Raw genomic sequence first — 217,574 nt, forward strand, 5'->3', positions numbered from 1 at the left:
TGCAGTGGAGGGCACCTGTAATTCCAGCTACCCGGGAGGCTGAGGCAGGAGAATTGCTTGAACCCAGGAGGTGGATGTTGCAGTGAGCCGATATGGTGCCACTGCACTCTAGCCTGGGCGACAGAGCAAGACTCCATCTCAAAAAAAAAAAAATAGGAAAGAAAAGCATGCAGTTTGTATAGCATTTTCACTGAGCACTCTCACCCTAACAACCTCCTCCTGGCAATCTTCATTTCACCCGTAACAAAGGGCCTCAATTCCCGTACAGCCTGCATTCTATGAGATAAGCGGTGGGTACCAATGTTCCTCATACAAAAGAAATGAATCTCTGGTTTGGGCACTTTCCATAGCTGGGAATCCCAAATGCACATTCGTCATAGACTGTAAGGTCATTCTCAGGGTATGCTCCAGTTAAGCTATTGCTGGCAGTGTGTCTGCCATACACATGGCTCTCACTGAGCTAAAGTCAACATCTTGGAAGCGCTGGTTCCTTCTGGGCTCTAGGGAAGAATCCTTTTTCTTGCCTTTTCCAGCTCCTAGAGGCTGCCTATACCCCTCAGTTGCTGGGCTTTTCCTCCATCTTCAAAGCCAGCAGCGTAGTAACATTTTTGTATCTTCCTCTGACGGATTCTTCTGCTTCTTTCTTCTACTTGTAAGGACACTTGCGATGCCATTGGGCTCATCTGGATAAGCAAGGTTCACCCACCATCTCTAGGTCAGCTGATGAGTGAACTTCATTCCATCTGCAACCTTCATTCCCTTTTACTAAGAAGGTCATATACTCAGGAGTTCTGCAGATTCAAAAGTGGAAATCTTTGGAATTTTTCTGCTGATTCAAAAGTGGAATTTTTCTGCTGACAACAGGCAACCAGGCCCCGACTGCCCTTTCTGGCCTCCAAGAGTAAGACCATACCCGGTCCCCTCTGAAATCCACAGAGGCAGCAGCAGAAAGATGCAGTCAATGAGCCCTCACTCTGGGACTAGTGTTCAGTTCTGGACCCTCAGCTGGGCTGAGATCTGGGATCCCATGGATGCAGGCTGGGTGGCTCCAAAAAGTACTGGAAGCTGCCCCTACCAGGCCTGGGGTCAGGGGTCACCTCCACTGGCCACTGCCTTCCCAGACAGCTGCCCATGCCACACTTCCTGGTCCCTTCCGGGGCCTGGTTCTCAGGCCTGGAAATCCCAGGGAGACTGGGTTGAGGCTTGGGTTCTTGTGGGGAAACTTCCCCTTCACCCTATTGTGGTTCCTCTAACACCGTGGGCAACCTTGACCAGGCCTGAGGATAAGGGAAGACACCCAACTGGCTCACCTACTCCCAGCTGGCTGCCTGGAACCCCTCGGAGTTGGACCATTAGTTGCTGAACTTGTACTCTGTAGCTCAGCACTTAACCTGTGTGAGCCTCAGTCTCCCCTTCCATAAAATGAGCAAAATAACTGCCTGCCTCATAGAGCTTGCATGGGGATGAAGTAGGGTAACTCACAAGACACACTTAGTGTTAACAGCACAGTGCATGGTGCATAGTAAGTGCTCAGTAAATGCAGTAAATGATGACTGTTGTTACATAACATCCCCTAGCCCTTCCTCAAGCATCTGCTGTGTAGAACACTCCTAATCCCTGCACTTTAATAGATGTCAAAGACCCTCTGAGACCCAGAGGCGAGATGAGGGAGGTACAGAAGGGACAGTTGTCCTGGCTATTCTCAGATCATACGCTGCTTGTCTCAGCTGTGTGGGAATGGCCCAGGTGGAGGTTCCTGCCCAGACAAGAAGCCAACAAGAAAGCCTGTCTTTCTTATGGGGATTTGCAGCTCTGGGCGGCCCTGACTCATGCTTTATTCAAATTTGGAATAAGTAGCTGCAGGGCTTCGGCAGGCATTGCCCAACCCTGTGGCCTCCTGCGGCTTCCAGCAGCCCAGGAAAGAGGGCCCTGGGTGAGGATGGCTGGAAAGGAATTCTGGATGGCTGGACAGAATCTGTGGGACCTGTCACTTCCTACAAAGTCACTGTCATCCCAAGTCCCCTCCAGCATAATGACAGTGAGTGCAAGCATTGTGCCAGCAGCTACTGAATGCTCCCGGAGCACCATCTAATATATCCCTCACAGCATGCCAGCAGGCAGCTATTATTATTGCTCTCACTTTATAGACAGGGAAACTGAGGCTCAGCCACATAAAAGAGCTTGCTCTGGTCACAGAGTTATTAAGTGGGGGAGACAAATTTGAGCCTAGACACGTGACCTCTGTACCCTGGGTTCTTAACCAGTCACACCAGTGGTTCTCAACCCATCTACACATTAGAATCACTTGGAAGGCTATTAAAAGCTAGCAGGGCCAGGCCCCCACCATCAGAAATTCTGTCTGGACATTGGGATGCTACACAAAGTAACTCGGTGACTCAGGTGTGTAGCCAGGACACGGCAACACTTTGGGAGGCCAGGCGGGCGGATCACCAGAGGTCAGGAGTTTGAGACCAGCCTGGCCAACATGCCAAAACCCCGTCTTTACTAAAAATACAAAAATTAGCCAGGCATGGTGGAAACTGCCTGTAGTCCCAGCTATGCGGGAGGCTGAGGCAGGAGAATCACTTGAATCCGGGAGGCGGAGGTTGCAGTGAGCAGAGATGGTGCCATTGCACTCCAGCCTGGGTGACAAGAGTGAAACTGCCTCAAAAAAAAAAAAAAAAAAAAAAAAAAAAAGTAAAGAAAAAGGAAAAAAGAAGTGGCCAGGGAGGCCTTCAAGGGAGGTGGCATCTCAGGCTGGGTGTGAAGGATGGGAAGGAGCCAGGGAGGAGAGGGTAGCTCGTGCTATGCCCTGAATGGGGACTGGCTCCATGTGTTCCGGATGCTGGCCGAAGGCCTGTGGGTTGGGGTGTGTGGGCTCAAGGGGCATGACATCGGATAGCATGAATGGAGGGCAGGTCCCTGTCTCTGGGGTCTGGGAGGCCCCAGCGATGAGCATGGCTGCCATCTGATGCAGTGGAAGCCCTCTAAGCAGGGTGTGACATGAGGTGCTCTGCATTTTTTAAAGCAACAGTCCCCAGCGTTTTTGGCACCGGGGACCGATTTTATGGAAGACAATTTTCCACGGACATAGGGAAGGTGGGGATGGTTATGGTTTCGGGATGAAACTGTTCCACCTCAGATCATCAGGCATTAGATTCTCATAAGGAGCATGCAACCTAGATCCCTTGCATGCACAGTTCACAAGTGGCTCGGGGTCCTAGAGAATCTAATGGCGTCCCGATCTAACAGGAGGCGGTAACGCCCGCTTGCCTGCTGCTCACCTGCTGTGAGCAGTTCTTAACAGGCCTCAGACGGGTACCAGTCTGCAGCCCTGTTTTTTTGGTTTGTTGTTGTTGTTGTTGTTGTTTTGAGATGAGTTTTGCTCTTGTTGCCCAGGCTGGAGTGCAATGGCACGATCTCGGCTCACCGCAAACTCCACCTCCTGGTTTCAAGCAATTCTCCTGCCTCAGCCTCCCAAGTAGCTAGGATTACAGGCATGCACCACCACGCCTGGCTAATTTTGTATTTTTAGTAGTGATGGGGTTTCTCCATGTTGGTCAGGCTGGTCTCGAACTCCCGACCTCAAGTGATCCACCCGCCTCAGCCTCCCAAAGCACTGGGATTACAGGTGTGAGCTACTGCGCTCAGCCTACCCTGTTTCAAAGAATGCTCTGGGCTGGGTGAGGTGGCTCAGGCCTGTACTCCCAACACTTTGGGAGGTGGAGGAGGGCAGATCACCTGATGTCAGGAGTTGGAGACCAGCCTGGACGATATGGCCCATCTTTACTAAAAATACAAAAATTTGGCCGGGCGTGGTGGCTCACGCCTATAATCCCAGCACTTTGGGAGGCCGAGATGGGTGGATCACAAGGTCAGGAGATCGAGACCATCCTGGCTAATGTGGTGAAACCCCATCTCTACTAAAAATACAAAAAAGTAGCTGGGCATAGTGGCGGGCGCCTGTAGTCCCAGCTACTTGGGAGGCTGAGGCAAGAGAATGGCGTGAACCCGGGAGGCGGAGCTTGCAGTGAGCCGAGATCGCGCCACTGCACTCCAGCCTGGGCGACAGAGTAAGACTCTGTCTCAAAAAACAAAACAAAACAAAAAAACCAGAAAACCTGTGTACTCTCAGCATCTTCTCTTTTAAAAAGGGAACATTCCAAACCCCTCTGCAACCCTATGGGGGCGCTTCCTACTTCCTCCTATACCCGGGATTCTCACTCATCTGAAATTTACGTTTATCATTCCTTTGCTCCTCTTTATAATTTCCCCATGTGAGTATCCCTGAACTGCATACTGTTTAGTTTTGCCTGTTGTTAGAAATTTTTTCATAGGGCCATGTTAATGTTGGTGTTCTGTGATTCTCTTCTTTCATTCAGCACTGTATTGGTGAGTTTCATTCACGTTGTATGTCACCATAATTCATTCCTTCTTATTGCTACAAAGCATTCCATTTTATGAATTAAATGTATTATATTATTATTATTTTGAGACAAGGTCTGGCTCTGTCACCCAGGCTGGATTGCAGTGGCATGATCTCAGCTCACTGCAACCTCCAGCTCCTGGGCTTAAGTCATCCCCCTATCTCAGCTTCCTGAGTAACTGGGATTACAGGCGTGTGCCACCATACCTAATTTTTGTATTTTTTGTGGAGACGGGGTTTCACCATGTTACCCAAGCTGGTCTCAAACTCCTGAGCTCAAGCAATCCACCTGCCTTGGCCTCCCAAAGTGCTGGGATTACAGGCGTGAGCCACCGACCGGCCAGATGAATGGAATTTATTATATACAATTTATTCATACTTTTTTGTCAACAGACACATGGGTCGTTTCCATTTTTTTGTTATAATAGTCAATGCTGCTATCAACATTCTTAGGGATGTTCCTGGCGTGCACATTCACGAATCTTTCTAGAATATATATCTAGATGGTTTCTGGCTTTATGAACAAGGAGAATGGTAGAGCCATGGGGAAAGAAGGGAAAGGATCAGTCTGGAGGAAACACTCACTCAGGTAGGCTAGCTGCTCTAACAAATAGACTAAAACATGTATAACTGCTCAGTCGCAATATATGTTTATTTCTTGCTCGCGTTGACCCTTTAAGGCTGGTCAAGTCTGAATGGTAAGTATGCATGTGTATCAGGGTGGGGTGGGGGATCCCTGCTCCACACAGGCACTCAGGGACCCAGGCTAATAGAGGCCCTGCTGTTTTCCAAATGTGACTTCCAAGATCACCCTGGATGTTGACCTTGAGCCAGCAGAAAGGAGAAGAGAAAAGACGGAGAAGGCAAACGTGCTTCTTAATCACATCGGGCCAGAAGAGACACACATGACTTCCACTTACAGTCCATCAGCAAGAACAACTCAGTGGCCATATCTGGATGCAAGGGGCTCTGGGTAACGTGGTCCTCGCCTGGGCAGCTGCCTCCCAGAGTCAAATCCATGCTGTAGAAGAGGGAGAAGGAGTTATTTGCTGACTCAGAAGAGAAAAAGAATGGGCCAGGGAAAAAAATAAATCTCTCCCCAAGGGAGGCATCCCAGGTCTGAACCTTCAGTTTGTAGCTCCAGTTTTATTGCTGCTCACTTCGTGGTATCCTATCCTTAGGGATTGAGAGTCAGCCTTCCTCTCCTAGCTGTGGCCATACAGAGCTGGACTTAGCCCCTGTAGGTTCCTCTCTGCCTGCCCTCTCACCCCACTCCCAGCACATTCATCCTGCAGTCCTGTGCTTCAACCACTGATCAACAGCCACAGCAAGTAGTTTCCTGGAGAGAGACGAATGAGTCAGTATAAGCAGAAAAAAAGGGCCCATCAAGGGTGACTGATGAAGGTGTTTGGAGAAATGTCTCTTTCCATCTTTCCCGTTTCCCTGTCAGTGGGAATGAAGCAATGGAGATGCCAATGTGGAAGCAGGGTGAGGCTGATTGCCAGCCTGTACCTGCCCACTGCCCACAAATGAGAGCTTCGCAGATGGGAGGTGGAACCAGGAGCCGACTCTCAAGTACACTCCCATTAATTCATTAGATGTTTATTGAGCGTGGACTGTGTGCCCAGACAGTAAGTGGCAATGGCTGCAGCATAGTTGAAAGCATGGATTCTGAGGCCAGACTGCCAGGGTGTGCTTCTTGGCTTTGCCACTTGTCAGCTGTGTGACGTTGGGGAGGTTACTTAACCTCTCTGAACTTTGCTTTCCTTGTAAGATGGGGCTAGTAGTGGTACGTATCTTGGGGAGCCATTGTGAACAGTGTTAAGAGGTGGTCCAGGGAGGAGCTCGGCCTCGTGCTTGGCAGTCAACAAACAGCAGCTCTCTGTCAGGGAGGGATATAACTTGAAGCAGCTTGTCCAAGTAAACGAAAAAGACAGGTGTGCTTGGCTCTGAAGACTCGGTTCTTCTGCACTGCCACCCAAGGAGTCTCTTACCCACTTTTTCCTGGTGACAAATATGTTTTTAGAAAGTTACAACTGGACACTTAAAAAGTCTGGCTATAGGCCGGGTGTGGTGGCTTATGCCTGTAATCCCAGCACTTGGGAAGGCTGAGGCAGGCAGATCACAAGGTCAAGAGATCAACACCATCCTGGCCAACATGGTGAAACCCCAACTCTACTAAAAATATAAAAATTGGCTGGGCGTGGTGGCAGGAGCCTGTAGTCCCAGCTACTCGGAAGGCTGAGGCAGGAAAACTGCTTGAACCCGGGAGGCAGAGGTTGCAGTGAGCCGATATCACGCCACTGCACTCCAGCCTGGGCGACAGAGTGAGACTCCATCTAAAAAACCCCCAAAAAGCCTGACTACAGCAAAGCTTTGATAACAAAGCAGGTATGTGTATCCCCCATTTGCCCACCATGATGGGCCAGTGGCCACTCCCCCAGGACTCACAGATGAGTCAAGCAGTGGGCAAGTTTTTTTGAGGCTTGGGGCAAGAAAAGGGCTGGGATCCCTGTTCCCCCAAGTGCATCCCCCCAATTCTGGGCCCCAGGCCTGGGTCTCCTGGCTCACAGCATTTCATTGTTATGTTGGTGGTGAGGATTTGAGATGGTTCCTGATAGGATGTCAGGGGGCAAGGGTCACCGTCCGAGTTCCTGGAAAGGAATGCACACTCAGAAACCCAGGCTGAACATTGCTGGCGTGGGCGCTTGGTGGATGTGTGTGTCCTGAACCAGCAGATGGAAAGAAACCACCGCTCAGCTGGCTCTCTGAAGCAATGCTGTCTTTCAAGAACTGGAAGCCAGCACTAAAGCTAGCTCCGTAGTTTCTTTTCTGAACCCTTCTTGGGTCTTTAAATAAGTCTTGGCATTCTGAGAAACTGCATCTCAATGCCAATTATCTTAACCCAAAACATCTCAATCACAGAAATTATAGCTGCCTCTGGCAGTTTCCAGTCTCCAGCAAGCAGGGACCTGAGCAGGGCTGGGCAGGGCACCGTTCAGAAGTAAGTGTTTATGTGAGTAATGCTCCCCAAGAGGCTACTGGACAGCTCAATCAGCATATTTACTTACTGTTTTTTTTTTTTTTTTTAATTCCCTTGACACATTCCTCTAGGGATTTGAGGTGACTTATATTAAGAGTACGTTCAACAAGCTGATGATTAATTTTTTTTTTTTTTTAAATTAAGACACCAAGGCCAGGCGCGGTGGCTTACACCTGTAAGCCCAGCACTTTGGAAGGCTAAGGCAGGTGGATCAGTTAAGGTCAGGAGTTTGAGACCAGCCTGGTCAACATGGTGAAACCCCATTCTACTAAAAATACAAAAATTAGCCAGGCATGGTGATGGGTGCCTGTAATCCCAGCTACTCAGTAGGCTGAGGCAGGAGAATCACTTGAACCCAGGAAATGGAGATTGCAGTAAGCCAAGATTGTACCATTGCACTCCAGCCTGGGCACTGGAGTGAGACTCTTTCTCGAAATAATAACAACAACAATAATAATAATACACCAAAACAAAAAAAAAATCCAGAAAATGAAACCCACAGAAAAGGACAAATATATGACTATAAGAACCAAACTATAATTAGGATCGGAGCTTCCCAGCAGCCCATGCAAGAAGGGAACCAGAGTCAATCACCTAATTCTCATTATCAGAAGGAAGACAGCATGCCAAAATGATTCCCATCATACATGGACCTTTATAAAGGAACATGGAGTGGTCAGTGTGCTCAACCACCTTGCAAGAGCAAATTCTACATTTGCTCTTAGCCAAAAGGCCAAGAAGCAGTTGCAAGACCAAATTCAATGGGAGATTTCTTATGGCTGAGCCTCCATTTGCTTATCTGTAAAATGGGAATAATGCTTACCTTCATGGGTTGTTTGAGGACTACAGCAGTACCTGGCAGACAGTAAGAACCTAACAAATGTTTATTTCTTCATTTTCTATCCCCGGCAAGCTTAGTGCCTTCTTCATCCTCTCCAGGGTAGCTACTTAATCCTCACACCTATTTTACATGGGCACAATTTTCCCTACTATGTATCCAGCTCAGCAGCAGATTCTGGGGATACAGAAGTGGGTGAGCAGATATGGAGTCTGCCTTTAGGAAGCTCACAGGTTAGAGAAGCAGAGCAAATGGACAGTAGCAACATGGTATGATAAGTACAATTGTAAAACCATAATAATAACTGTAATAGCTTCTATTTTTTAGCATGTAACCTGAGTTTGTTACTGTGCTTGACAAGAACAGAAGAAAGAAAACCTATAGACATAACAATAAACCCATAAATGCAAAAATTCTAAACAAAACTATTAGCAAACTCAATTCAAAAATCATCAGATTATACAATATCAGATCAGAATAAATTGATCCCAGGAATGAAAGGTGCATCTTAGAAAATCAATTCAACAGGTTAATAGATCAAAGAAAAAATTTACATGATCATCTCAACAAATCAGAAAAAAGTTAATAAAATTATCATTTATGATTTTTAAACAAAACTTAAGCTAAGAGTGAAAAGAAACTTCTTTAACCCCATAAAGAATAGCTATAGGCCGGGCATGCTAGCTCACTCCTGTAATCCCAGCAATTTGGGAGGTTGAGGTGGGCGGATCATTTGAGGTCAGGAGTTTAAGACCAGCCCGGGCAACATGGTGAAACCCCATCTCTACTAAAAATACAAAAATCAGTGGGGCATGATGGCGCGTGCCTGTAATCCCAGCTACTCAGGAGGCTGAGACAGGAAGATTGCTTGAACTCAAGAGGCAGAAGTTGCAGTGAGCCGAGATCACGCCACCACACTGCAGCCTGGGTGACATAGCAAGATTCTATCTCAAAAAAAAAAAAGCTACAATAGTGATTCTCAAAGTGTGGTCCCCAGACCAGCATTAGCCTTATCAGCATTACCAGGGAGCCTGTCCAAAATGGAAGTCCTCAGGCCCACCCAGACCTTCTGAATCAGAAACTCTGGAGGCTGGGGGAGCAGCAGTCTGTGTTTCAATAAAGCCCTTCAGGTAATTCTAGTGCCACTGAAGTTTGAGAACTGCTGATCTATAAGAAACTCACATCAAAAATTATTCTTAATGATAAAGTATTGAAACCATTCCTTCTAGGATCAGAATAAGAATACCCATTATCATAACTGTTCATCAGCATTGAACAGAAGGTTCTTGCCATTGAGTTATAAGATTAGAAAGGAATTATCATATATGCAGAAAATCCAAAAGAATCTACAAAGTAGAAGAATTCATAAGAAGTTTAGCGAGGCTGTCACTATAAAACCAATATACAAAAATCAATTGTATTTTTTTTTCTTGTGGGACAGGGTCTTGTTTTGTCGCCTAGGCTGGAATGTAATGGCTCAGTCACAATATACTGCAGCCTCGACCTCCTGGGCTCAAGCAGTTCCCCCACCTAAGTCTCCCAAGTAGCTGGGACTACAGGTATGTGACCCCATGCCTGGCTAATGTTTGTTGTTGTTGTTTTTTTTTTTTTTTTTTTTTTTTTTTGTAGAGACAGGATCTCACATGTTGCCCCAGCTGATTGCAAACTCCTGGCCTCAAGCAATCCTCCCGCTTTGGCCTCCCACAGTACTGGGATTACAGGTATGAGTCACCACACCTGGCCCAACTACATTTCTATATACTAAAAAGAAATAGAAAATGGCATATTTGAAATATACCATTTATAATAGCATCAAAAAGTAAAAAACAGCATAGCTAACAAAAGATGTGCAAAAACCTTATGGAGCATACTATACAACTGTATTGAAAAACCATTAGCGGAGATCTAATTAAAGGAGAGATACGCCATGTTCATAGATTGAAAGGCTCAATATTAAAAAGATGTCAATTCCCTGCAAGACCTACAAATCAGTGTAAATCCAATCAGAATCTCTACAGGGTGTATGTATGTGTATGTGCACATGTGAGAGGGGAAGGGAGGGGAGGGGAGGGGGGCAGGGAGAGGCGAGGCGGGGCAAGGCGGGGCGAGGCACTGGACCGGAAGGGGAGGGACTGGACAGGAAGGGAAGGACATTTATAAGGTGATTCTAAAATTTATATAGAAGTGCAAAGAGCCAAGAATAACTAAGTCACCCTTGAAGATGAAAAGATAAGAGAACTTGCTCTACCAGACATCAAGACTTATTATAAAGCCACAGTAATTAAGACAATATGGAACTTATGCAGAGACAAATAGACCAATTACACAAAAGAGAGGGCAAGACATTTTATTATTGAATGATAGAAGTTGTTTATTAATCCTATATACTCATCAGTCATCGTTTGCATGTGTAACAAATACATTTTCTCCTAGTTTGTGGTTTATATTTCTACTCTGTTAACCAGAGTTATTTCTACTCTTTCAAAAACCAGAAGCTCTTACTTTTATTAATTATATTACATGCATTAATAATATATTAAAATAGTTAAATTTATCATTCTTTCCTTTTTATCATTTTGTTCTTTGTGAACCAGTATCTAAGATGTACAAACAATGCTCCTACCATTCAACAAACATGAGAAAAAGAAGATAAACAATCCAACAGAAAAGGTATTCAACCTTATTAGTTATCAGGGAAATTCAAATTAAAACCTCAGTGGCACACTATTACATGCTCACCACTTAGGAAAAAAATAAATATACAAAATAGAACTGGTGGCAAGGATGTGGAGGAGCTAGACCCCTCACAACTGCTGATGGGAATGAAATTGGTACCAGCCCTGAAAACCAGTTTGTGCTACTCATTGAAGTTGAAAATGCCTACACCCAATGCGAGAAATTCGACTCCTAGGTAATACTTAGAGAAACCCTTGTTCTGCCTCAGGAGACATGAATATCCACAGCAACATTGGTCATGTTATCCAAAAACTAGAAACAGTGCCCATCACCAGTAGAACAAATAACTAAATAGTGGTCTATTCATACAACGGAATATTAGAGAGTGGTAAAGATGAACAATTTATGACTCACACATCTGTGGCTGACAGCCACTGTTACTGCTTGAGACCATCACCAGACCGAATGAAGGGATGAACGTAAAAACGAAAACTTAAGGCCGGGCGCGGTGGCTCAAGCCTGTAATCCCAGCACTTTGGGAGGCCGAGACGGGCGGATCACGAGGTCAGGAGATCGAGACCATCCTGGCTAACCCGGTGAAACCCCGTCTCTACTAAAAAATACAAAAAACTAGCCGGGCGAGGTGGCGGCGCCTGTAGTCCCAGCTACTCGGGAGGCTGAGGCAGGAGAATGGCGTGAACCCGGGAGGCGGAGCTTGCAGTGAGCTGAGATCTGGCCACTGCACTCCAGCCTGGGCGACAGAGCGAGACTCCGTCTCAAAAAAAAAAAAAAAAAAAAAGAAAACTTAAGACAAAAGAAACTACTATAAAGGAAGGGGAACCAGGCAGGAAGAAGAGAGCTCCCTGCTTCTAGTGAGCAAGGCAGCCCCCGAGCTTCCACAGCCCTTCTCATTTGCTGGGTAGAAAGAGCAGGGAGGAGGAGGCAACGATTGGTCAGCTGCTTAATTGATCACAGGTTCACATTATTACTAACAGGCTTCAATTACACCTTATAACAAGAAACACTTGTGCCTGGGTCGTGACTGCCCTTGGCAGTCCTTCTGGGTGGCAGACGCAGTTTGTCAGTTTGCCAACATTCTGCTTTCATGAGCACAGCTTGCTGTTTACTCATATAGCCTCCAGTGGTATACTGAGTTGATCATGACCCTTACTCCTTCAGCCTCCAACATACATCAACATGGATGAATTTCACAAACACCATGTTGAGTGAAAGAAGCAAGTCACAAAGGAATAAAGTATGCTTTCATTCACATAAAGACAAAAACAGGCAAAACTAAACAGTAACCAATGCACTTGACCCACAATGTCAGCACTTTGGGAGGCCAACGCGGGAGGGTCACTTGAAATAGGAGTTTGAGGCCAGTGTGGGCAACATAGTGGGAACCTGTCTCTACAAAGAATAAAATAAAATAGGCCGAGCATGGTGGCTCAAGCCTGTAATCCCAGCACTCTGGGAGGCCAAGACGGGCAGATCACGAGGTCAGGAGATCGAGACCATCCTGGCTAACACAGTGAAACCCCGTCTCTACTAAAAAAAATACAAAAAACTAGCCGGGCGAGGTGGCGGGCGCCTGTAGTCCCAGCTACTTGGGAGGCTGAGGCAGGAGAATGGCGTAAACCCGGGAGGCGGAGCTTGCAGTGAGCTGAGATCCAGCCACTGCACTCCAGCCTGGGCAACAGAGCGAGACTCCGTCTCAACCAAAAAAAAAAAAAAAAAAAAGAATAAAATAAAATAAATTAGCAGTCATGATGATGTGTGCCTGTAGTCCCAGCTACTCAAGAGACTGAGTTGGGAGGATGAGTCCAGGAGTGCAAGGCTGCAGTGAGCCGTGATTGCGCTACTACTGCCCTCCAGCCTGGGCGACAGAGAAAGACCCTGTCTCTAAAACAACAAAAACAACAATAAAGTACAAACCATAAATGCAAGGGAATGATGACCACAAAAGTCAGCGTAACTGTTAGTTCTGGGGGTGGGAGGATGTAGTCAGGGAGATGTCCCCAAAGGTGGCTCACTCCTGTAATCCCAGCACTTTGGGAGGCAGAGGCGGGCAGATTATGAGGTCAGGAGATAGAGACCATCCTGGCTAACATGGTGAAACCCTGTCTCTACTAAAAAATGCAAAAAAAAAAAAAAAAAAAAAAAAAAAAACAGCCAGGTGTGGTGGCGGGTGCCTGTAGTCCCAGCTACTCGGGAGGCTGAGGCAGGAGAATGGTGTGAACCCAGGAGGCAGAGCTTGCAGTGAGCTGAGATCACACCACTGCACTCCAGCCTGGGTGACAGAGCAAGACTATGTCCCCCAAAAAAAAAAAAAAAGCGTACTGAAGACTCTCTATTTCTTAACCTTGGTGGTGGTTACTTGGTATTCAGTTTAGTATTATCCCATAAATGCACATATGTTTACACACTCCTCCAGATGTATATTTTGCAATTTTAGAAGCTGCACACAGATACAAAGGCAATCATGAATGCATATGTATGTGAAATTAATCCAGTTACTCCACACTGTTCACACTGACGGGACAAAGAGGAGGTCTGGCCTCCAGCAGGCAGATTGCAGAGGACTGAGTAACCCACGGTGGGGGCACTGGGGGTGGGCTGGCAGGGGGCCAGCTGCTGGAAGCTTAGGGAAGAGCAGGGTGTTGCACAGTGGCGGACCACACCAGGATGCCATCACTGAGCTGCCTCTCTGGAAAAGTCCCTGGGCACATGTGGGTGGGTGGCAGCTGTGTCAATGAAGTCTTGCCTATTTCCTGGGGAGCACAGGTACATGGGCATGGGGGAAAGAGGAAGGACCAGTCGCCAGAGGAAGATTCAAGTCAAGAATCTTAAACTTGGGTCCCCAGGTGGGGTCCATGGGTCCATAAATCCGTCCAACTGTACACCGAAAATTCCATCTGTCTTTCAGGAGAGTGTGTTCCCAGCTGTCTTCTGCTGCCGGAAGGAGTGTTAACCCTCCTCTAGCCTGTAGAAGATGCCATGTGTGCCCACCCACTCCTCCTACAACCCCTCCTTCAGCTCAAAGAGACCTGGACTCCAAGTGCCAGCACCTGCACTGTTTGCCTGAGGCCTTCTCTGACCACTGGAGCCTGTTGACCAAAGGGCCGGGGAACTAATACCACCTGGAGCAGCCCTCAGCCAATTGCAGAAGGGAGTGGGAGTATAAATGCCCCAGCTCCCTTGCTCCTTGGGCTAACTCTGAGGCATGGGCTTCACCCTACTTCTAGCACTCCTCAGGCGGGTGATCTTCAGTTACCCACAGGTGGTAATCAGCTCATTAACAGACCCTTTATTCGCTTCTTTCCTTCCCTGACTCATTTTCCCACTCTACCTGTGTATCCTGCACCTCCCAAATAAGCCACTTGCACACAAATCCTAGTCTCAGAATTGCCTTCTGGGGGAGCCCAAACTAAGAACCTCCCAGAAGATGAAGAACGCTAACTGAAGTCAGAAGAGGAAGCCCCTGCCTTCATTCTGCATCCACTTGCCTGTAGCTTAAGGCAAGTTACAGCTTCTACCTGAGCCTCATTTTCCCCACATGCAAAAAAAGGAAAGCAAAGGGCATCTTGTCTGCTTCCTTTAAATGTTCAAAAGGCTAAATCACCCCATAGGATTAGGAACCCTGCCTTAACCTATGTGTTTGGTGCTGGTTAATTTTTTTGTGTCAACTTGGCCAGACCACCAGCTCACAGATGTTTGGTCAAACACCAGTCTGGATGTCGCTGTGAAGGTGTGTTTTGGTTGAGATTCACATTTAAATCAATAGACTTCTAGTAAAGCAGATGACTTTCGTTTGTGGTGGGCCTCGTCCAATTGGCTGAAAGCCTCCAGAGAAAAAAGACTGACACCCCCGCAAGGAAGAGGGATTTGGAGTTCTATGCCTGTTGGCTTGAGCTGCAGTATCAGCTCTTCCCTGGTCTCCAGCCTGCTGGCCTACTTAACAGATTTTGGATTTGCCAGCCTCTACAATCATGTGAGCTGAGCCAATTCCTTGAATTCTCTCTCCCCCACTCCATATATACAAACATACAGATATAGATGTATCTACATCTATATCTGTACATCTATATGTTCCATTGGTTCTGTTTCTGTGTGTCCCCAGTGCCTAGGACAGAGGGGTGCTCAGCAGAGGGGTGCTTAGCAGGTGTCTATTGAATGAATCTAAACCAGAAGATCAGAGGGTCTGGGATCTTTTATCTCCCCCTGTATTTGGCCAGCAAAACCTGTGGTTAAGGCTTTGCAATCAGCTAGATCTGGATTCAAGTCCTGATTTCTTTTGCTAACAGTTGTACGATCTTGGTTGAGTCATTCCTCTTCTCTGAGCCTGTTTCCTTGCCTACAAAATGGGGTCAATAATGACTTCCTCATGGGGTTGAAATAAGAATTACGTGAGGCCGAGTGCGGTGGCTCACGCCTGTAATCCCAGCACTCTGGGAGGCCAAGGTGGGCGGATCACCTGAGGTCAGGAGTTCGAGACCAGCCTGGCCAACATGACAAAACCCTGTCTTTACTAAAAATCCAAAAGTTAGCCAGGCATGGTGGCATGTGCCTGTAATCCCAGCTACCAAGGAGGTTGAGGCAGGAGAATCGCTGGAACCCAGGAGGCGGAGGCTGCAGTGAGCCGAGATCACGCCACTGCACTCCAGCTTGGGCGACAAAGCGAGACTCCATCTCTTAAAAAAGAAAAAAGAATTACATGAGATGGTGCATGTCAGCAGCTCAGCCTGAAGCCTGCAGAGGGCTCAGCACACCATAGTCAATGTCACTGGCTGGGAACAAGAACATTAGGACCCTACCATTCTCTGCATAAAGGTACCTGAGGAAATATTATTTGGGGGCAGCATATCTGAAATCAGAACATTCCAGAAAAATTGAGGCCTGAATTTCTTGAGACCTGGAAAGAGGGCCTGGCACATGAGTGTCAAAGAAATTGAATGGAGGAGGGGTGCACAAATAGTATGTTACAGCCATTTGAGGGCCTGATTAGTGAAAAATAGGATGAGAGCACTAACATAAGAGGAGATATAGCAACCCCATGCCTAACTCTTCTCCATCATGGCTTCTGGGTCCCAGACTATAGGACCAAGAGGCATGTTCATTCTAAACCATTCTAAAGGCAGCTGAAGACGCCTGGGCAACTCTGCTTAGCAAGAAGGAAAGCTTGGTGAAGTCTGGGGCACCTGGGAAGAGAAGAACTAACCACCAACTAAACAGGCAGCTTTGCCAACACCCTTGGGACAGCATGATCCAGCCCTACCTCATGACTTCTGCTGGGTGTGAATCACAGAACAAATAAATTTTGGAAAAGAGAATCACTCAAGCCTGACAGAGGAGAATGTGAGGCATCAGAGTTATTTTAAACCAGCCCAAGGTACAAGTTTTATTGCAACGTTACGTGAACACAGCTCCAGGCTCAACCTTCAATTTGCCGTTGGATGGATACAATCACAGTCCTACTCAGAAAAAGTAAAGTGATGAATTTGTGAGGTTGCAAACTGCAGCGCTCCAGTTTCCCAGCTTTGGCACTAACCATCTCCCACTTCTAGCCCCTCACCACTGCTCCAGCCCTGCCAACATCTCTCCTGACCAATATTGCTCTAATATAACAAGAGTAACTACAACATCAACAACTTGATAACAAATACCAGGAACATTTGTTAATCTCATTAGGCAGTAAATGAACATAAAATACCACAATCAAAATAGCAGAAACAGAAACAAAAGAGAAAGTTTCTGGACAGGCCAGGGTGAAGTGAGCAGCCCTGAGTGTTAAATATAGAGGTGGGGTTTGATATCATCCTTTGGAAAAGAGTTTCAAATATCAGGAGTGCAATCTCTAGGAAAACAAACAAAGAAGTAACTCTAATCAGACACAAATATTTATTAGGGATTCCTTTTTTTTTTTTTTTTTTGAGACGGAGTCTTGCTCTGCCGCCCAGGCTGGAGTGCAGTGGCCGGATCTCAGCTCACTGCAAGCTCCGCCTCCTGGGTTCACGCCATTCTCCCGCCTCAGCCTCCCGAGTAGCTGGGACTACAGGCGCCCACCACCTCACCCGGCTAATTTTTTTGTATTTTTTAGTAGAGACAGGGTTTCACCATGTTAGCCAGGATGGTCTCGATCTCCTGACCTCGTGATCCGCCCGTCTCGGCCTCCCAAAGTGCTGGGATTACAGGCTTGAGCCATCGCGCCCGGCCTAGGGATTCTTAATAACGAAAAATCAGAATCAAGCTGGTCAAAATGTTAGAAACCTGTGGGAATGAGTAGGAAAATTGCGGTACCTCCATCTGATGCAATATATGAAACCTCTGAGGTCTTTATGGTAGTGTGACAAATACCTTTTATGTTAAGTGAAAAAATATGACTACAAAAGAAAATCATCCATGAAATGACAAAGAGCTAAACAAGAAAGTAGAAGTGGTCTAAGTGATGGTGGTTGTAGTAATCATTACTTATGGAAATTGATTAGATTAGGCATGATTTGCTTTGACTGCATCTTTTAAGTTTTTAAAGTATGGAAAAAGAGGGAAGGTCAAGTGTGGTGGCTCATGCCTGTAATCCCAGCACTTTGGGAGGTCTGGGCGGGCAGATCACTTGAGGTTAGGAGTTCGAGACCATCCTGGCCAACATAGTGAAACCCCATCTCTACTAAAAATACAAAAATTAGCCAGGTGTGGAAGCAGAGGTTGCAGTGAGTCGAAATCTCACCATTGCACTCCAGCCAGGGTGACAGTGCGAGACTCCATCTCAAAAAAAAAAAAAAAGTAGCCAAGACATGGAAATAACCTAAGTGTCTATCAACAGATGATTGGATAAAGAAAATGTGATACACACACACGACACACACACCCAGAGGAATATTATTCAGCCTTTGAAAAAAGAGGAAAACCTTGCCATTTGAGACAACATGGATGAAACTGGAAGGACATTATCCAGGTGAAATAAGCTAGGCACATAAAAACACATTTTGTGTGTGTGTGTGCACATTCTCACTTATAACTGGCATCTTTAAAAAGTTGAACTCAGCAACAGAGACGAGAATGGTGGTTACCGGGGATGGGGGTAGGAGAAGATGGGAGATGTTAGTCAAAAGGTAAAACTTTCCATTACAAGATGCAAAAATTCTGGAAAGCTAATATATAGCATGGTGACTATGGTTAATAATAATGTATCTTATACTTGAAATTTGTTAAGAGATTAGATCTCAGGTATTCACACACACACACACTAACACACGTAACTATGTGAGGTGATGGATATGTCATCTTGATTGTAATAATTATTTCACAATGCGTGTGTATAACAAAACATACACTTTTTTTATTTATTCATTTTTTCTGAGGTGGAGTCTTACTCTGTCTCCCAGGCTGGAGTGCAGTGGTGCGATCTCGGCTCACTGCAACCTCCACCTCCCAGGTTCAAGGGATTCTCCTTCCTCAGCCTCCTGAATAGCTGGGATTACAAGTGCATGCCACCACACCGGGCTAATTTTTGTATTTTTAGTAGAGATGGGGTTTCACCATGTTGGCCAGGTTGGTCTCAAACTCCTGACCTCAGTTGATCCACCCACCTCAGCTTCCCAAAGTGCTGGGATTACAGGTGTGAGCCACCTTGCACGGCCTCATACACTTTAAATGTATATAATTTTTATTTGCCAATCATACCTCAAGAAAGCTGGAAAAAATAAATCAGTATTGCTACTATTAATAATAGTTTTGAAACACTAATTGCTGGCTTGCACCTGTAATCCCAGCACTTTGGGAGGCCGAAGTGGGTGGATCACCTTAGATCAGGGGTTCGAGACCAGCCTGGCCAACATGGTAAAACCTCGTCTCTACTAAAAATACAACAATTAGCCAGGCATGGTGATGGGCATCTGTAATCCCAGCTATTTGGGAGGTTGAGGCAGTAGAATAGCTTGAACCCGGGAGGCAGAGGTTGCAGTGAGCCAAGATTGTGCCACTGCACTACAGCCTGGGCGACAGAGCAAGACTCTGTCTCCAAAAAAAATAAAAAATACATAATCTGTAAGATATGAAATCAAAAATTCTGTTAAAAATGGAAGAAATAAAATTATGTGCTGGAAATGATTATTTGATTGAAACCAGGTAATATTTTTATTTTGTATTCCCTTCAACTCATATCCCCCTCTACCACCATTTTTCTTATCATCCATTTATAGTAAGGAGGGGGAAATGGTTTCTAAACTTTTTAAAAGGAAACTATGGAACTCACTAATTCTACCCTGCAAAATATGAGGTCTCCTTTGTGAGGTTTCCATCAATAGGAAGCAAAGTTCCAAAGCTGGTGGCATTTTGAGTCTCCTCCAGTGGGTAGGGTAAGATCCTTGAACATTGTCAGGGAGAGATGTCTTCTTCAAACTCCCAAATAATGAGCTGGTTGTTTCCCCCCAAAATAGAAGAAATTTATCCTTTGACTTAGTCTCTGCCAAGCTGGGGAAGCCTCCTCTCACCAGGGAGGGAAGCAGATTCTGAGCCTATTCTCCACTGGCTGGACCAGATACCAGTTGTCACCAGCACCAAGAAAGCCTCTCTCACATGGTTGCTATGGGCTCTTCACATCCAACTGCCCAGTGGTGGAGGAAAAGTCTTGGACATTGAGCCAGCTTGGGTCTAAATTCCCATTAAAATCCCTGGCGGCCAACATGGTGAAACCCTGTCTCTACTAAAACTACAAAAATTAGCCATGTGTGGTGGCAGGTGCCTGTAATCCCAGCTACTTGGGAGGCTAAGGCAGGAGAATTGCTTGAACCTGGGAGGTGGACGCTGCAGTGAGCCAAGATCACGCCATTGCAATCCAACTCGGGCAACAAGAGTGAAACTCTGTCTCAAAAAAAAAAAAAAAAAAAAAAATTAGCTGGGTATGGTGGCGAGTGCCTGTAATCCCAGCTACTCAGGAGGCTGAGGCAGGAGAATCACTTGAACCCAGAAGGCAGAGGTTGCAGTGAGCCAAGATCACACTACTGCACTCCAGCCTGGGCAACAAGAGTCCTTCTCAAAAATAAAAAAAAAAAGAAAGAAAGAAATTAAAAATACAATACTGTTTATAATCACTCCAAAAAAATTGTTAGGTCTAAATCTAACAAAACATGTAAGAGATTTATATGCTGAAAGCTACAAAAGACTGATGAAAGAAATCTAAGAAGCATCTGAATAGAGACACATACCATGTTCATGAATTGAAAGACTCAACATAGGAAAGACGTCAATCTTCCTCAAATTGATATATAGATTTAATGCAATTGCTATCAAAATCTTAGCAAGATGTTTTTGAAGATACAGGCAGGTTTATTCTAGCATTATATGGAAAGCCAAAGGAACTATAATAGCTAAGACAATTTTGAAGAAGAATAAAGTAGAAGCAATTTGTCTATAGATATAGTTTGGATATTTGTCCCTGCCCAAATCTCCTGTTGAACTGTAATCCCCAATGCTGGATGTGGGGCCTGGTGAGAGGTGTTTGGATCATGGGAGCAGCTCCCTCATGGTGTTGGGAGAAAAGCTGTGTTGGGAGAGAAGCTGAGGCAGGGCTTGCATGTCTGCTAGACTTGCGGGCTCCTTGCTTCCAGCACTCCCATTATTTCAAGAAGTCATGTGTTTCTCATTCACCTGATACATTGTTTTCTTTCAACCCCCACATCCTCACCACCTGTTTGTTTGAGCACCAGTAAATAGCATGGGCTCCCAGAGCTGGGGGCCTTGCAGCTTCCACACTCGCGACGGCCCCCGGTCCCACTTTCTCTCTCAACTGTCTTTTTCTCATTACTCTGACTCTGGGGGACTTCATCGCCCCCACAACCTGGTATTGGGTCTGATCACCCCAAACGTTCCTGGCACCCAATATGGGACGACAAAGACCCCGGTGAAGGAACGCCAGAGTGTGCGAAAGCAGAGGATACATTGTCAAAGGACTCCAAGGACGTCTAAAAGAACCTCCCCGGGAAAGCTGAGCGCTTGGAAGAACCAGGGTAACAATGAGACAAAGTGAAAGCAGACATTCTGCTTATTTAAGTTTTTTAAAGCATTTGTTATGAAGTGGGGGAGTAAAAGTACTCAAGAGTTTGCTATCACTTTTTTAGTATGGTAAAGCAGTTTTAACCATGGTTCCTGAAACAGGGGACTATAGAGTTGGATGAATGGGTGAGAATTGGAAGAGATTTTAAAAGGGCATATAAAGATGGAGCAGTGACAGGTGCCGCGGGGGGGAGGGGGGTGCTGCTGGGGTGACGATGGTTGGGGGAGAGGGGGCCCAAGGCCACCCTCCCGGGCGCGGGGAGGGCAGAGGGGACCAGGAGCCCGTCCCTTCGCTGCAGGGCCTTCTGCCGCGGCCATCCCATGGCCCCACGGCAGCCCCCAGGCTGGCCCAAGGCCGCAGGCCTCTCCAGCCGCTGCTGCTGACACGTCGGAGCGGCCCCGCGAGCTCGGGAGGCGCAGGGAGGCAGCCTCCAGCTCCGGTGCCGGGCTGCAGGAGCAGGCGGGGCGGCGAAGGGCCCAAAGCCGCCGCGCCGTGGGAGAGACCGGCGCAGCTGAGCGCCAGCAAGTGCACAAGTGGCTGTGGCAGTCCTGCTGCGGCTAACTCACCTGGCGCAGCAGCCTGGCTGCCTTCCCCGCCTATTGCAGCCTCCAACGGCCCTCCCAGAGTTTCCCTTCGGGCGGCGCTGCAGTCCCTCGGGCCTCGGGGTCTGACCCGGGGACGGCTGCTGGCATCAGCACCCCTGCTCCAGTTGCCGACCTGAGACCCCAGGCTCCTCAGGTGCAGGCGTAGGTCCGAGCCATTCCAGTGACGAAGGTAGGATCTGCAGCCCCTTTGCGAAGCCCAAGTGAGACCGGGCAACAGGCAGGCAGAGAATATGTTATTCCATCCTTGACCCACAGATTTATGGCAGAGATGGTGGATTTCTTTATTCTCTTTTTGTAAAAGCAACCATTGTCTTAAGCATTATGTGCCTCAGTGGGATAAAGGATATCTCTTAAGTTTGCTATGCATTATATAATGGAAAAAACAGATGAAGACATCAATGGAAAACTTGCAGAAAATTATGGTTGTGTCTCTTATATACAGATTATTAGTTTGTTTTTATGAGATAATTTGCATTTGGGGAGCAGTTGGAGCTACCCCAGGGAAGTTCCTGGTGGGACTTCAAGTTTGACATGTGATAGATACATCAGTGCTTACTGCACTAAGTTGGGTTTCAGTGATTCCTTCCTCAAATGTCAGCATTACAACGTCCACTATACGAGCTATGATCAAAACTTTTTTGATTGCTTCTTTTTTCTCTGCTTTCATCACACTGCTGTTTTTTTCAACATAATTGAACAGCTACAATGACATTGTAGCAGGAACCATTGTGGTAAAAAGAAATGGGGTCAGATGCCCCCACAAAGGCCTGATTTCCACACGCTATAATGACAAGATTAAATTATGTATCAAGGCCATCAGTATCCCTGGGTTACACTAATTGATGATTTAGAAATTAAAGCAGTCACTCCAGTGTGACGCAAGTCACTACTCTGAAAGTATTGATTTTACTTGAATGCCAAAGAACTTTTCCAGAAGAAAAACCTATTAAATTCAAGTGTTCAAATTTTTAGATCAAAAAGGCAAGTGATTTTCTCAACAATGGACAATATATACTTAAGATCTACGGCACTTTCTTAAGGTCTAAGAATTTGCTGAAAGCATTTTCAGCTTTGAAATCTCCAAATGAAACTTTAAAATTTATTTTGGTTTATCCCAAAATAATGGAAAATGTCCAGTTGTATTTTGTAAGCATCTATGTAACTCATCTTTTAGTTCATACTTCCTGGGGAGCCACCAAAGAAGGTCTCCGTGGCAGTTAGGGGACCCTTACCCTCAGGAACAGTGGGTCTATTACTTGGAAGGTCTAGTCTAAATTTAAAAAATGTTACTGTACATACAGGAATAATTGACTCTGGTTATACTGGAAAGATTCAATTAGTTATTAATTCCTTGACTCCGTGTTCTGCCTCCCCAGGAGAAAGAATTGCTCAGTTGTTGCTGTTACCTTACATAAAACTAGGAAGCAGCACAGTGAAAAGAACAGGAGCCTTTGGTAATACTAATCCAGCAGGAAAAGCTGTGTATTGGGTTAATCAAGTGTCTGACAAAAGACCTATTTGCACAGTAACTATTCAGGGAAAAGATTTTGAAGGACTAGTAGATATTGGAGCTGATGTCTCTATTATTGCTATAAATCAATGGCCCTGGCACTGGCTTAAGCAAAAGGCATCCATTGGTATTGTTGGAGTAGGCGCTGCCTCAGAAGTTTTTGAGTTCCTTGATTTTACCACGTCAAGGACTGGATGGTCAGGAAGGGACATTTCAGCCTATCATTACATCTAATCCTGTCAATTTATGGGATAGAGACTTAATTGCAACAATGGGATGCTGAAATATCTATTCCTATGGATCAATATAGTAATAATAGTAGACAAATGATGAGAAATATGGGACATTGCCCGGGAAAAGGACTAGGAAAAGATAAAAATGGCCAATCAGAACCTTTAGAATTACAAGGGCAAACAGATCGGACTGGATTGGGGTGTCATTTTTAGGAATGGCCATTGTTGAGCATCCGGCTCCTGTTCCTCTTGTTTGGCTAACTGCCAAACTGGTTTGGGTGGAGCAATGGCCGCTGAAAAAGGAAAATAAAAAGGCTGGACAAGATATACAGTGGAGGGATGCACATACAAAAAGCTGGGAAACAGGAAAGAATATGGGGAAGAGAATTTGCTTGTGTCTCTCCAGGTGACAATCAGGTGACTGAGTGTCCACCAAACATCTGAAGATCTATCATGAGCCACAGTATCTAGTGGACCCACCTGTACAGTGCAAATTGAAGGTTTACGGATTGCTTTTAAGCCTCAATTTGCTTTCTCTGTGCCTTCTGTTAGAAGGGGCCTGCTTCTCGTTATCAATGGTAAGTTTAACCCCGAGGTAATTAACCAAAGAGGCTGAAGCTGAGTTACAAATGCTTCAGCAATGGCATGTCTCCTGGCTACAGCCACAAAAGTTTTTGGTTCATTTCAGTAGATTTACTAACGTGGGGGTGAGGGTATGCTTGTGTTTTTGCAGGAGATAAACCATGCAGGTGCCCTCAAGATGTGTACGACCATGGAACAGGAGACTGGAAGGGGCCATGGATCCCAACCATAGATCGGGTTCCCTCAGTACGAGCCATGTTGAGAAACTGCTGGAGTGTCAAGGTTTTACCTATAGATGCTTAATGGACTAGTGCTTTCTGACTGAACTCTCTACCCTGAATACAAGAGACACTAATAGGTAGGCAGGAGTATCATCACCCCTATTCAGCATGAAGAAGTTACAGAAGATGGACCTTCAACCTTCTGCAAGACCTAGAATTAAGGGTCCTCTTGTAAAAGGGAAAGGGGAGATAAGTGGGAAGCATTCAAACCAGAGTGACTCCATTTTGAATAAGGGCTAAGAAAAATGAAGCTGGATCACCAACAAGCAATTAAGGGCTGTACAGCCTGCAATTGCCTTAATTTAAAAAAGAGAAACCAACTTATGCTAATAATGATAGCTGTGGTGGTTTTTACAAAACAGAAGGAGGGCATGTTGGGAGAAAAGCTGAGTGTTGGGAGAGAAGCTGAGGCAGGTCTTGTTTGTCTGCTAGACTTGCTGGCTCCTTGCTTCTAGCACTCCCATTATCTCAAGCAGCCATATGTTTCCCATTGACTTGATACGCTGTTTCCTTTCAACCCCCACATCCTCACCACCTGTTTGAGCACCAGTAAATAGCGTGAGTTCCCAGAGCTCGGGGGCCTACACAGCCTTCACACTGGTAACAGCCACCCTGGTCTCACTTTCTCTCTCAAAACTGTCTTTTTCGGCCGGGCGCAGTAGCTCACGCCTGTAATCCCAGCACTTTGGGAGGCCGAGACAGGTGGATCACGAGGTCAGGAGATAAAGACTACCCTGGCTAACATGGTGAAACCTCATCTCTACCAAAAATACAAAAAAAATTAGCTGGGCGCAGTGGCGGGCACCTGTAGTCCCAGCAACACTGGAGGCTGAGGCGGGAGAATGGCGTGAACCCGGGAGGCAGAGCTTGCAGTGAGTGGAGATCGCGCCACTGCACTCCAGCCTGAGCGACAGAGCAAGACACGCTCTCAAAAACAAAAAAACCTGTCTTTTTCTCATTCCTTTGACTCTACCAGACTTCGTCGCCCCCACGACCTGGTGTTGGGTCTGATCACTCCAACACATGGCTTGGTGCTGTCTTTGTAATAGTGAGTTCTCATGAGATCTGGTCATTTAAAAGTGTGTGGCACCTCCCCAGGCTCACTCTCTTGCTCCTGCTTTCGTCATGTGAAGTGTGTCTGCTCTTAGATTGACCTTCCACCATGACTGAAAGCTCCCTGAGGCTTCACTAGAAGCCAAGCGGATGCCAGCACCGTGTTTCCTGTAAAGCCTGCAGGACCATGAGCCAATGAAACTTCTTTCCTTTATAAATTACCCAGTCTCAGGTATTTCTTTGCAGCAAGGCAGGAAGAGCCTAATATACTACCCAATTTTAAGATTTATCATACAGCTACAGTAATCAAGATAGTGTCATTGTTGGAGGAACAGGCACAGATCTATGGAACTGAATATAGAACCTGGAAATAGCCCCACACATGTATGCCCAACAGGTACAATTTTTGACGAAGATGCAAAAGCAATTCAATTACAATGTGTTGAAAAAGTCTTTTCGGCCGGGCGCGGTGGCTCAAGCCTGTAATCCCAGCACTTTGGGAGGCCGAGACCATCCTGGCTAACACGGTGAAACCCCGTCTCTACTAAAAAATACAAAAAAAAAAAAAAAAAAACTAGCCGGGCGTGGTGGCAGGCGCCTGTAGTCCCAGCTAGTCGGGAGGCTGAGGCAGGAGAATGGCGTAAACCCGGGAGGCAGAGCTTGCAGTGAGCTGAGATCTGGCCACTGCACTCCAGCCTGGGTGACAGAGCGAGACTCCGTTTCAAAAAAGTCTTTTCAACAGATGATGCTGGAGCAAGGAATGTATCTTAAAATAGTGTCATAAATTCAGTAAAATACAGTATTTCTTGTTTACCTACTCTGTGCCAGGCCCTGTCCTAAGCACTAGGGAGATAGCAAAGCAAAGGCCATGGTCTCATGTCACTCACATTCTCATGGTCATGGTCCTCAGGAGAAATCCTGGGTGCCAGAGAAGACACGTTAGCACCTGGTGTCAAGGGTTGGGTAGGAGCCAGTTGCAGAAAGGGAATGCAGAGACATTTGCCTTCATCTGACTGGTCCCCTTCCTTTTCTCAAAGGTGGCAGCGTGGAAGGTTGCAGGCTTTCGATGCAGATAGATTTGGGCTCCATCTCCTGTCTGTGCCCCTAATGTGCTGCTCATCTGTCAATGACAGTGTATTGTTCACATGAATGGGCTCCAGTGCAGGGCCTGGCACATGCTAAGAGTCATGATTTTGCCCTTGTGTGCCCATGAATCCTTCCAGAACCTAGGAGGATTCTGCAAGGGAGAGAGAGGAGAGATGCTGGGGGCAGGGAAGAGCTGTGTGAACAGAGAGGAGAAAAGACTGTCCCTGCAATATACACAGCAGGCAGGGGGTTCTGGGATGAACACTTCGCAGGAGGAGGGATTTTTTATTTTGAGATGGAGTCTTGCTCTGTTGGCCAGGCTGGAGTGCAATGGAACGATCTCAGCTCACTGCAACCTCTGCCTCCTGGGTTCAAGTGATTCTCCTGCCTCAGCCTCCCAAGTAGCTGGGATTGCAGGTGCCCGCCACCATGCCCAGCTAATTTTTGTATTTTTAATAGAGATGGGGTTTCACTATGTTGGTCAGGCTGGTCTCGAGCTCCTGACTTCAGGTGATCCACAGGAGGAGGGATTTTCTGGTTTCAGTCAGTCTGGATGATCTAGATTTGCTCCAGTGTTCAGCTGAAAGTCATGAATTCAGAGAAGCCGAGAGACCAGGGTTCTTTGTGTTGGAAGGGACTTCAGAACTCATCAGCCAAATGACCTGGCCTGGGGACAGCTGTGCAGCCCTCAGAGTGGTCAAGGATGCAGGGGCTCGGGAGTCAGGCTGTGCAAAATTAAATGCAAGTATCACCACTTCTGTGTAACTCTTGAGTGGTTACCTAACTCCTCTGAGACTCAGTTTCCTCATCGGGACAATGGGGAGAGATGTTAAGGTTGCTGTGAGGATTAATGATGATGCATGTCAGGGCCTGGCATGGGTCAGGGATACACCAGGGCATAGCATGTTGGATAAAGCCAAATTTGAAACCCTCCTAGAGGCCGTGTGACCTTGAACCTGGTACTTCACTCTTTTGTAGAGATGAGATTGTACCTGTTGCCCCACTTAATGGTGAGAATTAGAAATAATAGAGCCCAAGAACCTGGTGACAGGTAAACACATAGCAGGCGTTAATAGATGGTGGTCTGTTATCACCCTGTGTGCTTCTACATTTATGTTAAAGCCTAAGTTAGCTTCTAAGCAAGGGCTGGACACTTAGGAGGCATTTGATAAATATTTGTTGAATGAACAGCTGAGTGCTGGGAATGAACTGTACTTATGAATGAATAATGCAAAAGAGCTAGGCCATCTGCTGCAAGAAATACACTGCACTATACCCAGACTCAGAGCCACTGGGAGAGTCCCCTGACCCTAATTCTTTTCCCCAAAATGATGTCATTGCAATCACCTGGAGCAGGCTAGCCAGCCAGTCTCTGGGACAGGAGCTCAGGTGGCCACAGCCATCTGGGCCCCAAATGCCTAGAGGGTATTGGGCAACTCCCAGAACACCTTTGCTTCCTCTATGTGAGTTGGGCTGGTGATTCTGCCTTTCAACAGGAAGAGAGGCCTCTTTCTCCCAGGTTTCTGGCCTGGGTTCTGAGCCAGTCACCATGTGCAAGAGAGTTCACTCCCCAACCCCAAAGGTCCCCTTTGGGCTCTGAAAGGGTTAATGCCATCGGCAAAAGAAACAGCCAGGCCAGGTTCTCAGGGATCTTCACAGGATCCTGTCTAAGTACTGGGCTGCATGCTGGGAACACAAACAGCCATGGTGTTAAGCCACCAGTGTTGAGTGACAAGTCTAGGCACTGGCCTTACTCTCAGGCTAGTTGGGAGACGGGCATTTAAACACAAGATGTGGCAAATCTTGGAAAAAGAATGAAGCGTCCTGCTAAAAAACTAAAGAGGGGCAAAGATGAATCTACAACATCCGTGCAAATAACCACAGACACGGGGACAAGGGATGCATGGCTACGTGGTTTATGACACTGAAAACTTGCAAACAGCCCCCATGTCCATCAGTAGGGGAGCAGCCATGTCAGGATGCAGCCGGAGCTGCAGGCACAGGTGGGGCATGCACCAGCCCCATGTCTGTTGGCCTCTTATTCCACTGCCCTCAGCTCCTGCCCTCAGCCCTGCCTATCACAGAGTCCACGGCCCCTGTTCTGCTGTGAGTGACCCAGTGTGTTTCTACAGAGGCTTTGCTTCCAAAGTGCAGCCGTTTTCCCTGAGTGTGTGTGTGTGTGCATGTGTGTGTGTGTTATAAACCTAGTTTTGTGTTGCTCCCTGTGTAATTGCAAATAACGTGTAATCTCTTTTGCTTCTCCTCTGTCTCATCACTCCCCTGGGTCTCTGGTGGAGGACCCCAGGGCTCATCCCTCGGCCTTCTGTCTTCCCCATCCACACCTATTCCCTAGGGGAGCTGGAGATGTTGACATCTCACAGTTGTATGCTTTCCAGCCTGGTCCTGTCTCTTAAGCTCCAGAATCATGTGTTCAAGCGTCCTACAGGGCATCATCACACCAAATCACACTTGGCAAAGCCAGGACCAAACTCCTGATCTCCACTGTGCCCACCCCCACCCCTCCCTCAGCCTTCCCTGCCCAGCTGCGAGCAACTCCATCCCTCCAGGGCCTCAGGCTCCAAACTGCGGTGGCGGCCTCCATCCCTCTCTCTTTCTTAACACCCCTCATCCAGTCTATCGGCAACTCCTGTTGGCTGTATTGCATCACAAAATGTCCAGAACCTGACCCATCCTCCCCTCCTCCACTGCAACCACCCTGGCCTGAGGCCCACCGTCTGCCACCGGCCTGTCTGCAGTGGCCACTTCACAGGTCTCCTGGCCTCTTCGCGGATCCCCTATAGTCTGTTCTCACATCACAGCCCGAGTGATCACGTTCAAGCAAGTCGGTTCGCGGTCCTCCTCCTCTGCTCAAAATGACTCCAGGCTCCCCACATTACTTGGAGCAGAGGCCAAAGTTCTTAGGATGCCTGAAAGGCCCTTATGATCACGCCCCTGCCACGGGCTGCTCTCCCACTCCCTCACTGCATTTCAGCTACACTGGCCTCTTTACTCTTTCTTGAACCCGCCAGGCATGTCCCTGCCTCAGGGCCTTTGCACCGACTGCACTGGCTGTTCTCTTGACCTGGAACATTCTCCCTCCAGTTTTCCACATTGGCACTCAAGTCTTGGCTCAAATGTCGCCTTCTCTGGCCACCCTACTTGAAATTGCAATTAGCCCCTTGCCCTGTTTTCCTAGTGGCCCTTATCCTGTCATTGTTCCTTTTTTTACCCCACTAACATACGATAGAATTCACTTACTGCATTCATTGCTTACTGGCTGTCTCCCAACAAAAACAAACAAAAAGGCTCTATGAAGGCAGGATTTTTGTCCGTTTTGTTCACAGCGTATCCACAGTGCCTGGAACAGTGTCCTGGCCATCAGCAGGCACTCAATAAGTATTTGTTGAATTAACAAAACTGCTTTGGGGCTTGTCCTCTGCGGCTCATTCACAGCAAATTTAAACCCCAAACTGCTGAAGAAAATAAGAAAGCAAAGAAGAAACAGAAGAAAACAACCTCAGGAGACCTAAGACTTGGGGTAGAAGCCAGTCCTCTCACTGATATGCTGCGTGACCGTGGGCAGGTCCCACCCCTTTCTGTGCCTCGGTCTCCCCTTCTGCAGAACAAGGACTGGACTGGGTGTTCTCTAAGGGCCCTCCCAACTCTAACAATGGACAGCTCCCTCCTGCCACTTTCCAGTAGAAACTCAAACTAGAAACTCAAACTAGTTCTAATCACGCGGTCAGCCAGAGAAATCGGGTTTATTAAGACTTACTGTGTGCAGGCAGTCACGTAGATGCGTCAGAACGTCAGACCTGGCCACGTCATCATCTGCTGGTACAGAAGATAAGCTTCGAGCCTAGAGAAGGTGGTCTGAACTCAGATCCCCACTGTGGGGCTTGTGAGACCTTGGGGGTCTCACTCAATCTCTCTAAGTCTTTGTGGCCCATCTACACATGGGCATCCTGATAGGACCCACTCCACGGGGATGTTGACATGAGGCAGGATTTGAACTAAAGCCTGCTTGATTCCACAGCCTGGCTCTGAATTAATGAGGCAAATTCTTTGCTTCAAAGCCAAAGCAAGCAAACAGAAATGAACACAAAATATCCAACCTGCCGAAAGCTCTTATGTTCACGCCAGACCCCCATGCATGCACCCTCTGAGTGCTCCTTGTTGGGACCCATCTGCCACCCGCCAATTGCCTTATTAAAGGTAGTGCCTGGTACCAACGGCCCAGGTGCAACCACAGCTCTGTGGCCGCATGGGCGTCCCCCTGGCAGGCGTGGCCCACACCTGCACTGTCTGGTCTGACAGCCAGAGGCCCTGGCAAGAGGCAGGTATCCTGGAGCATGCAGAGAACGTCAACTTCCACCCCAGGAAGCTCATCTCCTCCCAGCTCTACTGCATGCTAGCTCTGGCACTTTGGGCAAGAGCTAGTCACTTTTACTCTCTGAGCCTCAATTTTCCTTCTGTAAAATGGATTGTAATAATAAGCCCATCTATATCTTGTCTTGTAGCGAGATGTAGCTGTGATACAGTCTGGAAAGCACGTGTCATACAGACAGGCAGCTAATGAATGTCACACTCTGGAACTGGACACCTTTGTTTCCAATTCTGGCCCTACCACTCTTGAGCCGTGGAACCTCCATTTTCTCCTCTGTAAAATGGGTACAATAATGGCACCAACCTCAGGGGGCTACTATGAGGGTGAAATAAGGGGATAATGGTACTACCTAGTTCACAAGTTTGTCTTAATGAGCTATTCCATGTGGTGCAGGAAAACATGCCTGGCGTAGAGGAAATACCAAGAATGTGAGCTGTCATGTGGGTGGCCCAGGTGGAGAGACTTGTCCCAAGCCTGGTTGGTCTTTGAACGTTTAGCCTGGCCTGTGATCGCTTACCTAAAATCTCCTTGCTTTTCCCACCTTCTCCTTTCTGATACCCCTGTTTGACATAGGTGAGATTGGATAGATCAAAGTGTTCAGGGCCTCCAGGCAGGGATGGGGCTATGGGCACGTAGGACTGGGATCCAACCCCTCAGCCCCACTCTCCACCCCACGCTTTCTGAGCCATCCATCCTTCTCAGGAAACTGACAGAGCCACCCTGCCACTGGTACCAGCATGGACACCCACCTAGAGGTCCAAGGGGCAGCCCCAGCGCAGAGGAGATTTTGAGAGCCCACACCCCTGACCTGAGTGGGGAGGGGTTGAGCCTCTGGGCCACAGACCGCAGGTGCTGACTCATGGCCTCCGCTGGGCGGTATAAAGGAACCAGCCCAGGGGCTTCCTACAGCCAGAGGGACGAGCTAACCAGACAATGGCCCAGGGGACATTGATCCGTGTGACCCCAGAGCAGCCCACTCATGCCGTGTGTGTGCTGGGCACCTTGACTCAGCTTGACGTCTGCAGGTGAGAGGGGCACCTTCTGGGGTTTGGGGGGCAGGTCAGGAGATGCTGGATGAGCCAGTTCTACTGACACAGAGCATGTGTTTGGGCCAGGCTCCAGGCTCCAGCCTCTGCAGCCACTGCCAGGGGAGCAGCTGGAGAGAGAAGATCCCAGCAGCCGTGGGCAGTGCCAGTCTCATGGCTGTGGGTTTTTTGCCATGTACAAGTGCAAATTCCCCAGGACCACACCACAGATAAATTATTGTGGGGCAAACTAGGCCAGCCATCTTCCTGTCTTCATCGAGGCAACAGAAACTTACAGAGGGTCTGTGATTTGCTCAAGGTCACACAGCAAGTGTGCCCTGGAAGTAAGTTTAGCCCCTGGGCCTCCTGGTTCACAGCACAGTTTGTTACCCCACATCTCTTAGCTAAGCCTCTCCGTGGGTGTGTAATAGTGTGGGTGGGGATGGTGAAACGGAGCTCTCTGGCGTGGCAGAGACTGAGGTAGGAAGCCTGGACCTGCTGCTGGCTAGCTGAGAGGCCTTGGGCAACTGAGCCTCAGTGTCCTCATCTGTGAAATGGGGATAATACTCACATCATGGGCTGGTTATAGGAATTCAATGTGAAAAAATGTGCAAATGTTGGTTGAGTGCTTAGCACAGTGGTGGGCCCATCCCTGGTAGTTTTTATTCACTCATTTAACAAACGCTGTTTGCCATATGCCCTGTGGCTGGGTCTGGGTTAAACGAGAGAGTGGAGGAACGCTCTCAGGGAGTGTGCAGGGTCGTTGTTGTTATTGTAGAACAGGAATTAAAAGAAATTTTAAAATGTGTAAGCAGAAACTCAGCTCTGTGTTAAAACAAACAAACAAACAAAAAACAATTTTCCCTGAAAAAAAAAAAAAAAAAAGAGCTGGAGTCCCTTGAAAATTAACTGCCTGGTTTTTTTTTTTTTTTTTTTTTTGTGGCTAGTGAGCGTTGTTGCTCCTCCTTTCCCAGGCATCGTGAAGACCCGTTTCTCTAGCTGTGCAGCTGCAAGGCCACTAGACAGATACACTCAAGCCATAAAACATGTTTTTCCTTAAAAAGTAAAAACTAATATAATGCATGTCTCAATTAAATAACTGTCTTTATTTCTTTCCCCCTGCACAGATCTCCCCCCACCCTGTGAAATGCTTAAAATATAACTTAACTCTTTGTTCAGGGCTCGGTCTTTTTAAATGTGAATCCGACTTAGCTAGTGCACCTAAATAATAAATCCTCCTCAACCCCTCGGTCTCTCTGATTCCTGAATTATCCTGCAACAATTGCTGTTGTCAGGAATAGAAGTGGTTGCCCCTGGCTTCCCCATCCCAGGCTGGGCATCGGTGGCCCTAGAATGGTGCCCAGAGGAGTGTCAGGGACATTTCTCTGAAAGCGTCACTTGCTGCCTGAGCCCCAGCTGCCAGATAACAGCAGTAAATGTCGGATGGTCTCCCAGGGCCACATGGGGGAGGCAGGAGACCAAGAAGTTGGGGAGAAAAGGAAAAAGAAAATCACCTGACATCGTTTGAGGCAACCGCAACTCCTCTGAGGATGAGTGTGGAGGAAATGACAGGGCCTTTCCCAGCATGCGCAGGCTAACCCTCTACCCAGCGTCCAGGAGTAGTGATCAAGATCACAGGTGCTTCCTCTGGCCCTGGAGAGGTGCGTGGACAGCGGGTCAGGGTTGGGCAGAGAGGAAGGCACTGCTCATTTCTCCCAGAAATGATGGGGACTCTGGAGTTCACAGGTACCTCAAAATCCTTCTTTTCTCCTCCTTCAGCCACACATTGAGCCCTGTTACTCTATCCCCCTGAACATCTCACATAACAATGGCTAATATTTACATCACATTTCCTACATTCAACTCGTTCAACGGCCTTGGGAGGCAGTTAATATTGTTATTCCCATTTTATAGAAGAGGAAACGGAGGCTCCAAGAAGTTAAGTAACCCACCTCAAGCCACACAGCTAGTAAGTAGGGGAGACAGGACTCAACCCAGGCAGCATGACTCTAGGACCCTCCTCTCTCCCCGTGGGTCCCCAGTCCAGCCCTTCCTGTCGCTTCTTATCTGTTCCTAACATAGCCCCAGACAGTGCCTCCCTCCCATCTCCTGAGCAGCCATCAGCCTCTTCCTGAACCACATAGGTGGGACGGCCACTCCCCCCTCACCTCCACCCACATATGCATACCTCCATACCTTTGCTCAAGCCCTTCTTTCTGTCCCCAAAGTCAGGAACCCGGGAGGCAGAGGTTGCAGTGAGCCAAGATTGGGCTACTGCACTCCAGCCTGGGCGACAGAGTGAGACTCTGTCTCAAAAGCAAGAGGCACAAACACCTACCTGCGGGTCACATAAATTAAAGGTGGCAAGCCGGGTGCGGTGGCACGTGCCTGTAATCACAGCACTTTGAGAGGCCAAGATGGGCAGATCACTTGAGGCCAGAATTTCGAGACCAGCCTGGCCAACATGGGGAAACCCCGTCTCTACTAAAAACACAAAAAAATTAGGAACCATGCCATGATGCACAGGACAGAATAAATAAAGCATTATGATGGCCAGGCACAGTGGCTCACGCCTGTAATCCCAGCACTTTCAGAGGCAGAGGCAGGCGGATCACAAGGTCAGGAGATCAAGACTATCCTGGCCAACATGGTGAAACCCTGTCTCCACTAAAAATACAGAAATTAGCCGGGGCATGGTGGTGCTCAGCTGTAGTCCCAGCTACTTGGGAGGCTGAGACAGGAGAATCGCTTGAACCCAGGAGGCAGAGGCTGCAGTGAGCTGAGAGCATGCCACTGCACTCCAGCCTGGGCGACAGAGACTCTGTCTCAAAAAAAAAAAAAAAAAAAATTAGATGGGAGTAGTGGCACATGCCTGTAATTCCAGCTACTTAGGAGACTGAGGCACAAGAGTCGCTTGAACCTGGGAGGTGGAGGTTGCAGTGAGGGAAGATTGCACCACTGCACTCCAGCAAGGGCAACAGAGTGAGACTCTGTCTCAGAAAAAAAAAAAAAAAAAAGTTAAAGGTGGCAAAGCCAGGACTGTCTGACCCTAAACCCACCCTGCTTCCCAGCACACCCTGCCTCCAAATGCTGTGGAGTGGACCCCCCTGGGCACTGCTCCCTGTGGGCAGAGCTTATTCAGCTTCCAACGGATTTGGTAAAGGCCTAGAAGGAGTGGGGGTCCAGGAGGTGCCAACTGCAAAGGGCAGTGGGCATTCAGAAGCTGCCATCTTCTCTCTCTTCTTCCTCCCAGGGTCTCCTTCTGAATAGGAGACCACTTGATATGACAGTGGGGAGCCTGGGCAAGTCTGTTTGTAGCTCTGAGCCTCGGTTTACCCATCTGTAAAATGGGAAAATGAATACCCCTTGCTGGGTTATGGCAGATTAAATTATATAATGTAACCAAGTGTCTGGCAGAGGGTCCCCTTTCCAATGCAAATCAAAGAAAATGACTAAGGTAAATGTCAATCCTTTTCAGAGGTTTATTTCCAAGGTTGGAAAAGAATACAGAAACAGAAAAAATCTGTGGTCTGTGCTTTTTCCTAAATGGGTCTGAGGACTTCAATATTTAAAGGGAAAAGAGTGGGTATTGGGCCGGGTGTGGTGGCTCATGCCTGTAATCCCAGTACTTTGGGAGGCCGAGGAGGGCGGATCACCTGAGGTCAAGAGTTTGAGACCAACCTGGACAACATGGTGAAACCGCATCTCTACTAAAAATACAAAAAATAGCTGGGCGTGGTGGCGGGCCCCTGTAATCCCAGCCACTTGGGAGGCTGAGGCAAGAGAATCACTTGAACCCGGGAGGCAGAGGTTACAGTGAGCTGAGATCGCGCCATTGTACTCCAGCCTGGGCAACAAGAGCGAAACTCTGTCTCAAAAAAAAAAACAAAAAACAAAAACAAAAAACAAAGAGTGGGTATTGGGGGAAAAAGGAAGAAAGAGAAAAAAGATGGGTAGATAAGAGGCAAGTGCTTGCGTTCTTTTGAGTCTTTCATCGGCTTTCACTGAATACGTTCTCCGTGTGAGGCGGGGAGAGGACTAGTCACTTATGCCTTGGGCTCAGTGAATCTATATTGTCACATAAGATAAACACAGCAAAGGAAGAAATCAAATATGCATTTGTTGCAGGTGAGCAGAGGTATGACTTTGATTTCTGTCCTTTGTTCCATGCCTGTGAAGATAAGCTATTCACCGACATTGTCAGGGTAAATTCAACAGAACTGGTTCAGGGGAAAGATCTCAGGGCTCACAAGGAATTTCTTTGTGGGCAAATTGTGAGGGAGGTATGTAGCCTTTTTTTTTTTTTTTTTTTTTTTTTTTTTAATCTTTGTAGCTATCTCATTTAGCAACAAAATGGGACCGGGCGCAGTGGCTCACACCTGTAATCCCAACACTTTGGGAGGCTGAGGTCAGCGGATCACAAGGTCAGCAGATTGAGACCATCCTGGCCAACATGGTGAAACCCTGTTTCTACTAAAAATACAAAAATTAGCTGGGTGTAGTGGCATGTGCCTGTAGTCCCAGCTACTCGGGAGGGTGAGGCAGGAGAATCGCTTCAACCAGGGAGGTGGAGGTTGCAGTGAACAGAAATCTCGCCACTGCACTCCAGCCTGGGCGACAGAGCGAGACTCTGTCTCAAAATAAATAAATAAATAAATAAACAAACAAACATAAAAAGTAAGAAAGAAAATGGGGCCGAGTGTGTTGGCTCATGCCTGTAATCCCAGCACTCTGGAAAGCCCAAGTGGGCGGATCACTTGAGGTCAGGAGTTCGAGACCAGCCTGGGCAACATGGTGAAACCCCATCTCTACTAAAAATATAGCCAGGCGTGGTGGTGTGTGCCTGTAATCCCAGCTACTCTGGAGGCTGAGGCACAGGAATTGCTTGAACCCTGGAGGCGGAGCCTGCAGTGAGCTGAGACCATGCCACTGCACTCCAGCCTGGTGACAGCGCGAGACCCTGTCTCAAAAAAAAAAAAGGAAAAGAAAAAGAAAGAAAGAAAGAAAAATAAAATGGGAGGCAGGTTTGCATGACCCAGTTCCCAGCTTGACTTTTCCCTTTGGCTTAGTGAGTTTGGGGTCCTGAGATTTATTTTCCTTTGACAGCAGTGAGGACTGCATGAGTCTCTGTGTGTGAGGGTGGCAGACACTGAGTGCCACCCTCATGGGGGTGGTTGGTCAGGAGATGGCAGATGCTGGAGTTGGAGGAATGATGTCGCTGTCTGGGGCTCAAGCTCCCAGTGCTGGCTGTACGGAGGGTATTGGAAGTTACAAGAAGATTCAGCTCTGGATGGTCTTATGATAACACACATGGGTCACATGCATGAGGGCATGCACACACCTGGCGTGAACCCCCAGATGTTTATGAAAGTTCCTTGTTTAGGAGCTGAGAACATCTGGAACACAGCCAGAGGAAGCACACACATCTTAGAGTCAAATCCCAGTGGCTCAGTTCCCAGCTGGCCCTTACCTCTCTGAGCCTCAGTTTCCCCATCTAGCAGACAGAGTGGTTATAAAGGTGCCAGACCCACCCATTTGTGCCAGACCCACCTGTTTGTTCCCCTCTTGAGGAAGTCACATGGGACAGAGGGGGCTGAGGCGGACCTAGACCCTCAGTCCACCTGCTGTGCGCCCCTCGGTCTCCATTGTCTTTTGAGCCCCTTATTCATTTTCTTGGTGGGCCAGACACACGGCATGTCCCTCTCCTGTCCCCATCCTCTGACCACAGTGCCCAGGCAGTTGGAAGTCCTGGCTTATCACTGAGGCTTTCAGAGAATGAAGAAAAACAACAGTACACAGAACCAAGAGAATGAACCTCTGGGCTTTGGCAGAGAAACAAGAGCCTTGGTTAAGTTTTGGTTTGGCCAGGTAGGTGTATCATAAATGGAGGCACCTGAGCAGAAAGGCACCAGTGCCACTGGGGCATCTCCTGCCTGGGAACTGCCCACTGCACTCCAGCCTGGGTGACAGAGCAAGACTCTGTCTCAAAAATAAATAAATAAATAAATAAATAAATAAATAAATAAATAAATAAATAAAATAACACCCCTACCCAGTAACACCCACTCCCTGTCTCCCCGGCCCTGCCCCCAGCTTCTGCCTGTGGCTGCATTTCAGCCGGGCATTCAGCAGAAGCTGTGGGACTGCGTGACTGGGGCAGAGCCTCAGTGTGCTCATCTGTAAAATGGGAAGAGGGATGCCTGCCTCACAGTAGCAGGACCTCATAGTGCTGCTGTGAATGTTCAGCTGATGAGACAATGGGTGTAGAATGCCAGGCTCACAGTAGCTCTCAACAAATACCAGCATATGCATTCTCTCCAGCCTCAGTTTCTTCTTCATTTGTAGAAGGCGAACTCCAATAGTACCTGTGTGACAGAGTTGTCATGGAGATGCCTGTAGAGACGGGGTTTAGCCATGTTGCCCAGGCTGGTCTCAAACTTCTGGACTCAAGCAATCCACCTGCCTCAGCTTCCCAAAGTGCTAGGGTTACAGGCATAAGCCACCATGCCTGGCTGTGTGTATGGCTTTTCTGCATAAGAAAGTAGCAATAACAATGCATGCCACAGACATAATGCTTTTTTTTTGAGACAGAGTCTCACTCTTGTCACCTAGGCTGGAGTTCTATGTTGAGACCTTGGCTCACTGCAATCTCCACCTCCCAGGTTCAAGCGATTCTCCTGCCTCAGCCTCCTGAGTAGCTGGGATTACAGACACCCGCGACCACACCTGGCTAATTTTTTTGTAATTTTAGTAGAGACAGGGTTTCACCATGTTGGCCAGGTTGGTCTCTAACTCCTGACCTCAGGTAATCCACCCTCCTCGGCCTCCCAAAGTGCTGGGATTATAGGCATGAGCCACCGTGCCTGGCCATCATAATGCTTTATTTATTCTATCCTGTGCATCATGGCATGGTTCCCTCAGATTCCACTCAGAAATCAGGGTAATTCAACAAACTTGTATTAGCATCTTCTTTGGCAGTGGTTCTCACACTTGAGTGTGTATCAAAAGCATCTGGAGAGTGTGTTAAAACAGATTGCCGCTGGGCACTGTGACTTACGCCTGTAATGTCAGCACTTTGGGAGGCTAAGGCAGGAGGATCACTTGAGGCCAGGAGTTTGAGACCAGCCTGGGCAACATACTGAGACTCTCATCTCTATAAAAAATTTTTTAAATTAGCCAGATGTGGTAGTGTGTGCCTGTAGTCCCAGCTACTAAGGAGGCTGAGGCAGGAGGATTACTTGAGCCCAGGAGTTCAAGTCTGCCGTGAGCTATGATTGTGCCTCTGTACTCCAGCAAGAACCCCTCTCTGAAAAACCAAAACAAACAAAAAACACGGCCGGGCGCAGTGGCTCGAGCCTGTAATCCCAGCACTTTGGGAGGCCGAGACGGGCGGATCACAAGGTCAGGAGATCGAGACCATCCTGGCTAACACGGTGAAACCCCGTCTCTACTAAAAAATACAAAAAACTAGCCGGGCGAGGTGGCGGGTGCCTGTAGTCCCAGCTACTCGGGAGGCTGAGGCAGGAGAATGACGTGAACCCGGGAGGCGGAACTTGCAGTGAGCTGAGATCTGGCCACTGCACTCCAGCCTGGGTGACAGAGCGAGACTCCGTCTCAAAAAAAAAAAAAACAAACAAAAAAAAACCACACATTTCTGGGCCCCACTGCTAGAGTTTCCAACTCAGTAGGTCTGAGCAGAGCCCAAGAATCTGCATTTTTAATATTCCCCAGTGAGGCAGATGCTGCTGTTTCGAAGATCACACTTTGGGAAGCATTGGTCTTTAGGAAGTGCTGGATGCTGGGCACAGCAGGGTGGCACCAACGCAGAGAAAGAGGCAGTCATGATGTGGTAGGAATGGCACCAGGCTGGGCTGCAAGAGGACCCAGACCTGCCATTATCAGCTGGCACCCAGACACGTCACTTTGCCTCTCTGAACCTGTTTTCTCATCTGTAAAAGAATAACAATGGCTCACTCATAGGATGATTGTGAAAACAAAGGTTAATGGCTACACAGAGAAAGGTGACTAGCTTGTCATCTGCTGCAGGTATGTGAACGCCAACTCAGGCAACAGTGTCAGGATGGGAGAAGGTGCCAAGGCCGAAATGTCACTGAGGATGACAGAAATTCTAAATGTCAAACTCCCAGACGGAGGTGGGGAGAATAACCTGACTGCTGAATGTGACTGAATGTCTTGATCAGACTTTCCCGTGACTTTGAGCTGTAAATAAACATTTTTATATTTTCACCTTTTGCCGTTCATATGCACACAAGGCGAAAATTGGTATGCTTATTTTTTTTCTTTTTCTTTTTTCTTTTTTTTTTTTTTTTTTTGAGACATAGTCTCGCTCTATCACCCAGGCTGGAGTGCAGTGGCACGATCTCGGCTCACTGCAAGCTCCGCCTCCCGGGTTCATGCCGTTCTCCTGCCTCAGCCTCCTGAGTGGCTGGGACTGCAGGTGCCCACCACAATGTCTGGCTAATTTTTTTGTATTTTTAGTAGAGATGGGGTTTCATGGTGTTAGCCAGGACGGTCTCGATCTCCTGACCTCATGATCCGCCCGCCTCAGCCTCCCAAAGTGCTGGGATTATAGGCGTGAGCCACCGCGCCCAGACTTTTTTTTTCTTTTCTGTGGAGACAGGGTCTCGCTATTTTGCCCAGGCTGGTCAAAAGCAGTCCTCCCACCTCAGCCTCCCAAAATGCTGGGATTACAGGTGTGAGCCATCGTGCCTGGCCAGCACACTAACTTTTTAAAAAATCGACTACCACATGCCCCTTGCTTTTTCTTTTTTCTTATGAAGATGCTGATTTTGGTTCAAGTGTTTTTTTGATGGCCTGCCACTTTTCCAGACCTCAGCCATCATATCACACTCAAGAGTACAGGGTTTTACCTAGGATCAAGAGAGAGACAAACAGAGGCGTGGCGTGGTGGCTCATGTCTGCAATGCCAGCACTTTGGGAGGCCAAGATGGGAGGATCCCTTGAGCCCAGGAGTTGGAGACCAGCCTGGAGATAAGGAGACTCCATCTCCTACAAGCAATAATTTTTTAAAAATTAGCCAGGGGTGATAGCATGTACCTGTGGTCCCAGCTACTCAGCTACTCAGGAGGCTGAGGTGGAAGGGTCACTTCAGCCTGGGAGGCTGAATTGCAGTGAGCTGTGATTGCGCCACTGCACTCTAGCCTGGATGAGAGAATGAGATCCCATCTCTTAAGAAAAGAGAGAGAGAGACATTCAAAGACAGAGGGTGTATTAGTTTCCTGTTTGTTACAAGAAACACAAGACAAATTAAATTTAACAGTTTAGTGGAGCAAATAACAATTTGTGAATCAGGCAGCCCCCTCTACCCAAACCAGAATAGGTTCAGAAAGACTCAGGAGCTGCCACATGGTTGAACAATATTTATGAACAGAAAAAGGAAACTGACTCACAGAACACAGAAGCGAGGCTCAGAAACAGCTGGATTGACGACAGCTTGGCATCTGCCTCATTTGAACATGGTTTGAACAGTTGGCTGCCTGAGATCGGCCAAAACAGTAGTTGGTATAAAAGTAGGTCACGGGTTGTTTACACCTCCAGTTAGGTTATAGCTTACTATGTACAAAGAAACCTTTCAGCCGAACTTAAAATATGCAAAGAGGCAGCTGTGGGGTAAACTTAATATAACACATTGCTGCTGTAACAAATCACCACAAACTTAGTGACTTCAAACAGCACAAATTTATTACCTTCCAGTTTGCAAGATCAGATGTCCAAAAAATGAATCTCACTTGGCTAAAATCAAGGTGTCGGCAGGGCTGCATTCCTTCTGGAGGCTCCAGAGGAGAACTCATTCCTTGCATCTTCTAGAGGGGTTCACATTCCTTGGCTTGTGGCCCCTTCCAGCAACAGCATCACTCTGATCTCTGCTGCCATCACCACAGTTTCCCTGACTCAGACCCTCCTGCCTCCTTCTCATAAAGAACTTTGTATTACCAGAAAGTGGTCCCAATCCAGACCCCAAGACAGGGTTCTTGGATTTTGCCCAAGAAAGAATTCAAGGTGATCCATAAAGTGAAAGCAAGTTTATTAAGAAAGCAAAGGAATAAAAGAATGGCTACTCCATAGGCAGAGCAGTCCCAAAGGCTGCTGGTTGCCCATTTTTATGGTTATTTCTTGATTATATGTTAAACAAGGGGTGGATTATTCATGAGTTTTTGGGGTAAAGGGTGGGCAATTCCCTGAACTGAGGGTTCCTCCCCCTTTTAGACCATATAGGGTAACTTCCAGGCATGCTAATGTATTACAATTAGTGTATAATGAGCAGTGAGGACAACCAGAGGTCACTCTTGTCATCATCTTGGTTTTGATGCGGTTTCACCGGCTTCTTTACTGCCAACTGTTTTATCAGCAAGGTCTTTATGACCTGTATCTTGTACTGACCTCCTATCATACTGTAACTTAGAATGCCTAACTTACTGGGAATACAGCCCAGCAGATCTCAGCCTTATTTTACGCAGCCCCTATTCAAGATGGATTTGCTCTGGTTCAAATGCCTCTGACACTTGTGGTTACATTGGGCCCATCTGGCTAATCTAGCATAATCTCCCCACCTCAAGATCATTAACTTAATCACATTTGCAAGTCTCCTTTTCTGTGTAAGGCAACATATTCACAGGTTTGGGGGACTAGTCATCTTTGTGGTCATCTTTGGGAGACCATTGTTCTGCCTACCACAGAGGGTTGATCTCATTTTAAGGAAGAAATCCCTTTTGGTTGGAGTGATAAAGGGAGGATTCATTGGCAGAGGACCCACTGAGATGGGCCTTCTGGGCTGGATTGGATTCTGCAAGAAGGATGTGGGAGGAGAGAGCCCTCCAGATGAGGGACAGGTGATACGCAAAGCCTGGGAGATGGGAAAGTAGGGGGCAGGTGCAAGGAACTGTGGGCCATTCAGTCTGACCATAGCACAGGGAGAGCAGCCCGGGGGACCACTAGGGGCCAGGCCAGGGCCTACCCCCACTCTCTTTACAAAGCAGAGATCCAATATGCCTAACCCTGAGTTTGGGAAAATTACTTCACCTCTCCGTGCCTCAGCTTCCTCATCTGTAAAATGAACAGTACCCGCCTTACAGGCTGGTGGTGAGAACCGAATTAGTTAATGTGTGGAAAGAATGTGAACAGTGCCTGGAGCAGAGTAAATTGCCTGTAAGTAACTGCTTTCATTTAAGAATATGAAATTGATCCCAGCACTTTGGGAGGCCGAGGCGGGAGGATCACGAGGTCAGGAGATCAAGACCATCCTGGCTAACGTGGTGAAACCCCATCTCTACTAAAAATACAAAAATTAGCCAGGTGTGGTTGCGGGCACTTGTAGTCCCAGCTACTCGGGAGGCTGAGGCAGGAGAATGGCATGAACCCAGGAGGCGGAGCTTGCAGTGAGCCGCGATCGAGCCACTGTACTCCAGCCTGGGCGACAGAGCAAGACTCCGTCTCAAAAAAAAAAAAAAAAAAAAAAAAGAATGTGAAATTGACTTCATGAGGGTAGAATGAGAGCCCAAGCCAGGGTGGGCAGGAGATGGAATGAAATCTCCTCTTCTGTCTACTTCAGACCTCTTAGGTTCTTCAAAGGTTATGTCAAATTCTATCTCCTAAAGGATCAACATCAGAATGTTAGTGATTGCCTTGTAAATCAATGAAAATGACCAAGACAAGTCTCAATCATTTTAGGAGGTTTATTTGCCAAAGTTAAGGACACGTGTATGGGAGGCAGGTCTTTGCCCTTCTCTAAAGATGATTTTGAGGCCTTGGATATTTAAAGGAGAAAAGGTGGATATTGGAAGAAGAGGAAGAAATGTTTTTAATGTGTGGGTGGATAAGAGACAAACAGTTGCATCCTTTTGAGTCTTTGATCAGCCTTTCACTGAAAACACAATTTTCTTGTGAGGCAACATAGAGGAATAGTCACTTATGTGTTCATCTAGCTCAGTGAATCTGCATTTTTACATAAGATAACATAAACATAGTGGAGAGGGAGCACTTAGATATGCATTTGTCTCAGGTGAGCAGAGGGATGACTTTGAGTTCTGTCCTTTGTCCTGTACCTGTAAAGATAAGCTATCAGCCAGGGGTGGTGGCTCACACCTGTAATCCCAACACTTTGGGAGGCCAAGGTGGGTGGATCACCTGAGGTCAGGAGTTTGAGACCAGCCTGACCAATATGGAACCCTATCTCTACTAAAAATACAAAAAATTAACGGGGCGTGGTGGCATGCGCCTGTGATCCCAGCTACCTAGGAAGCTAAGACAGGAGAATTGCTTGAACCTGGGAGGTGGACGTTGCAGTGAGCTGAGATCGTGCCACTGCACTCCAGCCTGGGCGACAGAGTGAGACTCCATCTCAAAAAAAAAAAAAAAGAGAAGAAAAACAAAGATGAGCTATAAATTTACATTGTTGCTAGGGAGAAATTCAACAGAACTATTTTAGGGTAAAGATCTTTGGCGCCCACAAGGAATTTCCCTATGGGCCAATTGTGAGGGAAGTATGTAGATTTTTATCTTTATAGTTATTTTATTTATGAACCATGAGAGGCAGGTTTGAGGGACCCAGTTCCCAGGACTCTTCCCTTTGGTTTAGTGAGTTTGTGGTCCCAAGATGTATTTTCCTTTCACAGTCTCTAAGTGGTAAGATTCATTTTCTTCTAGGCAATTTATGTCTTCTTCCTCCCTCCCTCCCTTCCTTCTTTCTTTCCTTCTTCTTTCTCTTTTTCTCTCCTTCTCCCCTTCTTCCCCTCCCACTCCTTCTTTCTTCTGGTATACTGTATTAGCTATCTATGCTGTGTAACAAATTGTCCCAAAACTTAGTGGCTCAAAATGATAACATTTATTATATCATAATTTCTGCACGTCAGCAATCCAGTATGGCTTAGCTGGCTTCTCTGCTCCAAGGTTTCTCATAATCAAGGTATTGGTAGAGCCATAGTCATGCTAAGGCTCGACCAGGGAAGGTGCCACTTCCAAGCCCACTCATAGGGCTGTTGGTAGGATTCAGGGCCTTGTAGGATGTTGGAACCTCAGTTCCTCCATGGCTGTTGGCTGGAAGCCTCCCTCAGTTTCCTGACATGTTGGCCTCTCCATGCCACAAAATGGCAGCTTGCTTCATCAAGGTGAGCAAGCTAAGAAGGCAAGAGACAGGCAGAGAGAGAGACAGAGAGAGAGAATTCTATTGCAACCTTATGACAGAAGTGATATTCCAGCACTCTTACCATTTTCCATTGGTTAGAAGGAATTCAGTAGGTCCAGCCCATACTTAAGGGGAGAGAATTACACAAGGGCATGAACAGCAGAGATGGGAATTATTGGGGACCATCTGAAAAATACTTTTCCTGTATTTTCCTAATTCTTTATAATGAATACATATAACTCTTAATATAAAGACAAATATTCAATACAAAGATAAAAATAGAAAATGTAATCCCAGGCCAGGTACTGTGACTCATGCCTGTAATCCCAGCACTTTGGGAGGCCAAAGTGGTGGATCACTTGAGTCTAGGGGTTCAAGACAGGCATGAGCCACAGTGCCTGGCCTATTTTTTTTTTTTTTTTTTTTTTTTTTTTTTAATGACAGGTTCTCACTCTGTTGCCCAGGATGGAGTGCAGATGTTGTGGAGTGCAGAATCATGGCTCACTGCATCCTTGACCTCCTGGACTCAAGTGATCGTCCTTCTTCAGCATTTTGAGTATCCATGACTACAGGCACAAGCCACCATGCCCGCTAATTATTTTATTTTTTGTAGAGACAGGATCTCCCTATGTTGCCCAGGCTGGTCTCAAACTCCTGGGTGCAAACAATCCTCCTGCCTTGGCCTCCCAAAGAGCTGAGATTATAGTCATGAGCCACCATGCTCGGCCAAATACTTTTAAAAGTATAGGCCAGGCACATAAAAGTTTAGGCCAGGCACATAAAAGTTTAGGCCAGGCACAGTGGCTCATTTGGAAGCCACTTTAGAAGACTGAGGCAGAAGGATCGTTTGAGGTCAGGAGTTTGAGACCAGCCTGGGTAACATAGCAAGACTCTGTCTCTACAAAAAACTTTGAAAAGTAGCTGGGTGTGGTGGCATTCACCTGTAGTCCCTGCCACTTGGGAGGCTGAGACAGGAGGACCACTTGAGCATAGGAGGTCAAAGCTGCAGTGAGCTGTGATCACATCACTGTACTCTACCCTGGGTGACAGAGGGAGACCCAGTCTCAAAGAAAAAATAAATAAATACGTTTAAAAAATCTAGAGTTAAACAATATCTTAATTCCCCTTTTAATCAGGGACCTCAAAATACTTCACCTCTCTCATCCTCCTGCCAAATTATATTCTGCCTTTTTTATCCCACAGCTTTTATGACTTTTTTGTATACAATGTTGGTTTAGATTTACTAAAATATTTACCATTTTATTTGTTCACCATTCTTTCTTGCACTTCAGACCGTTCTTATGACATCAGATGCCTCCTTCCTAAACTATGCCTTTAGAAATCGCCTTGGTGAAAGTTGGATTTTAAAATATCCGTTTTTGTTCATCCGAAAATATCTTTATTAAGATATTTTTTGGACAAGTGCACAATTCAAGGTTAACAGTTACAATTGACCCTTGAATAACATTGCGGATAGGACCGCTGACCCCCAATGGAGTTGAAAATCTGCATATAACTTTGACTCTCCAAAAATTAACTACTAATAGACTACTGTTGGTGGGAGGCTTACCAGTAACAAACAGGTGATTGACAGATATTTTGTATGTTACATGTATTATACACTGTGGTCTTACCACAAAGTAAGTGAAAGAAAAGAAAATCATAAGGAAGAGAAAAGATATTTACTGTTCATTACGTGGAAGTGGATCATCCTAAGGGTCTTCAGCCTCGTCTTCATGTTGAGTAGGCTGAGGGGGAAGAGGGGTTGGTCTTGCTGTCTCCGGGGTGGCAGAGGAGGAAGGAAATCAGAGTAGAAGTGGACCCACACAGTTCAAACCTGTGCTGTTCAAGGGTGAACTATTTCCCAAAATACTATAAAGAGATGACACAACTGTTTTTTGGATATCACTGTTGTTGACTTCCAATCGAATTGTTATCTCCTCCTAGATAATCTGACTTTCCTTTCTGAATGCCTTTAAGATCCTCTCTTGGTCTTTGATATTCTTCACGTTGACTACTGTGTACGTGCATGTGCGTGTGTTTATGTGCATGTGGAGAAGGCTAATCCTTGGAGATCTACCTTATTTCTCATGAGCTCAGTAATGCTTTAAAACGTATATTTTATCCACGATCCTGTTGCTTCTTAAGAGAGAGGTCCTTCAGAGTACCTGGTCTGCCACAATTCCAGAAGCAGAAGTCTATGATGCTTTGTACGTGCACAATCCTGCGTATGCACAGTGGCGTGGTGGAAACCTCTGGGTGCACACACCCCTCCATGCCTACATCCGTGTGTGGGAGCCATTAGTGTGCACATCCCTCTGCTAGTTTTCTAGCTGAAATGCAAATCCTTCAGGTCAGGGGATTCGCTTTCTGTCACTCTCATTCCCTCCTGACAACCTTACAGTACTTACTCCCCACGGTCAGAGTAAGCACTGGCTGCTATCTGGTTTTTATACCTACTGGGAAAAGAAGTGTTAGTCAGGGTTCTCCAGAGACAGAATAATACAGTGTGTGTGTGTGTGTGTGAGAGAGAGAGAGAGAGTTTATTAGGGAGAACTGGCTCACACGATCACAAGGCAAAGTCCCACGATCTACAAGCTGGGGAAGAGAGAAGCTAGCAGTGGCTCAGTCTGAATTTGAAAGCCTCAAACCAAGGAAGCTGACAATGCAGCCCTCAGTCTGTGGCCAAAGGCCCGAGAGCCCCTGGCAAGCCACTGGTGCAAGTCCCAGAGTCCAAAGGCCAATGAACCTGGAGTCTAGTGTCTAAGGGCAGGAGGAGCGGGAGGAAACATCCAGCACGGGAGAAAGAAGGCAGCCAGAAGCCCCAGCAAGAAAGCTGATCCCACCTCTTCCACCTGCTTTTGTTGTAGCCACGCTGGCACTGAGGGTGGGTCTTCCTCTCCCTGTCCACTGATTCAAATGCCAACCTCCTCCGGCAACACCCTCACAGATATACCCAGAAACAATACTTTGCATCCTTCAGTCCAATCAAGCGGACACCTAATTTTAACCATCACAAGGAGAAATGCTGGGAGAGCCGTGGCCGGCCCAGCCCCTCCTCACTGCATCCTCTGCTTCCCCATCTGTCTTATCCACAGCTCTGCCCCTGAGGACTGCACGTCCTTCAGCGTCAACGCCTCTCCAGGGGTGATCGTGGATATTGCCCACAGCCCTCCAGCCAAGAAGAAGTCCACAGGTTCCTCCACATGGCCCCTGGACCCTGGGGTAGAGGTGACCCTGACGATGAAAGCGGCCAGTGGCAGCACAGGCGACCAGAAGGTGAGTGTCATAGCTGTGGGGTGGCAGTGTGGATGGATTTCAGCAAGGCAGCCGCTCGCACTCTGTCCTGCCGTAATCCACAGCACCAACCTGGCAGAGCCTCTTTCCCCGTGGAAAAGCTGGTGATGGCTTCTTCCAGCCATAGTGTCCGCAGGAACAATAATGTATGGCTGCCGGGGGTTTGTGGAGGTCAGGGTTTAGATTAAACTCTATTCAGCAAAACTTTCGTCAGTATCTAGCACGTGCCAGACACTGCTAGACACTGCCAGGCACTGGGAATCCAGAAATGAATAAGACAGCTGAGGGTGCAGTCCTCATGGGCTCATATAATCTATGAGTGGTGGCATCAGAGAATCTACTGGTAAACAAACAATTGCAAATGATGCTAAGTTCTATGGAGGCCACAGACAGGTAGCCCCATGGAACGCTGGTCCATGCTCCTGAATCGGTTTCCTGTGTCTGGTATAGAAAATCACCATGGTGGCCGGGCACAGTGGCTCATACCTGCAATCCCAGCACTTTGGGAGGCCGAGACGGGTGGATCACCTGAGGTCAGGAGTTTGAGACCAGCCAGGCCAACCTGGTGAAGCCTCATCTCTACTAAAAATACAAAAATTAGCTGGGCATAGTGGCGAGTGCCTGTAATCCCAGCTACTTGGGAGGCTGAGGCAGGAGAATTGCTTGAACCCGGGAGGGGGAGGTTGCAGTGAGCCGAGATCGCGCCGCTTCACTCCAGCCTGGGTAACAGAGCGAGACTCCATCTCAAAACAAAGAAAAGAAAGAAAATCACCATGGTTTGCTTAAAACAACAGAAATGTAGCCTGTCACTGTTCTGGGGTTCAGAAGTCTGAGGTCAAGGTGCCAGCAGGGCCAGATTTTTCTGGAGGCTCCAGGAGAGAGTAATTATTTGCCTCTTCTAGCTCCTGGGGGCTGTCTGACTTGTGGCTGTATCATTCCAGTCTGCTTCCATGGTCACACTGCCTCTGCCCCTTCTCTGTGGAATCCCCCTCTGTCTCTCTCATAAGGGTACTTGCCATGGGATTTAGGGCCCAACTGGAGAGTCCAGGGTGATCTCCTTATCTCTAGATCCCCCCTTTTTTTTTTCTTTTTTTTTTTTTATTGAGACAGAGTCTTGCTGTGTTGCCCAGGCTGGAGTGCAGGGGCGCAATCTCGGCTCCTGGGTTCAAACAATTCTCCTGCCTCAGCCTCCAAAGTAGCTGGGACTACAGGCACCCGTCACCACACCCAGCTAATTTTTGTATTTTTTTTTTAGTAGAGACAGGGTTTCACCATGTTGGTCAGGCTGGTCTCAAACTCCTGACCTCAAGTGATCCGCTCACCTTGGCCTCCCAAAGTGCTGGGATTACAGGCATGAGCCACCGCCTCTGTTCTCAAGATCCTTAACTTACAACTGCAAAGACTTTTTTTCCAAATGAAATCACATCCACAAGTTCCAGGGATTAGGATATGGATGTATCTTTTTGGGGGACCACCATTCCACCTACCACACCCCCTTTGCCTGTAGATGGGCTCAACAGGACCCTCTGGGGTTCCCACAAATCTCTGAGCCAACAGCCACTTGTTCCCAGCAGAACCAGCCAAGCAGGCTTCTCCCTGGGGGAACACAGAGCTTGACTATCCAGGCAGGCGGGGGAGGGGGTGGTCAAGGAAGGCTTCCTGAAAGCAGCAGCAAGCTGAAGGATGACACGAACTACCCACCTAAGAGCAGGAGACAGGAGAGAGCTTGATGCAGAGGGGCAGCCTGTGTGCACTCTCTGGATGAGAAAAGGGTGAGACACGTGTTGGGGAAACTGAGGAAGTTCTATATGGCAAGAAAGGAAGACGGAGAGGGAGGTGAGGGAGTCAGTTTGAAGAGTTTGGTATCAGGGACCTCATTTTTTGTGAACAACAGGAAGCCAACAAAAAGTTTTCAGCCAGTGGATAGCAAGATAGCATTTGTAATTTATAAAGATGCCACTGACTGCGGCCTAGCAAGTAGACAGGAACTAGGGAGTGGATGGGAGGCAGGGATACCTGACAGAAGGCTGACACCATGGTCCAGGCAGAGGCAGTGATGGCCGTGGCATTTTCCTGGATTTCCACTGTCTACAGGGCAGATCTGAACACCTCAGTGTGTCCCCTCAGGAGCTCCTCTTCCTCTGGTGGCAGCTCTTTGGCTCTGCTTTGGGAAACTTCCCACCGCCATTTTGCTTGGATGTGTCCACCCACATGCTCCACCCTCCTCTGGTCAATCGGAGGTGTTCTCCTAGGATTTCTGAACCTTGGGCACGGGGGATTGGTGTTTTTTCACTTCTTCCTGAAGAGACCTCCACCCACTCAAAGCTCCTGCTCCCCAGATCCCCCAGGACCCGGCCTTTCCAGGGTCTGGTTCTTCAGGTCTTTCCTTGATCCCTTCTGCTTGCCAGAGTCAGTTCTGTGGCTTATGATCAGCTCTCTCCTTCTAGCGCTTCTTCTGCCCCATCTCCAGCTGCTGGGCCCCTACTCCCTTTCCAAGATCTACCTCAAAGCACACTCCTTCACAAACCACCCTGCCAGGCAGAGTGTCTCCATTGCTGGGCCCCCATAGGATGCTCTTCTGTAGCACCAGTCATTCAAGCTTTTTGCTTTCCCTCCATTCCCATTGGATGGGGCCCCTCCTTACAGGCTATGGCCCATCTTTGTCTCCCCAGTGCCCTACCCTGAGCTGGCACAAAGCAGGGGTCCAGTGGGTGTTTGTTGAATGACTAAGAGAAGTCATTAGTGATCTGCTCTCCCATAGGTTCAGATTTCATACCATGGGCCCAAGACTCCACCAGTCAAAGCTCTACTCTATCTCACCGGGGTGGGTAAGTGACAACCAGGATCCTAGATTGCCGTCTCATCCCCTTCCCACCTCCTAATCCCTGCAGGATGTCTCTGTAGGAGAAACTACATCTGGAGCTTATTTTAGACTGAGCAGAGAAAAAGCATGGTTTCCAGCCAGTCAGACATCTGGGAGTTCAGAAATATTCCATCCCTAGTCAGTGAACCACAAAGAAATACAATGTGGGAGTGGTGATGTGGGGAACTTTAATTACATCTTAACATTTTACTTCTCAAGTTAGGAAATAGGTACATGGATTTTCAATATACGCATCTCCATTCCTTTTTTTTGAGACAGAGTCTTACTCTGTCACCCAGGCTGGAGTGCAGTGGTGCAATCTTGGCTCACTGCAACTTGCGCCTCCTGGGTTCAAGCGATCCTCCCACCTCAACGTCCCTAGTAGCTGGGACTACAGGTGCACAACACCATGCCCGACTAATTTTTGTATTTTCAGTAGTAATGGGGTTTCACCATGTTGGCCAGGATGGTCTCAAACTCCTGACCTCAGGTGATCTGTCCTCCTTGCTCTCCCAAAGTGCTGAGATTACAGGCGTGAACCACTGAGCCCAGCCCTCTATTTCTTTTTGATATCTCAAATATCTGTAACAAAAAGTAGATGATGACACTGTCTTATACAATAATCTAGACAGTGTTCCTCAAATTCCATTATTTATATCTCATCTTCACCATTTCTGCCATATCAATGATCCACCTATACTCATATTTATGTAATGTTCTTCTTTAAATAAAATCCATTCTTTAACTTGACCTCATTTTGAACAATAATATCATGATTAGTATCATTATGAGTATTAAATATGTAAGTAGCAGCCAGACATGGTGGCTCACACCTGCAATCCCAGCACTTTGGAAGGCGGAGGCGGGAGGATCGCTTGAGCCCAGGAGTTTGAGACCAGCCTGGGCAACATAGTGAGATCCTGTCTCTACAAAAAATTTTAGAAAATTAGCTGAGCATGGTGGCATGTGCCTGTAGTACCAGCTACCAGCAATGTGTGAGGATTGCTTGAGCCCAGAAGGTCAAGACTGCAGTGAGCCATGATTGTGCCACTGCACTTCAGCCTGGGTGACAAGAGTGAGACCCAGTTTCAAAAACTAAAAAAAAAATATACACACACACATATATGTATAATATGTAGCATATAGAATCTTTAGGTTTCACTTCATTAATGCATTTCATTCATTAATACATATTTAAATAATACTAATACAGCACTTACTCAATTGCCAGGCATTGTGCTAAGACTTTACATTTAATCCTCACGGCAGTCCAGTGAAATTGGTATTATTACTATCCCATTTTACAGATGAGGAAACTGAGGCACAGAGTTAAACAGACTTGTCCAAGGTCACCCAATTAGTTAGTAAAGGTGTCGGGAAGTCCAGACCACAAAAGGACAGTGCTTCCCTGGCCCTAAGACGTGACTAGGAATATGTTTAGAAGGTCATCTGGGTCGGTCTCACGTGGGACAAGGGTCACCATATCATGCTGTGGGGCACACAGATCTATTTTATTGGAATGACCTTGCAGTCATATATTCGGATGAAGGAGGAGGGATTTACAAACAAATGTTTGCTTTCTCAGCCAAGCCATTTGGACAGAGTGGGGGCATGTTCAGGGTTGCAATTTGTCCCCAGATAGAGTTACAACACATGTCGTGAAGAGCCGGTGGGGCTGGTGTCACCACTGGGTCCCCCATCCCAAGGTCACTGAAGGCTGGGGCCACAGTCTTTTGAGAGCCTGGCAGGGTGTGCCTGCAGAGGTTTCACATCGAACCTCTCTTTGCGGTGGCTGGGAATTCCTTCCAAAATCCCTGGGGGTGGCCAGACGCGCAGGGTCTGGTGGACATCACAGTTGTGGCCCCGCTGAAGGGGAACAGGTATGGTCAGAGGCCCCAACTCTGCTGTCCGAACTGTAGCCAGACTTCCTGGGGGCCACGTGGGAGGGATCCTTTGAACCTGTGTCTCCTCTGAAGGACAGGAAGAGGGGCTCCCACTATGGGTGCACACAGTCCCCTGGGGAAAGGACCTGCCCACTGGGGGCCAGGCTGGGTGCCCCAACCCCGGACCCTCACCAACCCTCTCCTCTTACTTGGTGGAATTTCAGAAATCTCCCTGTGCGCAGACATCACCCGCACCGGCAAAGTGAAGCCAACCAGAGCTGTGGAAGACAAGGTACCGCTCACCCAAACGCTCCTTTCCTAGTTCTGCTGGATTCTCCCCGGGCGCCCCCTTATGGTGATGGGGTAAATGCTGGTCTGTCTCACGCATCCCATGTTAACTGTTAAAATAAAAAAGGGGGAGGGAAGAAAATTAGCATCCCCATTAATATTTTGGTTTATGTATTTCCCATCTATTTTACAAAATCTGATTCTCACCAATTGTGGGTTCAGAAAATGTGTTATCCTACAAACTAGAAACGCTACTGAGTCACCCAGTTAACACACAGCAGAGAGGAAATTCGTGGGCAGGTCTCGATTCTGGCTCAAAAACTCCCTATTCCGTGTTCTATGACTGATGGGAGAGATTTCTGCAGAGCTGCCTACATGGGGCAATAACAGAGAAAGGAAGAAATGGCAGGGGGAGAGGCGGGAAGGAGCCAGGTGGGGAGAGGGAAGGTGTGTTGTCGAAAGACAAGATGGTGGTATGTGCAGAAGGGACAGGAGAATGCTGTCTTAAACCAGAGTCTTCAGGTAAACCTGAAACCCCAGAGCTGCCTGCACCATTTGATGCTGGTGTGCACTGGGGGCTGTGACCTGTAAAAAGATGAAGATCCTTTGTGGGGTCAGCAAGAGTGGGAAGAAAAATTACAACTCTGGGAGTAGAACCTGTCCCTGTATCCGTCCCGAAATGCAGTCATTTCCCGCGGGCAAACACTCTCCCGCGAAGGGAGGCGCCATTGCTATTAGATCCCTATAGGGTGGGGCTGCTTAATTGGCTTTAATCTTTGGACAGATATTAACTGGCTTCTAAGAATAGTACCACACTTTGCTGAATGAGTAATTAAGAGTTCACATAATAGTAACTATTTAGATTACAATCTTGACATACATATTTAGCTGCATTTGGTTTGTCAAGCTCAACATTTTATTTATTTATTTATTTATTTATTTATTTATTTATTTATTTATTTTTGACATGGAGTCACGCTCTGTCTCCCAGGCTGGACTGCAGTGGCACAATCTTGGTTCACTGCGACTTCCGCCTCCCGGGTTCAAGCAATTCTCCTACCTCAGCTTCCCAAGTAGCTGAGATTATAAGTGCATGCCTCCACGCCCAGCTAATTTTCGTATTTTTAGTAGAGACAGGGTTTCGCCATGTTGGCCAGGCTGGTCTTGAACTCCTGACCTCAGGTGATCTGCCTGCCTTGGCCTCCCAAAGTGCTGGGATTACAGGTGTGAGCCACCCCGCCTGGCTAACATGTCTTGAAAGCTATTAAAATTCATGTGACTGTCTTGGCCTCCTTTTTTTAAATGGATGAATTGTGTTTTGGGTGAATTTAGTTGTGACTTTTGCAGTAAAAGGCAAAAATCCACTCTTGAGATCAAAGAATTAATTGATATGGGAGCAAGATGTGTAAACTGCACTGGGCTAAAGAGGTGATGGGGGCCGGGCGCGGTGGCTCACGCCTGTAATCCCAGCACTTTGGGAGGCCGAGGTGGGTGGATCATGAGGTCAAGAGATTGAGACCATCCTGGCCAACATGGTGAAACCCTGTCTTTACTAAAAATACAAAAATTAGTCAGGCATGGTGGCGTGCGCCTGTAGTCCCAGCTACTCAGGAGGCTGAGGCAAGAGAATCACTTGAACCCGGGAGGTGAAGGTTGCAGTGAGCTGAGATCATACCACTGCACTCCAGCTTGGCGACGGAGTGAGACTCCGTCTCAAAAAAAAAAAAAGAGGTGGTGAGAAGTTGCTATGCCTCTTGCGAGAGTTGGAGGGCTCTACGCTAGTTTCTAAGCATGACTATTCTCTGCTGGTGTCCAGAGGACCTGGACCTGGGGCCCTTGTGGACAGGGTGCCATCCTGCTGGTGAACTGTGACAGAGACAATCCTGAATCTTCTGCCATGGACTGTGAGGATGACGAAGTGCTTGACAGCAAAGGTAAAGAGCATTTGCTAGCTAACGGGAAGGGCTTTTTACAAAGCCCTTTTGCCCACGAGGCCTGAACCTGGTGATGGCCCTCTGAAATAAGGGTTATTGAAAACATGTTCTTGTTGGCACATCCGTTTTATAGGTGAAGCAATGGGCAAAGGCCCTTGCGGGGGGCAAGTGACCTCTCCAAGCTCACACAGTGGTCAGGGAAGAGCTGAGGCCAGTTCTGTCTCCTGATGCCTCCTACTGGCCCCAGTTTCCATGCCTCACCCCGCTGCCCAACCTAAACCCTCTTAGGTCAAACCTGGAGCCTGAAATCATTCGAAAGGAAAGCTTCTCATTCCCAGACTCACATCAGAGCAGCCCCTGAGACCTCTGCCATAGGCCGGGCACCACTCTGAGCACTTTGGAATGATTAACTCATTTGATCTTCCCACACAAAGCTTTATAGACGGGAAAACCAAGGCACTGGGGAACTTAAGCAATTTGCCCAAGGTCACAGCACTGATATGTAGCAGACTCGGGGTTTGAACACCAGACGTCCCAACACCGGAGTGGGTTTAGGGGCATGAGGATGGTGGGGGATGCAGGACCTCTGCAGGCAAACCTCTGGGCTGCTGAGGGTGGATCTGGGGTTGAAGTGAGGATACAGTATCCACCTGTGCTAGAGGAAGGTGCTGAGGGGCTTGGGCTGGCAGGCCTTCCTGGGGAGCTCTTAGAAAAACATAGAAATGGATGTATTTTCAAGTTGCATATAGTTGGCCTGGCCCGATGCCAGGGGATAGTCTCTGTACAGTACCTGGCATGCAGTAATAATCACAACAGCTACCCTTTGTGGGCACTCCTGGGGTGCCAGGAGCTGGTATAAGCACTGTGTATCACCTCACTTTATCTTCACGACAGCTCTGTGCTGGGTACAACTCTTGCCCCTGTCTTAGTGATGAGGAAACAGAGGCAGAGAGAGCTGAAATCACTTTCCTACGCCCACACAGATCCCAGATTCAAACCAAATTGACCCCAAAGCCTTTAAGCCCTTGGCTATCAGTCAGTCCCCTCGGAAGGCATCTCTTGACTCTCCCTACCCTCTACCCCTTCTTGGCTATTGCTCAAGCTGGTTCACAAACTTCACTTCTCGCTCAGGACCAGCACAGAAACCTTTCACTTGTTCATTGCACAAATCTCAGCTGAGCTCCTGCCACGTGCTGGTCACTGTTCTAGGGAGTTCTCGGCTTTCTAGGTTCAAGATTCAGGGAACATTGCAAGGAACAAAATATTAATAAATGTAGTCCCCGCTTTGCTGAGGTTACATCCTCAGCTCATCCTAGTGGGAGGAGACCAAAACCTTAATGAGTTCTCATTCCAAAATGAAAACCATCATTAAAATACTCAAAATAGCATAAAGAAAAGAAAACCAGGCAACATGGTAAAGGGAGGTCTCAGGGGAGCGGTGGGGTGCGAGGCTCCACCAGGAGGTGGCTATGGGAAACCAGCAGTGGTCTCAGGGGCCTGTGACTCAGGCAATGCCCTTCTCATCCCAGACCTGAAGGACATGTCCCTGATGACCCTGAGCACGAAGACCCCCCCGGACTTCTTCACTAAGCATGCACTGGTGCTCCACGTGGCCAGGTCTGAGATGGACAAAGTGAGGGTGTTTCAGGCCACACGTAAGTCATCCCCATCTGTGTTCCCTCCCTGCCCTGGCCAATGGGGCACAATTCCGTCACACAGCTGTGTGGCAGATAAATCCTGAGCACCTGCTATGTGCTAAGTTCTAAGAACAGCAGACACAGCAGTAGGCAAGACAGACATCTCATCTATTACCTTCTAGATGGAGGACACGGACAAAATGACTCATTATTGCTCCCTGCTTCTCTCTCTCTCTCTCTCTCTCTCTCTCACACACACACACACACACACACACACATGCACACACACACCACTCCTGGTTATAGACTTTGAGTGCAAGCTGATGGCATGTGGCATGTGATCATTTGTTCTGCAACATCCTACTAATCAGAGACGTCAGGAACTTCTCGGTGGCCCACAAGCACCTGTAACTAAGTAGGTGCCAGGCTTGGTCCTAGGCATGAGGCACAGAGCCATGACTGTGACCAAGTCCCTGCCTTCACGTTGCTTTCATCTTAGTGGCTGGGAGAACTATAGGTAAAATAATTACATAAAACACCTAGTGTGTCCAACCCTGTGACATGCTATGTAGAAGAATGCAGCAGGGAAGGAGACGTGGAGTGAGGAGTGGAAGTGGGGGTGTGTGGAGAGAGGGTGGCCAGGGAAGGTGTCCCCCATGAGGTGCCATTTGAGCAGAGGGAGGTACAGAAACAGCCAGGCAGACACCTAGGGGAAGGGTGTTCCAGGCAGAGGGAACAGCAAGTGCGTGGGCCCTGCCTGAGGTGAGATCGTGCCTGTGGTTTGGAGGAATGCAGGGAGGCCAGTGCAGTTGGGGTGGAATGTGCAAGGGTTAAAGTGGTGGATGAGGGTGGAAGAGACAGGGCAGAGGGGAAGGGTGAGGTCAGGTAGGCGTATATTGACTTTGGCTTCTGGATGGAAGGAGATGGAGAAGGCCATGGGAGGGGTTTTTTTGCAGGGCCTGACAATCATTCTGATCCTGATCATTCTGTCTAATCTATTCCATGCTTTTTTTTTTTTTTTTTTTTCTTCTTCTTTTTTTTTTTTAGAGAGTCTCACTCTGTTGCCCAGGCTAGAATGCAGTGGTGCTATCTTGGCTCACTGCAGCCTCCACCTCCTGGGTTCCAGCAATTCTCCTGCCTCAGCCTCCCCAGTAGCTGAGGTTACAAGCATGTGCCACCACATCCAGCTAATTTTTGTATTTTTAGTAGAGACGGGATTTCACCGGGCTGGCCAGACTGGTCTTGAACTCCTGACCTCAAATGATCCACTTGCCTCAGCCTCCCCAAGCACTAGGATTATAGGCACCACACCCAGCCTCTGTTTCTTTTTCTTTTTTCTTTTTTTCTTTTTTTTTTTTTTTTTTTTTTTTGAGACAGAGTCTCTCTCTGTCGCCAGGCTGGAATGCAGTGGCGCTATCTCGACTCACTGCAACCTCCACCTCCCAGGTTCAAGCAATTCTCCTGCCTCAGCCTCCCGAGTAGCTGGGACTACAGGCTTGCATCACCACTTCCAGCTAATTTTTGTATTTTTAGTAGAGACAGGGTTTCACCATGTTGGCCAGGCTGGTCTCGATCTCCTGACCTTGTGACCCTCCTGCCTCGGCCTCCCAAAGTACTGGGATTACAGGCATGAACCACCGCACCCGGCCTGTTTCATTCTTAAAGTGATTAAAATGACATTGATTTGCTGACAGGTTGACTAATTGCCTCCACCCAGGCATCACCTCCTCCAGGAAGTCCTCAGGGATTTCCTCTATCACAGCTGTCTGCTATTTTTATGATCTCTGCTCCTCCCTACTCACCCGTAAGAACTGTGCACTCTCTGGGGGTAAGGATAGGACAGTGACTCTGTCTCCCTGGTCCCCTGTTGTGTCCTTGTACCCTGCTGACATCTGGCTAGAGCAGATGCTCAGGAATTAGTGAAGGAATGGTGTATACTGGACTTCCTGTAAAGTTTGGAATGGCTCAGGCATCCCTGACACACCCTTCCGGGACTTCAGCCAGGGAGCAGTGTCCCGCTGAGACTTTGGTCCTTTTCTCCTAAGGGGACTGACCAGATTTGGCTGCAAGGGGTTCTCTGATGGTGGCACGTGGTGACCCTGGGAAAGGCTTCTGGGGAGCACCGGGGAGAGGAGGAAAGGTCTTCAGAAGTGGGGACGCAGACCCGAGTCTCCCCTGCCTCTCTCCTAGGGGTCAGACTGTCCACCAGGTGCAGGGTAGTCCTGGGTCCCAAGCAGCCCTCTCACTACCTGATGGTCCCAGGCGGAAAACACAACATGGACTTCTACGTGGAGGCCCTCGCTTTCCCGGACACCAACTTCCCAGGGCTCATTACCCTCACCGTCTCCATGTTGGACACGTCCAGCCTGGTAGGCCGAGAAGGCAGCCCTGCATCGGGGGCCTGGCCTTCCGGGCAGTGGCGTGGCTGGGGAAGAGGGTACAGAGCGCAGCTGGGCAGGGGGACTCCAAACAACTACCAGAAGTGGTAGGTGCTGGGCCCTGGTGGCGGTGACAGCCCCTGCCTCCCCACCCCGCACCCCCTGCAGGAGCTCCCCGAGGCCGTGGTGTTCCAAGACAGCGTGGTCTTCCGCGTGGCGCCCTGGATCATGACCCCTAACACCCAGCCCCCGCAGGAGGTGTACGTGTGCAGGTGAGAGGCCCGGGGGTGCTGGGGTGGGCCCAGACACCTCGGGAAGAGCCCTGGGCCAGCAAGCAAAGAGCCTCAGTTCCATCCGCAGCACTCACCGTGTGATGGGAAAACAGTCGCGCCTCCCTGCCCACTGAGAGCTTGCCGCTTCTTGGGGGCTCTAAAAAGGCAGGGAGGTTCCTCACTGTTGTTGTCACTGCCTTAGTCCTGCCTTGATGCAGCTAAGGCTACGTTAGCTCCCAGGGGCCTGTAGAGTGTGGCCCGTGGACCTTGTGCACCAGAAACTCCTGGAAACTCATTTAAAGTGCACCTTTCTGGACTGGGCACAGTGGCTCATGCCTGTAACCCCAGCAATTTGGGAGGCCAAGGCAGGTGGATCACTTGAGGTCAGAAGTTTGAGACCAGCCTAGCCAACATAGTGAAACCCTGTCTCTACTAAAAAATACAATTGGTCGGGCATGGTGGCACATGCCTGTAATCCCAGCTACTCAGGAGGCCAAGGCACGAGAATTGCTGGAACCCTGGAAGCGGAGGTTGCCGTGAGCTGAAATTGCGCCACTGCACTCCAGCCTGGGCAACAGAGCGAGACTCCATCTCAGAAATGAGAAAACCAGCCTGGCCAGCATGGTGAAACCTTGTCTCTACTAAAAATACAAAAAAATTAGCTGGGTGTGGTGGCAGGCACCTGTAATCCCAGCTACTCGGGAGGCTGAAGCAGGAGAATCACTTGAACCCAGGAGGCTGAAGTTGCAGTGAGCCAAGATCACACCATTGCACTCTAGCCTGGGTGACAGAGCAAGACTCTGTCTCGAGAAAAATAAAAATAATAAAAATAAAAAATTAAATTAAATTAAATTAAAATTAAATAAAATGTACCTTTCTGGCTGCCTGTGAGCTGCTGGGTCTTATCCCTGGGGAAGGGCCAATCTGCGTTTTGGGGAGGTCCAGGCAATCTTCCTGCAGTCTGAGAGCTCCTGACAAGTGTGCTGAGGTCTCAGAAGACCCTCTCCTCCCCTCTTCTGATTGCTTCAGGGGCAGAAGAGTAAGAGGGTAACCTGGTGGACAGGACGCAGACCGGAATCCAGTGAGGACTGTATTCCAGTCCCAGCACTGTTCCAGGTGGTGTGACCTTGAACAGTGAACTCATATTCTGTCTTCTCCCAGATTGACATGGTTTGACTCTGTGTCCCCACCCAAATCTCATTTTGAATTGTACTCCCATAATTCCCACGTGTTCTGGGAGGGACCTGGTGGGAGATAATTTGAATCATGGAGGTGGTTCCACCCATACTGTTCTCATGGTAGTAAATAAGTTTCATGAGATCTGATGGTTTTATCAGGGGTTTCCGCTTTTGCATCTTCCTCATTTTCTCTTGCCACCACCATGTAAAAAGTGCCTTTCACCTCCCGCCATGGTGTCTCCAGCCACATGGGAGTGTAAGTCCAATTAAACCTCTTTTCCTTCCTAGTCTCAGGTATGTTTTTATCAGCAGTGTGAAAATGGACTAATACAGTAAATTGCTACCAGTAGAGGGGGGCCTTTCTGAAAAGATACCCAAAATGTGGAAGCCACTTTGGAACTGGGTAACAGACAGAGGTTGGAACAGTTTGGAGGGCTCAGAAGAAGACAGGAAAATGTGGGAAAGTTTGGAACTTTCTAAAGACTTGTTGAATGGCTTTGACAAAAATACTGATAATGATATGAACAATGAAATCCAGACTGAGATGGTCTCAGATGGAGATGAGGAACTTGTTGGGAACTGGAGCAAAGGTGACTCTTGTTATGTTTTGCAAAGAGACTAGTGGCATTTTGTTCCTGCCCTAGAGATTTGTGGAACTTTGAACTTGAGAGAGATGATTTAGGGTATCTGGCAGAAGAAATTTCTAAGCAGCAAGTCATTCAAGATGTGACTTGGGTGCTGTTAAAGGCATCCAGTTTTAAAAGGGAAGCAGAGCATAAAAGTTCAGAAAAGTTGCAGCCTGACAATGCAATAGAAAAGAAAATCTCATTTTCTGAGGATAAATTCAAGCCAACTGCAGAAATTTGCATAAGTAACAAGGAGCTTAATGTTAAGCCCCAAGGCAATGGGGAAAATGTCTCCAGGGCATGTCAGAGGTCTTCACAGCAGCCCCTCCCATCACAGGCCCAGAGGCCTAGGAGAAAATGGTTTTATGGGCCAGGCCCAGGGTCCCCATGCTATGTGCAGCCTAGGGACTTGGTGCTCTGCATCCCAGCTGCTCTAGCCATGACTAAAAGGGGCCAACATAGAGCTCAGGCCGTGGCTTCAGAGGGTGCAAGCCCCAAGCCTTGGCAGCTTCCACATGGTGTTGAGCCTGCAAGTGCACAAGTCAAGAATTGGGGTTTGGAAACCTCTGCCTTGATTTCTGAAGATGTATGGAAATGCCTGGATGCCCTGGCAGAAGTTTGCTGCAGGGGTGGGGTTCTCATGGAGAACCTCTGCTATGGCAATGCAGAAGGGAAATGTTGGGTTGGAGTCCCCACACAGAGTCCCTGCTGGGATACCACGTAATGGAGCTGTGAGAAGAGGGCCACTATCCTCGAGACCCCAGAAGGGTAGATCCACTGACAGCGTGCACCATGTGGCTAGAAAAGTCACAGACACTCAACACTAGCCTGTGAAACCAGCCTCCCAGGAGGGAGGTTATACCCTGCAAAGCCACAGGAGCAGAGCTGTCCAAGACCATGAGAACCCACCTCTTGTGTCAGCATGACCTTGATGTGAGACCTGGAGTCAAAGATCATTTTAGAGCTTTAAAATTTGGCTGCCCTGCTGGATTTTGGACTTGCATTGGCCCTGTAACCCCCTTGTTTTGATCAATTTCTCCCATTTGGAATGGCTGTATTTACCCAACACCTGTACCCCCATTGTATCTAGGAAGTAACTAGCTTGCTTTTGATTTTATAGCTCATAGATGGAAGGAACTTGCTCTGTCTCAGATGAGACTTTGGATTGTGAACTTTTGGGTTAATGCTGAAATGAGTTAAGACTCTGGGGGACTGTTGGGAAGGCATGATTGGTTTTGAAATGTGAGAACATGATATTTGGAGGGGGCAGGGGCAGGATGATATGGTTTGGCTCTGTGTCCCCACCCAAATCTCATCTTGAAATGTACTCCCATAATTCCCACGTGTTGTGGGAGGGACCCAGTGGGAGATAATTTGAATCATGGAGGCAGTTTCTCCCATACTGTTCTCATGATAATGAATAAGTCTCATGAGATCTGAAGGTTTTATCAGGGGTTTCTGCTTTTGCTTCTTCCTCATTTTCTCTTGCCACCACCATGTAAGAAGTGCCTTTCACTTCCCGCCATGGCCTCCCCAGCCATGTGGAACTGTAAGTCTAATTAAACCTCTTTTTCTTCCCAGTCTCAGGTATGTCTTTATCAGCAGTATGAAAACGGACTAATACATGGGTGGAAGGGGTACCCACTAGTTCCTGCCTCATAGCCTGTTAGACAGATTCTGTGAGCTAATGCCTACTAAGAACAGATGGACCGGACATGCCAGGAGCCTCTGTTCAGGCCACAGGTGACCCCTGAGCACCTGTGTGTCCCTCCCCATCCTTCCAGGCTGAGCTTCAAAATCCAGAGCACTAAGGAGCTGTTTTTCTGCTCTCTCTAGTATTTTTGAAAATGAGGACTTCCTGAAGTCAGTGACTACTCTGGCCATGAAAGCCAAGTGTAAGCTGACCATCTGCCCTGAGGAGGAGAACATGGATGACCAGTGGATGCAGGTATGTGCCCTGTGGGGCAGGCAGGGTGAATGTCCCTAAGGGCCAAGAGACACTTGGGGTACCCCGGCTCCTGGGGTTCAGCCTGGTGCCTCACTGGCCACCCTTCCTTAGATGGACAGGGAGGTAGGAACCTGAGAGGTCTTGGGTCGGGAGGCTCGAGCAAGTGATTTGTCTGACGTTTGCTGTGGGCCACTGCAGGCCACTGCAGTCACCAAGGTGAAAGCCACCTTCCTGCTTGAAAACACTAGGGTGGCCTCGGGAAGTGGCTTGAAGCTCAGGAGATTGATGCTCAACCAACCCCTCAAGTGGTCCTCCCTCCAGGCTGTCCATCTTGGGCTCAGCTACCAAACCAGGTCACTGTTAAGCCCCAAGCCAATGGGGAAAATGTCTCCAGGTCATGTCAGAGGTCTTCATGGCAACCCCTCCCGTCACAGGCCCAGGAGGCCTAGGAGAAAATGGTTTCGTGGGCCAGGCCCAGGGTCCCCATGCTACGTGCAGCCTAGGGACTTGGTGCCCTGCATCCCAGTTGCTCCAGCCGTGGCTAAAAGGGGCCGATGTAGCGCTCAGGCCGTGGCTTCAGAGGAAGCGCTCTAGCCCTTTCCATGGCTCCCACCTCCTTCTGCTCAGTCTGTTTCCAGGGCCCTCTCAGCCTGCCTGGCTCCCTCCCCTGAGGCCAGCCTGCCACTGTGCCTGGAAACACCCGATTACCATTCTCTGTTTCCGTGCCACTCCCCCATCATGCCAGGAGTACCCCAAGGACTGAGACTAGGCCTCATCCAGTCCAGCACCCCAATGCCTGGCACTGGGCAGTGCCAGTGGGCATTTGGTGGGTGGCACTGACCCTCCCCAGCACTGCCTTGCTTTGCCTTGGGACCCTGCCCTTCCATGCCGCACCCCTGTGGTGCTGCCTTTTGGACCCACCTCCCCATTCCCATCACCCATCTCCAATTCACACCCGTGAATCCCAGCACGAATTCCTCGTCCATAAATCTCCCCCATCACCCCCAGCAGGAATTCAACCCTCTTTCTTTTCACCCCCCACACAACATCCTCTCTTCCTTTCTTGCCATTCCATCTTTTTTTTTGAGATGGAGTTTCGCTCTCATTGCCCAGGCTGGAGTGCAATGGCGCAATCTTAGCTCACCACAACCTCTGCCTCCCGGGTTCAAGTGATTTTCCTGCCTCAGCCTCCCGAGTAGCTGGGATTACGGGCATGGGCCACCACGCCTGGCTAATTTTGTATTTTAATGGAGATGGCATTTCTCCTTGTTGGTCAGGCTGGTCTCGAACTCCTGACCTCAGGTGATCCACCCACCTCAGCCTCCCAGAGTGCTGGGCTTACAGGCGTGACTTACTGCACCTGGCCACCATTCCATTTTTTTGATACCAGGTTGACTTGTGTGAAATTGCTGATAGGCGCCATTTTTGATTTGTAAGAGTGGAACTTTTGTCTGGTTCATCCTAATAGTAACTTATAGTAGTGATTATGTCCAACATCACATCTGCCTGCTAGAATACAAGCCTGCGGAGGCAGAATTTGCAGCAGATTCATTTCTAAAACCTCCCCATGCTCCTCCTGCCCGCTGCAGTGGCCCAGGCTGGGTCTTATCCGCCTTCCTTTGGGGAGGAAGCCAGGAGCCCTGGCACCAAGAGGCCTTCTCTGGCCCATCCTAGCTGCATCGGGAGCCCCTCCTCCGTGTCCCCACAGACCCCTCAACCCCTCACCCCCTCATCACCTCCTAACCCTGGTGCCCACTGCCTGGCTCCCGGTTTTCTCACCTTGAGGAGGGGTCTGAGTTTTGCTCACCAGGGGTCACCAGCACCAGCCCAGGCACCACCAGGAGTGGGAGGGAAGGGCGCTCCTGCAGGCTCATGGCGTCTCATGCACTGGGCAAATATGGGGCAATAAGCTCCGCTTTCTGAGCCCCTTCTCTGAGATGAAACATCTCATGGGAATGTGCCCCTGACTGCAAGGGTAAGAGTGCATGGATGGTTTCATGCCCCCATCCTGGCGTTGGGTACCAAGACCCAGGTCGCATGCACAACAGCCTCCTCTCCACTCACTCCCACAGGATGAAATGGAGATCGGCTACATCCAAGCCCCACACAAAACGCTGCCCGTGGTATTTGACTCTCCAAGGAACAGAGGCCTGAAGGAGTTTCCCGTCAAACGCGTGATGGTACCTGCCTGGGGTGGGGAGGGGGCACAGCTGCCGAAACCCTCTTGTCTTGGGACTCCCTCGTTTTAGCCTGGCTTCCCCGCCTGCGTCTGTGGCTGAGTAACCCAGGACAAGCAGGTGGAATTCCTGCCAAAGTGGGCTCGTGTAGGTGGGGCTTGTTATTTTTGTTATTACTGAGATAAGATCTGGCTCTTCATTTCCCAAAGCCCTTGTTGCCTGTGAGCTCAGCTTGGTCTCCAGGGAACCCTGCTGAGGAGGTGGCTCAGGCTTGGACCTCCCTGTGCTCTTAAAGAAGCTCTTGCTGCACGGCGGAGGTGGGGCCAGGGCTGGAATCTTTCCCAACGTCCAGCTGGAGGCTCTGTCTTATGGGTGGGGTTTGGCCCTCAGGGGCTCCATCTGGGATGTGGGGGATTTTGGGATCAGTGTATCAGTGGTCATTTCCTGGGTGTGACTCTACCAGCCAGAGGCTGTCCATGTGGGGGTGGGAAGTGACATATTGCTGACTCATGCTTGACTAGCCTGGCAGGTTGATGCAAACTCAGCACAGAATAATAATAATAATAGTTGCATTTATTGAGCATGAGTCATGTGTTAGCCAGTGCTGCATTCTTTACCTGCACTGACTCATTTAATTTGATAAACTTTTATGGAGATGCTATCAATAGGCCCATTTTATAGAAGAAGAAACTGAGGCTCAGAGTGGAGAAGTTGGAATTCAAACCCGGCCAGTCCGGCTTGGTGAGCATGCTCTTCCCCGTCCTGCCTCCCTCTCCCTGCTTTCCAAGGAAGACTCCAGGCCTGCGCTCTGAGCCCTGGCAGCCCTTGGCTCAAGGTGCCCAGGGAAAACGATGGAAGGAGTGTGGGGGCCAAGGTTTGCTAGGACAAATGGCTTTCCGACAAGATCTGTACTGTGCCCCAAGGGAAGGGAGAGTGGCCCTGCCCACACAGAAGGCTTCAGAATGAAACTTCAAACTCAACAACTTGCCCCGAGGCTTGCTTCCTCCTGGCCAAGCTATGTGCCGAGCAGTGGAGATGCAGAGATGCTGTTGGATTCACAGTGTGTACTCAGCCATGGGGTCGAGTTCATCCTGTTTCAGCAGCGCTGGGGCAAACCAGCCAGCTGCTACCGTGACTTTGCCCTCTTTCCGCTGCTTTCAGTCCTGCCTGGTTCAGTGGCTGTGTCTCTTACTTTGATGCTCCAAGTATAACAAAGGTCGGATTTTCTGATGCCATGAGTCCTGCTGGACAGACAGACGGACACCTCGGCACCGTTGTCATCCCCTTTCCCACAGACAACTTTGGATGAAGGCAGGCGGCACTGGTCCCTCAGCTAAGCACATCTGCATATTCTGACTCAGATCACTCAGAATGAGGCTGGGCACGGTGGCTCACACCTGTAATCCCAGCACTTTGGGAGGCCAAGGAGGGCGGATCACCTGAGGTCAGAAGTTCAAGACCAGCCTGGCCAACATGGCGAAATCCCATCTCTAAAAATCTCTACAAATACAAAAATTAGCTGGGCATGGTGGCGTGTGCCTGTAATCCCATCTACTCAAGAGACTGAGGCAGGAGAATCCCTTGAACCCAGGAGGCAGAGGTTGCAGTGAGCCAAGATTGCACCATTGCACTCCAGCGTGGGTGACAGAGCAAGACTGTGTCTAAAGAGAAAACAAAAACAAAAAAACCACCCAAATCACTCAGAATGAAAAGAATTGGAGAACAGATCACACTCGGCACCAGGCTTTGGCCCCACCTGCCTCTCCAGCACCATTGTGGGCCACTCTCGCTGTCCCTTACCCAGCCCCCCCTCCACTGGCCTCCGTCCTATTCTTCAAACTTGCCTAACGTTTCCCCACCTCATGGCCTTTGCATATGCCATTCCCTCTGCCTGCAACGCTGTTCGCTGTCCACGGGGCTGGCTGCTTCTCAGCCTTCAGGTTTCAGCTTCGATTCCCTACTCAGAGAGGCCTTCCCTGATGCTGAAGGAGGGATCCCTACTCCCACCCCAACTCCTAGCCTTCTCCACTACAGCCCCCTGTTGACTTCTTCAGTGCATTTTGTTAAAATCACGGACTCCTTCATCTGTTTTTTGTTGCCCACGCTGCTGGGCCTGAGGCTGTTATGCCTTACGCTGTCCATTGGTCAGCTTGCACGAAGCTGCACACAGTGGTGGTTCTTCCCGTAAGCATCGTCAGTCAATTTTCTATCACTGCCATCAATGGGAAACCAGCAGCATTTCCTACAGATAGAAGGCAACTGTGAAGTTAAACAAACTGAAAGAAGATCCTGCTACCAAAGCCAGCTCATTACAAGTGACTGCAGCATCTCTGAGCTGGAGGTCAGCTCTCTGGTTGTTAAAATGAGAGATGAGCAGGTGTCAAGGATGTGTTTGCATCACTGAAACTTGAATTTTTGAGGAAGCCAGAAAAGACGGGAGGAAAATGAGAAGGGCAACAGCTTTCCAGCGTTGTGTGTGCTTCAGGCTGCATCACCTGGCACCCGTGAGCATCCCCTGCACAGCCCACTCTTGGGGGGCCACTTCTGCAGACTATGGACACCCCTTCTTTTGCCTGCAGAAATCCAAGCCTGAAGGCTGTATAACTTACCCCCTGTCACAGCAGCAGCCAGGGCAGTGATGTGGATGAATTTACATTCATTCATCACTGTTTGAACACATACTCAGCCAGGACTTTTTCTGGGCACTTGGGATATGACAGGGAGGAATGCCAAGGTCCCTGACCTCACGGAGGGGACATTCTGGCCCAGAGAGACAGACAGCAGACAATGAATGGAACAAAGCAGTTATACAGTTCCTTAGAAGGTGATGTCAAGAGCTGTAGGTGCTGGGTGTGGTGGCTTATGCCTGTAATCCCAGCACTTTGGGAGGCCAAGGCTGGTGGATTACTTGAGCCTAGGAGTTTGAGACCAGCCTAGGCACCATAGTGAAACCCTGTCTCTACAAAAAAAAAAAAAAAAAAAAAAAATTAAGTAAAAATAAGCCTCGGGCATGGTGGTACATGCCTATAGTTCCAGCTACTTAGGAGGCTGAGGTGGGAGGATCCTTGAACCCTGAAGGGTGAGGCTGCAATGAGCCATGATCACACCACTGCATTCCAGCGTGGGCAATAGGAGTGAGACCTGGTCTCAAAAAAAAAAAAAAAGAAAATTGCATTCTTAAATAGGATGGTCAGGGTGGGCTTCACAGAGAAGCTGACCTTACAGCAAACGCTTGAGGGAGGTGAGCGAGTTGGCCATGTGAATAGGTGTCTGGGTGAAGAGTGTTGTAGGCAGTGAAATAGCCAGTGCAAAGGCCCTGGGGCAGGAGCCTCACTTGAGTGTTCAAGAACAGCAAAAGGGCCTGGAGGGGTGGAGCAGAGCAACCAGAAGAGCGAGAGGAGAGGTGGTCAGAGAGGAGATAGGAGGTGGTAGGAGAGGCGGTCAGGGAGGAGATAGGAGGTGGTAGGAGAGGTGGTAAGAGAGGCAGCCAGAGGTGATGGGAGGTGGTAGGAGTGGTGGTCAGGGAGGTGATGAGGTGATGTGAGGCGGGAGGAGAGGCGGTCAGGGAGGTGATGGGAGGTGGTAGGAGTGGTAGTCAGGGAGGTGATGGGAGGTGGGAGGAGAGGCGGTCAGGGAGGAGATAGGAGGTGATGGGAGGTGGTAGGAGGGGTGGTCAGGGAGGTAATGGGAGGTGGTAGGAGAGGCTGTGGTCAGATAGGTGATGGGAGGCCATAGGAGAGGTAGTCAGGGAGGTGATGGGAGGTGGGAGGAGAGACGTTCAGGGAGGAGATGGGAGGCGGTAAGAGAAGTGCTCAGGGAGGTGATGGGAGGTGGGAGAAGAGGCAGTCAGGGAGGAGATAGGAGGTGATGCGAGGTGGTAGGAGAGACTGTGGTCAGAGAGGTGATGGGAGGCCATAGGAGAGGCAGTCAGGGAGGAGATGAGAGGTTGTAGGAGGGGTGGTCAGGGAGGTGATGGGAGGTGGTAGGAGAGGCTGTGGTCAGAGGTGATGGGGAAGGGACGGGATGACAGGATGGGATTGGGTTTGTTGGCTACTGGTAAGGCCATTGTTTAGAAACTGAGAATCATCACAGGGTCTTAAACAGAGGAGGATTATGATCTGGTTTGTTAGAAAAGAGAACAAGCCCTGCTACGTGTTGTGTAAAGAGAGCAGAGGCAAAGGGGAGGGGAGTGGGCAGGTGAAGGATGCTGGGAGTGCAGGCAGGGCGTGGCTGGAGGAGGCAAGAAGCTGTAAGATTCCAGCTATGTCTAGAAGGCGGAGCCAGCAGAACATTCTGACCCCCACTATGAGAGAGGCAAGCCAAAGGCGACAGCAAGGCTGTGACCTCTGTGGGTGGCAGGCACCATCCCCTGGAAGGGGAGGACTGTGGGAGGAGGAACAGGTTGATAGAAAATGAGGACGTGGGAAGAGGGGGCCCAAAGTTCTGTTCAGGGTAAGTGGGAGATAATTGGTCAACATCCAAATGGGAAGTCAGGTGAGCCCCAGTACACATCTGATGTTTGGGAGGGAAGGGATACCCAGAGATGCGAACACGAGGGTTGTCGGCTCAGGAATGGAATTCCATGAGACTCGGCAGGACCACTGAAGGGGCAAGTGAGGTTGGAGGTGAACCAGGATCCCCCAGAGTCCTGAAAGCCCAGTGCAGACAGTGTGCCGAGAACGCAGGCATGACTGGCTGATTCAGGGGCTTCTGAGGGGGAAGGTGAGGGCCAGGCATTGCCCTTGGGGTTTGGCTGTGTGTTCATGGAGACCTGGACAAGGAAAGCTTTGATGGGCAGGGGAAGGCGGGTTGGTCTGGGTTTTAGAGAGGAGTGGAGAGAGGAACTGGAAGTGTGGTTTTTTAATTTGTGGAATCAGGCTGGGTGCAGTAGCTCACACCTATAATCCCAACACTCTGGGAGCCGAGGCAGGAAGATTGAGCCCAAGAGTTTGAGACCAGCCTGGGCAACATAGTGAGACCCCATCTCTACAGGAAAAAAACAACTTTAAACATTAGCCAGGTTGTGATGGCATGCACCTGTGGTCCCAGCTACTCGGGCAGCTGAGGCGGGAGGATCGTTTGAGCCCAGGAGGTCAAAACTGCAGTGAAGAAGTAAATTTGGAGATCACAGACCTTCTTGAGACCTACTCGTCTTCCCAGAAACTCATACCTGGGCACACAATTTGGAGTCTACTCTCAGGAAGTTCATGGCCCCCATGAAGCCTCAGGGAATGGACCATGTATGTGTAGAAGGCTAGATGTACCCTCTCCTGGGAGGCGGGGAAGATGGGCGGTGGCCTGAAAAATGGCCCCGTACATCCTAATCCCCCCGAATCTGATGTTTCCTTGTATGGTAAAAGGGACTTTGCTGAACGTGATTATGTTAGGGATCTTGTGATTATCCCTAGGGTGATTATCCTGGTTTATCCTGGAATGGGGAAGGGCCTGTGATGATGGAAGCAGAGACTAGAGATCTTTGAAGATGGAAGGAGGGGCTGCCAGCTAAGGCGGCTATTAGAAGCTGAATAAGACAAGGAAATATAATAGATTTTTTCCTCAGGGACTCCAGGAGGAACCAGCTCTGCCATCCCTGGACTTAAGCCCAGCGAAACTGATTTCACACTTCTGGCCTCCAGAACTTTAAGAGAATAAATGTGGTTGGGCATAGTGGCTCATGCCTGTAATCCTAGCACTTTGGGAGGTTGAGGCAGGCAGATCACTTGAGGTCAGGAATCTGAGACTCGCCTGGCCAACATGGTGAAACCCCATCTCTACTTAAAAAAAAAAAAAAAAAAAAAAAAAGATGGGGGAGGGATAGCACTCGGGGATATAACTAATGTAAATGATGAGTTAATGGGTACAGCACACCAGCATGGCACATGTATCCATGTGTAACAAACCTGCACGTTGTGCACATGTACCCTAGAACTTAAAGTATAATAAAAAACTATATTTATATATACAGAAATTAGCTGGGTATGGTGGGGCATGCCTGTAGTCTCCACTACTCAGGAGACTGAGGAGTATTGCTTGAACCCAGAGGCAGAGGTTGTAGTGAGCTGAGATGGCGCCACTGCACTCCAGCCTGGGCAACAGAGTGAGACTCTGTCTTAAGGTGGGGAAAAATGATGTTTTGCAGATTCATTTTATGCCAAAGTTAAAGTTTCCCAAGCAGCTGGCATGCGTTAGCTAGTCCCTTTTCTTGTCCACTGAATGAACTCAACATTCCTTTAACATTCCACACGTGATAACAGCACCTGCTATGTACCAGCTGCAGACGGTACTGAGTTACTTCCTGTGCCCAAGTTCATCTCTAAACTTGGACCCCCACACCCTTCACCAGGGACCTCATTCCTCTAACTCTTGGCACTCCCTTCTCGTATCTCAGGGTCCAGATTTTGGCTACGTAACTCGAGGGCCCCAAACAGGGGGTGTCAGTGGGCTGGACTCCTTTGGGAACCTGGAAGTGAGCCCCCCGGTCACAGTCAGGGGCAAGGAATACCCGCTGGGCAGGATTCTCTTCGGGGACAGCTGTTATCCCAGGTAAGGAGGGGAGTAACAGGAGGGGGCGGCCAGGACCCAGGGAGGCAGTGGAAAAGCAGAGGCCAGAGTAGAAGCCTCGCTTACCTGCTTCCGACCCTAGAGGGCCCAACAGGCTTGAGGGAGTATGAGGGGAGTCCAAGTGCAGGGTGAGGAATGCAGGCTTTGGAGCCCATAGACCCAAGTTCAATTCCAGCTCTGCCACTTACCCTCTTTCAGTCAGTGAATATTTACTGAGCATCCAGAATGTTCTGGGAGCTGGGAATGCAGCCGTGGACATGAAAGACAAGTCCTTACCACTACTCTAGTGGGGAAATAGATGATAGAAAAGTAGACAAGATAATTTCAAATAGTGACAAAAACAAAAGAGAGGGGCACAGGAGGAAGAGGAACAGTTAGGGTGACCAGGGAGGGCCTCTTTGGGGAAGGGACTTTTGAACTGAGGCCTAATGACAGAAGGGACAGGGCCATCTGGAGATCTGGGACAGAGAGTTCCAGGCAGATGAAAGTGCATGTGCAAAGGCCCTGAGGCAGGAATGAGCTCCTGTGTGCAAGGCCAGGATGGCTAGAACCGATTGAACAAGAAGAAAAGGCTGGACACAGTGGCTCACGTCTCTAATCCCAGCGCTTCAGGAGGCTGAGGTGGGTGGATCACCTGAGGTCAGGAGTTCGAGACCAGCGTGACTAACATGAGGAAACCCTGTCTCTACCAAAGATACAAAAATTAGCTGGGTGTGGTGGCACATGCCTGTAATCTCAGCTACTCGGGAGGCTGAGGCAGGAGAATCACTTGATCCCGGGAGGCAGAGGTTGCAGTGAGCCGAGATCGCACCAGCCTCGGCAACAGAGGAAGACTCTGTCTCAAAAAAAAAAAAAAAAAAAGAGCAAGGCAATGGAACACTAATGTTTTTTTTAAGAGAAAACTGAGGCTCAAACAGGTGAAGGAATGTCCCCAAGGCCACACGGCTAACAAGAGATCAGCAGCTTAGGTCAGTCTGGCTCTAAACCCCATGTGTACCCAGAACACCAGCATCTCGTCTAATTCAAGAGGCAGTGCTTTCTGAGGCTAAGCTTTGTCCTACTTACCTTAGTGACTCTGTGCCTCAGTTTCCCCCAATGAAACTAGAATGACAATTCCTTAATTTCTCAAATGTTAGGGGATAAACTAAAGGCATTCCAGCCTCCTGCATCCTTTTCTCAGCTGAAGGAGAACCCTGACCTTTTTGCCAGGCCCTTTGTCCTTCAGAGACTTCCCTGTAGTCCTTGCTGCCAATAATACCCCTTTAACCCTGCCATGATAGCAGTGACAGCCGGGAGATGCACCAGGCCCTGCAGGACTTCCTCAGTGCCCAGCAGGTGCAGGCCCCTGTGAAGCTCTATTCTGACTGGCTGACCGTGGGCCACGTGGATGAGTTCCTGAGCTTTGTGCCTGCACCCGACAGGAAGGTACAGTCTTGGGGGCTGCCTCAGGAAGCCATGCCTCCTTCCTGAGTAGACCCTCTGCCTGGGGTGGGAGCAACTTTACTTGTCTGAGTCTATTTTTCCTTCACCCTAAGGATGGGAGTAGAGGAGGTGGCCAGCTTGGGTCCAAGTCCATACTCCTTCCACCCTCGGCAGATCCACCCTCCTTGGGAGCCCCAGGGGCAAAGCTGACTTCTAACCCCAGTGTTTCTGCCTCCAGGGCTTCCGGCTCCTCCTGGCCAGCCCCAGGTCCTGCTACAAACTGTTCCAGGAGCAGCAGAATGAGGGCCACGGGGATGCCCTGCTGTTCCAAGGGATCAAGAGTAAGTTCTCCCATCCATGCACCTTCCTGCTTCCCGTGGTCTGCTGTTGCCTGGAGGGAATCATCCAGGCAACAGGGTAGCATCTGAGCACCTACTGTGTGCCAGGAACTGTGCCAAACACTGGGGAGACTGCATGAACAGGGCAGAGCAGCTCGCTACCCTCTGGGCTCATAGGCCAGGGGAAGTGAGTCAACAGAACAGCTCCAACACAGGGGCTTTGAGGGGTGTCTGAGTGGACGGAGCTCAGGGAAGCCTTCTTAGAGGAGGCAAAGGCCAAGTAGGAGCATGCAAGTAGGACTTGGCTGGGCAAACGGGGCAGGGAAATGACAGGAAGAGAGATACCACAGGCAGAGGGACAGGGCATGTGAAGGCTCAGAGGCGGGAGAAAGCGTGATGTGTGTGAGGACCTGGGGGAGGTTCGGTCTGGCTGGAGCACAGATGAAATATTACTCTTTCAGCAGAGCTCACAGACACGGGCCAGGCCCACGGGCTGAAGAGCCTCTGTGGCTGAGAGCTCCACCTCAGGTCTCAGTATGTTGTGTGGCATCAGGTGAGGGCGGACCTGTTTCTTCCTCTCTCAATGGGATCTCTTTGGAGACAAGAGAATTTAGCATTAATGCAAGACAAAATATTTTAGTGAACAAGTTTCAGTGGTTCAACTTTTTAATAATTATAAGTAAACCTGTTACATTTTTCTGGATGTTCTTTTTTTTGAGACAAAGTTTTCCTCTATTTTCCAGGCTGGAGTGCAGTGGCGCAATCTCAGCTCTCTGCAGCCTCCACCTCCTGGATTCAAGTGATTCTCCTGCCCCAGCCTCCCAAGGAGCTGGGATTACAGGCGTGCACCACCATGCTTGGCTAATTTTTGTATTTTTAGTAGAGATAGGGTTTTGTCAGGCTGGCCAGGTTGGTCCTGAACTCCTGACTTGGTGATCCGCCCACCTTGGCCTCCCAAAGTGCTGGGATTATAGGCATGAGCCACCAAGTCTGGCTTAAAACAAGGAAATTTCTTATTGACGGCAACTAAATGGTATTTGTAGCATTTTTATCACACAGTAGATTCCATCCATTCACTATACTTTTCTGAGCTGTCTGTCCTGCATGCAAATAGGTATTTTTAATGTTGTCTGTTTTTTGTGCTGTTCCTGTAAGTGTGCTATCAAAATACATTAAACTAGGCCAGGCATGGTGGCTCACGCCTGTAATCCCAGCACTTTGGGAAGCTGAGGCGGGTGGATCACTTGAGGTCAGGAGTTCGAGATCAGCCTGGCCAACATGGTGAAACCTTGTCTCTACTAAAATTACAAAAGTTAGCTAGGCACAGTGGTGTGTGCCTGTAATCCCAGCTGCTGGGGAGGCTGAGGCAGGAGAATCGCTTGAACCTGGGAGGTGGAGGTTGTAGTGAGCCAAGATCGTGCCATTGCACTCCAGCCTGGGTGACAGAGCAAGGTTCTCTCTCAAATAAATTAATTAATTAAATTAAACTATAAAAATGTATTTTAAAAATAGAATTTAAATGAGGTGAGAACATTTTTAATGAGAACTTATACTGCTAAAATATTGTATTAAAGGCATTTGACTCACAGATGCTCATAGCAAACCTGTATTGTAAGTATTATTACTGCCTCCATTTTATAGGTGAGAATACTGAGTCCTCCTGGCACTGGCTGGGAAGAGGGAAATCGACCTCTGAATTCATTTGCCTTTTTTTTTCTTTTTTTCTTTTTCTTTTTCTCTTTTTTTTCTTTTTCTTTTTCTCCATGACAGAAAAAAACCATCAGAAAATAAAGAACATTCTGTCAAACACAACATTGAGAGAACATAATTCATTTGTGGAGGTAGGAGCCTGGGTGCCCACACCCCAGCAGACCTGGCGCCCCACCCTTCCCGCCCCCCACTCCCCACCCCTAGCCACTTTCCCAGTGATTAGAGGCACATCGCAGGAGTCTCCCTCAGGATCTCAGGATGTGCTGGAAGACAGAGACACAGAAGCAGGGGCGAGGCAGAGACTGGGAGAGGCTGAGGGAGCAGAGGAAGCAGGAGGCCCCAGGGCCCCCCGAGAGTACTGACCAGAGGCCCCTCTGTGCAGGGGGCCCTGGCAGCTGCCCTCACTGCCTTCCTGACACTGTCCCAGGTCCTTCCCTCGGCCAGGGGGCCTGAGTTCCACACTGTCCCCCACCAACCCCACCGCCAGCAGTCCCCCACTCACTGCCCCTGCCCCTCCCCTCAGAGATGCATCGACTGGAACCGCGAGCTGCTGAAGCAGGAGCTGGGCCTGGCTGAGAGTGACATCATCGACATTCCGCAGCTCTTCAAGCTCAAAGAGTTCTCCAAGGCCGAAGCCTTTTTTCCCAACATGGTGAGGAGGTGGCGGCTTTAAAACCCCAGGGGGTAGCATGGAGGTAGCTCAGCCCAAGAGGCCGGCGGGGCACCTGGGCAGTCCCAGAGGGCTTGGCTCCTCTCTGTAACCACTTGTGGTTTTGTCCTGAGTGGTACAAGGTCAGACATGACCAGGTCTGTGCACGTTGGTGTCTTTCCACGAGGTCTGGCTTCTACTGATGCTATTTCCATCATAAAATCCACAAGCCACACGGAGTTTCCCGGGGGCAGTTCTCAGGTGGGGAGAGCCCTGGGCACGCAGGATCAAGCCACTCCACAAGTCAGTCAGTACTGCAAACCATACATAGTAGTGTACTTAATCAACATAGAAATATTATAGACGAAACATTCCATATCAAACAAAGCAATATTTAACATCAAGAGAGAAAGGGATAGGAAAAGGGGTCAATGAGCCAGTCCAAGGAGAGTGATGTGGACAAGGAGAGGGTCCTAGGCTGATCTAAATGGACATCAATGTCTTGCAAGGAAGAGTGTAATTTTGGCAGAGCCTTCAACAGCTGGTGCCAGGTGCTAATCACTAGTGACAGCAAGACAGTGTCTGTTAAGACAGTCACCTTGAGGCCGGGCGTGGTGGCTCACAGTTGTAATCCTAGCACTTTCGTAGGCCAAAGCGGGTGGATCACTTGAGGTCAGGAGTTCGAGACTAGCCTGGCTAACATGGTGACACCCCATCTTTACTAAAAATACAAAAATTAGCCAGGTGTGGTGGCAGGAGCCTGTAATCCTGACTACTTGGGAGACTGAGGCAGGAGAATCACTTGAACTCGGGAGACAGAGGTTGCAGTGAGCCAAGATTGCACTATTGCACTCCAGCCTGGGTGACAGAGTGAGACTCCATCTCGAAAAAAAAAAAAAAAAAAAAAGACAGTCATCTTGAGCTAGTGAAGACCTGATCTTTTTATAGCTGGAGTCCTCTGGTGTGGACTGATAGTAATAGAGTGTGCCTGCTTATGTCCCTGCCTGGTTGGGTGCAGTCTCTGTTGATTAGGCAAACATCTGGTTCCTATTAGCATGGTGCCTTTTGAAATGTAAGATGGAGTCTTTTTCTAAGATGGAGTCACTTATGCCAAGGGTGCGCTATACAGGCTTACATGGCCCTGTACCACTTCCAGAGCACCTTCTGGTATCTCACAACAATTCCGGGAGTCAGAGTCTATCGCCGCCTCTGCCAGGGCTCTGACTTCAGACCCCACACCATAACCACCATGCTGCCTTCCCACCTAGCAGCTTCCCTGGGGCTTGGGGGTGGTGCGGGGGATGGAGGGACGGATGGGGAGTCAAGCAACAAACAAGACGCCCACAGGTCGCCTTATGCACCATAACAGGGACACATGTGGGGGCACCACCTCAGACTAGGGGGTCCGGGAAGGCGCCTATGAGGAGGTGGGGCTGGCATTGCCTAGGCTGAGTGGGATTCACCTTCTGGAGGCTGCCCTTGAGGGTGGTCCCACCTTTGTCTTGAGCATTCACTGTGGCCCCCGAGTGCTGTCTTCATATCATCCACTGTGTTTTTGCCATTCCTTGGCCCCATTCCTCCCTCTCTTCAGAGCACACCCGAGGCCCAGGCAGACACTTCACCCAGTTCTACTGGGGAACCCCAGCCACCCCCTTCTTCTGGAGCTGGGGGTTACGGTTCAGGGAGGAGCCAGCAGGCCCTACCACAGTGGTTTTCAAACTGGGTTCCCTAGGGCCCTTGAGTTTGAAGGCAGTGCCTCAAATCCAGTGGTTCAGATTTTCTGTTTCTGCATGGACATTCTGCAGAAGACTGTGTGTAGATAAAGGGTCCCTTGGCCAAAAGAATTTAAACTATTGACCCCAAACATTTTGTTTCCCTCCAGTTTAGCCAAGCCAGGCTTCCCAGTGCAGGAATGAAAGTGGATGCTCATGGCTACGGTAGTCAGTAGTGCTGAGAGCTGACTGTGCACCTTCACTGTTCAAGGTCCCCAGAGGGAGCCTGAGCATGAGACCTCTCTCCTGGGAGCTGGCTGTGGGAGGCAGAGAAGAGGGAGTGGAACAGGCAAAGAGATGAACAGTGCGAGGCACTTAGCACACACAGGCTGTGTCTAGGCTGTTGCAAAGAATGAGACGCCGCCCCCTTGAGGACCCATGGAAAATGGCTGTGCACCTACTATGTGCCAGCACAATGCTGTGCCTACGTGTTCTTACGTAATTGTCATTGCAATGGAAATGTGTGTTGGGCTCATTTTGCTGATGAGGCTCAGAAGGGTAATGTGACTTACCTAAGGCTACACAGCTATTGAATAGCAGAGTTGGGATTCAAACCCACATAGGCCTACAGCCAAAATCCTCACCTTTCCTCCTCACCGGGCCGCCTGCCAATCTAATGGAGGAAGCAGAGTCATTTACATACATTATTTACATATGGAAAGTGCCATAACAGAGGCAGTCATTTATCCATCCAGTCAACAGATATTTATCGAGTGCCTACTATGTGCAAGGCACAGTGCTGGGAGTTATGGGAACACAGAGCAGGAGTGACTGCCAGAGCTCAGGGATTTATGAGCAATTTCACAGAAGTGCTGCCACTTGAGCTGGGCCCTGAGTAATAGAAAGAGTTTACCAGAAGGGGGCAGGTAGGGGAGGAGAGTGTAGTGTTAAGAGCATGGGCAGCATCAGAAAGAATGAAATCAGCCAGGAGGGGTGGCTCATACCTGTCATCCCCGCACTTTGGGAGGCTTCGGCGGGAGGATCGCTTAAGTCCTGGAGTTCAAGACCAGCCTGAGCAACATGGAGAAACTCTGTCTCTACAGAAAATACAAAAATTAGCCAGGCATGGTGGCATGTGCTGAGGCAGGAGGATTGCTTGAGCCCAGGAGATGGACATTGCAGTGAGCTGAGATCGCACCACTGAACTCTAGCCTGGGTGACAGAGTGAGACCCTCTGTCTCACTCGAAAAACAAAAAAAAAAAAAAATGAAATCATGTCCTTTGCAGCAACATGATGGAGCTGGAGGCATTATCCTAAATGAACTAAAACAGAAAATCAAATGCTGCATGTTCTCACATGTAGGTAGAAACTAAACAGTGGTGCGCATAGACACAGAGATGGAAATAATAGGCACTGAGGATCACCAAAATGGAGAGAATGAGAGCGAGGTGAGGGCTGGAAACTTACCTCTCAGGTACGATGTTCACTATTTGCATAATGGATACACTAGAAGCCCTGTGCCCACCAGTAAGCAATATACCTGTGCAACAAATATGCATATGTACCCCCGAATCTACATTTTTTTAATTTAAAATAAATAAGAGTATGGAACTTGGAGTCTAACAGCTGTAGTCCTAGAATAGCTGGGTGGCCTTAGGCAAACCATTTTCCACATCTGGGTCTCAGTTTCCTCATTTGTAAAGTGGGGATATTATTTTTATTTTGTTTTATTTTTTGAGACAGAGTCTTACTCTGTCACCCAGGCTGGAGTGCATTGGAATGATCTTGGCTCACTGAAACCTCCACCACCTGGGTTCAAGTGATTCCCCTGCCTCAGCCTCCTGAGTAGCTGGGATTACAGGTGCACCTGGCTAATTTTTGTATTTTTAGTAGAGATGGGGTTTCGCCATGTTGGCCAAGCTGGTCTCGAACTCCTGACCTCAGGTGATCCACTCGCCTTGGCCTCCCAAAGTGCTGGGATTACAGGCGTGAGCCACCACACCTGGCAATTTTTATTTTTGAGATAGAGTCTCGCTCTGTTGCCCAAGCTGCCAGGCTGGAGTGCAGTGGCATAATCACAGCTCACTGCAGCCTTGACCTCCTGGGCTCAAGTGATCCTCCTGCCTCAGCCACCAAAGTAGCTGGGACCACACGCATGCACCCCCATGCCCAGCTAATTTTTAAAAATACTTTTTGTAGAGATGGGGTCTCGCCATGTTGCCCAGGCTGGTCTCAAACTCTTAGGCTCAAACGATCCTCCTGCCTCAGCCTCCCAAAGTGCTGGAACTACAGGTCTGAGCCACTATGCCTGGAGGGGCTGTTATTTCCAAAGGTCAGAGAAGGGAGGGGCTGCTCAGATTGCGCTGCAGGCTGCCTGCTGCTGCCTGTGACCTGAGCCCTCATTTCTCTCCAGGTGAACATGCTGGTGCTGGGGAAGCACCTGGGCATCCCCAAGCCCTTCGGGCCCATCATCAACGGCCGCTGCTGCCTAGAGGAGAAGGTGTGTTCCCTGCTGGAGCCTCTGGGCCTCCACTGCACTTTCATCAATGACTTCTACACCTACCACATCAGGCATGGGGAGGTGCACTGCGGCACCAATGTGCGCAGAAAGCCCTTCTCCTTCAAGTGGTGGAACATGGTGCCCTGAGCCCATCTTCCCTGGCATCCTCTCCCTCCCAGCCAGATGTCGCTGGGTCCTCTGCAGTGTGGCAAGCAAGAGCTCTTGTGGATATTGTGGCTCTCTGGGGGCAGCCAGCCCTCCCAGCGTGGCTTGCTTTCTTCTTCTATGTCCCAGTTTCCCACTCTGAAGACCCCAAGATGGTCCTAGCATTGCACTTAGATCAGTTCTGCTCTAAGAAGCTGCAATAAAGTTTTTTTAAGTCACTTTGTACATGAGGTCAAGATGTTGTTGGTGTCATTCATTCATTCACTCATTTGTCATGGTTGAACTGACTGTTACAAAACAAACTGAAAAGTGTTAACAGGCTGCGCTGAAGGCCACGTTATTGTGTGTGTGTTTTGCTCCCAGACATGTATTTGGGCTATAAAATTTTGCATGATCCTAGTTCATTCTGAGTTTCCCACAGGACCTTTCCAAGAAGAGGAGGAGGGAGCAGAGGAGGGGTCAACCCCACTGGGGGTCTGGGCATATCCCTCTTTAAATTCACCTACAACTGGGCATTCACCTACATACTGACAGCGATGGATTTTTGTGGAATGGAGTAATTCATCTCCTCGGTGTTCTTTTTGTATATTGCCTTTTATGGCTTTGACATAAAGACTTAGATTCCTCTGTAGAAAATAAAACTTGATGGCTTGAGATAATTAAAATTGAGACCAGATATTGGCTTGAAAGTGTCCGAGATGTTCAGAGAACACCCAGGGATCTTGTTATTTTCGTGTACGTCATGGAGAACATATGATGGTGGAAAAGATGAATATCAAAAACCTCTGCCTTCACACTTCCTGATTTCAAAACATACTACAAGCTATAGTCATCAAAACAGTACGGCATGGTCATAAAGACAAATAGACCTATGGAATAGAATAGAAAGCCTGGAAGTAAACCCTCGAGTATAACATTTCTCCAAAGATGATGTTCAAATGGCCAACAAGCACATGAAGAGATGCTTACCATCACTAACCATCAGAGAAATGCAAATCAAAGCCACAGTGACCTCGCACCCATTAGAATGGCTACGACAAAAAAAAAAAGGTGTTGGTGAGGATATTGAGAAATTGGAACTCTTGCGCACTATTGGTGGGATTGTAAAATGAAATGATGCAACTGCTATGGAAAAAAGTATAGAGGTTCCTAAAAATAATTAGAAATACAACTGGTATATGATCCAGCAATCCCACTTCTGGGTAGATATCTGAAAGCAAGATCTCCTTTTTTTTTTTTTTTTTTTTTTTAAGATGGGGGGTTTTACCATGTTGCCCAGGCTGGTCTCAAACTCCTAGGCTCAAGCAATCTGCTCACCCTGGCTATGGAATATTATTCAGCCTTAAAAAGGAAGGAAGGAAGGCCAGGCACGGTGGCTCACACCTGTAACCCCAGCATTTGGGGAGGCCGAGGTGGGCAAATCATTTGAGCCCAGGAATTTGAGATCAGCCTGGGCAACACAGCAAAACCTTATCTCTACAAAAAAATACAAAAAAAAAAAAAAAAAGGTTGGGCATGGTGGTGCTCACCTATAGTTCTACCCTACTTGAGAGTCAGACGTGGGAGGATCACCTGAGCCTAGGGAGGTTGAGGCTGCAGTGAGCTGTGATTGTACTACTGCACTCCAGCCTGGGTGACAGAATGAGGGAGACCCAGTCTCGAAAATAAGGAAGGAAATCTTGTCAGTGTTACAACATGAATATGCTTTGAGCACATTATGCTATAGGAAATAGCCAGTTACAAAAAGAGAAATCCTGTATGATTCCACTTACATGAGTTATCTAGAAAAATTCACAGGAACAGAAAGTAGAGGCTGGGCCAGGTGACTCACACCTGTTAGCCCAGCACTTTGTGAATCTGAGGCAGGTGGATCACTTGAGGCCAGGAGTTTGAGACCAGCCTTGTCAAGATAGTGAAACCCCATCTCTACTAAAAATATGAAAAATTAGCCGGGTGTAGGGTGCACATGCCTGTAATCTCAGCTACTCGGGAGGCTGAGACACATGAATCTCTTGAGCCTGGGAGGTGGAGGTTGCAGTGAGCCAAGATCACCCCAATACATTCCAGCCTGGGCAATAAAGGAAGACAGTCTGAAAAAAAAAAAAAAAAAAAAGGTAGAATGGTGGTTGCCAGGTACTGGAGGAGCAAGAAGAGGGGAGTTGTTGAATGGGTATAGAGTTTCAGATTTGCAAGATGAGAAAGTTCTGGAGATCTGTTTCACAACAACGTAAATATACTTAACACTGTTGAACTGTACACTTAAAAATGGTTAAAATGGGCCAGGTGCAGTGGCTCATGCCTGTAATCCCAGCACTTTGGGAGGCCAAGGCAGTCAGATCACCAGAGGTCAGGAGTTCGAGACCAGGCTGGCCAACATGGTGAAACCCTGTCTCTACTAAAAGTACAAAAATTAGCTGGGCGTAGTGGCGCTTGCCTGTAGTCCCAGCTACTCAGGAGGCTGCGGCACGAGAATCACTTGAACCCAGGAGGTGGAGGTTGCAGTGAGCCAATATTGTGCCACTGCACTCCAGCCTGGGCAGAGTGAGACGCTGTCTCTAAATAAATAAATAAATACTGTATTTTTTTTTTTTTTTTTTTTTTTGAAAAGCCTCTGCCCTGCCCACTAAGGAGAAGGGGATCCATAAAACCTGGGTCAAAACACGCTGCTCTGAAGAAAATCAGCTGTTCCCCCAGCCCCAAATGTGCTGGAGCAAAGGACGTGAGTGTTTCTGTGGACCAGAAGGGGGCCAGGGACGGAGGAAGCTGGTATGAGTTCAGCCCCAAACCTGGCAGATAGGGCTGCCTGGAGCAGCAAACAGGACTTAGCAGATAAAACTGACGATTTTGCTGGATTGCTAGGGCTGGGGAAGGACTCAGAGACAAGCTGGTGGATAAAGCATCCCTGGCATCAGGGGACATGGAGATGCACATATGTTACCCCAGCTACGTGTGGGTTGCAGGTGGGAGGTGTCTCTGGAGGACAGAAAGTGCTACCAGCCCCTAGAGCACACAGCCATCCCCTGGTCGTGCCCATCAAACAAAACTTCCCTGTTCCTTTAGCCTTGCTGTCCACCTCTCCCTTCCCCAGAGACCACATAGGCGTTTCCTGAAGCTGCTGTTACAGATCATCATGAACTAAATGACTTAAAACAACAGAGATGGACCCTCTCTCCGTTCCGGAGACCAGGAGATCAAAATCAGTCTCGCTGGGCTGAAATTCGGGTATCAGCAGGACCATCCCAGCTCCAAAGGCTTTAGGAGGAGAATTTCTCTTCTAGCTTCTGCCAGCATTCCTCAGCTAGTGGCCGCCTCACGCCAATCTCTGCCTCCCTGGTCACATGGCTTTTTCTTCTGTGTGTGTCAAATCTCCCTCTGCCTCTCCCTTATGATGACACTTGTGATGATATTTGGAGCCCATCCAGATAGTCCGGGACAATCTCCCCATCCCAAGATCTTCATTCACCTCTGCAAACAAAGACTCTTTCCTTTTTTTCTTTTTCTTTTTCAGATGGAGTTTTGCTCTTGTTGCTCAGGCTGGAGTGAAGTGGCACGATCTCGGCTCACCGCAACCTCTGCCTCCTGGGTTCAAGCGATTCTCCTGCCTCAGCTTCCTGAGTAGCTGAGATTACAGGTGCCTGCCACCACGCCCAGCTCATTTTGTATTTTTAGTAGAGACGGGGGTTTCTCTATGTTAGTCAAGCTGATCTCGAACCCCCAACCTCAGGTGATCCGCCCACCTCGGCCTCCCAAAGTGCTGAGATTACAGGCGTGAGCCACCGCGCCCGGCCACACAGATTCTTTCTGCGTGAAATAACTTACAGGTTCCGGGGATTAGGACCTGATATCTCTTGGGTGCCATTATTCCACCTACTGCAGGTTGGAAATCACCACGTGCCAGCTGCAGCCGGCAGAATAGGAAAGAAAGAAGCCAGGCTCCTCCTTTCCACAGCTCTAAGCCTTGCACCTGCATTTAGCCCTCATAGAAAAGGGTGAAGATTCCCCTTTATTAAACCGAGTCTTTTGTGTGGGAGTCGACTTTCCAACTCCTGAATTGAGAATGTTTTATGTCTGCTTCCTGGCAACAGATTCTTAGATGGAAACAGATTCTTAGAGGATGTTTCAGGACGCGCACCTGGGAGGGAGTGCAGGCGGTTTATCGGGGAGGGTGTTTCAGGAAGCGCACCTGGGAAGGAGTACAGGAGGTTTATCGGGGAGGGTGTTTCAGGAAGCGCACCTGGGAGGGAGTGTGGGGCTCAGAGAGAGACACTGAACTGGGAAGCAGTTGCCTCAAGGCTTTAGGCAATGCATGGGGTATCTTGGGGGCTGGGGAAAGGCCTCAGAGTTGTCCTGCATTCAGACTAGACAACCTGGCCTTTGTTCCTCCACACTGGATGTGGCTGTCCCCAGAAGGGGACACAACCAGGTGCTAGGCCGCTCCTAAGCACAGAAGTCAATTCCAGAAGAGAGACTTACGACACTTGCAGCAGCTGGGGGTGTGAGTGCCTCCCCATAAAGGGGGGCACTCTGATATCTCTTGGGTGCCATTATTCCACTGACTGTAGGTTGGAAATCACCACGTGCCAGCTGCAGCCGGCACCCACACCACAGCACCCACCACAGTGACCTCAAGTGACCATGGGACTTCTGTTGGCTTAAGCGTGATGAGCAAACCTGAGTTGCCGAGAGAGAACTCCCTGCACGGAATAAGCATGTGAGGAGTGCGGGAGTCAATACAAAGTTACTTTATGATCATGTAACCCAAGCAGGTCCAGCCAATGCCACTTGGAGAGCTCCAGCCCAATAACTAGGTAGAAAGTGACTTTATTCAGGGTGGATCACCTGAGGTCAGGAGTTTGAGACCAGCCTGACCAACAAGGTGAAACCCCATCTCTACTAAAAATACAAAAATTAGCTGGACATGGTGGTGGACGCCTGTAATCCCAGCTACTTGGGAGGTGAGGCAGGAGAATTGCTTGAACCTGGAAGACCGGTGGCAGTGAGCCAAGATCGTGCCACTGTACTCCAGTGTAGGGGACATAGTGAGACTCTGTCTCAAAAAAAGGAAAGAAAAGAAAGAAAATTTGGTACAGGAGGCATGCAGGAATTGTGAGGAGTACAAGGTCTGTGTCTTCTTCCCCTAAAGCACGGGCTGACGTCATTTCAGCTATGTGCTGAGTTGTTGGCTAGCTGCCTGGAGGTAATCACTTGAATTTTGCAGCTGGATCTCCAGGCTTGGTCTGTCTCAAGATTAGCCCCTGGACTTTCTTTTATTATTATTACTACTATTATATTATCATTTAGAGACAGGGTTTCATTATGTTGCCCAGGCTGGTCTCAAACTCCTGGGCTCAAGGAATCCTTCCATCTCAGCCTCCCAAAGCTCTGGGATTACAGGCATGAGCTACCACACCTGGCCTGGAACTTCTAAGTAAGCACGTAATTAGATATTAGCATACAGTTAGAGAAACGTGAAGGGGCTTTATGGCGGGAAAGGGAGGGACGTAGAGTCTATTTTAAGGTTAAGGGAAAAGGCTTCTGCAGTTTGCTTTAAGGTTACATCTTGAGACTAAAGAGAAGGGGAAAAAGTTGTAAAATGCATTTGAAGTTAAGCTGCTCAGGTACAATCACAAACCCCTCGGTTCAGTGGCGACACCCCTGGAAGCCCATTGGGTTATTATCTTTTTTTTTTTTTTTTTCCTTTTTTGAGATAGAATCTTGCTCTGTCAGCCAGGCTGGAGTACAGTGGCATTATCTCGGCTCACTGTATCCTCCGTCTCCCCAGCTCGAGCGATTCTCCTGCCTCAGCCTCCTGAGTAGCTGGGATTACATGCATGTGACACCACACCCGGCTAATTTTTGTATTTTTAGTAGAGATGGGGTTTCACCATGTTGGCCAGCCTGATCTCAAACTCCTGACCTCAGGTGATCCACCCACGTTTGCCTCCCAAAGTGCTGGGATTGCAGGCCTGAGCCACTGTGTCCAGCCGGGTTATTATCTTTTTAGGGGGAGGACAAGGAGGTCATTTAGTCATTGCTCCACAATAATTTGTTGAGCACCTACTATGTCCGGGGCTGTTTTGCAGGTGCTGGGGATTCAGTGGTGACTAGGAAGCCCCTGGAGGGGAGCAGGACGTGCTCTGGGTCTGAGTCCCTTTCATCTCTGTCCACTAGGCTAGGTGAGGAACCTTCCTCACTGTGCCCAAACAGAGCCCTGGCGCAAGGCAGGGCTGCCCCAGGGTGGGGAAGGTCCGAGCTTCCAGCCTGCCCTCCTCCAGACCCCAGAGCCTGGACTGGGCCTCAGCCACCCCTCCCCAGTCAACCCGTCTTCTACCTCCAGCTGCCTCTGGCCGCTTGTGTGTGAGGGTGGGTGAATCCTTTGGGATGAGCCTCACCAGAGCCTCTGCACTCTGAGTGCCTCCTGCCTAATTTTGCCACTTTCAATCCAACCAGAGGGGTGTTTTGGGTCTTGCTGATCAAGCCCCTGCCTCCAAGAGCAACTAAAACAGTCATCCTTGAGAGTTATGTTGAATGCTTAAAACCTCCAGGGAGGGGATTTTTTACTGCAACTTGCAAATTTCACCAGCCTGGCTGACCAAGCAGTCTTCACTCAGTACCTCAGCTCCATCTCCTGTGCTGGGTACACCCGGGTGACTCTCACAGCTTTGCGTATCAGAGCAAAGGCTGAAAACACATGTTTATATTACAGTACAACCCTATGTAAAATACACAGCCATACAAAGGGGTAAAGGCTGCTTTTTACGTACTGATACGAAGAACTTCTCTCCAGTATAACTATGAAGTGAAAGAGGCGAGGTGTGGAATACTGGGTGGCATATACTACCGTTTATATAAGAAGGAGGTATTAGGAGGACAGAAGAAAAGAGTAAAAGAGCCCCGGACATAGTAGGTGTTCAACAAATTCTTGTGGAGCAAATGACTAAATGACCTCCTTGTCCTTCCTCAAAAAAGATAACCCAATGGGCTTCCAGGGGCATCTCCACTAAACTGAAAAGTTTGTAATTGTAACCAAGCAGCTTAATTTTGACTGCATTTTATAACTTTTCTCTTTAGTCTTGAGATGTAACCGTGAAGGAACTTGCAGAAGCCTTTTTCCCTTAACCTTAAAATAGACTCCACGTCCTTCCCTTTCTCACAGTAAAGCCCCTTCAAATTTATCTAACTGTATGCTAGTATTTGAGGAGGAAGAGAAGAAGAAAAGGATACACACACATATTTACTTGGTCATGCATAACATTTATTTGGAAAGACAAGAAACGGATAACAGTCACTACCTCCACCTACAGGTGGGTAAGGGACAGGGCAGGAGGGAGACTCTGAACTTGGAATCATGTGCATGTGGTACCTATTCAAGAGTAAGAATGACCCAGCCTGAGCAACGTAACAAGACCCCCATCTCTGCCGAAAAATGTAAAACCATTAGCTGGGAGTGGTGATGCAGATCTGTAGTCCAGCTACTCAGGAGGCTGAGGTGGGAGGACCACTTGAGCCTGGGAGGTCAAGGCTGCAGTGAACCATGATCACGCCACTTCACTCCAGCCTGGGTGACGGAGTGAGACCCTGTCTCAAAAAAAAAAAAAAAAAAAAAAAAAAAAGAGCTCAATCCAAGCTTAAGACATGAAATGAACACAATTTTAAAGTAAGTTATATAAGTTTCTTGTGCCAGAGCAAGAGTTCCTATTTCTTTGCTATGTGGGCTTGGCTGAGATGGGTAGCAGCTGGTGACCCTGGCTTGATGTATTCATTCCACCAACACTTGCTGTGCCCCCACCCCCGTGACACAGCTGTAAGCAAGGAGCTCACCTTAATCACTGGGGGTTGGGCTGCAGGTTCCCGGACCACACCCTAGACCTTCTGGGACCGGGAATTTGCAATGTTAACAAGCACCCTTGATAATTTTTGAAACCACCAGAGGGTTAATAACCACCTAGTCTGGGCAGGCACTGTGGCTCACGCCTGTAATCTCAGCACTTTAGCCGGTAGAGGTAGGAGGATTGCTTGGATCGAGAAGTTCGAGACCAGCCTGGGGAACATGGTGAAATCCAGTCTCTACAAAAAATACAAAACTCAGCCGGACATGGCGGTGCACACCTGTAGTCCCAGCTACTTGGGAGGCTGAGATAGGGAGGATCACTGGAGCCAGGGAGGTTGAGGCTGCAGTGAGCTGTGATTGCGCCACTGCACTCTAGCATGGGTGACAGAGACCCTGTCTCAAAAACAAAACCACCCATCCAGCACTTTGCCGAACTCCTTCATCAATTTCCAGGAGACACACACCCTAGAACTGAGACCCCAGAGCCTGGGCATGCTGCCACACACTGCCATCCTGACCACTCCCATCAGCTGCTCCCAACTGCCCTCTGCAGGTATTTGCCCTGACAGCTTCCAGCTGAGTCCTCCAGCAACATGGCCAAGTCGACCACTCCAAGGCACCGACTTCCCAGAGCCCCTCCTCTTCCCAGCTGAAGGTCAGAGATGCCTAAGCAACTGGCCTCAGACTCCCCTGGCCTGCAGCTCTACAGGCACGAGCTGCCTGATAAATTGGTGATGAAGGCGTTCTGATGCCACCTGCTCCCCCGAGTCTCAGTCACCAGGAAGCTCTGAGAGGGAAAATCAGTGCCATCTGGGCAGCTGCTGACCCCTCCCCCTCTTAACAAGGGGGTGGGCTGCACAGGCCTGGACTGCATAACAGGGGAGGGCAGGGTGAGCCCTGGGGCATCTGAGACTGCTGTGCCGAGTGAGGGCTGTGGTGCAGGCCTGAGGATGGTCAGCGTGGCGGGCCGAGCCATGTCCTTCCAGAGTATCGTCCGCCTGTCCCTGGACAGCCCTGCCCATGCCGTTTGTGTGTTGGGCACAGAAATCTGCTTGGATCTCAGCGGGTGAGATTCTGGGAGCTCTGCCAGAGCTGGCAGACAGAGGCAGGCAGGCCTGGGACCCAGTCCCCTTGATCTGGGAGTCGGGGGTTACTTCTGTAGCCTCACTGTCCTGCCCCATCTTGGGAAGCCTTGGGTCTCTAGCCGGGGCTCCCAGTTCTGACCACTGCAGGATTCTGACTTAAATCCTGCCTCTGCCCTGTAGCAGCTGCCATGGACTCTTAGTGAGGCAAGCGCCTTGGCCTCTCTGTCCCCCTGTCTGTGAAACCACGGGGAGGCTCGTCCACAGGGGGCTGTGAGGAGTAGGCCAGTGAGACTGCTAGATGCTGGAGCTTGCAGGTGGAGGTGACTGACAGCAGGGTCACAATACAACCTCCTGAGTCCCTTGCCCTGATCTTTTTCCTTAGGGGCATCCTTTGTGGCTCCTCCCTTTTTGGGAGTTGGGTGCTTATTACAAAGATGTAGCTGTGGTAACTTCTGCAGTGTTGGTAGCGGGGTGGGGTTTGGGCTGGAGCTTGTCAGAGCAAACACAGGGGTCCTTTGGGAGGGGGTGGTAGGAATAAGGACCCCAGAACACTCGGCCTCAACACCCAAAGGAGAATGAGGATTTGGGAGCCGTCCCCTCCCCCATGCCAGTCATCTCCTAGGCTGAGAAGGTGAGTGAGTGTGCCCTGACATGTGTCTCTTACCTGGCAAACCAGATGTGCCCCCCAGAAGTGCGAGTGCTTCACCATCCATGGCTCTGGGAGGGTCTTGATTGATGTGGCCAACACAGTGATTTCTGAGGAGGAGGACGCCACCATCTGGTGGCCCCTGTCTAATCCCACGTACGCCACAGTGAAGATGATATCACCCAGCCCTTCTGTGGATGGGGATAAGGTAAGCCTCAGGGGAAGAGGTGAGGGGCATCTTCCAAGGATGGGAGCTAACACAGCAACCGGGGCTCCCTCCTGGCTGCAGACATGACTCGAGCCTGTGAAACACGTTGTTTTGCATGTCTGATCTTATCCAGTGTCTGCAACAGACCAGTGGGGTGGGCACGCCATGACCCCATTTTACAGAGAAACGGAGGCACCTAGAGAAGGTGCTCTGCCAAGTCAGCAATGGGCAGAACTGGGATTCAAGCTGGGCGAGTTCGTCTCAGTCATGCGAGCCCCTGACGGTGATGCGGGGCTGGCTTCAGACCTAGCCGCACCACAGTCTGGCTTCAAGGTGTTAGCAGCGTTAACTCAGACAGGCTTTTGGTGAAGGCAGCTCTTCTGGATGTGGAGACTTTAAAGAGATGCAATAGCTAAGGTGTCCTAAATGCATGCTACATACCAGAGAGCTTGGATCATGTTCCGGAGTGTGGGCCTCTACCATGGCTTTATTTTTAATTTTATTTTTATTTTTAATTTTATCTTTATTTACTTTAGAGAGCCTCACTCTCGTTGTCCAGGCTGGGGTGCAATGGCACGATCTCAGCTCACTGCAACCTCCGCTTCCCAGGTTCAAGCGATTCTCCTGCCTCAGCTTCCCGAGTAGCTGGGACTACAGGCGCCACCACCACGCCGGGCTAATTTTGTATTTTTAGTAGAGACGGGGTTTCTTTCACTATGTTCGCCAGGTTGGTCTCGAACTCCTGACTTCAAGTGACCTACCTGCCTCCACCTCCCAAAGTGCTGGGATTACAGGCATGCGCCACTGCGCCTGGCCTACCATCACTTCACATATGAAGAAACTGAGACAGAGTGCCGTGTCTAAACCTAAGTAGCCTACCTAGAGTGGGACAGACCCAGGATTTGAGCTTGAGCCAAGCGTGTACTCTCTACCCTGGGTAAGCTGTCTCCCTAACGGGGTGCCTACGGTGGGGAGGTTTCCCTCCACCTCGTACACAAGGGGGCAGCAGTGGTCTCCTGTGGTAGAAGCAGGTGGCTCATTCAGGGCAGGAGTGTTCCACCTTGGTTGCAGGTGAGAACCACGGCAACCTGATAACATCAATACCCAGGCCACACCCCCTCTACCAATTAAAGTGGAAGCTCAGGGCTAGGACCCTGGCCTCCGGTTTAAAGCTCTCCAGGTGCCCCCAATGCGGGGCTGGGGATGAGAACCATGATGGAGCAGTTCAGGACTGGGAGAGCTCTTCCTCCCTCCCCCTACACCCTGCAGGACCTACTGGAGATGTCTGCTGCAGAGTAGGGTACACACCCACCTGTGCTGTGTGCCCAGGGCAGGCAATTCCCCGAGAGGCAAGTAGTGGACTTAGATAGCAACTGAGCATCTCTGGCCGGGTGTGGTGGCTCACGCCTGTAATCCCAGCACTTTGGAAGCCTGAGATGGGCAGATCACCTGAGGTCGGGAGTTCGAGACCAGCCTGGCCAACGTGGCAAAACTCTGTCTTTACTAAAAATACAAAAATTAGCCGGGTGTGGTGGCAGGTGCCTGCGATCTCAGGTTCTCAGGAGGCTGAGGCTGGAGAATCGCTTGAACCCAGGAGGTGGAGGTTGTAAGCTGAGATTGTCCTACTGCATTCCGGCCTGGGCAACAAGAACAAAACTCCATTGCAAAGAAAGGTACCTCAGATAAGAACGGAGGCCACAATAGGTCCCAGTGGAACTCCAGACTACCTGAGAACCATTCTCTGCCCAGGGCTTGGCCTCCAGCACCCTCAGGAGTGGCTAACAAAGAACCTTGACCTTAGAGGACTAAAGCTTCTATTTAAGGACGGGGTGGATCTCTCACATGCTCTGGTCAATGGTTGGGTCTCTGGTTCATGACCAAGACCTTGTGGTCAGGGTCAGTGGCTGGAGTGCAGGTCTCTTTCTAAAAGCATAAAGTAGAGGCTGGCGTGGGACACAGGAAAGACTGAGTCCCAATGCTGCTTCCCCACCTGGGTGTCCTTAGCAGCTTAAGCCACCAGAGGCCTGTTTCCCCACTGTGCACCTTATGGAGTAGTGGATGGGACCTGGGAGGGTGGATTTAGGATTTAGCAGGGAGAATATATAGTTTGGTTTCAAACTTGGGCTCTAGAGCCAGGCAGCCTGGATCTTAAATCCCTTTGAGTGGTATGGGGTAAGTCCCTTGATCCCACTGCCATCAGGGATACAGCTCTCACCTGGACAGGTGGTTGCAAGCCTGGCTCTCCACAAGGTTGGGGTTGGGGGTCATGGCAGGTTCTAAGTCCTCGGGGGACTGACTCAGCCCTAAGTGCGGGGCTGTGGCCCCCGTACCAGCTCATGGTGAGACTCCAGAAGGCGTAACACCAAGACCAAGGTCGCAGGCCTAGACTCAGCACATTGCCTGGGGCTCTGTTCCTGGTCCCTCCAACACTGCCTATAGATTCAAAATGCTGTCTCCACAGGTCTCGATCGCATACTATGGGCCCAATGAGGATGCCCCCGTGGGCACAGCTGTGGTGTACCTCACTGGCATTGGTGAGTGTTGCTTCAACTGAGAGCCTGGGTCCCAGCCCACCGCTGGGGTGGGGGAAGGGGTGGGATTGCAAGAAGAGCCAAAAAGGATTCTCTCTGTAACAAGATGCCTCCTGTGGGCCCCAGAAACTCCTGAACAAACTCTTAAATGGATTCATTTGAGATACCCACTCACATGCCCTCCTTGACGTTCAGTCGCTGCTCCATCTTCATGCATTGCCGACCTAATTCTGAGAATAGAACAGCCAGAACTTCCGTGTCGCTGCCATCTACCCACCTACGCCTGTCTGGTGCCTACCTTCTTCCTTTGTTACAGTTGACGTGTCTGGTCCAAAGTTAATCTTTCTTGTCTTACTAGATCCTTTCTTCTCATTCAAGAACATTCCTTTGTCAATTCTTACCAATGTAAGAAGCTGTCACCCTTCCCTGTTCTCTAGATCACCCCCATCAACTCAGGAACAAGCTCTATAACATCTTTTTCTTTCTTTTTTTTTTTTTTTTTTTTTTTGAGATGAAGTCTTATTGTCACTGAGGCTGGAGTACAGGATCATGCAACCTATGCCTCCCAGGTTCAAGTGATTCTCCTACCTCGGCCTCCGGATTAGCTGGGACTATAGGCGTACGCCACCATTCCTGGCTAATTTTTATATTTTTAGTAGAGACAGGTTTTCACCATGTTGGCCAGGCTGGTCTCGAACTCCTGACCTCATGATCCACCTGCCTCGGTCTCTCCAAGTGCTGAGATTATCAGGTGTGAGCCACTGTGCCTGGCCATATCTCTTCAACCTGATTCTAGGGCTTATGGGTGGTTTTTTTTGTTTTGTTTTGTTTTTTAAGATGGAGTCTTGCTCTGTTGCCCAGGTTGGAGTGCAGTGGTACGATCTTGGTTCACTGCAACCTCTGCCTCCCGGGTCCATGCCATTCTCCTGCCTCAGCCTCCCAGAGTAGCTGGGACTACAGATGCCCACCACCATGCCCGGCTAATTTTTTTACTTTTAGTGGAGATGGGGTTTCACCATGTTAACCAGGATGGGACTCTACCTTGTGATCCGCCCGCCTCAGCCTCCCAGAATGCTGGGATTACAGGCGTGAGCCACTGCGCCCGGCCTAGGTTGTCTTTTAAAGTCTGTTCTCCCACCTCTGTTCCTGAGGAGCCATCTGTGTCCTCAATTTCTCTAGAATCTTCTCAAATTAGATACCTACCACCAACGGCGTTCTTGTAGAACTCTAACATCTTCAACAGTAAGTTTTTAGTTTGTGTGGGTTTTTTTTGTTTTTTGTTCTTTTTCTTTTTTCTTTTCTTTTTTTTTTTTTTTGGTCTTGTTTTGTTTTTGAGACAGAGTTTCACTGTGTAGCCCAAGCTGAACTGGAGTGAAGAGATATGATCATGGCTCATTGCAGCCTCAAATGATCCTCCCACCTCAGCCTCTCCAGTAGCCTGGACCATAGGTGTTACATCACCATACCTGTTTAATTTTTTATGCAGACATAGGTTTCCCTATGTTGCCCAGGCTCTTCCCACCTCAATCTCCAGAGTAGCTGGGACTACAGGCACGCACCACCATGCCCAGCTGATTTTTTTTTTTCCCCCCCTTAGAGAGGCTTTTACCATATTGCCCAACCTGGTCTCGAACTCCTGACCTCAAGTGATCCTCCTGCCTCAGCCTCCCAAAGTGCTGGAGTTACAGGCGTGAGCCACGTACCTGCTGGTCATCCCTTCTTAACACACTTCAACGCTTCAGGGATGTTCAACTTATTTTTCCTCCTGCCTGTTCCTTCTCAGAACACTTTGGAGCTCAGAGGAGCTCTTCCTGGTCCTTTGTCCCCCTGCTTTCAATCAGTGAAGTGTCTCGAGCTCAGGAGGCTGGTCACATGGCTCTAATGTTACCTATGGACAGGCTGCTACCACAAACCCGACTTGGATATTGCCTAACCAGCATGATCGCTTGGGTATCTGACAGATGTCTGAAATGCAAATGGATTCTCTCTACTCCTGAAAACTTGTTTTTCTAGTAGTCCCTCCATCACAGTAGTAGGTAGCTCCATCCTTCTAGTGTAAACCTTGGCATCACCTGACTCTTCTTACCCCACAGCAGTCTGAATCTTGTGTTACCTGATGTTTCGCCAGAATCCAGCAACTCATACTCTCAGTGTGCTCACCCTGGCTCAAGCCCCCATCCTTTCACCTGGGTTCACAGCCCAGACCTCCCAGTGGGGTTCATGCTGGCACCCTTGCCCTTCTGACTAGACCTCTAGCCTTGATCCAGCAGCCAGAGTGGCACATCTTTAAGTGGAATATTGGATAACACCTTCCAACTGCTTCCATGTTGCTTGGATTAAAGCCAAAGTCACTGCCCACAAAACTACACAAGTAAACCCGGGCTGCCTCTGTCTTTACCACCTGCGAATCTTCCCCCTGCATCATCCTGCTCATTCTGCTCTGGGTGCTGTTGGTCACTCTGATCCTTGGCCTTGCCACCTGGGGCTTCCTATTTCCTCTAATGGGTCTTACCCTAGATGTTAACCCAGATTTTCTTGCCTCTTTCAGATCTCTTTTCAAGTGTCAACTTAGGCTTCCTTGATCATCTAAAACAAATACCCCCACTCCATTCCTTCTCCCATATCCCTCAGTGATTATTGCCATCAAACATGATAGATCTGCTTGCCCCTCCCCTGGTGCACACATTCGTGCTCATGTAAGCTCTAAAGAGACGAGGTCTCCGTCTTGCACACTGCTAGATCCCTAGGACCTGGGGCAGCCCAGTTCGCAGTGGGCATCTGGTCCCTGAGCATCTGCTGGCCAGGTGCTGATGACGTAACAGGAAACAAGTCCTACATTTGTGGCCCTGATGTTCCAGTTAGGAATCGGCATGTCCAATAAGAGCTGTGAACAAAAGACCACACTAGAGTCACGTGGTTGTCCCTTGTGTGGTGGAAGGGATGGGAGCTGATATGCTAAGGCGGCGGGGCAGTCTCTATGACAGTATCTGGGCAAAAACCTAGATTCTTTTTTTTTTTTTTTTTTTTTGAGACGGAGTCTCGCTCTGTCGCGGGGGCTGGAGCGCAGTGGCCGGATCTCAGCTCACTGCAAGCTCCGCCTCCCAGGTTTACGCCATTCTCCTGCCTCAGCCTCCCCAGTAGCTGGGACTACAGACGCCCGCCACCTCGCCCGGCTGGTTTTTTTGTATTTTTTAGTAGAGACGGGGGTTTCACCGTGTTAGCCAGGATGGTCTCGATCTCCTGACCTCGTGATCCGCCCGTCTCGGCCTCCCAAAGTGCTGGGATTACAGGCTTGAGCCACCGCGCCCGGCCAAAAACCTAGATTCTTAAGTGTGTTTTTGTTTTGTGGGGAGCGGGGGAGGAGAGGGGTTGTTTTTGGTTTTTTTGTTTTGTTTTGAGAATGGAGCCTCACTCTGTCACTCAGGCTGGAGTGCAGTGGTATGATCTCGGCTCACTGCGATCTCCACCTCCTGGGTTCAAGCGATTATCCTGCCTCAGCTTCCTGAGTGGCTGGAACTGCAGGCACCTGCCACCATAGCTGGCTAATTTTTGTATTTTTGGTAGAGACAAGGTTTTGCCATGTTGGTCATTCTGGTCTTGAACTCCTGATCTCAGGTGATCTGCCTGCCTTGGCCTCCCAAAGTGCTGGGGTTACAGGCATGAGCCACTATGCCCAGTTAATCCTTAAGTTTTAAAGGGGCTTAGAATTGTCATGTATTGAAATTTTATTTTTTTTTTTTTAGACAGAATCTTGCTCTGTCACCCAGGCTAAAATGCAGTGGTGTGATCTCAGTTCACTGCAACCTCCACCTCCCAAGCTCAAGTGACACTCCTGCCTCAGCCTCCCAAGAGCCTGGGACTACAGATGACCTCCACGATGCCTAGCTAATTTTTGTATCTTTGGTAGAGATGAGGTTTCACCATGTTGCCCAGGCTGGTCTCGAACTCCTGACCTCAAGTGATCCATTCACCTCAGCCTCCCAAAGCGTTGGGATTACAGGAGTGAGCCACTGTGCCCAGCCATATTAAGCCTTTCCTATGTCTTGGAGCATACAGTTTTCCAGAAGGCTAGAGAGGTAGACTTTGCAAGTAAGAATCACTTGGGTAGAGGCCGAAAGGCATGAGATGGCATGAGGACCATGATGGGCTTCTTTTATGAGTTCCCGGGAGGTTTGGGATAGACATGTGACTACTTGGACCTCTCTAGGCTTGCTGATGTGAAGTGTGAAGCTGTCACCTTTGAGGATGGTTTCTGCTTCTAAACTGATAGCATGCCAGAAAGGCTGGATACCCTGATGCCAGCCTTGGGCAGCCCCGCAGGAGATAACCTGTAACTTTGAGGTTCCATCTGGCAGGTCTAGGTGGCTGGGACACCCTTTTCTTCTTTTTCAGAGGTCTCTCTAGAGGTAGACATCTACCGCAGTGGGCAAGTTGAGATGTCAAGTGACAAACAGGCTAAGGTGAGTCTGCGAGCAAAAGGGGGCGGGGAAGGGACCCCTATAAGCCAAATCTGCCCACAGGCTCACTTGATCTGACCTTCCTAGTATCTAGCCAAATTGCTGTAACATTGCTGATGGATTAAATATGGGGGGCGGGGAAACAGTCATGGTACAAATCAGAGCTGATTAAATTCTTTTTCTTCTGTGAGGTTTTTGTTTTTTGTTTTTGATGGAATCTCCCTCTGTCACGCTGACTGGAGTACAGTGGCATGATCTTAGCTCACTGCAACCTCTGCCTCCCAGGTTCAAGCAATTCTCCTGCCTCAGCCTCCCAGTAACTGGGGTTATAAGCGTGTGCTACCACACCCGGCTAATTTTTCTTTTTCTTTTTTTTTTTTTTTTTTTTTGAGAGAGTCTCACTCTGTTGCCCAGGCTGGAGTGCAGTGGCACAATCTCGGCTCATTGCAAGCTCCGTCTCCCAGGTTCACGCCATTCTGCCTCAGCCTCCCAAGTAGCTGGGACTACAGGTGCCTGCCACCATGCCTGGCTAATTTTTTTTTTTTTGTATTTTTAGTAGAGACGGGGTTTCAGTGTTAGCCAGGATGGTCTCAAACTCCTGACCTCCAGTGGTCCGCCTGCCTCAGCCTCCCAAAGTACTGGGATCAGAATTGATTAAACCTCTACCTCACTAAAACAAAACTAGAATGTCTGGCAACTCTAGGCTCATGCCCTACCCTGGTTGTGGAGTCTCCTAGATGAGAGGATTAGCTGCTGCTGCCAGGTGGTACATCTCTTTTCCAGTTTGCCTCGTCCCTGATTCTCTGACCCTGAAATATGAGGTAGATAACTGGTAACCCTGAACCTAGCTTTCCCTTCCTCTTAGCCTCCTTACCTGATTGTTACCTTCCTGTGCCTACAGATTCTTGACCTCACTGGTCCTGTTCCACAGGTCCCTGTGACCCTGGAAAAAGGCTTAGCTGGGCCTTTCTGCTATGAGGTGGCATCTGAGAAGCAGAGGATTTACTTGGCTCCTTCCTAAGCCAACGTTCCTATCTCATTTGCAGAAAAAATGGATCTGGGGTCCCAGCGGTTGGGGTGCCATCCTGCTTGTGAACTGCAACCCTGCTGATGTGGGCCAGCAGCCTGAGGACAAGAAAACCAAGAAAGTGATCTTTTCAGAGGGTAGGACCTCAGACTGTCTCTGCCTTTCCTTCTTGGTCTCAGCTTTTGCTGCCCTGCTTCTCAGCAAATACAGATTCCAGACTAATTTTCTCCACCCCTGCTCCCTCCCACCACCCCACACACTCTCTTCCCCAGTCCCCATGCCTGGGCTGATCAAATCTTTTGTCCTGGGTTGTAGATGTGTAATTGGGAAGAGAGGTCACATGGTGCCATGCAAAGAGCGTGGGTGGTTACAAACTTATTTCCTAGCTGTGAACTTGAGCACACTAGCTTCCCTGATCTTGTTTCCCTATTGGTAAAATGGGGATGATACAGTTGCCCTCCCAACTGTATCATTGGCTGACAATACTAAATGAAGACAACAGGGGTATATGCCCTGCTTTCTAAAAAGCCTCTCGTTGTCTGGGCCGGGAACTTTAGACTGTCTTGGGGAAAAATTGTCTTGGGGCCGGGTGCGGTGGCTCACGCTGTAATCCCAGCACTTTGGGAGGCCAAGGCGGGCGGATCATGAGGTCAGGAGATGAAGACCATCCTGGCTAATACGGTGAAACCCCGTCTCCACTAAAAATGCAAAAAATTAGCCAGGCGTGGCAGTGGGTGCCTGTAGTCCCAGCTACTTGGGAGGCTGAGGCAGGAGAATGGCATGAGCCTGAGAGGCTAAGCAGGCAGTGAGCCGAGATTGCGCCACTGCACTCCAGCCTGGGTGACAGAGCAAGACTCCATCTCAAAAAAAAGAAAAATTGTCTTGGATCCTGACTTGTGGTTGGGACCAGGGTTCTGGGTCTTAGCTGTAGAATGGAATGTCTTGGTTCTTACTGAGGCTGGAGGTGAACCCTCACTGAACTGATCGAGGTAGGCCCTATTTTGTTTGTGGGGACCATGGGATAAGTGCCATCCTCCCTCAAAAGGAGGCCCTGGGGTTTGCAGCTTGCCTGTAACCACCCAGAACAAGCAGTGAAGTGATAATGCTTCAGGCCTGGGCCCTAGCAAAAGGCAGGGGGTCCTTGGTGCTCTGTTCAAACTCCCAGCCCCTCTCTACTGCTCCTCCCTCCACCCCCAGAGTGCTGGCCTCCAGGCATTCCTTAACTTTTGCTTTGTCTTTTGCCCAGAAATAAAGAATCTGTCCCAGATGACACTGAGTGTCCAAGGCCCCAGCTGTATCTTAAAGAAATATCGGCTAGTCCTCCATACCTCCAAGGAAGAGTCGAAGAAGGCGAGAGTCTACTGGCCCCAAAGTGAGTGTTCTTGTGCCAGCTCCAGCTTTGCCTGCTCTCGACATGCCAGGCAAGTTGTACCCACACCTCCTCCCAGCAAGGTCCCCGGCAGAAGCCTGCTGGAGACCTAGAGCTGCAGATGAGAGGCTACTGTGGCTGTACTTGTGTTTCTAGGATTCTCTGGCTGCCACCTTCACCATAGGCTAAGTCTGTACACATGCGTGAGTTATTGCACCTCTAAGCCACTTTCTCCACTTGTAAAATGGGGGTAGCTGTGCCTTCCCTGCAGGCTGGAAGAGGAGAGAGACATATTAGCTGAAACAGTAGCTATTGCCTTACACAGATTAGATCACAGCTCCCAGTGACTCTTCTCAGGAGAATCCATCTTCACTCTAAATCAAGATCCACTATGTTAAATTCCCAGAAATCCGAGGCTAAAACCTAGAGTGGTGGCCATGGTAGCACCTGCATCCCAGCAACCACACCGTCCACCACCCATCTTCAGCCCTCTCGCTGGGAGGCAGGTAGCACACCCTATTCTACAGATGGAGGACTGGTTAGGAGGTAGACATGCCCAACTCCAGCAAGAGCCTTGTGCGTCTTTTGACTTCCCTAAACTGACTCAGTACTTAGCGTACCTCTAAATCTCTCAATGAGAGCTAGCTCTCTGCTTCTGGAGGGACATGCCAGCATGCTTTTTTGGGTTTTGTTTTTCCCCTTTGAGACAGGGTCTAGCTCAGTCACCCAGGCTGGAGTGCAGTAGTGTGATTACAGCTCACTGTAGACTTAGCTTCCTGGACTCAAGCAGTCTTCCCACCTAAGCTTCCCAAGTAGCTGGTATGACAGGTGTGTGCCACCACAACTGGCAATTCATTTTTCATGTAGAGATGGGGTCTCACTTTGCCCAGACGAGTTTCAAACTCCTGGATGCAAACAATCCTCCTGCCTTGGCCTCCCAAAGTGCTGGGATTACAGATGCGAGCTACTGCACCCAGCCCAACCTGCTACCTTCTCTTATAAACCATGCTTAGCTTCAGCTGGGCAATGCAGAGAGCCCTGTGGTCTATACTGTGCCCGTTGTCAGAGGGCACCATCTCTGTTGCCAGCATTGGAGAGTGTGTTTCGGCCACTTCCTGGCCTGCACTCTGGGGCCTTGGCTTCATCTCCTACTCCATCTCTTCGGCAGACCATAGGTCACAGCTGGATTTCAAAGTAGCCTGGGATTAGCCAGAAAAGGTAGCCCAGCTTGGACGTGGCCATCTTACATGTGAGCTGGAGTGAGCCTAAGAAACCAGAGGTCTAGGTCTAGTTCAGATCACAAGGGCTACTCTGGCCCTGGGAAGCCTACCAATGCTGAAGTAGGTGGATTAGGCCAGGCGGGCCTTGGAGTCCGACAGTTCATGTAGCCTGCTAAGGATGCCATACTTCATCATGTGGATCATAGCGAACTACTGGTTTCTTTATTGACAAAGCTTATTCAGGCTGGGCGTGGTGGCTCATGCCTGTAATCTCAACACTTTGGGAGGCTGAGGCAGACAGATCACCTGAGGTCAGGAGTTCAAGAACAGCCTGGACAACATGGAGAAACCCTGTCTCTACTAAAAATACAAAAATTAGCTGGGCATGGTAGCGGGCATGCCCGCCAGTTACTCAGGAGGTTGAGGCAGGAGAATTGCTTGAACCCGAAAGGCAGAGGTTGTAGTCAGTCGAGATCACGCCACTGTACTCCAGCCTGAGTGAGACTCAAATAATTTAAAAAAAAAAGCTTATTCAATAATCTAGGGGGCTGGGCACAGGGCTCATGCCTATAATCCCAACACTTCGGGAGGCCAAGGCGGGCAGGTCACCTGAGGTCAGGAGTTCGAGACCAGCCCGGCCAACATGGCAAAACCCCATCTTTTTTTTTTTTTTTTTTTTTTGAGACGGAGTCTTGCTCTGCCACCCAGGCTGGAGTGCAGTGGCCGGATCTCAGCTCACTGCAAGTTCCGCCTCCCGGGTTTACGCCATTCTCCTGCCTCAGCCTCCCAAGTAGCTGGGACTACAGGCGCCCGCCTCGTCGCCCGGCTAGTTTTTTGTATTTTTTAGTAGAGACAGGGTTTCACCGTATTAGCCAGGATGGTCTCGATCTCCTGACCTCGTGATCTGCCCGTCTCGGCCTCCCAAAGTGCTGGGATTACAGGCTTGAGCCACCGCGCCCGGCCAAAACCCCATCTCTACTAAAAACTACAAAAATGAGCTGGGCATTGTGATGTATGCCTGTAATCCCAGCTACTCAGGAGGCCAAGGTAGGAGTGAACCCAGGAGGCAGAGGCTACAGTGAGCCAACATTGCACCACTGCACTCCAGGCTGGGTGACAGAGTACAACTCTGTCTCAAAAAAAAAAAAGCTTATTCAACAATCTAGGGTAGGGCAACACAGCATGTTATGTTTTAACAGGCCCTCCAGGTGACTCCGAAACATGCTAAAGCTTGAACCACAAAAAAAGCAAGAGTCTGAAAAGTTTGCAGAGGAATAGAAAGCCAGAATACAGGATTCTAGAAACAGGCCGGGTGTGGTGGCTCACACCTATAATCCCAGCACTTTGGGAGACCAAGGCAGGAGGATTACTTGGGCACAGGAGTTCAAGACCAGCCTTGGCAACACAGACCCTGTGTCTCTAAGATAAAAGATTATTTTTATAAAGAATCCTGGCCAGGTGTGGTGGCTCATGCCTGTAATCCCAGCACTTTGAGTAGGCCAAGATTGGTATATCATTTGAGGTAAGGAGTTTGAGACCAGCCTGGCCAACATGGTAAACCATCTGCTAAAAATACCAAAATTAGCTGGGTGTGGTGGCGCTAGCTTATAATCCTAGCTACTCTTGTAATCCTAGCTACTCTTGTAATCCTAGCTACTCTTGTAATCCTAGCTACTCTTGTAATCCTAGCTACTCTTGTAATCCTAGCTACTCTTGTAATCCTAGCTACTCTTGTAATCCTAGCTACTCTTGTAATCCTAGCTACTCGGGAGACTGAGTGGGGAGGATCATGTGAACCCAGAGGCAGAGGCTGCAGTGAGCTGACATTGCACCACTGCACTCCAGCCTGGGCGAAGTAAGGCAGTGGCCAACCCTGGCAAATGCTGTTGATAGACTAAGATGCCTAAGTCACAATCCTCAGAATGGCGGTCATTAGTGACTCTGATAAGAACGGTGAAAAGTCAGGTTGAAATGGGTAGGCACAGTAAATCTAGGCCACGGAAAGAATCCTCGGTAAAGGGAGACTTGTGGTGGTAATTACGGGGGGCTGGCACGCAGTCGAGCGTGTCTGAAGCTGGTAGTACACGGGCAGATGTGTAGCTGGAACTGATCCAACAGGGGTAGGGAAATGGATCCTAGGGAAAGATCTGAGAAGTCTGCAGAGGGATGGAAAGCCAGAAGACAAGGTTCTAAACAGGCTGGATGTGGTGGCTCACACCTGTAATCCCAGCACTTTGGGAGGCCAAGGCAGGAGGATCACCTTTTAGGACTATGGAATACAGGCGAGTCTGTGGACAGGAATGAGACAAGAGTGTTTGAGTAGTGTTGGTGACTTGCCTAAGGTCTGGTCGTAGCCTGAAATGAGGCCTTTGGGTGTGATGGTTTTCTCCAGCTCCTCAGGTGCAAGAATGAGCTTTAAAGACCTGGTGTGACCAGAATGGAGGTTTTCCAGGAAAACAAACTAGAAAAGGGTGTGGGAATGGAGTGGACAGTGTGCATAAGAGAGGATGTAGTGATGGGTTTTTGAGCTCTGAGAAGGGTCAAAGGGAAGTGAGGATGAAGGGTGGGGATCGGTAGGAGGATCTGGGACTGAGACTGGGGACTCGCTGGGGTGGGAGCATAGGCGAGTTAAACAGATCGGAAGGCATTGAGTCTGTGTTATGACCATTGTAATAGATGTCTAAGGTGGTACAGAACCCAGGTTCATTGAAATAAGGTTGAAGAGAGATCAAAATGTCTGAATGTTCTAGTCCATTGTCAGATACCAGTGAGACAACAGCAGTGGAGGCAAGTGGTGCTAGAACAATCCACAAAGGATGGAGAGGATGACATCGTCCCCAAAAGAAAGGGGTAGCTGGTGTTATCTGATAGTCAGCACTTCATAGGAACTGGGATTCTTGAGGAATAGAGAAATGGCCTCAAAGTGCCAGTGAAGAACCAAGAAGGGTACCTGCCTTCCTGTAGGTCCAGCAGTACATAGCAGGTAGGAAAAAGCTCAGCTCGAATCATCAGTATTTGCTCTGTGCCCCGAGGATCCAGCTCTGGAAGAATAAACCATGTTACCTGCTCTCAGAGCCTGCTATGAAAGATGAACAGATAGCCAAGGACCCAGCAGAAGCTGGAGGGAGCCCTTTAAGATGCCCCCAGTGTGGGTAGGGAGAGTTTGAGGTAGCTAAGGCCTCCTGCGCAGCTCTGTGAGGACTGAGGGCAGGAAGGGCCTTCCAGGCAGAGGCAATTGTTGTGTGTGCCTGGGTCGCAGGGCTTCTGGCCTCCCTCATGCTTCTTTTTAATGGGGACATGCTTCTTTTTAATGGGGACAACAAATGCCTGCCTTGAAGGGTCCGGAGGATGTAAGGCCACGAGCCTGAAACACCTACCACAGCTACTAGCAAAGATAGTAAGCCCACAGCGAAATGTTAGCTGTGCTTCAGCTTTACAACAAACTAGCTATAAGAAGGTCCCCGAGAGGGTCAACCACAGGACAGCCAGCCAGTAGCAGCTTGTGGCAAACAGACTGTGACCCTCTCACCCTTACTGCCTGGTGGTGAATCACCCTTGGGTGGAATGGCCACAGGGAGCCCAGGTCCCCAGAACAGGAGCAGGCCCTAGGTGTGGAGAAGTTCTTGGGCTGGGTGCCATGGGCCGGCTGATGCTATAGCAGGTCAAGGGGGCTGTGTCTGCATTAGGAAGCTGCAGGGGTTCCTGGGGGAAGATTGCCTTGTCTGGTCTTGCCCCATGAGGCCTGGCTCAGGGCTGGTGAAACCTCTAGGTAGATGAGAAGCAGGAAACCAGCACAGGAATGGTCCCGGTGGGCCCAGTTCCCTCACAGCCAGCAGCAGGACTGAGGCTGGGCCTGTAACCAGCATCCCCAGGGCCTCCAAGAAGGGGCTGCAGGAGAACTGCAGAGTCCATCGGGAAGGCTGCTGGGGTCTGGACCCAGGGCAGCGCCTGACCGGCGGCAGCCATGGCCACAGCTGCAGCCATCTGCTCCACATTGGAAGAGCTAAAGATGGAGGCAGCTGGCAGTGCTGTGGAGAAGGTCTGAGGATGCTACAGTTCCTGGATCTCTTGGGGTTCTGGTGGCCAAGGTAAATCTAGCTTAGGATTCCCTGAAATAAGTCACCTGGAATCTTAAGCAGAAACAGCCATCATCAGGCCTACAGCTGCCACATCGGGAACAGATAAACAGGACAGGCCAGGAAAGAGGAGGTTCTAGTGACCCAGGTGGGAGAAGCTTGGGTCAGGGTAATTTCTGGCCTAGAAAATGGACAGACTTGGGCTGGATGCAGTGGCTTATGCCTGTAATCCCAGCACTTCGGGAGGCTGAGGCAGGTGGATTGCCTGAGCTCAGGAGTTGGAGACCGGCCTGGACAACATGGTTGGTAAAACCCCATCTCTACTAAAAATACAAAAAACTAGCCGGGCATGGTGGTGCACACCTATAGTCACCTGCTCAGGAGGCTGAGGCACAAGAATCGCTTGAACCCGGGAGATGGAGGTTGAAGTGAGCCGAGATAGCGCTGCTGCACTCTAGCCTGCTCAACAGAGCAGGACTCCATCTCAAAAAAAAAAAAAAAACAAAAACAAAAAAAAAACAAACCTTAGGATCTAGTTAGCAAATGACAACTACCACGTGTGGTCAACTTCCTTCTGATCTCTTCTGTGTATGGTTTTGTATTTAATGACCTAAAACTAGGAGAGTCTTAACATGTATAATCATAAGAACATGTGGTTTCTGGCCGGGCGCGGTGGCTCAAGCCTGTAATCCCAGCACTTTGGGAGGCCGAGACGGGTGGATCACGAAGTCAGGAGATCGAGACCATCCTGGCTAACACGGTGAAACCCCGTCTTTACTAAAAGAAATACAAAAAACTAGCCGGGCGAGGTGGCCAGCGCCTGTAGTCCCAGCTACTTGGGAGGCTGAGGCAGGAGAATGGCGTAAACCCGAGAGGCGGAGCTTGCAGTGAGCTGAGATCCGGCCACTGCACTCCAGCCCGGGCAACAGAGCGAGACTGTCTCAAAAAAAAAAAAAAAAAAAAAAAAAAAACCACGTGGTTTCTTCAGAAACCTTGATGGAGGCATAATCCATCCAATAAATGGTTCTCACTGACCTTTCTAGCATCGGTAAGTGTCTGATCTTTTTCAGATGAGGCTGCCGAGCTCAGCCTGGGAGAGTTTCTCACCTTTAGGACTTTATGATATTATCACAGGAGTTGGATTCATGGCTCAAAATTCAGAACCACTTACCCTGAGGCTTCATACCAGGAAGGAGGCATGAAGGCATGCCTTCATCACCTGAGCTCCAACTCCTGGTGTGTGATAGGTCTTCAAGGAACATTGGCAGAGAACTGGCCGCTGCTTGTATCCAAACATCTGGTTGTCTACCAAGCCCTGAATGCTAGAAACAGGGACAGCCAAGCCAGTTCAGCTCCAGCCCTAGCCCTCCTGGAACTCAGAGCCTTGCCTCTGATACGAGGAATAAGCTGGTACCTTGACCATCAAATGTGACTGGCACCAAGTTACTTCAGTGGGTGGTCCATCCCTTCTTTCTCTCCTAGAAGACAACTCCAGTACCTTTGAGTTGGTGCTGGGGCCTGGCCAGCACGCCTATACCTTGGCCCTCCTTGGGAACCACTTGAAAGAGACCTTCTACGTTGAAGCTATAGCGTTCCCATCCGCCGAATTCTCGGGCCTCATCTCCTACTCTGCGTCCCTGGTGGAGGAGTCTCAAGACCCGGTATGTCCCCACAATAGATGGGTCCTTGGACTAGGATGCTCCGGTGGGGGAAAGGCATCTCCCACAGTTGGGCAGAGCTCGAGCTTTGCTGGGGGAGAGCTGCAGAAGGCAGCTGGGGCCCAGCTGGGGGCCAGGCTGAATGGCCAGAACCCTGAGGGTTAGAGGGGAGGGAGTAAATGTGGAAGCAGGTTGCTAACAGGACCTCGTCTTGTTGCAGTCAATTCCAGAGACTCTGCTGTACAAAGACACAGTGGTGTTCCGGGTGGCTCCCTGCGTCTTCATTCCCTGCACTCAGGTGCCTCTGGAGGTTTACCTGTGCAGGTGAGAGACCCTCAGGCTGACTGTGCCAGGTGGTTCTCATAACTGGCACCCTCTTTCTGTATGAGGGTGGGGTGGGGTGGGATTAGGACCTCTCACCAGGAGAGTTGAAACACTTCTGTCTGAGCTGTCTGGACCTGCCCCAAGACAGTCCAATACATGCCTGAATATTCCCAAAGCTGGGCATGGAACAGTGAATGAGACAGTCCCCCAGTTATGTTAGGGTCAAACGGCATGGTTTTAAACGGTACCAAGTGCTCTAAAGCAGGGTGAAGAAGGGAGAGGTCAGGATGAGAACCTGTCCCAGGGATGATGAGACTCCTATGGAGCCAGAGAACAGGTGTGAGCCCAGGAAGGGAAGGTGTAGGGATGGGTGAAAGGAGTCGGAGACCTGTGGGCCCTGAGTGTTAGGATGAGGTATCTGGGGTCATACGTATTCTAAATACAGTGGTGAAAGCTTTGTCACCTGGATACCTGCAGGAAGATGGTACTGCTCACCCACTGCCACTTACAGGCCCTGATTCCTTTCAGTCTTGTTATACTTTCCCCTGGGGTGGCTGCCGCCTCTATGGAGGCTGGGTACACACATCCTCGGTCTAGGCCTGGGCCCTAGGAGGGAGAAAGAGCCAAGATTTGGGCGCTGCAACCTATTTTTGCTGCTAGTGGTCTGGAAGTCTCCTGAACCACCTCACGTGCCAAAAGCCTGAACACGCACAGGGCCACGTCCGGCTTCAGGGAATCCAGATACAGTCTCTAGCCATGTAGCCACATGCCTAAGGAGAAAGGATCCTGAAGGTAGAATGGTGGGAAGCCAAGGGTTCTGTCTGCATGATCACTCTGGCCACGTGGAAAGTCAGGTACAAATAAAAGGCAGGAGACCAGTCTAGACACAGCATGGCTCAAGCTAGGGTGGCAAGAGCAGCCATTAGAGTGGGGATTGGTCTGCAGGCAAGATATCCCCGCCCCACTTGTTCCACACCAGCCACCTCTAGATTACTTCCACCGCGTTGCCCTTTATTGCAAATTCCTTATGTGAAGGCTGTCTTTTTTTTGTTTTTTAAAGTAGATAAAGGATAATGTTGATGGAACACTCTAGCAGGGATGGGAAACACTAATAGGAAAAGGTAGCCAGTGTGGTGGCTCACACCTATAATCTCAGCACTTTGGGAGGCTGAGGCAGGAGGATCACCTGAGGGTCAGAAGTTCGAGACCAGCCTGGCCAACATGGTGAAACCCAGTCTCCACTTAAAAATAGAAAAATTAGCCAGATGTGGTACATGCCTGTAATCCCAGCCATTCAGTGAGGCTGAGGCAGGAGAATCCCTTGAACCCAGGAGGCAGAGGTTGCAGTGAGCTGAAATAGCCCCACTGCACTGCAGCCTGGGAAACAAGAGCAAAACTCATAAAAATAAAAATTGTCAGGTATGGTGGTTCATGCCTGTAATCCCAGCACTTTGGGAAGCTGAGGCAGGCAGATCACCTGAGGTCAAGAGTTCAAGACCAGCCTGGCCAATATGGTAAAACCCCATCTCTACTAAAAGTACAAAAACAATTAGCCAGGCATGGTGGTACACCCCAGTAATCCCAGCTGCTCGGAAGGCTGAGGCAGGAGAATCTCTTGAACCCAGAAGGTGGAGGTTGCAGTGAGCCGAGATTATACCCCCATACTCCAGCTTGGGTGACAGAGTAAGATTCCATCTCAAAAAAAAGAAAAAAAAACTTCTACCCCTCTTCCAGGCTCAGTGGGTGTAGAAGCCAGACAGCTCTTCCAGGGCAGGGCTGCTGGGGAGTGTGGTCCTCAGAGGAATACCAGGTTTCAGGATGAGAAGGTAAAATCTCAGAAGGTCTGATGGAATTCTGATGGCAGATACAAAAGACATAAAGCAGAGAGATTTGGTATCTCGAGTATTTGAAGACAGGGGTTTCTCATTCACAGAGGGTATCTACTTGTTCAAGGAAACCTAAGTCTTCCATACAGTGTGGTATTCAGTCATGGTTTGACCCAGGAGAGCTGCATATGACCTGCAAGCCTGGGTCTACACTCCCTTCCGCCAATAAGACTCAGACTGGTCTAGACCTTGTCAGGCTGGTAGCTCCCTGTGGCTTTGCATAGACCCAAGAAATAGGTTCTTTGGAGCAGTAGCATAGATACTATGAATGTGCTATGCCAGCAGTTACATTGCTGTATTCTATTAGTAGCAACATGAGCTTTGGACCTGAAGCTGGACTAGAGTCCCAATTTTGGTATTTCCCAATACTAGGGCCTTGCTGACCTCCAACTTTTGAGGACCCATTCGTTTCAGATAAGTGTTTTGTTTTTTTGTTTTTATTTATTTATTTATTTATTTTTTGAGACAGTCTCGCTCTGTCACCCAAACTGGAGTGCAGTGGCCGGATCTCAGCTCACTGCAAGCTCCGCCTTTCGAGTTCATGCCATTCTCCTGCCTCAGCCTCCCGAGTAGCTGCGACTATAGGCGCCCGCCACCTCGCCCGGCTAGTTTTTTTGTTTGTTTGTTTGTTTGTATTTTTTAGTAGAGACGGGGTTTCACCGGGTTAGCCAGGATGGTCTCGATCTCCTGACCTTGTGATCCGCCCGTCTCGGCCTCCCAAAGTGCTGGGATTACAGGCTTGAGCCACTGCGCCCGGCTTTATTTTTTATTTTTGAGATAGTCTTGCTCTGTTGCCCAGACTGGAGTGCAGTGGTATGATCTTGACTCACTACAGCCTCCGCCTCCCGGGTTCCAGCAATTCTCCTGCCTCAGCCTCCCAAGTAGCTATGGGATTACAGGCACGTGCCACCACACCCAGCTAATTTCTGTATTTCTAGTAGAGATGGGGTTTCACCATGTTGGCCAGGCTGGTCTCAAACTCCCAATCTCAGGTGATCTGCCCGCCTCGGCCTCCCAAACTGGTAGGACTACAGGTGTGAGCCACCACACACGGCCAGATGAGTGGTCTTAACATCAGCCTCACTCACTGCTGTTTCCCTTCAAGGAAGGGATGTCCACAGTAGATCTGTGAGCCTGATGCTGTGCACAATGCCTTGAAGATCCCAGGGCTCAAGACCCACCCCATGCCACACATACAAAAATGACAACTTTCTTGGCCATCTCAAGGGTGGGGTACCCAGCTTCATGGCTTCTCAGGACAAAAATATAGCCCCCTTGGGTAGAGAGTCAGCTAATACCTTTGGATAGGCTGAGGCAGGAGAGACCGGGGGAGTCCCCAAATTCCCTGGGATAGAAGGGTACTTGCAGGCTGGGCACAGTGACTCACACCTATAATCTCAGGACTTTGGGACGCCGAGGTGGGTGGATCACCTGAGGTCAGGAGTTTGAGACCAGCCTGGCCAACGTGGTGAAACCCCATCTTTACTAGAAATATAAAAATTAGCCAGGCATGGTGGCGGGGGCCTATAGTCCCAGCTACTGGGCAGCGGAGAGGAGGTGCTGAGGCAGGAGATTCGCTTGAATCCAGGAGGCAGAGGTTGCAGTGAGTCAGGAGTGAGTCAGCCACTGCACTGCAGCCTGGGTGACAGAACGAGACTGTCTCAAAAAAGGAAGGGTATGTGCAGAATCTGACCGAAGGTTATAAACAGAGCAGGCCTTGGCTACCAGGGAAGGGGCTGCCACTGGCACTACCCAACCTGGCTCTGGGCAAAGCTGAGTGGCATTGGACAAGATGGGCTCTGAGCTTCTGGCTTGTGCTGAGGTCAGGGGATGGCTGCTCTGTTGACCTCACGGGCAGGGATGTAACCTCCTGGTGAGAAGGAGGTGTTCTCCCTCTGCTGGCACAGGGAGGCCATAACTTTACAGTAAGGGAGCTGTGAAAGTCTTCCCAGAACTGGCTTCTCTCCCACGGCAGAGAGCTGCAGCTGCAGGGTTTTGTGGACACAGTGACGGAGCTGAGTGAGAAGAGCAACAGCCAGGTGGCATCTGTCTATGAGGACCCCAACCGCCTGGGCAGGTGGCTCCAGGTAACACCCCACCTGGGAAACCCCCTGTGGGGGAGGGAGGGGTGAGGAGACTCAGTATTTGCCACCTAAGAGGAACTTCAGACTTCTGGCTAACCTTAAAGACAGAAGCCTTGACAGAGGTGGCCCTGTTCGTAGGACTTCAGTGGAGGCTCAGATGAGGATTTGCCTGAGTCATGTCCACTAAGGAATAGAGTTGAGTCTAACCTCCTTCCCACTCCAGAATGGACATGTGTTCAAGACCACAGAACCCTAACCCCCAGGCCCCAGAAGGCTCTGACGCCTTTGGCTAAGGCTGTGAGAGCTGGGCCACTGCCCTGGGGTCCCGCCTGACTCTGGCACAGCACCAAATCTAAAGCCCCAGTCAGCCTTCAGTTCTAGAGCTCTGTCCTCTGCAGATGAGTGATCGTCACGTGCTAGGCTCACTATCCTGAGCACCAGAGATAAATTGGAACATATGCTGTCCCATGTTAGCAAGGATAGAACTTTTAAGTGCTATGAAAGTTAGAGAATGAGATGATACCGTGAGTCATTAGACCAAATGAGGCAGTTCAAGAATAGTCGGGAAAATCTACAAATGAAACTTAAGGAAACAAGGAGCTGGCCATGCAGAGATTGGGGTAGAAGTGGCCAGGATTAAAAGTAGGAGTCCCTGGCCGGGTGCGGTGGCTCACGCCTGTAATCCCAACACTTTGGGAGGCTGAGGCAGGCAGATCACTTGAGGTCAGGAGTTTAAAAACAGCATGGAAAACATGGCAAAATACTGTCTCTACTAAAAATACAAAAATCAGCCGAACGTGGTGGCGCGCGCCTGTGGTCGCACTCACTCGGGTTGCTGAGGCAGGAGAATCGCTTGAACCCAGGAGGTGGAGTTTGCAGTATGCCCAGATCACACCACTGGCACTCCAGCCTGGTTGACAGACTGTCTCCAAAAACAAAAAAGTGGGGGTGTGATTGGAGGTCTTGAAGAGGGCTGGTGCAGCCAATCACAGTGAACAAAGGTGAGAGGCAGCGTTACCACCTGGTTAAGGTACCTTTTCAGCTAAAGGCAAACAAGAGACACTCAAAAAGCATGAATCAGGAATGAAAGGTTACAGTTTAGGTTTTCAAAAGACCCCTCTGGCTAAGATACAGGGAACAAATCTTAAGAGTGGGCAAGAATAGAAGGAAAACTGGAAGGCGTTGCAGTGGGCGTAGGGTGGAGACACGGTGGTTTCCTGAGTGGCACCAGTGCAGAGTTGACTCAGAATGTAAGCCAGTAAGGCTTGTTAATGGATTCTTTATAGAAGAAGAAAGGAAGAATCTGGATGCTCAAGTCTCTGTCGCCCAAGTTAGAGTGCAGTGGCACGATCTCAGCTCCACTGCAGCCTCTACCTCCTCCTGAGTAGCCGGGATTACAGGCATGAGCCACCATGCCTGGCTAACTTTTTGGGGTTTTTTTCTGTTGTTGTTTTATTTTTCTTTTTTTGGTTTTTTTTTTTTTTTTTTTTTTTTTTTTTTTTTTTTTTTTTAAGTAGATGAGGGTCTCACCATGTTGCCCAGGCTGGTCTTGAATTCCTAGGCTCAAGTGATCCACCCACCTTGGCCTCCCAAAGTGCTGGGATTACAGGCATGAGCCACTATGCCTGGCCATGGATGTTCAAGTCTTAAACCTGAAGAGTAGGGGGGAGAGGGATCAGACAGCCTTCAAGAAAGGGCAATATCTGAGCTGGGTGTTGAGGGTTGAGCACGAGTTGGCAGGAAGGAAGGGGGTTCTTACCGTACCTTTTCCCTAAATGGGGCCCAGGGAGATGTGTGACTGGCAAACGATCTGTCTTCCTCTCCATTCCAGGATGAAATGGCCTTCTGCTACACCCAGGCTCCCCACAAGACAACATCCTTGATCCTCGACACGCCTCAGGCCACCGATCTTGATGAGTTCCCCATGAAGTACTCATTGGTGTGGAACTTGGTTTGGCTAATCTGAGCTCAGTCCAATCTCTCAGGCCTGGGGCCTGCCTAGAAATGATGAGGCACCAAGTGAGGGAGAGGACCCAGGTGGCCTCTGGGGGGGAGGGGATGTGGAAGTCTACCTGTAGAGCCTGGATTTAGGGATAACACTGGGGCCCAAAGCCATCCCCTACTAACACCCCTTCCCCACTGGGTCTCTCCCCAGAGCCCTGGTATTGGCTACATGATCCAGGACACTGAGGACCATAAAGTGGCCAGCATGGATTCCATTGGGAACCTGATGGTGTCCCCACCTGTCAAGGTCCAAGAGAAAGAGTACCCCCTGGGCAGAGTCCTCATTGGCAGCAGCTTTTACCCCAGGTGAGCCACCGGGCCAGACACCTTCAGATGAAAAGAAGGGACCATGGTCGTTCCCCTGGCCCCGCCTGCTTCCTGTAGCACCTCGGCCAGTCACGCACTGTAGAACACTTCTTAGAAGGACATTTGAGCTTTTGATTCATGTGGAGACTAAAGATTAGAATAAACTGTTTATTCTTTGATTCCAGGGTTTAAACTGAAACAAGTGGAATTAGGTCCACCAGGATGTCATTTCCAAGAGATATGTGGCTGGATTTCTTGGTGGCCGTAAATCTAAAATGATACTTGTGTCCGGGCTTGCCTGTCTAGAACACTAGGCTCTGTTCTGAGTGGGGTCAGTGTAAGGGATTCATAACCAATTCATCCGCTATGGACCGGCCTCTATCACACAACAGTCGCAGAGGCCAGCTCCCTGGAGGCAGCATGACACCAAGTGACAGGTGACCAGTCTGGGACACACTGGCTCAAAAGCTGTTCTTTCCATCTTCCTTCTAGCACAGAGGGCCGGGCCATGAGTAAGACCCTCCGAGACTTCCTCTATGCCCAGCAGGTCCAAGCGCCAGTGGAGCTCTACTCGGATTGGCTAATGTCGGGCCACGTGGATGAGTTCATGTGCTTCATCCCCACAGATGACAAGAATGAGGGCAAAAAGGTCTGTATTGGGGTCTACAGAAGGGACATCTGACCATGTCCCCATGCCTTCTGTTGGGGACTCTTAGAAGATTCTGGAGAAAAAGCTGGCTTTTTCTTGTTTTTTTTTTTTTGTTTTTTTGAGTCTCGCTGTGTCACCCAGGCTGGAGTGCAGTGGCACCATCTCCACTCACTGCAACCTCCGCCCCAGGTTAAAGTGATTCTCGTGCCTCAGCCTCCTGAGTAGCTGGGATTACAGGCACATGCCACCACACCTGGCTAACTCTTGTATTTTTAGTAGAGATGGGATTTCACCATGTTGGCCAGGCTGGTCTCGAACTCCTGACCTCAGGTGATCTGCCTGCCTCAGCCTCCAGAGTGCTGGGATTACAGGTATAAGCCATCATGTCCAGCGGAGAAAGCTGGCTTCTGACCCAAGTTCTGTTTCCCAGGGCTTCCAGCTGCTCCTGGCCAGTCCCAGTGCCTGCTATAAACTGTTCCGAGAGAAACAGAAGGAAGGCTATGGCGATGCTCTTCTGTTTGACGAGCTTAGAGCAGATCAGCTCTTGTCTAATGGTAACGGAACTCCCTTTCCACAGAACAGAACTGGGGTCCTCCTCCTTTTCCCGGGGGCCCTTTCTACATAGCCATTCTGTCATGCTTGGCAGAAAGGATGCCAGGGAAGCACAAAAGGTGTTGGAATTGTATTAGAATGTCGTGTTTCTGGGCTACTCTAGTGGTACTACAACAACACAAGTAGACCAGATGTTCCGGGATGGCCTAGAGGCTTTTAGGATGTATTTGAAGGGGACTCACTTAGGTGGTCCCAAGTGGGGGGAAAACGGGTATTAACAATGCTAGTGCCTGGATTTACTCAGGACACGTTGGATTAAGTACTTAGGGATTGGGACTTTGTGGGTCTCCTGGTTACATTAAGGAAACACACAGGTGGACAAGCAGAGGTGGTGTGGCTGGTGCCATTGTACTTCTGATCTAAAAGCTGTGGGAGTGGGCTGGGCATGGTGGCTCACACCTATAACCACAGCACTTTGGGAGGCCAAGGCGGGCAGATTACCTGAGGCCAGAAGTTCCAGATCAGCCTGGCCAACATGATGAAAGCCTGTCTCTACTAAAAATGTGAAAATTAACAGGGCATGGTGGTGCATGCCTGTAATCTCAGTTATTCGGGAGGCTGAGGCAGGGGAATTGCTTTGACCTGGGAGGTGAAAGTTCCAGTGAGCTGAGATCATGCCATTGCACTTCAGCCTGGGCCACAGAGCAAGACTCCGTCTCAAAAAATAATAAAGGCTGTATGAACCCAGAAAGGGGCTTTGGGGGTATTAGGTTTTTCTAGACCCTCAATACCCAAAGTGTGATCTGAGGGCCCAGTGCACCTGGGAGCTTCTTAGAAATACAGGATTTCCACCCTGCTCCAAACCTCCTTGGATACTCAGCCTTTGGGGTGGGGCCCAGGAACTCCTGGTCATAGAAGCACCATGGAAGGTGACATCTGCTGAACATGAACCACATGACAAAGACTGTCACCTCAGAGTTGGCAAATGAATTGGGCATTCCTGTCCCAAAGATGAGGCCATTGAGGAATAAAAGTAATGTAACCTGATGAAGGCCACAGGCAGAAGGTGCCAGGTTGTATCGGCATAAGGGGAGTAGGGGCCGAAGTCATCCTAACAAGCTCCAGGCTGTATCCCTCAGCCTGGCACAGGCTATTCCCTCATGCTGGGGACAGAGTGGCCAGTGGCAGTAAGTCCTGCCTGGACTTTCTGGTGTAGACCCTGGTCAGTCCCCAGAAGGAAGATATTGGACCTGAGGGGGTGGTCCCTGGAGATAGGCCAGTCCTCTCCTCTCGCCATGGTCACTGGCTCAGGAACACACCCGGGTGGCTGGGCCTTACCTGAGTGTGTCCAGCTCTGGGCAGTGCTGCCATTCCCTGACTGCTTCTTCCTACAGGAAGGGAAGCCAAAACCATCGACCAACTTCTGGCTGATGAAAGCCTGAAGAAGCAGAATGAATACGTGGAGGTAGGGCCAGCGCGAGGGGAGGCCGTCCCCAAGAAAGGGCTGGTGCCGAAGGTCCTGCAGGAAGGTTCCCACCCACCCCTCCTGAGGGGTGAAGGGTTATGGGCGCAGCTGCCTGCCACCCTTTCTTTCCAGGTCTTGATACAGGCCCAGGTCTGGGGCTAGAGCTTGCCATATATATGCCAGTGTAGGGAGACTAGAGGAGTAAGGAGTTAGGTCTCTGGAGCCAAACACAGCATGATGTACCTTTATGCTTGGAAAGAGGGCTGGAAGTGGTAACAGCTTTCTGTGGTGTCAGATGGCTGAGGACCCAGGGTGGCACAGGGACAGGGAGGAGCACCATGGCATGTCAGAACAGTTGACAGATACTGCTTGAAGATACTGTCAGGGAGTTTCTTTGCCAAGACTATGCAGCTGGGTCTTTTCCCCCAAGCTGGGAAAGCCCTGATTTATCCAGGTTCCTAGCTGAGAACCAACGATGGCCCCAGCCTTGTGCAAGACACCTCACTACAAACCCTGCAGATAGCCCTATAAAGTAAAACACCTCTTACATATGAGGAGAGTGAGGCAGAGTAAAACCACTAGCCCAAGACAATCGTGGGGGGTTGAGTCTGAACTCCCAAGTTCCTGTGTTGCTCATTATGCTACTCAAGCTGCCTAGGGTCCATTTGCTGGAAAATGACATAGCTCAGCAGCCTCCTTGAAGAGGCCAGCTCCTCACTTCTGAGAAGTTGAGTATCAGACTCAAACAAGGGCCTACTCAATGCTTTCTGGATGAAGTGGCCTGTCACAGCGGTCCTGAGAATGGTGTTCAGGGTCACCAACCTTCAGAGATCTTAGAAGTGAATCATTGGCTGTGAGAAGCAGAGTCTTCCCAACTTCTACAAGAAGCTTAGGCCCAGAGAAGGGTAATTTCTCGGCTGAGGTTGCATGGTCAGCAAAACTGCTTTGCTCACTGGGTCCTTACCATTCCCAGAAATGTTCCTAAGGAATGTTCTATGTCATGCACAGTGCATGGATGCCCTGTTTTGCAAGAACAGCCCTTCTGGCATAGCAGGGTGGGTGCCAGCCAAGCATGGGGCTGAGACAGCATCTCCCAGCCCCTGGCGACAGCTTAGGGTGTGTTGGGTTGTGTCTGAAGCTTATTTCAAGACCTAGGGAGACAGGTGTGCTGGGTGTCTGAAGCCTATTTCAAGACCTAGGGAGATGCTTGGGTATTGGGCTTAGCTGGTCTGGGTTGGGAAGTGCCCGACGCTGTCTAGCTGTGGGATCCTGGACTAAAGACTAGGCCTTTCCTGAGCCCCCCCACTTCCCCAGGTGAAAAGGGAACTGCCCACTTAGGAAGATTGGTATGATGTGTGAGGCTCCTGGCACACAGTGAGTGATGGGGATGGCAGTGGTGTCAGGCCATGGCCTACCTTCAGTATGGAAGGAAACTGGTTTTAATTCCTGATGAGCTCTCCTGGCCCCTCCCACCCCACAGAAGTGCATTCACTTGAACCGTGACATCCTGAAGACAGAGCTGGGCCTGGTGGAACAGGACATCATCGAGATTCCTCAGCTGTTCTGCTTGGAGAAGCTGACTAACATCCCCTCTGACCAGCAGCCCAAGAGGCCCTTCGCGAGGCCATACTTCCCTGACCTGGTGAGGGACGACTGGGCATCCCTGGGTGGGAGAGGGTCCATCCAAGCAACACTGGCTGCTGCCTCACTGTGCTGGACTGCAGAGATGAGGGAGGGACAGCAGATAACGGTACTTATGAGGAAATGTGCAGGAGACCCCTTCCTCCCCATCTCGGTTAGGGACACGCCTCCCAGAGAGCAGGTGCACTGGGCCTGAAGGCTCGGAGGGTTCCCCAGGCAGTTACTATGGGCCAGGAGCTTTAGGAGCCTCCGTGAGCTGCACCCCTAGTCTAAAAGGATGAACCTGTGAGGCCCACTTCAGATGGGGTGCTATGTAACTCAGAGCTGAGGCTGCCGTGCATCCGCCAGCAGTGAGGCCTTGGGCAAGCTGCCTCAGGGTAGGTCTTCCTGTCCACTATCCCCAGGGTCCAGAGCAGCCGTGTCCGATACATGGAGGTACATCAGCACTTTAAATAACGTTCTAGGCCGGGCGCGGTGGCTCACGCCTGTAATCCCAACACTTTGGGAGGCTGAGGCAGGTGGATCACCTGAGGTCGGGAGTTTGAGATCAGCCTAACCAACAAGGAGAAACCCTGTCTCTACTAAAAATACAAAATTAGCTGGATGTGGTGGCACATGCCTGTAATCCCAGCTACTTGGGAGACTGAGACAGGAGAATTGCTTGAACCCGGGAGGTGGAAGTTGCAGTGAACCTAAATCACGCCATTGCACTCCAGCCTGGGCAACAAGAACAAAACTCTGTCTCAAAAATAATATTCTGTTCAGCCTGGCTGGTCGTGGTGGCTCACCTGTAGCTCCAGCACACTGGGATGCTAAGGTGGGAAGATCACTTGAACTCAGGAGTTGGAGACCAGCTAGGGCAACATAGTAAGACCCTGCATCTTTAAAAAAAAAAAAAAAAAAAAGGCCGGGCGCGGTGGCTCATGCCTGTAATCCCAGCACTTTGGGAGGCCGAGATGGGTGGATCATGAGGTCAGGAGATCAAGACCACCCTGGCTAACACGGTGAAACCCCGTCTCTACTAAAATACAAAAAAATATTAGCCGGGCGCGGTGGCGGACGCCTGTAGTCCCAGCTACTCAGGAGGCTGAGGCAGGAGAATGGCGTGAACCCAGGAGGCGGAGTTTGCAGTGAGCCGAGATCGCGCCACTGCACTCCAGCCTGGGTGACAGAGCAAGACTCCGTCTCAAAAAAAAAAAAAAAAAAAAAAAAAAAAAAAAAAAAAAAAAATTAGCTGGGGCCAGGGTGCAGTAGCTTATGCCTGTAATCTCAGCACTTTGGGAGGCTAAGGAGGGCAGATCACTTTTGAAGTCTGGAGTTCAAGACCAGCCTGACCGACATGGTTGAAACCCCATCTCTAGTAAAAATACAAAACACTAGCTGGGTGCGGTGGTGCATGCCCATAATCCCAGCTAATCAGAGGCTGAGGCAGGAAGATCCCTTGAATCCAGGAGGTGGAGGTTGCAGTGAGCTGAGATTGCACCACTGGACTCCAGCCTGGGTGGGCAACAGAGCAAGACTATCTCCACTCCCCCCCGCCCCCCCCAACCAAAAAAAAAAAAAAAGCTGGGTAGGGTGACCCATGCCTGTAGTCTCAGCCACTCAGGAGGCTGAGGCAGGACAATTTCTTGAGCCCAGGAGGTGGAGGCTGCAATGAGCCACTGCGCTCCAACCTGGGCAACAAACCATAGACCTTGTCTGATAAACCAAACCCAAAAAAAAAAATTCCGGGGCCGGGTGTGGTGGCTCACACCTGTAATCCCAGCACTTTGGGAGGCCCAGGTGGGAGGATCACCTGAGGTCAGGAGTTCGAGACCAGCCTGACTAACATGGAGAAACTCCCCCTCTACTAAAAATACAAAATTAGCCAGGTATGGTGGCGCACGCCTGTAATCCCAGCTACTCAGGAGGCTGAGGCAGGAGAATCGCTTGAACCTTCAGCAGAGGCTGCAGTGAGCCGAGACCATGCCACTGCACTCTAGCCTGGGCAACAAGAGCAAAACTGTTTATTTTTGTTTTTAAAAATTCTGTTCCTACTTATTCTAAACCAGAAGTCATAATCAAGAGTGGGGTTGTGAGTACAAGAGGTCCTGGCTTCACCAAGCCTATGCCAACTGTGGCTCACATCTGAACTTTCTCATGTAACAAGTGACCCATTTATATAGGTATTTAAAATGAACGGAGGCATTTGAGTGCCCCAATTCTCTAAACACTTGCTAACCTCTTCCCTGGGTCCTAGGGACACAGGCTCTGCATGCCATGGGTGTCTTCTAACTTGATCAGCTCAGTGTGGTCCGGTAGGGGTGAGTAGTGGCAAGAAGATGCTTTGAGAAGGAGTTGAGATATGAAGGATGTATAGCAGTCAACTGACAAAGTGGGGGTGGGGAGAGGGTTCCAGTGGAGGCAGCAGCCGTGTGTTGCATCCAGACCATAAGAGGCCAGAATAATCAAAACATAGAAACTGGAGAAGTTGACAATCCCAGTCCTTGGCCAGGCAGGATTTTGTCTTGCTATTGAGAAACAGCCTTTGGAAAGCTAAGCAGAAGCGAGCTGGGTTTCACTGACCTGGAGGAGGCGGCTGCCTGCCTGCTACGCCTGGTCTGGCCTGACCACAGAGAAGGCAGGTGGAGGGCTGGCTTTCAGGCCTCTGATCCCTGTCCAGGCCTCACCCTTTCTTTCTGACAGCTGCGGATGATTGTGATGGGCAAGAACCTGGGGATCCCCAAGCCTTTTGGGCCCCAAATCAAAGGGACCTGCTGCCTGGAGGAAAAGATTTGCCGCTTGCTGGAGCCCCTGGGTTTCAAGTGCACCTTCATCAATGACTTTGACTGTTACCTGACGGAGGTCGGAGACATCTGTGCCTGTGCCAACGTCCGCCGGGTGCCCTTTGCCTTCAAGTGGTGGAAGATGGTACCTTAGACCTGGGCCCTGGAGCTGCCAGCTCTGCCCCAGCATGGATGGCCCACTGTCACCATGCAGCAGCACGAATCCTTGCCCAGTAGAGGCTGGAGAGTCCAGGCAACACAACCCTTTCTTCCCTATCCACCCTGACCCTCAGACCCAGTAGGATGGCAAATGCTGCCAGCTTGAACCCCTGTGGGGAAAAGATGGAAAAGTGTTCAGCCAAATGGCATTTACTAAATAGCCAATAAAGTGCTGGTAGGCATGAATGCATCTTGGCAGTGACCACCTCGTTTGGGGAGGGGATGTGTGCCAGCTGAGGACAAGGCTGAGCTGAGATGCCTATGGCCGTGCTGGCCTTCTTGTGTGGGGGGAAAGAGACTTGGCTACATGAGTTGCTGTCCTTCCCCTCATCTCTAAATTATGTCTATGGCAGGAAGTGGTTAGACTTATTCAGATGGACTTAGATTATCCAAATGCTGCTCTGGTTTAAGCAACTGGGACAAGCTGGGTCTCGAGTCCAGGGCCCAGGCTGGAGGAAGGTTGAGGGCAGGCCCGGGGTGGGGGTGGTGCCATGCCCGGTGGCAGCAAGTGGAAGCTGTGGTCTCCTTGGGTCTGTAGGTATGGCCTCAGAAGACACAGCAGGGGTGGACCTGGGTGACCCTCAGCCTGAAGTGCCCCTTCCCAAGGCCCAAAGCCGCGTATTCCCATCTGACCATTCCTGTGTTAATGGCACAGGGATGCTGATAAGCTTTAACAGGCGCTATGGCTCCCGCCCTGCTCCTCCTGGGTGATGGCTCCTCTAGGACACTCTAACCCTCAGGGTAGGACCTGAGAAGGGAGCCCTGTGTCCATGTCCCACAGGGAGTTGAAGGCAGAGCTGGGCCTCGAACTAGCCCCAGTCCCAGCACCCGGGGCTGTGGGCAGCAGGCAGGACCTAGCCAGCCTCTGCCAGCTGCTGGGGCAGTGGAGGAGGGTCATTCTAAGGAAGCAAGGCAGCCAAGAGGCAGAAGCCAGGGTTGGGGCAGCAGGGCTGTTCACTGGATCAGACGTGGGTCTTTATCCAGGAGCTGCAACCTGCTGTGCCAGCTACCCCAGGACATCTTATGACATCTCGTTAGCCTGTCCATGGTGGTGCAGTCTGTGGACTATACTAGAGATGTCTTGTATTCATGGCTCTGACCCCTATACCAGCCTGGGACTGAAACCAGACCAGGCCTTCAAATGAATCTTAAATATGGGGGAGGGGTGGATGAGCTCATCTGCATTTTCAGATAGTCTAGAAAAGCCAAAAGAAATAGGGGACTCTGGCTCCCAAGGGTGGTCCATCTAGAGATGGGGCTCCATCTCTAGGGAAAAGGGGAAGAGGGAAGCCCTAGGGCCAGAAGGGGGACAAAATGTCCACTCTTCCACTCCCACGAGCTTTTCCCAGGGAACTCACCCGCCTCTGCCAAGGGCTGCCTTAGGGTGGATGAATTTGTCCATCCTCTGACCCCTAACTAGACCCTCACCCAGGGCTTTTCAGGTCAGCCCCGGGCCCTTCCCACCCTGCCTGCCTAAGGGTCCCGCAGGAGATCTTGGCAGCTTGACACACTTCTCTCCTTTTACCTCCCAGGCAGCACCGCCCTGATGGCACCTGAGGAGGTGCCCTCCCAGCCCTGGCTGTTAGCAGACACCTGCAGCAGACAGCTGGGTATACTTGGCTTGCACAATGTTATAAACGTTTCTAGGTTAGGCACTGACAATTTACTCAAAGTCTGGATTTCCGGCTCCTGCTGCCAAGTCTTTAGAACTGACCACACCGGGCCCGAGGCTGAAGATTCACTGGCTACACCCTCTAGACAAAGATGTGCTCCAAAAGGCCCCAGTCCCCATCCTCCCCACTGTATCCCCTTGCAAAGGTCGGTGGTCATTTGGCACCATGCTTGCACTACTGCTGTAGGGAAGGAGAGGAAATGCTCCCTGTACTGGTCAAAGGTGAGAAAACAAGCTAAGTGGGCTCTGTGCTTGTTTCCTCACCAGCACAAGTGGGTAAGAGTTGTGCCTATCTCAAGGTTGTTCTGAAGACTGGAGTTATTTACATAAAGCCCTAGAAAGACACGTGGCACCTCTCATTGCTGAAGGCTGGGGGAATACATCTCTGTAGAAGTACAAAAGCCTCCATTGCCTGCATAGCAGACAGAGGGCCAGGCGTGGTGGCTCACGCCTGTAATCCCAGCACTTTGGGAGGCTGAGGCAGATGGCTCAGTTGAGGCCAGGAGTTCAAGGTCAGCCTGGCCAGCAACCAACATGGGGGAAACTCCGTCTCTACTAAAAACGCAAAATTTAGTAGGGCGTTGTGGCATGCACCTGTAATCCCAGCTACTTGAAAGGCTGAGTTGGGAGAATCACTTGAACCCAGGAGGCGGAGGCTCCAAGATCATGCCACTGCACTCCAGCCTGACCAACAAAGTGAGACTTCGTCTCAAAAAACAAAACAAAAAAAATCACAGGAAACGCCAGGAGAGGCGGGTGGTGGCGGGGTGGGGGGCAGTGCTGGGGACCCAGTGTGAGGGCAGCCAAGGGTTTTGGAGATTCCAGCCCTCCCATGTGCCTCCTAACCTGCAACAGGCCATCTTTTCGTTCTTTAAAGGCACGGAGTCCTCTCCCCTCCAGGCTGCTTCAGTGCCCGGAATGCTCTTAGAAGGAGGCGACCCCCATTTCCCTTCCAAAGTGTTTAAGGGGCTCTTCCTGTCTCCCCTTCTCCCCTCCCTGCATCCCTGCCTGCTGAGTCCTCCCAGTCTGGAAAGTGGGCTCCACTGCTACCGTCTGGTGTTAACACCAGCTAAGCTGGATGCTGAGACCCTCCAGCGTGGCCATCCCACGTGACCCTCCCGCAGGTCCCCACCCTTCAATGTGGGGCTGGGGCAAAGCAGGACTGGGTAGGAAGAGGCAAGTCCCCTTCCCCATTCGCCATCCTTCCAGCCCTTTCCGCTGTTCCCCGGGAGCCTAAGGAGCCTCTGAGTGGAGGACATTGGCCAGCAAGGCTGCTGGCTTGACGGGGCAGGACAGCAGCAGGAGGCAGCAGCTTTGCAGGTGAGAAAACTCCAGAGCCAAAGGCCAGGCGCGGTGGCTCACGCCTGTAATCCTAGCACTTCGGGAGGCTGAGGTGGGGGGGAATCACCTGAGTTCAAGAGTTCGAGACCAGTCTGGTCAACATGGCAAAACCCCACCTTTACTAAAAAAATTAGCCGGGTGTGGTAGTGTGCGCCTGTAATCCTAGCTAATCACAAGGCTGAAGCAGGAGAATTACTTGAACCCAGGAGGGGGAGGTTGCGGGGAGCCAAGACTGTGACACTGCACTCTGGCCTGGGGGACATCTTAAAAAACAAACTCCAGAGCCGCCTGTGGGGAGCCTGCCTTCTCTGCCCCTGACTTCAGGAGGCTTCTCCCATCCTCCAGCCACAGGCAGGAGAATTGCTTGAACCCAGGAGGCAGAAGTTGCAGTGAGCAGAGATCACACCACTGCACTCTAGCCTGGGCGACAGAGCAAGGCTCTGCCTCAAAAATACAAGGCCAGGCACAGTGGCTCACGCCTGTAATCCCAGCAGTTTGGGAGGCCAAGGTGGGAGGATCATGAGGTCAGGAGGTCGAGACCAGCCTGGCCAACATGGTGAAACCCCGTCTCTACTAAAAATACAAAAATTAGCCAGGAGTGTGGTGGGCACCCGTAATCCCAGCTACTCAGGAGGCTGAGGCAGAAGAATCACTTGAACCCAGGAGGCGGAGGTTGCAGTGAGCCGAGATTACGCCACCGTACTCCAGCCTGGGCCAAAGAGCAAAACTCTGTCTCAAAAAAAAAACAATAAACAAGACTGCAGGAGTCAGGGGCGAGACACACAACACTCAATTTGCAGCACGTGCCCAATACATGACAGCCACTGTGTCAGCCGGGACGCTGCCCCCAGCAGTGGCTTCCCTGCCCACAGGGGCTCTTCCAGGGCAGAAGCATCTGATGGGAAGCTCCAAACTGCCAAAGTGGGAGATGGGGAAAACACTGTGTTTTACATTTGGACTGTCCTGCAACAGTGCACATGCTGCTTCTGCAGCTAATAGGCCATGGGAGACGGTTTCCTCCTCTCCCAAACTGGGCCAATGCCTGCCAGGAGGGGCTGGTCTGGACACTATTCAGCCAGTAAACACAGGGCGGCCAGCACTTGAGGTTCCAGGGATCCCAGGTATCTCTGTGACTGCAGGGAGCCAGTGCCCTGTGCAAGGGTCTTGTCTAGGAGTCTGTCTGATAGACTCAGCAGCAGCGTAAAGGCGAATGAATGCCTGCCAGCCTGGGAGAAGCGACGACCAGCCTCCTGGTGCCCTCTGGTGGGCAGTTGGCCACACTGCCTGCAAGGAGCAGCCCTGGCCTGAAGCCACGGCTGGGGCCTGACCACAGGACCCCCTGCTGAAGTCTGGGGACTGGGTGCACATGCAGTCACTGTTCTGGATGCCTCCCATGACTTATTTTTCCCTCTCAAAGCCCCCGTGAAAATGGGAAGAACTCCTCTTCTGAATTGGACAACTGAGGAACTGACATGGTCCCTCTCCCCTAGCATTTTGGGTGGAGTTGGGGGATCCACTCACTTTAACCAGTGTGGTTTAAACCTGGAAGCTCCCCTGGGGCCACGTGTCTCCTGACACCACCTGCTGTGGGTGCCAGGGCTTAGGAGGTACACATACAAGGAGTTAAGAAAAACAGAGCTCCATTCCAACCGAAAAAGGAACGCAAAAAAGCCAGGACAGTAGACAATGATGTCGTTTATTTAAAATGTTTACTCCAAGAAATATATATATAAAAAAAAATAATAAGACAATTACAGCACTAAACCAGGCACCTTCAACCAAATCACAACCTCCTCTTTGATTCCCCTTCACGCTAAGCCTCTTTCAAATTCTTTTTCCTGAGCTGGAAGACCAGTCAGATGCCCGCAGGGTCAGCGCCAAGCACGTTCCCAGCCGGGCAACTGTGTACCTTTCTCTAGGAGTGCACGACACCCTTCCCCCCCAACTCCTTATTTTAAAGGATTTAACCCATTAGGAAGCCCATTTTTCCATCGAAGCCGCAAGAAGTGCGGGACAAGGCAGTCTTCGCTTCGAAGGTCCTTTCCTGCTCCAGTCCCTGGGCTAGGGTTCTAGAAGAGGCTGGCTGCCGGCTTTATATGAGGCCACCGAAGATCTAAGTCCAGCTCCGCCCAGGGCGGCTCCTGCAAAGGCTGGGACCTCGGGTGCTGCGTTCTCAACCCTCTCGGTGGCCACGACTCAAAGGAGAGACCTCAAAGGTGCCAGGAGCACAGGTGCCTGGGCTGCGTTCCAGGAAAGAGACCTGTCCAGGGAAACGGATCAGGCTGTCGCATGGAAGCTTGAGTCAGAGATGGTGGTTCTGGGGTGATCTGGACAAATTAGGTTAGTTTAGCAAAGCTCTGAAGTGGCAGAAGCTTCTCCCCTGGACTACTGATTGAACACAGAACAAGAGATGCGCATGGCGTCAGACTAAGTCTTAGAGAGATGCAGGCCAGTCTCCTCCCACAGGGCCTTGGGACTGGCGGGACAGACACTGCTACATGCCCTCCAAGGGCAGGAGTCACGGTAAGGAGCGACTAGGGTGGAAAATAGGGAAAAAAGCAACAACTAGATCATTTTTGGCATTTTAACATGGAGACGGTGACAAGTGGTAACAATAGCAAAAGAGAGAAAAAAAAAAAAAAAAACTTGAAGAGACCAATATTTAACTTTCCCATCCACCCAAGTCTCACACTTAAGTTCTAGTCGCATCTCCCCCATAAGCACCACTGAACTAAATATCTATTTTAAAGCACCCAAACCAGTCCAGACCCTCTGGAAACCAAGAGCCCCAGCCGCAGCTGTCGCCTCTCTTGGGTCCAGGCGAGAGGAGGGTTCCGGGAAAGGCACCTCATAACTCACTCAGCGCAGTGCACACAGCAGCGAGCTCGGGCACGGGCACTTGACAGGGACGCAGGTGGCAGTCACAGCATCCGTGCTGACACGCGAGGAAGGGGACTCTTCGGTAATCCCAACTATTTGGTACCAGAGCCAAGCAAACGTGACTAAAGGGAGCTGGGTCAGCAGAACGGCCCCCCGAGTCTCAGCGACAGGATGGCCCGCGTGAGGCAGGATCCAGGCGGGGGAGAAAAGGAGACCAAAGCACAAGGCGATCGAGGCTGGTACAGAAAGGGCTGATCCTTCTTGCAAGGACTGGAGAATGCACTTGACTGCTGGCTGATCAATCTCTAATTGGCGAGTGCACGTGACAAGGCTCAGCCCTGGCTCCACAGGGAGCCACGAAGCTAACTCAACTGATACAAATGTTCCCACCTCTGCCCCACCCGCAAGTCCCCATGGTTCCACAATCACCTGATTTTCATTTGGACTTCTTTAACAGCTAAAGTAGATATAAATGGCTAAACACAGATCCCCAGTCCCCCACCAGGGGGGACACGGCCGATTCTCTAATGTCGCAGCCAGAAGGCTGTGGGCGTACAGGCAGCCAAGGAGAGAAACAGAATCAACACCGGCCTAGGCCGATCTGCAAGAAAAAGCAGTGACCCGGATGCTTCCGAAGCATGCGAGCGTGATTTGGGATGGAGGCGGGCCAGCGACTTTGCCTAGCTGCTGCCGGTTCCTGTAAGGGACATTTTTTCCGAGTAAATGGCGATTCCTCTTCCATGTAGCATCCGCTTGGATCACGATGCTAATTATAACTGGAAAGGGGTGTTTTGGGGAGTGTATTCAGGAGAGGAAGAAAGAAAAAACTTAAAAAAAAAAAACCTAGATTGCTCAAAGTTTCTGCCTCTTTTGTAGGAATGGTAAGTCAACTATGAGCAAGTGTTTTAATTCGACATGAAGGGGAAAAGGGACTTTGGAAAGCATACAGAAAAAAAGGTAGTTAACGTTGGATCATTTATAAAACGGAACCTCAGGGAGTCTAAACAAAAATGCACCTTCGGTCAACTTTTGCCTTTTTAAATTCCTCGTTTGACTTCCCGTCCCAGTGCACATGGAAATGACAGCTGCCGCGAGAGGTGTGGAGTCGGAGAGTCTCCGGGAGAATCAGAGGGTTCGGGGGTTGTATTCTGGCAGTTTCTTGATCTTCTCTTTCTCATTCTCACTTTCGTCTCTTGCTATCACCAAGGAGTGTGAGTAGCCCATGGCGACCTGGGGGACAAATCAGCATTGGGTGTGCCTGCAGCGCCTGGACTAATGAACGCGTTGAGGAGACTCTGGAAACTGGGCTGCCAAAGCGGGTCAGCATGGAGAAAAACGGGGTGCCCTTGAAAACCGCAAAAAGCCCCTCTGCCCAAGACAGCTAGTTTCCATGTGACTGTCACCAACACTCTGCCAATCAGAGCCTTCCAGGCTGCCCTGAGACCCAGCTGGAAGGAAGCCCACTGGGCCACCTCTCGTCAGCAGGGACAGGTGGGGACATAGCTCCAGCTCCACTTCCATTCTCCTCTCTGGCCCATGATCCTGCCTGAGTGAGGTGCACGACCCCTCTCTGTGTCTTGGCAGACAGGGCTGGCAGCCTGGCTAAGCCACAGGGGCCTCACTCCGCCATCTGACTCCTGCAGCCACACAGCCTCTGCTCCATGGACCTGCGGACCTGCCTCCAGCCCAGCGAATCTGAGTCCTGGGTGTGATGCAGACGTGAGCGATGTGCTCGCCCGAGAGTGATCTGCTGCAGCCAGTTGGTGGCACCTGTCATCAAGGGTGAGGACAGCCACCCAGCCTGGCCAGCGACCCTCTGCACTCTCTTCTGCAGATGACTGTTACCCCTCAGCAAACCTTAGCATGAGGCACCAGGAAAGCCAGCTGAGGAGTTGTTAAACAAGACAACCCAAACAGACTGCGGCGATCAAAAGCGTGAGGAGTGACGTACCACTGGATATGGACACGTCCCCGAGCTGGCACAGCCACCCCCGCTTACCTGCTCTGAGAAAATGCCATCCAGAGTCTTCACCTCCTGGGCTGCAGTGGAAGACTTGGGCTTGTGGTCCCCATAGCCCTGGTGAAGCAAACAAGATGTTTGCAATCGGGAATCCGTGTGGCTCAGTCCACAACTGGGGAATCACGGCAACGTTTCCCAGTCCCCACTAACCAGAAGCCAGTGATGATGCCCATTGGCCCATGACCAAGCCCGGCCACCCTTGCACACAAGGGCCAGGTGGAATCATCCAAGTTTATCCACGAAAGCTGCTGCCAGCAGGCGACTAGTGCTTAACCTAGGGAAAACCAAGGTGCCCAACTCTAGCCTGTGGGACTTCTGTGCGCTCAAGTCCCTTCTGGGGAGTATGGCACTGGTGACAGGAGATGACACCACGAGTGCAGGAAGAACAGCAACTGCAGCCCTCTGGACCAAAGTCACCAAGAACACGGATGACCACATGCCCTTGATGCCTCTACCGTCCAGAGAGTGGAATAATCACCACCCAAAACAAAACAAAAGGGCTTAAGCATGACAGGGAGACTATTTATTAGCAATGGCACCAGGGAACCAGCTTCCCTCCCAGAGGTAGAAGGAACTGGACAAATTGGCATTGCTAAGGGGGAGTCTTGTGCAAAGGTGTGGAGCTGGGCAAATGAAAGGCTGACGGCCCCGGCTCAGCTGAAACAGAAGGTCCCACAGGGCAGGAGAGGCAGAGCCTCCCTCCCCAGCCCAGGCCTACCCTCCCTCCCCAGCCCAGGCCTGCCCTCCCTCCCCAGCCCAGGCCTGCCCTCCCTCCCCAGCCCAGGCCTGCCCTCCCTCCGCAGCCCAGGCCTGCCCTCCCTCCCCAGCCCAGGCCTGCCCTCCCTCCCCAGCCCAGGCCTGCCCTCCCTCCCCAGCCCAGGCCTGCTCACGTGTCCCTGGTTTCATCTCCTGCCAGGCCCCACCCCGGCCTTCCCACACAGTAGACGTTCCCTCCAAGGTGCCAGGCCACCTTCTCACCCTTGAGAAGCTCCCCAGAAAGTCTCCCTTGCTCCCCTCGTTTCAAAATTTATATTTAGAAGGTCAAAGTCTATTTCTGATAGGCCCCAGAAAACATCCGTCCTCCGCTAAGAACAATCTGTAGAAACTGGGCCAGGTTCTGTCTCTCTCCTGTCAATGTTTCAAATCGGGCCAGCAGAGCGTCTGAGCCAGACTGCAAGGGTGTGCAGAACCCCGAGAAAAAGGTGCATTCACCATCCATCCTTGCCACAGCTCGAGGGACCAAGGACCGCCCTTCCTTCCCCCTCCTCTCCAACAACCACATCAGCTTGCAACCGTGAGGTTACAGAAGAGGGAGGCAGACTGTATTTCTAACAAGAAATGAGGGACTAAAACTAAGACCACTAAGAGTTAATCAAGCGGAGAATCAAACCGTGACTAGCGCAGGCAGATCAGGATGCACTCCACAGCCAAGCAAGTCTTCCTAACAAAAACTCTAAGACCCACCTTGGCCGGGCGTAGTGGCTCACGCCTGTAACCCCATCACTTTGGTAGGTCGAGGCGAGTGGATCACCTAAGGTCAGGAGTTCGAGACCAGCCTGGCCAACATGGTGAAACCCCATCTCTACCAAAAATACAAAAATGAGCCAGGCGTGGTGGCAAACGCTTGCAGTCCCAGCTACTCAGGAGGCTGAAGCAGGAGAACTGAGAATCATTGAACCTGGCAGGCAGAGGTTGCAGTGAGCCAAGATCGTGCCACTGTACTCCTGGGTGACAGAGAAACTCCATCTCAAAAAAAAAAAAAAAAAAAAAAAAAAAGACTCATCTAGCACCAGGACCTAAGAATGAAAGACATTTGTTTAAGGAAGGCCACGTGTGTGAAATTGAGGGCCACGGGTTCTAACCTCATTGCTCAAGTAACTGGTATTAACAACAAAAACACAGGTTTAAACTCAGTTTGGAAAAATGAAGAATGTCCCCAAATCACCCAATACTGTGAGTTTCCCACTGACTTAGGCCTCCAGGGGAGAGGGAACAAACAGGCCCCTTTCCTACCATATCCCAACTGTGGTTTACAAAATGCAAGGGGAAACTGGATCTGAAAAGTCCCAACTTTCAGAGTTTACAAATGTGCAGAGATGACTCAGAATTATCTGACTAGCACAGAATTGTCCTTGAAAACTCATGGGACTCAATTTTGCTGCAGACCTTAATACAATAAGGGGAGGAGAATCCCAAATGTCTTTCTTCTATGTGTTTTGGGAGACAGGTGGAGAGAACCCAAAGGCCAAGAGCCACCCTGACTGGCTCCACTTCCTCTGACCCGCACAGGTGACAGCTTACCAGTTCCCCAAAGGTCGGTGATGGGCCCCAGCTGATGGTGCTCTCGTCAGCGGCCACAATGATGCTGCTCTTCCTGCAAACAGGCAGGCTGTCACCACAGGCCCAGCAGCCCCAGCCCTGGACCCACCCAGCTACAGCTCCAAGGGCATGGGTGTGAGCTGCCGCTTTTCAGGTGGTGTACATATTCCAAGTAGCAAACACAACAACAGGGCCAACAGGCTTCTCCTGAACTCTAAAGATTGTTCTGTGCAGGCCACTCAATGTTTCAACAAAATGACAAAGCCCTTAGACAGGCCTAGGGGCCAAAGGCGAGGGACCTTGCTGTGCACCCCGCCCTGGGTCCTAGGGCTCTCTCAGGGGAGGTTGCTTTGGGAAGAGGAGACCAGATCAGGACGGAGTAAAAGCCTGTTGCAGAGGGAGCAACCTTCATGCATAGTAATTTGGGCAGGGCTAGAGGCCTCGACAGATTAAAGCCACGCCCCTTATGCTGTTCCACCCACACCCGCCAGCTGACGAATCCAGCTCTTCAGCAAGAAGTGCTAGCTAACTCAACAGGAGTCCTGAAATGAACCACGAACCACTGCTGTCAAGACAATGTCGTCTTCCCAGTGTCAGAGCAACTCCAGTCCTACTATGTTTCCGACTACGTATAATTTTCAACCTGCAACGTAGGAATACATCAGGCTCTGCTGTGTATTTCTTTGAACAGAAACCTTCAAAATGACTTTCTTCCCACAAGACAGGGAACAGCCATCTGTCCTAGCAGCGAATGGGCCCCCGGACTCCAGGATTCAGTGTGTCACATGGCCTGCTGAGGACAGCCCAACAGGCAGCAGAAACAGAGCCCCATCAGGGAAGGGCACCCCATGGGTGTGTCTGACACCCCCAAGAAAGGAAGAGACGTCATACCCACAGGAGGTGCTGCCACCTACCCACAAGCCAGGCTCCGGATTCTCCAGCCGCAGAGGTCCTGCACTGCTTTTGGGTACATGGTAGATTCACGGGAGGTGTTGGTGGCCCCCCAGAAAAACAGACCACCTGAGGGAAGACAAAACATGTTCCCAGCGTGACCAGACATCGAGAGCCGAGTCTCATCTTTAGCATTATCAGGGTGAAGAGTAAGAAGACAGGATGGCAAACAAGTGTTCCGTCTAAAAGATAACTGGAGCCGGGCATGGTGGCGTGCCTGTGCAGTCCTAGCTACTCAGGACGCTAAGGTGGTAGGACTGCTTGAGCCCAGGAGGTCAAGACCAGCCTGGACAACACAATGAGCTCCTATCTCAAAAAAATAAAGAACAATGGGAGGTAAAGAGAACTGGGGTTTGTGGTCTAGGGACAGGACAATGGCTACACGGTTCCCCACCAGAGCACTGATAAGCCAGGGAGCAGCAATCACTAACCCACTTCACTGACGGCAAAGGAGCAGGTGTAACCAGCATAGATCTGGGAAGCTCCACGTCCAGGGAAGTCAAACAGCTTCACCAGGCGGGGGACCATCTCATCCTTCTGCTCTGCGTGGCCTAGTCGGCCATAGCCACCGAAGCCCCAGGAGAAGACTCGCTTCTGGGAGTCCAGGACCAGCTGCAAGGAAAGAAAACACAGGGTTGGAACAAACAGGCTTCCAACAGGCAACAAGAGGGGTTATCGTTTCTGTCCAGACAAACTGATGCAAATGCTAAGGGCAAAGGAACAGCAACATCCAAGATCCCCTACCAGCTGGGCGCGGTCACTCACGTCCAATCCCAACACTTTGGGAGGCCACGGCAGGTGGATCACTTGAGGTCAAGAGTTCGAGACCAGCCTGGCCAACATGGTGAAACCCAGTCTCTAACAACCAAAGAAATATCCTCTGCCTGCCTCCAAAAGAAAGATCCTCTACCTCCTGCCTCCAGCAGTGGGGGAGGAGGTAACAGGAGCAAGTGTAGCAAAATGGCATGCATTCAATAAACCCGGTTTGCTATTTTCTCTGCCAGGGACTCCATTTTCCAATCCTTTTTTGTTCTGTTTATTTATTTAAGCTACAAGTCTTAACCCTTTCCTTAGTCAGAAGCAACAGGGCTACGTCTTCAGACAGCAGGGCAACCGTCTGATTCCTATTACAACAGAGATTCCGCCAGGTGCAGTGGCTCATGCCTGTAATCCTAGCACTTTGGGAGGCCGAGGCGGGTAGATTGCCTGAACTCAGGAGTTCAAGACTAGCCTGGGCAACATGGTGAAACCCGTCCCTACTAAAACACAACAAATAAGCTGGGCATGCTGGTGTGCACCTGTAATCCCAGCTACTCGGGAGGCTGAGACAGGAGAATCTCTTGAACCTGGGAGGCAGAGGTTGCAGTGAGCCGAGACTGTGTCACTGCACTCCAGCCTGGGTGACAGAGTGAGACTCCATCTCAAAAAAAAAAACCAGATTCGACTGCAGAAAGAACAAAAGAGAAAAGGTCTAGCTGTTCCTAGATTTTTCATTTCTTTTTTCCCCCTTGAGAGGGTCTCATGCTCTGTCACCCAGGCTGGAATGCAGTGGCGTAATCTCGGCTCACCACAACCTCCACCTCCTGGGCTCAAGTGAATCTCCTACCTCAGCCTCCCAAGTAGCTAGGACTTGGGTGTGCACCACCATGCCCAGCTAATTTTTGTGTTTTTGTGGTAGAGACGGGGGTCTCACCATGTTGCCCAGGCTGGTCTCAAATGATCCGCCCACCTTGGTCTCCCAAAGTCCTCAGATTACAAACATGAACCACTGCGCCCGGCCTGGATTCTTCTTTAGACTTCCCCCTTGCCCACAGGTACACAGAGGTAACCTGTACCTGGTCACTGATGAAATGAATTCAAAAGACACTTCAAGTGTTTCAGATCTATCTTCTTCAGTCTTGTCTTCCCATCTTCTGACATGCCAATTCAGTTCTTTCACGTTTCATGTCTAAACCATGTGAATCTACAACTTACTAAAAAGCTTGACCTGTAAGGCCCTAAACAAAAGCCAACTTTATTTCCCCGACTACATTAGACAAAACAAATCACAGTTTTTGGACTTGCACAAACTGAAATCTCCTACTCTAGTCCTAGCCCAATTCACTGGGTCTTCTTCATCGGGAAGAAGATTCCAAGGGAAGGAGCTGGTGGGCTGAGACCACTCAGTGGGGAGGACCAACTTGATCTCTGGACTCCCGGCCCAGGCTCTTTCAACAAAGCACAGAACAGAGACTCCTAGGCATTCTCAGAATGAAGAACCACAGGAAGGCCATTAAAATTAAAACACACTCTAACACCTGCCAGGCACGGTGGCTCACACCTGTAATCCCAGCATTTTGGGAGGCCGAGGCAGGTGGATCACGAGGTCAGGAGTTTGAGACCACCCTGGCCAACATGGTGAAACCCCATCTCTACTAAAAATACAAAAATTAGCCAAGCATGGTGGCAGGCGCCTGTAATTCCAGCTACTCAGGAGGCTGAGGCAGGAGAATCGCTTGAAACCGGAAGGCAGAGGTTGCAGTAAGCCGAGATCCCGCCACTGCACTCCAGCCTAGGTGAAAAAGTGAAACCCCGTCTCAAAACAAACAAACAAAAAAGATACACAAACAAAAGATTGCACTGCGGTTTATCTAAAGTGACCTTTAAAGAAACAACCTAGGCCGGGCGTGGTGGCTCACACCTGTAATCCCAGCACTCTGGGAGGCTGAGGCAGGCGGATCACCTGAGGTCGGGAGTTTGAGACCAGCCTGACCAACATGGAGAAACCCCATCTCTACTAAAAACACAAAATTAGCCGGGGCGTGATGGAGCACGCCTGTAATCCCAGCTACTTGGGAGGCTGAGGCAAGAGAACTGCTGGAACCTGGGAGGCAGAAGTTGTGCTGAGCCGAGATTGCGCTCCAGCCTGGGCGACAGAGCGAGACTCCGTCTCAAAAAAAAAAAAAGGAACAACCTACTGATTAAAAACGACTCACATCCCCAGTATGGGGCACCATCTACTGACCTGGAAAGATGTCTGTGATGTTATGTTAGACAAAAGCCAAAAACAGAAAGTGCTTACCTTAAGGTGCAGGTGAGGACGGCAAAACATCTACTTGTTTAAGATGTGTCTATTTAAATCATGGGAGAAGTTAACATAGGAGAGCCAGTGACAGGGAACCCTGCCCTGGGACCAAGGACCCTTTGGCCAGGGTGCAAAGCCCTCTTAAAGAAGCAAGCAGATGTCTACCTGGAATCAGTTCCTAGCCAAAGCCAAGCGTCAGGAAACTTGAGCATAAAGACCCCTCTATCCCCGTCCGACTCTCAGGAAGTGAGAAAAGCCGAGGCTCACCGTGTGGTTAGCGCCACAGGCCACGTCTCGCACAACCACGTTTGGTACAGGCAGAATCTGTCCATCTTTCGTCTTCTCAATGAAGATGGCCACTCGCCGGGGAACTAGTTCGCAGTCATACTCTATCCGCTGTGCCCGGGCGATGAACTTCCCATCTGAGTTGTGTCCTGTAGAGACCACAGAGCTGGTCATCAGTGGCAGCACAAGCACAAGAGACGTGTCACTGTGCCCACACGGAGTCTGTAGTGAGCCCCGGCATCACCCCAATCTGGCCCTTCTGGGCCTTATACCAGCACACGATGGTCAACAAAGGCAGCGTTTCCAATCTCAGGCACAGCACAGTGAGTGGGTCAGTGAAATCAATTTTGTGAGCGTGGACCAGTTATTTTTTAAAAATAGAACAGAATGACAAAGAATACTCTACACATAATAATGCCGCCATGTTATAACAATTCTAGGTAAGGTATTATAGGTTCAGATTGGGTTGCAATAGAAAACTTATTTCTTACAATGGGTTGCAGTCAAAAGTTGAAGCTGCTGATCAAGGAATGGTCTATCAAGTAACATCTCTACTCGACTGGAGGGCCCACAAGGAGCCCCTGATGGGCCAAGAATAGACAGAAAAGCTCCACACACAATCCCAGGCCTGCTTTTATGAATTGCCAGTAACCTAAACATATGGTTATGGGTGGCTAAAACCTGCACTTCCCACACTCCGACTGACCCAGGGACTGGTTTGCAAGGACCCAGCTCAGCACACCACACAACAGGAGACCGGCTGCTCCAGTCCTGAGAACACGCCAGACACCCATGCTCCTGCAGCCACCCGCAGCAGCAGGGCTGCTGAGTAGTTTGTAGTTTTAAACTGCTCCTATTCCTACATTGTGATCATCAGTTTGGTCGGGCACAGTGGGTCACGCCTGTAATCCCAGCACGTTGGGAGGCCGAGGCAGGTGGATCATCTGAAGTGAGGTGTTCGAGACCAGCCTGGCCAACACAATGAAGTCCTCCTGTCTCTACTTAAACAAACACAAGGCTGGGCGCGGTGGCTCATGCCTATCATCCCAGCACTTTGGGAGGCTGAGGTGGACGGATCACGAGGTTAGGAGATTGAGACCATCTTGGCTAACCCGGTGAAACTGTCTCTACTAAAAATACAAAAATTAGCCGGGCGTGGTGGCGGGCGCCTGTAGTCCCAGCTACTCAGGAGGCTGAGGCAGGAGAATCGCTTGAAGCTGGGAGGCGGAGCTTGCAGTGAGCAAAGATCAGGCCACAGCACTCCAGCCTGGGTGACACAGCAAGACTCTGTCTCCAAAAAACAAAACAAAAAAAATGGTTGTGTCAGTTTGTAAACTAGCCCCCCAGGTTCTGGCTAATCCCTCTCCATACGGCATGCTTGTGTGCACCTCAGCCCTTACTGGTATGTGTGTTTTTGAGCACTGTGCTATTTAAATATAGTCAGCCCTCCATGGCCACAGGTTCAACCAACTGTGGTACAGAAACATCTGGGGGGAGGGGTAAACAAGAAAAAAAAGATAATACAAATAATACAAGTAAGACCATACAGTAGAACTATTTACATGACATTTACATCACATTAGGTACTGAAGTAATCTAGAGAGGATTTTAAGGATATAGGTTACATGCAAATACGATGCCATTTTATGTAAGTTGCTTAAGCATCTCCAGATCTTGGTATCTACAGGGGGTACTAGAAGCAATCCCCCACGTAACTAAGGAGCAGCTGTACCCTGGAATCACAACTAAACTACGCATAGTAAAATTACTGGGCTTGTTTACAGGGCGTTGCTTTATAACACTCATCTCGTAAGCAGGTTCTATTATGACAACAGTTCTCTGCTGTTGACATAATCCGTTCCAGTGGAATGTCTGTCCATTTAAAAGTCTGAGGGTCTTGGCTGGGCGCAGTGGCTCATGCCTGTAATCCCAGCACTTTGGGAGGCTGAGGCGGGCGGATCACGAGATCAAGAGATCTAGACCATCCTCGCCAACATGGTGAAACCCCGTCTCTACTAAAAGTACAAAAATTAGCCAGGCATGTTGGCACATACCTGTGGTCCCAGCTACTTGGGAGGCTGAGGCAGGAGAATCGCTTGAACCCAGGAGGCAGAGGGTGCAGTGACCCGAGATCACGCCACTGCACTCCAGCCTGGCCACAGAGCGAGACTCCGTATCAAAAAAAAAAAAAAAGTCTGAGGGTTCCCACTAAGAAATTCCCCCACCTTCTAGAATATGATGAATTTAAGGACATCATAGCAAATAGAATGCACTTCAGGATATGGATGCTACTTCTCTCACAAAAATGGTATTTTTAAACACTTGCACTCTTCTGGACAAGGTTTCAGCAAGGCAGTCAACAAATGATTAGAGTCCCTTTATTTGCTATCGACACAGTGGATACTGAACAGACACAATCCCCAGACAGTAAAGGAGGCACATTTGGGACTGTTTTTTCCACCTCCTTTAAAAAGCTGTACACATCTGCTTTCTCCAGAAGTACAGAACAGAAACTACTCCAGAAAACATGGAACAGGGGGCTTCCCTGTCCTTCTAGAGGGGCGACAGCTCTTTAAAATAAAGTTAAATAGCATGGCCGGGCACAGTGGCTCATGCCTGTAATCCCAACACTTCGGGAGGCCGAGGCGGGTAGATCACTTGAGATCAAGAGTTTGAGACAAGCCTGGTCAACATGGTGAAACCCCGTCTCTACTAAAAATACAAAAAAGTTAGCTGGGTATGGCGGCGGGTGCCTGTAGTCCCAACTACTCATGAGGCTGAGGCAGGAGAAGCACCTGAACCTGGGGAGGTGGAGGTTGCAGTGAACTGAGATCACACCACTGCACTCCAGCCTGGGCGACAGAGACAGACTTCGTCTCTCTTATATGGGCATTGCCCAGCCCAGTAAGTGCACTGCAAAAAAGGGGGCACAAGGCATGAGTGTGTGTGGGTGAGACATGGCCACAGTCGGATTTAGGTTCTCATTCTAAGTGATCTACCTGGATTTGGACAACGAAACAAAAACCTGCCTTAAAACAAGTAATACACTGAGAATAAACGATTCTGTAGCTACAAATCAAGCCAATCCTGCAAGCTGAGTGTAACTGAGCACCTGAGAATGTGTACAAAGTACTTACATGGTGCCTGGCACACGCAGTCACTGCTCCATGAACGTGAGCCATTTTTAATCACCAACAGCATGTCACGCTTCCTGATGGAAAATCGACTTGCCAGGGTGCAGAGGGGAGGCCGAGGCAGCAGGAGCGCGCACGTGGCAGGAAGCGGACCGCTGCCGGGCACCGCAGCAGGGCCGTGGCCATGGAAACCGCTCTCCAACTGTCTCGGGCTCCGCCCGGGCAACCAACGCAAAATGTGAAATGTGCGTAAGGGGCTGTTCTCTCTTATTCACTTCTGACTTGAGGTATATTTAGTTTCACAAAGTCACTGTTCCCCGAGGCTAAGGCCAGCGGGCTCCGCACTATTTTTACCTTTTCCATCTGCCAGGCGCTGCGGCTGCAGGAGCAGGCGTGGCCAGCAGAGGGCGCCCGCGCCACACCTCGCGGAGGCCTCCCTAGAGAGGCTGGAGGCGGAGCCGCAAAGGGGAACCACACTTTGGGGTGGGACAAGAAGGAGAACGGAGACCACCAAGTCGCCAGACACTCCCCACACTGACTGAGAACTAATTCCTGAATTCTCCTTTTCTACCAGTTAGATCGAAGAAACAAGTTTCTGGACAACTAGATTCTGGCTAGGGATGACGCACGGGGAGGGGGTCCACCGGGGCTCCTCACGTGGCAACCTGAAATAATCGCCCAGGCCAGGGTTTCCAGAACAACCTTCATCCTGTGTAATTTTTTCATTTTCAATAAAGGCATAATCTTTAAATGTGAAATTGAATGAAGGTGGCCTAATTTTTTTTTTTAAACGTCGAAATCCTTTTATATAAATGAATTCCCAAATCACAAGAAATCTTTTGTCACACTCCAGTCCCAACTTTTCCATTGAGACAGTGTTGCAATACTCCACAATCCTGTGAATGAGGACGCGCTGTTCCGCTGCACGTGAGATCCACTTAATGGACAAAGGCTATTATCTGAGATCAATTACCCACATTTCTAACACGTGTGTGCAGCCACACAGTGATCTCTGGTTCTGAATATACATAGCTAGATTAGAGCTTTTAAAAAAATGTACTTCCATACCCAGCTGACCATATTCAGGGCACCCAAAGGAATAGAGGTTTCCTTTGCAGTCCATTATCATACTGAATTCAGCCCCACAGGCCATTTTGGTAATTGGCTGGCCGTTGTACATTATCTGAAAAGAAAAGAAAGGAGACTTTCATTTTTTTTTTTTAAAGACTGATAAAAAGCCTCTACCTCTCTGCATGTTGGTGGGAAACAATTACTAGGTTACAAAGGGAAGTTTAATACACTCAACAATTCTGAAGGCAAAAGCTGACGGCATTTCTAGAACACAAAGCTTAGAAGATATGTAAAGAAGCACCCTCACGACCCCCACCTTCCAAGCACTGAGCACAGTTCAAAGCCCAGCCACTGTCTCTTTTTAAGATCAATAAGACCAAGTCCCTCCCTTCCTTCATCACCTAAACCACTAATTAGGCACTTAGCATTCTTCTGCCATTAGCAGTAGTTTGTTTTTAAGGTATAAATCTCACCCCTCCAGCTCAAGTTTCTTAGAAAAAAAAAAAAAAAAAGGCCGGGCGCGGTGGCTCAAGCCTGTAATCCCAGCACTTTGGGAGGCCGAGACGGGCGGATCACGAGATCAGGAGATCGAGACCATCCTGGCTAACACAGTGAAACCCCGTCTCTACTAAAAAAATACAAAAAACTAGCCGGACGAGGTGGCGGGCGCCTGTAGTCCCAGCTACTCGGGAGGCTGAAGCTGGAGAATGGCGTGAACCCGGGAGGCGGAGTTTGCAGTGAGCCGAGATCCGGCCACTGCACTCCAGCCTGGGCGACAGAGCGAGACTCCGCCTCAAAAAAAAAAAAGAAAAAAAAAGACTGCCTATCTTTTATTTGTGTTCTAAGAACCTGGCTGGTGACTTTATACAAGGTCAAAACAAAGTATTTGCAGGTAAGTACAATTACATCCACACAACACGTCTCACTTTCCTTGGAACAGAACAGGCTTAGGACAAGGCATTTCTAACACATTTCTCCATTTGGAAACAAAATGTTTTCAGGATGGTTTTCAACCTGACCACAGACTACGCCTGCCTTAAAAACTACAGCAAAGCTGTGCACAGTGGCTCACATCTGTAATCCCAGTACTTTGGGAGGCCGAGGTGGGCAGATCACCTGAGGTCAGGAGTTCCAGACCAGCCTGACCAACATGGAGAAACCCTGTCTCTACTAAAAATACAAAATTAGCCAGGGGTGGTGGTGCATGCCTGTAATCCCAGCTACTCTGGAGGGTGAGGCAGAAGAAATCACTTGAACCTGGGAGGCGGAGGTTGCAGTGAGCAGAGATTGCATCATTGCACTCCAGCCTGGGCAACAAGAGCGAAACTCCATTCTCAAAAAAAACAAAAACAAAATCAAAAACAAGAAAACCCTACAGCATATAACTAAACATCCAGGACCTCTTTTTACAAGGGGTGAATTAACTCAAACAACGGAGACCCCACCTCAGAAAATCAAACACAAAAGTAAAGAGAAACGAAAAGCCACAGAGCCAGAGCTGAGGAGGGGTCACCTGCGCGGGGCTGGGGACAGCGTCTGTCTGGTTGCCAAGGCCCAGCTGCCCCATCTTGTTTTCCCCAAAAGCAAACACGGAACCCGTTTCTGGAAGGAAAGAAAAAAATCACAAAAGGGAAGATAATGGTGAATGTTTTGAACTACATTTAGAATCAAAAGCATCAAAATAATAAAAGCAGCTCAGGCAGAAGGCAAGTGAGACTGCCCAAAAGCTGCCAGTGCAGACACTTCACAGCAAAGTCATTTCACATCAGAAACTGGGTGTGCTGAGATACGCAGGGCAGCGTCTCCCACTCCCAGATGGGCCTCCTATGGCCACTGGGGAGGCTCCCAATGCCCTCAGAAGCCACTCCATACCCAGGTTCTCAGGGCCTCTTTCTGATCTTGACCAAGAGTCACAAGGGTAACTCCACCCCTCCCCCCACGCCCCATCCCCAAGGCAGACCATTTGGCCTCTTGCCAAACTAAGAAACACCAGCAGCCACCTCCTTACCCGTCAAGGCCAAGGTGTGGTTCCGCCCACATGCTGCAGACACAATCACTTCGTGGCTGAGACCCTCGATGAGTCTGGGGGCTTCTACTCTCTTGGTGTCACCATGTCCCAGCTGCCCCTTCTCATTTCGACCTGTAGATCACATGAGAGAAAGTAGAAAAGAGAGAGGGTGGTCCAGGTGGCACCACCAGGCGAAGACGAGTACCAACACACTCTCAAATGACGCCCATCTGTGTCTCCGGAAGGCACCCTCCAAATTCCCAATAGCAGCCAAGATCCAAAGCAAAGACCGTCCCGGCCCTCCGCCCACTGGAATGGCACCTGCTGCAGCTCCCCCGACCTCCTTCCTTGGGGCAGCAGCGGGACCACCCGTGCGCACCTCCCACATCTCTGCTACAAAGAAGGGAAACGAGAGAGGCTCAGTGTGGTACGGACACCAAGCACAGGCGGGCATGCTCACAGAAATGCGCTGTTCCCACTTGGAGTGCCTGCAAGACAACCGCCCCGTCTCTACCCTCTGGGATGTGTGTTAAGACAGCACCCATTTTGACACCTAGCTCACCAGAGTTTAATCCCTCTGGTGCTCTGGGCATCCACTGAGGACCATTTGCTGTCTGCCCAAAATGTCTCCTTTTTCTACCCTGTAAATGGTGCTCACGGAACAGTGCCAATCCCACCCCTAGGGATCGCCCCTCAAGGACTCTCAGCAACAGGAACCCTGGTGACAAAGCACAGATCCGCCCTGAACACAACACGCCCAGGCCCACCTCCAGGGCTGCTGCGGGTGCAACCAAGGCCCTGCACCTGTCAATTCCAGCGGAAGGCAGGCCTGAGGCCAACCCCTGCCCCCGAGTCCTCTGCAGCACCAAATTCAGCTCCAAAACAGACATGGAAGTTGGGTGGGGCCAAAAGGAGGGCTGGGAGCCCCTACACCTCATCTGCGTTCCAACACAGACTACCAAGTTCCGAAACAAAAATTCAACCGGCCCCTCTCGGATCCCTCCCGATAAGAGAAAAACCGCACCTGTAACCTAACGTCTGGGGACACTGACGGAGATCTTACAGGCGTGAGAAGTCAGAGTGATTCTAGGGGGTTTTCCAACCTTCTCCAGTAATGAACTTTTCACCCTTAGGTCGTGATAAAGGCAGACAGCAGAGCCATTAAGATAAGTTCCAGCTGCCCTGGAGAAGGCTTGCAGGAGCAGCCTCTGACTACAGAAGGAATTACGACTAAGGGAAACCAGCCTCTGACTCGCTCTCTAAGGAACGGCAGGCTGAAGGACCAACGCTGGCACTCGAGCAGGAGACGCAGATACACCAGCTTCCAGTGGGAGCTGCCCAAGTTCACGGTGAAAGGCAGGTGAATACAGAGCAACAAGCGCGAGGCTTAGTGGACCGAGTTGCCGCAGGATGGCGGGGGGGGGGGGGGGGGGGCGGAGACCCCCCCATGAGCAATGCGTCAGCCACCCTCCCGTGATCCTCTACACTCACACCAGACGGTGCCCCTCTGCCTTCTGGAGTGGCAAGCAGTGGGCCTGTGATCCTCCAACCCTGTCCTCACGAACTGCACTGCCTGCTCAGGGATCACATGTCTCGACGGCGGGACATACATTGTTCCTGCCCACAGGTCAGAACCGAGGGCGCTTTTAGAGCCACCAAGCAAATGAAGCTCTGCGAGAGACCAGAACTAAGGTATTTTAGGTTTGGAACACTGACATAAAAGGCTGTGTTCAGTGTTGGAACACGAAGTAGGAGGGGTGCTCTGGGGGAAGTTACACACATCTGTGCCAACCAGGATGCCAACCGGGGGAAAACAAAAACTCGGGCAATGTCAGCATGCCATCAAGAGACTATAAAGCATAAATTTGGGCCAGACACACTTTAGCTTTTTTCAACAGAAATTACAAAATTAGCCGTGTGCAGGGAAGACAACAGATGTTAATGTATTTGGACTTTGGTATAGCAGCTCATGAAATCACAAAAAAACAGTTCAAACAGCCCAAAATAAAAATGCAGTCATATGGACTAAAAGCTAGCCAGAGGACCAGCAACAAAGGGTGGGGACAAACGCCAATATACCCCGCTGGAGGCAGAGGCCAGGAGCCACCAAAAGGGCTGGGGATAAAATGAGCCTTAGCCCACACCCTATGACTGGAACGATCTGGAAGAGGACACAGGCAGGAATGAGCCGGCCAGCTGCAGAGGACAGTGCCGTGGACAGAGGCTAACAGAAGAACTGGAATCCATCCCGAGTGCCCAGGTTGAGGAAAAACAGAAGGGAAAGGCAAACGAAACTCCAAAAAAGGAAACTGAGGTATCTGGGGAAATATCCTAAGAAGCAGACAACACGGACAGTGAGCGACCAAGCCTGCAGAGCAGACTTGCGCAGACCTCAGACACGAGGGCCAAGGCGGCAGGGACGCAGCATCCTATGACATAAGGTGGCAGGTATAAAAGCCAGTGGCATTTCAAGTGGCAAGAACAGAGGGTGTCATGTCATATCATGCCTCAAAGAGGAAGGAAATTGTCTGCTGGAAGGACAGCCTACCTAACAAATTCACATACCTCAGTATCAGAAAGATGAAGCTCCGGGCAGAAGATTCAAGAAATATTGCTTAAACACAAGGAATCAAAGAAGTAGGGGCTGTGTACGGGCAAAAAATGTCAGGGGGAGAAGGGGATCTGCATGTAGCGCGTAGACAAGAGACGAGCTGGGAATTAGGAAAAAAGACGTGGGCTGTGAACGAAGGAGCCCAGCCTTCTAAGACGCGAGTCTCTTTTCCAGGCAAACAGAAGAAAATGCTGTGTGGGGACAGCTGGTGACAGTGGTCCCCAGTGCCCAGCCCCCACGCGGTACTCACCCCAGCTCCACAGCTTCCCTTCCGTGGTGATGAGGAGGCTGTGTGCAGCACAGGAGCCCGAGACCACTGTCCGTACCCGGACCCCCGCCAGGCACCCATACCTATGGGGCCCCCACAAATTCTGACCAAGATTGCGGTAAGCAGCTGCAGAGAGAATGAGAATGCAGATCAGACACCTGGGGGTGGATGGGGTGACCTCCAAAATGTCACTGGCCACCAAGAAGCCACTTCCTGAGGGTAACAGACACAGGTGTTCCTTGGGTGCCACCCTGACGTGGCTGTTGGGAGGTTGCACAAGGATTGGGTTTGCACTTCTAATCTCTGCGATGCCTCTGAAGGCCCAAAAAACAGAATGCCCAGGAGCTGGCACAGGCCTGGCGTCACCTGCCACCTTTACACCCATTCGGCCCCAGCCCCTTCTATGGGTCCCACCTCTCACAGGCCTCAGCCCCATGTGCTCTGCCATTGAGCATGCCACCCCGCAAGTGCCCGGGATCTGTCCAGGAGGCAGGAATGCTGGCTTTCCACAGCCGTCAGCTGAGGAAGAAGCTGACCCAGGAAACTCTGCTCGCCCCGACAGTCACCTGCCCTCTTCCTCACTCCCTGCTGCCGCCCCGCCTCTCCTTTCCCAGGCTCTCCTGCCTTCTATCTCTGGCCTCTGCCCTGGGCCAGAAGGCTCTTTCTGAGGAGTGACCCAAGTGTCCTGTCTTCCAGTGTTCCCAGCAGGTCCATCAGGCCCCTCGTGAAGGGGCACTGCTCACACAGCATCCCTCCCACCTCCCCCTCCTTTCTCACCCGTCCAGAGTGGCAGCCACTTCATGACTCCCCGCCTCCACCCATATATTCGCTTCCCCTAGAATATCCTTCCCACCTCCGACTTATTCCTCAAAGCTCAAGTCAAGCACCAGTTCCCCTCCTTGGGGAAGCCCTCCAGGGCAACGTCCACTGAGAAATCTCCTTCCCTCAGGGTTCCCCTGCCCCAGCCCTGCTCAGCCCTGCTCAGCCCACCACAGCTCTCTTCCTGAGCTCCCCGGCCCTCCCACTCCATGAGAAGCCACCCAGGGCCAAAGCTGTAGGCTCCCTCCAGCCTAGACCCTCACAAATGCCTGGCACGCAGTGAGCGCTCAATGGGAGAGAAAAGAAACAGCGCCTTCCTCACAAACCCGCCTTCATACCCTATTAGTGGATGGGACAGGGCCAATTTCTTACTTAATTTTTTTAAGTAATTTTTTACTTTTTTTTTTCGAGATGGAGTCTCACTCTGTTGCCCAGGCTGGAGTGCAGTGGCGTGATCTCAGTTCACTGCAACCTCCGCCTCCCAGGTTCAATCGATTCTCCTGCCTCAGCCTCCCGAGTAACTGGCATTAGGTGTGTGCCATCACACCCAGCTAATTTTTGTACATTTAGTAGAGAGGGTTTCACCATGTTGGCCAGACTGGTCTTTAACTCCCGAACTCAAGTGATCCACTTGACTCAGTCTTCCAAAGTGCTGGGATTACAGGCCTGAGCCACCATGCCCAGCAATCTTAATTTTTGAAATTGAGACACTCAAGAATATTTCCAGGACTGTGGTGATTATCCTGAAATGCTAGCCACTGCCAAATCGAGTGTGTAAGACTGATCCAATGTAGGAACTGATCAAAAGGCTACAATGTCTCTATCAAGCGCCTGGCTCCCTGGAAAGTATCCGTGAAGTCCGTCTGAGCCCCACCCTCCGCTCCCAGCAGAGGGCGCCACATGCTCCCTCATTCAGGTGCAGGGGCAAGTGGGTAAGACTCCTGGTCGCAGGGGGCAGGAGCCAGCCTATCCCACCTGGCACCTGAGGCAGCACACCTGCAGACACCTCCCCTGAAAGGAGGAAAAGGAACATCAACAATTTCCTGGGGAAAAAGCAAACCAAAAACAAAAGCCTCATGGTCTATATTAGAACTTAAGAAAAACCCAAGGAGGTGGCACCTAAATTAAGATTCAGGAACTGTATTAATACAAAACTCAGAAGGGAAAAAGAGAAACCCAAGGTCTCTTTGTCATGAAGAAAAAATGACGGCATGACTGACGAGTATCATCATGACCCTGTGCCACGGCACAGGAGGCCAGGGGATGCCAGGCAAGGGTGTGGTGCCACACTTGACCTAGATTGGCCAAGGGGAGTCTCAGGTGGTCAGATGCTCCTGGACTTACCACAGCATCTTTCCCTGCAGTGCCCAGGATGCCCTCAGCTCCTGAGGAGCAGGGTTGGGTTTCTTCTGGCCTCCCAAGGAAGGGCTGGAAGGACTGCAGGGACCAGGCGGCGGAGCAAGTGAAATTAAATGCCCTGCAGCAGTCCCAGGCTCTGTGGTCAGACTGAGAAGTCAATTCCCATGGCCTCCGGATCCCTGGGGTCTGGTCCTAATCACAGAGCTATGTGTGGATTGCTGTGCTATCTTGCAAAAAACAAGACATCCAGGGTGCTGGTTTTCACCAGATCTACAGCAACATATACGTACGGGAGGCAAGAGAGTTAACTAGACGGTGGGACTCCAACCCTGGCCCTGCCACTCGCTTCCTTTGGTATTTACTGCCCTTCTCTGGGCTTCTGTATCTTCAATGTCAAGCGGGCTGCTCAGTTGAAGAACAGCTTTGAAAAATGACGCAATACGGGCACAGGACTGGCAGCAAGGCACCATCAGCACCTGGGCTTACGTTACTGCAGACCAGGAGGTGCTTCCCTGGGACACCAGCCACTGTGTGGATGTGGCCCCGTCCTGGCTTCAGCCTGAAGGCTGGGCATTTTCCAAACAAGACGTTGCTGCTACCTGCAACTTAAACCCATTTCTAACTCAGCTAGCGCCCCGGTGCTGCTGATTCATAAGCTGTTTTCATGGAACAAGGTGATTTCCAACGCCCCTGTTTTAAGGTGCCAAGACGTGCCAGCATGCAAATATTTGTTCATGGGGCAAAGCAATGCTGGAAAGCACTTTGGGAGTCTTTCCAGATGAAATCAAGAAGCCATAAAAGTTGGCTACGTGCCAGATGCGCCATTTCCCTTAAGGTAAGACACCAGTTTTCCAAAGGTAACGGGACAAAACATTTCTTCTTAAGGACCTCTCTGCTTTCCCCTGCTCCAGACTGTTCTGTCAAACCAGTTCCTACAACAATTTGGCAGCTTGCAAAGAAACATGGACTCTTCTGCAATGTCTGACATTTTGACATATGACATTTGACAAATGTCTAGGACATTCTGACACCATCTCACAGAGCCAGTCTCTTCATTTTAATGAAAACAAGTGACGTGAGAGGGAAGATGGAAAAGGTGGCAGTGTTCATATTTCAGGATACTACTTATATTTTCCTGATTAATCTTAACGGAGTTAGTGAGTCACTGCAAAACTGTGCCTTTAAAAGACTAAGATCAGGGTTCAAATCCAGCTCTACCACTACAGTGGCTGTGTGGTCTCAGGCAAGTCACTTGGCCTCTCTGAAAATGCATGTGTAAAGGAAGGGAATACCTACCAGGCAGGTGGTCAACAGAACCTAGCACTTAAGAAGCATTCAATGGGTTTAAAGACACCATTCTCATACCTTGCTGCTTAGGCACTTCTTTTCGACCAATCAAGTCCCAGTTGGTTGCCCCAAAAATCAAAAGCTGCCCTTTGCACTTTGACCCTTCAAGTTTCTGCAGAGACAGAGAAAGGAAAAAAGAATTAGCGCGTAAGTCTGCACCTAGCTTCCCAAGGCCGTCCAACGACAGCACGAAATCAAAGAAAATCACTCCCTTGTTAGCCCTTATGTCACCTGTGACCTCCACACGAACAGAGTCTCCCCACACTCCCCTCCCTCATCAGCAAGTGGCAATGCGGGCAACCCCAAACCTGCCCACAGCCGCTCACTTGCTAAGCCCAGGCTCATTTTTATCCTTTGACTTCCCTTTAAAATAGCTTTTGCAAAACACTAAAAGAAATAACCCAAATACATGCCTCCTTCGCAAACTGATGTACAGAGGTATTTGCAGGAAGCCTGCCGGACACGCAGGGGCATTACATCTGGCTCGTCCTAGGGCCAAGTCTCCATTTCACATGGCAAGCACAGTCCGGGACCTCAAACCCACATCACTTCTGCTGCCCACTCTGCCAAGAGCCTTTCCATGGGGACTCAGGAAGAAAGTAGAGAACAAGGTTCGATTTCTCCACTGAAGGGAGACCAGGCAGAACAAAGCTTTGGTGAGTATGCGGGGGTCTGATGCAGGCGGCCTTTGATGGCACCCTCATGCCGGTCTCCGTGAGCCTGGGGGCCAATGGTGAGTGAAACAGGACCTCTCAGAGGCTGGGCTTCTGGAGGAACAAGCTGTCACAGCAGCCAGCATACTCCAATGTTCATCCTCAGTCTCTCGACACATAAAGTCATCAGGGCCACCAACTCTCATACTGTCAACGAAAACCTATGCCATTTAAAAAGGCCATTGTTCAATTCTGGGTGGCACTCATAATATTCTCAGCACTTTGCTTCCTTAAATGTCAAAATATACTTTTTCGAGTAAGCTGTTAGTGGAAAACTCAATTCTGAACTCCCCACTCAGTCCACACTGGCAAGGGCAGCATTCATTACTATCACTTTCTGCTCTTACACATCATCTTTCCTGGATGTGAAAAGGAAAGAGATTTCCTTCTGTTTACAGAATTGTTCTCGGAAGGCTTCAGGAAAAAAGGCTGGCCAGGCGCAATGGCTCACGCCTGTAATCCCAGCACTTTGAAAGGCCAAGACGGGCAGATTGCTTGAGCTTACAGACCAGCCTGGGCAACAAGGCGAAACCTCGTCTCTAAAGAAAATACAGAAATGAGCCTGTGGTCCCGGTTACTTGGAAGGCTCAGATGGGAGGACTGCTTGAGCTGAGGAGCTGGAGACTGCAGTGAGCCAGAATCACACCACTGCTCTCCAGCTTGGGTGACAAAGCCAGGCTCTGTCTCAAAAAAAAAAAGGGGGGCCAGGCACAGTGGCTTTGGGAGGCCAAGGCAGGTGAATCACAAGGTCAGGAGTTCAAGACCAGCCTGGCCAATATGGTGAAACCCCGTCTCTACTAAAAATACAAAAAAATTAGCCAGGCATGGTGGCGTGCGCCTGTAGTCCCAGCTACAGGAGGCTGAGGCAGAAGAATCACTTGAACCCGGGAGGTGGAGGTTGCAGTGAGCCGAGATCGTGCCACTGCACTCCCAGTGTTGCTGCCCAGGCTGGAGTGCAATGGCGTGATCTTGGCTCGCTGCAACCTCTGCTTACCAGGTTCAAGCGATTCTCTTGCCTCAGCCTCCCAAGTAGCTGGGATTACAGACAGCCAGCTAATTTTTTGTATTTTTAGTACAGACAGGGTTTCACCATGTTGGCCAGGCTGGTCTCCAACTCCTGACCGCAGGTGATCCACCCACCTTGGCCTCCCAAAGTGCCGATAAAACGCCAATAAAATAACGCCGATAAAAGTACCCAACCATGCCAATAAAAATGTATTTGTGGGCCAGGCATGGTGGCTCACACCTGTCATCCCAGCACTTTGGGAGGCCGAAGCAGGCAGATCACCTGAGGTCAGGAGTTCAAGTCCAACCATGGTGACAAAGCCAGTCCTGTCTGAAAAAAAAAAAAGAGAAAGAAAAAGGCCCAATCATTCTACCTCTACAGTGTGATCACCCCACCAGTATGCTTTGGCAGTACGGCTCACGCATTTCTAAGATTACACATCTTCACCAGGCGTGGTGGCTCATGCCTGTAATCTCAGCACTTTGGGAGGCTGAGGCAGGCGGATCACGAGGTCAGGAGATCGAGACCATCCTGGTTAACACGGTGAAACCCTGTCTCTACTAAAATTACAAAAAATTAGCTAGGCATGGTGGCGGGCGCCTATAGTCCCAGCTACTCGGGAGGCTGAGACAGGAGAATGGCCTGAACCCCAGAGGCGGAGCTTGCAGTGAGCCAAGATCATGCCACTGCACTCCAGCCTGGGCAACAGAGCGAGATTCCGTCTCAAAAAAAAAAAAGATTACACATCTTCACGCAGATGAATTCCATTTCATAAGAACCTTTACACAACCCAAACCTGATTAGGGCGTCCACCAAAATATAGGTTCCGTCACGCTTGCCCACCCCACCACATTATGTAACAGGAGAAAGATGGTCAAGCTACAGGAATGCATCCTGCAGTCGTCACGAAAAGGGAAAGTGAGGCCAGCCACGGTGGCTCCCGTCCGTCATCTCAGCACTTCGGGAGGCCAAGGTGGGTGGATCACCTGCGGTCAGGAGTTGGAGACCAGCCTGGCCGACATGGTGAAACCCTGTCTCTACTAAAAATACAAAAAATTAGCTGTCTGTCTGTAATCCCAGCCACTTGGGAGGCTGAGGCAAGAGAATCGCTTGAACCCAGGAGGCAGAGGTTGCAGCAAGCCAAGATCACGCCATTTCACTCCTGGGCAACAAGAACGAAACTCCGTCTCAAAAAAAGAAAAACAGGAGGTGGGGAGGGAAGTGAAACAACACGGAAAGGGAGAACAACTTTGCCACATTTAAATTATTTAGAAAATGACCTTAATCAGAGGGTGGCCCAGCCCCTACAGCACCCACAACTCAAGTTACTTGAATTGGAGCCTAGTTTCCTGATTATCTCGCCTTCTTTGTTTAACTGGCAGGTCTGGCTGGAATATGCTACAGGTCTACAGTCAATGGGTTCTGTCAAAGTCCCTGTGGAAGGAGGGGCCTCTGAGTCCTCTGCCCAAGCCTACCAAGTTGGCATGGACGGGGCAGTGGAGACCCCGGAATGGCGCTAAGGCACTGGAGACCAAGCTCCCAGGCCAGAGAGCAGCCTAGAAAAGAGCCCTGGAATGCCAGCAACCGTGGACCAGGCAGGCGGAGGTTCATGGGCACCTGTGCTCAGCACGCACCATTGAAGTCAAACCACCCAACACTGAGATGCAATCACTGCAGCAAAACTTCACAGCGCTGGGCCACACCAGAACCCTCAGCTCTATCAGGCCAGAGGGCATGGTTCAGGGCAAGTTCAGACAGCCAGAGCTTAATCGCAGTGGCCTTGGCCTTGAGGAGGGAGTTTCCTGGGTGACCTGGACATTTGGTCAAGGGCTCATTAAGACAGACCCATCAGGCTAGCTAAGCATTTATACGCAAACCCAACCATGTCAATACAAATATATTTGTGGGCCGGGCATGGTGGCTCTAGCCTGTAGTCCCAGCTACTCGGGAGGCTGAGGCTGAGGCAAGAGAATGGCGCAAACTCAGAAGGCGGGGCTTGCAGTGAGACTACATTGCACTACTGCACTCCAGCCTGGGCGACAGAGCGAGACTCCGTCTCAAATAACAAAAAAATATATATAGATATACACACACACACACACGTGTGTGAAAAACCCTGGTAAACTGCGTCTACTCCAGTGACAGTGGTCAGATTCCTATGAAGGACATTAACTGTTACTCAAGTTTTTACGTCATGGACCCTATTTCTTTACACATTAGACGGAGGTTACTGTATTTCGTTTTTATTTACACAACTGTTTGCTCTAAGCTGCTTTCTTTTATTCTCTGTAACTTCTTTCCTGTCTTTAATTAACATTTAAATTGAGTAACAGAAAACTCCCAGCACCCCTTCTCACTTAAGGGGTGCTCCTCTTCGTCAGAGACTGGAAACGACCAATCGTGGGAGAGACTCCCGTGCTTGGGGGCTCCCTGGGCGCGGGGGGGGGGGGGGGTGGTACCAGTGGGTGTGTGGGTGTCTGAAGTTCAATGTTCCCTCCCAGGCTGAATTCAGCCTTCCCTGATGGGTCTACAGATGTTTTTTTGGTTGAACTCAGTGTCTGCTACACTGCTTGTGTATGAAGGTCACACAGCAGACAGCCTGGCAAATAGTCTCCCAAACAAGACCAGTGATTTTCATGTCATTTCACCTGGCTGCCTCTAGCAACCTGGTCACATAACCTGGGCAGAGACACATGGCCACGGACAGAAAAGGCACTGAGCTTCTTCAATCAACAAAATGGGATTTCTAGTCTGAAGCAATTTTTGAATTATGATCCAAATGCAAGGTACATGAGTCAACCTTTTAACACAGGTCCATTTAGAAGACCACTGCTCCCGGGGAGCTAAGACCCCTGGGAACAATGCCGGCAGCGACCAATTACCTAAGGGCCATCAACTGAAACAGACTTCCAGCTCGGCTTTCAGTTTTATTTATTTGGTCCTTTCAGATTCAACACATCTGTCTCAGGGTCCACAAAACCTTGGCAACTCAAGACTGGAAAAACTACAAAGACCTGGGCAGTTTGCGACACTCACCTGTTTTCTAGGATTTGGCCAAGGCTGCTGCCTTTACTTGCTTTAGGAGATTATGAAGTTTACAAAGAATTAGGACTGAATCTACCCTAGTGTGACACTGCGCCATCAATATTTGGAGTTCCTGGCATGTAACTTCCCAAATCCTTGGAATCTCCAAAGCAAAGTCTTTTGTATGCTAATGACTGACACTGGCAGCCCCCAGGCAGTGGGAGCCTAGGGACTTTCAGCCCCACCCTCCAACCTCGGGAGGAAGGGAGGGGACTGAAGGTTAAAGTGATGATCAATGGCTTAATCTACCATGCCTACATAATGAAGCCTCCATTAAAACCTGTAAGGACCAGGTCACAGAGCTTGTGGAGAGCTGAACATGTACCAGGTGGGTGGTGTGCAGAGGGCACGGAAGCACAGTGCCTCTTCCCCCACATCTAGCCTTACAGGTTCTCTTTATTCATAGCCTTTGTAATATCCTTTATAATAAACTGGTGTTTCCCTGAGTTCTGTGAGCCATTTCAATAAATTAATCGACCCCAAAGAGGGGGTAATGGGAACCCCAACTAGAGGCTGGTTGGTCAGAACCTACCAGGGCCTGGACTTGCCACTGGTGTCTGGAGTGAAGGGACAGTCTTGGGGACTGAGCCCTCAAGCTGAGGAAATCTACCTCCAGGTGCATAGTGTTGTAGATAAGCTGGAGGACCCCCTGCCGGTGTGTGCTACAGAACTGATTACTTGCTTAGTAGTAGGGGGAGACCTCCCTTTACGTCTAGTCATAGAAGTCTGCCGGGCGCGGTGGCTCATGCCTGTAATCCCAGCACATCGGGAGGCCGAGGCAGGCGAATCACGAGGTCAGGAGTTCAAGACCAGCCTGGTCAACACGGTGAAATGCCATCTCTACTAAAAATATAAAAATTACCCAAGCGCGGTGGCAGGTGCTGTCATCCCAGCTACTCGGGAGGCTGAGGCAGGAGAATTGCTTGAACCCAGGAGGTGGAGGCTGCAGTGAGCTGAGATTGCACCACTGTACTCCAGCCTGGGAGACAGAGCAAGACTCCGTCTGGGGGTGGGGGGTGGGAAGAAGTCTTGTGTTGGTTGTTGCGTGGTGAGAGAGCAGAGGAAAAAAGAAAAATGTGAGTTTCTTCCTAACACTTAGGCAATGACAATGCATCTGCTATAAGAATGTTCTATAAAATGCACATATTTTACTCAAGGCAACTCTGCCCCTCAACAATGTAGGTATTTGGCTCATCTTCTGCAAGCAGCTTTGGGGTCACCTGCAGCTTTGGAGTCACTGAAGGCAATATGGTTTTGGATGTTTCCTGCGCGGCTGCTTTCACACAGACCTCCTCCTAGCAACCCTGTGCAAGGTGTGCAAAACGCTCAGTAAAAAAGGTTCTTTCTGTATCAAGGACTGCTGTCTGCCTGTGGTAGCAGAGTCCCTAGGACTGCTCAACAGAGAGACAGAGACCAGAAACCTGGGGCCAGGGAGACTGGGCAGGAGGCCAACCCAGGACAAGGGGCAGAGGGCCGCCCTAGGCCTATGGAAAGGCAATGGGGCTGCATGGACCCAGCCCTGACCATGAACCAGACTCAGTAGATGCTAACAAAACTTAAACGTGGGGCACTTTGGGAGGCCGAGGTGGGTGGACCACCTGAGGTCGGGAGTTCGAGACCAGCCTGGCCAACATGGTGAAACCCCGTCTCTACTAAAAATACAAAAAATTAGCCAGGTGTGGTGGTGGGCGTCTGTAATCCCAGCTACTCGGGAAGCTGAGACAGGAGAACTGCTTGAACCCAGGAGGTAGAGATTGCAGTGAGCTGAGATCGCGACATTGCACTCCAACCTGGGCAACAAGAGCTAAATTCCAGCTCAAAAAAAAAAAAGCAAAACTTAAATGCAGGATGTGCACTTTCCATGAGGCATAAAGGGGCATCATTTGTTGAACCCTCAGCCTCCCAGGTGCTCTGACTCTAGAACAGCACCGACAGCCCAAAGGATGGGCATCATGGGCCTTCTTGGTTTTTAAGTGGATGGAGAAAGGAAGATGTAGCTTTTAGAGTCCTGCTTATACACACATGTAAAATAATAACGTATTTATGTGTATAAACAGGAACTTGAAAGCTGCAGTGGACTGCTGTTTACTCACATTAAGACTTACAAACGTGCAGCCGAACAAACGGCTCACGCCTGTCATCCCAGCACTTTGGGAGGAGGCTGAGGCAGGCAGATCACTTGAGGCCAGGAGTTCAAAACAGCCTGGCCAACATGGTAAAACCCAGTCTCTACAAAAAGTACAAAAAGTATTCGGGTGTGGTGGCGCACACTTGTAATCCCAGCTACTCGAGAGGCTGATCAGCACACAAAAACCACTTGAACCTGAGAGGCGGAGGTTGCAGTGAGCTGAGACTGTGCCACTGCACTCCAGCCTGGGCCATAGAGGGAGACTCCGCCTCAAAAAAAAAAAAGAGGAGCAAATGTGCCATTTCCATTGACAAATCAGCTTCAAGCAGCACAGCTGGAGGCAGAGGTGGGCCAGGGAGCGCCAGTGTCATTCACACACTCTCTGTCACTACCTTCTTGGGTCAACCTGAGCATGGGGGGGATCTTTTACTCTGATGGCAAAACTCAGCGCTCCAACAGCCTGGAGCTGTACAGCTGACAACTGGAGTCTTGGATGTCCAAACACGATCTTGCTTTTGGAAACTCACTCAAAATAGGATACAGGAGAGGCGGAGGCTCACCTGGCCTTTCTTTTTAGTTTCGTCCTAACATACTGTGTTGGGAGGGCAAATGTCTGCAGTCTGGCACAGCAGATTAGATGTCAAAGGAAAACAGTTCCTGCGTTCCAATTTCTCAATACTTTGGCCATTGTCTAAGTCTAGCCAGATCCAAGACCCTGGGCAGGACCTTTTGACAGCTTTTGACGGGCTCTCCTCTACTGCCTAACCGGTTAACCCTTTCACCCAGAGGACAGTTTTACAAAGCATATTCCCATGTGCAATTTGCAGGGACATCAGGGGTTACAGCATTTGGAGATCCAGTTCCATCCATGACTCTGGACAAAGCCTTCAAATTCTGTGCCCCAGTTTCCCTATCTATAAAGCGGACGTAGAAAATGTGTTATTAGACACTGCCTGCGCTTCTCTGGAGGAAAGCACTCTGCTGTTAACCCTTAAACACCCTTAGGAGATGGGCACTTATGGAAGGGAAAAAACCTCTCCGGGTGTCAGGCTCTAAACCCCAGGTGGACGTTCTTACTCTCTGGGGGTTATCTGAGAATCTGATGAAAACTTAGACCCTCTTCTGAAAAACATGCCCCACACCACACCAAACTTGCAGAAAGTTCTGCTGGGGTGGGGTGGGGGGGATGATGTGGCGGCAGATGCCAGGTTCAGATCTCCGGCTCTGCAGGCTTTTTCGGGAACGTTAAGTTGAGTCAGCCACGACCTTAATTAAAATTTGAGAAAACAGAAGCCCGCCCAAGACCCTTGGAGATGCTTCTTCACTGGCGGGCTACAACAGAGCCCACCCCGAGCATCCTGCAGCTTCGGACCACCAGCGGCAAACAAAGCCCGAGCACCGCTCAGCCGGGGGTCTTCCCCGACCTCGGGGGAGGGCTCTGCGGAGCATGCGCCCTTGCACCCCGCCCCGGCGCCCGCCGCCCCCGCCTTCCCGGCGCGCGAGCCGGCGCAGGGCCGCACGGGGCATGCGCGGCGGCCGTCAGACCCCGCCTCCCCCGGGCGCCGGAGCCGAGGCGGCGGGAACCTCAAAGCCCCGGTGCAAACGGCCGCTCCCCGCAGAGCGCCGGCCGCCCCCTCCCCGCGGCGCCCGGGCCCACCGCTGGCCACGGACGTGTGGCGCCGGCTGGCCGCCCCCTCTTCCAAGCCGGGCGAACTTACCGAGGTCCCCTTTCCCGGGGCGGGGGGGAGGGGCGCAGAGGGAGCCGTGGGGGCGGGGCCATGACCCCCTCGCGCGGGCTTCGGCCGCCCCTCCCCCGCTGCGGGCCCGGGCGCGCGCCCCAACCGCCAACCGCCCGCGCGGTGCCCGGGGTCGGGTAGGCCGCGGGCCGCGCGCCCCGGCCCGAGCCCTTTTGTTGCGCGGAGGCGGAGGCAATGATTCAGCCCGCGGCCTGCGCCGGCCCGGCCGCCGGGAGGGAGCGTGACGCCAGGCGGCCCCCGGCCAGAACGCGCGCCGTGCCGCGTCGCTGCCCCCGCCGGCCCCGGCCCTGCGTCCACCCGCCCTCCCTGCCCCTCACTCACGACGCGCTCCTTGGTGTGCTCGGGCTCGGTGATGACCACGGCCGCACCGCCCGCCTTGCCTGCCGCCGCCGGCCGCGCCGCGCGCTTGCCCCCGCCGGGGGTCCCGTCGAGCTCCAGGCCGTCTTCGTCGCCGCTGCTGCCGCCGCCGCTGCTGCTACTGCAGCGCTCGGGCCGCTCGCGCTTCCTGCCCGCCGGGCCGCCGCGTTTCCTGGGCCCGGCGCGGGCAGTGCCGTTGCCTGAGCTCGGCTCCTCCCAGGCCGCCGCCGCCGCCGCCTTCTTCCTGGGCATGGTCGCGGCTGGAGGGAGACACGGGGCAGCGGCGCACAATGGACGGGTTATAAACTGCGCGGGGGGAGGGGAGCGGAGACGAGCCACCCGGCCTCCACTTCCTCCCCTGCCCTCCCCAAAGTGGCGGCCGCAGGGTGGGCGGAGAGGGGGCGAGTTGGGAGAGGAAATCGCGCCCCTCCCTGGCCCCGGCGCGGCTTCTTCGGGGAATCCCGCAGGGCAGCCGGGAGTCCCACAGGCAATCCGCTGGAGGGAGAGTGGAGACCCCTGGCCTATCGTTAAGTTAGGTTTGCCCACAAAGCATCACAGTTGCAACCTCGCCCCCCCAAAAGTAAAGGGAAAGTAAAAGCAGCCTCCAGTCCCCTAGATTTTCATTAAAGAAGGCTTCGGGACACTTCCAGGATTCCCCCTTGGCACCTCGGGGGTAAGGGAGCCCCTGTTCCCCGGCCACCCCACCTGCTGCTTTTGTCTCCGCAGCCTCCCCCCAAACCCACTCATCGCATTTAATGCAACACTCTTCCCCTCACCCCGTGTCAGCCCTGGACCCCCGTTCGGCCCCAGCTCAGGGGTTCCGACCTCGGGCTCTAGTTGGCCGAATCCCTCAGGCGGAATGCCCCGGGCGACGGGGGAAGAGCCCGAAGAAAGCCGGACCCCAGCCCCAAACACCTGCTCGCACAGACACGAAAAATAAAAACTTTAATGGTGACCAACTCTCTCCCAGCCCCCTTGCCGGCCGCGCGGCCGGGCCGGTCTCCGATCCGATTGCAAAGTGCCCAGGGCCGCCACCAGCTCCCCGGCGTCCCTGCGCTCTCCCCTGTCTGCTTTTTTTTTTTTAATTGATTTTGAACAATGGGATCTCTGTCTGTCTCCGATTAAACCACGTGGATCCGCCTTCCTTCCTCTTTTTATTGCTTCAATCACCCAGCCCCCCCTCCCCCAGGTTTTTTTTTAACCTTTTCTCTTTAAAAAAAAGGGGAAAAAAAAAAACTTTCCCAGACCCCACAAACTGATCACTGCCGATTTTCAGACCCTACCTGGTTGGAGTGATGAGAAACCGGAGAGAAAAAAGGAAGAGAAGCAACTAAAAGATGGATCGGAGGGCTTTTTTTTTTTCCGGCCCAGACAAGGGCTCCAGCCCACTCACCAGATACACTTAAAATGTAAATACGAGCTTCCAGAACAAATGCTACAACACAAAACAGAAACACATGTGCGGCCGCGCGGCAAGCGAGCGCGCGGCGGGGCGCGAGGCGCGGGGCCCGGGGGCGCGCGCGCCCCCTGCCGGCTGGCGGACCCGTCGCCGGCGCCCCCTCCCCGCCCGTCCCGGCCCACCCGAGCCTGCGCCCCGCGCCGCGCGCCACGCCGCCCGCCTCGGCTCCGCCGCTGCTGCGCCTTTCGCGGGCCCGCGAGCGCGCCTCGGGCCTTCCACGCAGTGCGGCCTGCGCGTCAGGGGCTTCTTTGCGGCTTAGGATGTTGGATTGTTTTTCCTGGGCACGTCTAGACAGGTCACCTGAGGACACTCGCTGGAAGATAGTTACTTCGCTCACGCAGCAGCCAACAAGGGACGTGCCCTAATTGAGTGATTGGAATGAAAGATGAATACAATTTGAATAATTTTTCCTGTGCAGAGAGAAGCTGAGTTTTATTTGCCTATGGATGTGTCCTCAGTATGTAGCAAGGTGCTGTGACACGGAAGAATCACATAAAGGTTTGCTGTATTCGTGAATTAATTCATAATTAATTTGAGGGCCGTGGAGGCACTGGAAGCTGGTTTTGAGGGGACCTTTTTCATTTTTGACAAATATTTACTGAGCCCCCGGTACATGCAAGACCCACAGTGCCCGGGGCTGCAGAGCCAGGGAACAAGGTTTGCACCCTAGTGGAACGCACAGCCTAACGGAAAGACAGATCAGTAAACAAGCAATTACAAGAGTGATAAGCTTTACAAAGTGACGCCTGTGTAGGAACATTATGGCGAGGGGATTTATCCTAGTCCAGCGCCAGGGAAGGCGGAAAGGGAAGGTGGAAAGCTATGCTGAACAACTTAGAGGATGAATAAGTTGAAATGTGGGCAGGAAAAGTATTCCAGGCCAAGTGGAGTGAACGGGACGCTCCGCATTTCGAGATCCTGAGAGACACCTCCTGGGAGGGAAGCTGTCTGGTGGGGCTGGGGTGAGAAGAGCTAAGAGGCTGGGTTATGAGGAGGTAGGCAGGGGTGCGAGGGCCTGCATAGACCCTTGTGAACCGCAGTGAGGCTTGATCTCTTTCGCGTGTCCTGGGAGGGGTGAAGAAAGGCTTGCTTGCTTCCTACCGGTCTCCACCCTCCACCTCTCCACCCCACTTCCATTACGATCTGACCATCGCTTGCTCTCCTCTCAGTGCTTTTTCTCCTGCTGCTTTTTTCCTTAGCGTACTGCACAAGGAAGTTCCTTGTTTGGGCAACTTCCTGAAAATGGATAAAGTTCTAGGATTGTTGTGATTCATTCATTCATCGTTAGTGCAAGAAACAGGATTGGGAAGTATCGAGGGTCCTTCAAAGGAAGACAGAGAAACCAAGAGGCCCAAATCTAAGGTATTTGATCAAAGTCAAAAGTCTGCGTGTCAAGGGAGCTGAGAGCGCTTCTGTAAAAGAACTTTGGAAATGAGAAATCAGCCGGTACATTTCAGAGTTTTTCAGAAAAGTCAAGACGGAATAGAAGCACCCTTTGAAAGCTTCTTCTTAATAGACCTGCATTTGAAAAGATTTTTTAGAGATTAAACTTTGATGCTTTGATATAAAGCATAAGTAGAACCAACCAGAAAAGAATTTCTCCTAAATATGCCGTCAAGTCCCCTTCAGGAAATGGCATGCTGATGCTTGTCAGCCGAGGCGGGTGGCTGGGTGTTTATCCTCTAAACACCCTGTGTGGCCAATTAGGAACAGCACTGACAGGACCTTTGGATTTCAGTCTGGAAGTCTTTTCTTTTTTTCTCCTGCCCCTTTATAATGCTTTTTGCCAGCTTAAAAGACACATGCGTCAGACACACTGATGCAATGAGACGCTAATATCATATTGCATCATCTGATCCTAGGTGTGGTGCTCCTGAAACTGGTTTTTCTTGAGGTTATGCTGCAGTAGAAAAGCACTTTGGGTATAACACCCTGGAACTGGCCCTACTTGTTGGATGACAAAAGTAATTTTTGCAACTCCATGCCTCCATTCCACACCACTGTTCTCCCAGGGGAAGCCTGTGTGACTCTCCCTGCTGGAATCGGGTGTGCAACAGACATTCATCAGTTAGGTGTGTCATGCTGCCACTTATGTAACAAATGTTACATAGCGAGGTGCACCTCCAGGCAAGCTGAAAATGACACTTCCTCCTTCAAACTGCACTTGGAATTTCACCTGGCTTTAATTGAGCAACTTCTCCAGGGACAGGATGGTTTGGTGCAAAACCTGGAGAGGGGAAGGGAAAGAAGATGGCCGAGATTTCTCTGATACTTTGGGGCACAGGTGTCTGGCACTGTGCTGAGCATTTTACACCCAGAATTTTTGGAAATGTGGCTCCAAGTGCCAGCCTGCCATCACTCTTTAACCTCGTCTTCAGCAAAATCATATTGCAAGTTAGATTCAGCTACGCTTAAGTTCTCTTCCAGGGGTGAGGTGTGATTCTTATTATTTCCTTATTTCCTTCCTTCCTTCCTTTTTTTTTTTTTTTTTTTTTTTTTTTAGCTAGAATCTTGCTCCTCCAGCACCCAGGCTAGAGGGTGATGGTATGATCCCAGCTCACTGCAGCCTCTACCTTTCTTGCTCAAGCGATCCTCTTGCTTCAGCCTCCCACGTAGCTGAGACCACAGGCATGGGCAGCTACACCTGGCTAATTTTTTTTTCTTTTTTAATGTTTTGTAGAGACAAGGTCTCTCTCTGTTGCCCAGGCTGGTCTCGAGTGGTCCTCCCACCTCAGCCTCCCAAAGTTGTGGGATTATAGGGGTGAGCCACTGTGCACAGCCTCAAAAGTATAATTCTTTTTTTTTTTCTTTTTTATCTTTTTTTTTTTTTTTTGAGGCAGAGTCTCGCACTGTCACCTGGGCTAGAGTGCAGTGGTGCGATCTTGGCTCACTGCAACCTCTGCCTCCCAGGTTCAAGCAATCTCCTGCCTCAGCCTCCCAAGTAGCTCGGATTACAGGCGTCCACCCTGCCCAGCTAATTTTGTATTTTTAGTAGAGACAGGGTTTCACCATGTTGGCCAAGCTGGTCTCGAACCTCTGACTTCATGAGTCGTCCGCCTTGGCCTCCCAAAGTGCTGGGATTACAGGCGTGAGCCACTGCGCCTGGCCTCAGAACTGTAATTCTATTCAATTTGGCTACAGAAAGCCCCATCTGTACTTGAAAGATTAATTTTCTGATCCAGTGTCTATAAAAATGAAACCAATGATCCTGGGAGTGATGCACCAACTAATGGAAATGATTCTTTCTTTTTTTTTTTTGAAACTGGGTCTCACTCTGTCACCTAGGCTGGACTGTAGTGGCGCAATCTTGGCTCCCTACAGCCTCGACCTCCTGGGATCAAACAATTCTCCTGCCTCAGCCACCCTTGTAGCTGAGACTGCAGACGTGCACCACCACGCCCAGCTAAGTTTTTAAATTTTTTTGTAGAGACGAGGTCTCACTATGTTCCCCAGGCTGGTCTCAAACTCTTGACCTCAAGCAATCATTTTGCCTTGGCCTCTCAAAGTGCTAGGATTATAGGCATGTGTCACCGTGCCTGGCTTCTTTTTACTCTTTTCAATGTGACGACCACAAAATGTAATATTACATATTAAGTTTTTTGTGGCTTATATGTTATTCCTATTGGACATCACTGCTTTCGAAAGCATAGCTGGAAAACCAGTAATTTCCTCCGGACCCAAGTCTTTCTGCATCTGTTCTCTAGTTTCTCCTCTCTGTAAAATGGCAAGATAAAGTTTGGGCTAAATTTCTCTTGAGGTTACTTCTGGATTTCATATTCCCTAATTCTGAGGACAGTAGTCAGCGGGGAATCCCTGTATAGTGTTTGGAGAGATGTTTTCTGGGAGATGCAGATCCAGTCATCCTATATCTGCCAATGAGTCATGAAATTTTCAAACCCAAAGAGTTTTTAAATATTGTAGTTGGACCTTTAAGTCCCCAGTGTGCAAGGCCCGCCTGGGCTTGACTTGTGGTTTCTTCATCTTTGTTTTTCTTGCAAGCACCCAGAGCAGCCTGGCATGTAGTAAGCTGTCAATATATGTTTGTTCATCTAAATAATATCCAGCGGAAGAACTGAAGCCAAGGGAGATGCTGAGGCCTCTTGAGGCCACACAGCTGGCAGATAGGAGAGCCAGGAAGTGTACAGGCATCTGCCATCAGTAGGAGGATTGTCAGAAATACAGAATCTGGCCAGGCGTGGTGGTACACGCCTGTAATCCCAGCACTTTGGGAGGCGGAGGCAGGACGATTGCTTAAGCCCAGGAGTTCAAGACCAGCCTGGACAACATAGTGAGACCCCATCTCTACAAAAATTAGAAAAAAATTAGCCAGGAGTGGCTGGGCGCAGTGGCTCATTCCTGTAATCCCAGCACTTTGGGAGGCCGAGGTGAGCGGATCACTTGAGGTCAGGAGTTCGAAACCAGCCTGGCCAACATGGTGAAACCCCGTCTCTACTAAAATATACAAAAATTAGCTGTGCGTGTGGCAGGCAACTTAATCCCAGCTACTTGGGAGGCAGAGGCGGGAGAATCGTTTGAACCCGGGAGACAGAAATTGCAGTGAGCTGAGATCGAGCCATTGCACTCGAACCTGGGGGATAAGAGCTAGACTTCTCTCAAAAAAAAAAAGAAAAGAAAAGAAAAGAAAAATATTAGCCAGGCATGGTGACGCAAACCTGTAGTCCCAGGAGGCTGAGGTGGGAGAATCGCCTGAGCCTGGGAGGTCCAGGCTGCTGTAAGCCATGATCATGCCACTGCACTCCAGCTTGGGTGACAGAGTGAGACCTCGTCTCAAAAAAAAACACAGACTCTCAGATTCGGCCCCAGACCTACTGAATCAGAATGTGCTTTTTTTTTTTTTTTTTTTTTTTGAGTTGGAGTTTCCCTCTTATTGCCCAGGCTGGAATGCAGTGGGGCAATTTGGGCTCACTGCAACCTCCAACTCCCAGTTCAAGCGATTCTCCTGCCTCGCCCTCACTAATAGTTGGGATTACAGGTGCCTGCCACCACACCCAGCTAATTTTTTGTATTTTTAGTAGAGACGGGGTTTTGCCATGTTGGCCAGGTTGGTCTCAAACTCTTGACCTCAGGTGATCCACCCGCATTGACCTCCCAAAGCACTGGGATTACAGGCATGAGCCATCACACCCAGCCCAGAATGTGCATTTTTAACAGGTGATTTTTATGCATCTTGAAGTATGAGAAGTGCGGCCAGGCATGGTGGCTCACACCTGTAATCCCAGCACTTTGGGAGGCCGAGGCAGGCGGATCACCTGAGGTCATGAGTTTGAGACCAGCCTGACCAACATGGAGAAACCCTGTCTCTACTGAAAATACAAAATTAGCCAGGCGTGGTGGCCCATGCCTGTAATTCCAGCTCCTTGGGAGGCTGAGGCAGGAGAATTGCTTGAACCCCGGAGGCGGAGGTTGTAGTAAGCCAAGATGGCGCCATTGCACTCCAGCCTGGGCAACAAGAGTGAAAAAAAGAAAAAAAAATATGAGAAGTGCTACTGAAATCATACCATTTTTCCATGCCCTGTGGAAGCCATTTAAAAGGTGGGTTCTCATACTTTAAGATGCATCTAGTCCAGGGTAAGGAGGTCCAGGATGCAGGATGCCAAGACTCACCATGCTGGCTGATGTGGTTAGGCTTTGTGTCCCCACCCAAATCTCATGATTGATTGATTGATTGATTGATTGATTGATTGAAATAGAGTCTCACTCTGTCGCCCAGGCTGGAGTGCAATGGCGTGATCTTGGCTCACTGCAGCCTCTGCCTCCCAAGTTCAAGCAATTCTCCTGTCTCAGCCTCCCAAGTAGCTAGGATTACAGGCACACACCACCACACCCGGCTAATTTTTGTATTTTTAGTAGAGATACGGTTTCACAATGTTGGCCAGGCAGGTCTCAAATTCCTGACCTCAAGTGAGTCACCACACCTGGCCTTCTGCCGCCTTTTGAAGAAGGTGCCTGCTTGCCCTTCTGCCATGATTGTAAGTTGCCTGAAGCCTCGCCAGCCATGCTGAACTGTGAGTCAGTTAAACCTCCTTTGTTTATAAATTGCCCAGTCTCAGGTAGTATTTTTATAGCAGTGTGAAATTGGACTAATACACTGGCCTAATGAAGACTTAAGGAAATTCAACAGATATTTACTGAGCCTCTCCACTTCCCCGGGCCTGGCAGCTGGTGCACCCACTTCTATTCCTGAGGGTTGGAGGAGCTCACACTTTTGTAGCCCCTGTTCCCTGCATCTGAAGTAGTAAGCAACCACTTCACAGTTTTGCCACCAGCTGGGTCCGCTCTTCCTCCTTTAGTACAGGAGAAATTTGAAATGAAAATCAGGACACCTTGGGAGTTAAATCTGATTTTTCAGACCCAGGAAAAACAGCATCGAAATCACTTTCATCAACATCTGCCTGTTAGTTTCTAACCATGGGTCGCTCCCAATCTACAGGAGTGTCTGCATTCATGTTGTGTTCCTGGCTTGAGATAGAGCCACAATTTGTAAAGCTGGTGTGTAATCAATAGTTCTCCAATCGGCTGGGCGTGGTGGCTCACGCCTGTAATCCCAGCACTTCAGGAGGCCAAGATGGGCGGATCATGAGGTCAGGAGATTGAGACCATCCTGGCCAACATGGTGAAACCCCGTCTCTACTAAAATACAAAAAATTAGCCGGGCCTGGTGGTGCGCTTCTGTAGTCCCAGCTACTCAGGAGGCTGAGGCAGGGGAATCGCTTGAACCTGGGACGCAGAGATTGCAGTGAGCCAAGAGCACCACTGCACTCCAGCCTGGGTAACAGTGAGACTGAGTCTCAAAAAAGAAAAAAAAAATTAGCTCTCCAGTCATTTTCTAAGACTATCCCTCACCTAAGCTTGCAAATAAAAGCTATCTTCTGCAGAGATTCCATCTTCCCTGCCGGTGGGCAATATGGATGTATAGCCATGAGACTAGAAAAAGAGGCTGGCCGGGCATGGTGGCTCACACCTATAGTCACAGCATTTTGGTAGGCTGAGGCAGGCAGATCACCTGAGGTCAGGAGTTTGAGACCAGCCTGACCAACATGGGGAAACCCTGTCTTTACTAAAACTGTAGAAATTAACCAGGCATGGTGGCAGGTACCTGTAATCCCAGCTACTCAGGAGGCTGAGGCAGGAGAATTGCTTGAATCTGGGAGGTGGAGGTTGCAGTGAGCCAAGATCATGCCACTGCACTCCAGCCTGGGTGATAGAGTGAGACTCCGTCTCAAAAAGAAAAAGAGACAGAGGCATAAACAAAGTGCAGGTCCTACAGCTGTTCATCCAGCGTCGATTGCGAAATGAAGCCCAGCAGGCGGGCGACTTTTGGGTGAGGTCAAGAACCATGAGAGTTGGAATGGACGAGAAAAACCAAGGCTTTGGGCCCAGCTACAGAACTGTGTCATTTGCTGGGAAGGTTAATGACAAGGCCAGAAGGAGTGCCGCCTGTTTAATGTATCAAGTGGCCCTGGTGGCTGGGAATCATTGCATTTCAGGCCACGTCATGTCATGCAAAACCATAATAACCCTTTGAAAAATGAAGAAATCGATCCCGTGGGGAGTCCCTACAGTGCCAAATATCTGGACTGTCTGATTTTCACATTCACTAAGTGGCCTGAGTCAGCCAGATGAAGCGGAGGAGTTCTTAAATAGAACCAAGATGTTCTGGTGTGCACTGAGCTCTTAACCTCGCGCCAGACATTGGGCCAAGCACTCCCCATAAAAAGCTGGTTTAATCTTCATAACATCCATGCAACATGGATACTGTTGTGGGACCCTGTATTAGTTTGCTAGGGCTGCCATAACAAAGTACCACAGACAGGGTGGCTTAAAATCAGAACCTTGTTTTCTCACAGTTCTGAAGGCTGTGAGTTCAAGACCAAGGTCAGCAGGGTTGGTTTCTTCTGCGGCCTCTCTCCATGGCCTGTAGATGCCACCTTCTCTCTGTCTTCACGTGGTCTTCCCTCTGAGTGTGTCTGTGTCCTCATCTTTTCTTGTAAGGATACCAGTCACATTGCATTAGGGCCAGTGTAATGACCTCTTATTAACTTTATTACATCTTTTGAGACCCTATTTCCAAACACAGTACAGTCACGTTCTGAGATACTGGTGGTTTGCACTTCAACTTATGGAACTCGGGGGGACATACATATTCATCCCCTAATAGTCCATTTTACAGATCTGGAAACCAAGACATAAAGAGGTTAAGAAAGGTATTCACAGTCTCACAGGTGGGAATGGTGAAGCCAAGATTTCAACGTAAGTAGCTCAACTCTGAACCCATGAACCCATTCTTTCTTTTCTTTCTTTTTTTTTTTTTTTCTTTTGAGATGGTGTCTTGCTTTGTCCCTCAGGCTGATGGTGTCTTGGTTTGTCCCTCAGGCTGGACTGCAGCCTCAGTCTCCTGGGCTCAAGCAGTTCTCCAGTCTCAACCTCCGGAGTAGCTGGGACTATATGCGTGTGCTACCATGCCCAGCTAATTTTTAAATTCTTGGTAAGAGATGAGGGCTTGCCGTGTTGCCCAGGCTGATCTTGAACTCCTAAACTCAAGTGATCCTCCCACCTCGGCCTCCCAAAGTACTAGAATTACAGGCGAGAGCCAGGTTGTCTATTTTCCTTTTGTTGTTATTTTATTTATTTATTTATTTATTTATTTATTTATTTTGAGATGGAGTTTCACTCTGTCACCCAGGCTGGAGTGCAATGGCGCCATCTCAGCTCACCACAACCTCTGCCTCCCAGGTTCAAGCGATTCTCCTGCCTCAGCCTCCTGAGCAGCAGGGACCACAGGCATGCGCCACCACACCGAGCTAATTTTGTAATTTTAGTAGAGACAGGGTCTCTCTATGTTGGTCAGGCTGGTCTTGAACTCCCAACCTCAGATGATCCATCCGCCCGCCTCAGCCTCCCAAAGTGCTGGGATTACAGGCGTGAGCCACTGCACAGGGCCAAGACAGTCATTTCTGTGTCCACTAGTTGCCCTGCAAAGTATCATTTTCTAGCTGGAATCCAATCCTTCCTTTAAGGAATGAGAAAACTAAGACCCAGGGAAGCTGAGCTGTCTCCAAGTCTGAATCGAATGGAGGGAGACCATATGTCCATGCCCTCGAGGCTGTGGCTCAGTCCCTGCAGCTCTGACAATGAAACCACTCATTATTTTTCATCTTCTTGGTGGTTTAAATCACTGTTATTATGCACGCATTTTTCAAAAGAGTGCATTCCTTACTAAACCTTATTAAATTTCTCGAGACTTGAGCTGGTTCCCCTTCCTTGCTTCAGAGGTAAGGAGGGAATCTGGCTGACACAGAAGCATTTTCCTCCCACACCATCGCCACCTGATGCTGTGTGTCCAGAACAGGGTGTTTGGGATGTCTGGGCAACCTGTCTGATACAGAGGGGGTTTCCAGATGCCTCACAGAGCAGGGATGGGCACAGGTGACCCCACAATCTCAAGCAGGGCCCTTCTGGGGCAGCTGAAAAGGGTGGCCTAGAGCAAGAGATAACTCTGGAAGTGTTTGGGTTCAGATCCCAGCTCTAGCTGGTTGTGGTGGCTCATGCCTGTAATCCCAGCACTTTGGGAAGCCGAAGCAGGACAATCATTTCAGGTCAGGAATTTGAGACCATCCTGGTCAACATGGTGAAACCCTATCTCTACTAAAAAATACAAAAACTAGCTGGGCATGGTAGCATGTGCCTGTAGTCCCAGCTACTCGGGAGACTGAGGCAGGAGAATCGCTTGAACCCGGGAGGCAGAGGCTGCAGTGAGCTGAGATGGCACCATTGCACCCCAGCCTGGGCGACAGAGTGAGACTGTGTCTCAAAAACAAACAGACAAACAAATCGGCCGGGCGTGGTGGCTCACGCCTGTAATCAAGCACTCTGGGAAGCTGAGGTGGGTGGATCACGAGGTCAGGAGTTCAAGACCAGCCTGGCCAAGATGATGAAACCCCGTCTCTACTAAAAATAGAAAAATTAGCCGGATGTGGTTGCGGATGCCTGTAATCCCAGGTACTCGGGAAGCTGAGGCAGAGAATTGCTTGAACCCAGGAGGCAGAGGTTTCAGTGAACCAAGATCACACCATTGCACTAAAGCCTGGGCAACAGAGCGAGACTCCGTCTCAAAAAAAAAAAATCTTGTTTTAGACCAGAAAAAGCAGCTAAAAATAATCCACGAGGAAGGTCCTGGCTCACATCAGCATCAGCAAGATAGTTTCAAGTTTACAAAGCACGTTCATCTTCCCTGTGGGGCCTCACGACCAGTTGGTGAGGACATGGGTCACAGATTATTATGTCCATTTTATAGTATGGAAAACTGAGACTCAGAAAGGTCAAGAGTCTTACCTTTTAACTTTTCTGTCTCCCTTTATTAGACTTGAAGCTTCGAGAGGGAGGGCTCAGACTTACCTTGTTTCCTGCTGTGTCCACAGGTTCAAGCACAGCTTCCAGAAAATAGTATTTGTTCAGAAAATATTCTGCAGATGAGTGTAGAATTGAAGCCGTCCTCACAACTTAACAAGAAATTCAGGCGAAAAGAATGTTATAATTCAGCATTAATCAGGATTCACTTTGACCCACTTCCTTATAACCAAAAGTCACCTAGCGTTAGATATTGACTATTTGTATCCCCATTATTCCTATAGATAGGAATTTTTTTTTTTTTTTTTTGGGGTGGAGTCTCACCCTGTCGCCCAAGCTGGAGTGCAGTGGCATGATCTCAGCTCACTGCAACTTCTGCCTTCTGGGTTCAAGCAACCCTCGTGCCTCAGCCTCCTGAGTAGTTAGGATTACACATGCACGCCACCACACCTGGCTAATTTTTGTATTTTTAGTAGAGATGGGGGTTTTGCCATGTTGCTCAGGCTGGTCTCGAACTTCTGACCTCAGGTGATTCACCCACCTCAGCATCCCAAAGTTCTGGGATTAGAGGCATGAGCCACCGCACCCGAGCTCTATAGATAGGATTTCTGACATTAGAATCATAAGGATTTTGTTTAAATATTGTTTACAGCCAGGGGCACACAGTGGGTCATGCTTGTAATCCCAAAACCTGGGAAGGCCAAGGCAGGAGCATCTCTTGAAAATGGGAGTTTGAGACCAGCCTAGGCAACATAGCAAGAACCTGTCTGTACACAAAATTAAAAATGGAAAATTAGGGCAGGCGCAGTGGCTCACACCTGTAATCCCAGCACTTTGGGAGGTCAAGGCAGGCGAATCACGAAGATCAGATCGAGACCATCCTGGCTAACATGGTGAAACCCCGTCTCTATTAAAATACAAAAAATTAGCTGGGCGTGGTGGTGGGCGCCTGTAGACCCAGCTATTTGGGAGGCTGAGGCAGGAGAATGGCGTGAACCTGGGAGGTGGAGCTTGCAGTGAGCTGAGATCACGCCACTGCACTCCAGCCTGGGCGACAGCATGAGGTTCCGTCTCAAAAAAAAAAAAGAGAAAATTAGCCAGGCGTGATGGTACAGGTCTGTGGCCCTAGCTACTCCGGAGGCTAAGATGGCAGTATGGCTTGCGCCCAGGAGTTTGAGCTGTGGTTGTGCCATTGCACTCCAGTCTGGATGACAGAGCAAGAACCCATCTCTTAAAAAATAAATAGGCTGGAAGTGGTGGCTCACGCCTGTATGGCTATTAAAAATAGAAAATTAGGCCAGGCACGGTGGCTCACACCTGTAATCCCAGCACTTTGGGAGGCCAAGGCGGGTGGATCACGAGGTTGGAAGATCGAGACCATCCTGGCTAACACGGTGAAACCCTGTCTCTACTAAAAATACAAAAAATTAGCCAGCGTGGTGGCGGGCGCCTGTAGTCCCAGCTACTCAGGAGGCTAAGGCAGGAGAATGGCAGGAACCCCGGAGGCGGAGTTTGCAGTGAGCCAAGATCATGATACTGCACTCCAGCCTGGGCGACAGAGACTCCATCTCTAAATAAATAAATAGGCTGGGTGCTGTGGCTCATGCCTGTAATCCCAGCTTTTTGGGAGGCCGAGGTGAGCGGATCACAAGGTCAGGAGTTCGAGACCAGACTGACCAACATGGTGAATCCCTGTCTCTACTAAAAATACAATAATTAGGCGGGGGTGGTGGTAGGCACCTGTAATTCCAGCTACTGAGGAGCCTAAGGCAGGACAATCGCTTGACTCCAGGAGGCAGAGGTTGCAATGAGCTGGGATTACAGGTGCTTGCCACCACGCCAGGCTAATTTTTTGCATTTTTAGTAGAGACAGGGTTTCGCCGTGTTAGCCAGGATAGTCTCAATCTCCTGACCTCGTGATCCACCTGCCTCGGCCTCCTAACGTGCTGCGATTACAGGCATGAGCCACTGAGCCCAGCCTTTTCTTTGGGCTGGAAAAGCAGAGGAAGGAAAATCGCTTGAATCCAGGAGGCACAGGTTGCAGTGAGGGGAGATTGTGCCACTGCACTGCACTCCATCCTGGGCAACAGAGCAAGACTCGCTCTCAAAAAAAAAAAAAAAAAAAAAAATTAGCAAGGCCTGGTGGCGGATGCCTGTAGTCCCAGCTACTCGAGAGGCTGAGGCAGGAGAATCCTTTGAACCCGGGAGGCAGAGGTTGCAGTGAGCCAAGATGACGCCCTGCATTCCAGCCTGGGCGACAGAGCGAGACTCCATCTCAAAAAAAAAAAGAAAAAAAAACCCCTAGCTCCACACTCCTCAAGGAGATGGATTTGAAGTTTCCTCCTGTCTCCTCCTTCAGTAGCCCTATGATTGAACCTCTTTGTCTGCTGCAACCCAGTGTCTCAGGGTTTAACTTGCCACCTACTGGACGAAGGACCTGTTATGGCTACAGTGATCCCCAAGGTGATAAAACTAACCTGTAGCAGAGTTTGGGCGAACATCCCTGGCACTTCTTTTGTTGGAACAAGATCTAGCAAATTCCAACAAATGATAGGAGGGAATTTGTGATAAATGCTCTGAGAACTTCAGGAAAAGGAGAGGCCAAATTCAACTTTCGAGTTAAGAATGTTTTTTACATTTGAGCTTCAGTTAGGCAAATTGTTATTTCCCCACCATTCAGATTTCATTCTGCTCATCAGTGGACAGATGATACAAAACTTCTACTCAATTACTACTATTATTTTAGAATTCATTATAAAACAATAAAGCATTTGTGCCAGGTGTGGTGGCTCATGTTTATAATACCAGCACTTTGGGAGGCTGAGGAGGGTGGATCACTTGAGCCCAGGAGTTCAAGACAAGCCTGGCCAAGATGGTAAAACCCTGTCTTTACTAGAAATACAAAAATTGTCCAGGTGGTGGTGCACACCTGTAGTCCCAGCTACTTGGGAGGCTAAGGTGGAAGGGTCACACTTGAATCCAAGAAGCAGAAGTTCCAATGAGCAGAGATCGAACCACTGCACTCCAGCCTGGGCAGCATGGCAAAACCGCATCTCTACAAAAAATACCAAAAAAAAAAAAAAAAAAAAATTAGAAAAAGAAAAAAACAATAACGCATTTGTGAAAATTTGTTTTCTCTCATTATATGAGTCCCACATAACAGCCATGTCCCTGGGCTTGACTCTTGGCTCACAAAGGCTAAAATATTTCCTTTCTAGGCCTTTACAGAAAAAGCCTACCAAGCCACTCTTTTTTTTTTTTTTTTTTGGGTAGGGTCTCACTCTGTCACCCAGGCTATAGTGCAGTGGTGTGATCAGGGCTCACGGCAGTCTTGCAATCCTGTGCTCAAGAGATCCTCGTGCCACAGCCTCCTGGGTAGCTGAGACCACAGGCATGCACCACCATGCCCAGCAAATTTTTATTTATTTAAGAGATGGAATCTCACTCATACCGCCCAGGCTAGAGTGCAGTGCCGTGATCTCAGCTCACTGTAACCTCTGCCTCCCAGGTTCAAGGGATTCTCCTGTGTCAGGAGTAGCTGGGATTACAGGCACGCGCCACCATGCCCAGCTAATTTTTGTATTTTTAATAGAGACAGGGTTTTACATGTTGGCAAGACTGGTCTCAAACTCCTGACCTCAAGTGATCTGCCTGCCTCGGCCTCCCAAAGTGCTGGGATTACAGGCATGAGCCGCTGCGCCTAGCTGCCCAGCTAATTTTTAAATGTTTTTGTAGAGACAGAATCTCACTATATTGCCCAGCCTGTGTTTTGTTTCTTGATCTGAGTGCTGGTTACATGAGGTATTAAGTTTGTGAAAATTTATTCCACTGTACATGTATGATATGCGGGCTTTATCTATGTATCTATCTATCTATCTATCTATCTACCCACCTATCTATCCATCCATCCATATATTATGCCTCAGTGAAAAGTTTAACACAGGCCAGGTGCAGTGGTATGCACCTGTAATCCCAGCACTTTGGGAGGCTTAGGCGGGTGGATTGATTGAGGCCAAGAGTTCGAGACCAGCCTGGGCAACATGGCAAAACCCCATCTCTACTAAAAATACAAAAATTAGCCAGGCATGGTGGTGCATGCCTGTAATCCCAGCTACTCAAGAGGCTGAGGTGGGAGAATCCCTTGAACCCAGGATGGGGAGGTTGCAAAAAAAAAAAGGCTGGACACGGTGGCTCATGCCTGCAATCCTAGCAGTTTGGGAGGCTGAGGCAGGCAGATCATCTGAGATCGGGAGTTTGAGACCAGCCTGACCAACATGGAGAAACCCCGTCTCTACTAAAAATACAAAATTAGCCTGGCATGGTGTCGCATGCCTGTAATCTCAGCTACTCGGGAAGCTGAGGCAGGAGAATTGCTTGAACCTGGGAGGCAGAGGTTGCTGTGAGCCAAGATCGCACCATTGCACTCCAGCCTCGGCAACCAGAATGAAACTACGTTTAAAAAAAAAAAAAAGAATATGCCCTCTGCTGGCCAGGCGCGGTGGATCATGCCTGTAATCCCAGCACTTTGGGAGGCTGAGGCAGGCAGATCACCTGAGGTCAGGAGTTCGAGACCAGCCTGGCCAATATAGTGAAACCCCATCTCTACTAAAAATACAAAAATTAGCCGGGCATGGTGGCAGGCACCTGTAATCCCAGCTACTCGGGAGGCTGAGGCAGGAGAATCCCTTGAACCCGGGAGGCGGAGGTTGCAGTGAGCCAAGATTGTGCTATTGCACTCCAGCCTGGGGGACAAGAGCGAGACTTCGTCTTAAAAAAAAAAAAAAATCGGCCGGTCGCGGTGGCTCAAGCCTGTAATCCCAGCACTTTGGGAGGCCAAGACGGGCGGATCACAAGGTCAGGAGATCAAGATCATCCTGGCTAACACGGTGAAACCCCGTCTCTACTAAAAAAATACAAAAAAGTAGCTGGGCGAGGTGGCGGGCGCCTGTAGTCCCAGCTACTCGGGAGGCTGAGGCAGGAGAATGGCCTAAACCCGGGAGGCGGAGCTTGCGGTGAGCTGAGATCTGACCACAGCACTCCAGCCTGGGTGACAGAGCAAGACTCCATCTCAAAAAAAAAAAAAAAAAAAAAAATCTACCCTCTGCTCTTGAGGGGCTTCCATTCCAGTGGGCAGCATCCTTTATCTTCAGACCCTTCACCATATTCCTACCACCCAGCCATCCACCTTAGGATCCAGGCACTCCTGAATGTTAACTTTCCCCACACCAACCAAACATACACCCCAGAAAGAATGCCATCCCATGGCAAGACTTCGTGTCTAGAGCCTATGCTCACCATCTGTCAGACTCCTATTCACCCTTCAAAGCCCTTTCCAAGGCTTCCCAGAAGCCTTCCCTGATTTACCAATAATGAGGATAGGGATGATGATATAGAGCAGGGATTATTGTTACAAACCTCAGTTCACAGAATAGAAAACTGAGGCCCAGAGAGGTAAAGTATCTAGTCCAAGGTTAAACAACTTTTTTTTTTTTTTGAACAGAGGTAATGTAGGGTTTGAATGCAGGTCCTCTTGATATCAGAGTCAACGATCTCAGCCACACACACTACTGCTTCCATAACAGAGGAATATTTTCACACATCTGTGTTCCAAGTTTTGAATCTGGCCAGGCACAGTGGCTCACGTCTGTAATCCCAGCACTTTGGGAGGCTGGGGCTGGCAGGTCAAGTGAGGTTGGGAGTTCGAGAGCAGCCTGGACAACATGGTAAAACATGGTCCCTGCTAAAAATACAACAATTAGCCTGGAGTGGTGGCTTGTGCCTGTAATCCCAGCTATTCAGGAGGCTGAGGTAGGAGAATCACGTGAATCCAGGAGGAAGAGATTGCAGTGAGCTGAGATCACGCCGCTGCACTCTAGCCTGGGCAACTGAGCAAGACTCCATCTCAGAAAGAAAAAAAAAAGTTTTGGCCGGGCGCGGTGGCTCAACCCTGTAATCCCAGCACTTTGGGAGGCCGAGATGGGCGGATCACGAGGTCAGGAGATCGAGACCATCCTGGCTAACATGGTGAAACCCCGTCTCTACTAAAAACTACAAAAAACTAGCCGGGCGAGGTGGCAGCGCCTGTAGTCCCAGCTACTCGGGAGGCTAAGGCAGGAGAATGGCGTGAACCCAGGAGGCGGAGCTTGCAGTGAGCTGAGATCCGGCCACAGCACTCCAGCCTGGGTGACAGAGCGAGACTCCGTCTCAAAAAAAAAAAAAAAAAAAAAGTTTTGAGTCCCTATCAGGTGCTTCATAAATTACAACGTCATGAAATCTTCATAACAGCCAAGTCTGGGTAAATGTTATAATACCTTGGGGCATGTATTATTATTGTTATCATTGCTTCTTTTTTTTTTTTTGAGATGGAGTTTTGCTCTTGTCTCCCAGGCTGGAGTGCAATAGCGTGATCTCGGCTCACAGCAACCTCTGCCTCCTGGGTTCACACTATTCTTCTGCCTCAACCTCCCAAGTTGCTGGGATTACAGGCGCGGGTCACCATGCCTGGCTAATTTTATTTTATTTTATTTTCTGAGACAGAGTCTCGCTCTGTCGCCCAGGCTGGAATGCAATGGTGCAATCTCAGCTCACTGCAACCTCCACCTCCCAGGTTCAAGAGATTCTCCTGCCTTAGCCTCCCCAGTAGCTGCGACTACAGATGTGCACCACCACGCCCAGCCACTTTTCATATTTGTAGTAGTGATGGGGTTTCACCATGTTGACCAGACTGGTCTTGAACTCCTGACCTCAGGTGATCCACCCACCTCAGCCTCCCAAAGTGCTGGGCTTATAGGCATGAGTCATCGTGCCTGGCCTGTTTTTACCATTGCTGTTTTATAGGTGCTCAGAGAGATGACCTAAGTTCCCAGAAGTCACACACCGGAAAGTGGCAGAGCCAGATTCAACCCAGGCTTGTGGAATCCCAGAGTCTATACCCTTCCCTTCGCTGTGTCACAGCTTCCTCTAAGGACCCAGTGAAACCCAAGTTCTCTGGGTGTGATTCACTCCCTGGAGTCCCCCGCTATCCAGAAGATGGGTTCCGGAGTTGCCTCCTTCTCTGCGTCCCAATTGGATTCCTCAGAGCCACCGCCTTCCTCCTGCCCAGCTCAGTGCAGGGTGCTCCGGGGCCTGGCGCCTGAAGGATGTGCAGTCAGTGGCGTGAGAGTGAGTGGGAGGGGCCTCTGATCATCCACCAAGTTCAAACCTGCTTTGCCTGGCATGACCCTCAGCTAGGCAGCCCGGACTCTCCAGATGCCAGCCTGGCCATGCCAGATGCCAAGGAGGATGCTTCAGGCAAAATCCCCACATGCAAGATGCTGGCTTCCCAGGGGCTCCTCCAGGGTGGCAGGTGACAGGCATGCACCCTGAGGAGGGGACATCGGAGCTCTTCAGCCAAGCAACTCTGCTCAGAGAGAAAAGAAAAACCTTCAAGTCATCGGGGGTGCCTCAAAGCAGAAACCTCGACCTGAAATATAGACCTCATTCAACCTGGCCATGAATCCTTGCCACACCTTGCATTAGAGAAAGGCTGCTTTCCAAACCATTTTATGCGTGTGTTAAAAACCATTTTTGGGCGGAGTGCGGTGGCTCACACCGGATCACCTGAGGTCGGGAGTTCCAGACCAGCCTGGTCAGCATGGTAAAACCCCCTCTCTACTAAAAATACAAAATTAGCCAGGTGTGGTGGCAGGCGTTTATAATCCCAGCTACCAGGAAGCTGAGGCAGGAGAATCGCTTGAACCCGGGAGGCGGAGATTGCAGTGAGCCAAGATTGCACCACTGCACTCCAGCCTGGGTGACATAGCGAGACTCCGTCTCAAACAAAAAAAAAAAAAAAAAAAAAAAGGAAGGAAGGAAGGAAGGAAGGAAAGTCTGAATTGATGACTAAACAAATCACAGGACTTTTCAGTAGTTAGGAATTTTTTTTTTTTTTCTTTCAGACTAGATTCCCCAAAGTAGAATTTCTGGGGTAAAGGGCATGACTTTTTTTTTTTTTTTTTTTTTTTTTTTTTTTTTTTTTTAAGACGGAGTCTCACCCTGTTGCCCTGCCTGGAGTTCAATGGCACCATCTCGGCTCACTGCAACCTCCACCTCCCAGGTTCAAGTGATTCTCCTGCCTCAGCCTCCGGAGTAGCTGGGATTACAGGCACACATCACCACGCTTGGCTAATTGTTTGTATCTTTAGTGGAAATGGGGTTTCACCATATTGGCCAGGCTCGTCTTGAACTCCTGACCTCGTGATAGTACACCTCGGCCTCCCAAAGTGGTGGGATTACAGGTGTGAGCCACCAAGCCCGGCCATGGGCATGACTATTTTTAAGACTCTTGATGCAAACTGCACACCCAAAGAGCAAGTGGTGCTTCCTACCTGTCAAAAGCAGTGCACAGCAGGACCCTCTCAGGTCCTGACATCAGTGTTGCATTTAAAATTCCTAACACCTAGCCAGACACAGTGGCTCACGCCTTTAATCCCAGCACTTTGGGAGGCTGAGGCAGCAGATCTTGAGGTGAGGAGTTCGAGAGCAGTCTGGCCAACATGGTGAGAGCCCATCTCTACTAAAAATACAAAAATTAGCCAGCCGTGGTAGCGGGTGCCTACAATTCCAACTACCCAGGAGGCTAACACAGGAGAATCACTTGAACCCAGAAGGCAGAGGTTGCAGTGAGCCAAGATTGTACCACTGTACTCCAGCGTGGGCTACAGAGTAAGGCTCTAAATAAATAAATAAATAAATAAAAATAAAATTTCTAACACAAACCATCCTGCATATAAGTACACTCAGCACATCTTTATTGAACACATGAAAAGAAGAAGGGTTTGCTGTGATTTTTCTTTTTGAGACAGCGTCTCCTTCTGTCACCCAGGCTGGAGTACAGTGTTGCAATCGTGGCTTACTGCAGCCTCGACCTCCTGGCCTCCTGCCTCAGTAGTTGGAACCACAGGCACATGCCACCACAGCTAATTTTTACACATTTTTGTAGAGACGAGGTTTCACCTTGTTGTCCAGGTTGGTCTTGAACTCCTGGACTCAAGCAATTCTCGCACCTTGGCTTCCCAAAGTGCTAGGAATACAGATGTGAGCACCATGCCAGGCCCCCTTTTGCATATCTTAACTTTAACTTTGTTTGTTTGTTTGTTTGGAGATGGAGTTTCATTCTGTTGCCCAGGCTGGAGTACAGTGGTGTGATCTCAGCTCACTGGCAACCTCCGCCTCCCGGGTTCCAGCAAGTCTCTTCTCTCAACCTCCTGAGTAGCTAGGATTACAGGCATGTGCCACCACACCCGGCTAATTTTTGTATTCTTAGTAGAGATAGGGTTTCGCCATGTTGGCCAGGCTGGTGTCAAACTCCTGACCTCAGGTGATCCACCCACCTCGGCCTTTCAAAGTGCTGGGATTACAGGCGTGAGCCACCGTGCCCGACAAACTTCTTTATATATGCCTGCCAACAAAAAGTCTAACCCTGTAAAATATTTGAAGAGATTTATTCTGAGCCAAATATGAGTGACCACGGCCCGTGACACAGCCCTCAGGAGGTCCTGAGAACGTGTGCCCAAGGTGGCTGGAGCACAACTTGCTTTTATACATTTTTGAGAGACATGAGACATCAATTAAATACATTTAAGAACTACATCGGCTTAGTCTAGAAAGTTAGGACAACTCGAAGCAGGGTGGGGTTGCTTCCAGGCTATAGGTGAATTTAAACACTTTCTGGTTGACAATTGATTGAATTTGTCCAAAGACCTGGGATTCATAGAAAGGGAATGTTCAGGTTAAGATAAATATTGTGAGCCCAGGCACAGTGGCTCACACCTGTAATCCCAGTACTTTGGGAGGCCAAGGCAAGCAGATTGCCTGAGGTCAGGAGTTTAAGACCAGCCTAACCAGCATGGAGAAACCCCGTCTCTACTAAAAATACAAAATTAGCCAGGCGTGCTGGTACATGCCTGTAATCCCGGCTACTCGGGAGGCTGAGGCAGAATCGCTTGAACTTGGGAGGTGGAGGTTGCGGTGAGCCGAGATCATGCCATTGCACTCCAGCCTGGGCAGCAAGAGCAAAACTCTGTCTCAGAAAAAAAAAAAAAGAAAAAAAACAAAAGATAAATATTGTGGACACCAAAGTTCTTTTGAAGTCTTATAGTGGCTGCTCTTAGAGACAATACATGGCAAATGTTTTCTATTCAGATCTTAGTTAATCTCTATAGGATTGGGAGGGTCTGGAAGAGAAAGATCTAACTATGTTAATAGAGATTTTTTTTTTTTTTTTTTTTTTTTGAGACGGAGTCTTGCTCTGTCGCCCAGGCTGGAGTGCAGTGGCCGGATTTCAGCTCACTGCAAGCTCCGCCTCCCGGGTTTACGCCATTCTCCTGCCTCAGCCTCCCGAGTAGCTGGGACTACAGGCGCCCGCCACCTCGCCCGGCTAGTTTTTTGTATTTTTTAGTAGAGACGGGGTTTCACCCTGTTAGCCAGGATGGTCTCGATCTCCTGACCTCGTGATCCGCCCGTCTCGGCCTCCCAAAGTGCTGGGATTACAGGCTTGAGCCACCGCGCCCGGCCGAGATTCTTTACAGAGGCAAATTTTCCCTGGCAAAGAACAGCTTTGTAGGGACATTTCAAAATATGACAAAGAAATATGTTTTGGGGTAAAATATTTTGATTTTCTTCCTTGTCTCATAACGTTATGCCAGAGTCAGTCAGGTTGGAAAGTCAGTCACAATACCTAGGGTTAACTAAAACCCATCTGATGAGAATTTATGATTTGTAGGGCATGGCTCCCTAGACCCCTTAAATAGGAATTTGGGCAAGATAGAAATCAGAGTTGAGGCCTGGTGCGGCGGCTCACGCCTGTAATCCCAGCACTTTGGGAGGCCGAGGCAAGCGGATCACGAGGTCAGGAGATGGAGACCATCCTGGCTAACACGGTGAAACCCAGTCTCTACTAAAAATACAAAAAATTAGCCGGGCATGGTGGCAGGCACCTGTAATCCCAGCTACACGGGAGGCTGAGGCAGGAGAATGGCATGAACCCGGGAGGCAGAGCTTGCAGTGAGCCGAGATCGTGCCACCGCACTCCAGCCTGGGCGACAGAGCAAGACAACGTCTCAAAAAAAAAAAAAAAAATCAGAGTTTAGTCCTCATGCCTCACATATGTGCCCAGGAAGTGGGTAGGCTTGAAATCCCCATTTCACAGATGAGGAAACTATGGTGGAGTATGAGAGGCTTGGCCAGGGACAATATAAGAACAGGCACAGGCCAGGTGCGGTAGCTCATGCCTGTAATCCCAGCACTTGGGGAGGCCGAAGTTGGTGGATTACCGGAGGTTATGAGCTCAAGACCAGCTTGGCCAACATGGTGAAACCCTGTCTGTACTAAGAATACAAAAATTAGCGGGGGATGGTGGTGTGCACCTGTAATCCCAGCTACTTGGGAGGCTGAGGTAGGAGAATCGCTTGAACCTGGGATGTGGAGGTTGCAGTGAGCTGAGATCGCAACACTGTGCTCCAACCTAGGCAACAAGAGTAAAACTCTGTCTAAAAAAAAAAAAAAGAGAAAAGAGAGAACAGACACAGGTAGAGACGATTAAACAGCAGTGAGAACTCGGAATCTTGAGGAAGGGAGAAGGACAGCAGGTAGGGCGTGTACCCATCTTAGATTCTTTGACTGCCACCCTATTCATTAGACCAACAAAAGACAGATTAACAAGAGAAAAATAAACAGAAGTTGATTATGACACTTGTACATGGGAGTACTCAGAGGTAAGTGACTCAAGAGGATGGTTAGAACTGCGGTTTATATAGCATGTTAACAAAAGAAGAATATATTTTAGAGAAGTGAAAAGAGGAAGGGAAAGGACTGAGTTTCTAGGGCAGCAAATGGTGAGAGGTTCAATATACGGTAGGAAATGAATGGAAGATGGGAGCTAGGAGTGGAGTCAGTTACGTGTACTCCTCTGGGCCCCAGGCAGTTTAGGGTCTAGAGGTGTCTCTGGGATCCACTTTTGTCCTTCCTGGTGGTTATTTTATTTTATTTTATTATTATTATTTTTTTGAGACGGAGTCTCGCTCTGTCGCCCAGGCTGGAGTGCAGTGGCCAGATCTCAGCTCACTGCAAGCTCCACCTCCCGGGTTCACTCCATTCTCCTGCCTCAGCCTCCTGAGTAGCTGGGACTACAGGCGCCCGCCACCGCGCCCGGCTAATTTTTTTGTATTTTTAGTAGAGACGGGGTTTCACCGTGGTCTCGATCTCCTGACCTTGTGATCCGCCCTCCTCGGCCTCCCAAAGTGCTGGGATTACAGGCGTGAGCCACCGCACCCGGCCTTATTTTATTTTTTTTGCGGGGTGGGCACATTTGTAAATTTATGTCTTGCTTTTTGGCAGCTACGGGAAGGGCAGAGAGCTTTTCTTCTTCTTTTTTTTTTTTTGAGATGGAATCTTGCTCTTGTTGCCCAGGCTGGAGTGCAATGGTGCAATCTCAGCTCACTGCAACCTCCGCCTACCACGTTCAAGCAGTTTTCCTGTCTCAGCCTCCCGAGTACCTGGGATTACAGACACGTGCCACTATGCCCGGATAATTTTTGTATTTTTAGTAGAGATGGGTTTTCACCATGTTGGCCAGGTGGGTCTCGAACTCTTGACTTCCTGATCCAGCCGCCTCGGTCTTCCAAAGTGCTGGGATTACAGTCGTGAGCCACTGTACCTGGCCTGCTTTCCTTTCTTTTTTTTTTTTTTTGAGACAAGTTTTGCTCTTGTTGCCCACGCTGGAGTGCAATGGTGCTATCTCAGCTCAATGCAACCTTCTTCTCCAGGGTTCAAGCAATTCTCATACCTCAGCCTCTAGAGTAGCTGGGATTACAGGCATGTGCCACCACGCCCAGCTAATTTTATATTTTTAGTACAGACGGAATTACTCCCTGTTGGTCAGGCTGGTCTCAAACTCTTGACCTCAGGTGATCCACCCGCCTTGGTCTCCCAAAGTGCTAGGATTACAGGTGGGAGCCACTAACCCTGGCAGAGAGAGCCTTTCTTGTATCTGCTTCTTCTCATTTGCTTTCAGCTCGACAGGATCCTCATTGCAAAGTGGCATGTTTTGGGCTATTATATCTGTCAACCTTCAGAGGAGTCTGAGAAGCGGAGCGCAGAACAGGTGGGTGGGATTCGGGAGGGAAAGTAGATTTGCTCAGGTTCAGGGGCAGGGAGCACTGTCCCATCTTCAAGATCTCATCCCCTGCCTTGCTGGAAGGTTCCCCCCACTGTTCCTGACTCAGGGGCCTAGTCCAGTCTCTCTTTTTTTTTTTCCCCTTGGGACAGAGTCTTGCTCTGTCGCTTAGCCTGGAGTGCAGTGTCATGATCTCCACTTACTGCAACCTCTGCCTCCAGGGTTCAGGCAATTATCATGCCTCAGCCTCCCAAGCAGCTGGGACTACAGGTGTGTACCACCACGCCCAGCTAATTTTTGTACTTTTAAGTAGAGATGGGGTTTCCATGTTGGCCATGCTGGTCTCGAACTTCTGATCTTAGATGATCCGCCTGCCTCGGCCTGCCTAAATGCTGGGATTATAGGCATGAACCACTGCACCTGGCCCTGGCTCCCATTTCTGAGCTACATGGAGCTACTGAAATTCTCCGTGCCTTACTTTCCCCTTCTGTAAAATGGCAATAACAAATTCTTGACCTCAAAGTCTTTTTCTAAGTATTAAATAAATTTTCTTTTTTTAAAAAATTTTTGCCAGGCGAAGTGGCTCATGCCTGTAATCCTAACACTTTGGGAGGCAGAGGCGGGTGGATCACCTGAAGACAGGAGATTGAGACCAGCCTGGCCAACATGGTGAAATCTCATCTGTACTAAAAATACAAAAATTAGCCAGATGCGGTGGTGCATGCCTGTAATCCCAGCTACTTGGAAGGCTGAGGCAGGAGAATCGCTTGAACCTGGGAGGTGGAGGTTGCACTGAGCCGAGATCACGCCACTGCACTCCAACCTGGGCAACAGAGTGAGACTCCATCTCGAAAAAATTAATAATAATAATAATAAAATGTTTTTAAGAATAGAGACGGGGTTTCTTCATGTTGCCCAGGCTGGTCTCGAACTGCTGAGCTCAAGCAAACTACCTGCCTCAGCCAAACTGATGAGACTACAGGCGTCAGCCACCGTGTCTGGCTTTAAGTATTAAGTAATATCTATAATGCACTTCTCATGCAGCCTGCCTGGCACACAAGAGCCCATTCATGTATCCCTTTATAAATTGCATAACCAGCTCCTTCAACCTGTGAGAAAACTTGCCAACAACTCTCAAAGCAGATGTTAGGTTTTCCTGGCATCTTGTGAGCACACTTTATCGTAAAAAACAAAAACAGAATGCCTCTGCTATGTTACATACTGATATGACATTTCTTCTTCTTCTTCTCCTCCTCCTCCTCCTCCTCCTCCTTCTTCTTCTTCTTCTTTTTTTTTCTTGAGACAGAGGGACTCACACTCGTTGCCCAGGAGGTTGGAGTGCTGTGGCACGATCTCAGCTCACTGCAACCTCTGCCGCCCAGATTCAAGCGATTTTCCTGCCTCAGCCTCTCGAGTAGCTGGGATTACAGGCGTGCACCACCACGCCCGGCTAATTTTTTGTATTTTTAGTAGAGACGGGGTCTCACCAGATTGGTCATCCTGGTCTCGAACTCCTGACTTCAGGTGATCCACCCGCCTCAGCCTCCCAAAGTGCTGGAATTACAGGCCTGAGCCACCGTACTCGGCAATGTTTCTTCATTCTTTTAAACGAGGCATGATGTATACATAAAATGCATGCACACATTTTAAGTGTACAGTTCATGATTCTTTTTTTTTTTTTTTTTTTTTTTTGGACACAGAGTCTCTCTCTGTCACCCAGGCTGGAGTGCAGTGGTGTGATCTCTGCTTACCACAACCTTCGCCTCCTAGGTTCAAGCGATTCTCCTGCCTCAGTCCCCCAAATAGCTGGGACTACAGGCAGGTGCCACCACCACACTCAGCTAATTTTTGTATTTCTAACAGAGATGGGGTTTCACCATGTTGGCCATGCTGGTCTCGAACTCCTGACCGCAAATGACCTGCCCGCCTCAGCCTCCCACAGTGCTGGGATCTCAGGCGTAAGCCACCACGCTCTGCCACGACTCTTGAGAAATGCGAGCATTCATCTAACTGTCATATGTGGAGCATGTCCAGGACCCAGGGGTGTTTCCTCCAGCTCCTTTGCTATCTCTCATCTCCCACCCTCTTCCCCCAGGCAACCTCTGTTCTGATTTCTATCACTATGGCTCAGTTTTGCCTGTCCTAAAACTTTATTTGTTTATTTATTTATTTAGAGGCAGAGTCTCACTCTGTCACCCAGGCTGGAGTGCAGTGGCACCATCTGAGCTCACTGCAACCTCCGCCTCCCAGATTCAAGCGATTCTCCTGCCTCAGCTTCCTGAACAGCTGGGATTACAGGTACGTGCCACATGCCTGGCTATTTTTTGTATTTTTTGGTAGAGACCGGATTTCACCATGTTGGCCATGCTGGTCTCTAACTCCTGAGCTCAACTGACCCACCCACTTTGGCCTCTCAAAATGCTGGGATTACAGGCATGAGCCACCACACCTGCCCTTTATTTATTTTTTTGAGATAGGACCTCATTGTCTCACTATCTGCCCAGGCTGGATTGCAGCGGCAAGACCTCTACTTACTGCAACCTTTGCCTCCCGGGTTCAAGCCGTGCTCATGCCTCAGCCTCCAGGGTAGTTGGGATTACAGGCATGCACCACCATTCCCAGCTAATTTTTGTATTTTTAATAGAGATGGAGTTTCTCCCTGTTGGCCAGCCTCGTCTCGAACTCCTGACCTCAGGTGATCCGCCCGCCTTGGCCTCTCAAAATGCTGGGATTATAGACGTGAGCCACCGCACTATGCCAAATCCACCCCTTTTTATTGATGAGAAGTTTTTCATGGTGCACAGGACAGGGGAGGAAGCTGGAGCCCTCTCCTGTACCAAGAGGCAGGTTAAATAGAGAAAAACAAAACAAGTTGATTAAGACATTTACCTTATGTATACATTGGGGAAGCCCAGGGAAATGGGGAAATCTCCAAGAAGTGGCTTAAATGCTATCTTCAACTAACATGAAGAAAGGCGTGGGGGTCGGGGTGGAGGTGCCGGGCGTGGTGGCTCAGGCCCCTAATCCCTGCACTTTGGGAGACAGAGGCGTGCAGATCACCTGATGTCAGGGGTTCAAGACCAGCCTGGCCAACATGGTGAAACCCCGTCACTATTAAAAATACAAAAATTAGCCAGGCATGTTGGTGGGCACCTGTAATCCCAGCTACTTGGGAGGCTGAGGCAGGAGAATTGCTTGAACCCGGGAGGCAAAGGCAGTGAGCCAAGATCATGCCACTGCACTCCAGCCTGGCGACAGAGCCGGACTCCAAAAAAAAAAAAAAAAAAAGGAGACATGGCGCAGTGGCTCACTCCTGTAATCCCAGCACAAGGTGGAGGCCATGCTGGGTGGATCACCTGAAGTCAGGAGTTCGAGACCAGCCTGGCCAACATGGTGAAACCCCATCTCTCCTAAAAATACAAAAATTAGCTGGGCATGGTGGTGGGCACCTGTAATCCCAGCTACTCGGGAGGCTGAGGCAAAAGAATTGCTTGAACCCAGGAGGTGGGGCAGAGGTTGCAGTGAGTGGAGATGGCGCCACTGCACTCTAGCCTGGGAGACAGAGCAGGACTCCTTCTCAAAAAAAAAAAAAAAGAAAAAAGAAAGAAAGGTGTGTGGGGGTGGAGGGCAGCAATGGAGAGATGACCAGGAAAAACAGCTCAGTGAACAAGGGTTTGTTATGCAGGTTGCAACTGATGATTTCTCCATTGATAAGAGTTTCTAGTAATTTAGAGTCATCCTTCTCTTCCTGATAGGGAGAGGGAGATACCCTTACAAACGGAGGTTTCCTTTAGAGATGCAAATTTCCCTTACAAAAGAGTAACTCCTACTCTGTTTTTAGAGCTTCTCTTGTGTCTGCAGTTTCTCAAAATAATCAGCTCTAAATAATCCTTATGCCAATGAGGCATATTTTGGGGTGGCATATTCTGGTCTCCTGCAGTCTTATTTTGGGGTGGCATATTTCTGGCCTCCTGCAAGTTTTCCATGCTGTACAGATATACCACAATTTGTTTATCCATTCTCCTGTTAATGGAAATTTGGATTCTTTCCAGTTTGGGGCTCTTGTGCACACAGCAGCGATGAATATTCAGGTAAAAGTCTTGTGTAGCCACATGGTATCAATTCTCATATAAATATCTAGGAGTGAGATTGGTGAGTCTTATGGTGTGTGTATTGGAAATTGACAAACTATTTCCAAAGAGGCTGTACTATATTACATCCTCACCAGCAAATTATGAATGTTCTATTTGCTCCTAATCCTCTACAACACTTGATATTGTAAATCTTTTTTTTTTTTTCCAGTCAGAATCTTCCACTGTTACATAGGCTGGAGTGCAGTGGCACAGTCTCGGCTCACTGCAACTTCAACCTACAGGGCTCAAGTGATCCTCCCACCTCAGCCTCCAGAGCAGCTGGGACTATAGGTGTGCACCACTATGCTTGGCTATTTTTTTTATTTATTTATTTTTTAATTTTTAAATTTTTTGTAGAGACAGAGTCTCACTGTGTTGCCCAGGCTGGTCTTGAACTCCTGGGCTCAAGCAATCCTCCGGCCTTGGCCTGCCAAAGGGCTGAGATTACAGGCATGAGTCATGGTGTTTTGGCAAAATGTTTAAAATTATAACCATTCTAGTAGAAGTGATTATGATTTTAATTTGATCATTGTGATTTAATTTGCATTTCCTTCATAACTAATGATATAGAACATCTTTTCATGTACTTATGGCATACTCATCTACTTTGTTTTGTGAAATGTCTGTTCAAGTGTATTGCCCATTTAAAAAAATGGGGCTGGGTGTGGTGGCTCATGCCTACAATCCCAGCACTCTGGGATGCCAACAAGGGAGGATCACTTGAGAACAGGAGTTCCAGACCAGCTTAGGCAACATAGTGAGACCTAGTCGCTACAAAACGTTTAAAAATTAGTCAGGCATGGTGGTAGGTATCTGTAGTCTCAGCTACTCAAGAGGCTGAGTTTGTAGGATTGTTTTAGTGCAGGAACTCAAGGCTGCAGTGACCTATGATTGCACCACTGCAGTCTAGCCTGGGCAATAGAGCAAGACCCTCTTTTCTTTTATTCTTTTTTTTTGGACAGAGTCTCACTCTGCCACATGATCATAGCTCACTGTAGCCTCAACCTCCTAGCTCAAGGAAACCTCCCACCACAGCCTCCCTAGAAGCTGGGATTTCAGGCATGTGCCACCACACCCAGCTAATTTTTGTATTTTTTATAGAGATGTGACTTTGGCATATTGCCCAAACTGGTCACAAACTCCTGGGGTCCAGCCATCCTCGGCTTCCCAAAGTGCTGGAATTATACGTGTGAGCCATTGTGCCTGGTGGAGACACTATTTTTTTAAAAAAAGACCTCGGCCGAGCTCACACCCTGTAATCCCAGCACTTTGGGAGGCCGAGACGGGCAGATCACGAGGTCAAGAGTTCAAAACCAGACCAGCCTGACCAAGATGGCGAGGCCCCAGCTCTACTAAAAATACAAAAATTAGCCAGGCATGGCAGCACACACCTGTAGTCCCAGCTACTTGGGAGGCTGAGGCAGAAGAATCGCTTGAACCCGGGAGGCGGAGGTTGCAGTGAGCCGACATCACGCCACTGCACTCCAGCCTGGGCAACAGAGGGAAACTCCATCTCAAAAGAAAAAAAAAAAAATTCTGTTTTTGTGTAAGGTGTGAAATATGAGTCCAGGTTAATTAATTAATTAATTATTTATTTTTTGAGATAGAGTCTCACTCTGTCACCGAGGGTGGAGTGCAGTAGTGCGATCTGGGCTCACTGCAACCTTCACCTCCTGGGTTCAAGCAATTCTCCTGTCTTGGCCTCCAAGTAGCTGGGATTACAGGTACTTGCCATCACACCTGGCTAATTTTTGTATTTTTAGTAGAGACAAGGTTTCACCATGTTGGCCAGACTGGTCTCGAACTCCTGACCTCAGGTGATCCACCTGCCTTGGCCTCCCAAAGTGCTGAGATTACAGACGAGAGCGACTGCGCCTGGCCTTCAGTTTAATTTTATCCCCACATGCATATCTGGTTGTCCCAGCACCCTCTGTTACACAGAACTATACCTGTAATGGTTAATTTCATTTGTCAGCTTGACTGGACCACAAATTCTCCCAACTGTCAGAAACATTTGAACCAGAGCAACTCCATCTTGAATAGGAGCTGGGTAAAGTAAGACTGAAACCTACTGGGCTGCATTCACAGATGGTTAAGGCATTTTTTTCTTTTCTTTGAGACAAGAGTTTCTCTCTGTTGCCCAGGCTGGAGTGCAGTGGCGTGATCCCTATCTCCCAGGATCAAGCAATTCTTGCGCCTCAGCCCCCCGTGTAGCTGGGACTAGAGGCATGCATCACTACACCTGGCTAATTTTTGTATTTTCAGTAAAGACTGGGTTTCACCATGTTGGCCAGGCTGATCTTGAACTGCTGACCTCAAGGGATCCACTGGCCTGGGCCTCCCTAAAAGCTGGGATTACAGGCCTGAGCCACAGCACCTGGCCCATTTAAGGCAATTTAAGTCACAGCATGAGATAGGAGATGGGCACAAGATACAGATCATAAAGACCTTACTGATAAAACAGGTTTGCAGTAAAGAAGCCAGTTAAGGCCGGGCACGGTGGCTCAAGCCTGTAATCCCAGCACTTTGGGAGGCCGAGGCGGGCGGATCACGAGGTCAGGAGATCGAGACCATCCTGGCTAACACGGTGAAACCCCGTCTCTACTAAAAAAATACAAAAAACTAGCCGGGCGAGGTGGCGGGCGCCTGTAGTCCCAGCTACCTGAGAGGCTGAGGCAGGAGAATGGCGTAAACCCGGGAGGCAGAGTTTGCAGTGAGCTGAGATCCGGCCACTGCACTCCAGCCTGGGTGACAGAGCGAGACTCCTTCTCAAAAAAAAAAAAGAAGCCAGTTAAAACTCACCAAAACCAAGATGGCGATAAGAATGACCTCTGGTCGTCCTCACTGCTATACTCCCACCAGTGCCATGACAGTTTACAAATGCCATGGCAAAGACAGGAAGTTACTGTGTAAGGTCTAAAAAGGAGAAACGTAAATAATCCCCCTCTTGTTTAGCATATAATTAATAAATAATCATCAAAATGGGCAACCAGCAGCCCTCGGGGCTGCTTTGCCTGTGGAGTACCTATTTGTTCCTTTACTTTTCCAATAAACTTGCTTTCATTTTACTCTACAGACTCGCCCTGAATTCTTTCTTGGGAGACATCCAGGAACTTGGGGAGTCTGCATCAGGACCCCTTTCTGGTAACAAGAACTTTGGTCAAATATTATTCTGAGGTTGGGCGTGGTGGTTCATGCCTGTAACCCCAGCACTTTGGGAGGCTGAGGCGGGTGGATTACCTGAGGTCAGAAGTTCAAGACCAGCCTGGTGAACACGGTGAAACCCTGTCTCTACTAAATACACAAAAATTAGCCAGGTATGGTGGCGAGCGCCTGTAATTACAGCTACTCAGGAGGCTGAGACAGGAGAATGGCGTGAACCTGGCAGGCGGAGCTTGCAGTGAGCCGAGATGATGCCACTGCACTCCAGCCTGGGTAACAGAGCAAGACTCTGTCTCAAAAAAAAAAAAAAAAATTCTTTTTAAAATTAGCCAACTGTGGTCATGTGTCCCTGTGGTCACTACAGTCTCTGGGACTGTGGGAAACACCAACAAGCCCAGTTAATTTTTTTAAAATTTTTTGTAGAGATGGGGTCTGGCTATGTTGCCCAGGCTAGTCTTGAACTGGCTTCAACTGATCTTCCTGCTGTCATGACCACCTGAAGTGTTGTGATTACAGATGTAAGTCACTCTGTCTGCTGGCACAAATTTTGTTATGTGTTAGGATCTAGAATGATATCCTTTCATTCCTGATATTAGGAATTTGTGTTTTTACTTTTTTATTTTTATTTATTTATTTATTTATTTATTTATTTTTGAGACAAAGTCTCACTCTTGTCCCCCAGACTGGAGTGCAATGGCACAATCTCGGCGCACTGCAACCCCCGCCTCCTGGGTTCAAGCCATTCTCCTGCCTCAGGTTTCTGAGCAGCTGGGACTACATGCACGTGCCACCATGCCCAGCTAATTTTTGTATTTTTAGTAGAGACAGGATTTCACCATATTGGCCAGGCTGGTCTCGAACTCCTGACTCGTGATCCACCTGCCTTGGCCTCCCAAAGTGCTGGGATGAGAGGCGTGTGCCACTGTGCCAGGCCTACTTTTAAATTTTTTTATTTTTATTTTTTGAGACAGAGTCTTGCTCTGTCACCCAGGCTGTAGTGCAATGGTGCAATTTTGCCTCACTGCAACCTCCACCTCCCAGGTTCAACCGATTCACCAGCCTCAGTCTCTGAGTAGCTGGAATTACAGGCATGCATCTCCACGACCGGCTAATTCACTTTTGTATTCTTGATTAGTCTTGCTTGAGGTTTATCAATGTTGTGAATATTTTCAAATAACCAACTTTTGTGGGTTTGTTTGTTTGTTTTGAGACAGAGTCTCGCTCTGTTGCCCAGGCTGGGGTGCAATGGTATGATCTCGGCTCACTGCAACTTCTGCCTCCTGAGTTCCAGCGATTCTCCTGCCTCAGCCTCCCAAGTAGCTGGGACTACAGGTGCACACCACGATGCCCCGCTAATTTTTGTTATTTTTTAGTAGAGAGGGGGGTTTCACCATATTGGCCAGGCTGGTCTCCTCTGGACCTCATGACCCACCCACCTTGGCCTCCCAAAGTGCTAGGATTACAGGCATGAGCCACCGCTCCCAGCCTTATTTTTATTTTTATTTTTTTGAGACGGAGTCTTGCTTTGTCGCCCAGGCTGGAGTGCAGTGGCCGGATCTCAGCTCATTGCAAGCTCCATCTCCCGGGTTTACGCCATTCTCCTGCCTCAGCCTCCTGAGTAGCCGGGACTACAGGCACCTGCCACCTCGCCTGGCTAGTTTTTTTGTATTTTTTAGTAGAGAGAGGGTTTCACCGTGTTAGCCAGGATGGTCTCGATCTCCTGACCTCGTGATCCGCCCGTCTCGGCCTCCCAAAGTGCTGGGATTACAGGCTTGAGCCTGCGCCCAGCCTTTTTTTTTTTTTTTCCGCTTACTTTGGGTTTAATTTTCTGTTGTTCTTTTAGGTTCTTAATATAACCATCTCCAATATAACCATTCTTTGCTATTATAACCCTTTAAAGCTATACATTTTCCAGGCTGGTTGCAGCGGCTCATGCCTGTAATTCCAGCACTTTGGGAGCCTGTGGTGAGAGGATTACTTGAGTTTAAGAGTTCAGGGCCGGGCGTGGTGGCTCATGCCTGTAATCCCAACACTTTGGGAGGCCGAGGCAAGCGGATCATCTGAAGTCAGGAGTTCAAGACCAGCCTGGCCAACATGGTGAAACCCGTCTCTACTAAAAATACAAAAAATTAGCTGGGCGTGGTGGCACGCACCTGTAATCCCAGCTACTCGGGAGGCTGAGGCAGGAGAATCTCTTGAACCTGAGAGGCATAGGTTGCAGTGAGCCAAGATCGCACCATTGTACTCCAGCCTGGGCAAAGAAAGAGAAGCTCTGTCTCCAAAAAAAAAAAAAAGGGTTCAGAAGAGTTCAAAACCAGGCTGTCCAACACAGTGGGGCCCCATCTCTACAAAAACAAAATTAATACAGTAGCTGGACATGGTGGAGCATGCCTGTAGTCCCAACTACTCAGGAGGCTGAGGCGGGAGGACTGCTGGAGCCTAGGATGTTGAGGCGGCAGGAGCCTGTGATTGTGCAACTGCAGCACTCTAGCTTGGGCGACAGAGCAAGAGAGAATCTGCGATTACAGGTGTGAGTCATTACGCCCAGCCTGTTTCACTTTCACCCTGCAGAAGATGCTATCTGGAGGCCTGGCGTCATCTTCCCCCATGCGTGTTCAGCTAGCCCTTAGTCAAGGACTTTCAGTGGACATTCCCCTTCTCCCCTGCCAGACCTTGGGGCCTCCTTCTGCACATACTCCTCCTCTCTGGCACCATGTCCCACCATTTCTAGCCATTTCCACGCCCCAAATACTAACTCCACCTTCGCAGCTCAGCAGGACACTAGGTTCTGCCTGGACTCCGACTCACTTTGCAGTGATTACGAAACTGTCCCCAGGAAGAGGGTAGGGAGAGAGGCAGAGGGTGAGGTCTCACCTTGTAAGTTTCCCTCCGCTCAGGGGCCATAGGCTTGGGTTGCCTGTGGTTCAGTGCCTGAAGACCGAAATTCATGGCTTTTGCCCAGTTTAATAGTTGCTTAAGATGAGAGGGCTTGCGGGGTACCAATTACAGCATGGTTGTAAGTGAAGGTCACCCTCCTCACTAAGATGATGTGTCTTTTTTTTTTTTTTTCTTTTTTGATGGAGTCTTGCTCTTGTCGCCCAAGCTGGAGTGCAGTGGTGTGATCTCGGCTCACTGCAACCTCCGCCTCATGTGTTCAAGCGATTCTCCTGTCTCAGCCTCCTGAGTGTCTGGGATTAGAGGCACACGCCACCATGCCTGGCTAATTTTTTGTATTTTTGTAGAGACGAAGTTTCACCATGTTGTCCAGGCTGGTCTCGAATTCCTGACCTCAGGTGTTCCACCCGCTGCAGCCTCCCAAAGTGCTGGGATTACAGGCGTGAGCCACCATGCCTGGCAAATGATGTTTCTTGAAAGTCTGTTGAAGGCCAGGCGCGGTGGCTCACGCCTGTAATCCCAGCACTTTGGGAGGCCGAGGCGGGTGGATCACGATGTCAGGAGATCGAGACCATCCTGGCTAACACGGTGAAACCCCATCTCTACTAAAAATACAAAAAACTAGCCGGGCGAGGTGGCGGGCGCCTGTAGTCCCAGCTACTCGGAGGCTGAGGCGGGAGAATGGCGGGAACCCGGGAGGCGGAGCTTGCAGTGAGCCGAGATCGCGCCACTGCACTCCAGCCTGGGCGACACAGCGAAACTCCGTCTCCAAAAAAAAAAAAAAAAAAAAAAAAAAAAGTCTGTTGTAAACTTTTTTTTTTTTTTTTTTTTTGAGACAAGGTCTCACTCTCCCTCAGGTTGGAGTGTAGTGGCACAATCTCGGCTCACTGCAACCTCTGCTTCCACTTCCCCCATTCAACTGATTCTCCTGCCTCAGCCTCCTGAGTAGCTGGGACCACAGGTACATGCCACCACGCCTGGATAATTTTTGTATTTTTAGTAGAAATGGGGTTTCACCATGTTGGCCAGGCTGGTCTCAAACTCTTGACCTCAAATCATCTGCCCGCTTTGGACTCCCAAAGGGCTGGGATTACAGATATGAGATATCACGCTCTGCCATCTCTTATAAATATTAAAATAATACAGAAGATCACTGAAGGGAAAGTAGACAAATACAGAAAAGGTTAGCTGGGCACAGTGGCTCACACCTGTAATCCCAGCACTTTGGGAGGCTGATGCAGGTGGATCACGAGGTCAAGAGATCGAGACCATTCTGGCCAACATGGTGAAACCCCGTCTCTACTAAAAAATACAAAAACTAGGCCGGGCGCGGTGGCTCAAGCCTGTAATCCCAGCACTTTGGGAGGCCGAGACGGGCGGATCACGAGGTCAGGAGATCGAGACCATCCTGGCTAACCCAGTGAAACCCCGTCTCTACTAAAAAATAGAAAAAAAACTAGCCGGGCGAGGTGGCGGGCGCCTGTAGTCCCAGCTACTGGGGAGGCTGAGGCAGGAGAATGGCGTAAACCCGGGAGGCGGAGCTTGCAGTGAGCCAAGATCCGGTCACTGCACTCCAGCCTGGGCGACAGAGCGAGACTCCGTCTCAAAAAAAAAAAAAAAAAAAAAAAAAAACAAAAACTAGCTGGGCGTGGTGGCACGTGCCTGTAGTCCCAGGTACTTTGGGAGGCTGAGGCAGGAGAACTGCTTGAACCCAGGAGGTGAAGGTTGCAGTGAGCTGAGATCACCCTACTGCACTCCAGCCTGGCAATAGAGCGAGACTCCATCTTAGAAAAAAAAAAAAAATTACAGAAAAGGAAGTTGAGGCAGAAGAAAGGTTGTCCATTGATACTTCACTTCGTAAACTGTTTTTTCCATTTATAGCAGCACTTTCTAGAAGCCTTCAAACCTAAGTGTTGTATTTCACCACAAGGGGCTCTAGTGAGCTGAAGCTGATAAAAGATCCTGAAGTTGGAATGGCCAGGACCTCAGCAGATACTAATGGAAGAAGTTTTCCTGATCAATGAGCAGTAGGACCAACTGTGTTCAGACCTGCGGACCCATTCGTTCCTCTCCCGGGCACTGGTTTTCCAGGCCTCATTTTGCAGAGTGCAACTGACTCCCTTTTCAGCCTTGAAACCCGCTGACTCTGCCCTCAAGAACCACAGTTGTGTTTCTCTGCTACTCTGCATTTCCTTGCAGGGCCTGCGCATGGACTCAGCATCGGCATGTTTTGCTTTGGTGGCCTTAATTTTTCTTGTTTTTTTAGGACAGGGCCCTTGCTCTGCCACCCAGGCTGGAGTGCAGTGGTGTGATCTCGGCTCACTGCAACCTCTGTGTCCTGGGTTCAAGTGATTCTCCTGCTTCTGTCTCCTGAGTAGCTGGGATAACAGGCGCACACCAACACACAGGGCTAATTTTTGTATTTTTAGTAGAGATAGGGTTTCTTTTTCTTTTTTCTTTCTTTCTTTTTTCTTTTCCGAGATAGATTCTTGCTCTGTCACCCAGGCTGGAATGCAGTGGCGCGATCTTGGCTCACTGCAAACTCCGCCTCCCGGGTTCACACCATTCTCCTGCCTCAGCCTCCCTAGTAGCTGGGACTACAGGCGCCCGCCACCATGCCTGGCTAATTTTTTGTATTTTTAGTAGAGATGGGGTTTCACCGCGTTAGCCAGGATGGTCTTAATCTCCTGACCTCGTGATCCGCCTGCCTCAGCCTCCCACAGTGCTGTGATTACAAGCATGAGCCACCGCACCTGGCCTTTCTGTTTTTTTTTTTTTTTTTTGAGAAAGAGTTTCGCTCCTGTTGCCCAGGCTGGAGCACAGTGGCATGATCTTGGCTCACTACAACCTTCATCTCCTGGGTTCAAGCGATTCTCCTGCTTCAGCCTACCGAGTAGCTGGGATTACAGGTGTGCACCACCATGCCCAGCTAATCTTTGTATTTTTAGTAGAGAGGGGGTTTCACCATGTTGGCCAGGTTGGTCTCGAACTCTTGACCTCATGTGATCAGCCTGCCTTGGCCTCTCAAAGTGCTGGGATTACAGGCATGAGCCACCATGCCTGGCCTTGTGTTTTTTTTTTTTTTGCGGGGGGGCAATGGAGTTTCACTCTTGTTGCCCAGGCTGGAGTGCAATGGCAGGATTTTGGTTCACCGCAACCTCTGCCTCCCAGGTTCAAGCGATTCTCCTGCCTCAGCCTCCCGAGTAGCTGGGATTACAGGCATGAGCCACCGTACCCAGCTAATCTTGTATTTTTAGTAGAGACAGCGTTTCTCCATGTTGGTCAGGCTGGTCTCAAATTCCCGACATCAGGTGATCTGCCCGCCTCGGCCTCCCAAAGTGCTGGGATTACAGGAGTGAGTCACTGTGCCCGGCCTTTTTTAAAAATTTTAAACAAAAATGAAAGTGTCACTATGTTGCCCAGGCTGGTTTTGAACTCCTGGGTTCAATGGACCCTCCCAAGGTGCTGGGATTATTACATAACCTTTAGCACAAACTGACTGCGTAAGAGAAATGAAGCTAATAAATTCCATCACTCTGAGTTTCCCCTTGCTGGAGGTAACAATGCCCACCTCCCAAGAAGGAATAAAATAATGTGTGTTAAGTACCTGATTATCCCTAGAAAAAGCACAAGGCCTTGGCCGGACACAGTGGCTTACACCTGTAATCCCAGCACTTTGGGAGGCTGAGGCGGGCAGATCACCTGAGGTCGGGAGTTTGAGACCAGCCTGACCAACATGGAGAAACCCTGTCTCTATTTAAAAAATACAAAATTAGCCGGGCATGGTGGCACATGCCTGTAATCCCAGCTACTCAGGAGGCCAAGGCAGTAGAATCACATGAAACCGGGAGGTGGAGGTTTTGGTGAGCCGAGATCGAACCACTACACTCCAGCCTGGGCAACAAGAGCGAAACTCTGTTGCCAAAAAAAAAAAAAAAAAGGTTGGGCTTGGTGGATCACTCCTGTAATCCCAGCACTCTGGGAGGCCAAGATGGGTGGATCACGAGGTCAGGAGTTCAGGACCAGCCTTGCCAAGATGCTGAAACCCCACCTCTACTAAAAATACAAAAATTGTAATCCCAGCTACTTGGGAGGCTGAGGCAGGAGAACCGCTTGAATCTGGTTGGCAGAGGCTGCAGTGAGCCGAGATCGCACCACTGCACTCCAACCTGGGTGGCAGAGCAAGACTCCATCTCAAAGAAAACAAAAAACAAAAATTTATTTAGAAACAGGTTTTGCCATGTTGCCCAGGGTGGTCTTGAACTCCCGAGCTCTAGAGATTCTCTCGCCTTGGCCTCCCAAAGTGTTAAGATTATAGGCATGAACCACCACGGCAGCTTGAGACACCATGTCTATAAAAAATTACAAAATTAGCTGGGCATGATGGCATGGGCCTGTAATCCTGTTTAGGAAGCGGAAGTGGGAGGATTGCTTGAGCCCAGGAGTTCAAGGTTATAGTGAGCCATTATTACACCACTGCTGTCCTGTTTGGGCGATAGGGTGAACTCTGTTTCAAAAAAACGCAATAGTAATAATACAATAATATAGGTAGCTTGTACGAGGACTTACTAGGTACTGGCAAAGTTATCATTACAATACTATGAGATGGGCGCTGAGAAAAGAAAAATCCCTCACAGCAGTCTAATCTATGTGAGGAATGTAAAATTTATCAGGCCCAGAGAGGCACTAGTTTGGGACTTCAGTCGCACTCCTACCCCCCTAGCCCTGGGGGCAATTGTTTAGAGGCATTTCTTTCCTAACTTCCTCACCCATTATCTTCCTGTTCCTGGAATTTGTGGTAACTACGAACAATGTATAGCTGATCAATAGTTTATGTAACTTTCATGCAAATTATTGGTAAAAACTTAGGAATTCGGCCCGGTGCGGTGGCTCAAGCCTGTAATCCCAGCCCTTTGGGAGGCCGGGACGGGTGGATCACAAGGTCAGGAGATCCAGACCACCCCGGCTAACCCGGTGAAACCCCGTCTCTACTAAAAAATAGAAAAAAGACTAGCCGGGCGAGGTGGCGGGCGCCTGTAGTCCCAGCTACTCGGGAGGCTGAGGCAGGAGAATGGCGTAAACCCGGGGGGCGGAGCTTGCAGTGAGCTGAGATCCGGCCACTGCACTCCAGCCTGGGCGACAGAGCGAGACTCCGTCTCAAAAAAAAAAAAAAAAAACCTTAGGAATTCACTCTTCTTTTTCCTCAAAAACTCACTTTATTCCATTAATTAATTAATATATATATATCTTTTTTTTTTTTTTTTTTGAGACGGAGTCTTGCTCTGTCGCCCAGGCTAAAGTGCATAGAGTGCAGTGGCGTGATCTCGGCTCACTGAAAACTCCGCCTCCTGGGTTCAAGCGATTCTCCTACCTCAGCCTCCCAAGTGACTGGGATTACAGGCATCTGCCACTGCGCCCGGCTAATTTTTGTATTTTTTAGTAGAGATGGAGTATCGCCATCTTGGCCAGGCTGGTCTCGGACTCCTGACCTCATAATCCACCCGCCTTGGCCTCCCAAAGTGTTGGGATTACAGGCGTGAGCCACCGTGCCCGGTCTATTTATTTATTTATGTATTTATTTATTTATTTATTTTTGAGATGGAGTGTTGCTGTGTCACCAGGCTGGAGTGCAGTGGCACAATCTCACCTCACTGCAACCTCCGCCTCCCAGGTTCAAGCGATTCTCCTGCCTCAGCCTCCCGAGTAGCTGGCACTACAGGCACAAGCCACCATGCCCAGCTAATCTAATTTTTGTATTCTTTAGTAGAGACAGGGTTTCTTTTCTTTTTTTTTTTGAGACGGAGTTTTGTTCTTGTTGCCCAGGCTGTAGTGCAATGGCGCGATCTCAGCTCACTGCAACCTTTACCTCCCAGGTTCAAGCGATTCTCCTGCCTCAGTTTTTCCAAGTAGCTGGGATTATAGGCATGTGCCACCAAGCCCAGCTAATTTTGTATTTTTAGTACAGATGGGGTTTCTCCGTGTGGGTCAGGCTGGTCTTGAACTCCCGACCTCAGGTGATCCTCCCACATTGGCCTCCCAAAGTGCTGGGATTATAGGTGTGAGCCACTGTGCCCAGCCTAGACACAGGGTTTCACTATGTTGGCCAGGATGGTCTCAATCTCTTGACCTTGTGATTCATCTGCCCTGGCCTCCCAAAGTGCTGGGATTACAGGCGTGAGCCACTGTGCCCGGCCTATTTATTTTTTGGGGGGGGGACCAAGTCTCATTCTGCTGCCTGGGCTGGAGTGCAGTGGCGCAGTCTCGGTTCACTGCAACCTCCGCCTCCCGGGTTCAATCGATTCTCCTGCCTCAGCTCCCAGGTAGCTGGGACTACAGGCATGAGCCACCATGCCGGGCTAATTTCTGTATTTTTTAGCAATACATGCAAATTTACCAATAATTTGCATGAAAGTAGAGAGGGGTTTCACCATATTGGCTAGGCTGGTCTTGAACTCCTGACTTTGTGATCCACTTGCCTCGGCCTCCCAAAATGCTGGGATTACAGGAGTGAACCGCTGCACACGGTCAGAAACTCACTTTAACTGCTATGAGTCAGACTGTGTATTCAGAGCAGCCTGAATCTATGCTCCTGGGTGGCCATCCTGAAGCTCTGAGCTGGAATAAACTCTGTACTTAATCATAGTTTCTGAATTTTGTTATATATGGTTGACAGCACTTTTCTTTTCTTTTCCTTTTCTTTTTTTTCCTTTTTGAGATGGAGTCTTGATCTGTTGCCCAGCCTAGAGTGCAACGACACTATCTTGTCTCACTGCAACCTCCACCTCCCGGGTTCAGGCAGGTGGATCACTTGAGGCCAGGAATTCGAGAGCAGCCTGGCCAATATGGCAAAACCCTGTCTCTACTAAAAATACAAAAATTAGCTGGGCGTGGTGGCAGGCACCTGTTATCCCAGCTACTTGGGAGGCAGAGGCAGGAGAATCACTTGAACCCAGGAGGCAGAGGTTGCAGTGAGTCAAGACTGTACTTCTGCACTCCAGCCTGGGCGACAGAGCAAGACTCCGTCTCAAAACAAAACAAAACAAAACAAAAAAAACACCATAGCTGGGCGTGGTGGCACATGCCTGTAGTCTCAGCTACCAGGGAAGCTGAGGCAGGGAATCGCTTGAACCTGGGAGGCAGAGGTTGCAGTGAGCCGAGATAGCGCCACTGCACCCCAGCCTGAGCAATGGAGCAAGACTAAGTCTCAAAAAAAAAAAGGAAAGGGCCGGGCGCGGTGGCTCAAGCCTGTAATCCCAGCACTTTGGGAGGCCGAGACGGGCGGATCACAAGGTCAGGAGATCGAGACCATCCTGGGAACACGGTGAAACCCCGTCTCTACTACAAAAATACAAAAAACTAGCCGGGCGAGGTGGCAGGCGCCTGTAGTCCCAGCTACTCGGGAGGCTGAGGCAGGAGAATGGCGTAAACCCGGGAGGCGGAGCTTGCAGTGAGCTGAGATCTGGCCACTGCACTCCAGCCTGGGCGACAGAGCAAGACTCCGTCTCCCAAAAAAAAAAAAAAAAAAAAAGGAAAAAAACAGAAAACAAAAAAAATCACAACAATGATGATGTGTGCTAGTAAAAGGAAAAAGTTGCATTGGAAACTTGTTAAAAATGGCAAGCAAGACTTTCTTCAAGTCTATTACAGTGGTGGAGAGATTGAACACAACTATGAATACAGCACAGACAGCTGGGGATTTATAGCCATAGGGGTGGAAAATTTTTTTCCAACTAGTCATTGTAGGTTATATGGCTGGGGCCTTGTAAATTGGGCTGACAAAAGACAGATTGACAGAGAAAAACAGATGGTTTTGTTAACATGTGCATTACACATACACGTGGGAACACCCAGAGATAAGTAACTCAGGAGGCCAATTAGAAGGAGGGAGGCCAGGCATGGTGGCTCATGCCTGTAATTCCAAAGCTTTGGGAGGCCAAAGACGGTGGATCACTTCGCCCCAGGAGTTTGAGATGAGCCTGGGGAACATGATGAAATCCTGTCTTTACAAAAAATACAAAAATTAGCCAGGCATGGTGGCACCACCATGCCTGTAGTCCCAGTTACTACTTAGGCTGAGGTGGGAGGATCACTTGAGGTGGATATTGCAGTGAGCCAAGATCACGCTACTCCATCCAGCCTGGGTGACACAGCGAGACCCTGTCTGAAAAAAGAAAAAAGAACAAAGAAAAAAATAAAAGAACTGGGGCTTACATAGTAGCTTAACAAAAGAGTAATACTTTTTTTTTTTTTAAGACGGAGTTTCACTCTTATTGCCCAGGTTGGAGTGCAGTGGTGTGGTCTCAGCTCACTGCAGCTTCTGCCTCCCGGGCTCAAGTGATTCTTCTGCCTCAGCCTCCCCAGTAGGTGGGATTACAGGCACCCGCCACCATGTCCAGCTGATTTTTGTTTATTTTTTTTTGAGACAGAGTCTTGCTCTGTCGCCCAGGCTGGAGTGCAGTGGCCGGATCTCAGCTCACTGCAAGCTCTGACTCCCGGGTTTATGCCATTCTCCTGCCTCAGCCTCCCGAGTAGCTGGGACTACAGGTGCCCGCCACCTCGCCCGGCTAGTTTTTTTTCTATTTTTTAGTAGAGACGGGGTTTCACCATGTTAGCCAGGATGGTCTCGATCTCCTGACCTTGTGATCCACCCGTCCCGGCCTCCCAAAGTGCTGGGATTACAGGCTTGAGCCACCGCGCCCGACCGATTTTTGTATTTTTAGTAGAGACGGGGTTTCACCATGTTGGCCAGGCTGGTCTTGAACTCCTGGGGATCTGCCCACCTTGACTTTCCAAAGTGCTGGGATTACAGGCATGAGTCACTGCTCCTGGTCAAGAGTAATACATTTTTATTTCATTTATTTATTTTTTTGAGATGGAGTCTCGCTGTCACCTAGGCTGGAGTGCTCTGTCACCCAGGCGATCTCTGCTCCGCCTCCGGAGTTCAAGCGAGTCTTCTGCCTCAGCCTCCTCAGTGGCTGGGACTACAGGCACGTGCCACCACGCCCAACTAATTTTTGTACTTTTAGCAGAGATGGGGTTCCATCATATTGGCCAGGCTGGTCTTGAACTCCTGACCTCATGATCTGCCCTCCTCGGTCTCCCAAAGTGCTGGGAGTACAGGCGTGAGCCCCCATGCCCGACGAGTAATACATGTTTAAAGAGATATTTTTAGACAAGATGAAGGGAAATCACTTTGAGTTTCTAGTGCAGCAAATCATGAGAGGGTCAATATATGGGGGAACAAATGGAAGATGAGGGCGAGTTGGTTGATTGGTTATGTAGACTCCTCCAGTGCCATTCCAGGCAGATAAGAATCTACAGCTGTCTCTGGGATTAACTTCAGTCCTTTCTAGTGGTCTTGAGGTGGGTACCTTAGTAAATTTATTTATCTATTTATTTATTTAGAGACGGAGTCTTGCTCTGTCACCTAGCCTGGAGTGCAGTGGTGTGATCTTAGCTCACTGCAACCTCTGTCCCCCCAGGTTCAAGTGATTCTCCTGCTGCAGCCTCCTGAGTAGCTGGGATTACCGGTGCACGCCACCATGCCTGGCCAATTTTTTTAGTTTTAGTAGAGATGGGGTTTCACCATGTTGGTTAGGCTAGTCTCGAACTCCTGACCTCAGGTGATCCACCTGGCTTGGCCTCCCAAAGTGCTACGATTACAGGCGTGAGCCACCATGCCCGGCCACCTTTGTAAATTTACATCTTGCTTTTTGTCAACTAGGGGAAGGGCAGAGGGCTTTTCTTGTATCTGCTTCTTCTTAATTGGCTTCAGCTCAACATGATCCTTATGCCAAAGCTGCATGTTTTGGCGTGACATATTTTGCCACTCTACCTAGCCAAGGAGCAGAGTGAGGGAGGTGAATAATTTTATTTTAACAGTGCTTCTGTCAGGAGGGGAAGCAAGGGCTCACCTGATTTATTCGTGATATTTATTTGCTCCCAGAGCCCAGATCTGGGAGATTGACCTGGCCCTTTTTTTTTTTTTTTTTTTTTTTGAGACAGAGTTTTGCTTTTGTTGTCCAGGCTGGAGTGCAATGGCTCGATCTCAGCTCACCTTGACCTCCGCCTCCTGGGTTCAAGCGATTCTCCTGCCTTAGCCTCCCGAGTAGCTGGGATTACAAGCATGGGCCACCATGCCCGGCTAATTTTTTTGTGTATTTTTAGTACAGACGGGGTTTCTCCATGTTTGTTAGGCTGGTCTTGAACTCCTGACCTCAGGTGATCCGCCCACCTTGGCCTCGCAAAGTGCTGGGATTACAGGTGTGAGCCACCACGCCCGGCTAGACCTGGCACATTTTTTTGCAAATGAGGGAAGGGGTGGTGATATGGTTTGGCTGTGTCCCCACTCAAATCTCATCTTGAGCTGTAGTTCCCATAATCTCCACATGTTGTGGGAGGGACCAGGTGGAGGTAATTGGATCATGGGGGGGGGGGGTTCCCCCTTGTTGTTCTTGTGGTAATGAGTGAGTCTCGGGAGGTCTGATGGTTTTACAAGTGTCTAGCACTTCTCCTGCTGGCACTCCTTCTCTCTCCTGCTGGCTTGTTTATTGTTTTTCGGGTTTTTGTTTTGTTTTGTTTTTTGAGACAGAGTCTTGGTCTGTCGCCCAGGCTGGGGTGCAATGGCATGATCTCAGCCCACTGCAACCTCCCGGGTTCAGGAAATTATCCTGCCTCAGCCTCCTGAGTAGCTGAATTTACAGGCACCCACCACCACGCCTGGGTAATTTTTGTATTTTTAGTAGAGACGTGGTTTCACCATGTTGACCAGGGTGGTCTCTTGACCAGGCTGGTCTTGAACTCCTGACCTCATGATCTGCCCGCCTCAGCCTCCCAAAGTGCTAGGATTACAGGTGTGAGCCACCGCGCCCAGCCTTTTGTTTTCTTTTGTTTTGTTTTGTTTTGAGAGGGAGTCTCGCTCTGTCACTCAGGCTGGAGTGCAGTGGCTTGATCTCAGCTCACCACAACCTCCATCTCCCAGGTTCAAGCGATTCTCCTGCCTCAGCTCCCAAGTAGCTGGGATTACAGGCACTCCCCACCACGCCCAACTAATTTTGTATTTTTAGTAGAGACAGATTTTCACCATATTGCCCAGGCTGATCTTGACCTCCTGAGCTCAAGCAATCATCTTGGCCTCCCAAAGTGTTAGGATTACAGGCGTGAGCCACCATGCCCAGCTGACCTTATTTTCCATAGGTACATGCCCCAGCATGACGTTTTCCAAAAGCTGCTTGTTGGAAGTACTTCTTGACTTTAGGCGCTGGGAATACAGCAGTGACCAATTCCAGTAAAGATCCCGTCCTGGCCGGGCGCGGTGGCTCAAGCCTGTAATCCCAGCACTTTGGGAGGCCGAGATGGGCGGATCACGAGGTCAGAGATGGAGACCATCCTGGCTAACATGGTGAAACCCTGTCTCTACTAAAAAATACAAAAAACTAGCTGGGCGAGGTGGCGGGCGTCTGTGGTCCCAGCTACTCGGGAGGCTGAGGCAGGAGAATGGCGTAAACCCAGGAGCAGAGCTTGCAGTGAGCTGAGATCCGGCCACTGCACTCCAGGCTGGGCGATAGAGCGAGACTCTGTCTCAAAAAAAAAAAAAAAAAAAAAAAGATCCCGTCCTCCCAGGGCTTCCATTCTAACGTGGGGAAGCAGTCATTGAACAAAAGAGAGAGTGAACTGTGGGGTCTGTGAGGGAAGACCTCCGTTGCAGGGAAAGGTTACAACTGCAGGTGTGGATGTGGGCAGAGAAGATTTCACCAGGAAAGAAGCATTCAGGAGGCCAGCAGGTGCAAAGGCCCTGAGACAGAAGTGTGCCCATTGTGTTGAGGCTACACAGGCAAGGGAGCTGGTGTGACTGGAGTAGAGTGAGAAGTGATGGGGAGGAGATGAAGAGGGAGAGGTAAGGGGTGCAGGGTGCAGTACCTTTTACCTGTGGAATGCACTGAATGGAGGGGACATCACTTGTCTTATGTATGTATGTAAGTATGTATTTATTTATTTATTGAGACAGTCTTGCTGTGTTGCCCAGACTGGAGTTCGGTGGCGCAAACTTGGCTCACTGCAACCTCCGCCTCCTGGGTTCAAGCGATTCTCCTGCCTTAGCCTCCCAAGTAGCTGGGACTACAGGTGCCTGCCACCATGCCCGGTTAATTTCTTTCTTTTTTTCTTTTTTTTTTTTTGAGACAGAGTCTCACTCCATCGCCAGGCTGGAGTATACTGGCGCAATCTCGGCTCACTGCAATCTCTGCCTCCTGGGTTCAAGTGATTCTCCTGCCTTAGCCTCCCGAGTAGCTGGGACTACAGGCGCCTGCCACCACCCTTGGCTAATTTTTTGTAATTTTAGTAGAAATGTGGTTTCACCATGTTGGCCAGGATGGTCTCAATCTCTTGACCTCGTGATCTGCCCGCGTAGGCCTCCCAAAGTAGTGGAATTACAGGCGTGAGCCACCATGTGTGGCCAACTTGTCTTATTTTTTAGTGAAATACTGTGCTTGCCATGTCGAAAAGGAATGATGGTATGCTGTGCTTGCCCCCTGTTGGTAGCACGGAGGTGGGTTGGCAACCACTGTGAAAATCCAAAGGAGAGGTGAACACGGTTTGCTCAGATGTTGGCAGGAAGGCAAAGTGGTCAAACATGGTTGCATTTGAGATCTATTTTGAAGGAAGAGCCATTAGGATTCACTGGTTTTTGGGTGTGGATGACTGTACGGTTTTTACCCTAAGCTGCTGGAAGCCTGGAGTCATGGCCATCAATGAAGACGAGAAGATGGATGGACCAATGGTGTGGGGAGCAGGTTGGAGTGTGCACTTGGGAGCTCAGTCCGGGACACATGGACACAAGATGTTGTCAACATCCCAGTGGAGGTGCTGCATAAGCAATTGGCTCTCTGAATCTGGAGAGGTCTGGCCTAGAGATAGAAATACGGGAGTCTGGCCAGGCGTGGTGGCTCATGCCTGTAATCTCAGCACTTTGGGAGGCCACGGTGGGCAGATCACAAGGTCAAGAGATTGAGACCATCCTGGCCAACATGGTGAAACCCCATCTCTACTTAAAGTACAAAAATTAGCCAGGCGTGGTGGTGCATGCCTGTAATCCCAGCTACTCGAGAGGCTGAGACAGGAGAATCGCTTGAACCGGGGAGGCAGAGGTTGCAGTGAGCTAAGATCGCACCACTGCACTCCATCCAGCCTAGCAATGAAGCGAGACTCTGTCTCAAAAAAAAAAAAAAGAAAGAAAAAAAAGAAATATAGGAGTCTGTCCACCTCAGAGAGATAGATCACATAAAGCCTTGAAGTGCATGGGATCCTCAGAGGAGCAGAATCCCTGGCACTGGAAGGTCCCCTGCAGCTCCTCCAATCCAAGACTCACATTTCACAGGGGGGGGAAAAGAAGTATTAATAGAAGCCCAGAAAGGGGAGGTTATTTATTGCTATAGATCAAGAGTCCCTAACCCCTGGGTTACAGAGCATTACCTGTCTGTGGCCTGTTAGGAACCCGGCCGCACAGCAGGAGGTGAGCAGTGGGCTCTAGGGAAGCTGAACTCCTCCTCCTATCAGATAAACGGCAGCATTAGATTCTTACAGAAGCGTGAACCCTATTGTGAACTGCACATGTGACGGGTCTAGGTTGCTCTCTCCTTATGAGAATCTAATGATAAATTTCATGCACTTGAATCATCCAGAAGCCATTCTTTCCTCCTCTCCCCATTCAGTCTGTGGAAAAATTATCCTCCACGAAACCGGTTCCTGGTGCCAAAAACGTTGGGGACCGTCACTACATGTTTCATCCCTGCAAAATTCGTGTGTTGAAACGTACCCCGCATGTGACGGTATTAGAAGGTGGGGCTTTGGGAGGTGATTATGTCCTAAGGGCACAGCCCTCATGAATGAGATTAGTGACCTTATAAAAGAGAACTTCGCTGCTCCCAAGAGCTTGCTGACCCCTCTGCCATGTGAGGACACACAGCGAAGTGCCCTCTGTCAACCAGAAAAGGGGCCCTTGGCAGACACCAAGCCTACCAATGCCTTGATTTTGGACTTTTCAGTTGCTGGAACTGTGAGAAATACATTACTGTTGTCTATGGTATTTTGTTATAGCAGAGTTGATTGTAATTGAGCTGATTAAGGTGCTGGTCCTAGGTCACATATCCCAGTGATGACAAAGTTAGGAATAAGACCTTGTTGGCAAGACCAGCACCCATTCTCACACCCAGTTTGTTATTGCTTTTCCCTTTTTTTCTTTTTGAGACAAGGTCTATCTCTTTCGCCCAGACTGGAGTGTAGTGGCGAGATCTCGGCTCACTGCAACCTCTGCCTTCCAGGCTCAAGCTATTCCCCAACCACAACCTCCTGAGTAGCTGGGACTATAGGCGTGCACCACCACACTAGGCTGATTTTTGCCTTTTTTTTGAAACGAAACCTCACACTGTCGCCCAGGCTGGAGTGCAGTGGTGCAGTCTCCACCTACAACCTCCACCTCCTGGGTTCAAGTGATTCTCCTGCCTCAGCTTCCCAAGTAGCTGGGATTACAGGTGCAAGCTGCCATGCCTGGCTAATTTTTTTTTGTATTTTTAGTAGAGATGGGGTTTCACTGTGTTGCCCAGGTGGGTCTCAAACTCCTAAGCTCAGGCAATTCGCCCATCTTGGGCTCCTTGGCCTCCCAAAGTGCTGGGATTATAGGCATGAACCACCCCGCCAGACCTTTCTTTCTTTTTTTTTTGGAGATGGAGTTTCACTCTTGTTGCCCAGGTTGGAGTGCAGTGGCATGATCTCGGCTTGCTGCGACCTCCACCTCCCAGGTTCAAGCAATTCTCCTGCCTCAGCCTCCCAAATAGCTGGGATTACAGGCACATGCCAGCACGCCTGGCTAACTTTTGTATTTTTAGTAGAGACGGGGTTTCACCATGTTGGCCAGGCTGGTCTTGAACTCCTTACCTCAGATAATCCACCTGCCTTGGCCTTCCAAAGTGCTCGCATTACAGGCGTGAGCCACCATGCCCAGCCTAGGCTAGGGGTTTTTCAAATATAGTTTGGTGGGCAGGGAGCCAGGGTAGGGGGCATACTGATTGGTTGGGTTGAAGATGAACTCACAGGGAATGGAAGCTGTTCTCTTGTGCTGAGTCAGTTCCTGGGTGGGGACCACGGACTAGTTGGAGGGTCCAGGTGGGGCCAGCTGGTAGTCAGAAATGTAAAAACTTGAAAAGACATCTGAAAAGATCAATGGGGCTGGGTGCGGTGGCTCATACCTATGATCCCAGCACTTTGGGAGGCTGAGGTGGGTGGATCACCTGAGTTCGGGAGTTTGAGACCAGCCTGACCAACATGGAGAAACCCCATCTCTACTAAAAATACAAAACTAGGCCGGACGCAGTGGCTCACGCCTGTAATCCGAGCACTTTGGGAGGCCGAGGCGGGCAGATCACTTGCGGTCAGGAGTTGGAAACCAGCCTGGCCAACACGATGAAACCCCATCTCTACTAAAATATACAAAAATTAGCTGGGTGTGGTGGCAGGCGACTTAATCCCAGTTACTTGGGAGGCAGAGGCAGGAGAATCATTTGAACCTGGAAGGCGGAGATTGCAGTGAGCTGAGATTGCGCCATTGCACTCAAACCTGGGGGATAAGAGCGATACTTCTCTTAAATAAATAAATAAATAAATATATAAATAAACAAATAAAATAAAAATACAAAATTAGCTGGGCGTGGTGGCGCAAGCCTGTAGTCCCAGCTACTCAGGAGGCTGAGGCAGGAGAATCGCTTGAACCCGGCAGGCGGAGGTTGCAGTGAGCCGAGATCGCGCTATTGCCCTCCAGCCTGGGAGACAGGAGTGAAACTCTGTCTCAAAAAACAAAAAACAAGGCCGGGCGCGGTGGCTTAAGCCTGTAATTCCAGCACTTTGGGAGGCCGAGACAGGTGGATCACGAGGTCAGGATATCGAGACCATCCTGGCTAACACGGTGAAACTCCGTCTCTACTAAAAAAAAATACAAAAAGCTAGCTGGGCGAGGTGGCTGACACCTGTAGTCCCAGCTACTCGGGAGGCTGAGGCAGGAGAATGGTGTGAACCCGGGAGTCAGAGCTTGCAATGAGCTGAGATCCGGCCACTGCACTCCAGCCTGGGCGATAGAGCGAGACTTCGTCTCAAAAAACAAAACTAAACAAAACAAAACAAAAAGATCAATGCTAAGTTCTATTATAGTGATGTTCTCTGCAAGAGTAATTGGGGAAATTGCAAACCTTAGGACCTCTGAAATAATGGCTGAGAATTATTTAGAATTCTGGCCCGTCTCACCCTCCTAACTCGGTGGCTTTTTTTTTTTTTTTTTTTTTTGAAACAGAATCTTGCTCTGTCGCCCAGGCTAGAGTGCAGTGGTGTGATCTTGGCTCACTGCAACCTCTGCCTCCTAGGTTCAAGCAATTCTCCTGCCTCAGCCTCCTGAGTAGCTGGGATTACAGGTGCCCGCCACCATGCCTGTCTAATTTTTGTATTTTTTAGTAGAGACAGGGTTTCACCATGTTGCCCAGGCTGGTCTCGAACTCCTGACCTCAGGTGATCTACCTGCCTCAGCCTCCCTAAGTGCTGGGATTACAGGTATGGGCCACTGTGCCTGGCCAGGAGGTTGTTTAGCCGCATCCCGGGCTTCATACTAGATGCCGAAGCACCCGCCTCTTCCAGTTACAAAAATAAAAAATATTTCCTGGATATTGACAGATGTTCCCTGGAGGCCAAATCACCATCCTTTCCCCAGTTAAGAATCACTTTGTTACTGGAAATAATTGTTTTCAGCTGTGGTGGTCAGAGCTGGGGTGCTGGCATGGGGCCTGTATAGGGGAAGGTGGCCAGAACCAGATGTGTAGCTTTGATCGTAACACTCAAGCCGACTTTACAGCCATGTGTGTTTTATATCTCCGTGGGGCCTCAGAGACCAACTTCTTCACCCTACCGCATTTATAAATTGTCCTGGGGATGATGGAGGATTCCGAGGAGAGAATTTCCAGGCTCACTTGGGTACGGTGAAAAGTGATGGCAATGAGTGATGTCTTCGTTAACGAAGAAAGGTCTCATTCCATGGAGGGAAAGAGAAGTGTGAACTGGGATTGGATCCTGTCCCAGCTGTACATGACTGTGTGACCTCAGGCAAGTGGCTTGGTTTCTCTGGGTTAGGAGGATCAAAGGTACTCAGAGATGAGAAGGTGCCCAGTGGACTGTATGGCCTGCAGTTGACCTGCCCAGTAAATGCAAATTCGTCATTGCTACCCTGGACCATGATTCCAGGCACAATTGCAGCGAAAGTTTCCTGATAGCCTCATGATGTTGAACTTTCTGGAAAAACAAAACTAAATGTGAAGATCATCTGTCCACCCAGTGGTCAGGTGGTGTCTGTTTCCAGAAAGTACAAAAATCAAAGGGTTAGAAGGGAGCCTGAGAGGTCATTTAATGGCTTTTTGCTTTGTGCTGAACTGGCTCAAATGTTCTTAGAAAATCTGATGTTTCTTCTGGGGTTGATTTAAAGAAATACACAAACATACAGACACACACACACACATACACACACATTGGCTTTTGCAGAAAGGAGGTTTAACTGCTAAATTCTGTGGGTGTTTTTTTTTTTATTTTGTTTTATTTTTTTATTTGAGATAGAGTCTCGCACAGTCGCCCAGCCTGGAGTGCAGTGGCGCGATCTCTGCTCACTGCAACGTGCAACCTCTGCCTCCCGGGTTCAAGCGATTCACAGCCTCCCAAGTAGCTGGGATTACAGACACCCCCACCATGCCCAGCTAATTTTTTGTATTTTTGGTAGAAACGGGATTTCACTATGTTGGCCAGGCTGGTCTTGAACTCCTGATCTCGTTATCTGCCCACTTTGGCCTCCAATGTGCTGGGATTACAGGCGTGAGCCACCGCATCCAGCTGTTTTGTTTTGAGACAGGATCTTGCTCTGTCACCAGGCTGGAGTGCAGTGGCGCGATCTCTGCTCACTGCAACCTTCATCTCCTGGGTTTAAGTTGTTTTCCTGCCTCAGCTTTCTGAGTAGCTGAGATTACAGGAGCGCACCACCATGCCTGGCTACATTTTGCGGAGACAGGGTTTTGCCATGTTGGCCAGTCTTGAACTCCTGGCCTTGAACTCCTGGCCTCAAGTGAGCCGCCCACCTTGGTTTCCCTAAGTGCTGGGATTACAGGCATGCACCACTTTGCCCGGCCTAAATTGTGTGTTCTTGATTTCCAGTGCTGAAAGCACCTTTGTAAAACTATGCAGTAAGAGAAATCTGACATGGCTGACTCCATCTTGCTTTTAGCCTCAGAGGTTGCCTGCCTTGGCTCATTTCTGGCCGTGGGCCAAGCTAACTTCGGGAGAAATTTACCTTTTCGTTTAAATGATAATAGCCCTTCCCCCAAAACTATTCATGTAAAACTAATGAAAAGTCACCAAATTAGGAGAGTGAGAGGGGCCTGAATTAATAATAATTCCCAGCCATTATTCCAGAGGTTCTAAGATTTGCAACTTCCCTAATTACTCTTGCAGAGAACATCAGTATGGTAGAACCTATGACTGGTTTTTTGGGATGTCTTTTCAAGTTTTTGCATTTCTTTTTCTTTTTCTTTTTTTCTGTTTTCTTTTTTTCGAGACAGAGTTTCGCTCTGTCACCCAAGCTGGAGTGCAATCTTGGCTCATTGCAACCTCTACTTCCTGAGTTCAAGTGATTCTCCTGCCTCAGCCTCCCGAGTACCTGGGGTTACAGGCATCCACCACCACGCCCACCATATATATATATATATATATATATTTTATTTTTATTTTTATTTATTTATTTTTTTAGACAGAGTTTTTCTTTGTTGCCCAGGCTAAGTGCATTGGCAAGATCTCAGCTCACTGCAACCTCCGCCTCCCGGATTCAAGCAATTCTCGTGCCTCAGCCTCCCTAGTAGCTGGATTACAGGCACCCACCAGCACGCCCAGCTGATTTTTTGTTCTTTTTACTAGAGACAGGGTTTCACCATGTTGCCCAGGCTGGTCTCGAACTTCTGAGCTCAGGCAATCCACCCCTCTTGGCCTCCCAGAGTGCTAGGATTACAGGCATGAGCCACTGTGCCCAGCCTTTTTTTTTTGAGGTGGAATCTCTCTCTGTTGCCCAGGCTGGAATGCCATGGTGTAGTCTCGGCTCACTGCAACCTCTGCCTCCCGAGTTCAAGTGATTCTTGCACCTCAGCCTCCTAAGTAGCTGGGATTACAGGTGCCCGCCACCACGCCCAGCTAATTTTTTTTTTTTTTTTTTTTTTTGGTATTTTTAGTAGAGACAGGGTTTCACCATGTTGGCCAGGCTGGTCTAGAACTCCTGACCTCAAGCGATCCACCTGCCTCAGCCTTCCAAAGCTGGGATTACAGGTGTGACCCACCGCACCCGGCCTTTTTTTTTTTTTTTTTTTTTAAATGAGAAGGAGTTTTGCTGTCATTGCTCCCAGGTTGGAGTGCAATGGCGATCTCGGCTGATGGCAACCTCCACCTCCCGGGTTCAAGCGATTCTCCTGCCTCAGCCTCCTGAGTAGCTGCTGGTGGCATGCACCACCATGCCCAGTTAATTTTGTATTTTTCTTTAGTAGAGATGGGGTTTCTCCATGTTGGTCAGGCTGGTCTTGAACTCCCAACCTCAGGTGATACGCCCACCTATGCCTACCAAAGTGTTGGGATTACAGGCGTGAGCCACCGTCCCTGGCCTCCTTTTTTGGGGGGGACAGAGTTTTGATCTTGTCACCCAGGCTGGGGTGCAATGGTGCGATCTTGGCTCATTGCAACCTCCGCCTCCTGGGTTCAAGTGATTTTCCTGCCTCAGCCTCGCGAGTAGCTGGGACTACAGGCATCCACCATCATACCTGGCTAATTTTTAGTAAAGACGGGATTTCACCATGTTGGCCAGGCTGGTCTCGAACTCCTGACGTCAGGTGATCTGCCCGCCTCGGCCTCCCAAAGTACTGGGATTACAGACGTGAGCCATTGCACCCAGCAATAAAGACAGTTTTAAAAATTTTTGGTGAAATACAATTGTCTTCAAAGTGTAAACATGTGGTCTAAATTATGTTCAAATATTAGGTTTGCTAAATGCTGAAGATCATAAGCTACTTTGGCTTTTGAAAATTGTTTTACTTGCCTGCTTTCCAGCTAGGTAAGGCCTGGGGACATGTGGAGTTGGCAATGTCCTAGCTATGCTGAAAACAGTCAAATCTTACCAGAACGTAACTTACCAGGTTTTACATTACAGTTAACATTGCCAAATAGTCACCATTGTAACATGCAATCAAGAGTACTGGAAATATGTCTGGGCATGGTGGCTCATGCCTCTAATCCCAGCACTTTGGGATGCTGAGGCAGGTGGATCGCCTGAGATCAGGAGTTCGAAACCAGCCTGGCCAACATGGTGAAACCCCATTTCTGCTAAAAATACAAGGATTAGCTGGGTGTGGTGGCGCACACCTATAATCCCAGCTGCTGGGGAGGCTGAGGCAGGAGAATTGCTTGCACACGGGAGGTGGAGGTTTCTGTGAGCTGATATCACACCACTGCACTCCAGTCTGGGTGACAGAGTGAGACTACTGGAAATACATTTACATGCAAGGTGTATAAGAACAGTAAATGTGTTTTTTTGTAAAAGGTTATAAGAAGGGATGGAAATGTAAACTTTTGCCTAGGGTTAAATGATTATTTTGAGTTAGATAGAAAAAGCTGAAGGTTCAAAGAAGTGGTGGAAGAACTGTCGAAATTAATTCGCAGAAGAGGTTCTCTGTGTGAACATATTGACTAAAGTCAAAAGGGTTATACAAAGTTTTTGCTTCTTTAAAATTTCTGAATCATCATTTTGGCAAAATAAAGAACTTACGGTAATCTGGAATTCCAAAATCAAACTTCAGTTTCAGAATTGTCTTTCATAACGCCTGGCATTTTGGGTGGGTCAGAGGGCCGCTGAAAACATCCAGAAAGGAGGTAAACAGGATTATTCAACATGAGATTGCCAAAATCATGCTCAATCTTCTTTTTTCCCCAATCTTCCCCAATTTAAATCTTTTAATTTAAAAGTAAACTTTACTGTCAAAAATGCAAACTTGGGGAGGGCAGAAAGATCTCACACAAGGCTGCCACTTCACACCTGGAGGGTTGCATGGTGGCTGGGCAGAGGCGCTCTTCACGTCCCAGACAGTGCAGCGGCCAGGCAGTCAGTCTTCTTTAGGTTCTATTTTTGTGAATAATACTAATATATGTTCCAAAATGGTATGGGATTTCTAAAATTCCAATGTCTAAGTATATGCTATCAATTATAATTATGGCTATTATGCTAAGTTATTGTAAACCATAGAAATAACCAAATTTTCTAGGTGCTGTGGCTCACACCTGTAATCCCAGCGCTTTGGGATGCTGAGGCGGGTGAAACCCCATCTCTACTAAAAATACAAAATTAGCTGGGCATGGTGGTAGATGCCTGTAATCCCAGTTACTCGGGAGGTTGAGGCAGGAGACTTGCTTAAACCCAGGAGGCAGAGGATGCGGTGAGCCGAGATTGTGCCATTACATTCCAGCCTGGGCAAGAAGAGCGAAACTCTGTCTCAAAAAAAAAAAAAAGAACCAAATTTTCTTGTCAGTGTTATGTACCTAATTTGGAAAAACAACTGGTATCCAAGAGGATGTAAGTCTAATGTTAATTAAACATGAACTCATGGAGAACCAGGATGGCCACCTTGTCCTTCCTGAGGAAGGAATTTCACTCCTTAAAGCTTTTTTTTTTTTTTCCCAGTGGTGTGATCTCGGCTCACTGCAACCTCCACCTCCCAGGTTCAAGCGATTTTTCTGCCTCAGCCTCCTGAGTAGCTGGAATTACAGGTGTGTACCACTACGCCTGGCTAACTTTAGTATTTTTTAGTAGAGGCGGGGGGCGGGGGGGGGGGGGGTCTCACAATGTTGACCAGGCTGGTCTCGAACTCCCGACCTTAGGTGATCTGCCTGCCTCAGCCTCCCAAAGTGCTGGGGTTACAGGCATGAGCCACTGCACCCTGTCCTTAAAACTTTTATTTATTTTTATTATTATTATTATTTTTGAGACAGAGTCTCACTCTGTCACCCAGGCTGGAGTGCAGTGGTGCAATCTCGGCTCACTGCAACCTCCACCCTTCACCCCCCACCCCACCCGGGGGTCAAGCGATTCTCCTGCCTCAGCCTCCTGAGTAGCTGGGATTACAGGCACCTGCCACTGCACCCGGCTAGTTTTTCTAATTTTTAGTAGAGATGGGGTTTCACCATCTTGGCCAGGCTGGTCTTAAACTCCTAGCCTTGTGATCCACCCACCTCGGACTTCCAAAGTATTGGGATTACAGTTGTGAGCCACCGCACTCAGCTGTACATGCATCTTTCATTGCAGATCAGCCACTCACACAATAAGAGCTTGTGTCTGCTTTTCCACAATTTCAGCACTTTCTCCACAGGAGATGAGACTCTCACTCAGGGCAATCTTAGCGGATTTGAGGTTCAGTATCTGCTTCTGAAGCCAGGAGACAGAATCCCTGAGTTCGTCATTTTCTTTCATTACTTTTTCCACTGAACTTAGTAGCAACCAACCAGCTTCATTATCTTCCTTGGTTCTCCACGTATGGTCAAAGGTATTACGTACTGAGTCACTAAACTCCTTGGCACTCAATGAGGAGTGAATCAGGAGTGTCAAACACATTTATTTTTGCATAACTCTCTAAACAGTTCATGTGAAGGACTATCAGTATTCTCCATACTATTAGTAGAGTCCTTAGGCCGGGCGCAGTGGCTCACGCCTGTAATCCCAGCACTTTGGGAGGCCGAGGTGGGCGGATCACGAGGTCAGGAGTTTGAGACCAGCCTGGCCAACATGGTGAAATCCCATCTGTACTAAAAATACAAAAATTAGCCGGGCATGGTGGTACACGCCTGTAGTCCCAGCTACTTGGGAGGCTGAGGCAGGAGAATTGCTTGAACCCAGGAGGCAGAGGTTGCAGTGAGCTAAGATAGGCCACTGCACTCCAGCCTGGGCAACAGAGCAAGACGCTGTCTCAAAAAAAAAAAAAAAAAAAAAAAAAAAGAAGTAGAGTCCTTTGCATTTTTGAGTCTAATCATATTAAGCAGCCAACTCCAGAAACCCCAAAACCAAGGAAAGAAAGAACTCCATCCTTAATATTCTGTTCCTCTAGAACCACTCCTGGTACCAAAATCATCTGTATTAGTCAGGGTTCTCTAGAGAGGCAGAACTAATAGGAGATTATATATATATATATGTGTGTGTGTATGTGTGTGTATATATATATAATTAAGTATTAACTTACATGATCACAAGTACCACAATAGGCTACAGGCCAAGGAGCAAGGAGGGCCAGTCCAAGTTCCAAAACTGAAGAACTTGGAGTCTTACGCTCGAGGGCAGGAAGCATCCAGCACGGGAGAAAGATGTAGGCGGGAGGCTAGGCCAGTCTAACCTTTTCACGTTTTTCTGCCTGCTTTATATTTGCTGGCAGCTGATTAGATGGTGCCTACCAGATTCAGAGTGGGTCTGCCTTCCCCAGCCCCCTGACTCCAATGTGAATCTCTTTTGGCAACACCCTCACAGACACACCCAGGATCGATACTTTCTATCCTTCAATCCAATCAAGCTGACACTCAGTATTAACCATCTCACCCTCCCTCTCCCTCCTCCTCCTTTCCTTTAGTTTCATGGATCTGTCCATCCATCCATCCATTCATCGAATTGTACTCACTAGGTGAAATCCTGACCCTGGTTAAATGCAACCTTAGCTACTCTCACTTAGTCTCTAGGCTTTAATGACCGTCTGTATGCAGATGAGACTTTCGTATGCAGATGAATCTTTAAATCAATTGTATTCCCGGGACACAATTCACATTTTTATGAAAAATGATTCGCATTGCTATCAGTTTTCTTTTTTTCTTTTTTCTTTTCTTTTCTTTTCTTTTTTTTTTTTTTTTGAGACAGAGTCTTGCTCTGTCACCAGGCTGGAGTGCAGGGGCACAATCTTGGCTCACTGCAACCTCTGCCTCTGGGTTCGTACGATTCTCCTGCCTCAGCCTCCTGAATAGCTGAGACTATAGGCGCGCACCACCATGCCTGGCTAATTTTTTTTGTATTTTTAGTAGAGACAGGGTTTTACCATGTTGGCCAGGATGATCTTGATGTCTTGACCTCGTGATCCGCATGCCTTGGCCTCCCATACGGTTTTCTATTATTTACCTAGTTTTAAATTTCCTTAAAGACATTGAGGCCGGCAATGGTGGCTCACACCTGTAATCCCAGCACTTCGGGAGACTAGGTGGATGAATCACGAGGTCAGGAGTTTGAGACCCAGCCTGGCCAGCAGAGTGAAACCCTATCTCTTTTTTTTTTTTTTTTTTTTTTTTTGAGACGGAGTCTCGCACAGTCGCCCAGGCTGGAGTGCAGTGGCCGGATCTCAGCTCACTGCAAGCTCCGCCCCCCCTGGGTTTACGCCATTCTCCTGCCTCAGCCTCCCGAGTAGCTGGGACTATAGGCGCCTGCCACCTCACCCGGCTAGGTTTTTTTTTGTATTTTTTAGTAGAGACGGGGTTTCACCGTGTTAGCCAGGATGGTCTCGATCTCCTGACCTCGTGATCCGCCCGTCTCGGCCTCCCAAAGTGCTGGGATTACAGGCTTGAGCCACTATGCCCGGCATGAAACCCCATCTATACTAAAAATACAAAAAATTAGCCGGGATTGGTGGTGCGTGCCTGTAATCCCAGCTACTTGGGAGGCTGAGGCAGGAGAATCACTTGAACCCAAGAGACAGAGGTCGCAGTGAGCTGAGATTGTGCCACTCCAGCCTGGGCAATAGAGTGAGACTGTCTCAAAAAAAAAAAAAAAAAAAAAAAAAAGACAATGAAAGGTGGATTGGGTGAGTTAGGCAGCACACCCACACATAAAGTCATACTTTTTCTATTAGCTCCCTTCCCTAACTCTTTTCCTTCCCCTCTGCCCACTCTGTTCCAGCCACACCTGCCCTCTTGCTGTTCCTCAGGCTGTCTACCTTCTGTGTTCAGAGCCTTTGCCCTCTCTGTTCCTTTTGCCTGGAAGGCATTTTCCCCTGAAATTCCTTGGCTCATCAGAGCCCTCATTTACTCTCATTTCATTTCTGTGGGTTTTTTCTTTTTTTTTCAGATGGGGTTTTGCTCTGTCACCCAGGCTGGTGTGCAGTGGCACCATCACAGCTTACTGCAGCCTTGACGTCCAGGGTTCAAGGGATTCTCCCACCTCTGCTTTTCAAGTAGCTGGGACCACAGGTGTGTGCCACCATGCCTGGCTAATTTTTTAAACTTTTTTGTAGAGACGGGGTCTTGTTATGTTGCTTACTCTGGTCTCAAACTCCTTAGCTCAAGCGATCCTCCCTTCTTGGCCTTCCAAAGTGACAGGCATGAGCCACCGTGTCTGGCTCTTGGCTTTTCTTGACATCACGGGCAGGGTGGCCTGTGACAACTACCCTGGCCAATGAAGCCTAAATTGTCTTGGTCCTAGAGACTTGAACTAAATCAGGCTACCTTTCATTCAATGCAGATCCCCTCCTCCAGGAAGCCTTCTCAGACTGCCCAGGCTAGGTCAGGTGTTTCTCCCCAGCCCTCTGCTGATAATCCCTTCAAAATGGTTCATTTCCTCTGAGGGGATAAGACAGCGACGATGACTCATCC

At 49.6% G+C, this 217,574-nt stretch overlaps 3 protein-coding genes and 1 pseudogene across 5 annotated transcripts; 3 read left to right on the plus strand and 1 right to left on the minus strand.

The window, feature by feature from the left end:
* Nucleotides 1–21,248: 21,248 nt before the first annotated feature.
* On the plus strand, nt 21,249–22,741 carry LOC104669923 (annotated as a pseudogene).
* Nucleotides 22,742–31,657: 8,916 nt separating this feature from the next.
* Nucleotides 31,658–80,727, plus strand: PADI4 (peptidyl arginine deiminase 4). The gene is made up of 16 exons (XM_010373030.2): nt 31,658–31,796; nt 48,057–48,237; nt 51,017–51,083; nt 53,226–53,293; nt 55,106–55,223; nt 56,753–56,878; nt 59,051–59,229; nt 59,407–59,510; nt 63,151–63,262; nt 65,335–65,442; nt 71,828–71,982; nt 73,281–73,425; nt 73,661–73,763; nt 75,531–75,601; nt 75,994–76,122; nt 80,246–80,727. The coding sequence occupies exons 1-16, from the start codon at nt 31,705–31,707 to the stop codon at nt 80,477–80,479; spliced, it is 1,992 nt and encodes a 663-aa protein (XP_010371332.2). The 5' UTR covers nt 31,658–31,704; the 3' UTR covers nt 80,480–80,727.
* An 8,507-nt stretch (nt 80,728–89,234) lies between these two features.
* On the plus strand, nt 89,235–120,689 carry PADI6 (peptidyl arginine deiminase 6). Its single transcript, XM_010373031.1, has 16 exons — nt 89,235–89,394; nt 90,090–90,267; nt 92,729–92,801; nt 97,191–97,258; nt 98,302–98,419; nt 99,529–99,654; nt 106,430–106,608; nt 106,826–106,929; nt 110,791–110,902; nt 112,731–112,838; nt 113,055–113,209; nt 113,702–113,858; nt 114,289–114,412; nt 115,805–115,875; nt 117,356–117,517; nt 120,202–120,689. Exons 1-16 carry the CDS (start codon nt 89,279–89,281, stop codon nt 120,433–120,435), a joined length of 2,085 nt encoding a protein of 694 aa, XP_010371333.1. The 5' UTR covers nt 89,235–89,278; the 3' UTR covers nt 120,436–120,689.
* A 4,498-nt stretch (nt 120,690–125,187) lies between these two features.
* On the minus strand, nt 125,188–158,188 carry RCC2 (regulator of chromosome condensation 2). Of its 3 annotated transcripts, XR_004060447.1 has the most exons (14): nt 157,978–158,188; nt 156,659–156,954; nt 147,668–147,761; nt 144,107–144,250; nt 141,246–141,377; nt 140,751–140,839; nt 139,235–139,349; nt 135,015–135,181; nt 132,115–132,295; nt 131,647–131,752; nt 130,715–130,787; nt 128,393–128,470; nt 127,410–127,623; nt 125,188–125,773 (listed from the first exon to the last, which is right to left on the minus strand). XR_004060447.1 is itself a non-coding variant. In XM_030942707.1 (13 exons), the coding sequence occupies exons 2-13, from the start codon at nt 156,944–156,946 to the stop codon at nt 127,519–127,521; spliced, it is 1,572 nt and encodes a 523-aa protein (XP_030798567.1). In that variant the 5' UTR covers nt 156,947–156,954; nt 157,978–158,188; the 3' UTR covers nt 125,189–127,518. The 3 variants fall into 3 exon arrangements, 2 of the variants coding, with proteins under 2 accessions (XP_030798567.1, XP_030798568.1); XM_030942707.1 differs by having other exon boundaries at nt 125,189–127,623; XM_030942708.1 differs by lacking the exon at nt 144,107–144,250 and having other exon boundaries at nt 125,189–127,623; nt 157,978–158,143.
* Between the last annotated feature and the right edge of the window lie 59,386 nt (nt 158,189–217,574).

Source organism: Rhinopithecus roxellana, chromosome 12, assembly GCF_007565055.1.
Source record: "Rhinopithecus roxellana isolate Shanxi Qingling chromosome 12, ASM756505v1, whole genome shotgun sequence".
Classification (NCBI taxonomy): Eukaryota; Metazoa; Chordata; class Mammalia; order Primates; family Cercopithecidae; genus Rhinopithecus; species Rhinopithecus roxellana.

What these genes read in the sequence shown, in the direction of transcription:
- PADI6 (XM_010373031.1), top strand. Translation starts at nt 89,279, where the DNA reads ATGGTCAGCGTGGCGGGCCGAGCCATGTCCTTCCAGAGTATCGTCCGC. An exon ending in TGGAGGAGTCTCAAGACCCG is followed by an intron (nt 106,609 to 106,825) that starts GTATGTCCCCAC and finishes GTCTTGTTGCAG; the next exon opens with TCAATTCCAGAGACTCTGCT. An exon ending in AGATCAGCTCTTGTCTAATG is followed by an intron (nt 114,413 to 115,804) that starts GTAACGGAACTC and finishes TTCTTCCTACAG; the next exon opens with GAAGGGAAGCCAAAACCATC.
- PADI4 (XM_010373030.2), top strand. Translation starts at nt 31,705, where the DNA reads ATGGCCCAGGGGACATTGATCCGTGTGACCCCAGAGCAGCCCACTCAT. An exon ending in CCAGAGCTGTGGAAGACAAG is followed by an intron (nt 53,294 to 55,105) that starts GTACCGCTCACC and finishes GCTGGTGTCCAG; the next exon opens with AGGACCTGGACCTGGGGCCC. An exon ending in AACATAATTCATTTGTGGAG is followed by an intron (nt 75,602 to 75,993) that starts GTAGGAGCCTGG and finishes CCCTCCCCTCAG; the next exon opens with AGATGCATCGACTGGAACCG.
- RCC2 (XM_030942707.1), bottom strand. Translation starts at nt 156,946, where the DNA reads ATGCCCAGGAAGAAGGCGGCGGCGGCGGCGGCCTGGGAGGAGCCGAGC. An exon ending in CCCTGAATATGGTCAGCTGG is followed by an intron (nt 135,182 to 139,234) that starts GTATGGAAGTAC and finishes TGGTCTCTACAG; the next exon opens with GACACAACTCAGATGGGAAG. An exon ending in ATGGCATTTTCTCAGAGCAG is followed by an intron (nt 127,624 to 128,392) that starts GTAAGCGGGGGT and finishes TTTGTCCCCCAG; the next exon opens with GTCGCCATGGGCTACTCACA.